The 265,565-nt window shown below is 44.0% G+C and overlaps 5 protein-coding genes and 1 long non-coding RNA gene across 9 annotated transcripts; 2 read left to right on the top strand and 4 right to left on the bottom strand.

The window, feature by feature from the left end:
• The first annotated feature begins 29,197 nt into the window (after positions 1 to 29,197).
• LOC139278438 (carboxypeptidase A1-like) lies at positions 29,198 to 75,466 on the top strand. 2 transcript variants are annotated; one of them, XM_070897204.1, is made up of 11 exons: positions 29,198 to 29,307; positions 50,500 to 50,581; positions 52,912 to 53,046; positions 53,185 to 53,283; positions 55,171 to 55,272; positions 58,109 to 58,210; positions 62,930 to 63,040; positions 66,328 to 66,418; positions 70,204 to 70,403; positions 72,444 to 72,528; positions 75,201 to 75,466. In XM_070897204.1, the coding sequence occupies exons 1-11, from the start codon at positions 29,288 to 29,290 to the stop codon at positions 75,386 to 75,388; spliced, it is 1,215 nt and encodes a 404-aa protein (XP_070753305.1). In that variant the 5' UTR covers positions 29,198 to 29,287; the 3' UTR covers positions 75,389 to 75,466. The 2 variants fall into 2 exon arrangements, with proteins under 2 accessions (XP_070753305.1, XP_070753306.1); XM_070897205.1 differs by lacking the exon at positions 29,198 to 29,307 and adding an exon at positions 45,454 to 45,518.
• LOC139278439 (uncharacterized) lies at positions 64,457 to 74,685 on the bottom strand. The gene is made up of 3 exons (XR_011596266.1): positions 74,609 to 74,685; positions 69,918 to 70,044; positions 64,457 to 64,531 (listed from the first exon to the last, which is right to left on the bottom strand). It is a non-coding gene; the product is annotated as an uncharacterized lncRNA (long non-coding RNA).
• An 8,199-nt stretch (positions 75,467 to 83,665) lies between the features above and the next one.
• Positions 83,666 to 119,979, bottom strand: cep41 (centrosomal protein 41). Of its 2 annotated transcripts, XM_070897197.1 has the most exons (11): positions 119,837 to 119,979; positions 111,493 to 111,556; positions 102,975 to 103,022; positions 99,924 to 99,985; positions 98,976 to 99,042; positions 98,529 to 98,688; positions 96,562 to 96,731; positions 93,264 to 93,331; positions 92,188 to 92,302; positions 87,995 to 88,210; positions 83,666 to 83,842 (listed from the first exon to the last, which is right to left on the bottom strand). In XM_070897197.1, the coding sequence occupies exons 1-11, from the start codon at positions 119,867 to 119,869 to the stop codon at positions 83,715 to 83,717; spliced, it is 1,131 nt and encodes a 376-aa protein (XP_070753298.1). In that variant the 5' UTR covers positions 119,870 to 119,979; the 3' UTR covers positions 83,666 to 83,714. The 2 variants fall into 2 exon arrangements, with proteins under 2 accessions (XP_070753298.1, XP_070753299.1); XM_070897198.1 differs by lacking the exons at positions 99,924 to 99,985; positions 102,975 to 103,022; positions 111,493 to 111,556; positions 119,837 to 119,979 and adding an exon at positions 99,289 to 99,411.
• Positions 119,980 to 120,033: 54 nt separating this feature from the next.
• mest (mesoderm specific transcript) lies at positions 120,034 to 152,075 on the top strand. Of its 2 annotated transcripts, none has more exons than XM_070897201.1 (12): positions 120,034 to 120,152; positions 123,883 to 124,037; positions 127,388 to 127,467; positions 128,007 to 128,084; positions 130,574 to 130,710; positions 131,404 to 131,462; positions 131,581 to 131,621; positions 134,702 to 134,772; positions 135,661 to 135,762; positions 140,688 to 140,764; positions 141,442 to 141,505; positions 148,355 to 152,075. In XM_070897201.1, the coding sequence occupies exons 2-12, from the start codon at positions 123,884 to 123,886 to the stop codon at positions 148,470 to 148,472; spliced, it is 981 nt and encodes a 326-aa protein (XP_070753302.1). In that variant the 5' UTR covers positions 120,034 to 120,152; position 123,883; the 3' UTR covers positions 148,473 to 152,075. The 2 variants fall into 2 exon arrangements, with proteins under 2 accessions (XP_070753302.1, XP_070753301.1); XM_070897200.1 differs by lacking the exon at positions 120,034 to 120,152 and adding an exon at positions 121,744 to 121,831.
• On the bottom strand, positions 152,021 to 201,769 carry copg2 (COPI coat complex subunit gamma 2). The gene is made up of 24 exons (XM_070897196.1): positions 201,639 to 201,769; positions 194,936 to 194,988; positions 189,900 to 189,980; positions 187,469 to 187,540; positions 185,404 to 185,483; positions 184,302 to 184,377; positions 182,924 to 183,016; positions 181,910 to 181,996; positions 180,298 to 180,455; positions 178,964 to 179,097; positions 177,877 to 177,944; positions 171,941 to 172,129; positions 170,419 to 170,514; positions 169,980 to 170,223; positions 169,103 to 169,178; positions 167,949 to 168,052; positions 166,626 to 166,751; positions 166,108 to 166,173; positions 165,031 to 165,170; positions 161,524 to 161,695; positions 160,720 to 160,817; positions 156,019 to 156,157; positions 154,787 to 154,885; positions 152,021 to 152,794 (listed from the first exon to the last, which is right to left on the bottom strand). The coding sequence occupies exons 1-24, from the start codon at positions 201,673 to 201,675 to the stop codon at positions 152,664 to 152,666; spliced, it is 2,619 nt and encodes an 872-aa protein (XP_070753297.1). The 5' UTR covers positions 201,676 to 201,769; the 3' UTR covers positions 152,021 to 152,663.
• A 37,562-nt stretch (positions 201,770 to 239,331) lies between these two features.
• On the bottom strand, positions 239,332 to 261,965 carry ucn3l (urocortin 3, like). Its single transcript, XM_070896581.1, has 2 exons — positions 261,937 to 261,965; positions 239,332 to 239,832 (listed from the first exon to the last, which is right to left on the bottom strand). Exon 2 carries the CDS (start codon positions 239,824 to 239,826, stop codon positions 239,380 to 239,382), a length of 447 nt encoding a protein of 148 aa, XP_070752682.1. The 5' UTR covers positions 239,827 to 239,832; positions 261,937 to 261,965; the 3' UTR covers positions 239,332 to 239,379.
• Positions 261,966 to 265,565: the final 3,600 nt, after the last annotated feature.

Below are 265,565 nucleotides of genomic sequence, written 5' to 3'. Positions count from 1 at the left end.
ATGGATTCATTGGTAAGGATAACGGCCTGCATGTCATCGTGAAGCAGGTGCATCCGAAACGGAGGACCCTCACGGTTGACAGTGTCAAAGGCCTTTGTAAGATCGAAAAAGGCCATGTATAAGGGCTGGCGCTGCTCCCTGCATTTTTCCTGCAACTGGCGCGCTGCAAAGATTATGTCTGTTGTGCCCCTTAGGGGACGAAATCCGCATTGTGATTCCGGGAGGAGCTCCTCGGCCACAGGCAGAAGACGACTGAGGAGAACTTGAGCGACAACTTTCCCAGTGGCTGAAAGCAGGGAGATTCCTCTGTAGTTGCCGCAGACGGACTTGTCCCCCTTTTTAAAAATGGTCACAATCGCTGCATCTCTTAGATCTCCCAGCATGCTCTCCTCCAGATGAGAGAGATGAGGTCATGTATCTGTGCCAGCAGCGCCTCTCCGCCATATTTTAACGCCTCAGCAGGGATTCCATCCGCACCCGTAGCCTTGTTATTCTTCAGCTGTTTTATGGCTTTGCCTACCTCGTGCAACGTTGGAGTTTCACTGAGTTGATGGCGGGTCGCATGCTGCGGAATGGAATCGAGAGCACTCGAGTCAAAGGCAGAGTCTCGATTGAGGAGATCTTCAAAGTGCTCCTTCCATCGGGCACTGACAGCCTCGGTGTCCTTGATGAGTGTTTCCCCGTTCTTGGCCAGGAGTGAGGTGGGGCCTTGGGAGTTTGGACCATAGGTGGCCTTGACTGCAGCGAAGAATCCTCGCATATCGTGGCTGTCGACCAGTTGTTGTATCTCCTGTGCTTTCTCCATCCACCACCTGTTCTTTAGGTCCTGTTTTTTTTTTGTTGGACCTGAGCCTTGAGCCGTCTGTAATGTCGTTTTGCAGCTCCCGAGTTGGGCTGTTGCTTGAGGTTCAGAAATGCTTTGCACTTGCGATCTTTTGGTTCTTCGATCTCATGATCATTTTCATCAAACTAGTCCTGATGTTTTCTGGTTGAGTGACTAAGTGTCTCTTCACAGGCACTGGTTATAGGGGCCTGGAGGGCAGACCAAGCGCTGTGGGGATTCAGCATCTCAGGATCATCAAGGCACGCCAGATTGGCTGTGAGGCACTGGCTGTATAGGGCTCTCTTAGCTGGGTCTCTCAGTGCCCTGGCATTAACTTTTTTGTGGAACTGCTTCTGCTGTCCTCTCTGCTTTGGGGCTATGTTATTGTTGATAATGGATCGGATTAGGCGGTGGTCCGTCCAGCAGTCGTCAGCTCCTGTCATGGCGTGGGTGGTGCGCACATCCTTGCGATCCCTGGCTCTGACGATGACATAGTCCAGCAGGTGCCAGTGTTTGGAGCGAGGGTGTTGCCACGATGCCTTGTATTTGTCCCTCTGGCGGAACAGGGTGTTGGTGATGAGGAGTTCATGGTCTAGACATTTTGTCAGGAGTAGGGTACCGCTGGATTTGGCTTTCCCTACCCCCTCTTGCCAATCACGCCTCCCCAGAGGGCTGTGTCTTTGCCAACCCTGGCATTAAAATCACCCAGGAGGATCAATTTGTCGCCCGTGGGGACACGGGACAAGGATGTCTCGAGGTTGGAATAAAATCCCTCTTTAACCTCATCCGTTGCATCAAGTGTTGGGGCGTAACACTGATGACTGTGGCACATTGGTTCCGAGATAGGGTGAGACGAAGAGTCATGAGCATTTGTTATCCCCACAGGGAGAGTCTTTGAGGCAGTCGACCAGCTCATTCTTGACGGCAAAGCCGACTCCATGAAGGCGGCGTTCTTCCTCTGGTTTCCCTTTCCAGAAGAAGGTGTAACCTCCACCATGTTCCTTCAACTGGCCTTCCCCTGTCCGCCGGGTCTCGCTTAGGGCGGTCATGTCAATGTCAAAACGTCTGAGTTCCCGGGCAACTATGGTGGTGCGGCGTTCTGGCCTGTTGCTATTGGAATTGTCCATAAGGGTCCTGACATTCCAGGTCCCGAACTTCATACTGACGAAGTGGAAGATGCCTGTGCGTGAGTTCTTTTAACGTGGGGTGGCCACTGCACACCGGCAACCACACGGGCTTAGCTGAGCACGGTCTTGGTCCAGTGGCAAGGGGGTCCGAGACACCTGGAGACCAGGCACAGCTCGATAAGCCTATTGCCTACGGCGAAGTGTTGGCCGCAAGCTTGGCGCCGGGTAGCGCCCTTGATGGTAGATGGCCCGAGGCTAGGTTGGGGGGCAGGCATTGGGAAGGTGACTTCCAGAGTTATTTTAAAAGTTAGAAGTTGATAAAGATTCCCAATTTATTTGAAGAGTTTCTAAAGGTTGTTAAAAAGTTTTTAAAAGTTCCTAAGAGTTGTTAAAAGTCTAAGAGGTAAATCAATAATAGATTATAAAAGTTTCCCGAATTGAAAAAGTTTCTAAAAGTTGTTAAAAGACAAAGATGTAGATTAATAATAGATATTTAAAAGTATTTTGATTGAGAGTCTTAAATGTAAGTTTTAAAAGTTTTCCCAAATTGTTTAGTAAGTTTAATAGTCGGTTAAAAGTTAAAAAATGAATTAAAAGTTGGTTGGGGGTATGAGACGACGCCACACTTTGGTCCCTTCAGCCGGTTCAGCACCAGCCCTGGAGTCCCTTCAGCCAGTTCCACGCCCTCAGGTTCCTTTGGCAGGTTGTCCCAGAGTCCCTTCGGCCGGTTAGATGTCCCCCGAATCCGGTGCAGAGTCCTTTTGGCCTGGGACAGAAGCGGCCGGTACGAGGTCCCTTCGGCCAGGGACACTGTTTTACCAGTGCTGAGTTCAAAGAATTCATGACCCGTAACGGGATCAAACATGTCACATCTGCCCCGTTTAGACCAGCGTCCAATGGTCAGGCAGAGAGAGCAGTGCAAACCATCAAGCAAGGCTTGAAGAGGGTAACTGAAGGCTCACTGCAAACTCGCCTATTCCGAGTCCTGCTTAGCTACGCAGGAGACCCCACTCACTCACTGGGATCCCACCTGCTGAACTGCTCATGAAAAGAGCACTGAAGACAAGGCTCTTGTTAGTTCTATATGATCTATATGAACAGGTAGAGAGCAAGCGGCTTCAACAAATTATGGACAAGGTCCCAAGTGGCTTCCCGGCACTGTCGTGGCCAAAGAGGGGAGCTGGGTGTTTCGGGTCAAACTTTCAAATGGACTCATTCACTGGAAACACTTGGACCAAATCAAACTCAGATGCACGGACTATCCTGAGCAACCCACCTTGGACCCTACTTTTTTTGATCCCACAACATACACACCAGTGGCAACCAGCATTACGGTTGACCACGAAGCAGAACCCATCATCCACAGCAGCCCAGCAGGACCCAACACGCCAGGCAGCCCAGCAAGGCCAGCAGCACAACAGCCCAGCGAGGGCTCAAATGATTCAACACCAGCTTTCACACCGAGACGATCAACCAGGGCAAGAAGAACCCCAGATCGACTCACATTATAAATAGTTACACTATTGACTTTGGGGGGTAGTGTTGTTATATATGTGAGCTTGTATTTACTCTGTATAGCCACCAGAGGGCTCATCCCCTGCAGTCCCAAGGGATCCCATAATCCCTTGGGAGCACAGGTATTTAAGGAAGCTTCACAGGTTGGAGAGGCACTCTGGAGACCTGCAATAAAAGACTAAGGTCACACTTTGAGCTCACAGTGTTCAGTCTGACTCTTTCTCCATACACAACAGTCGGGATGCTACAATTGATCTCGGGAGTCTGGGTTAAGGAGGGAGAAGTATTCAGCCAGGGTTCTCGTCTCTGATCGCCATCCAGTGACCTTTGCTTGCCTCTTTGACAGGTGAGGACTGGATTGGGCTCAGCTGTAAATTCCTCCCGCATTCAAAAAGCCTGCTGAAATAAAATAAGAAAGTCTTGTCTTTCACAAACTCAGGACGTCCCAAAGAGCTTTACTTTTTTTTTTGAAGTGTAGTGGCTATTGTAATGTAGGAAACATGGCAGCCAATTTGAGTACTGCAAGATCCCACACAGCCCTCGTAGATCTTGACTTTCGCAGACCACTGCAAACAGATAGGCAGAAGCTTGCCTACCATGACAAACTTTGCGCTGGACTTTCTTTTTCATCCTGCAGGCTGTACTTTTAACTTCAAACACTGACTTGCTTCACCACCTATAATGAGGGGGGATTGTCAAAACCTGGAGAGCTGCCTCAATGCTAGAGCATGCTGGGAGTGAAGCCTCAGGCCTTGGTAGGTTTGTTTACTGTTTGGAGTCTATTTCTTAACGACACTTCATAACACACACACCTTAAAACAGTGCGATTCAATAACGTAATGCAATGACGTGACCTAATTTAACCCCAGCGGCTGATTCAAAGTCAATGAGTGGAAAATCCTGTCCAGGCCTGTAAATTTCAGTGCCGCTATTGACCGCTATTGATGGGTGCCTAGCCCACCCATTACTCTGTACCACATTGATGGGTGTCCAGCCCATCCATTACTCCATTGGGATTGAACATTTCTTCAAAGTTTGCGGCACTTTGTCCAAAAACACTAAATTAAATTATGAAAAGTCCGAGAGAACCCTAAGGGCGTAACTAGCAATTTCCTCTTTTCTGGTCACCGAATGTTTTTTTCTCTTGGCTGCAGCCACTGCATTTCAACATGTGCGGTCAAAATTGAGAAAGAGGTTAAGGTTCCTGGAGTGAGACTGCAATTTTTGTAATATTACAAGGATAAAGGAAACCCAAGAGAAAACTATAGCAGCACAGAGGACTAACTAGAGAAAAAGTACCATTCATTTGATTTATCTTACAAGCCATTTGATCTCTCTCCACCCAATTTCTCCCTACTTTGCCTCCCTTTTCCCTAATGCACTGACGCTGTTTGGAGTAGGTGACCCTCTGATGCCTCACCCTTTCGTCACCCTTTGAGTCCTATTTTCTTCTGGGGTGGGTTCATCCACAGGAGTGGGTGAGGCAGGACCAGCCACCCTGACCCCTACCCGTTTTCCTGGGTTGGGCCCGATTCCTCGAGCAGGAACAGTGTCTAGACAGAGTCTACCAGAGCCAGCGAAGGGGAAGTTTAGAAGTCCCAGTGGGGCAGGAGAATGGCTTAAAGGGGAAAGGAGATATTTTGACTCTTTGGAGTGGATTTTCGGCTCATTTGCGCCTCGGTTAGTGCCCCAGCAAGGTGTTAAATGCTCTTTTTGGGCGTTATGCCGGGCGTCCAGGATTTATCGCCCGGCTGGAAGATTCGGCTATTGGTTTGCACCGGTGCAAAAACTTACCGTCCTGCCCTCCATTTTTAGCCTGATGATGACGTCAATCGTCGTGCAACGCTGCGCTAGTGCCCTGGATGGAACATTCGGCCTTAACACCTCATTTACCGCCCGCCCCAGGAAACACCTGAAAAAAAACAGACGGTCCCAGGGTGCGGCAGGCGGCATTGGCAGCATTTTAAAGGGAGGGATGAGCTTCCTACATCGCAGGTCATATTGAGTACAACGGTTGCGCATATAATGTACATAATGTTTGCAACTTGCAAACTTCACTTTTATCTGCCATTACCATGCCCTTACAAATTCAGTGAGAGAATTTAATGGGGGCATTACTAGTTCGCCAGCATATCATGCTCCATGCTATTGGTAAGCGGCGTCAGGATACAAGGGCTCTTGGCCATGTTGGCCCACGGATGATGAGAGGCCGAAGACGTCCGGGGAGAAGGCTTACCCCTCACAGGTTTACAGGCACCAACGCTCAGACCTCCAGTTCTCTGAGGAGCAGCGTGTGAGAAGGCTGCGCTTCCAAAAGGAAGTGTTGACAGAGATATATCATCTCCGACAGGCCGACCGATGCCTGGACCGCTCTGGAAGCAGCCTTCAATACTCCCCTCAACAGGTATCCAAACTCATTGTGGTGTATAGCTTGGCCATCATGAGGGGCCAGGCATTGCCAGTGGGGATTGCAGGCCCACTCAGGAGGAGGAGGTCGACGAACAGGAGCCTCCATTGGATAGCCACCCCATCCACGGGGAGGCAGCGTGGAGATGCTGCCGGACCAACACGCGCACGTCACCAGCTCATAATGGACCAGCTCCTAAATGGAGGAAACTGAGGGATGGAGCTAATACTGGACACGCTAAGTGCCCCCATAAAGGCACATCTCCGGTGAACGTTGGAATGATACACAAGGCACCAATGGCAAATGATGAGTCATAAATTTTCTGCAACAAAGTCACAAAAACACCCCCCACCAAAATAAAACCATACAATATACAATGTTATGTTGCAGGGCACTAAACAACAATGAAACTAACGCTGCAAATTTCAGCTCAGGCGCACAAAGTCCGTTGTGAATTGCCTGATTTAATGCCAACGCTCCTCCAACTTATATTTCCGCCGAAACTTGCAAACTATTTTCAGGCGCTATCTTTAACGCCCCGCCATGATTAACGCCTCAAAATCCAAAAAGCCCCAAACCCAGCCCAATTTTGAGCCACAGGCCCTCCTGATGGAGGCGGGAAGGAGCCGGAAAAGAGGGCGAGGTGCCCGGCATTGTCATTGGTGTGATGGTGCCACTTCTCCAGGATGTATTTATCCCCTCTGTCCCTATCCAAGGGCGTTCCCTGGGGTTCCAGCAGTACTTGGGATGGAAGCAGGGAAATCAACCAGTTTCTCTGTAATTCTTAGGTCATTTTTGGAGTCTCTTCACATTCTTGCTGCATTCACCTGGAAATACAGCTGAACTGAGTGAATTAAAAACAACGAGGGCTGTGGGCACCAAGAGCCAGCCATGTAGTGTAGGACCAGAGTCACATGTCGGCCAGACTGGGTAATAATCCGAGAACGTTCTTATAGCAACATTATCAATACATTGAACACTATATTTTGGACTTTCTCAAAGAACACATTTGAATGTGTTATCAAAAAGATTAATTGTGCTGGAAATATTTCAAAGGCATTTGATTATAAATTGACTCTAATTATTTTAACCCTACATTGGTATATTTAATATAGATTGTAATGTTAGAATAGTCCTTTCGTGGTTTTGTTTGACGATCTTTGGTTATCAGAGAGAATTTTCTTTGTCCAGAAGCAGTCATTAAACAATCATTAAGGGTTCACCAGGAATGTGAAATCGCTTTAGGGAAAGCAAACATGGCTCTTGGGAGATCAATAAAGTATAAATTAAGAAGACTTTAGTTAGTTTCGACACGGCTTTGGTTTGTCCACATTTGGTGTATTCTGTGGGATGAGCTGATTTAAGATATGACTAAGATTTTGTAGCTGGCTGTTCCATGGGCCACACATTCCCTTGTGCAGTGACATCAGCCCTTTAAGAGTTACAGGCTTGATGTGTATATGGGAATTTTTCATATAATTAACATATGGTACTGATAAATCTCTTACTAATTGTTCTTTATCTAAAACGTTCTACCTCAAATCGCGTTGAAGGTTGCTGCAGATGAAAGATAAAATATGTGCCAAACATATTAATAATTAATTCTAAGTCTGGCTCTAAAATAATACGTACATCTTTTTAAAAAAGGACTCCCTGGTGATTTGCACCTGTGGATTTCTCTGTGCGTCATTTAGGTTTGTAACAGCTCCGAGCTTAGCAAAGAATTGGCGTGGACATTCTCTTCAGCGCATCATGTTATTACAATCAATCAAAATTCCCAAGCTCACTTCCTAACCTCCACTTGGTTTAGGATGAGTTGCCAGCCCACCATGCCCATCCTGGGGGTCTCTCGGTTACATATAATGTACAGCACAGAAACTGGTCCATGGTCCATGCTCCGCACAAGCCTGCTTCCACCCTACTTCAGCTAACCCTATTAACTTATCCTTCTAGTCAGTTGTGTAATGACTATCCTTCACAACGGATAGGCAAACAGGGTCAAGTTAGCTCCAAGGTACCTGTTTGCTTCATGGGTTCTTTGTTTAATAATTCATAGCAACACATCGCTATTAAGAACTAGTTGGTTTATTAACAAATGCTTAACAATCACACTACACATTACCGGTTCATCCACCAGGCTCACAACTGCATACCTCATCATGGATGATCTAGACTCAACTGACTGGGGTTTTATTGCGTCTTGTGAACATCACGTGACTGGCTAAGTCACTCACAATGCAACAGCTCTACAAACCTGTGAGCATACTCGCAGGTGTATACCTGACAGTGACAACCTTGCTGATGAAGATTGCAACCAAATCTCCGTGGGAGACTCGATAACTTGATATCTGCGGCAAAAATCAGAAGTTTAAAAAAAAATGATTTACGATTTTGTTTACAAACGTCAAAGAGTTCCTCCATGGACTGAAAGATTCCAATCAACTTTCTTTCACCCCCTCAGTGGCCAGGCTCTTTGTAGCAATGTCTGTACTGAAGAGCAGATTGCTGTGGAAAAGCCTGGAGGATATGGAACATCTGCAGACTGACCAGTTGATTCATTTCAATAGTTTGAAGTTAGTTATTGAAGGCCGAGATAACATAATGGTTTGTAATTTATAGACCCCTGGTGGGAGATCCTTGATGCTCCTCAAAAAAGGGGGAGCTTGTTTGGGGCCTAATGGGATCCTTCTGTTGCTAAAAGTCCTTACATCATGTTGCCTGCTTCTTGTTCCAATCCCATTAGTAATCACTGGACACCAGGAATACGGAGAAATACAAAGAGAGAAAATTTAGCCCATGGAGCCCGTTGCTTCCGACAGACGGGTCACTGTATTGACCGGAGCCAATTTAAGGATTATCCTGAGGGAGGTGAGAAATTACAGGGAAACCTCCAAAAGGAATTAAATAGATAATCCAGAATATCCGTCTCGCAGAATAAGGGAATTGGATATCAACTTGAAAAGGAAAAATTTGCAGGGCTATTGGGAAAGAACGGGGAGGAGTGGGGCGAATTGGATCGCTCTTTCGAAGAGCCGGTACAAGCACGACGGGCCGAATGGCGTCCTTCCGTGCTGTAAGATTCTATGAATAATCTCTGTTCTTCAATTGTGATTCCACCGCAGGATTGCAACTATTGTATTTCATAGAATCTTTGACCATCCAGCTCCAGGTTTAACCTAAAGATCGTCAAGGCCGTTGCTAACCAGGTTCGGCCAGTATTTTTTTGACAGCGCTAAGCAGAATGAACAGCTTTCAATGGCAGTCTATTCCACATATCCACTACATGGAGAAAAAGCACATTAAACACTAGTTCCTTGAGGCTTTTGTTATGTCTTGGATAAAGAGTCAGACTAGTTGCTGCAAGCTCAAAGTAAGTGTGACCGTAGTCCTTTATTGCAGGTCTCAGAGTGCCTCTCTGGCCTGTGAGGCCTCGTTATATACAGGTGCTTCCAAGGGATTGTGGGATCCCTTGGGACTCCAGGGATAAGCCCTCTGGTGGTTAGACATGGTAATTACAGGTTTACATACATAGCAACACCCCCCCCCCCAAAGTCAATAGTGTAACTATTTACAATGTGAGTCGATCTGGGGCCTTCCTTTCCCTGGTTGATCGTCTCAGTGCAAATGCTGGTGTTGGTGAGTTATTTGTTGGCCTTCGCTGGGGTGCTGCGCAGCTGGCCTTGCTGGATTGCTGGGGGTGGTGAGCCTTGCTGGACTGCTGCGGCTGTGGGTTCTGCTTCGTGGTCAACCGCAGGGTCGGTTGCCACTTGTGTGTGTGTTGGAAGGTCGATAAAGGTAGAGTCGATTGTGGGCTGTTCTGGATAGTCGGTAAATCTGAGTTTGGTTTGGTCCAAGTGTTTTCTGCAGGTGAGTCCATTTGCGAGTTTGACCACAAACACCCTACTCCCCTCTTTGGCCAAAACAGTGCCAACAATCCACTTGGGACCTTGTCCATAGTTCAACACAAATACAGGATCATTTACTTCAATTTCACATGACACATTTGCACAATCATGATATGTATTCTGTTGAAGCCGCCTGCTCTCTACCTGTTCGTGTAGATCAGGATGGACTAACGAGAACCTTGTCTTAAGTGCCCTTTTCATGAGCAGTTCAGTGGGAGGGACCCCAGTGAGCGAGTGGGGTCTTATGTGGTAACTAAGCAGGATTCGGGATAAGCGAGTCTGCAGTGAGCCTTCAGTTACACTTTACAAGCTCTGCTTGATTGTTTGAACCGCTCGTTCTGCCTGACCATTGGACACTGGCTTAAATGGGGCAGATGTGACATGTTTGACCCCATTGCAGGTCATGAATTCCTTGAATTCGGCACTGGTAAAGCACAGCCCACTGTCACTTACAAGGACATCAGGCAGGCTATGCGTGGCAAACATGGCCCGTAGGCTTTCAATGGTGGCAGCGGACGCGCTTGCCGACATTATCACACATTTGAAACATTTGGAGTACGCATCTACAACCACTAAAAACATTTTTCCCAAGAATGGGTCTGCATAGTCGACATGAACCCCAGACCACGGTTTGGAGGGCCAAGACCATAAACTTATAAAGTGGCGCCTCCCTGGGTGCATTGCTTAACTGGGAACATGTATTACATTTGTGCACACAGGACTCTTAAGTTTGCATCGATACCGGGCCACTACTCGTGGGATCTGGCTATCGCTTTCATCATTACAATGCCTGGGTGGGTACTGTGGAGATCACTAATGAAAGTGTCCCTGCCCTTTTTTGGCACAACTACCCAATTGCCCCATAGGAGGCAGTCTGCCTGAAAAGACATTTCATCTTTGCGCCGCTGATACGACTTTATTTCTTCCTGCATCTCTAACGGGACACTAAACCAACTCCCATGGGGCACACAGTTTTTTACTAAGGACAGTAAGGGGTCCTGGCTCATCCAGGTTCCAATCTGTCGGGCTGTAACAGGTGATTGCTCACTCTCGAATGCTTCCATTATCATAACTAAATCTGCAGGCTGTGCCATCTCCATCCCGGTGGTGGGCAATGGCAGTCTACTGAGAGCTTTGGCACAGTTTTCTGTGCCTGGCCTGTGGTGATGGTGTAGTTGTATGCGGATAACATGAGCGCCCATCTTTGGATGCGAGCCGATGCATTCGTATTTATCCCCTTCTTTTCAGAAAAGAGGGATATAAGCGGCTTATGGTCAGTTTCCAATTCAAATTTGAGCCAGAAGAGATATTGATGCATTTTCTTTACCCTGTAAACACACGCTAACGCTTCTTTTTCAATCATGCTGTAGGCCCTCTCAGCCTTAGACAGAATCCTGGATGCATAAGCAACCAGTTGCAATTTCCCAGATTCATTAGCTTGTTGCAATACCCACCCTATACCGTATGTCGACGCATCACATGCTAGTACCAAACGTTTACATGGATCATACAACACAAGCAATTTGTTTGAACATAACAGCTTCCTAGCTTTCTCAAAGGCATTTTCTTGGCTTTTACCCCATACCCATTCATCTCCCTTATGCAGTAAGAGTGCAGGGGTTCTAACAGTGTGCTAAGACTTGGTAAGAAGTTACCAAAATAGTTCAGGAGTCCTAGAAACGACCGCAGCTCAGTCACGTTCTGTAGTCTCGGTGCGTTCTTGATTGCCTCAGTCTTCGAATCGGTGGGCCTGATGCCGTCCACCGCGATTCTTCTCCCCAGGAACTCCACTTCAGGCGCCAGGAAAATGCACTTCGAGTGTTTTAGCCTGAGCCCCACACGATCAAGCCGACTAAAAACCTCCACCAGGTTCTGCAGGTGCTCGACGGTGTCCCGACGTGTAACCAAAATGTCGTCCTGGAAGACCACGGTGCGCGGGGCTGACTTCAGCAAGCTTTCCATGTTCCTCTGGAATATCGCCACGGCCGATCGAATCCCAAACGGGCATCTGTTGTAAACGAAAAGACCTTTGTGCATGTTTATGCAGGTGAGGCCTTTCGAAGTTTCCTCTAGCTCATGCGTCATATAGGCCGAGGTCAAGTCCAGCTTCATGAATGTCTTTCCTCCTGCCAGCTTCGCAAATAGGTCATCTGTCTTTGGTAGTGGGTATTGATCCTGCAGCGAGAAATGATTGATAGTTACTTTGTAATCACCACAGATTCTGACGGTGCCGTCTCCCTTGAGGACTGGAACAATCGGACTGGCCCACTCATTGAATTCGATCGGCGAAGTGATGTCCTCTCGTTGCAGCCTGTCCAGCTCAATCTCCACCCTCTCCCTCATCATGTAAGGTACCGCTCTCGCCTTGTGACGGATGGGTCGTGCCCCCGGAATCAAATGGATCTGCACTTTTGCTCCTTGGAACTTCCCGATGCCTGGTTTGAACAGCGAGGGGAACTTGCTTAGGACCTGGGCACGTGAAGTGCTGTCGATGGATGAAAACGCTCGGACGTCGTCCCAGTTCCAGCATATCTTTCCCAGCCAGCTCCTGCCGAACAGCGTGGGGCCATCGCCCGGTACCACACAGAGTGGTAACTCGTGCACCGCTCCATCGTAGGAGACCTTTACGGTAGCACTGCCAATTACAGGAATCAATTCCTTTGTATATGTTCTGAGTTTGGTACAAACGGGAGTCAGGGCTGGTCTTGAAGCCTTGTTGCACCACAACTTATCGAAAGTCTTTTTACTCATTATGGACTGGCTTGTGCCCGTGTCCAGCACCATTTAATTCAACCTTCAGCTTTATCGGGGGACACTTTGTGGTAAATGTGTGCATCCCATATACCTCTGCCTCCTCAGTCTGAGACTGTGGTTCATCATGATCCACCGTGGATCTGTCCTCCTCTGCTACATGGTGATTTGCAGGATTAGTAGGGTTTGCAGCTCGCCTGCACACACGTTGGAGGTGTCCCATTGTTCCAAGCCCTTGCAAACATATCCTTTGAAGCGTCTTGAATGGAATCGATGATCACCCCCGCAGTGCCAACAAGGTGTTAATTGCCTTGTATTCACCACCCTTGATGGCAGACTCTGAATCATCTGCAGACGTGCAGCTACAGGTGTGTAAGTTCTGCTATGTACCTTCAATTCGAAAACAACGTTACTTTGTTCACAGTACTTGCAGCAGCACTAGTGTGCTGGAAATTTGTTTGGTATTGTCACTGGTGGAGATAAACGTCTGAGCTATCGCTATGGCTTTACTCAAGGTTGGGGTCTCTGCAGTCAAAAGTTTGCAAAGTATTACTTCATGGCCAATGCCAATACAAAGAAGTCCCTGAGCATGTGCTCCAAGTGTCCTTCAAATTCGTTATGTCCTGCAAGGCGCCTTAGCTCGGTGACGTAGCTCGCCACTTCCTGGCCTTCAGACCTCTTGTACGTGTAGAACCGATACCTCGTCATCAGAACGCTTTCCTTCAGGTTTAGATGCTCCCGGACCAATGTGCACAACTCATCGTATGACTTGTCTGTAGGTTTTGCTGGAGCGAGCAGGATTTTCATGAGGTCATACGTTGATGCCCCACAAACGGTGAGGAGGATCGCCCTTCGTTTTGCAGTGTTCGCTTTTCCTTCCAGCTCGTTGGCCACAAAGTATTGGTCAAGTCGCTCCACAAAGGTTTCTCAATCATCTCCCTCTGAAAATTTCTCCAGGATGCCCACAGTTCTCTGCATTGTTGTTCGTTATCTGTATCTCATCACCAGTTGTCATGTCTTGGATAAAGAGTCAGACTAGATGCTGCAAGCTCAAAGTAAGCTGTGACCATAGTCCTTTATTGCAGATCTCAGAGTGCCTCTCCAGCCTGTGAAGCCTCCTTATATACAGGTGCTCCCAAGGGATTATGGGATCCCTTGGGACTCCAGGGAATAAGCCCTCTGATGGTTAGACACGGTAATTACAGGTTTGCATATATAACAGCTTTGATCTTTGATCACAATTTATGTTAAATAAGAAAAGGAAATATTTTATATAACACCCATTATGTCTCTCAGAAATGTCTCAAAGCATTTTACATTCAATGAAGTGCATTGGAATGTAATGACTATTGTTCTGTGTGTAAATGCAGTCATCATTTTATGCACATAAAGATCCCACAAACAGCAAATGGGATGAATGAACTGTTGCTCTATTTTGATTTTTTAAAATTCATTCCAGGATATGGGCATCACTGGCAAGGCTGGCATTTATTGCCCATCTCTAATTGTCCTTGAGAAGGTCATGGTGAGCCGCCTTCTTGAACCGCTGCAGTCTGTGTGGTGAAGGTACACGAACTGTAGCATCCCAATAGTAGATAATCAAGGGGCTATAGGGAGGGAGGAACTTAATACAATCACTATCATTAAAGAAGTAGTACTCGGTAAAATAATGGGACGAAAGGCGGACAAGTCCCCTGGATCTGATAGCATACATCCTAGGGTCTTAAAAGAAGTGGCTGTAGAGATAGTGGATGTATTGGTTGTAATCTACTAAAATACTAAAATTCCCTGGAGTCTGGGGAGGTCCCAGCGGATTAGAAAACTGCAAAAGTAACGCTCCTATTTAAAAAGGAGGCAGACAAAAAGCAGGAAACTATAGACCAGTTAGCCTAACATCTGTCGTTGGCAAAATGCTGGAGTCCATTATTAAGGAAGCAATAGCAGGACATTTGGAAAAGCATAATTCAATCAAGCAGAGTCAGCATGGTTTTATGAACGGGAAATCATGTTTGACAAATTTCCTGGAGTTCTTTGAGGATGTAACGAGCAGGGTGGATAAGGGGGGACCAGTGGATGTGGTGTATTTGGATTTCCAGAAGGCATTTGATAAGGTGCCACATAAAATGTTACTGCACAAGATAAAAGCTCATGGGGTTGGGGGTAATATATTAGCATAGATAGAGGATTGGCTAACTAACAGAAAACAGAGAGTCGGGGTAAATGGGTCATTTTCCAGTTGGCAAACAGTAACTAGTGGGGTGCCGCATGGATCAGTGCTGAGGCCTTAACTATTTACAATCTATATTAATGACTTGGATGAAGGGACTGAGTGCAATGTAGCCAAGTTTGCTGATGATACAAAGATGGGTGGGAAAGCAAATTGTGAGAAGGACACAAAAAATCTGCAAAGAGATATAGACAGGTTAAGTGAGTGGGCAAAAATTTGTCAGATGGAGTATAATGTGGGAAAGTGTGAAGTTATCCACTTTGGCAGAAAACATAGAAAAGCAAGTTGTAATTTAAATGGAGAAAAATTGCAAAGTGCTGCAGTACAGAGGGACCTGGGGGTCCTTCTGCATGAAACACAAAAAGTTAGTATGCAGGTACAGCAAATAACCAGGAAGGCAAATGGAATGTTGGCCTTTATTGCAAGGGGGATAGAGCATAAAAGCAGAGAAGTCCTGCTACAACTGTACAGGGTATTGGTGAGGCCACATCTAGAGTACTGCGTACAGTTTTGGTCTCCGTATGTAAGGAAGGATATACTTGCATAGGAAACTGTTCAGAGAAGGTTCACTAGGTTGATTCCGGAGATGAGGGGGGTTGACTTATGAAGATCGGTTGATTAGGTTGGGCTTATACACATTGGAGTTCAGAAGAATGAGAGGTGATCTTATCGAAAATATATAAGATAATGAGGGGGCTCGACAAGGTGGATGCAGAGAGGATATTTCCACTCATAGGGGAAACTAAAACTCGGGGTCATAGTCTCAGAATAAGGGGCCGTCCATTTAAAACTAAGATGAGGAGCAATTTCTTCTCTCAGAGGGTTGTAAATCTGTGGAATTCTCTGCCCCAGAGAGCTGTGGCGGCTGGGTCATTGACTATATTTAAGGCGGAGATCGACAGATTTTTGAGCGATAAGGGAATAAAGGGTTATGGGGAGAGGGCAGGGAAGTGGAGCTGAGCCCAAGATCAGATCAGGCATGATCTTATTAAATGGTGGAGCAGGCTCAAGGGGCCAAATGACCTACTCCTGCTCCTATTTCTTATGTTCTTATGTACTCCCATGGTGCTGTTAGGAAGGGAATACCAGGATTTTGACCCAGCGACGATGAAGGAATGGCAATATACTTCCAGTGACTTGGAGGGGAACATGGAGGTGATGGTGTTCCCATGCACCTTATGCACTTGTCCTTCCAGGTGGTAGAGGTCGTGGGTTTGGGAGGTATTGCTGAAGAAGCCTTGATGAGTTGCTGCAGAGCATCTTGTAGATGGTACACACTGCAGCCACGGTACACCAGCGATGGATTGAGTGAATGTTTAAGGTTCTGGATGGGGTGCCAATCAAGCTTTGTACCTGATGGCCTTCATCCTCGGGTTTTGGAAGAAGTGGTTATAGAGATAGTGGATGCATTGGTTGTCATCTTCCAAAATTCAATGGATTCTAGAACAGTTCCCGCAGATTGGAAGGTAGCTAATGTAACCCCGCTATTTAAGGAAGGAGGGAGAGAGAAAATGGGGAACTACAGACCAGTTAGCCTGACATCAGTATTATTGACATGGTAACAGGGCACTTAGAAAATAATAATTGGGTTGGGCAGAGTCAATATGGATTTATGAAAGTGAAATCACGTTTGACAAATATGTGAGTTTTTTGAGGTTGTAACTAGCAGAATAGATAAGGGGGAACCAGTGGATGTGGTGTATTGGATTTTCAGAAGGCATTCGATAAGGTGCCACACAAGAAGTTATTAAACAAAATTAGGGCTCATGGGGTTTGGGATGATATACTGGCATGGATTAAGGATTGGTTAATGGACAGAAAACAGAGTAGGAATAAACAGGTCATTTTTGGGTTGGCAGGCTGTAACTAGTGGGGTGCCGCAAGGATTGGTGCTTGGGCCCCAGCTATTCATAATCTATATCAACGATTTGGATGAGGGGACCAAATGTAATACAGGTTGAGCGTCCAAAATCCAGAGTTCCGGAATCTGAAATGTTCCAGAATCCGGACCGATTGGTGGCAGGGTCGTCCGGAATCTGTAAAATGTTCCGGAATCCGGACCCGCCGATCCTGCCAACCTCGAGGTCCCACCGCTGCCCGACCTCGGGCCTCGCCTCACTGCCACTGCCCTTACCTCGAGGCCTCCTCTCCGGCCCGCCCGAACACCTCCTCAGCCATGGGCCCACTCGACCGGCTCTTCGGCGGCATGGCCCCGCCCGAACAACTCCTCGGCGGCGGGCCCCACCCGACCAGTTCCTTCACGGCGGCGGGACCCGCCCGAACACCTCATCGCCCGGCGAGCACCCGCTCCCCCTTTCTGACGTTCCGAAATCTGGAAATAACCGAAGCTGGGCTCGGGTGTTTCCGGATGCGAGACGTCAGAAAGACGTTCCAAACTCCGGCAAAACGCAAAATCCGGAACGGCCTCTGGATTTGAGACACTGCACCTGTATATCCAAGTTTGCTGATGATACAAAGCTAGCTGGGAATGTAAGCTGTGAGGAGGATGCAAAGAGACTTCAAAGGAATATAGTGAGTGGGCAAGAATGTGGCAAATGGAATATAATGTGGAGAAATGTGAAGTTATCCACTTTGGTAGGAAAAATGGAAAAGCAGAGTATTTTTTAAATGGTGAGAATTTGGGAAATGTTGGTGTTCAGAAAGACCTGGGAGTCCTTGTACATGAATCACTGAAAGTTAATAGGCAGGTACAGCAAGCAATTAAGAAAGCAAATGGTATGTTGGCCTTTATTACAAGAGGATTTGATTATAAGAGTAAAGACGTTTTACTGCAATTATATAGAGCCCTAGTGAGACCACACCTGGAGTATTGTGCACAGTTTTGGGGGCCAAAATTCGCTTGTGCAATAAAGCTGGCACACCTATGAGTTTTTATCTGCTTTTACCGCAGGGATCCATGATGCGGCCGTATGTTAGATTTTCAGGACTTTGACATTTTTTCAACGTCCCAATGGAAGTCGGTCATAGTGGGGGTAGGAGGTCGACAGGAAGGCAGGCTGAGGGGCTGAATTTGGGTCGGGGCCGATACTCCATCACTGTCGATCAGTGGTGGCGTGGTGGTGGCTTCACAGTGTGCATGTGTCACCACGCTCTCTCCCCTCCATTAAAGGGGAAAGAATCAGTCATTTTAAATCTTCGACCACTGGGCCACCAGGGGAGGGTTTCGGCCACCCAAGAGGGGGTGCCAGGCTGCCCATTGGCAGCCCGGCCGAACCCGTGGGCACTATCTTGCCGGCCGATCGGGAAGTCAGCCGTCAAAAATAAATACAATGCGGACGCGGCAGTGGGCCCTCCCCTTGAAAGGCCACCACGCTGCCTGGCCGCACTCACTCTGGATAAGGTGCACTGACAGAAAAAGCTGCCGGGGCCACTGCGCAGCGGGACTTCGATGTTTCGACCTGAATTTCGGTCGGTGCATTTTTCAGGTGAGGGAGGATGGTGAATCTTTGGAATTCTCGACCTGAGGGCTGTGGATGCTCGGTTTTTGAATATATTCAAGACAGAGATCGATAGATTTTTGGATATTAAGGTAATCAAGGGATATGGGGATAGTGCAGGAAAGTGGAGTTGAGGTAGAAGATCAGTCATGATCTCACTGAATGGCTCGAGGGGCCTAAGGCCTACTCCTGCTCCTAATTCTTATGTTTTTATCACACTCCTGACTTGTGCCTTGTAGATGTCGGAGTTCTGCGCATGCGCCACTTGGTGGCCTGAAATGGTTCCGGACGAGGAGTGGTTCTGGATAAGGGAGTTCTGGATAATGGAGGTTCAACCTGTAATTGCATATTGTTAACTGAAAACTAGAGCTCCCCCTGCTGAGAGTAAGCACTTTGCAGCAATTACACTCCAAGGTCTTCTCTTGTATTACTTTGTTATTCTTTGACAGAGTATTCTAGAGAATCTGGAAATAAAAGCGGTTAGATATTGCCACACCAATACGAGCATTTATTTGGACAGAACAGTTACAATAGTCTCGGTCCCTTTTATTATTGGCACTTAATAAACAATTAATAAAAACTGTGAGAGATGAATAAGGGTTATAGTGGAGAAGTAACAAACACAGTACTTTTAAAATACTCTTCATAGAAACCTCTTCTCAGCCAGGCCTCTGCCTATAGTCTATCTAACTAGAAGGGAGTGTTTGATGCACAGCCTTCCTGTCCTGATGCAGTTCCCATATAGTTACAACGCAGATTAGTATAAGTGTATAGATTTTGGGTCAGCCCTAGATATTCTCTTGGGTTCAGTGTCAAAGGCCACTCCCATAAACGGACCCCATGTCCCTTCTTATGTTCTTATGTTACGATCTGGAGTTTGTCGATACTGCCCAGTCATAAGATAATGTGACCTAGTGATGTAGCAATGAGATCTCCTTGTTATATAAATTGGGTGTCATATGTGCTTCTCCAAATTTCCGAAAGGTGGATTGATTAACACGGTAGTGAAATGCGCAAGATATGGATTGCTAGGAGGCTTTATTTTATCGTCAGCAAGTGAAAATACCGAGTAACCATTACAGCAAATCCCAACTTGCCTTTAACTTAATTTCACTCCCTACCGATCATTGTTGTAGGAGCACCATCACTACAAGGTCTGCAATGGTTCAAGGAGAAGACCTTGAAATTACTGTTTGCAACCTTAATGTACGCACACTTAGCAGGTGAAATGGTTTGCCACCTGTGTTAAAATAGGGCACATAGAACTAGTGTGTTGGTGAGGAGGAAGGTTTTTTATTTGTTGATTATAAATTCAGATATTTTTTCACCAGAAAGGGCCGTTCAAGCGGCAGGAGGTGACGGAGCAGTCAGTAAATGTGACGTGGTTTCGATTTATCGGTACAATGCCCTTGCACAAAAGTTCCATTCATGGTTGAGTTGGATTGGGACATGGCAATAAGTGCTCTTTCAGCGCAGTGCAGTTACAAAAAGAGTGTGCTGCTTTCTAGTGTCAGCGCTCAGGTTATTCGGACTAAAGCTCATTGTGCCACCTGAAGCCTTGCATTCGTCCTCACTCACCTTGTGTCTTCAATCATTTACGCATTTTCCCTACAGATCCAATTCGAGCATCTACCTTTCAATTCAATGCTTCTTGGTGTTAATTGGATAATCGCCAACCACTTGATTGTGGGTTCAAGTCCCACTCCAGTGCAGTGCTGAGGGAGCGCTGTACTGTCAGAGGTGTCATTTTTCGGATGAAGTGTTAAACCGAGGTCCCGTCTGCCTCTCAGATGGATGTAAAAGATCCCATGACCACGATTCAGAAAAAGAGCAGGGGAGTTATCCCCAGTGTCCTGGCCAATATTTAACCCTCAATCAACATCTCTAAAACAGATTATCTACTCATTATCACATTGCTGTTTGTGAGAGCTTGTTGTGCGTAAACTGACTGCCACGTTTCCTGCATTACAGCAATGATTACACTTCAAAAAGTACTTCACTGGTTGTAAAGTGCTTTGAGATGTCCTGAAGTCATGAAAGGAACTATATAAATGCAAGTCTTTCTTTCTTAAAGATACTCTCAGCTACCTCACTGCTTCCCAAAGTACTCCCTGGATTGCCTGATTTGGAATTAAACAACTTGATGTAGTAGCTGGGGCTAGATACAACAACAACGTTGCACTTATATAGCACCTTTAACATTGTAAAATGGCCCAAGGTACAGAATAGAATTCCCACTACACTATCCCACTTAGCAATCCTAGCAAATATAAGATGCGGGGTAGATAGAGAGGAAAAATCTCCTCTACTCTGGCCATTCCAAAATACATAGATAGTTCCCCTCGGCTAGGCCGGGAGTGCACTTTCTCCCTGTGCTGGGGTCGGACAATCAGATTCTCCCAACAGCAGTCCCTGGTTGGTCAAAAGAAAAGAATGGAGCACATGAGGGACCATCCTGATAATGGGTCTCACCTGGATCCCATTTTGCTCTTATTCTCATACCTGATAAATGCTGATGGAACCAATTAGAATACAATGAAACATTTCCTCAACCTGTTTATGCTTTTCACTGAATGCCTGAAGATTAGCTGGGTGGATGAGACACTGGTTCAGGTGGATGTTAAAGATCCCGTGACTTTATTTGAAGAAGAGCAGACAGTCCTCCTGGTGTCCTGGTCAACATTCCTCCCTCAAACTGGTCATTCGTCCAGGGAGAAAGAGCAGGGGAGCGGGACTAATTGGGACTAACTTTCAGAGAACCGGCACAGGCAAGATGGGCCAAATGGCCTCCTTCTGTGCAGTGTGATTCTATGATTCTAAGTCTAAGCTTTAGAGAGAAGGAGGTGGAAATACGGTCCGCCGCCGCCTCTCTTAGCGCCCCACAGGGACATTCAGTGCCGATATCGATGAAGGTGAAGTGGGCGTTTTGAGCTCTGCTATAATTAAAGGGTTAAGAATGAGTCTCGGGACTCAAATGAGCTAATAGGCTGTTGCAGTGGGCAGCTTTTTAGGTGGCTTAATGAGCTGTTGAGATGACGTTAGGAATAACCTGTTGACTTTGCAATGACCAACGGATGTAAGCTGTGTGACTTGGAGATTGAACCAAGAGGGCAGGAAAACAGAACAATGAGGCAGAAGTAAAATGTTAACAGGATACTGTTGTGTATCTGTAAAGCATGCACTCCTATGTTCTGCCACCAGGGAGCGCATCCCCTGAAGTCCCAAGGGACCCCAGCATCCCTTGGGAGCACTGTATATAAGCCGGCCCCTAAGACCTGTTCCTCACTCTGGCGTGTCTTAATAAAGACTGAGGTCACTGTTACTTTAACCTCCCTGTGTGTAGTCTCATCTGTGTTAGGAACACAATAACTGGCGATGAGTATACGAATCCAAAGCAAAGATGCAGCAAATTGTGGGCATCCTGGAGAAGTTCTCGGAGGGTGAGGACTGGGAAGCCTTTGTCGAACGGCTAGACTTGTACTTTGTAGCTAATGAGCTGGACGGAGAAGGAAGCGCTGCAAAAAGGAGAGTGGTCCTTCTCACGGGCTGCGGGGCATCGACCTACAACCTCATGAAGAATCTTCTGGCTCCGGTGAAACCCACAGATAAGTCGTATCAGGAGTTGTGTACGCTGCTTCGGGAGCATCTTAACCCGAGGGAGAGCGTGCTGATGGCGAGGTATCGGTTCTACACGTGCCAGCGATCTGAAGGTCAGGAAGTGGTGAGCTCCGTCGCCGAGCTAAGGCGACTTGCAGGACAATGTGAGTTTGATGGCTACCTGGAGCAGATGCTCAGAGACTTTTTTGTACTGGGCATTGGCCACGAGGCCATCCTACGAAAACTTTTGACTGTAGAGACACCGACCCTCAGTAACGCCATTGCGATAGCACAGGCGCTTATGTCCACCAGTGATAACACCAAACAAATCTCTCCGCACACAAGTGCGAGCAATGTTCATAAATTAACTGGAGCCGTGTTTGCGAGCAGAAATGTACAGGGCAGAAACCACGAGTCTGCAACTGCCAGCAGGCCTCAGGTGACCCAGATGACTCAGAGTCCGCAACAAAGGATGAATGCAAGGCAATTCACACCTTGTTGGCGTTGTGGAGGCTTCCATTCAGCCTATTCATGCCACTTCAAAGGGTATGTTTGCAAGAGCTGTGGAACAATGGTGCACCTCCAACGAGCTTGCAGACGAGCTGCAAGCTCTGCAAAACCTGCTAACCACCATGTGGCAGAATAAGATTGGTCCTTGGTGGATCAAAGCAATTTCGAGCCTCAGAGAGAGGAGGCAGATGCTGAAGTACATGGGGTGCACACATTTTCGACGAAATATCCACCTATAATGCTAAATGTAAAATTGAATGGCTTACCCGTAGCCATGGAACTGGACACTGGCACTAGCCAATCCATCATGAGTAAAAAGATGTTTGAGAGACTGTGGTGCAACAAGGCATTCAGACCATCCCTGAGCCCCATCCACACGAAACTGAGAACGTACACCAAAGAGCTCATCACTGTCCTGGGCAACGCTATGGTTCAGGTCACCTGCAAGGGCACGGTGCACGAACTGCCACTCTGGATTGTCCCGGGCGATGGCCCCACACTGCTTGGAAGGAGCTGGCTGGGCAAAATACGCTGGAACTGGGATGACATCTGAGCACTATCACATGTCGATGAGGCCTCATGTATCCAGGTTCTTAACAAATTTCCTTCCCTTTTTGAGCCAGGCATTGGAAACTTTTCCGGGGCGAAGGTGCGGATCCACTTGGTCCCAGAGGCACAACCCATTCATCACTAGGCACGAGCGGTACCTCACATGATGAGGAAGAGAGTGGAAATCAAGCTGGAGAGGCTGCAACGCAAGGGCATCATCTCCCCAGTGGAATTCAGCGAGTGGGCCAGCCCGATTGTTCCAGTACTCAAAAGTGATGGCACGGTCAGGATTTGCGGCGATTATAAAGTAACTATTAATCGTTTCTCGCTACAGGACCAATACCCACTACCTAAAGCAGACGACCTATTTGCGATGCTGGCAGGAGGCAAGACGTTCACCAAGCTCGACCTGACTTCAGCCTACATGACGCAGGAGCTGAAAGAGTCTTCGAAGGGCCTCACCTGCATCAACACGCACAAGGGACTGTTCATCTACAACAGATGCCCGTTTGGAATTCGGTCGGCTGCAGCGATCTTCCAGAGAAACTTAGAGAGCCTCCTCAAGTCGGTACCACGCACGGTGGTTTTTCATGACGACATATTGGTCACGTGTCGGGACACTGTCGAGCACCTACAAAACCTGGAGGAGGTCCTCCAGCGACTGGATCGTGTCGGGCTGCGGCTGAAGTGGTCGAAATGCACCTTCATGGCAACAGAAGTGGAGTTTTTGGGGAGAAAGATCGCGGCGGACGGCATTTGGCCCACAGACGCCAAGACAGAGGTTATCAGGAACGCATATAGGCCACAGAACGTCATGGAACTGCAGTCATTCCTGGGACTCCTCAACTATTTTGGTAACTTCCTACCGGGGTTAAGCACCCTCTTAGAGCCCCTACATGTGTTATTGCATAAAGATGAGAACTGGGTATGGGGGAAAAAAACAAGTAATTGCTTTTGAGAAAGCCAGAAACATTTTATGCTCCAACAAGCTGCTTGTATTGTATAACCCGTGTAAAAGACTTGTGCGAGCATGTGATGCATCGTCGTAGTGTATTACAACAAGCTAACGTTGCGGGGAAGTTGCAACCTGTCGCCTATGCCTCCAGGAGCTTGTCTAAGGCCAAGAGAGCCTACAACATGATTGCGAAAGAGACATTAGCGTATGTGTGCGTGGTAAAGTACCTGTTTGGCCTCAAATTTGAGCTGAAAACCGATCACAAGCCCCTCATATCCCTGTTCGCTGAAAACAAGGGGATAAATACTAATGCCTCAGCCCGCATACAAAGGTGGACACTCGCGCTATCAGCATATAACTATATCATCTGCCACAGGCCAGGCACCGAGAACTGTGCGGATGCTCTCAGTCGGCTACCATTGCCCACCACAGGGGTGGAAATGGCGCAGCCCGCAGACTTGTTGATGGTCATCGAAGCGTTTGAAAATGATACATTACCTGTCACGGCCCGCCAGATTAGGACTTGGACCAGCCAAGATCCTCTGCTGTCCCTAGTAAAAAACTGTGTACTGCATGGGAGCTGGACCAGCATCCCCGTTGAAATGCAAGAGCTAATCAAGCTGTTCCAGCGGCGAAAGGACGAGCTGTCCTTTCAGGCAGACTGCCTGTTGTGGGGTAACCGCGTAGTGCTACCCAAAAAGGGCAGGGAGACGTTCATCTCAGATCTCCACAGTACATACCCGAGTATAGTAATGATGAAAGCCAGATCCCACGTGTGGTGGCCCGGTATCGACTCTGACTTAGAGTCCTGTGTACGGCAATGCAGCGTATGTGCTCAGTTGAGCAACGCGCCCAGAGAGGCACCACTAAGTTTGTGGTCCTGGCCCTCCAGACCATGGTCAAGGATCCATGACGACTGCGGGCCCGTTTCTTGGTAAAATGTTCCTGGTGGTAGTGGATACTTTTTCAAAATGGATTGAATGTGAAATAATGTCGGGAAGCACCGCCATCACCACCATTGAAAGCCTGAGGGCCATGTTTGCCACCCACGGCCTGCCTGACATACTGGTCAGTGACAATGGGCCATGTTTCACCAGTGCCGAATTTAAAGAATTCATGACCCGCAATGGGATCAAACAAGTCACCTCGGCCCCGTTTAAACCAGCCTCCAATGGGCAGGCAGAGCGGGCAGTACAAACCATCAAACAGAGCCTTAAACGAGTCACAGAAGGCTCACTCCAAACCTGCCTGTCCCGAGTCCTGCTCAGCTACCGCACGAGACCCTACTCGCTCACAGGGGTGCCCCCGGCTGAGCTACTCATGAAAAGGACACTTAAAACCAGACTCTCGCTGGTTCACCCAACCTGCATGATCAGGTAGAGAGCAGGCGGCAGCAACAAAATGTAAACGATGGTCACGCCACTGTGTCTTGGGAAATTGATCTGAATGACCCTGTGTTAAACTATGGACATGGTCCCAAGTGGATTGCGGGCATGGTGATAGCTAAAGAAGGAAATAGGGTGTTTGTAGTCAAACTAGACAATGGAAAAATTTGCAGAAAGCACCTAGACCAAACGAGGCTGCAGTTCACAGACTGCCCTGAACAACCCACAGCAGACACCACATTTTTCGAGCCCACAACATGCATCCAAAGGATCAACGACACCACCCCGGACCAGGAAATCGAACCCATCACACCCAACAGCTCAGCAAGGCCAGGCTCACCCAGCAGCCCTGTAGGGACAACAATACGCCAGCCCAGCCAGGGCACAAGCAACATACCAGAACAGACATTTTTACCGAGGCGGTCCACCAAGGAAAGAAAGGCTCCCGACCGCCTCACCTTGAAAATAGTTTTCTCTTTGACTTTGTGGGGGAGTGATGTTGTGTATCTGTAAAGCATGCACTCCCATGTTCCGCCACCAGGGAGCGCATCCCCTGAAGTCCCAAGGGAAGCACTGCATATAAGCCGGCTCCTGAGGCTTGTTCCTCACTCTGGAGTGTCTTAATAAAGACTGAGGTCACTGTTACTTTAACCTCCCTGTGTGCAGTTTCATCTGTGTTAGGAACACAATAGATACCAGCTGGCCTGAGCAAGGGTCATAACAGCAACAACAGATTGTGGTCACATCAGTCATATACTTCTTCGGTAATTGAGGTGGTACCTTAATGTTATGCTAGCTTGGCATAAAACATAGGCGAGCGATTGGTTACTTCCCTTCTGCGTCACACAACCAGCCACTGTGCACGCGGGCTTTAGGCTAAACAAATTGTGCCAAGGGATCGTGCACGAGGCTGAACATTTATGATTCGGTGTGTAAAAGGTTGTTTGAAACTAGGTATCGTTGGACAGTGACCTGGCTTGACCCATAGCAGGTCACCTCCCCACCTGTGCGAATAAAGACTGCTTGACTCTTCGAACCCAGGCCTGGTGTTGAGTGTTTATTTCAAATACTCCACGACAGAGGGCGGAGTCCTACCACCTGGGAGAGGCGAGCCGGTGTGCAACGCCCCTGGTTGTGACACCGGCTCGATTTTTGGATCGTGCCTGACCCGTAGCACCCCGAAGAGCGCCCTGCTGGGAACGCCTGTGAAAACGGATGTCCCAAGCTGTAGCGGCCATTGTCAGGTAAGTAATGTCGACCTGAGGTAAGTGTGATTGTTTTTTTTAAATTTTATTTGGGCGATTTATGTTGTGGTGGTGTGAGCTATGTATTGGGAATATTTTTGGTGTTTTTTTCTGTTTCCCCTCTCCCCCAGGCTTCTGTCATGGTGCTCTGAGGCCGACTCTTTAGCTCGGGACTTTCCCTTGCTCAGCCGGCCCAGCGCCCTAAAAGAGCAATGCATCCCTTGGCGCCCCGCTCCAAACTCCGGGCCCAGCGGATGAATTTTGCGATGGCAGACGCAAACCATTTGCTGGCGCAAAGTTTACCGCTCCGCCCGGACACCACCCCGACTGAGACACGACCGAATTTCCAGCCCAAGGTCGTTAAAGCAGGATGTCATCAACGCAGATAAAATATTAAATGGCATAGACAAATTATTACTTCAAAGCTAGGCAAGAAATTAGAAGCAGGTGACCTAAATAGAAATGAATAAAAATGTAAATTTAAAATAGAGGGACAAGGAAGTCCAAAATGATACTATCTGTTTTTATGTTTTGCGCAAGTTTACCTTCGAAATCTATTATTGCTTTTTTAGTCATTCTTAAACAACAGCAAAGAATGACTAAAAAAGCAATAAATAAAGGAAAGATAGATTTCGAAGGTAAACTTGCGCAAAACATAAAAACAGATAGTAAAAGCTTTTACCGATATATAAAACGGAAGAGTGACTAAAGTAAATGTTGGTCCTTTAGAAGATGAGAAGGGGGATTTAATAATGGGAAATGTGGAAATGGCTGAGACCTTAAACAATTATTTGGCTTCGGTATACACAGTGGAAGACACAAACACCATGCCAAAAATTGCTGGTCACGGGAATGTGGGAAGGGAGGATCTTGAGATAATCACTATCACTAGGGGGGTAGTGCTGGACAGGCTAATGGGACTCAAGGTAGACAAGTCCCCTGGTCCTGATGAAATGCATCCCAGGGTATTAAAAGAGATGGCGGAAGTTATAGCAGATGCATTCGTTATAATCTACCAAAATTCTCTGGACTCTGGGGAGGTACCAGCAGATTGGAAAGCAGCTAATGTAACGCCTCTGTTTAAAAAAGGGGCAGACAAAAGGCAGGTAACTATAGGCCGGTTAGTTTAACATCTGTAGTGGGGAAAATGCTTGAAGCTATCATTAAGGAAGAAATAGCGGGACATCTAGATAGGAATAGTGCAATCAGGCAGACGCAGCATGGATTCATGAAGGGGAAATCATGTTTAACCGATTTACTAGAATTCTTTGAGGATATAACGAGCATGGTGGATAGAGGTGTACCGATGGATGTGGTGTATTTAGATTTCCAAAAGGCATTCGATAAGGTGCCACACAAAAGGTTACTGCAGAAGATAGAGGTACGTGGAGTCAGAGGAAATGTATTAGCATGGATAGAGAATTGGCTGGCGAACAGAAAGCAGAGAGTCGGGATAAATGGGTCCTTTTCGGGTTGGAAATCGGTGGTTAGTGGTATGCCACAGGGATCGGTGCTGGGATCACAACTGTTTACAATATACATAGATGACCTGGAAGAGGGGACAGAGTGTAGTGTAACAAAATTTGCAGATGACACGAAGATTAGTGGGAAAACGGGTTGTGTAGAGGACACAGAGAGGATGCAAAGAGATTTAGATAGGTTAACCAAATGGGCTAAGGTTTGGCAGATGGAATACAATGTCGGAAAGTGTGAGGTCATCCACCTTGGGAAAAAAAACAGTAAAAGGGAAGATTATTTGAATGGGGAGAAATTACAACATGCTGCGGTGCAGAGATCTGGGGGGTCCTTGTGCATGAATCCCAAAAAGTTAGTTTGCAGGTGCAGCAGGTAATCAGGAAGGCGAATGGAATGTTGCCCTTCATTGCGAGAGGGATGGAGTACAAAAGCAGGGAGGTCCTATTGCAACTGTATAGGGTATTGGTAAGGCCGCGTGTACTGCGTGCAGTTTTGGTCACCTTACTTAAGGAAGGATATACTGGCTTTGGAGGGGGTACAGAGACGATTCACTAGGCTGATTCCGGAGATGAGAGTGTTACCTTACGATGATAGATTGAGTAGACTGGGTCTTTACTCGTTGGAGTTCAGAAGGATGAGGGGTGATCTTATAGAAACATTTAAAATAATGAAAGGGATAGACAAGGTAGAGGCAGAGAGGTTGTTTCCACTGGTAGGGGAGACTAGAACTAGGGGGCACAGCCTCAAAATACGGGGGAGCCAATTTAAAACCGAGTTGAGAAGGAATTTCTTCTCCCAGAGGGTTGTGAATCTGTGGAATTCTCTGCCCAAGGAAGCAGTTGAGGCTAGCTCATTGAATGTGTTCAAGTCACAGATAGATAGATTTTTAACCAATAAGGGAATTAAGGGTTACGGGGAGAGGGCGGGTAAGTGGAGCTGAGTCCACGGCCAGATCAGCCATGATCTTATTGAATGGCAGAGCAGGCTCGAGGGGCTAGATGGCCTACTCCTGTTCCTAATTCTTATGTTCTTATGTTCTTATAAAGTTTGGGAAAACTTGTAAGAGTGGTAGAGCCAGGAACACTGAAGCTGTTCAGAATACATTTTGGATGCTGCAATGGGAGAGTTGGGTAGGAGGAGTTTGAGCTTCATTGAGTTTTCTTGTTTCTTTTGACTTGTTTGGTCTTCAGATGTAACCCCAGATTCCATCCAAAGCGCCATTGCTTAAATGTTAAAGGGACTTGTTCTGAAGAGGCGAGAGATCTGCGGCAATCCCGATCCATTCCGGCAGGAAGGCTGCCTCGTACTTAAACAGGTTTAGGAAAGGCGAGTTGGGCAAAGTGAAGTTTGCGAGGTAGATGGCCTCCCCGCCAGCAAGGTAGGCTGCCCAGAATCCAAAGGTGCCGACGGTTATTATGGTATGGTTGCAGTGAGCAAGAATGGCAAAGTCATTGTGTGGCTTAGATTCTTTGCCATCTCCTGCAAAGTAGACATCCCCTTTGGAGGCATCAATATTCTTCTGACACCAAGCTAGTCCATTGCTCGTTACTATGAAGACAACATCCTCGTATTTATTCCTGAAGTAGGACATGGCTTGTTCCAAGTAGTTTTTATCTGCAATGACACCCTTCCACACATTTCGCATAATATCCACGTAATCTCCTCTTCGAACGTGAACACCTATGTAAGTAACATTTTGACGTTGTTGTGTTATGTTTCTTAAATACAAGGTGACCTCCTTTGTGATGAACTCGTGAAAAGAGAATTCACGAAGGATTTCTTTCCGGATGTGATGATAGAACGTCCAAGAGCATGGATACCCTAAGAGTTTAACGTAGTCTCCTGGGATATTTTTATACTTTTCATCCATCCAGTCATCGAGCTGATAATTTTTCCAAGGTATCTTGACCTCAACCTCTTGATTAAGGGTGGGAAGAGTAAGCTTGAAGTTCTGAGACAGGTGATCAGCCATTTCTGGGAAAATGTAGGCTTGTTTCCTGTTTAATCTGGCCAAGGCAAATAATGTTGCATATTGTCCCATCTGATTGCCAAGCCTCCCAATTGGGGATATTGTCCACATGCCTTTGGAAGATCTGATGACTTTGAAAGACTCATGTTCTTCATCCCTGAGGCATTTTGAAACTTTAATGGTGGTCTCCATGATGGTCGTATTTGTGAGATGTTTGTAAGAATTCTTTCTGAATAATGTAAAATTATTATTTGCTCCATAATAAAGCATGGGAGCAAATATGTACATGGTGAGCAATGAGAGGGTTGAAAGGAGGATTAATATTAGAAAGCACAGCCACTTCCCACTGAATAGAACAGTGCAACAACTTGCTAAGTTGGCCATCTTCATAAACTTAATTTTCATTGATCTTCTGTTACGTCTTCAACTCAGATGAGACTTTCATCAAAGTCCTAAAAAGGTACAAGCAGAGAACTTATAAAATTCTAAGGTCAATTCTAAATCACAGTTACTGCCGAACAATCATGTCAAGCAGATGAGCTGTACATTTGCCAGTGCCATCTGCATGTTCAACACTTGGAGCCCTTATTTCCTACTCACAGTCTAAGAAAGGATTCCATTCAATTATTGAACTGGCCACAGCGCTGAACATCAGAATGGGATCACAGTGCAACTATAGAGTGGGTACAAAGTGTTTCACTTTTCATCAACACAGATTTACAAGGGGCGATCCGACGATTACAGCCCTGTTCACCCAATGGGTGTAAAACGGACAACTGGCCAGAACCCGTTCTGCTGGGCGGGTTAGGTTAAAATCGGGGCTCAGGTCTCCCACCGGAGAATGTCGTCCACTGTAAGCCCATATCGGTTAATGGTGGGAATGTCCCTGTAGGAGTAAGTCTCAATCTGCTTTCCACTAGAGCCAACTTGGGCCTTAGCTCTGAATTTAGGAACATAGGAATAGGAGTAGGCCATTCAGCCCCTCGAGTCTGTTCCGCCATTCAATGAGATCATGGCTGATCTGTATCTCAACGCCATCCACCTGCCTTGGCTCCATATCCCTTTATACCCTTGTCTAGGTAAAACCTAGCGATTCCAGATTAAAATGATCCATTGAGCTAGCTTATTGATGTGTGAGAGAGTTCCACACTTCTACCTCCCTTTGCGCGAATAAATGTTTCCTAACTTCTCTCCTGAATAGTCTGGATTTCATTTTAAGGTGACGTTCCCTTGTCCTAGACTCCCCCACCAGCAGAAAAAGTTTCTCTCTATCTACCCTATCAATTCCTTTCAAAACTGTAAAAACCTCGAACAAATCACCCCTTAACCTTCTATATTGCAGGGAACACAGCCTAGTTTATGTAATCTCTCCCCATAATCTAAGCCTTGGAGCCCTGGTAACATTCTGGTGAATCTGCACTGCACTCCTTCCAAGGCTAATACATCCTTTCTAAGGTGTGGTGCCCAGACTGTACACAGTACATCAGATGTGGTCTAACCAGGGCTTTGTATAGCTTTAGTAAAACTTCCTCCACTTTATACTCTAGCCCTCTGGTTATAAAGGCTAACATTCCATTACATAACATTTACATTACACAAGTTTAGCATCACTGCTTCACACCCATGCTAAGCTTCCTCGGGCCAATGATTCAATGGAAGGCACCTGATTCACTCCATGTATTACTGGGTTACAGAGGCCTGAGGCCTTCAATGTGTCACAGCAAGCAATTAGTAAGGCAAATGACATGTTGGCCTTTATTGCTAGGGGTGCGAGCACAAGAGTAAGGAAGTCTTATTACAATTGTACAGGGCTTTGATGAGACCACACCTGGAGTACTGTGCACAGTTTTGGGCTTCTTATCTGAGGGAGGATATATTTGCCTTGGAGGCAATGCAACAAAGGTTCACTGGATTGATTCCTGGGATGAGAGGGTTGTCCTATGAGGAGAGGTTGAATAGATTGGGCCTATAGTCTCTGGAGTTTAGAAGAATGAGAGGGGATCTCATTGAAATGTACAAGATTCTGAGGGGGATTGACAGAGTAAATGCTGACAGGTTATTTCTCCTGGCTGGAGTGTCTAGAACTAGGGGGCATAGTCTCAAAATAAGGTGTCAGCCATTTGAGATAGAGATGAGGAGGAACTTCTTCACTCAGAGGGTGGTGAATATTTGGAATTTTCTACCCCAAAGGGCTGTGGATGCTTTGAGTATATTCAAGGCTGCGATCGATAGATTTTTGGACTCTCGGGGAATCAAGGGATATGGGGATAGGGCGGGAAAGTGGAGTTGAGATCAAAGATCAGCCATGATCTTATTGAATGGTGGAGCAGGCTCGAAGGGCCATATGGCCTACTCCTGCTCCTAGTTCTCATGCTCAAAGTAGCTAATGGAACTTGTCAGCACATAGTGCCCTGGGAACATGTGCAAAAAAAAAAATCGCCTCAGGGTCATTAAGGGCCAACTTTCCTGGAAAGTGCAGCATTTGGGAAAAGCACTATAAGTAAACAGCGCCCGAGGTCAGAGATTAGCAGCCGTGACTTGCGGCTGTGGTTTGTTTAAATATTGTTATGTTGGCAGGCACTATGCACAGTGACAGATTGCACTGGAAATTGGGCTGTTGGTGCAGCTTAAAAGGGGATTCATCGAAATATTGTGCAGACCTTTACCATGTCAAACAAGAGGGTTGGTCACTTAAACGGGCCCTGCTTCGATGATCAGGTGATTCAGGAATTTCTGCAGGAAGCCGGGCTGAGGGGAGATGCCCTGTTTTCCATATTATACGAGGAAAATTCTCAAGGTCCTGACACGCAGAGCACAGCCATAAATGGCTGGGGGCGTCCCCTCCAGCAACACAGCCCGCAGGACATGGATACAGTGCAGGAAGGAACTTCATCACCTCACCAGGAGGGGGAAATGAGTGCGACACAATACACATTCTTTACATCGTGAATGTCAGGAAAGTGCACAAACTCCGACACACACACTTTCCAACAGTCATAAGAATATTAGGAACAGGGGGAGGCCATTCAGCTCCTCGCGCCTGCTCTGTCAATAAGTTAGATCATGGGAGAATCTGTACCTCAACCGCATTTACCCCCCATAGCTCCAAATCCCTCGACACCCTTACCCAACAAAATTCTATTGATAGTCTTGAAAGCTCCAATTGGCCCAGCATCCACAGCCTTTTAGTGGAGAAAATGACAGATTTCCAGTACGCTTTGTGTGATAAAAGTGATTCCTGATTTCCCTCTTAAATGGTCTAGCTCTAATTTTGACATAACGTCCCCTCGTTCTTGACTCCCCCATCTGAAGAAATAGTTTCTCTGTATAAGAACGTAAGAAATAGGAGCAGGAGTAGGCCGTTTGGCCCCTCGAGCCTGCTCTGCCATTCAATAAGATCATGGCTGATCTGATCTTAGCCTCAACTACACTTCCCTGCCCACTCCCCATAACCCTTGATTCGCTTATCGTTCAAAAATCTGTCTATCGCCACCTTCAATATATTCAATGACCCAGCCTCCACAGCTCTCTGGGGTAGAGAATTCCAAAGATACATGATCCTCTGAGAGAAGAAATTCCTCCTCATTTCCGTTTTAAATCAGCGACCCCTTATTCTGAAACTATGCTCCCTAGTTCTAGATTCCCCCACGAGGGAAAACATCCTCTCTGCATCTACCCTATCAAGCCCCCTCAGAATCTTATACGTTTCCATAAGATCACCTCTCATTCTTCTAAACTCCAATCAGTATAGGCCCAACCTGCTCAACCTTTCTTCATAAGACAACCCCTTCATCTCAGGAATCAACCTCGTGAACCTTCTCTGAACTGCCTCCAATGAAAGTATATCCCTCCTTAAATAAGGAGACCAAAACTGTACGCAGTACTCCAGGTGTGGTCTCACCAACGCCCTGTACAGTTGTAGCAGGACTTCCTTATTTTTAAACACCTTGCAATAAACCACCAACATTCCATTTGCCTTCGTAATTACTTGCTGTACCTACATGTTAACTTTTTGTATTTCATGTACAAGGACCCCCAGATGCCTCTGTACCGCAGCATTTTGTAATCTCTCTTCATTTAAATAATAATTAGCTTTTTTATTTTTCCTACCAAAGTGGATAACCTCACATTTTCCCACATTATACTCCATCTGCCAAATTTTTGCCCACTCACTTAGCCTGTCTATATCCCTTTGCAGATTCTTTGCGTCCTCTTCACAACTTGCTTTCCCACCTATCATAGAAACATAGAAACATCGAAAATAGGTGCAGGAGTAGGCCATTCGGCCCTTCGAGCCTGCACCACCATTCAATAAGATCATGGCTGATCATTCCTTCAGTACCCCTTTCCTACTTTCTCTCCATACCCCTTGATCCCTTTAGCCGTAAGGGCCATATCTAACTCCCTCTTGAATATATCCAATGAACTGGCATCAACAACTCTCTGCGGCAGGGAATTCCATAGGTTAACAACTCTCTGAGTGAAGAAGTTTCTCCTCATCTCAGTCCTAAACGGCCTGTCCCTTATCCTAAGACTGTGTCCCCTGATTCTGGACTTCCCCATCATCGGGAACATTCTTCCCGCATCTAGCCTGTCCAGTCCCATCAGAAATTTATATGTTTCTATGAGATCCCCTCTCATCCTTCTAAACTCCAGTGTATAAAGGCCCAGTTGATCCAGTCTCTCCTCATATGTCAGTCCAGCCATCCCTGGAATCAGTCCGGTGAACCTCCGCTGTACCCCCTCAATAGCAAGAACGTCCTTCCTCAGATTAGGAGACCAAAACTGAACACAATATTCCAGGTGGGGCCTCACCAAGGCCCTGTACAACTGCAGCAAGACTTCCCTGCTCCTATACTCAAATCCCCTTACCATTTGCCTTCTTCACCGCCTGCTGCACCTGCATGCCAACTTTCAATGATTGATGAACCATGACACCCAGGTCTCGCTGCACCTCCCCTTTTCCTAATCTGCCGCCATTCAGATAATATTCTGCCTTCGTGTTTTTGCCCCCAAAGTGGATAACCTCACATTTATCCACATTATACTGCATCTGCCATGTATTTGCCCACTCGCCTAACCTGTCCAAGTCATCCTGCAGCCTCTTAGTGTCTTCCTCACAGCTCACACCGCCACCTGTCCAAGTCATCTGCAAACTTGGAGACATTACACTCAATTCCATCATCTAAATCATTAATATATATTGTAAAGAGCTGGGGTCTCAGCACTGAGCTCTGCGGCACTCCACTAGTCACTGCCTGCCATTCTGAAAAGGACCCGTTAATCCTGATTCTCTGCTTCCTGTCTGCCAACCAGTTCTCTATCCACATCAGTACATTACCCCCAATACCATGTTCTTTGATTTTGCACACTAATCTCTTGTGTGGGACCTTGTCAAAAGCCTTTTGAAAGTCCAAATACACCACATCCACTGGTTCTCCCTTGTCCACTCTACTAGTTACATCCCCAAAAAATTCTAGAAGGTTTGTCAAGCATGATTTCCCTTTCATAAATCCATGCTGACTTGGCCCAATCCTATCACTGTTCTCCAAATGCGCTGCTATTTCATCCTTAATGATTGATTTCAACATTTTCCCCACCACTGATGTCAGACTAACCGGTCTATAATTACCCGTTTTCTCTCTCCCTCCTTTTTTAAAAAGTGGTGTTACATTAGCAACCCTCCCGTCCATAGGAACTGATTTAGAGTCGATAGATGTTGGAAAATTATCACCAATGTATCCACTATTTCTAGGGCCACTTTCTTAAGTACTCTGGGATGTAGACTATCAGGCCCTGGGGATTTATCGGCCTTCAATCCCGTCAATTTCCCTAACACAATTTCCCGCCAATAAGGATATCCTTCAGTTCCTCCTTCTCACTAGACCCTTGGTCCCCTAGTACATCCGGAAGGTTATTTGTGTCTATCTTTGTATCATCAGCAAATTTGGCTGCATTACACTCGGTCCCTTAATCTAAGTCATTAATATAGATTGTAATAGTTGAGGCCCCAGCACTGATCCCTGTGGCATCCCACTAATTACAGTTTGCCAACATGAAAATGACCCATTTACCCTGACTCACTGTTTTCTGTTAGTTAGCTAATCCTCTATCCATGCTAATATATTACCCCAACCCCGTGAGTTCTTATCTTGTGCAGTAACCTTTTATGTGGCACCTTATCGAATGCCTTCTGGAAATTCAAATACTTAACATCTACTGGTTCCCCATTATCCATCCTACTCGTTACATTCTCAAAGAACTCCAGCAAATTTGTCAAACATGATTTCCCTTTCATAAAACCATGCTGACTCTGCTTGACTGTATTATGATTTTCTAAACGTCCTGCTACTACTGCCTTAATAATGGACTCCAGCATTTTCCCAATGACAGATGTTAGGCTAACTGGTCTATAGTTTCCTGCTTTCTATCTCCATCCTTTTTTAAATAGAGGTGTTATATCTGCTGGCATCTCTCCAGAATTCAGGGAATTTTGGTAGATTACAACCAATGCATCCACTATCTCTGCAGCCACTTCTTTTAAGACCCTAGGATGCAGGCCATCAGGTCCAGGGGACTTGTACACCTTTAGTCCCATTAGTTTGCCTAGTACTTTTTCTCTAGTGATAGTGATTGTTTTAAGTTGTCCCCTCCCAATAGCCCCTTGATTATCAATTATTGGGATGCTTTTAATGTCTTCTACTGTGAAGAACAATACAAAATATTTGTTTAAAGTCTCTGCCATTTCCCTGTTTCCCATTATTAATTCCCCAGTCTCATCCTCTAAGGGACCAATGTTTACTTTAGCTACACTCTTTGTATATACCTGTAGAAGCTCTTATTGTCTGTTTTTATATGTCTTGCTAGTTTACTCTGATAAACTGTCTTCTCTCTCTTTATTATGTTTTTAGTCGTCCTTTGCTGGTTTCTAAACATTTCCCAATCCTCCACTTTCCACTATTCTTCACAACATTGTATTCCTTTGTTTTCATTTTGATACCATCCTTTACTTCCTTAGTTAGGCACGAATGGTTTATCCTTCTCTTGGAGTCTTTCTTTCTCACTGGAATACATCTTTGCTGAGAGTTATGAAAAGCTCCTTAAATGTCTCTATCTACCCTATCGAATCCCATTATCATTTTAAACACCTCGATCAGATCAGATCAATCTTCGAGACTCAAGGGAATACAAGCCAAGCTTCTACAACTTTTCCTCATAATTGAAATCTTTTAGCCGGTATCGTTCTGGTGAATCTGCATTGCTTCCCCTCCAAGGCTAATATATCCTTCCAGAGGTACGGGGCCTAGAATCATATAATGACCAAGGACAGGCTCTATGACCAGAGGGCATAAAGTGTTTCCCAATTGCTGGCTGTGATCAGCTACCTCAACACAGATCTGGGTCACAATCTATGTCCTTCCATGGCCATCAGTTCTCAGGATCACACGGGGCAGCTTCCTTTAGCTAAGGCGGAGCCCCTTTAAAACGACAATCTCCGAGTCTAACTCTTCATAACCTACCGGGTACATTTGCTTCAGACTTCTTCTTGCACACCAAAAAAAAAACCCAAAGAGGGACTAAGAAAGAAAATTAGAAAAGAGTTCTTACCTCAAAAAAACCCCAGTTGCTGTCTCCAGGAACACTGCGGCCCAGGTAGGTGTGAGCGGCAGAGCAGTGGGCTGAAGCATATCCTGTGCTCAGGAGAACTGTGAGAACACTGAACATAACTGCACTCTTACAATTCCTTGTTTATTTTCTTGAATATATTTGTTACTTGAGCAGTGGGGTGTAGTGACCGCAACAGTAGTTAATCGGAGTAAATGCAGTCATGTATTAATGATTTAGTCGAAGGGGACAGAATCATTGTGATCACCAAAATGAGGGATGTTGGGGGCGGAGAATGGAAAAATGGAACTGTTCACTTTTATTGCATGTGGGCTCTCAGTAGAGGTATAGAGTACAAAAGCGTGGAAAGTATGATGAACCTGTATAAACTGCTGGTTCGGCCTCAACTGGAGTATTGTGTCCAATTCTGGGCACCGCACTGTAGGAAGGGTGTGAAGGCCTTAGAGAAGGTACAGAAAAGATTTATGAGAATGAGTTATGTAGCTAGACTGGTGAAGCTGGGGTTGTTCTCCTTAGAGCAGAGAAGATTGAGAGGAGATTTGATAGATGTTATGTCTGTAATGTACCTATGAATGACTCCACGAGGCAATGTGTTGTACTCAAACTGTAGTGACCTTGGTCCTTTATTCGTAACTCCAGAGTGAGGCACAAGCATGGTGGGCAGCCTTTTATACTGAGGCCTGCACACCTATATAGCTGACCCTCAGCTCTCCCACCACAGTGCCCTCTGGTGGACAGCCTCTGCCACAGGGGCAGGAAACCCCGGTCTCCACCAGTTGCACCCTCTAGTGGTGCCAGCATAGTATATACACAGTGTAAACCTTATTGATAGTACATCAGGTAACAAGTCTCCATCTTATGCAACTATACAGTGACTACACAGAGAGTATATCTATAGTCAGCATATACAACAATGGAGGTGTTCAAAATCATGAGGGGTCTGGACAGAATAGATAAGAGAAAAACTGTTCCCATTTGCAGAAGGATCGAGAACGAGAAGACACAGATTTAAAGTGATTGGTAAAAGAACTGAAGGCTGTCGGCATTCTATGATTCTGTGAATTTCCTCATTACCTTCAGAACTTATGCTGCTGTTCCGTCGTTATCAAGGGGGGATAAAGACCGAGGGAACTTGCGCGTTAGCGCCGTTGCGTACATTTACACCACAGATTGTGCTGAACCTAAGTTTCCTTGATCTTTTCAAACAGTGAAAATCTTGACAGCTCGGAAAGCCATTCAGGCCTCATTTGCATTGCTGCACGGACGTTTCCTGGGTTTACGTAGACCTGCGCTCAGTGTAAACACCCTCACCATCTCCCTCAACAAAAGAGTCTAACAGCTCCACCTATTAATTCAGACAAGTGTACACGAGGAGTTTGTGTGTTGAAGAGAGCATCAGACTCGCTTACAGATCACAGGCTTCCAAGGATCTTTTTGTTAGGCCCTTCACATTTTTTAAAATCATGGACACCCTCATTTACTGCTTTCATCTCTTCCCAGAAAATGTTTTTTGGGATGCTCAACTTTCCCTACTATCAAACCCACAGACTGCTCCAGTGGATATAGTCCCGCTATCTCAAGGCTCTCCTCATAACTGCCTGCAATACTCTATTGTCTTTGCCCCCCATATCTCTGCAACTTCCTCCAGCTCTACAACCCTCCAAAATTTTTGCACTCCTCCACTTCTGGCTTCTTGCTCATCTCCGATTTTAATCGCTCCACTGTTGCCGGCCGTGCCTTCAGCTGCCTGGGCTCTAAGTTCTGGAATTCCCTCCCTAAGCCTCTCCACATCTTTACCTCTCTCCCATCCTTTTGAGCGATAAAGGGATAAAGGGTTATGGGGAGAGTCCAGGGAAGTGGAGCTGAGTCCATGATCAGATCAGCCATGACTTTATTAAATGGCGGTGCAGGCTCGAGGGGCCAGGTGGCCTACTCCTGCTCCTATTTCTTATGTTCTTTAAGACGCTCCTTAAAACCTACCTTTTTGATCAAGCTTTTGGTCATCTGTCCTGATATCTCTTTATGTGGCTAGGTGTCGAGTTTTGTTCGATAACGCTCTTGCAAAGCGTCTTGGGACATTTTACTCCGTTAAAGGTGCTATATAAATGCAAGTTGTTGTATGAATTTAGCATAACACCTTAGCTCTGCAACTCTATTTATAAAACCTAAAATGCTATTAGCCTTTTTAATCTCTACAATATTTGACATTGAAACTTTATGATCAGAGGAAACATTCATCCCACTAGAATAGACTGCATCTGAACCCAGCGCAGGCCAGTATCAAATCACTGCACCACCTCTAAAGGTGAAGCTTTAACTGTGATTGCCTATGAATAATCTGTTCAAGCCTGGATTGCCTTATTCGCGACCAACTTCTTGGTTAATTCGGGTCTCATTGCCCAGTGAGTGCAATGATCCCCTAACACTTGGTCAAATCTTCTTTAGGAATATAGGAATAGGAGGAGGCTATTCAGCCCCTCGCGCCTGTTTGTCTATTCAATTAGATTATGGCTGATCTGTATCTTAACATCCATCTGTCCGTCGTGGTTCCCTAAGCCTCAATATCCTTGCTTAAGAAAAATCAATCAATCTAAGTTTTGACATTTTCAATCGACCCCCAGCCTCAATGGCCTTTTGGAGGAAGAAAGTTTCAGATTTCCACTACCCTTTGTGTGAAGAGGTGCTTCCTGACATCACCCTTGAACGGCCTGGCTCTCATTTTAATATTATGTCGCTAATTCCTATTGGACTGTGTTTTATTAAGAACATAAGAACATAAGAATTAGGAACAGGAGTAGGCCATCTAGCCCCTCGAGCCTGTTCCGCCATTCAACAAGATCATGGCTGATCTGGCCGTGGACTCAGCTCCACTTACCCGCCCGCTCCCCATAACCCTTAATTCCCTTATTGGTTAAAAATCTATCTATCTGTGACTTGAATACATTCAATGAGCTAGCCTCAATTGCTTCCTTGGGCACAGAATTCCACAGATTCACAACCCTCTGGGAGAAGAAATTCCTTCTCAACTCGGTTTTAAATTGGCTCCCCCATATTTTGAGGCTGTGCCCCCTAGTTCTAGTCTCCCCGACCAGTGGAAACAACATCTCTGCCTCTATCTTGTCTATCCCTTTCATTATTTTAAATGTTTCTATAAGATCACCCCTCATCCTTCTGAACTCCAACGAGTAAAGACCCAGTCTACTCAATCGATCATCATAAGGTAACCCCCTCATCTCTGGAATCAGCCTAGTGAATCGTCTCTGTACCCCCTCCAAAGCTAGTATATCCTTCCTTAAGTAAGGTGACCAAAAGCTATCAAATAGGAGCGAATGCTTACTGTATATGAACTTGAATGGGTCTGAATACAATGGATTTCTTACCTTGGCAGTTCAGAAAAGGTTCACTAGGTTGGTGCCTGAGATGAAGGGGTTGTCTTTTGAAGAAAGGTGGAGCAGATGGGCCTATACTCATTGGAGTTTAGAAGAATGAGAGGTGATCTTACTGAAACATTTAAGATACTGAGGGGGCTCGACAAGGTAGATGCAGAGAGGAGGTTTCCCCTTGTGGGGTAATCTAGAACTGGGGGCATAGTTTCAGAATAAGGGGTCGCACATTTAAAACTGAGATGAGGAGGAATTTCTTCTCTCAGAGGGTCGTGAATCGTTGGAATTCTCCACTCCAGAGAGCTGTGGAGGCTGGGTCATTGAATATATTTAAGGCGGATATAGACAGATTTTTGAACTCATCATCATAGGCAGTCCCTCGAAATCGAGGAAGACTTGCTTCCACTCTTAAAGTGAGTTCTCAGGTGGTTGAACAGTCCAATACAGGAATTACAGTCTCTGTTACAGGTGGGGCAGACAGTCATTGGAGGAAAGGGTGGGTGAAAGTGGAGTTGAGGCCAAGATCAGATCAGCCATGATCTTATTGAATGGCGGAGCAGGCTCGAGGGGCCAAATGGCCTAGTTCTGCTCCTATTTCTTATGTTCTTATTACTCTGGCTCCTATGTCCAGTCCTATTTTTGGACTCACAAATGTAAGAGGTATTGTGGTGGGTGGAGGGAGGGCTCTTAACTCACCTCATTAATATAGTGATCACATTGCACTAAATGGAACATTATTCATTCCTTCTTTTCTCTGATTTCCGCTCTTGAACGGTTTATTCGGTGCTGCTTCAGAGGAGTCAGCAGTCTGCTGATACCTTGCCCAAGTGTCCGCTTTTAATGTGCGGGCCCAGACAGTGCATGCAGGCAGGCTATTTGATCATGAAGAACATGCCAGCCAAGTTCTCGTTCGACACACATGCACAAAAACTTTCCAGCAGGGAGTCGCTGGATATCAATCAGGATAATGGACCCTGGTTGATTTGATTTCCCCCATGCCCCCTGCCTCGAGGGGCTAGATGGCCTACTCCTGTTCCTAATTCTTATGTTCTCTCCAACTGCTGCCCCTTGCTAAAACCAATGCACGCCTCCCCCCCCAAAAAAAATCTGTGGATGCTGGGGGTCAATTGATATTCTCTGGATTGACATCTGTAGGTTTTTGTTAGGTAGGGAGCAACGGTGATTGAATGGAGTTGGGGTGCAGATCAGCCATGATCTCATTGAATGGCGCTGCAGGCTCACACACAAAGAAAGGGCACTGCCTGGCAAGGTATCAGAGAGCAGCCAGTGCCCGTGGAACTATACTAGGGCAAGGAGCAAATGGGAAGAAAATTGGAGAGGGAAAAAATACATTTGGAAAACCTCATTCCTTTCCAAATAGGTGACACAATGATGAGTCATCATTCCATCACTTCCCGTTGACATCTTCTTGATGAAGTTAGGTCTTGTGCTTTATCTTGCCTCCCCCATCGCTCACCCCACCAAAGAAAATTAGAGCAAGCTATTTGGTTTTAGTAGGTAACACTGCCATCTTTTATACAGTGTCCTGATGTGTACAATCTCCAGGAGGATGCATGGATCATGGTCAGGAATGGTAACACTGGTTATGTTCATAGCACTTGTACTGCTGACTTGGCTAACTAAGCACAGATGGGAGGGTTTGAACCTGGGCCTTGTCTGGTCCGTATGGCTGCTGGGATGTTGCGGTAGAAATTTGGCTCATGTGTCTGATTGAGTGACATTTCTTGGTACCTTGCAGAAAAATTGGAATGTCAGATTTAAAGACACACTGCTGTGTAATTGAAGAATGTAGAGTGTAAAAGAGACTTGTAAAAGAGACTTGTAGAAGGAAAGTCAGAGAGGCGCAATAAAAGATGATAGTGATGTATCTCACTACAAACTTACACAGAATATACAGCACAGAAACAGGCCATTCGATCCATCTAGTCTTTGCTGGGGTTTATACGCCATACGAGTCTCCTCCCATTCCGCCTGCTTCATCTCAGCCTTTCCCCATATCTTTCTATTCCCTTTTCTCCCATGTACTCATCTAGTTTCCTTTTGAAAGCATCTCAGCTATTTGCCTGTCCCACTTCCTGTGTTAGCAAGTTCAACATTCTAACCACTCTGAGTAAGGACATCTCTCCTTATTCCCCTATTGGATTGATTAGTAACTATCTTGTATTTATGGCCCCTAGTTTCGGATTCTCCCACAAGTGGAAACATTCTCTCCACATCTACCCTGTCCAACCCATTCATCATTTTAAAGACCTCTATCAGGTCTCCTCGAAGTCTTCTCTTTACTAAAGAAAAAAGCCCCAACCTGTTCAATCTTTCCCGATAACTGTAATCTCTCAGTTCTGGTACCCTCCTTGTAAATCTTTTTTTGCACTGTTTCCAGTGGTTCTATGTCCTTTTTATAGTATGGAGACCAGGGGGCCGAAATTGGGTAGCGCCACGTTTGGGGGCGCTAAATGTAAAAAGATTGACGATTTATCGCGCGGCGGGATGGCCTGCAAAATTGTGGGAAATTGGGCACTTTTCCCTCAGGCAGTATCGGAGGCGCTAATGCCCTCAGTGGGGCGCTGCAGAGGTGCAATTACCGGGGCTGTACCCAATTTCTCCTGACTTTCATTCACTCATAATGAGGTTGCTGTTCATTCTAGATCTGAAAGGGGATGTCATTTAAGACAGCAGCTGGTCAATCTCATCATTTGCTCATTTGACTGAGCTGCAAGGGAGGTCTGTGATAGCTGCTGCAAGGCATCCTGCGAGGAGCACTCGGTTCAGTGACCTGGCGTTGGTGGGGGCAGTCGAGGGAAGGAGGGAAGTACTGTTCCCTCCATCTGGGGGAAGGCCAACTCCACAGGTATTTCAGGCCATGTGGGCAGAGCTGGCTGCAGAGGTGTCGGGCAGCATGGTGGCGGATAGAACCCCCACACAGTGTCGCAAGAAATTCAACGACCTCACTCGGGTGGTCAAGGTGAGTACATGTTTGCACAACTCTTACATACCAACCTCTGAGCCTCTGTCTGTGCACACTCTGCAAACCAACACTTAACCCAGCAGGCAACCACCAAACATCTGTGCCTACTCACAGTCACAGCCTCATTTCAAGCCTTGCCTACATTCACAGCTATTTAACTATGGCAGGCATGTCTTCCACATACATAACTGAACTGTTACTCACACAGCTTCCTTTCATTTGCAGGCCAAGATGGCACACAACAGGATGGAGCAGCAACAGACTGGAGGGGGCGCGGGGGGGGGGGGGAGCTGAACTGCGCCAGGTTCTGATCTGGAGGAGCGAGAGCTGCGACTCATTGGCCCGGAAACGGTGGACCCCGTTGCCGCCAGTGACATCGAGCCCGCTGGGGGCACCAATGGTAACTCAAGCCCCTCTACCCATCCCACTTCTCCCTTGAACCAGAAGGCCTTATCACTTTCTTGCTCTATTCCTGCCCGCTGCACTCACCTCAACGCGACTCAGATAATGAGCCAGCAGCTGAGCAGCCTGTGCCTGAGCCCCTCCCCCAATACCCAGTGACGAGGGAGAAGACGAGGGGGAGGAGCAGGAGGAGCCAAGCACTGCGTCACTGCTTCTCTCACCTGCAGGCACCAGCTCAGATACAGGCACTACGCGGTCCTTCGAGGTTAGCTTCGGGCAGGGGTCTTCATTGGGTGATGCACCAGGGCCTAGGGGCTGCAGCAGGATCAAGGGCAAAGGGAAGCTCGGGAGCCATGTCCCCGGAGGGCGGGTTCACGCGCGAGTTCTGTTCCACAGGACTCAGATAAAGACCTCAACGTTAGGTGTTCACACAAAGGGTGATGGCCATGCACTCCCACATGATAGGTGCAATGGCAAGGGTGCCCGAGAGCCTGTTGCAAGCGGTAAGGAGCGTGGAGGAGTCCGCCTCCCGCGTTGTACACAGCTCTGCGCACATCATGGAGCCCATCATTGCCAATGTGCAGACGATGGTAGACTCTCAGAAAGAGTGAGAGAGATAAACTGGGATAGAGATGAGAGCAAGTGTGAGAGAGATAGAGACAGGATAGAGATTGAGAGAACTATCAGAAGACTGGCTTTGACTTGCACCTGGTTTGAAAGTAGCCCTGGCTGAGCGGGTGGCCTCAGGCACAGTCAGTCATGGGTGACCAGCGGGACTGGAGTGAAATGAAGAGAATTCACATCCTTAAAAAATATTAAATATAATGACATGACCTTGTAAAATTTCTGTGAATTCCAGGAACACGGGGATGGTGGGGAGCGAACACATGTGGGATAATGTCCTGTCTCATCAGGTGCTGTGACTTCACCAGCTCCCACAGGTGACTGGTAGAAAGTGGAGGTGTCGTTGGATTCAGCTCAATGTACTGTGGGAACGACACAGCAGGGAGACGAAACTTGCACAAGGAACAGAGTGCTTCATTTAATTTAGGCAATAATTAATAAATTCACTTGGATTAAGATTATAGCAGATAAGAAATCTTTTATAAGTGGGTCAGTAAAAGGCAGCCCTTTCAGTGCCCACTTTTCCTGTTGAAAATGAGGGCCTTGTTGGTATTGAGTGCCTTTCTCGTGGCTGTTTACAGCCAGGAGACATTCATTGGGTGAGTAAATGTACTTTCCCTTCTTGTGTGGAGGGTGAGAATCCAATCAAAGGGTGCAGTTATCCGCTTAAGTTGGCAGCAAGGAACCTGTCACATTGCTGGGCCATGTCGTACAATTGTGGGTGCACGCGTTGTGTTTTTACGTCCATTGAAACCAAGGGACCCGCGGTTTCCCAGTACCTTGGTTGGTGATATGTGAGGGCCCCCCCCCCCTGCCCCATATACCGCCAGCTTCACAGATTGGTTGACGTGCAAAAGTAGCTAATTTGCGGTCAGTTTTACACTGCAGTTTTCCAGAGAATTGGGTTCAGTGTAAAACAAGTTGCCGATTCACTACGAGCCCCTTCTGCGTTTGTGGTGTTGAGCAATTTCACCCTCCTCCATGACTTGCCCTGATTGCAGTGTGCAGCGATGTTTTTTAAATTCATTCACGGAATGTGGGCATCGTTGGCAAGGCCGGCATTTATTACTCATCCCTAATTGCCCTTGAGAAGCCATCTTATATAACTGAGTGGCTCGCTGGGCCATTTCAGAGGGCAGTTAAGAGTCAACCACATTGCTGTGGGTCTGGAGTCACATATCGGCCAGACCGGGTAAGGACGGCAGATTTCCTTCCCTAATGGACATTAGTGAACCAGATGGGTTTTTACGACAATCCGGTAGTTTCATGGGGCCCAAGTTTCGGGCCGCGCCTCGAACGGCGCAGCTCGGACCTGGATGCCTGTTTTTCGCGCGACAAAGTGCGCCTAAAAAAACTCACCTATTCTCCGGCTCCCTGCAGGTCCTCTGGAGCTGGGCGCGGTGCAGCATGAGCTGTCGGGGGCGGAGCCAGGTCCCTGCGCTGAAAACAGTGCCGGGACCTCTGCACATGTGCGCTACAGTGGGCGCGCATGTGCATTAGCTCCAGGCGCCCAAAACTGTGGGAGGAGCCCGAAGCACGCAGCCCCTAGCCCTGGCCGAATGGCCTCACTGGGGCTGCGTGGATAAGGCTCACCTCCCACGCCCAACTCCCTCCCGACCGGGCCCGACCCGACTTGACTCCCGCTCCCCCCCGCCAGCCCCCCCTGGACCGGACCCGACCCTCGCTCCCCCGGACCCGACCTCCTCCCCGCTGACCCGACCTCCGCTCTCCCCCACCCCCCAGCGACCCGACCTCCGCTCACCCCCCCGGCGACCCGACCTCCGCTCTCCCCCTCCCGACCTCCGCTCCCCCTCGCCTCGGCGACCCGACCTCCGCGACTCCCTCCCCCTCCCGACCTCCCGACCTCCGCGACTCACTCCCCCCCCCCCCCCCCCAACCTCCATGACCCCCCCCCCCCCCCCGGGACCCGACACCACCTACCTGTAAATCCAGCCCGAAGTCTTGGGCCCGACCCGTTCTCCCCCTCTCCTCTCCTCTCCTCTCCTCCCCTCCCTCCCTCTCTCCTTCCCCCCCTCCCCCTTCTTCACCCCCCCCTCTCCTCCTCCCCCTCTCTCCCCCACCCTCCCCTCGCTGTCAGAAACACAGACACAGACAGACAGAGAGATAGAGACACTGACAGAGACACACTGGGGGGGCCGTCCCAGCACGCTGTTGGAGGACTCCTGGTGCTGCAGTCGGTAAGTAGAAAATGTTTTATTTATTGATTTTTTAATTTTTAATTTTTTTTGGATTGATTTATTGGTTGATTTATTGATGTATTTATCATTTATTATTGATGATGGCTCTTTATTTGTATAACTGAAGTGTTTAATGTTTGTAAACTTCCCTTTAACCCCACCCCCCATTCCCTACGCCTGATTTTCTAAGTGTAGACAAGGTTTTTCTGAGCGTACAAAAATCTACACTTACTCCATTCTAAGTTAGTTTGGAGTATGTTTTCACTGCCTAAACTTTCAAAACAGGCGTAAGTGGCCGGACACGCCCCCTTTTGAAAAAAAAAATCTGTTCCAAACTGAAACTGTTCTAATTCACGAGAACTGTAGCAAACTAAATGCCGAGAATTGCAATTTCTAAGATACTCCATTCTAAACCAGTTGCTCCAAAAACACAGGAGCAACTCAGGCTGAAACTTGGCCCCATGGTCACCATTACTGACACTAGCTTTTTATTCCAGATTTATTTAATTAACAATTTAAATTCCCCAGCTGCCATGATGGGATTTGAACTCATGTTTCTGGTTCATTAATTGAGGCATCTGGCTTACTAGTCCAGTAACATTACCACTATGCTACCGCATGGGGCAATGTTTGGGGTGGAGAGTAGGATGCTGGGGGTGACCCTCCCACATCACTTAGCTTGAACCTACATTGGCCATAGCTCCAGTGCATTTTCAAAACCAGGGGCATGGGGTCACAGGGACTCTGGGCAAATTTACAAACTTATGAGTATTTTCTTTTGCATCGTTTTGGATAGTGGGTGATCCCGCTTGTACACTAGAAAAGTTAGCAGCTGGGGGTGGTGCTGTGTACATGTGTACCAGCGTGTGGAAGCAGGGCTCCCTCCTGACCCCGAGAGCTCGAGTTGGAGTCACCCTGTACCCTGTGGACTCAGACCGATGGCTACACTGTGAATGCAACTTGGAGCCTCATCAATGAGGGATTCTGAATTTTAATGGTCTGCCTTTGTAAAGGCATTTCAGTAACTCTCTCCAACCCTCATGTGATTTGATGCTATGACTCACATCAAAGTGGAATCGTGTTGCCAAGTGTTAAAGAGCCAAATGTAGCACAGCCATGTCAGGAGGAGAAGCAACCTACACCCAACCCGAGAGTGGCCAACCCTGCTTGAATATAATCCTGGCGCTTTCATCACATGATCACCTGCCTCCCACTGCTGCCATTGGTCACCCAACATGTTCATCCTTGCAACGCTCCGCCTTCCCACGGCCAATTGGATAGAGAATAGACTCTTTGTTACCCGATTGGATGATTCCTGACTGTTAGTCAAACAGCTTTTCCCCCCCCCCACCATGTCCAATATTTTGATAACTAGTAAACAAAAGGGGAGGCTAGACAAGCACGAGGGAGAAGAGAATAGAGGGTTAAGTGGATAGATTTAGATGAGGACAGACGGGAGGAGGCTCGAGTGGAGCATAAACACCGGCATGGACTAGTTGGGCCGAATGGCCTGTTTCTATGCCGTGTATCCTATCCTATGTAATCCTGTGTAAAAAGTGTTCAAATATTTTTAGTTTTAAAAATCACCATTTTTTTTAATGCCCCTATGATTTTTCTCCTGGGTTTGCTCAGAACAGTGTTCTGGAGGTTAGTCTTCAATTCCTGGAAACTCCAGGGCAATCCTGGAGGGTTCGCAACCTGACTCAAGCCCTGCTCTCCTCAGCTCCTAATATGAGCCTCCGGGATCTCCCTGCCCAGTGACCCCACTGATGGAAAGGGCGTGTGTGTTTGAGTGTGTGTGTGTGTTTGTGTGCGTGCAAGCATCTGCTGAACAAGCACCTGGACTAATAACAACAGAATAGAGAAAGTGAAGAGGAAGGTTGGAGGCTAAAGGACTGGCCAACATATGACCACATTTGCCTCATATCCCAGCTTGAGAGTAGCACCGATAGAATCCTGTAAGCTCGCTTCTCAATCACACTCACACAGCTTGGGAAGGCAGAGGGGCTGAACTGAAAACAAAAACAAGTTCAAACAAAAAAAGCAGGGTGAGCGGGGCTAAGCAGAGGGTGTGGTGCCTTCCTGCAGGGAGCGGCTGGGGGAATTATGTGCGAGAGCCACTTCTGATATCTAGTGCCCCCTGCTGGTTGATTGCAGGTCTGGGGCTGAGCATCCACCCACTCTGCAAATGGAGGAGCAAATCCGGGTGGATCTAAAGAGAGGGAATAACGTGCATGAAGAAAAAATTACATTAAAAGAAAGTTAAAAAAAATAAATTACTGGGTCTCAAAAACACTGCTTGCGTAGAATGCCATATTGACAACTGTGCTGCCTGACTCCCCAGGGATCCTTCTCACTGGCAATTCTCCTTGAAACAAATAGCCTGTTTAACTGACAATAATTCCCATTATTTACATCAAATACAAACTGTTTGGAAATTCTATTGCACATTTTCTTGAGTAAATGTAATTGAGTTTAATTCACAATGAATGGTTTCTGTTCCCTTCTGTGGCCCGTATCTGAGGTCTGTGCATTCTGAAAGTGTCAGCATGTGTGGACTGACAACACTATTCATTCAACTCTGGGACCTGGATTCAAATCCAATCCAGACAGACAAATCCAATCCACCTTTCTCTGCCACCTATAAAATAACCTAGATGAATTTTAATGGATGGAAAATTGCAGGCCGAGAGTGTACAATTTCCCAATACGCACTCCCAGTGTGAGACAGGCATAGGCACACTACCCCAACCCTAAATTTAAACATAACCCCAACACTAACCTTAGCCCTAACATTACCCCTAAATTGTCAGTCTCACTCAGAGACAATGAAGGTTGGCTGATGTGGGAATTGGGAAAATACCATGTCAGGTGACCTTCTGAGGTTAAGGTTAAGACACATTGGTGGTGCAAAGTGGCGGGAGCTTTACTCTACATCTAGCCCAGGCTTAACCCGACCCAGGAGTGTTTGGTGAAGAAGCTGGGTGCCAAGAGAGGGGAAAATTCCTCATCAACATCCCTTACTATAAAAATGTGAAACAAGAAGCAAGTACTTTGAAATGATGGCGGAGATTTTTCGACAGTCGAGTTTAAGTTTCTGGTTCTGAAACGAGAAGGGATTGTAACCAAGTCCTGGGAATAAGATGACCCGTTCAGTGTGCTGTGGGATACAGGACAAATGACATACAGCACAGACTGGCTCTCCTGGAGGGAGAACAGCCCATTTCATCGTGTAATGTTTCATACTCAGCCACCAGTAACACTTGAGAAAAGTTGTGAAGAGTTCCTCTCTCATGGGGTGAGCGGATATACCTCGTGTCCTGTGGCTTTTAACTATTGCGTGAAGGACTTCAGTTCCCTTTCTTCCATTTTCACCTCCCAGTGACCAGGTCCTTCGTATCACCGCCAGCAATGAGGAACAGCTCAACCTGGTGAGGTCTCTCCAGGAACAAGAGCATCTGAATGTAAGTTAATAAACATGAATATAAATAAATGGTTTTAATATCAATGAATGTAAATTTCTCTGTTTGTCCCCACTTCCTGCTCGATCACGGTCCACAGACTAACTTCTCTCCTACTCTTTTCAACCTTAGTGCTGGCTTATACTGTGGTCTCTGATGCTACACATAGGTTTCTGACTATATTAAAAATGCTTTACACGCCAGGCAATCTTTCATTACAATTAAATGCATACAAGTCATATGCTGAACAGAAATCGCAATCAACATTTCACAGTGAATCCCTGAAACATGTACACTCAGGGCACGAACATCGAGCTCACTCCTTCTACAGAACACGTAGCACACGCTCTACTGAAACATGCCTCATCTTCTCTCCTGCCTCTTTCAAACTCGGTGCTGTCCTGCACTATTTGAACCGGTTCTGTAATAAAAAGGAGAGGTTAAATTAACAGAGCTCTCCAAGTACCTAGTGTGGCATTGAGCCCCATCACTTGAGGAAGGTGGAACTCTGGAACTCCCTCCCCCCAAAAGCTGTTGAGGCGAGGGGTCAAATGGAAATTTCAAAACTGAGATAGATAGATTTTTGTTAGGCAAGGGAATTAAGGTTTACAGAACCAAGGCAGGTGGATGAAGTTAAGATACAGATCAGCCATGATTTAATTGAATGGCGGAACAGGCTCGAGGGGCTGAATTGCCTACTGTTGTTCCTAAGTAACTGTGACACTCACAAGCCCCACAGCACCCCACACCTGCTGGCCAAGCTTCATTAAATAAGCTAGTGTGTTTTTTAATACAATATTACATTTCAAACTTAGCTATGTAGAATCTAACAAAAATTATCAGCTCTTCACTGAGCATTGGGTGGTCAATAGCATTTTAAATAATTATGTCGTGGAAGTTGGAAGACTTCGGTGTGAGGTAACAATGATCTGATTACTTTAGCGTTCGTGTAGAGATCGCTTTACATTAAAGGCTGTCTGGTAACAAATTCACCCATCCCTTTCTGACCAATTTCAACCCCACTTAGCTGTTTCTCCCCATATCTCTCAACTTTTTTACATGGAATTTACAGCACAGAAACAGGCCATTTGGCATAATTGGTCTGTGCCAGTGTTTAAGCTCCACCGCAGTCTCCTCCCAACCCTCCTTTCTTCTAACCCTATCAGCTTTCTCTCTTTAGAAACACACTTGATTGTCTTTTTTCTTCACTTTTCCCTTTCATTTTTCCTCTTCTCCTCATTGTCCATCGAGTAGGTGGGCCCACTCACCCTCATTGGCGGGGCGGGGGAAAAGGAATGATGTTTGACTCGTTAAGGTCTGGAAAATCCCAGGAATGGTGGGGACTTGCTTCAACTGGAGAGGTGAAAGACCGATGGAACCCCTGCAGATTTTTGTGACCTTTCTGGGTCTGCAGCAAGTTACATAAAACTGACAAAAAAAATAGAACGTTATGGCACAGCGAGAGGCCATTCCACGCATCACGTCTACACCATCACTTCTCTCCATGTGTCACCTCATCTGATCTCACTCTCCTACTCGCTCCCTCATAGTCTTTAACATAGTTTTTTGTGATTATCTTAAATTTGTTCCCTTCTGTAATTGCCCCTCCAGCTGTTGGAAACAATCTATCACAATTTACCATATCATGATCCCTCATAATCTTGGAGACATCTCTCGGCTCACCCTGCAACCTTCTCAACTCCAATGAAAAAAGCTCTGATCTTTCAAGTCTCTCTTTATAACTTTAACCCTGGTAACATCCCAATGAATATACACAGTACCTTTTCTACTGCCTTTAATGCTCTTCCTATAAAGGGTTCCACAAACCTACACAATATTGAATGCAACCTAACCAAAGAAAGAACTTGCATTTCTATAGCGCCTTTCACAACCTCAGGGTACCCAAAAGCGCTTTACAGCCAATGAAGTACTTTTGAAATGTAGTCAGTGTGATAATGTATGAAATGCAGCAGGCAAGTTGCACACATCAAGCTCCCACAAACAGCACTGTAATAATGAGCAGATAATCTGGTTTAGTTATGTTGGTTGAGGGATAAATATTGGTCAGGGATCTTTTACGTCCATCTGATAGGGCAGACGCAGCCTCGGTTTAATGCCTCATCCGAAAGACGACACCTCCAACAGTGCAGCGCTCCCTCAATACTGCACTGAGCACGTCAGCCTGGATTGTTCAATGTCTTGTACAAGTTCAACATTACACCTTGCTTCTATATTCTCTGCTCCAGATACAAAACAAAATGCTTAATACGACCTTTTCTACTTTTGCCGCGAATCCATATCCTAACAGATAATTGTATATTTCTTATCATTAGGTTGATTTCTGGAAAGAGCCTGCCAGCCCCTTACTGCCCATTGACATCCAAGTCCCAAGAGAACATGCCCAATCAGTGAAAGCTTTCCTGGAGTTCAATGGCATTGATTACTCAATCGTGATTGAAGACCTACAGGTAGTTTCTTTCAGCGGATCCCGGTACTGTTCTGTACGTTATATTACATTGCCCCAAGTTGGCACTGGCTCTGGAGTCATCACCACTGCCAGTTAATAATAGCACCAAATTGCTAATGACTGGATGTTAACCTTTCAGGCACTGTTGGATGAAGAGCAGAAGGAAATGATGTTTTCTCAACATAAGGAACGCGGCACTGAGACATTCAATTATGCTGGTTACCACACGTTGGAGGAGGTAAAGTCAAGCAACGAATAAATATTCCAAAAGCAAAATATAACAGTCACAGGTAAAAATGGAAAACTTTGGCTTTAAGATAATGATTATTCTTAAAGAATAATATCTCACTCCTGGATAAAATACAAGAAAAAAGTTTGTAAGTGATAGGTGATCCTTCGCTTGCCCGGACATTCTCGATAGTACAACATTTCTTATCTCTCTTCGCTATTTATCAATACTCAGAAGGCTGAAGGGTGACCTAATAGAGGTCTTTAAAATTATGAAAGGTTTTGAGAGAGTGGATACAGAGAGTGTTTCCACTTGTGGGGAAAAGCAAAACTAGAGGCCATCAATATAAGACAGTCACCAAGAAATCCAATAGGGAATTCAGAAGAAACCTCTTTAGCCAAAGAGTGGCGAGAATGTGGAACTCGCTATCACAGGGAGTAGTTGAAGCAAATAGTATCGATACATTTAAGGGTCGGTTGGATAAGCATATGAGGGAGAAGGGAGTAGAGGGTTATGCTGAGAGAGTTAGATGAGGAAAGGCAGGAGGAGGCTCGAGTGGAGCATAAACGCTGGCATGGACTGGTTGGGCCGAATGGCCTGTTTCTTTGCTGTATATCCCATGTAATCCTATATAATCCTAGGACAATACTACTGATATTTCTTCCGTTGTTCCTCCTAAGCTCCAAGTACACCAGTGATGCTTCAGGTGTGCAGAGCCTTGGTCAAACTCCATCTGGAGTACCTCGTTGAGCACCATATCTCAGGAAGGATACATTGACCTTCGAGGGAGTACAGTGCAGATTCACCAGGACGACATTGAGGCTTATAGGGTTATATTATGAGGAGCGGTTGCATAAACTTGGCTTGTATTCTCTGGAGTACAGAAGACTGAGGGGTGGTCTGATCGAGGTATTTAAAATGTCAAAAGGATTTAATAGATTAGATACAGAGAAACTATTTCCTCTGGGGGGCTAGTCAAGAACAAAGGGGCCCAATCTTAAAATGAGAGCTCACTGAGGAAGGTAGAACTCTGGAACACTCACACCAAAAGGCTGTGGAGGCTGGGGGCCAATTGAAAATGTCAAAACTGAGATCGATACATTTTAGTTAGGCAAGGGTATCAAGGGTTGTGGAACCAAGGCAGGTGGGGGGGGGTGGGGGGGAGGTGCGCGGGGTTGAAGTTAAGATACAGGTCAACCATGACCTAATTGAATGGCGGAACATGCTCGAGGGGCTGAATGGCCTCCTCCTGTTCCTATGTTCCTAATACATCAGGTTTGAGCACTAACAGGAGGGGGAGAAATTGGTCTCCGGGAGTAGCACGAAAAAAGCTCGAAGAAATCATCAGCGTATTTTACACCCCCCCCCCCCAATTTTCTTTTCCACTGAAGTCAATTTCGCACTACTGGCGAAGATCAATTTCACCCCCTCCACTCCAAATCTCTACTGAGTTAGTCAGTGTCAGTCTTGGGTGAGCATAGGGATACTGGGCTTTGGTGCATTTATTGCTACATCATTTATCCCTAGAGCACATACTCATACCTTTTTAAGACTAGGTTTCAATGGATAGCACAGTGGCAAATCGTGCTGCATCTTCAGTGTGCTGGATGTGGGCGGATTGCAGGCTTACTCGGACAATCTTCCAAACACCAAGTTCCCAATTCATGAGGCAATGCGGCAATACATGGAGGGCAAGGAAAACCAAAAGGAAGAGCCATTTCCAGCTGGTCTTGTCCTTCCCAGTGGCTGGTTTCAGAGCTGCCCCGACACTATCCGGGAGCAAGCCTTCACCTGTCCTCTTCGCTGGGAAGATAAATACTCCAGGAAGACAACACAAGGCAATATCACTGTCTAAACACAAAGCAAACTGACTAACTTCCAGCGTTTCTTCCCCAGATCTACGCTTGGATGGATACGTTCGTAGCTTCAAACTCAGGTCTGGTCAGCAAGCTGCAGATTGGCACCACTTTCGAAAACCGCCCGATCAACGTCCTCAAGGTGGGTATAAACAGGGTCCACTGGGAGTTGACATATCTGTGCATCTTGTTAAATTTCAATCGTCCAACTCCCAAAGTGCCAAGGGACTGCTAAAGGGGCAGCATCATCTTACTAAATATAAATATGATTAGCTCTGGCATGAACTTGCTGCCATGATTAAAATAGAGGTTTGGCAGTGAAGTCCTCTGAGCAGCCTGATCCTGGTTCCACTGATGACTGAGGGGTAGAAATTGGACCTCGCTACGCCCGTTTTACAGGCGTAAAATGGATGTAACTGTGGCAATTTTGGGGGTCAACTCCATGTGCCCAATGTACACCTCAAAAATGTCCGACCCAATATTGGATTGGGCCATTTTTCAAGTGTCCCTGGCAACCTACGTTAGGCCCATTATAGATGTAAATGTGGAGCCTAGCGTCTGATTTAGGCTCCCTAACTGAAACTGGAGTGCGCTGAGTGGAGCAGGAGCTGGCACTGTTCTGCTCCGAATTCTGCCAGCAAAACATGTATTGACAAAGCATTTCAAACATTGTTCCAGTGGAGCCGGGATGAGCAACTCCACTGTACTCACGATTGCCAACCCCCTGCCCCCTCCACCCGCTGCCCCCCCTCCCCCCCACCTCCCCCACGCCCCCCTCCCCCCCTCCCCACCACCCTCCCCCAACCACCCTCCCCCCCACTCCCCCCTCCCCCCTACCCTCCCCCCCACACCCCTCCCCCCTCCCCCCAAACCCCCCACCCTCCCCCCTCCCCCCTACCCTCCCCCCCACACCCCACCACTCTCCCCCCCCACCTCCCTCCTCCCCACCCTCTTCCCCCCCCCCCCACCCTCTCCCCCCTCACCCCCCTCCCCCCCCCCCACGGGACTTACCTACGGGCTTCTGTCGGTGAGGCTGAGAAGTGCCGCGCCTCCACAGGCAAATCACCCAAATAATATTAATGAGGTCCTAGTCCTAATTTTGGGCCAGCCTTGGGCCTCCTGGTGCTCCATGTGTGGGGCCCATTTCATGCCCGAGAATAGACTGAAAGATATATCCGCCCCTGAAATTCCTATTAGCTCAGTACATGTGATAACGTTGGTGCTGAGCGAGGACATAATGCAGTTCATTTATATCTGGGATGTCAGTGATAGAAACCATTGGCATTTTCATCTTAAAGTGGAAAGGTATTAGAATTAGAACATACCCCTAAATGTTATAAACATAAGAACATAAGAAATAGGAACAGGTGTAGGCCATACGGCCCCTCGAGCCTGCTCCACCATTCAATAAGATCATGGCTGATCTGATCATGGACTCAGCTCCACTTCCCCGCCCACTACCCATAACCCCTTATCCCCTTATCTTTTAAGAAACTGTCTAGTTCTGTCTTAAATGTATTCAATGTCCCAGCTTCCACAGCTCTCTGAGGCAGCGAATTCCACAGATTTACAACCCTCTGAGAGAAGAAATTTCTCCTCACCTCTGTTTTAAATGGGCGGCCCCTTATTCTAAGATCATGCCCTCTAGTTCTAGTCTCTCTCATCAGTGGAAACATCCTCTCTGCATTCACCTTGTCAAGCCCCCTCATAATCTTATACGTTTCGATAAGATCACCTCTCATTCTTCTGAATTCCAATGAGTAGAGGCCCAACCTACTCAACCTTTCCTCATAAGTCAACCCCCTCATCCCTGGAATCAACCTAGTGAACCTTCACTGAACTGCCTCCAAAAGCAAGTATATCCTTTCGTAAATATGGAAACCAAAACTGCACGCAATATTCCAGGTGTGGTCTCACCAATACGTTACATAGCTGTAGTAAGACTTCCCTGCTTTTAGACTCCATCCCCTTTGCTATAAAGGCCAAGATACCATTGGCCTTCCTGATCACTTGCTGTACCTTCATACTATCCTTTTGTGTTTCATGCACAAGTACCCCCAGGTCCCGCTGTACTGCGGCACTTTGCAATCTTTCTCCATTTAAATAATAACTTACTCTTTGATTTTTTTCTGCCAAAGTGCATGACCTCACACTTTCCGACATTATATTCCATCTGCCAACTTTTTGCCCACTCACTTAGCCTGTCTATGTCCTTTTGCAGATTTTTTGTGTCCTCACACATTGCTTTTCCTCCCATCTTTGTATCATCAGCAAACTTGGCTACATTACACTCAGTAAAGGGAGATAGCTGCACAATTACTGTTGTAGGCTACCCGTTTTACTGCATTAAAAAAGGCTCAACCTTCATGAAAAACTCTCTCATTCCCGAGTATCCCTTATACTGTAGATAAACCATATGAACCAATTAATTAGATTCCAGACTGTAACCCACACTTGGACATCCATTATGTTTAATATATATATATATATATAAAACCATCTGAACACCCCGAATAGATTCAAGCCTGTGATTCACTTCCGTATACCTAAAATTGTATAAATCACACAATCCCCCTTCAGTTACATTCCAGCATAGAAATTATTCCGTTTATATATTCATAGAATCATACAGCACAGAAGGAGGCCATTCAGCCCATCGTGACTGTGCCGGTTCTTTGAAAGATCTACGTCATTAATCCTACGTTCCCACTCTTCCCCGATAGCCTTGCAAATTTTTCCAAAAATGTATCCAATTCCCATTTGAAAGTTATGATTGAATCTGCTTCCACCGTCCTTTCAGGCACTGCATTCCAGATCATAACAACTCTGTGTAAAAGAAAATCTTCTCTCAGACATGTTGTACTAATTCTGCATTCATGGTGCTGTATTAACATTTAGTAATGCTGGTTGTTTTACAATAATACACTTTACCCCTTAATCGACTGTTTGTGATAATTTCATCACCTCTCTTCCTACAGTTCAGCAGTGGTGGGATTAACCGCCCTGCCATCTGGATTAATTACGGTATCCATGCCCGCGAATGGATTAGTCCCGCTACTGCCCTCTGGTTTGCAAATAAGGTAAGGTTTAGACGAATGTGTTTGCAAGAATAATGGTCAGGGCTCAGTACTTACTAATCTAACAGATTTATCCGCTTTGTTCTTGCTTTCCTTCTGTTCAGAGTAAACACGTGATGATTGGGCCGAGTTGACTCTGCTCGAGAGCACATCTGGACAGTCAGAACCGGCCTGGGAGGGGCGGAGACAAAATAATATTACTAGACAAGTGGGATTCTGAGCTCACCTATAGTCCCTTCACTCATGTGACTGCAACAGTTCCCCACGAGCCCCGAGATGGGTGCACCGTGTATTTGAGTCTCACCATTGATAGGACAAACATCCTACCTCTAGTGCACGAGCATGAATTACCCCACCCCGTGCCCTGTTGGGAACTGCAGCACCTCCTGTCAGAACCGAGCCATACAGGCCAGGAGTCAGCACTCTCAAACTTCCTTTACTCCGCCCCAACAGCTAGAGTTGCCAACCCTCCAGGATTGCCCTGAAGGCTCCAGTAATTAAAGATTAATCTCCTGGACACTGCCGCGAGCAACCCAGGGGCATTAAAAATATGCTTTATCTAATTTTCTTTGAACACTTCTGTTTATGGAACGAAGGCTGTTTGACTGGGCGGGGCAATTAGAAGCAGGAGGTCATGCGATGAAACCTCCAGGAATGCGTCCAACCACAGTTGGCAACCCTCGCCACAACACACCCTTAGCCTAACTTCAGAAGAACAATCCCGACTGCACAACCGTGAACATTTCCACTGCACCATAGCTGTTCTGATTGAGATTGCAGTTTTGGGGGTAACGTTCCTGAGCTACAGAAGAAGGGGTATGGGGGCGGGTGGGAGGGGGCGAAGCAAATCAGCCATAGTTCCTGCTCCCGACTACTGGCCAGTGACAATCTGCTGAAAATGCCCGTGTGGATATCAGATGAGGACAGGATCAGGCTTGGGTGTGATGCCCTCACAGCTGAATAACCCACTGACAAATGAAGAATGGCCATTTGGGAAAGGTACAAGAATATTGCCTTCAGGAGGTGAGGATAGAAAATGAGGGATAAGAACATAAGAAATAGGAGCAGAAGTAGGCCGTTTTGCCCTTTGAGCCTGCTCCGCCATATAATAAGATAATGGCTGATCTGATCTTGGGCTCAGCTCCACTTCCCTGCCCGCTCCCCACAACCCTTCACTCCCCCCATCGTTCAAGAATCAGGCTATCTCCACCTTAAATATATTCAATGACCCAGCCTCCACAGCTCTCTGGGGCAGAGAATTCCATAGAAACATAGAAAATAGGTGCAGGAGTAGGCCATTCGGTCCTTTGAGTCTGCACCGCCATTCAGTAAGATCATGGCTGATCATTCCTTCAGTACCTCTTTCCTGCTTTCTCTCCAGATCCCTTGATCCCCTTAGCCATAAGGGCCATATCTAACTCCCTCTTGAATATATTCAATGAACTGGCCTCAACAACTCTCTGCAGCAGGGAATTCCACAGGTTAACAACTCTCTGAGTGAAGAAGTTTCTCCTCATCTCAGTCCTAAATGGCCTACCCCTTATCCTAAGACTATGTCCCCTGGTTCTGGACTTCCCCAACATCGGGAACATTCTTCCAGCATCTAACCTGTCCAGCCCCATCAGAATCTTATACATTCCTATGAGATCCCCTCTCACCCTTCTAAACGCCAGTGAATAATGGCCCAGTTGATCAAGTCTCTCCTCATATCAGTCCAGCCATCCCTGGAATCAGTCTGGTGAACTTTCGCTGCACTCTCTCAATTGCAAGAATGTCCTTCCTCAGATTAGGAGACCAAAACTGAACACAATATTCCAGGTGAAGCCTCACTAAGGCCCTGAACAACTGCAGTAAGGCCTCCCTGCTCCTATACTCAAATCCCCGAGCTATGAAGGCCAACATACCATTTGCCTTCTTTACCGCCTGTTGTACCTGCATGCCAACTTTCAATGACTGATGAACCATGACACCCAGGTCTCGTTGCACTTCCCCTTTTCCTAATCTGCCTCCATTCAGATAATATTCTGCCTTCGTGTTTTTGCCCCCAAAATGGATAACCTCACATTTATCCACATTATACTGCATCTGCCTTGCATTTGCCCATTCACCTAACCTGTCCAAGTCACCCTGCAGCCTCTTGGCATCCTCCTCACAGCTCACGCTGCCACCCAGTTTAGTGTCATCTGCAAACTTGGAGATATTACACTCAATTCCTTCATCTAAATCGTTAATGTATATTGTAAAGAGCTGGGGTCCCAGCGTTGAGCCCTGCGGCACTCCACTAGTCACTGCCTGCCCTTCTGAAAAGGACCCGTTTATCCAGATTCTCTGCTTCCTGTCTGCTAACCAGTTCTCTATCCACGTCAGTACATTACGACCAATACCACGTGCTTTGATTTTGCACACCAATATCTTATGCGGGACCTTGTCAAAAGCCTTTTGAAAGTCCAAATACACCACATCCACTGGTTCTCCCTTGTCCACTCTACTAGTTACATCCTCAAAAAATTCCAGATGATTTGTCAAGCATGATTTCCCTTTCATAAGTCCATGCTGACTTGGAGCGATCCTGTCACTGCTTTCCAAATGCGCTGCTCTTTCATCCTTAATGATTGATTCCAACATCTTCCCCACTACTGATGTCAGGCTAACCGGTCATAATTACCTGTTTTCTCTCTCCCTCCTTTTTTAAAAAGAGGTGTTACATTAGCTACCCTCCAGTCCATAGGAACTGATCCAGAGTCGATAGACTGTTGGAAAATGATCACCAATGCATCCACTATTTCTCGGGCCACTTCCTTAAGTACTCTGGGATGCAGACTATCAGGCCCCGGGGATGTATCGGTCTTCAAGACCATCAATTTCCCTAACACAATTTCCGCCTAATAAGGATATCCTTCAGTTCCTCCTTCTCACTAGACCCACTGTCCCCTAGTACATTCGGAAGGTTATTTGTGTCTTCCTTTGTGAAGACAGAACCAAAGAATTTGTTCAATTGGTCTACCATTTCTTTGTTCCCCATTATAAATTCACCTGAATCCGACTGCAAGGGACCTACATTTGTCTTTACTAATCTTTTTCTGTTCACATATTTATAGAAGCTTTTGCGGTCAGTTTTTATGTTCCCTACAAGCTTCCTCTCGTACTCTATTTTCCCCCTCTTAATTAAACCCTTAGTCCTCCTCAGTTGAATTCTAAATTTCTCCCAGTCCTCAGGTTTGTTGCTTTTTCTAGCCAAATTATATGCCTCTTCCTTGGTTTTAACACTATCCTTAATTTCCCTTGTTAGCCACGGTTGAGCCACCTTCCCCGTTTTATTTTTACTCCAGACAGGGATGTACAATTGCTGAAGTTCATCCATGTGATCTTTAAATGTTTGCCATTGCTTATCCACCGTCAACCCTTTAAGTATCCTTTGCCAGTCTATTCTGGCCAATTCACGCCTCATACCATCGAAGTTATCTTTCCTTAAGTTCAGAACCCTAGTTTCCGAATTAACTGTGTCACTCTCCATCTTAATAAAGAATTCTACCATATTATGGTCACTCTTCCCCAAGGGGCCTCGCACAACAAGATTGCTAATTAGTCCCTTCTCATTACACATCACCCAGTCTAGGATGGCCAGCTCTCTAGTTGGTTCCTCGACATATTGATCTAGAAAACCACCCGTAATACACTCCAGGAAATCCTCCTCCACCGCATTGCTACCAGTTTGGTTAGCCCAATCAATCTGTAGATTAAAGTCGCCCATGATAACTGCTGTACCTTTATTGCACACATCCCTTATTTCTTGTTTGATGCTGTCCCCAACCTCACTACTACTGTTTGGTGGTCTGTACACAACTCCCACTAGCGTTTTCTGCCCTTTGGTATTCCGCAGCTCCACCCATACCGATTCCACATCATCCAGGCTAATGTCCCTCCTTACTATTGCATTAATTTCCTCTTTAACCAGCAACGCCACCCCGCCTCCTTTTCCTCTCTGCCTATCCTTCCTAAATGTTGAATACCCCTGGATGTTGAGTTCCCAGCCTTGGTCACCCTGGAGCCATGTCTCCGTGTTGCCAATTACATCATATCCGTTAACTGCTATCTGCGCAGTTAATTCATCCACCTTATTCCGAATACTCCTCGCATTGAGGCACAGAGCCTTCAGGCTTGTCTTTTTAGCACACATAGATTCACAACCCTCCGAGAGAAGAAATTCCTCCTCATCTCAGTTCTAAATGGGCGACCCTTATTCTGAAACTATGCTCCCTAGTTCACGAGGGGAAACATCCTCTCTGCATCTATCCCGTCGAGCCCCCTCAGTATACCATATGTTTCAATAAGATCACCTCTCATTCTTCTGAACTCCAATGAGTATAGACCGAAGCTGCTCAACCTTTCTTCATAAGTCAACCCCCCCCATATCAGAAATCAACCTCGTGAACCTTCTCTGAACAGCCTCCAATGAAAATATATCGTTCCTTAAATATGGAGACCAAAACTGTACGCAGTACTCTAGGTGTGGCCTCACCAATACCCTGTACAGTTGTAGCAGGACTTCCCTGCTTTTATACTCTATCCCCCTCGCAATAAAGGCCATCATTCCATTTGCCTTCCTGATTATCTGCCACACCTGCATACTAACCCTCCCTAAGTTGAATCAGGAAGGAACAGTGGATATGGAAATGTCCGCAACACTCAATAATAGTCGATTCTTTTTGGTCTCTTACCCAGCTGGTCAGTGTATATGGCAGGGATGCCACTGTGACTTCACTCCTGAACACTATGGACCTCTACCTAGAGATTGTTACAAACCCTGATGGTTTCCATTTTACCCACACTAATGTAAGTACAACAAATACAAAAGCAAAGCGCTGCTTTTGAAATCTGAAATATAAACAGCAAATGCTGGAAGTATTCAGCAGGTCAGGCGGCATCTGTGCACATTTCAGGTCATCGATCTTTCATCAGCACAACGTTACCTTCTCAACAAAAAAAAAACTCTTGGGGTTGAAAGTCATGTTCTTTGATGGCAATGATGTCAGTGCTAGGTAGTGGAACACTTTTTCAACACTTTTCATCCTCTATCTCCCTGTCCGGCCACTGTCTCAGGCTGAACCACACAGTTTGCATTCTTGGTGTTCTGTTTGATCATAGCTGAGCTTCCGACCCTATATTCTCTCCATCACCATGACCACACCCACCTCCGCAACATCGTCTGTCTCTGCCCCTCCCTCAGTCACTAAAACCCTCATCCATGACTTTGGCACGTCTAGATCCGATTACTCCAATGCTCTCCCAGCCGGCCTGCCATTCTTGACCCTTCATAAGTTACCGCTCATCCAAAACTCTTGGATGCGTATGCTATCCCACACCAAGTCCTGCTCACCCACCTGTGCTCACTGACATTGGCTTCCAGTCCCTCAAAAACACAAGTTTAAAATTCTCATCCTCATGTTTAAATCCTTTCATGGCCTTGCCTCTCCCCATCTCTTCCAGCCCTATAGTCACCCCCTCCCACCCCTCAACCCCTCTGTCCCTCTGACTCTGGCCTTTTGTGCATCCCACCCATTCGCCCCACCATTGGCAACCGTGCCTTCAACCACCTGGCTCTCACCCTCTGGAATTCCATCCTTAACCCTGACCAACTCTCCACCTCCCTCTCCTTCTTTGAGACTCACGTCTTTGACCAAGTTTTGGTCAACCCCCTAATATCTCTTCCTTTGCTATGCCATCCATTTTTGTCTGATTAGACAACTGTCAATCACCTTGGGGCGATCTTCTACATTAAAAGGTGTTATATAAATGCAAGTTGTTGTTGTGTCAGCGCAAGGACTCCCTGGTCAGGTACAGCTGGGCCAACTTCAGAGAAAGGTTTCTTCTACTCTGCCCGAACAATGTGTCTTCACCCCAGTACAGAATGGTACCAGTGTGAGTGGTTTCACTTTCCACACCACTATTCCAGGTCTTCTTTGAGTGAGGTTGCTGGCTTGGTGCCATTTGAGCCAGATTAGGGTAGTTTTATGTTGAGGTACCCATCCTCATGAGGAACTGTACTGATGTTATACTAAACCCTTCTCGTGGAGGACCCTTACAGGTAGGCAGAACTTATTTCTTATGTTCTTGTAAGGTATTGGGTGGGTCGGCAACTTGTTTGCATCTTTCCACCGTCTCCTCTTTTGATCTAACTACCAGTCGCCAGTTGTGCGAGAAGAACGCTCCATCAGGTTTTTGTAGAGGTGCAGAGCTGCCTGGAGTCTCCCTGTATGTCCTCCACATGTGCCCACACCATAGAATGGGGAAAGTCACGTATGACTCACATCAATGTGTAGAGTCCTATGTCGGTATGCAAATAAAAATAAAAAGAACTGTTATAATGTAGGAAACATGGTAGCCAATTTGTGCACAGCAACTCCCACAAACAGCAACGCGATAATGACCAGATCATCTGTTTTAGTGATGTTGGTTGGTGATAAATATTGGCCTGAACACTGGGGAGAACTCCCCTGCTCTTCTTCAAAATAGTGCCATGTGATCTTTTACGTCCATCTGAAAGAGTAGACGGGGCCTCGGTTTAACGTCTCATCCAAAAGACAGCATCGCTGACAGAGCAGCACTCCCTCAGTACTGCATTGGTGTGTCAGCTGGTTAATGTTCAATTATAACGTACAACAAATAAGATCCTGAGTTACATTAGGAGAAGATGAATAAAAATCTCAAGAGGTTGCATTGTTGTGATATCATCATCATTATCATAGGCGGTCCCTCGAACGAGGATGACTTGCTTCCCCATGAGTTCACAGATGTTTCAAAGAGGGACCCGATGTTCCAGGCCCGAACTCCAGCTGAAGGGGTGGAAGATGCCTGTGCGTGGAATTTTTAACATGTGGTGACCGTTGCATATCAGCCACCACATGGGCTTGACAGAGCTCGGCCTTTATCCAGTGGCAAGGGTTGAACCAGGACGACTGGAGACCTGTCTGCTGCACGGACCTAGTGCGCACACATATTGCAGTGTGGGCTGGCCCGTGCTGCCCCTAGGCCCTCGGCTCTCCTGGGCCCCGTACCCTCATTCGCCGGACCTTCGCCCTCGATGTTCCAGGGCCTGGCGCTCCAGCTCTATTTCTAGCCCCGACCTGCGATGGTGTTCTCACAGATCGGAGCAGCCCACAATGTTGTGATATAAACTATTATTGATACATCATTTGAAACTCTATGTGCAACTCTAGTCACCTAATCATATAAAGGATGTTATTGCCCAGGGATGTGTTGAGTAGTCACAGAGGCAGGCAATGAAGATATAAATAGATAAAAGTTACAACAGGGATGATTCTGTCCACAAGAACTTTAATTATTTGGAAGGTTAAAAAAGATGGGCTTGTTTTTCTTGAAAGGGAGGAGAGTTTGAGATGACCTAAAGGACATTTTCAAGACTATGAGAAGAACTGACACAATTGATAGAAAATAGTAAACTGTTTACTCAGGCAATTTTCTGGTAATTATCTCATTGTTGTTTCTGGGAGCTTGCTGTGCATAGATTGGCTGCCACATTTCCTACATTACAACAGTGACTACACTTCAAAAAGTACTTCATTGACTGTAGAGCGCTTTGGGACATCTGGAAGTCGTGAAAAGCGCAGTATAAATGCAAATCTTTCTTTTTCTTTACCGGCAAAGGACTTATAGGGTTCAAAAAGCCAAGGAAACAGATTAAAAATGTGGAAGCTCAGAGTAAGAAGGGAAGCGAGGCAGAACTTTTTCAACCCAAAGGTAACAGAATTGTGAAATAAATTACCAGGCAAAACTACTGCAGCAAATGGTATAATTTTGCTGCTGTGAAGGTGAAGTACCGAAGCCCAGAGTGTGGGACACTAGCAAGGTTGAATGGAATAGAAGAAATGAATTAAATCAAGCAGCAGTGATTAGCCCATCTTGGCACTTAAAAGCTTGAAGATCAAGGCAGGCAGAAATGATTGAACGAGGCAAATAGTTTCTAAAGTTGTGTTTCTAGATAGTAAAGAGATTGACGGATATGTTGAGAAGGTGGGATTAATTTCTATGTCAGGGACAGGATTGAGGGACAAAGACATTTCCCTGTCTATAAAAATGATTGTGTTCCAATTTGTTTCCAGAACCGCATGTGGCGTAAGACCAGGTCGAAACATGCAGGCACGCAATGTACAGGAGTTGACCCCAACAGGAATTTTGATGCCAATTTTGGAGGTATGATTACACCGCATGCTCTGAGATAGAGTATGGACGATCAAACTACAAGTCCAGCTAAGCCCAAATATAAAGTAATTATGCTTCGCTGCATCCTTACTACTTTTGCAGGTGTTTAGTGTCTTTTAGTATTAGGGAGTAACTATTTGCACTGTATTTTCTGTGCATGCATCTGTCAAGCTCTGCCCCCCTGATGCCTCCCGCCCGAACTGGAAGTGTCGGACTGGAAGTGCGGCATTGACTGATTCATTCCAGGCGGCCGAGAGGGAGCAGCCGGCGGGGGGGCCGCGAGGGAGCAGCCGGCGGGGGCCCGAGAGAGCGTGGCCGGCAGAGAAGCGGCGTTGGACCGAGAGGGCCGGCGGGGGGCAGAGAGGGCCAACGGGCAGAGAAGCGGCGTTGGACCGAGAGGGCCGGCGGGGGGGCAGAGAGGGCCAACGGGCAGAGAAGCGGCAGGGGGCCGAGAGGGAGCAGGTGGCAGGGGGCGGAAGTGAGAGAGAGAGAGGCTGGAGGAGGGAGAGAGTTTGTGGGGGGAGAGAAACTGGGGTGGGAGAAAGAGAGAGACGGGGGATCAGAGGGGAGAGAGGGAACTCAGGGTAGACGAATCACGTTCTTACAACCCCTACAAGGGACATCGTTGAAGTGGATGAAAACCAGAAGTCACAACACTGTCACTATTCACTTCATACCCAATAAACCTGTTAACAATCCGCACACAATGCCCCATCTATGGTGGGGTGAGGGATACACCCACTTGCGCTGGTGCAAGGAAGACTTTGGCTGGGGGAGAGATGCACTTGCGCTAGGGTAAGGCACTTTAGCTGGCCCTTGGTGTCTTCTGGGAAGATCTATCCTCTGTGGCTTCTGGAAGTCAATGTGGATCGAGTTACAATTTGAAAAGTCAGTGAGACCTTGGGAAAGGCGGTTCCAGTTACACATTCCAGAGAAACTTCAGGGTTTGGCTTATCCTCCAAGGGGACCAATCATAGACAAAGGATGGACCAGGGCGGCTGTTTTCACAGTACAAATAAGCACGTCCATTACAGGTACAGAGATAGTTGGAATATTAACAGGGATACATAATAATGAGTAATGACCAGTCTGTTGCACCTCATTCTAAGTTAATTGATGCTGCACAGATCCAGCACCATGACTGTAAGCATCCGTGAAACCCCTTGGAGAAAGGGAGGTACATTCTCAAACAAAGATAATCTGAGCTATGGGTCTTGTTCTAAGCCACCCTCAGCAAGGTGATTTATAGGCTGAAATCATTATTTCCAGAATCTATTCAAGGGGTTTGAATGGTTTATATGTAAATTAATCAATACCTGGAAGTGAATTACATGCTGTAACCTAACCAAGGGCTTCAATAAAGAATATCTGGGATTTACAGACATGAAGATAATTGAGGAGTTTAGATGAACATAGGCTGCAGGAGGATATCAATCTACTGGTCAGATGGGCAGAGCAGTGGCAAATGGAATTTAATTCAGAGAAGTGTGAGGTGATGCACTTTGGGAGGGCTAATAAGGAAAGGGTATACACATTAAGCGGTAGACCACTTAATAGTGTAGAGGAACAAAGGGACCTTGGAGTGCTTGTCTACAGATCCTTGAAAGTAGCAGGCCAGGTGGATAAGGTGGTTAAGAAGGCATACGGAACGCTTGCCTTTATTGGACGAGAAATAGAATATAAGAGTAGGGAGGTTATGCTTAAATTGTATAATACTTTGGTTAGGCCACAGCTGGATTACTACGTGCAGTTCTAGTCGCCGTATTATAGGAAGGACGTGATTGCACTAGAGAGGGTGCAGAGGAGATTTACTAGGATGTTGCTTGGAATGGAGAATCTTAGTTATGAGGACAGATTGGATAGGCTGGGTTTGTTCTCAGTGGAGCAGAGGAGGTTGAAAGGAGACCTCATCGAAGTGTACAAAATATTGAGAGGCCTGGACATAGTGGATAGTAAGGGCCTATTTCCATTGGTGAAGGGGTCTATTACGAGGGGGCATAGTTTTAAGGTGGTTGGTGGAAGGTTTCGAGAGGATTTGAGGGTGGGGGAGGGCTTCTTTATGCATAGGATTGTGGGGATCTGGAACTCGCTGCCTGGAAGAGTGGTGGATGCAGAAACCCTCACCACTTTTAAGAGATGGTTGGATGAGCACTTAAATTGCAGTAATCTGCAGGGTTACGGACCTAGAGCTGGTAATTAAGATTTGACTGGATGACCTTTTGTTGGACAGCGCAGATATAATGGTAAGTACTACAGGGAATAGAATACGGCCAGGGTGATCTCCTGGACTAATTTCGATCACCTGGATGGGTCGGGAGGAATTTTCCCAGATTTTTTCTCCCTAAAGGGTTTTTATCTGGTTTTTGCCTCTCCAGGAGACCCCATGGCTCCGGTTGGAGTGGAGTGTAGAATGTTTCAGTATAAGGGGTTGTGTGAGGCAGACTGGTTGGGCTGGGTGCTCTTTGCCTTTCTGTCATTGTTCATAGGTTTATATGTAACCTTTAGGGCTGCTGACCAAGGGCCGTGCAGCTCTTTGTCGGCCGGCGCGGACACAATGGGCTGAAATGGCCTCCTTCTGGGCTGTAAATTTCTATGTTTCTATGAACTATGAGAATGTTTGAGAGCAAAGCCTTCTGATGGCTTATTATCAATACATGAACCCAAACCAACACTGAGCCGAGTTATAAAGCACCATTTGCAGAAGTCAGGCAACAGGTCACTACCCATCCTCATTTAAATGATCCAGGACAGTCTCTCACCCCAAAACCGGCGAGGGTGATGTCAGAGTTGGGAGCAAAAATTGTGCTGGAAGCAAGTGGACACCAAGGGAACGAACTCCTAGGTATAAAGTTAGCGCTGGGTAGGGACTTTGGCAGCTGATGCTGGGGCTGGGGAGGTCCAAGGACTGTGCCTCATGGCCCAAGAGGATTCCACAGAAAAGTAATTGAAAAAAAACTTAGCCAGTATCTACAGCCCTTTGAGGGAGAGAGTTCCAGATTTCCACTACCCTTTGTGTGAAAAAATGCTTCCTGATTTCACTCCTGAACAGTCTAGCTCTAATTTTAAGATTATGCCCTCTTGTTCTGGATTTCTCCACTAGAGGAAATAGTTTCAATCTCCCTTATCAAATCCCTTCATCATTTTAAAGATCTCGATTTACCCCTCAACTTTCTAAACTCAAAGGATGACATGCCAATATTATCCAATCTGTTCTCATAATTTAACTCTTTAAGCCCCAGTTCATTCTGGCGAATATGCGTTGCAGACCTTGCAAGACCAATTCTGAGTTTCGGCGCCCAAATCTGAACACAGTACTCCAAATGGAGGGTTTCCTGGATCTGAGTCCAGGTGTACTGGACGACCTGGGTGCAGGAAGTATCAAAAACTGGGCGGGTCAGAACAAACAGCCCTGTAAAGAAACCTGCGCATGTTTCCTCCATTGAAATGAATACATTGAAATTCAGATGGGTTCCTTTACAGGCATGCTTACCAGCTTCCTGATTTCCCAATATTCACTGCACCAGACAATCCAACTTGCCTGGCCACGCACTGAGGAAAGTCTCCCTTATCAAGTCTTCACGATTGGCCTTGGTCCTTTGCTTAAGTATTCCATTTTTCTTTAAAAAAAATGTTGGAATTGTTGAATGTGTATGACTAGAAGTGATAAGACCAATCTTCATTTTCCCACCACACAACATACACACACTCATTCCCTTTATATAAATGTGCATTAAGCAATCAGCTAGCAAATCATCATTATTTCTTTTCATTAACAGGACCTGGTGCCAGCGGCAATTCTTGTGCATCAACGTACTACGGACCTTACGTCAATTCTGAGAAAGAAGTCAAAGCCATTGTTGACTTTGTCAAAAACCATGGAAATTTCAAAGTCTTCATTGACGTTCACAGCTATTCCCAGCTCTTATTGTTTCCTTACGGTTACACCTCAACTAAGCCAAGAGACTATGAAGAGCTGGTAAGTCAGGGTTTGTTCTACAGCAGCCATACTTGTAACAGCGGTCAGGAGCCATTTGTAGCCCACTACCCATTTAGCTGGGTCCTCCATCAACATGCTACTCCATGTGTCTCTGGGCCTAGCAGTGGGATGTTGACATTGAGTCCCTTTCTCACTTTCCAGCAAAGGCAAAATGATAGACTTTAATTCTTTGTTTTGCTCAATTTCATTTATTTTGAATTCATATGGCAAGTGAAAGGGTCCAATTAAAGTAATTCACAGAGGTATTGATATTAAGGGAATCAAAGGATATGGGAACAGTGCAGGAAAGTGGAGTTGAGGTAGAAGATCAGCCATGATCTTATTGAATGGTGGAGAAGGCTCGAAGGGCCGAATGGCCGACTCCTGCTCCTAATTCTTATGTTCTTATGTTCATTTGGGCAAACACATGTTAATGTGTAATGTGTTAAAGGACAATAACATGAATTCAAAGTGGGGAGTTGATGTTTAACATACCTGATCAATTAATTCTGAACAAATTACTGATAGAGGAGAGGGACATGCAGTTAATAATTCTATATGTGGATATTCAAAAAGCTTTTGACAAAGTTCCACATTAGCAATTAATGGTGAAGGTACATAATTACAGATTAGGAAGTAAAATATAGTGCTGGATAGAAAATTGGCTTACACCTGCTGTTTCTTATGGTGATGCTTTGGATATGAATTATTGTTAGCAAATTTTCCAAGTTTGCAGGTGCTACCAAAATAAGGACAAATAATGGGAAGCAATACAATCAGATTTGAAAAATATTTAGGCCTTTTAAGACACGGGGTCAACAGGGTGGCAGATAAAGTTCAATGTGGGTAAGTGATAGAAAAGAAACAAAAGAAGGAACAATGTGTGCTGATAAGGAAAGAGTTCTAGGGGTTATAATGGTTAGATTTATAATTACAATGTTGTTAAAATAGTGATGAAAGGAAAGCTTCCAGTTAATTTTATGATGCCATTAATGCATAGCAACCAGAGAGATCTTTCCCTGATCACCTAACCACAGGAATTATATTATTGCCATTGAAAAGATACAGAGACAATAAACAAAAGTTTCAGGTATCATCGTTTAAGTTTTAGGAAAGGATGTCAGACTTTGGGTTTAGGGGAAAGGCTCTTTTCAAACGAAATTTCAAAATTATAACATTGAAGTTTTCGTCTATATAAGCTATGGTGAAGGCATCAAACACCAGGAGATGCAACTTAGAAGTTAGATGGAGCCTTGCTTACTCAAAAGGAGAATGGGATTAATGGACATGGTGAGAGGGTGGATATGTGGGATTGGTCTCTAAATAAGAATTTTGTTTGTTGGGCCTAACAACAGCAAATTGTATTTATATAGCGCCTTTAACGTAGTAAAATTTTACAAGGTGCTTCACAGGAGTGTTATAAGACAAAACAAATAGATTTGACAGCGAGTCACATAAGAAATTACAGCAGAAGAGGTAGATTTTAAGGAGCGTCTTAAAGGAGGAAAGAGGTGTGTAGGGACAGAGTTCCAGAGCTTAGGGCCCAAGCAACTGAAGGGTCGGCCACCAATGGTTGAGCAGTTATAATCAGGGATGCTCAAGAGGGCAGAATTTGAGGAGCACAGATATCTTGGGGGTGGGGGGGGGGAAGGGGGTTGTGAGGCTGAAGGAGATTACAGAGATAGGGAGGGGTAAGGTCAGGGAGGAATTTTTAAACAAGGGTGAGAATTTTGAAATCGAGGTGTTGCTTAACCGGCAGTCAATGTAGTTCACCGAGCACAGGGGTGATGGGTGAGTGGGACTTGGTGCGAGTTGGGACACGGGCTGCCGAGTTTTGGATAACCTCAAGTTTACGAAGGGTAGAATGTGAGAGGCCAGGGAATGCAGTTTGTGGTGGGGACCAAAGTCAATGGCTTCGGAGTCCCAAAATTTAATTGGAGAAAATTTCTGCTCATCCAGTACGGGCTTTGCCTGCTCTTAAAAATTGTGTTGTGTGTGTGTTTATCTAATTTAAATAACAAAAGGCCCCTTTTCCTTCAGTTGGCACTTAGCAAGAAATCCATCACTTCTTTGGCATCAATGTATGGAACCAAGTACAAATATGGACCCATCATCACCACGATCTGTAAGTATATACCTGCAGTGAGGAACAATGCAATCACGTTCAAATGAATTTTGAACCCATTATAAACCTTGCATTGGTTTCTGGTCCTGTATATTGCTATGTTCCTGTAGAGTTGGGATAAGTACCGGTGAAAAATTTGATAGATGTGTGTAAGAGATAGGATGGGATGATATTTCTTTGGCACTGGGATCAGCCAGATTGACCACAGTGGTCTTTTTGCTCCTGCATGTTACCCTGGAATAACTTAAAATAAAATAAAAATCCTCTAATGGTCCCAATTGTCTGCCCATACAGCCCAGTGGGGCAGCACTCCCTTTCTAAATAACATTAATGGGATACAGTATACGAGTAATTTGAGACATGACATGCGGTCAGTGTAGCATGTTTTGGAGGAACAGATGAATTTGGACCTATGGTTCCCAAAGTTCTCCACCACTGGAGTTTCCTTGCCTGGTTCTGCTGTAGACTAATTGATAGATTGCTTGCTGTGATTAGTCACTAACTCCATTATTGTTGTATCATGCAACAACAGGATGGTAAAATACAGACCTGGTCTTTTCTCATTTGGCAATTCCTGTGTTTCTAAAATAAAATCACTAGTTGGTCATGGAAGAGCATGAGCATTAATCTATTCATGTATTAATTCTGGTCGCCACACTTTAAAGGGACATCCTTGAATTGGAAAGGATGCAGGGAGGAGCATCAAGAATGAGGAAAGATTGGAGAAGGTTAAGCTCTACAGTCTGGAGATAAAGGGTGACCTCAAGGTTATATAAATGGCACAGATAAAATGAACTCAGAATATGCCTTCAGGATAAGTCAGGCCATCATTGGTGACAAAATATTGGTTACTCAAAGGATGATAAATGTTTAGAATGATCAACCAGGGAGGAGAGTGAAGTCAAAGATGGTAAGAGAACTGAAAATGCTTTGTCCCCCTCACTATAAGCAACGAGGCCCCACCAATGACACAGGGTCTCGCAAAGTCTACCCAAGCACCAAATGTCAATCTGGTCATAGCAGCAACAGGACCATGCTAATTGTTACATCTCAAATAAGGCACTGTAGACTTGAGTAGGTATAACAGTCTCTTTATTCTGACTCCAGAGTGCTGGCACAGCATGAAAGGCCTGCTTATATGCAGTGCTCCCAAGGGATGCTGGGATCCCTTGGGACTCCAACAGATGCACCCTCTGGTGGCGGTAGAATGCTGGTTACAAGGTGTTGCATACATAACACTAATGACCCTTCCGAATGCTCTTCCCATATTATTATCTACTCACTATCTATCAGTGCTCTGACATGCCGATTTGCATGTAAATGGCTCTATAGGAATACAAGTTATCCTTTCAGGGTCATGATGTGTGAGCTGACTTTTTTTCTTAAATAGTTATCTCAGGGATCCTATAACTTCCTATGGCTGTCCAGAGATTTAAGAGTCAATTTTTAATACATCTTTATTAAAATTTAAAAAAAGCAGTAAACCTGATCAGTGCTCCATCGCATCATTGCCCCCTTTTAAAGTTTATAAATGTGTTAGTGTCACACAATCCATTTTATCATTTTGCTTTTCATACTTAAAGAAATCCAATTCAACATTTAGCAATACACATTTTTATTGGTGATGGTATAAACTTTGTGATTCTCTTTAATTCAAGGTAGGTATACGTGTCATCTGAAACTTGAATTAAAGTCAGTCATCAAGTGATAGTTGTTTGTGTGGATTTTTTTTGAGGTCATCAAAATCCTCTATTTCTTTCCTCCTCATCACCTCATACAAGTCCTGCAGGATTATGGGCTTCCATAACCCAAAGGGTAGGTGGACAGCCTTCTCGCAGATAAGGTGGTCATTGAAATCGATTATTGTCAGGCTAAGTAAAGAGGCAATCGTCCTATCCACTGAATAATTGAAATGTTTTACAAATCCACCAAAGAAAGCATTGGAGGGGATTGGCAGTGATCCATCCTGCACAGGGCAAAAAAAACCTCCTGACTGCCCAGGTCTAAATGAGCTGTGTGCAGTTTCTGACACTAACGGATATTGGGCAGGTAGACAGAAACAGAGCATTAGTAAACTCACCACAGTCATCAATTTGCCTGGAAGAAGCGTCTTGATTCCCTTCATGATATTGAAAACGTCAGATAAGTCTCTTTACTGAAAAAAAAAGTCATTGGCTCATAATTAAAACTCCTGATCATAATCGTTCGTGTTGTTGACCTGGAGACCTTTTCTAGAGCAATAATATTCTCCTTACAATTAGACTAGACATTACTTCAGGGGGGGGGGGGGGGGAGGACTTGAGGGCAAGGCTTGCTCTCTCCTTTCCAAAGCCTTTTCTCCAATCAGACTGAGCCATCAGCCAGAGTCACCTGCATCCAGTGCTGTACTAAACGCACTTTTGAAAGGGAGTGTACAAGACCAGCCTGGGCCTCACACTCCCTCAGATTCCCTCCCACCCCCTTCTCTTTGAGGAAACACTGGGCCTGCACTTAGCACCTTTGCACCCTAAAATGCATGTGCAACTGGTAACCCAGCATCGAGTATTAAAGATACAAACCTATATCCCAGCACACAAAGGCATGGCACATCACAGTGTAAAGAATAAGCTGTGTTAGAACAGTAGACTATCATGCAATATTTGAATGTCTATATTTATTTGTTTCCCCCTTAGATCAAAGCAGCGGTTCATCCATTGACTGGGCTTATGACCAGGGCATCAAGTACGCTTTCTGCTTTGAACTGCGAGACACTGGTCGGTATGGCTTCATTCTACCAGCCAATCAGATTATCCCAACAGCCGAGGAAACCTATCTGGGTCTGATGGACATTTTTGACCATGCCAGACGACATCCCTATTAAAATAAGTTCAAAGCTTGTTGCAATTCCAAGAGCGTCACTCATCAGGACTGTGCAGCTTCTCTTGAATAAAAGGTTCAGAATGCAATTTGTTTTGTGTTTATACTCTTACTATGGCTATCACACTGTATACAATCATGGAATACATTGAGTGATACTTTATTCTGTACAATCAAGATCTCACTTCCAAGTCATTTTATTCCTTCAGACTAGATTGTCAGCCACGTGGATGTCTTGTGCATATTTCCTTCATACAATGAAGCCATACTTGGGGGATTAGGTGGTGCACTGGGTATTTTTGCTGCCTGTTGCCTCTGGGATCTTAGTTTGTATGTAGTGTAGACTTCCTGGGAGGGTTGGCCTCTCTCTGTTGGCATTAAGGGTATCATGTGAAATGGCTTTGCAGGGTCTCAATTCAACTCCTGGGGAGCATGGGTGTTCAGAACAACCCTCCCCCCCGCCCCCCCAATTTGGGGTTGGCAATCTCACACAGAAAATGGCTGATGTAGGAAATGGAAACATCACACCTCTTTGACTTCTTTGAGGAAGTGACACCCCAACTTGGACTGTGGTAAGCCTTACAATGTGTTGTACTTACCCTTGCAGAAGCCATTTGGCATAGTTCCACATGTAAGGCTATTCGTTTATCTCAAAGCTATAGCAATTCAGGGTAAATCTTGGGTATGAATAAGAAATTAGTTGAATGGCAGAAAACAAAAGGTAGTTGGAGCTGCACTGGAGTGTGTGTGTGTGTGTGTGTGTGTGTGGGGGGGGGGTGTAAGTGAGTGGTGTACCCTAGTCATTGATGTAGTAATACTGTTGTTTTTAATTTGCTTAAATAACTTGGCCTCAGAAACCTAAGATAAACTGTCAAATTTGCAGCTACTATACTGTGGAGGCAGGAAAGGCAGCTCAGAAATTATAGAATAGGCTGGACAAAATTGGTCTCGTTATTCTGGATGGATGATTAAGGTGGACTGAATGGCTTTCCTCCTGTGTTACAATCTTGTAAAAAAAAGAGTAGAGGGAGATTTAATTTGTGTTTATCTGCTATAACTCACAAATAACTGACGTTAACAGGGGATATTTGAAACATTGAAAAATTGGCTTAGTGGTAGCTTTCCCGTCTGAAGCAGAAGGCGCAAGATTCGAAACCCGCTCCAGGCAGACTTAGCAAGTGGAGACTGGAGCTTCATGTGGGTGGGGTGCTCCCCCTCCGTCCCACCCCCATAAAACAATGATCTAGACTTGAATATAGGGGGTATGATTAAGAAGTTTGCAAATGATACTAAAATCGGCTGCGTGGTTGATAATGAAGAAGAAAGTTGCGGACTGCAGGAAGATATCAATCAACTGGTCAGGTGGGCAGAACAGTGGCAAATGGAATTTAATCCAGAGAAGTGGGAGGTAATGCATTTGGGGAGGGCTAACAAGGAAAGGGAATGCCCATAAAACCCTCCTACTGTATAGGACTAACCACCCTATCAGTTGGTATAAAGATGGCTATGGCCATGATATAGCAGCAAATTCGTCAGACAGTCACTCAGCCTACAAATCAATCCATTCTTCCACAGTATTCGCGAAGTGAAGAATGTGAAGATATGAAAATAATAACCTTGAAAAATTCACCACAAGAAAAGCACACACACACACACACGGATTTGAATCCCCAAGGTCTCTGTGGCACTAAGCTGCATCGTGTCATCTGATCTTTCATAGAATCATATAAGTTTACAGCACGGAAGGAGGTCATTTTGGCTCATCGCATCCATGCCGGCCAACAAGAGGCTATCCAGCCTAATCCCACTTTCCAGCTCTAGGTCCGTAGCCCTGCAGGTTACGGCACTTCAGGTGCACATCCAATTACTTTTTAAATGTGATGAAGGTTTCTGCCTCCACTATCCTTTCCCCTCAAATCCCCTCTAAACCTTCTACCAATTACTTTAAATTTATGCCCCCTGGTTGTTGACCCCTCTGCTAAGGGAAATAGGCTCTTTCTATCCACTAGATCTAGGCCCCTCATAATTTTATACACCTCAATGAGGTCTCCCCTCAGCCTCCTCTGTTCCAATGAAAACAAATCCAGCCTATCTAATCTGTCCTCATAGCTTAGATTCTCCACTCCCAGCAACATCCTCGTAAATCTCCTCTGTACCCTCTCCAGTGCAGTCACGTCCTTCCTGTAATGCAGTGACCAGAACTGCACACAGTACTCCAGCTGTGGTCTAACCAGTGTTTTATACAGTTGAAGCATAACCACTCCCCTCCCCGCTCTTGTATTCTAGCCTCGGCTAATAAAGGCAAGCATTTCGTATGCCTTCTTAACCATCTTATCTACCTGGCCTGCTACTTTCAGGGATCTGTGGACATGCACTCCAAGGTCCCTTTGTTTCTCTACACTTCTCAGTATCCTACCATTTAATATGTATTCCCATTCCTTGTTAGCCCTCCCCAAATGCATTACCTCACACTTCTCTGGATTAAATTCCATTGGCCACTGTTCTGCCCACCTGACCAGTTGATTGATATCTTCCTGCAGTCCGCAACTTTCTTCTTCATTATCAACCACACAGCCGATTTTAATATCATTTGCAAACTTCTTAATCATACCCCCTATATTCAAGTCGAAATCATTGATGTATAGCACAAAAAGCAAGGGACCTAGTACTGAGCCCTGCTGAACTCCACTGGAAACATCCTTCCAGTTGCATAAACACTCATCAACCATTACTCTTTGCTTCCTGCCTCTGAGCCAATCTTGGATCCAACTTGCCACTTTGCCCTGGATCCCATGAGCTTTTACTTTTGTGACCAGTCTGCGTTTGATTTCTGCATGCTCTCGGCGACGAGACTCCAGGTGCTCAATGCCCTCCCAGATGCTTTTCCTCCACTTAGGGCGGTCTTGGGCCAGGGATTCCCAGGTGCCAGTGGGGATGTTGCACTTTATCAAGAAGGCTTTGAGGCCGTCCTTGAAAAGTTTCCTCTGCCCACCTGGGGCATGCTTGCCGTATAGGAGTTCCAAGTAGAGCACTTGCTTTGGGAGTCTCGTGTCGGGCATGCGGACGATGTGGCCGGCCCCACGGAGCTGGTTGAGTGTGGTCAGTGCTTCGATTCTGGGGATGTTTGCCTGAGCTAGAACACTGACGTTGGTGCATCTATCCTCCCACTGGATTTGCAGGATCTCGCGGAGACAGCGCTGATGGTAATTCTTCAGCGCTTTGAGGTGTCTACTGTATATGGTCCACGTTCTGAGCCATATAGGAGGGCGGGTATCACTACTGCTCTGTAGACCAGGCATAGCACCAGTTAAGATCACATACACGTGGCTTGCATTTCCTTACTGAGTCATTTGAGCAAAATCCCCTTGGCAGCTGCTGTATATCAGACCACCTGCTTCTTACAATTAAGGCAATACCTCTGAAATTTTGTTGTTTGGCTGTAACAGTCGGCTGTTACTTTTTTAAAATGAAGCACAATTGTTAATTGCCATGCACGTTTTTGTTTAAAATTTAAAACATATACATTTTATTTAAAAAATAGAAGATATACAGATTTTTTATTTTAAACCAAAAACCAACAGCACTTGACCAACTATGCCACAAGTCATAATTGCCTAGCTGGTGTTCACATAACATGCAAACCAACAGGAGCAAAATATGAAGGTGGCTATGTACTTCTGAGCCGCAGTTTTTAAATAGGAGTATGGCCACTATTTAACTATCTGGATTGTTCCAGGCTCTGAACTGAACTGTTGATTTTAGAGGGGTAAAACCCCTTAACAGATAACTCAAAGATCATTGACAAGCATGTCATTATATCCATTGGCAATCCTTCACTTTAAAAACGAATACTTCACATTACCATAAAGAAGTAATTGAAGGAAGTTGTAGAAAAAGAAACATACTTTCATTTGGAAAAAAAAATCAGGCTAGGAAGATTCCAAGGGCCCGAAATTCAGTACCGCTGGAAAGCTGGTGTTCCCCCCACCTTAGCACCAAAATTCTTTCGTGGCTGGGCCACCCCATATTCAGCTCCAAAACTGAACAAATGGGTTCCAGTGCTAATGAACTCTTCCAAAGTGGATTTTTCAGTGGTGTGGCTGTCTTAATTTGAGCATTATCACCACTGCTCCCTGGCCTTTTTAAAGGGCAGGGTTTGCAGCAAGGCGCTGAGGGGGGAAGGAATCTGGAAGGATGGTTGGTGTAAGAGGTGCAAGGAGAGCCACTGACATGGAGCTGGAGACACTGATGGACGGTGTGGAGGACAGAAGAATACTGTTTCTTGATTTGGGGAGACCTGGCAAACCGCCAGTACATAATGCATGGGAAGTGTCAGGCAGCTCCATGTATGTGAGGACACACCCTCCCAGGAGGGTGCTGGCCAATCTGCACCTGGTCCTTCCAGGGCGGCGATGGGTCGTCACCTCCTAACTCTGGGGATCCTCCTCCTCAGGTGGTACTGCTGGCTTGACCTCTAGCGGCTGTCCCCTCATGATGGCCAGGTTGTGCAGCATGCAGCAGACCGCGACGATGATGGAGATCCATTGAGAAGAGTACTGCAAGGTGCCACCAGTGGTGTAGGCACTGGAACTCCTACTTAAGGATGCCTATGCACTGCTCAATGATGCAGCTGGTGGCACAATGAGCGTCATTGTATGCATGCTCTGGTGCTGTCCTGGGATTCTGCAGTGGAGTGAGCAGCCAAGTGTACAGGGGATATCCCTTGTCCCCAAGCAGCCAATCACAATCCTGATTTGGGCCGCTGAATTTAGCCAGCACACTGGTCTGGCGCTTGGTGCTGCCTCCCTTGCCCATTGCCTGTCTGCACACTGCTGATGGCGATGCCTTCTCCTGTGTGCCACCCTGCTTCTGAACAGGTGTACCAGGTATCACCCTCCCAACACTCCTCCCATTCTCAGGGTGAATCCTGCCAAGCAAGTCTCTGCAGCCCACAGGACTCCACTTAAGAGTCAGACCTGAAAGTTGTACAAAAGTATGTGCAAACCTCGGAGCAGCACTCAGCAGATTGAATGGAGGCAAAACAATTAATAAAACTATTAAACGATAAATACAATGGATGCTGTTAATTTTAAATAAAAATACTAAAATTAATGAAACTATTTCCCTTCCAAAGGGCCCCGATCGCGGCAACACTCCAGCGGTGTCCCATTTGAGCACCGAATCGAATACCTCGCGGGGACATTGCTGGGAAAAGGCTTACCTTTTTGCAGCGGAAATCCCTATCCTTGCCGCTTTCTAGCGGCCCGCACGCTGCAGAGCTCTCCGCTGGAATGTCTCCTTTACAGCGGCTTCACTGCTCAATGCCCCCTCCTACCCCAAGCTGAATATGGCTCGGGGAGGGAAAGTCATCCGACTGCAGCAGCCGATCAATTTGTTTGGTCGACCGCCCAAACTCTGCAGTAGCTGTCCCTTCGGGGACGGTGAATTTCGGCCATCCAAGTGTGATGTCCGATCGGCGCTGAGTCAGCTAATCTCAGTTAGGGCGATGTGGCAAGGCCACTATTCCTGGGCTAGGGAAAGGAAAGATCTCCCATCTTGATCACAGTTGGAGAACTCCTGTTAGAAAAGTGCATATATATCATTAGCACTTTCGTTTGACTATGAGGGCTTTCAATACCCTAGTTCAAGATCTCAAGGATAACATGCTTTAGGAAACATGACCAAATACTTGTCAATTCTGTGGCTAAGTGATAATGCCATAGGGCTCCACATTCATTACAGAATAGCTTGTTTTGAAATTCTCTTCTCTGGTTTCAATACCACGATGCTGGTTTTACTAATCACCGAGTACTCACATCTTCAACTTTGTTTCCTGGCTATTCATCTTCCTTCGAGTGGTGCAGCTGGAAAGGATAACAATTGTGCAATTGTATTTAGGAGACAGAAAACAGTAATAGCACCTTCTAAAAGGATAGGCATAGCAATGAGTCACGTGTTGTAACTAAGGTTAGCAAATACTCCCTGCTGGAAAAATACTGACCGACTCATAACCCTATACCCAAGAGTAATGGGAGATTTCTGCAGTTGCTGTGTTCATCTGCTTGTCAACACATTCAGTCACAATCACTAAAATAATGGGTACATTGCTGAAAACAAGCATGTAGAGGAAAAACTGCCGCTTCAATTTCTACCAGCTTTCCAACCCTAAACTTGGGCACTTCTTGGAGAAAATGCAGACAACTTCAGCTTTGCGCATATATTCAAGTATAAACTTGTTTCTCGGGAGAAAGAGTGGCTGGGGTACCAGAATGAAACACAATGCTTTGAGTGTCTATGGATCAAATTGCCACATGCTTATGCTGTTCTGTAAAAAATGTCCTCCAAAATTGAGGTGCCACAAAAAAAACAGATTAACTGGTGTTGGTTGTGCCCCAAAATTAGATTTTTCCTTTTAAAGTGTGCAACCTATATGCGAATCAACAGGATATGTGGTAATCCATCATAGACTTAGCTCACATCATTCTCTCACGGAATCACAGACCCATCAAAATAACCTGTTAAGACCTGCATATTCAGTTATTTGCACATTTTGATAAGATAAGACTTTAATCAGTTCCAGAGAGGTGCGGCATAGAATAACATTTACCTAGGTCTCACAATTAAAGCAAAACTTTATCCAGAGGTACAGGCACAATACTTTGAAAAAATATTTTTTAAAGTTTGTGAAAAATGCATCCATTTGTGTATAATTAAAAAAAATTAAAACAGCAGAAAAGAGCCCCTGATGGGTACTGTTAGAATAATATAGTCCATTTCCTCTCTCTGATACATGTGAATAAGTTGCCAGGCTGAGAGGAATATATACAAGATACTCAGGTTAAAATCAGAATTGGGTCATAGGCAAGGTCACTGGCATTGGATTTTCACAAGAAACAGATGGAATTGTGGGATGGGAACCCCAAAGTGTTTCCAGAAATCGTAGAATCCCTTTTAATAACAGAATTTGACCATAAAGCACTGGCACTAGGTAAGCAGGAAGGAGAGCCTAATGGGTTGAAAACACGGTATAACCCTCAATAGATTAATTCTGTATCAGAATAGCTACAGTGATGTTGAAAGTATCAGAGGCAACAACTGAAAATAAATTTAACAAAAACCGCATTTGCAACAGGTACAAATACCTACAACACAATGGCAATAATGCATGGTTCAGTACTTGCAATGGTCTCATATCGACAGTGCTGAAGCCCATGACATGCACATTCATCACGTACTTACTGAGCCATCACTCAAGGCTGTACACATGCTCTCAGCTTTCGTGAGACCCAGTTCCAAACTGAATCAAGTTATAAATTATTAACCAAGATGCCTTTCATATTCCAAGTCATCCCAGGGCAGGACTTCAACAACCAATCATCATTATGTGCTAATGGAAGAATTCAGAGTTGAATTACCAAATTTGGCATAATGGGGAGGGTGGAGAGGTTAAAACAGCTTCAAGTGCACCAGGCTTATAAATACAATACTTTATTGTGCATTTTGAATTGTATTCTGGTATACGTTAGCATACTAGCAGATCTGTAATTCCTACTTCAGTAACATGATGTTGGAACAATAAGAACCTGTTCACTTGCTGTTTCATTCCTGCTGCATCATCAAATTAAGCTTCCTTTAGGACAGGTAATACAGTAGAAAGAGGAGTATTACAGCAATATAATTGGACTATTCTTTAACCATTTAGTGGTGGTAGTGGGGGAAGGAGGCAAGGAAAACAACTTGAAATCAATGATTTGGAGTAGCTCATGGATCTCTAACAATGCAGAGAATTGCAGATTATTTTTCTCCAATGCTGTCTTTTGGAGCCATAGAAAAAAGACAGCACTTTTAAGGTGAGGGAGTGCGTGTGTGTACTCGTGTGCAAAATGCATTGTTTCTGGCTTTCAAAACCTGTGCTGGAATCAAACAACATTGAGGATCTATTGTGTATTCAAGGCCTTGGTGTTTTGTAACACAGGCTTACTGTAATAAGTTTACATGGCGCTGAACAGTCTTCCCTTGTTCTTCGGTTTCAATCCTATTCCTCTGCTTCTGGATGGAGTTCAAAGCTATAAGTGAGATTAAAGTGGATATTTTAAAGCTTAAGTAGATATTGAGTGTCACTATGTTTTTTTTTCCACACAACTAGTGTTTGCTATTGTGTTCAACAGTATCTACTAACAGGCATTGCTTCAAGTTATTTTGTTTACTGAATGTCAGTGATACATGTTTTCCAGGGATCTTTAACACTAAAGCAGCGGATGATAAAAAAAACACAGAAAAAAACAATGGACACCAGATTTAATAAAGGTGTAGGAGTGATATTCTGCCTCTTATTTCCATGGTTTGCTTTGGATGCTGCCTGTCTGTGATCGGGCACTAATGGAGCCAGCTACAGAGGGAGCACAGCTGCTGGATGTCTTCAACTGTGTTCTTGATGATGAAAGACGATTGAGGTTGCCTAAAAGACATTAAATGAGCAAGAATTAGAACACGCCCGTTGCTAAGAAAATGGTCTGAAGTTAGACAAATCCTCGGAATGGACAGCATTTAACCAAATCCTAGTTTACTATAACAAGCATAGCCAAACAGTGCAGCAGCAATGGGAATGGATGTTAAAATAACTTGGGAGAATGACCATCAGATAAACGCTACACTGTAGAAAAAGTCGGAACAAATCTAAAGAGAAAGAATAGGGCTGAAATTACATTGTTTTAAAGACAGGAATTTCTTGAATTTAAAAACTGCAAACCGGAGAGCACATAGCAATAGGTAAGGCCAAATGCTGAGTCTGTCTTGTGTTCATACTGTTTTATAACTCTCTCTCAGACTGGAGCTTGAAGACAGTTTCTGAGAAAACCTGAGACAGACATACCAGCACCTGACAACTCACTGAAGGCTTAAAAAGGGATTTTACAAGTTCAGACCAAGCCAGACCAAATCCTAAATAGGGATCCAAGAAAAAAATCATTCTGTTGCCTAGCTTTTTTGTGGGGTCAGCTGTGGCTCAGTGGGCGCAGTTGTCCCTCTAAGTCAGGAGGTTGTGGGTTCAAGTCCCACTTCAGAGACTGGAGCACAAAATCTATGCTGCCATTCCAATGCAGTACTGAAGGATTGCTGCACTGTCAGAGGTGCTGGGGCTGAAATTCTCCTGTTGTGCGCCACCTGTTAGCGCCTCCCCGGGGGCGGGGGGGGAGGTTGCTAACTGGGCGTGAGAGTGTTTTTGCCCCAGGCCACCGCGCCTCAGACGATGACGTCATCACTGGAGGCATGTCGACCCCTTTTTGCCCTGCGGCAGAAATTGGTCAGCGCCCCGCGAGGCCGCTGCAGACGATGCCCATGCCAGCCTCACAGTTCACGAATTGGGCCGCACACACGTCGCGGAGCGAATGAGCAGGTGCACGGTGCCGCCATTTTTTTTCCAACTTTACCTTTCGGCCCGCTGCCCAGTGATGTCACAGGGTCTGGGCCGTGATCCTGCAGCCCGGCATTCCGTTTCGGTGCCAGACTGCGGCCATGGCACCCCTTAGCCCTGGTGGCCCAGTGGAGGCCATCAAAGTGCCATGCAGAGCTTGCAGCGCCCTCCTCTTTAACGTAAGGGGAGGTGTGTTGAAACACATCAGCGCTACGTAGCGAGGCCTCGTAGCACTCCGTGATATGCCCGGGTAGCGCCCCCGATTCCGTCTCAAAAGGAAGTGGAGTGCGCGACATTGCGTTCCACTTCCGGTGAGGGGCGGTAACCCGAATTTTACTTCCGGGGCGGGACTTCTGCGCCGGGCGCAGAATGTCCGGCCCCGGAGAGGTTACCGCTTCCAACCAGGGCGATAGGAAATTTTAGCCCCGCTGTCTTTAAGTTGAGATGTTAAACCAAGGCCCCATCTGTCCTCTCAGGTGAACGTAAAAGATGACACTATTTTGAAGGGCCCAGTGTCCTGGCCAATATTTATCCCTCAACCAACATCACTAAAACAGGTTATCTGGTTATAATCTTATTGCTGTTCGTGGGACCTTGTTGTGCGCAAATTGGCTAAAGGGATCAAGGGGTATGGAGAGAAAGCAGGAAAGGGGGACTGAGGTGAATGATCAACCATGATCTTATTGAATGGTGGTGCAGGCTCGAAGGGCCAAATGGCCTACTCCTGCACCTATTTTCTATGTTTCTACTACAACAGTGATTACAATTCTTAAAGTACTTAATTAGCTGTAAAACACTTTGGGATGTCCTGAGGTCATGAAAGGCGCTGTATAAATGCCAGTTATTTCTTTTGATGTTCAGATATAAAAAGGTATGACTTTACTCTATCAGAAAAAGGATTAGAGAAAGAACAGACTCCTCAAGAGAGTTAGATTAAACAGAAAGAGTGGGTTAGAGAGCAAGAAGAAAAGAAAAAGAGAACTTATCCAAGGGCAGTCATATAAAGGAAGATTAAATTGGAGACTTAGCGCTAAAAATAACATCAGCCCCGGTGATGCTTACCGTCTCCAACCGGGATATTCACTTTTAGTGCCCCAATGTTCCACACCCCTTTTAGGGCGCTAACCCTGATCCCTGAGGCGCTATCGCGGGAGCGCTGCTGAAGTTCTGGCGCTAGGAAACCAGCATCCTAGCGCCTAAAGGGGAGAGGTCAGCTGGATCACCCGAAAAGTTGAAGAAAAGCCAAGGCACTGACAGCACGGTGCTAGGCGGTAAGTGCTTGGCGGCCTGTTAGCGCCCCTCTCGGGCGTTAACGGGTGGTGCTAAGCAAATTAATTTCTTGCCCTTAGACGATAGCACTGTACAAATGTAAAGATGAGGCAGGGAATGGGCTAAGATCGACGCCAACTCCAGCCTGACTTGTTGAGTTCGTTGATCTCAGTTAGGACTGCAATAGGGGCACTACAAATGCTACTGGTGTCCCAGGGGTAGGAAAATTAAAAAAGAAAACTCAGGGTTCCTGTTCCTAATGGTTATCTGGTGATTCCTGCTGGAAGTACGTGTGTGTAGATGTTGTGCATTGGATGGTGTATGGAATAAGATGATTCCTGAATTTGAATGTATGGAAATTAATAATGGGGTGACAGGGATGAGGTTTAAGAGGTCTGCCTTGATGAGTTTTGAGGACTGCCACGTGGCTTCCAGTGGCTGACCAGGTTAGTTCAGGTATCATTGGGTGCCCCTTCGCCCTGGCTAGCTCAAATGACACACCCAAGACAGTTGGTCGCGGGCCCGCGGATTTATCAGTGGGAAAGCGGTCTTCCGCTTTACTGCTGTCACTCCGTCCGGCAAAGTCGCAACCACACAGGCTTAGTACTGCCCTCCGCAGCTCTGCAAGCCCTTTCACCTACTGTTCACCTGGAGGAGATCCGATGTTCCAACCCAAAGTTATTAATGGAACACCGTGTCGGCACACCCAGCTCGGCATTGGAGTCGCTGTTTCATCCTCTTCCCATGCTTGATCGGGGTCAGTGTAACCAAATAGCACGCAGAGGCGCCAGCGTACCCCAATGAGCCATTCCTGGAGGAAATTGGACTGTGCATATCAGAGCAAAACGTGCCAGACTGTGGCCATACAATTCGGGGAAAATGCACAATGGGAAATCATTAACCAAAGTAGTACCTGGCCCCCACCTGTAGGGGACAGCACTCATTTTCACTTCGGATTTGTTGGTCTCTGAACTATTTTTGACTTCTGGTTAACCATCTCCCCCCTTTTACTAATTTCTACAAGTCTTAGTTAATCATTTCCCTGCTTTTTGGTTACTATTTCCCATTTCGCACTTCTCTACAGGCATTTCTTCACTTTCAGTTAATGATTTCCCACTCATCTTTTCAGCTTCTGGTTTATCATTTCCTGCTTTTGGTTCACCATTTCCCCTGTTACCTCGGGTCTCTACATGTATTTTCTGACTTTTTTGGTTAATTATTTCCCACTTTTAACTCATTTTGTCAGAGATACCGCCACATCTTGACAGAATTGTTGGTCAGCACAGCAAAATGTTTTCATTAAGTAAAACAAAAGTAATAATAGATATACATGTTTCATTGTATAACTAATTTTTATACAGAAAACCTACTTGTGTTGAGTTACAGGGGGTCTGTGGAATTTTTATAACACGGAAGGGGGCCTCAGAAGCAAAGAGTTGAGAACCTCTGTGTTAGAGTATGATAATCCAGACTGTTAAAAGAATGGGTTTTAAAGGTTGAATGTACAAATGCCCTTTTTAGGGTGGGCAGTACAAGATCCTCTTTACTCGAGGTTGTGCTAGATATCCTACCTATCAGAGCTTCATATTTTCAAACAGCTATTTCACATAAGATTGGCTGGAATGGTCTTTTGGCCCATTTAATCTCACCCTTCACAGAAAGTAGTCCTATTACTGCTTTAACGTCCACCTGAATGGGACTTTGGTTTAACATCTCATACAAAGCACATGCACCTTCAATAAGGCAAGGCTGACTCCCTCACTATAGCACTGGTGTGTCAGCCTAGATTGTGTGCTCAAACACACAACCTTCTGACCCAGAAGGTACAGTGCTGCAGGTGGAGATGAGCTGAAACTTCCTTTAAGTAATCTTACAGTGGGCATTTGGATTTCCTTTTACCATTATACTCATTTTCTAGAGTTGCCTTACTGGGTGAGTTAGATGGTAGTAGAATCTCGTCCAGGCAGTGCCGGATCTTGTCCAAATCATCCTCAGTGAACCGGAGCTTATCCTCTGCAGAGTGTGGCAGTTCTTGAGGTGTTAACCGTCTCCGGCGAAATGTTGAGAGAACTGGAGGTTGGCACGACCGTGGAATTGAACCAGTGGTTACTCCTTCTGGGAACATCTGGGCAACTACTTTCAGTCCTAATAAGACATTATTATTATTATGGTTCAGGTTTACAGGAGCAGCATTATTCATAAACAGGATTTCAATTGGTGCCTTAACTGTTCACAAAATGAGAAAGCACACATTAAAGAAAATGAGTATTTTCTGTGATCCCTCTAACAATTTATAATTTTCTCTCTAATTTGTCTCCTCCTTTCCTAAAGTAAGTTACCCGGATTTTCTGCTCAATTTTGGGATGATAATCAGGCAGTCAGGAAGTCCTGCCCTGGGAGAACTCGGTCCACTTTGTGCCCTGACACAATTTCTGGTGGATGGGACCAGCAGCAGGGGAAACGCCCTTCTCAGGAAGCTGCTCCATTTAAAGATTAGCTTGGGCAAGTTGACCTGCATCAGCATTTACACTGTTCTGACAAGCAGGACATCAAATGTTAATCATGCCCGCATGACTAGGTGGCAGTGGAAGTCTCCCCCTAGTGCTTTTACTGAAAACAGCATTTAAAGAAAATATTCTTTCCCTCATTGGGCTGCGGTTGTCTCACGCATCTCAGTACACCTAGGTTCTAGTACCACCCAATTGCTCCCAGACCCCAGCTGCCCCCTCCCTCCCATCAAGTGCTTCTATACCCTCCACGCACCCCTCCCTCCCCCGCACGTGCAAACAACAAGGGCAAACAGCGACGGCGAGGCCCAACACTGCCTTCAGTGTGCCAGTGCAGCCTTCGGTCGCCTGAGGAAGAGAGTGTTTGAAGACCAGGACCTCTAACCGGCGCCAAGTTTATGGTCTTCAGGGCAGTAGTGATACCCACCCTCCTATATGGTTTAGAGATGTGGACGATGTACAGCCGACAACCCAAAACGCTGGAGAAGTACCACCAGCGCTGTCTCCGCAGGATCCTGCAAATCCATTGGCAGAATCGGTGCACCAACATCAGTGTTCTCGCTCAGGCCAACATTCCCAGCATCGAAGCATTGACCTCGCTCAATCAGCTCCGTTGGGCGGGCCACATCGTCCGCATGCCTGACACGAGACTCCCAAAGCAAGCATTCTACTCGGAGCTTCGACACGGCAAGCGAGCCCCAGGGGGACAGAGGAAACGCTTCAAAGCCTCCTTGAAAAAGTGCAACATCCCCACCAACACCTGGGAATCCCTGGCCCAAGACCGTCCAAAGTGGAGGAAGAGCATCCGGGAAGGCGCTGAGCACCTCGAGTCTCATCGCTGAGAGCAAGCTGAAGCCAAGTGTAGACAGCGGAAGGAGCATGTGGCATCCCCGGCACCCCACCCACCTGTTCCTTTAACCACCGTCTGTCCCACCTGCGACAGAGACTGTGGGTCCCGCATTGGATTCTTCAGTCACCTGAGAACTCATTTTTACTGTGGAAGCAAGTCATCCTCGACTCCGAGGGCCTGCCGAGGCTGAGCTTTAACAGAGAGTGTTATCAGGCTATTTGGAGGGGACTTCTGGGGGTGAGGATAGCCAAGCCCAATCCTGCCCTCATCCAGTGGCCACATACACTCCAACAGGTGTCAGTTGTTGGCAATTGGGATTGGGAATCTGCTCGACTTTTCTGTTACATATTAACGACCTGGACTTGGATATAAAGAGTATAATTTCAAAGTTTTCAGAGGATACGAATCTCGGAAATATAGTAAATAGTGAGGAGAATAGTAACAGACTTCAGGAGGACATAGACAGACTGGTGAAATGGGCAGGCACGTGATAGATGAAATTTAACGCAGAGAAGTGTGAAGTGATACATTTTGGTAAGAAGAATGAGGAGAGACAATATGAACTAAACAGTACAATTTTCAAGCGGGTGCAGGAACTGAGAGACCTGGCGGTATATGTACACAAATCTTTGAAGGTGGCAGGACAAGTTGAGAAGGCTGTTAACAAAGCATAGGAGATCCTTGGCTTTATTACTAGAGGTATAGAGTACTAAGCAAGGAAATGATGCTAAACCTTTATAAAACATTAGTTAAGCATCAGCTGGAATATTATGTTCAATTCTGGCTACCGCATTTTGGAAAGGATCTCAAAACCTTAGAGAGGGTGCAGAAGAAATCTATTAGAATGGTATCAGGAATGAAGAACTTCAGTTATGCGGAGAGAATGGAGAAGCTTCTTCGAACAAAGAAGGTTAAGAGGCGATTTGATAGAGGTGTTAAAAATCATGAATGGTTTCAATATAGTAAATAAAGAGAAACTGTTTCCAATGGCAGAAGGGTCGGTAATCAGAGGACACAGATTTAAGGTGTTTGGCAAAAGAACCAGAGGCAACATGGGGAAACTTTTTTTTTTTACTTAGCGAGTTGTTATGATCTGGAATACACTACCTGAAAGGATGGTGGAAGCAGATTCATTAGCAACATTCAAAAGAGAATTGGATAAATATTTGAAGGGATCGAAGTTAGAGGACCATGGGGAAAGACCAGGGGGTGGGATTCATTGGATAGTTCTACCAAAGAGGCATGATAGACTAAATGGCCTCCTTCTGTCCTGTATCATTCTATGATTCTTTTCCTAACCAGAGGTGTTGAAGCAAGTGTAGTGCCGATTGAGATCAGCTAACTCAGCATAGATTGAATCAAGCCCAATGTATTCCTGATCTGTCCTCATCATCATCATACGCAGTCCCTTGAAAGACTTGCTTCCACTCTAAAAAGTGAGTTCTCAGGTGACTGAACAGCCCAATATGGGAATTAGTCTCTGTCACAGGTTGAAGGAAAGGATGGATGGGGAGTCTGGTTTGCCGCACGCTCCTTCCGCTGTCTGTGCTTGCTTTCTGCATGCTCTCGGCGACAAGACTCGAGGTGTTCAGCACCCTCCCGGATGCTCTTCCTTCACTTAGGGTGGTTTTAGGCCCGGGATTCCCAGGTGCCGGTGGGGATGTTGGACCAGGACCTCAAATCTGGCACTGGGCTTATGGTCTACGGGGCAGTGGTGATACCCGCTCTCCTGATCTGTATGGCTCAGATCTCTAGTGTCAGTGAGAAGCTCAAAAATATGATTTCAAAACCCTTCAGGTTGATTTTAATCACACTAATGCTTTACCCTGGAGCATTCCTTTATATTAGCTCGATAAACAAACCAGCTGAAATGTAAAGGTTTGGTGCATGTACTTAAAATAGCAATTTCTAAAGACTACTTGCGGAATTTTCAAAGTGTCAGCCTCCAGAATGAGATCAAAGTCCACTATATAGTTAGAAATTTAACAAGATCTCTGAGCTTGGAACATGCTCCATTATAAGTTACACATAAAAAGGACAATTTAACACCCTCCGTTTAATTTGAAAGTATATAAATGTGAGATCATATACTGTAGTACAAAGCATTTTCCACTTACATCTTGAGTATGGAAATTCTCTCAATAAAGAGGAATCCAAAAAAGAGGAACCTGCACACCTGTGAGCTATGCCATTACTCCTGCAATGTGTGGAAAAGATTCCAGTTTCATTGCCTTGATGTTGAATGAGCTGTACCTGTGTCTTGATTAATAGTGTGTGGTTGACACAAGCTGAAACCCATCACCATGCTCCGAAATCTCCAAATCAAACTACTGAGAAATCCATAGATGTAGGTTTTGTTTATTCGATCCAGTAGAGAAACACTCCACTAAACCTAGAGAAGTTGGGGGCAGGCTGGCAAGAACCAAGGATGCTCAAGTGTTTGCACTGACATTGCTGGTGTTTAAGCAGCTAAAACCAAGTAGCTCAACAGCACTGACATGCTTACCCACTGCTTATGCAGCAGGGCCAACCAACATATTAGGGCACTGATTTATTGAATAAATTGGATTTGAGTGCGAATTAGAGATGGGCAAACTTAATGAAAATGTAATGTTGGCTCCTGTACAAGAAAAATAGATTTTACTTTGTCTTCCGTTTATCTGTTACTATCCCTCAAGTGTCGTCTTCTCCTTCAACCCTGTGTAGCTCACCTGTTCTAATGGATCAGCCAGGAGAAGAAAACAGTTCAAAAATCTAGCACTCACCTCCTGACAGCATGAAAAGATTCTCAAAGCCTCTCTCACACAGCGTTGTTGCAGCCTGACTAGCTATCCGTTCATCTTCATCGTAAAGTAAAATGATTTTCCCAGATGCATTTTTCTAAGTGCAGTTGTTAAGGCACCAAGTATCATCTTAAACTGGAAAACTGCAAGTTAACAACTGATTGGCTTAACCACCTTTTGCTGCAAAACAAACCAGGTGGGAGAAAGGGGGTGGGTAACAAAGGAGCAGCTCGTACACAAGGAATGTTCTCAATGCACCTTTTCACCCCAAAACTATATTTCAGAAATTGATGCATTTGATTCCTGTTACAATACCAGATAGTACACCGCCACATTCATCAAGACCAATTGGAATTATTAGTGTCACTACTGTCACTTGCATCCTGAAGATGTTCAGTTACACAAACACCCCAACACCAAGAATTCTCAGGGGTGTTTTAATGAGAGGGAAATACACGGGGACAATACAAAGTTGGTTTCCTCAATTATCACCTGATAGAGCATTATGGGATAAACAACATGCGAGGGAAATTGAAATCTCATTCAGTGGCCTTGGGAGTTGCTAACGTGCAAAAGTTCACATTAGTGTAGTCGATGGTCCTCTTCTGAAGTTGGGGTTAAAGTAAAGGGAGCCTTGCTCTGCATATAACATGTGCTATCTTGATCAAAGAGTGCTCAATCTTTAGCACTGACAACCCAAACCTTAATGATCACATAATTTTCCCTTAAAGTTTAAAATTACAAATACCTATACAAGCTGTCCTCATGCCAAACCATGAGCAGTTTTACGGTGTAGATTCTCGTTAAAAAGATGGGTTGAAACAGCACCAAAGTAATTACACCATAACCCCTATTACAAAAAAATAAAGGACATTCTCATCAAAATCAGCCTGGGCTGGATTTAAGACCAAGCCCTAAAGGCAAAAGAACAGTGATCAAACCTAAGCCACTAATCAGTGCCAGCCCCTCAAAAAAAAAGGTGAATAATAGGAAGGGAACCCAATTTCACAATCTGGACACCTTATTACACAGAACTGAAGACTTAAATTAAAGGATACATATTCCAGAACCTCCTTTGTATAAGGGTTCATAGTCCTAGACAGCATTGCTATAGGATAACTGTAAGCTGCAAGACAAAGGAAAACCATTTCACTCACTATGGGCTGAGCAGTTTTAAGTAATAGTGCATGTTTTATAGCAGGAAGCTAATCTACATAAATTAAGTTTTGTCTCTAATTTGCGTCCATTACATTTCAAAGTGTAATATACAGAAAGTTTATGCCACTCTATCCGCCACTTGGTCAATTGGCTCATATGTCATTCATACAAAAACAAATGACAACCAATCAATTAACAATGTTGATTAACCTCAGGGTGAACACCATCATGGAAGAGACACTAGTATTCAACATAAACTCAGGCTCAGCAAAGAACTGAAACTCAGTGATCCACAGAGCTTGAAAGAGAAAAACCTCTTCAGGTCAGCATCGCCTGCATTTCACACAATGGCCTTCCATCCAGAGTACATCACTGCCCTCCAGAATACGAGGGAAAATATCTATATTCGATCATTTAATTATGAAGTGCGATACCTATATGATAATATTTTTATAATGATCAATGAATACTAAATAACTGTTGCTATTTAATATCTTCCTATTTGTTGAATGTAAGGAATACACATGCTGGACACTAAGGGGATGAAATTGCCCCTTTTTATAGCCCTGCTAGCACCTCCAGGGCACGCTAATGGGACGCAATGAGGTTTTCGCCAGGGTAAGGAGAGTGATTGCGTCTCCTCGGAAATTGCCCTGGAGGTTTGGAGTGGGTGATGTGCCGGTAGCGTCACGCCCTGCGATTTGTGCCCCGGGCTGGCGAACGCCCGGCAATGACGTCATCACCATGCGTGCCAACCCCTTACCGCCTCCCACTAACTCATTTGCCCCTCACGGGGGGAAATTGCCCCACGGGCCACGAGGATGGCGCTGGCGGATACCTGCCGCTGAGGCACCCTTTAAAGGGGAGGCCTTTTGTGCCGCGGGCCAGCATGTTTTTTTGTTGGCCGACTCTTCTGTCGGCCCGATAACGGTGCCCCTCGTGATGACCGGGCCCGCTGTCATGCAGCCCGGCACTCCGTTATCGGTGCTGGGCTGCTGGCCCAGTCGATTGCCTCCCTAATGGCCCAGTGGTGGCCACCAAAGGGCCTGCAGATTGCACTGCGGGCCTCCCCTTTAAATGAATGGATGGGGTGTTGTAGCGCGTCAGCTGTGCTCCTGCCCCGGGAGCACCCCTCCAAGGACACGGAGCGCCGGAAACAATGCTCCGCTTCCTTGGAGGGGCGCAAGTGCCCAATTCCATGTCGGTGGTGGGATTTCTGGGACAGGCGATTAAAGTACTGGCTCAGAAGTTTACCGCTCCAATCGGGGCGCAGGGCAATTTCGGCCCCGAAAGATCTGCGATGCTATTGCAAGAGGTTTTGTAGGGGTTATGAATTTGCTCTCTGATGTAGAGCTTCACATGGTAGAAGCATATATTGAGAATTCAGGCACTAAAGCCAGTGCACCCCACAGGATATTTGTTTATTAGTCCTGTGGGGTGTACTGGCCTTCGCGCCCTAATTCCCGATGCATATTAATGCCGTACAAAGCTCTGTGCCAGGAGCACAGATTCATTAGGCATAATCTTAAATCCTAGGCTTTATTTCATACCACTCGGGGAAGAAGGGACAATATAAGAACATAAGAAATAGGAACAGGAGTAGGTCATATGGCTCCTCGATCCTATTCAATAAGATCATGTCTGATCTGATCATGGACTCAGCTCCACTTCCCCGCCCGCTCCCCATAACCCCTTATCGTTTAAGAAACTGTCTATTTCTGTCTTAAATTTATTCAATGTCCCAGCTTCCACAGCTCTCTAAGGCAGCGAATTCCACAGATTTACACCCTCTGAGAGAAGAAATTTCTCCTCATCTCGGTTTTAAATGGGCAGCCCCTTATTCTAAGATCATGCCCTCTAATCTAGTCTCTCCCATCAGTGGGAACATCCTCTCTGCATCCACCTTGTCAAGCCCCCTCATAATCTTATACGTTTCGATAAGATCACCTCACATTCTTCTGAATTCCAATGAGTAGACGCCCAACCTACTCAACCTTTCCTCATAAGTCAACCCCCTCATCTCCGGAATCAACCTAGTGAACCTTCTCTGAACTGCCTCCAAAGCAAGTATATCCTTTCATAAATATGGAAACCAAAGCTGCACGCAGCATTCCAGGTGTGGCCTCACCAATACCCTACATAGCTGTAGTAAGACTTCCCTGCTTTTATACTCCATCCCCTTTGCAATAAAGGCCAAGATACCATTGGCCTTCCTGATCACTTGCCGTACCTGCATACTATCCTTTTGTGTTTCATGCACAAGTACCCCCAGGTCCCGCTGTACTGCGGCACTTTGCAATCTTTCTCCATTTAAATAATAACTTGCTCTTTGATTTTTTTTCTGCCAAAGTGCATGACCTCACACTTTCCAACATTATTGCCCACTCACTTAGCCTGTCTATGTCCTTTTGCAGATTTTTTGTGTCCTCCTCACACATTGCTTTTCCTCCCATCTTTGTATGGTCAGCAAACTTGGCTATGTTACACTCAGTCCCTTCTTCCAAGTCGTTAATATAGATTGTAAATAGTTGGGGTCCCAGCACTGATTCCTGTGGCACCCCACTAGTTACTGGTTGCCAACCAGAGAATGAACCATTTATCCCGACTCTCTGTTCTCTGTTAGTTAGCCAATCCTCTATCCATGCTAATATATTACCCCCAACCCCGTAAACTTTTATCTTGTGCAGTAACCTTTTATGTGGCACCTTGTCAAATGCCTTCTGGAACACAATGCTCTTACCAAAAGTCTAATAAAGAGGAGAAAAAAAATTACAAGAATCAAATAAAGAAAGCAGCAAGTTATTTATTACATGGCAAAAAGTGTTAATAGTGTGGACAGTCATAAAGAGTACTCCATAAAGACATAGGAGTAGATTTTAATCTTCACTGCATGGACGGTAAAATGGCAGGGCAGAATGCCTGCCTATTATAGATCCTGCCTGATTTTTATTCCATTGAAATCATTGGAATGAAAAATCAGTTCGATTCTATAGTGGTTGGGCGACCCACTGAGCCAGATTATCACCCATACAGAGAAGACAAAAATTTACTCCATGCTGTCTACTTACCACAGGAGGCTGTATTGATTACATTGCTTTTGTGTATTAACTATAATAAATCTCAACAAATATGAATATTTAAACCATACCCCCCACAACCAACACTTATGACCATCATAATTACATCTTTATCCATTACCTCCAATAATGTGGCATTGATCATAGGCATCACGGTCTCGTACATCCAACAGCAAGTAAGGGCAGTCTGGATAGGGTCCATCTGGATTTTCAGGACATGGACAGCGCTCAGGGTGGAACAATTTCGGAGACTTCTTCTCTAGGTCTATTTCCCCAACACCACTTATAACACTACAGAGAATGATAAAAACAGCTGACAAATCACATACGGTCAGACTTTAATGCATTTATTAAATGCTACTCATCATAGGCGGTCCCTTGAAGCGAGGATGACTTGTTTCCACGCCAAAAAGGGATGAGTTCACAGGTGTTCCAATGAAGGACTTAATATTCCAGATTCCGAACTACATGTTAAAGGGTGGAAGATGCCTGTGCATGGATTTATTTAACGTGTGGTGGCCGTTGCACACCAGCCACCACACGGGCTTAAGAGAGCTAGGTCTTGATCCAGTGGCAAGGGTTATCCAAGACGACTGGAGACCAACTCTATTGTAAACGCTACTAGTTTAGCTATAAAAACAAAATTTTGAAAACATATATTAGTTACATGTTGGACAAAGAAACATGGGTGCTTGGAGATCCTACAAATGATCACATAATAAATCATTTGATAAGGGGGCTGCCCAGTGTGGAATTGAGCCAAAATGATCAGGAATGTCCCGTCTGATACCAGGTCTGTGCTGATTTCCACAGGAGCAAGGATAGGGGCAGTACAATTGGCATCAGTGGCCTTGAATTTGGGAAGGGAATTAAAAAAAAATCAGCCAGGGTTCACATTCCTGATCCCTATCCAGTGACTCCTGTTCAAATGTCTACATGTGTGCGTGTCAGATGAGGACATGGTCAAATGGAAGTATATAGCCGGTCCTTCATTGTCGCTGGGTCAAAATTCTGAAACTCCCTCCCTAAACAACACTATGGGAGTACCTTCACCACAAGGACTGCAGCGGTTCAAGGGCAATTAGGGATGGGCAATAAATGCTAGTCTTGCTAGTGACGCCCATAAAAAAGGTACTAATCAATCGTTGCCTAGGATCACAGATGAAGAGTGACCAGTTGAACGAGATAACTGAGAGTACCACTGCCCGTGGAACCTTGAAGAGTCAACACCTTTGGGAGGAGAAATGGGGAGGGGTTGGAAATTATGGACACAAAGTTCAGTCTTTATTTTCTGAAACTTAAAAAAAAATTCTGCTTTTTAAAATCTGCCCTTAAAGTTCCATTTTCACCTTGTTGAAAGCACTTTTTGCAAAGTATTATTTTGCAGTCCTCAAAAGCAGACTTCCAGTAGGAACGGGCTGTTTGCATGGAGTTGATCTGGACCTGGATTGGAACCAGTACTTAACTCAAATTAAGAAAAATAAAGTTGATCACATATAAAATGAGTGCGATCTTATGCCTGGATTTTCATGGCATTTGCAAACCATTACAGATCTCAAATCAGACCTCAGACCTACTGCTAACTATCTGCTGGAAACGCACATCATGTTAATCACATCTGAATGAAACATAGAAACATAGAAAATAGGTGCAGGAGAAGGCCATTCGGCCCTTCGAGCCTGCACCGCCATTCAATGAGTTCATGGCTGAACATTCAACTTCAGTACCCCATTCCTGCTTTCTCGCCATACCCCTTGATCCCCTAGTAGTAAGGACTACATCCAACTCCTTTTTGAATATATTTAGAATGGGAATCATAACTTAACATTTCAGGTGGGACTGCCCATAATGAAGTATCCTAGCTGAAATGTTAAGTACTCTTTTCCTTTCAGATTCCAATTGACCTGCTGTGCATATCCAGAATTTTACAGCTTTTAAAAAAAAATTGTAATCGCCCAGAGTTCATTCCTCAATATAAAAGTAAAACTAAAATCCTTATTTTATAAAATTCTTCCTCAATTTTCAGGCAGGTAGAACTAATACTTGGTGATCATTGTCATGATCTTTTTTCAGCACAGCAATCCTTACCTTTGGAGGGTGGAACGGGGTGAAAGTAGTTTTTCGCCTGTTTCGTTATTACTTATTAATTCTATCGGAGATTTCTGTGGCATTTCCACAGGACCTCGTTCGTCATTGGCCTTTATTGCGCACAGTTCGGACTCAGCTGCAGAAAGCACCGAATTCGAACCTAGGGAAATAAGGTGAAACTCAAACCCAAAAAGTCCATTCAGAGGGGATATTTAAATACAGATTTCTATACAGTAATTCAAAACTAGGAGTGAAAACTCTAGCTAGATTTTGTTAAAAAAATTGCACTATAAGAAAAATAAAGTTAACAGATGCAATATGTCGCCCATTATCATGCCTTTTTCTGGTTGTAAACAAAACAAAATCCTTTACTTTGAAATTGTCAGCGAGTTCTTCTAATTGTTGTAGTTCTACAGAATAGGTAACCTACTGATACTCTATACCAACCTTCCTCCCGTTGTAGTTCTTCAAACATCTCATCACTTTGTTCATTCACAGAAGCCACCTGTAGTGCCTAAGGATATCACAAAGTGTATCAAAATTAAAATACTGTATTAAATTTCCAGAAGGAATAAATATATTTTTTAATTCAATGTAATTCTTCCCACATTTTTATAACTGCAATTGGAGCAAAGGATGTACATTTTGCATACCCTCTCCCCTGCGCACTATACTACATGCATACTAGGGTGTAATCACAAGGCCACTGGATTCATTCAGAATTCAGATGATAACATAATCTGCAAAAGTGCAACTCAACTGGTTTTTGGCCATCCTCAGAACTCAAGATTACATTACAGCACGGGATCATTCCCAACAATGTAACGTTTATATTGGATTTGAGGGAAGTCTCGGTACTGAAGGAAAAATCTGAGGGACATCCATCCTTAAACTGCACCAGTCAGTTCAGAGCAGCACAGGCAGAAACCAAGAAAAATGAAGGAGCGAAAATGCCTTGAAAACAGAGTCTTGTCTAAAAGAAACAGAAGTAGGGGTTTAGTTAGTGTCACATTCATTTTGTGAACTCCATGTCACTCATCCCCAATAACTTTCAGACTGAAAGATTGACAGCAATAACACCAAATGTTAAATAAATTGCACGATAAGCAAAAAATAAAGTTAACAGGTGTAGTATGTCGCTCATTATCATGACCTTTTCTAGTATAAACAAAGCAAAGTGTCTTACAAGATCCTTTACCTTGCCACCAAGCTTACAGAGAAATTACTCTGTAGTTGCTTAAAAAGGGAAATCATATACAAATTATTATCTCAAACAATTACAATGAAGTGCATCTAGGTTGAAACTCAGAAATATTATGAGAATTTTTTATGACTCAATATTCCAATCATGGACTATATCCCATGGGGCAGCAAATCATAAATGAGAGCACTTACCAGCTGGGCAAATGTGGTAACTTTCAATCTTTTGAATAATTCATCTCTTTTATATCTATAATCTATTAAGAGGAAAAAAAGAAAATTGAATTATGATTGTTGAACTGAGAATTTAAAATTACATTACATTACAAAAATACACAAGAGGTTACATTTGCAAAATACATCTCTTTGCAACAAATGCAGCCTTTGGAGGGTACAGGATGGCCATCTACAATGCGCATGCCACATGATTACTTGTTGTAGCAAGGCATCAGAATGAAAATGTGTCAATTACTAAATACTCAACTGTGACAAAGCATGCTTTATCAATTACATTTTTAGTACAGTTAGATGATCTTGACTTTGGATCAATCAGCTGATGCTGAATTACCATTAAATATTGATGTGGATTTCTAACCCATCACTTTTGAGCTTCCGTCACCTTCGGGACCCATCCAATGCCCATAACCTCACTGACCCTGTTAACTCCTTTCAACGGGACACTACATTTACTGAAAAGTTCTTAACCTATTGAGTACTGAGCTTGGACAAATGTTCTCATTAATAGATACACACTGCACATGTAAAGAAAGGAATAACTCTGGGAACCATTTGAAAAAAATATTTTTGTACTCTTGCAACAATTGTGAGCATTGCAATGTGCAACATAATTTGAGGGGATGAATGATTATGTTCTGAAGAAATAGAGCAGTATTTAACAGGAGTTAGGCTCAACACCAGTTTGTTGGTTTTAGCTTTGTTTCAATAAATGGCTCGATTTTTATTGAATGTTCCTTGTGCTATCAGTCTTTTATTTACAGTGAAAGATCAAGCTATTTAAATAGTCATGCACTCAGAGAGAATCTTCCATCCAATTCTTACATAGCTTTACACAATATGAACTTTGCTTATACCTGTATTAGTATTTTGGGCTCGGTCAGTATTTGTCCCTGTCCAGGACAAGAGTAGTTTATATTTTTCAAAACCTGCTTCTTTCAATTGGTGATATTTGAAGTCAAAAAATTCTACAAATTTGAATTAAGTTTTCCCTCATTTATTTATTTTTTGACGATTTTAGGCTGCTTTACGTGACATCACCTCATGCGAGAGACCTGAAACCCCTTAATTTGTCCACACTGGTAAGTTAGTCTAAAACTGTTAAAAAGATAAAAGAAAATTTAAAACACTTCAAAAAGTTTTTTTTAAACCTCAAAATGGTATTGGGAAGTGGTCAATGGTGTATACAGTCTGTCACCTGTATGGCGGCTCTCATGAGAGCTGCAAGCTGTGCAAAATGCGTTCCTCGGCAGTTTAGTTAACATATAACATCAAGTCTCTGACACGCATTCATCTGCTCCCTTTCCTTTACTGATTCTAAGTTGATTTGAAGCTTTTCCCTTTTAGCGAGTGCTCATTTCCTGCATTCTAGTGGTCTTTCTTTGTGAATCCTTTGCACCTTCACTGTCACACTCCACTTTCACATTTCACTATACTATCACTCCTTTTAAATTAAGCATCATTGGGCACACAAACTGGTGACAAAAAATTAAAACAGCAAAGAGCTCACTTACCTTGATCTTGTTTACTACCATTTGGTGATCCCTCACGGCTGACGGCTGACATTATTTATGCACTTTTATTTTCAAGCCAACCTTATGTTCAAAATTAATTTTCTATCTTAACTGCTGATAAACACCAAACTTACTGGTGTTATTTACGATATCGGTTTTGAGTCTTCCTACAGCTCGCTGAAATTGTACTAATCCACTCAAAACTTTGTGCTTAGTTTACACATCTTTTTATGTGGAATGACTTTATCTTGTGCAACTAAAGGTCCATTTATTGAAATCTATTCATTAAACACTCTGATTACCTGGGACACAGTGAAGTTACTGTGCTGACCAATGCAATTAGCTGTACAAACAAAGGAGGCAGTGTCGCTTATCCATGAGAAAATCTGGCAACTTTTCAGTGCCAGTCTTCAATTCCTTTCACCAACTGGTAAGTACCTGTACAGGTTTACAACGCTTAATAAATTGCCTTTTGTAAAGCCACTGGCCACTCACGGAGCAGTTCACAGAAAAGTTATTTAAAACTCCTTCCTGGAAAACAAAATTTAAGAAAAAAAAAGGAAAACTATTCCTTTTGCTCAGATATTTGGTTGCCTTGGTAAATTCCTGACATTAAACCTACTCAGAAAGGAATGGTATTATTTCACTGTATCGTTCTTCTAGCTGAAGAGCTATACAAGAGGATTTTCAATTGCAAACTAGGTCAAGCAGCAGTAATAGGTACAATATACAGCCCTCCAGAGTCATGGAGGAAACAGGATTAGTCACACCAGGCATGCTCCTGTGGGTTTCCGAGCAGCCAGTTAAGGTGTGACACTAGCAGAGCCTGGACAGCAGCTCATCTGCCACACCATCCAGGATGAAAAATGGTGCTTGGAGGGCAGAAAATCTTTACTCCCCCCAGCCAATCTTTATTGCATTTTCATGCGCTTACAGTTACATCCATATTTTATGAAGCCACTGTACATTTTGACTACATGGTGAGGCAGGTACCTTAATTCATTAGCTTTCTTTGCACAGTTGTGCATATACTGGGAGCAATGAGAGTAAAAGAGTTGAAGTGATTCATTTAGTCTGGGTCTCTGCGGTGTAATTTGGTGGATGAGGTGGGGAGAAAGAGGTACAGAACAAAACAAGTGTGCCCCGCCGAGCAATGGCTCTGATGGTTTGTGTTTCTATTTTTAACGTAATCTACCGATTACAATCTATTGGGACATCTTGAGGACCTGATTAAACACAAGTTCATTCTTTACTGGCTTTTGTTGTGTTGCAGATGCTCAGTTGTCTCTCCTATGCTGTTCCATTCTTTCACACCACCAAAAATTATGTCAAACTTTACAATAATAAGCATCTCGTGTATAGCCAAGGGCCAGAGCAACAACTAATCAGGAGTGCCACATTTGTTCATTGCAAACATTTGTGTCACATAACATTTTAGACCTTTCACCATTTTCCATCTTAGCACAATTATTTCTGTGGGAGTAAAAGCATCACTTACTTCTTCTTAACTCTTCAATTTTTTCCATATACTTTGAAAGGCTGTGTCCTGCAAAAATGAAGTATTTAAATCATTAAAGTAAATCACACCAGTCAGATTGATTACACATTAGAGACAACCACATCAAAATGTCATTTAGAACTGAATAACAAGTCACAATGCTTGAGAATGCAACTTTAAAAGCAGAATAACTCTTTTAGGGAAAAGCAATTTTCTGTTGAGTTGGTTGGTAACAAAAGTAGCACAAGGAAAGACTTCACAGTGAGGCTATAAATTAAATCTCATCTATTTTGCAGCACTCAAGTGCTTGATAAAGAGTTAGCTGAAATTGTTTCATTATTTTTCAGGGAAAGTTTTTACTCCTGCTGCTGACCAATGACAATCCACTCCATGTTCTTGACAGGCAAAGGTGTTCAAAACAAATAGGGGGTGAAATTGGTATACGTTCGTAGCCCGAAACTGGCTCAGTGAATCTGCAGCCCATTTTACACCGCGCCCACTGAAGTCAACGGGGAAAAGAAATTGGGTGGGAAAATAAATTGGGTGCAAGAACATACGAAATAGGAGCAGGAGTAGGCCATATGGCCCCTTGAACCTCCTCCGCCATTCAATAAGATCATGGCTGATCTTAACATAGAATCATAGAAAGTTACAGCGCAGAAGGAGGCCATTTTGGCCCATCGTGTCCGCACCGGCCGACAAAGAGCCACACGGCCCTTGGTCAGCAGCCTTAAAGGTTACATATAAACCTATGAACAATGACGGAAAGGCAAAGAGCACCCAACCTAACCAATCCGCCTCATCACAACTGCGACACCCCTTATACTAAAACATTCTACACTTCACCCCAACCGGAGCCATGTGATCTCCTGGGAGAGGCAAAAACCAGATAAAAACCCAGGCCAATTTAGGGAGAAAAAATCTGGGAAAATTCCTCTCCGACCTATCCAGGCGATCAAAACTAGTCCAGATCACCCTGGCCGTATTCTATTCCCTGCAGTATTTACCATTATATCTGTTCCGTCCAACAAAAGGTCATCTCGTCTAATCCCAATTACCAGCTCTAGGTCCGTAACCCTACAGGTTACTGCACTTTAAATGCCCATCCAACCATCTCTTAAAAGTGGTGAGGGTTTCTGCATCCACCACTCTTCCAGGCAGCGAGTTCCAGATCCCCACAACCCTCTGCGTAAAGAAGCCCTCCCTCAAATCCCCTCTAAACCTTCCACCAACCACCTTAAAACTATGCCCCCTCGTAATAGACCCCTCCACCAATGGAAATAGGCCCTTACTATCCACTATGTCCAGGCCCCTCAATATTTTGTACACCTCAATGAGGTCTCCTCTCAACCTCCTCTGTTCCAATGAGAACAAACCCAGCCTATCCAATCTGTCCTCATAACTAAGATTCTCCATTCCAGGCAGCATCCTAGTAAATCTCCTCTGCACCCTCTCTAGTGCAATCACGTCATTCCTATAATACGGCGACCAGAACTGCACGCAATACTCCAGCTGTGGCTTAACCAAAGTATTATACAATTTAAGCATAACCTGCCTGCTCTTATATTCTATCCCTCGGCCAATAAAGGCAAACATTCCCTATGCCCTCTTAACCACCTTATCCACCTGGCCTGCTACTTTCAGGGATCTGTGGACAAGCACTCCAAGGTCCCTTTGTTCCTCTACACTATTAAGTGGCCTACCGCTTAATGTGTATACCCTTTCCTTATTAGCCCTCCCAAAGTGCATCACCTTACACTTCTCTGAATTAAATTCCATTTACCACTGCTCTGTCCACGTGGCCAGTAGATTGATATCCTCCTGCAGCCCATGACTTTCCTCTTCATTATTAACCACACAGCCAATTTTAATGTCATCTGCAAACTTCTTAATCATACTCCCTATATTCAAATCTAAATCGTTGACATATACCACAAAAAGCAAGGGTCCCAGTACTGAGCCCTGCAGAAGCCCACTGGAAACATCCTTCCAGTCACAAAAACATCCATCAATCATTACCCTTTGCTTTCTACCTCTAAGCCAATTTTGGATCCAACTTGACACTTTGCCCTGTATTCCATGGGCTTTAACCTACATGACCAATTTACCATGTGGGACCTTATAAAAAGCTTGCTAAAGTCCATATATACTACATCGTACGCACTACCCTCATTGACCCTCTTGGTTACCTCCTCAAAAAATTCAATCAGGTTAGTCAGACACGATCTTCCCTTAACATATCCGTGCTGACTGTCCCTAATTAATCCTTGCCTTTCCACATACAGATTTATCTCGTCTTTCAGGATTTTTTCCAATAATTTTCCTACCACTGAGGTTAGGCTGACAGGCCTGTAATTACTCAACCTATCCCTTTCTCCCTTCTTAAACAAGGGTACTACATTAGCAGTATAAAAGAGGCTGCCGATTCACTATGAGCCCATTTTGGGTCACTCACGTAAATCAATTTCCATGAGGGAGAAAGGAAGGACATCCAAAGCTAGAGCTCCCTGGATGACATTATATATATATATAATATATATATATGAGTAAAATGAGACAGAAAGAGGAGGCTTCTGTCAAATGTCATCATCACCATAGGCAGTCCTTCGAAATTGAGGAAAACTTGCTTCCACTCTAAAAATGAGTTCTCACGTGACTGTACAGACCAATACAGGAATTAGTCTCTGTCACAGGTGGGACAGACAGTTGTTGAAGGAAAGGGTGGGTGGGGAGTCTGGTTTGCCGCACGCTCCTTCCACTGTCTGCGTTTGGTTTCTACATGCTCTCGGCGACAAGACTCAAGGTGCTCAGCGCCCTCCCGGATGCTCTTCCTTCACTTAGGGCGGTCTTTGGCCAGGGATTCCCAGTGCCGGTGGGGATGTTACACTTTATCAAGGAAGCTTTGAGGGTGTCCTTGAAATTATTCCTCTGCCCACTTGGGGCTCACTTGCCATGCAGGAGTTCAGAGTCAAATTAAAGGTTCATAATACAAACTGAATATAAAAAGCTCAGAGAACTAAAAAAGGGAATACGACTGGCAAAGAGAGCATGAGAATAGATTAGCAGTTAACATAAAAGGGAATACAAACATCTTTTATAAACATATACAGTAAATAGTAAAAGGGTAATCAAAGGAAGGGAGCGCCGATTAGGGACCAAAAAGAAGACATACTTGTGGAGACAACGGGCTTGGCTGAGTTACTAAATGAGTACTTTGCATCTGTCTTCATCAGAGAAGAGGATGCCGCCAATTATGCTGTAAAGGAAGAGGTAGTTGCCATATCGGATAGGACAAAAAGTGAGAAAGAGTAGGAGGTAGAAATTCACCTCCGCCCGAAACAGGGTGCACCTTCTGTTTTTTGAAGTTTTTCTCCGCTGCATATTCGGCACTTGGAAGGTTGTTTTTGGGTCGGGGCGGATGTAGTTGCGGCTGAAGGGCGGAAGTGCCCTAGCAGTGAGTTGACCGCCCCGATCACTCAACACTCATCAGCGCCACGCTAATGATGTCAGTGCGACACAGGCGTGCCGCATCACGCTAACGTGTCACAACGTCTCTCCCTTTCAATTAAAGGGGAGAGCTGCTGCGAGCTCTACATATTTTTAAGTTAGGTCCACTGAGCCACCAGGGAGGGTTTTGGTCGGCCTGGCACCGAAGAGAGGGTGGCAGATTACCCGGCCAAACCTGGGAGCATAATTGTCAGGCCGACCTGGCAGTTAGCCGATAATAAAAAATAAAATGGCGTCGCCGGGAGCGCCACCTCCGCTTTAAGGATGGCCATGCCGCCGACCAACAAGCAGTGCACTGACCCAAGAAACTGTTGGGGGCACCGACCGGTGGCGGCGCTATTCCCGCAGGGCAACTGCTCAAAAGGGATATTTCCCACGGGTCAATTTCGGGAAGGGGTCGCCGCCAGTCAGTAAGGGGTTGGCGTGTGCACGCCAGGGTGAGAAACTGGGCGGAGCGATCCTCTACACCGCTCCGACTCTGATGAAGGGCAATTTACAAAATACCGGCCCCTCCGTGAAGAGTCTACAGCCGTTCCGCGTCGTCCCGTGGCCGCTGCTTATTGGGAAGGGCAATTTCAGCTCCTAGGTACTTAAATGATTGGCAGTCTTCAAAGTACCCGATCTGGATGGAATGTATTCTAGGTTTCCAAGAGAAGCAAGGGTGGAAATTGCGGAGGCTCTGGCCACAAACTTCCAATCCTCCAAAGATATGGGGGTGGAGCCAGAGGATTGCAGAATTGCAAATGTTACGCTATCTGTTTAAAAAAAAAGAGTAGGGATAACCCCGGCAACTAAAGGCCAGTCAGCCCAATGTCAGTGGTGAGGAAACTTTTAGACAATAATCCAGGACAAAATTAATTGCCATTTGGAAAAGTATGGGCTAATAAATGAAAGTCAGCACAAATTTGTTAAAGGCAAATCGTGTTTGACGAACTTGATTGACTTGTTTGATGACATAATGGAGAGAGTTGATGAGGGTAGTGTGGTTGAAGTTGTGTATATGGACTTTCAAAAGGTATTTGACAAAGTACAACATAATAGACTGGTTAACAAAGTTAAAGCCCATGGGATTAAAGAGACAGTGGCAGTGTGGATACAAAATTGGCTAAGGGACAGAAAACAGTGGTCAATGATCCTTCAAAATATAGTAAATAGTGAGAAGAATTATAACTGTCTTCAGGAAGACATAAACAGACTGTTGAAATGAGAGATGAAATTTAAAGCAGAGAAGTGTGAATGATACATTTCGGTAAGAAGAATGAGGAGAGACCTGCGGGTGTATGGACATAAATCTTTGAAGGTGGCAGGACCAGTTGAGAAGGCTGTTAAAAAAGCAAATGGGATCCTTGGCTTTATTAATAGAGGAATAGAGCACAAAAGCAAGGAAGTTATGCTAAACTTTAAAAAAAACCACTGGTTAGGCATCAGCTGGAGTATTGTGTTCAATTCTTGGCATCACACTTTAGGAAGGATCTCAAGGCCTTAGAGAGGGTGCAGAAGGGATTTACTAGAATGGTACCAGGAATGAGGGACATCGAGCGTGATCGGCTCATTCTGTGCTGTATAATTATACGGTAAATCATTCCAAATACTCACCATCCTTTGAATAAAAGAATGCTTGTTATGTAATAAATTTACTTACTTTCTTGTTCTACTGGCGTGACTGACCTTAAAGTAATCATCTGGGTCCCCTTATCTATATGTCATTTAATACTTTAATATACCTCTGTAAAGCTTGGCCCTCTCTATACTTCCCTCATACCTGATCACCTTACATCTGGGATCATTCTTGTTGCTTGCACCCTTTCCAAAGTCCTCAAACCACATTCTGTATTTTAATGTTGGATGCAAATTTAATGAGCTCATCATTGGTTTCTGAATCCAAGTTATTTATATTAACCCCTGTGGTACTTCATTCAACACCTCCCACCAGTCAGATGCTACACCTCTCAACTTCTCAAGTATTTTCTGTCCAATCCAACATTCTATCCTAGATTCCCACATAATTTAGTTTAATTTCTAGTCTCTCATATGAGACCTTGCCAAAGACCTTCTAAAATTAAAAAAAATCTATATTGTAGGAACTTCTACTATCAAAAGAGATTGAAGAGATTTGTTAAACAGGGCTTTCCTCTTCTAAATCCATGCTGGCCATTAGTTATTTCCCAACATTTTACATATGCTAAATATACCATTAAAGCTATATAATTTACACTTTATGCAAGAAATGAACAGAATGGTTACATTTCTAAGGATACACATTAGGGAAAAGAGGAACCATTAAAGGGGTCTCACTTAAAAGTGCTATTTATAGATGAGTTTCATTGAGCATTACCAAAATGGGAAAATGTTCCCAAATTGGCCACTCTGTCATCATCAATTGAAACTTCATTTATTCTGTTCAAACAAACAGGTGCTGTGTTAAGCCTGCCTGAACTCATTTCATATTGGATGCTTATAGCCAGCAGAGACTTTCATCTCTTCAATCAGCAAGAGTTCATTTAAAGAAAAATGAAATAAATTTGCACAGAAATATATGTTAATTTGCAACCATGTCAGTGCTTGTTGGAATTTAATAAGATATATTCCTGCTTAAGATGTAGTTTAGTGTAAAAATTGAACTACTTCACCAGTCTACTTTGTTAACTCAAGAGCACTTTACTTGAGCAGCAGTCAGGTGAATCATTTCACTTGGCATTTTGTTAAAAGCGTTTTATTCACTTTCAACCAATGGTCCCTCCCATTTTTCTTGGTGCACGGTCCCTTTAAATTTGCTGCGCGGCCGTGCATGTGCGGTATCTTTTCCAACCGCAACAGCTGGTGAGCAGCCTGCGCGGGACCTCATGATTGGTGCATGGTCGTGGACCTTAGGGGGAAACATTGCTTGTAACTGAGAATTTCATTCATAAAGGGCCAGAGAGATGAAATAACATAGGCAAACTGATGTTTAAACCCTCTAATACATCACATAGAGAAGAAAAGAGAAATAGTGTATTTCATGTCCCAAAGAGTTTCACAGCAATAAAATACATTTGAGGTGTAGTCCCTGTTCTAATATGGGCAAACCTGGCAGCCAATTTGCGCACAGCAAGCTTCCACGATAAGTGTTTAAGTACTGTATAAATATTGGTCAGGTCGCCATAAGACTTTCTCTACTCTTCTTCAAAACAGTGCCATGGGATCGTTTATGTCCACCTGAGCAGGCAGACGAGATCTCGGTTTAACATCTCACCCAAAAGACGGCACCTCTGAAAGTGCAACACTCCCTTAGTACTGCATTGCGGTCTCATCTTAGATTATGTTCTCAAACCTCTAGAGTGGGGCTTGACCCACAATCTTCTGCCTCAGAGGTGAGAGTGCTAGCATCGAGCCAAGGCTGGTAAGAATTTTGAGAATAATTGCATTTCTATTGTGAATTTGCTGTATTTATGCACCTTAGGGCAGTATTATCACACTTCCAGCTTGTTACATAGAAACAGGAGTAGGCCAATTGGCCCAAGCCTGATCCGAGTTTAGTTGGCAGCTTTCTTTTTCTAATTTTCTGCCATCATTCCGTATTCTTTAATACCTCTATTTTTCAAGTAAGTATCCATCTGGCATTTAAATACCTCAATTGATTCTGCATAAAAGACCTTCAGGGACAATGTGTTCCACATTCTTGCAATCCCTTGTGCGAAGAAATTTTTCCCTGCAATTACTTTTAATCAGGTTATGCCTTTTTGTTTCTGGATTCCCATACTACAGGGAAGCCTTGTTCCCTAACCATCCTGTCAATTCTCGTCAATATTTTAAACATTGAAATCTGATCATCCTTTAACATTTTCACCTTTAGGGAATACAAATCAAATTCACCGAGTTTATCATTAATAAATCTTTTCATCCCAATCATCCTGATAAACCATCACTGAACTGCCTCCAAGGCTAGTGCATCAATGCAAGGTAGAGTTGCCAAAACTGGACACAATAAGCTCTGATCAACAATCTGTACAATTGCAGCAGGACACTATTGCATTTATACTCGACGGGCAGAACTTTCAACTTCGTTGGAACGTAAAACGGGCAATATCAGATTGGCCGCCCATTATACACCTCGCTCCATTTTCCTTTCCATTGACGGCGGCCGAACAGACAGCACCTGTATCATGCCCCCGCCAATATTGAAAGTTCCAGCGTATAGCTCTTGTGATGAAACCCAAGGTGTAGTTTTAATCCCAACTACCTGATGGAAACCAGGGTGGCTAGGTCGCCTGCCCAAAGCCTGGGGGGGGGGGTTTGCGGGTCCTGACTTAAATATGCAGATTAGCGTCCAATGACAATCGAGCCCAGCCTGAGCGGGAAGCCACTGCGGATTTCATGCCTGGTCAGAAGAGAAGAGAAGGAAAGCTCTAAAATGTCAAGATTTTCACTTTTCTTTGTCTGGCCAGAAGGAGCAGGAGTGCGCCTCTGGGCGCCAGAAGGAAAGTTTAGGTCTCCCCTGCCCCAGACTCCATCCATAAAAGAAAACCTCTGTGAAAGTAGAGTAAATCAGCCCTCCACACTTTACCTTTATAGGGTATAAAAATGTTGTCAAGAGTGCAGTGGGTCTCCGAGGCTGCATGTCATGCATACACTACTTAATCTCACCAGTTTATAATGTCCTCTGAACTTCACATAACGGGCTTGTAGCATGTTCCTTTATTCCCTTTTGCTCTGTGCAGTGCAAGCATAGAAATTTCTGTACAAGAGGAGGCCATTTGGCCCATCGTGCCTCTGTCTGTGCTAGATCGTTACTGGAGCTGCTTATTCTAATCCCATTTCTCTGCTTTCTCCATGCCATTTAGTAGTTTTCTTGAAGGATTTCCCTAATTCCCTCTTAAATGCGGTGATTGACTCAGCTTCACTAGCTATTTCTCATAAAACATTCCACATCCTTATGAAGCTTTGTTTGGAGAACTTGTTTTTAATCTTCCCCTTCATGCTTCTACTACTAATCCTATGTTTATAAATCATTGTAATAATTCAGTCCATTTACCGGTATCAACCCGTGCTCGAACATACTGGTACTTCGGATTTGGTACGACTCTTTTCTTCAGAAACTATGGAGAGAAAAAAAAAATGACAAATATAACACAAGAACATAACATGAGAACATAACATAAGAATTTGGAGCAGGAGTACGTCATTAGGCTCCTCGAGCCTGCTCCATGATTAAATAAGATCATGGCTGATCTGATCTTGGGCTCAGCTTCACTTTCCTGCCCGCGCCCCATAACCCTTCACTCCTTTATCGATCAGAAATCTGTCTATCTCCACTTTAAATGTGTTCAATGACCCAGCCTCCACAGCTCTCTTGGGTGGAGAATTCCACAGATATATGACTCTTTGAGAGAAGAAATTCCTCCTCATCTCAGTTCTAAATGGGTGACCTCTTATTCTTAAACTATGCCTCCTAGTACTGGATTCCTCCTTGAGTGGAAACATCCCCTCTGCCTCCTCAGTATCTTATAAGTTTCAATAAGATCACCTCTCCAATGAGCATAGGCCCAACCTACTCATCTGTTCTTCATAAGTCAACCCCCTCATCTCCGGAATCAACCTAGTGAATCTTCTCTGAACTGCCTCCAATGCAAGTACATCCTCCCTTAAATAAGGAGACCAAACCTGTACACAGTACTCTAGGTGTGGCCTCACCAATACCCTGTACAGTTGCAGCAGGACTTCCCTGCTTTTATACTCCATCTCGCTTGTTCCATTTGCCTTCTTGATTACTTGCTGTGCCTGCATACTAACTTTTTGTGTTTCATGCACAAGGACCCTCAGGTTGCTCTGAACTGCAGCATTTTGTAGTTTCTCTCCATTAAAATAATAATTTTCTTTTTTCTTTTTCCTGCCAAAGTGGATAACCTCACACTTTCCCACATTATACTCCATCTGTTAACTGTTTGCCCATTCACTTAGCCTGTCTATATCCCTTTGCAGATTTTTTGTGTCCTCCTCACAACTTGCTTTCCCACCCATCTTTGCAAACTTGGCTAAATTACACTCAGTCCCTTCATCCAAGTCATTAATATAGATTGTAAATAGTTGAGACCCCAGCACTAATCCCTGTGGCACTCCACTAGTTACCGTTTGCCAACCGGAAAATTACCCATTTATCCCGACTCTCTGTTTTCTGTTAGTTAGCCAATCCTCTATCCACACTAATAAATTACTGCCAACCCCTTGAGCTCTTATCTTGTGCAGTAACCTTTTATGTGACACTTTATCGAATGCCTTCTGGAAATCCAAATACACCACATCCACTGGTTCCTCCTTATCCACCTTGCTCATTATATCTTCAAAGAACTCCAGCAAATTTGTCAAACATGATTTCCCTTTCATAAAACCATGCTGACTCTGCTTGACTGTATTATGCTTTTCCAAATGTCCTGCTACTGCTTCCTTAATAATAGATTCCAGCATTTTACCAACGACAGATGTTAGGGTAACTGGTCTATAGTTTCCTGCTTTCTGTCTGCCTCCTTTTTTAAATAGGGGCGTTACATTTGCGGTTTTCCAATCTGCTGAGACCTCTCCAGAATCCAGGGAATTTTGGTAGATTACAACCAATATATCCACTATATCTGTAACCACTTCTTTTAAGACCCTAGGATGCAAGCCATCAGGTCCAGAGGACTTCTCCACCTTTAGGCCCCAAGTTGCCACATGATTTGCGCCTGATTTTTAGGAGCAACTGGTGGAGAACGGACTATCTTAGAAATCGCAATTTTCCACATTTTTTTTTCTGCAGTTCTAGTCAGTTAGAACAGTTTCACTTTGGAACAGAATTTTTTCTTCAAAAGGGGGCGTGTCCGGCCACTGACGCCTGATTTCAAAGTTTCCACAGTGAAAACGTACTCCAAACTAACTTAGAATGGAGCAAGTGAAGATTTTTGTAGAACTGAAAAAACCTGTTCTACACATTAAAAAATCAGGCGCAGGTTACAAATTAGGCGTCCAGAACGAGATGGGGGGGGGGGAGGGGGGGAAAGGGAAGTCATTAAATTCTATAATAAATCCTTATTTATACTTATACAAATATTATACAAATAAATCCAACCTGAATAAACATTTATAAGCAAAGAAAAGATTAAATAAACCATCTTCCTACCTGTGTGAAAGTGCTTCAGCCAGGGAGAATTCTGCAGGAAGCCTCACAAGTTGAGGCAGCCGTTCCCGCGGGGGGAGGAGGAAGCCGTTCGTTCCCGACGGCAGGGGGGGAGGAGGAAGCTGTTCCCGACAGCGGGCGGGGGGGAAGGAGGGAGTGCGGGCCCGACCAACCGACCGACCGAATGCAGCGGTGGGGGGGAGGAAGCCGTTCCAGACGGCGGGCGGGGGAAGGAGACAGTGAGAAGGCTGCAGGAAGCCTCACAAGTTCAGCAGCCATTCCCGACGGCAGGGGGGGGGGGGGGGAGGCCGTCGGGAAACGGCTGCCTCAACTTTCTGAGGCTTCCTGCAGCCTTCTCACTGCTGCAAGAAGCCTCAGTGCTGATGTGCTGATGGCAATGTGCTTTTATTAAAAAATGTTCAAAAATTAAACAGCTACAAAGAACTACAAAAATGGCCGAGTGCCAATGTTTCCTTCACACTGCGCATGCGCGAACGCTCCAACGCGCACGCGCAGGGTTGCCGGCAGGAAAAAAACTAATTTAAATGGTACCTGCTCCCTCCCACTTACAAAATCGGCGCGAGTGATAGGCTCCGCCCCCTGGGCGCCGCGCCAAGCAGACATGGAGATGCAGGGCGCTCCAGAATTGCGCGTTTTTTTTCGGGCGCCGTTTTTAGCACGAAAAACGGGCGCCCAGCTCGGAGGGGCACCCGTTTTGTAGCGTGTGGAAACTTGGGGCCTATGTCTCATTATTTTACCGAGTACGTTTTCTTTAGTGATAGTGATTGTTTTAAGTTCCTCCCTCCCTATAGCTCCTGATTATCTATTATTGGGACGTTTTTAGTGTCTTCTACAGTGAAGACCGATACAAAATATTTGTTCAACGTCTCCGCCATTTCCCTGTTCCCCATTATTAATTCCCCTGTCTCATCCTCTAAAGGACCAATGTTTACTTTAGCTACTCTCTTTCTTTTTATATATCTGTAGAAGCTTTTACTATCTATTTTTATATTTCTTGCTAGTTTACTCTCATACTCTAGCTTCCCTCTCGTTATAATGTTTTTAATCATCCTTTGCTGATTTTTTAAAATTTCCTAATCCTCTGGCCTCCCATTAATCTTGGCAACTTTATATGACTTAAAAAAAAAAATTATACCATCCTTTACTTCTTTAGTTAACCACAGATGGTTCTCTCTTCTTTAAAAGTCTTTCTGTGGAGGTTCCAGCAGATTGGAAAACTGCAAATGTAACGCCCCTATTTAAAAAAGGAGGCAGACAAAAAGCAGGAAATTATAGACCAGTTAGCCTAACATCTGTCTACCTCAGAGAGCTGTGGAGGTTGAGTCATTGAATATATTTAAGGCGGAGATAGACAGATTTGTAAGCGATAAGGGAATAAAGGGTTAGGGGGAGCAAACAGGGAAGTGGAGCTGAGTCCATGATCAGATCAGCCATGATCTTATTGAATGGCGGAGCAGGCTCGAGAGGCCAAATGGCCTACACCTGCTCCTATTTTCTTATGTTCTTGTATTTATTTTAGGTCACTAACAACTGACCAGTATCCTGGGCAAAACGCAAAATCTGTGGTAATATCTTGACTACCTTGCACTTTCAGAATCTGTTTAGGAATAAAGCAGGCCTGAATCCCCATCTTTGTTTGGCAGATAAATCCCCTGGACCTGATCTAGAGTCTTAAGAGAAGTAGCGGCAGGGATTGTGGATGCATTGGTTGTAATTTACCAAAATTCCCTGAATTCTGGGGAGGTCGCAGCAGATTGGAAAACTGCAAATAGACCAGTTAGCCTAACATCTGTGGTTGGGAAGATGTTGGACTCCATTATTAAAGAAGCAGTAGCAGGACATTTGGAAAAGCAAAATTTGGTCAGGCAGAGTTTAGCATGGATTTATGAAGGGGAAGTCATGTTTGACAAATTTGCTAGAATTCTTTGAGAATGTAACGAACAGGGTGGATAAAGATAACCAGTGGATATAGTGTATTTGGACTTCCAGAAGGCATTTGACAAGGTGCCACATAAAAGGTTACTGCACAAGATAAAAGATCACAGGGTTGGGGGTAATATATTAGCCTGGATAGAAAACAGAGAGTAGGGATAAATGGTTCATTCTCAGGTTGGCAATCAGTAACAAGTGGGGTGCCGCAGGGATCAGTGCTGGGACCCCAACTATTTACAATCTATATGAACGACTTGGAGGAAGGGACTGAATGTAACATAGCCAAGTTTGCCGACGATACAAAGATGGGAGGAAAAGCAGTGTATGAGGAGGGCACACAAAATCTGCAAAAGGACATAGACAGGCTAAGTGAGTGGGAAAACATTTGGCAAGTGGAGTATAATGTCGCAAAGTGTGAGGTCATGCACTTTGGCAGAAAAAAATCAAAGAGCAAGTTATTATTTAAATGGAGAAAGATTGCAAAGTGCTGCAGTACAGCGGGACTTGGGGGTACTTGTGCATGAAACACAAAAGGTTAGTACGCAGATATAAGGGATGGTTTTCTAGACCAATATGTCGAGGAACCAACTAGAGAGCTGGCCATCCTAGACTGGGTGTTGTGTAATAAGAGAGGATTAATTAGCAATCTTGTTGTGCGAGGCCCCTTGGGGAAGAGAGACCATAATTCATTAAGATGGAGAATGACACAATTAATTCAGAGACTAGGATCCTGAACTTAAAGAAAGGTAACTTCGATGGTATAAGACGTGAATTGGCTAAGATAGACTGGCGAATGATACTTAAAGGGTTGACGGTGGATAGGCAATGGCAGACATTTAAAGCTCACATGGACGAACTTCAACAATTGTACATCCCTGTCTGGCATAAAAATAAAATGGGGAAGGTGGCACAACCGTGGTTAACAAGGGAAATTAGAGATAGTGTTAAATCCAAGGCATATAAATTGGCCAGAAAAAGCAGCAAAGCTGAGGACTGGGAGAACTTTAGAATTCAGCAGAGGAGGACAAAGGGTTTAATTAGGAGGGGGAAAATAGAGTGCGAGAGTAAGCTTGCAGGCAACATAAAAACTGACTGCAAAAGCTTCTATAGATATGTGGAGAGAAAAAGATTAGTGAAGACAAATGTAGGTCCCTTGCAGTCAGAATCAGGTGAATTTATAATGGGGAACAAAGAAATGGCAGATCAATTCGACAAATACTTTGGTTCTGTCTTCACTAAGGAAGACAAAAATAACCTTCCGGAAATACTAGGGGACCGAGGGTCTAACGAGAAGGAGGAACTGAAGGAAATCCTTATTAGTCAGGAAATTGTGTTAGGGAAATTGATGGGATTGAAGGCCGATAAATCCCCAGGGTCTGATAGTCTGCATCCCAGAGTACTTAAGGACGTGGCCCTAGAAATAGTGGATGCATTGGTGGTCATTTTCCAACATTCTATAGACTCTGGATCAATTCCTATAGATTGGAGGGTAGCTAATGTAACCCCACTTTTTAAAAAAGGAGGGAGAGAAAACAGGGAATTATAGACCGGTTAGCCTGACATTGGTAGTGGGGAAAATGTTGGAATCAAGTATTAAAGATGTAATAGCAGCACATTTGGAAAGCAGTGACAGGATCGGTCCAAGTCAGCATGGATTTATGAAAGGGAAATCATGCTTGACAAATCTTCTAGAATTTTTTGAGGATGTAACTGGTAGTGTGGACAAGGGAGAACCAGTGGATGTGGTGTATTTGGACTTTCAAAAGGCTTTTGACAAGGTCCCACACAAGGGATTGGTGTGTAAAATTAAAGCACATGGTATTGGGGGTATTGTACTGACGTGGATAGAGAACTGGTTGGCAGACAGGAAGCAAAGAGTAGGAATAAACGGGTCTTTTTCAGAGTGGCAGGCAGTGACTAGTGGGGTACGCAAGGTTCAGTGCTGGGACCACAGCTATTTACAATATACATTAATAATTTAGACGAAGGAATTGAATGTAATATCTCCAAGTTTGCAGATGACATTAAGCTGGGTGGCACTATGAGCAGTGAGGAGGATGCTAAGAGGCTGCAGGGTGACTTGGACAGATTAGGTGAGTGGGCAAATGCATGGCATATGCAATATAATGTAGATAAATGTGAGATTATCCACTTTGGTGGCAAAAACAGAAAGGCAGAATATTATCTGAATGGTGACAGATTAGGAAAAGGGGAGGTGCAATGAGACCTGGGTGTTATGGTACATCAGTCATTGAAAGTTGGCATGCAGGTACAGCAGGTGGTGAAGAAGGCAAATGGCATGTTGGCCTTCATAGCAAAAGGATTTGAGTATAGGAGCCGGGAGGTCTTACTGCAGTTGTACAGGGCCTTGGTGAGGCTACACCTTGAATATTGTGCACAGTTTTGGTCTCCTAATCTGAGAAAGGACATTCTTGCTATTGAGGGAGTGCAGCGAAGGTTCACCAGACTGATTCCCGGGATGGCAGGATTGACATATGAAAAAAGACTGGATTGACTAGGCTTATATTCACTGGAATTTAGAAGAATGATAGGGGATCTCATAGAAATATATAAAATTCTGACGGGATTGGACAGGTTAGATGCAGGAAGAATGTTCCCGATGTTGGGGAAGTCCAGAACCAGGGGTCACAGTCTAAGGATAAGGGGTAAGTCATTTAGGACCGAGATGAGGAAAAACTTCGTCAATCAAAGAATTGTGAACCTGTGAAATTCTCTACCACAGAAAGTTGTTGAGGCCAGTTCGTTAGATATATTCAAAAGGGTGTTAGATGTGGCCCTTAAGGCTAAAGGGATCAAGGGGTATGGAGAGAAAACAGGAATGGAGTACTGAAGTTGCATGATCAGCCATGATCATATTGAATGCTGGTGCAGGCTCAAAGGGCCGAATGGCCTACTCCTGCACCTATTTTCTATGTTTCTATGTACAGCAAGTGATCAGAAGGCCAATGGAATCTTGGCCTTTATTGCAAAGGGGATGGAGTATAAAAGCAGGGAAGTCTTTCTACAGTTATACAGGGTATTGGTGAGGCCACACCTGGAATACTGCGTGCAGTTTTGGTTTTCATATTTACGAAAGGATATACTTGCTTTGGAGGCATTTCAGAGACGGTCCACAAGGTTGATTCCAGAGATGAGGTGTTGACTTATGAGGAAAGGTTGAGTAGATTGGGCATCTACTCATTGGAATTCAGAAGAATGAGAGGTTGTCTTATCGAAACGTATAAGATTATGAGGGGACTTGACAAGGTGGATGCAGAGGATGTTTCCGCTGATAGGGGAGACTAGAACTAGAGGGCATAATCTTAGAATAAGGGGCCGCCCATTTAAAACTGAGATGAGGAGAAATTTCTTCTCTGAGTGTTGTAAATCTGTGGAAATCGCTGCCTCAGAGAGTCGTGGAAGCTGGGACATTGAATAAATTTAAGAGAAACAGACAGTTTCTTAAACGATAAGAGGATAAGGGGTTATGGGGAGCGGGCGGGGAAGTGGAGCTGAGTCCATGATCAGATCAGCCACGATCGTATTGAATGGCGGAGCAGGTTCGAGGGGCCGTATGGCCTTCTCCTGCTCCTATTTCTTATGTTCTTATTTTCTTCTCACTGGAATATATTTTTGTTGAGAGTTATGAAATATCGCCTTAAATGTCTGCCACTGATTATCAATCATCTTACACTTTAATCTATTTTCCCAGTCCACTTTAGCCAACTTTGCCTTTATGCTGTTGTAATCGCCTTTCTTTCAGGTCAGGACACTGGTTTGCGATCCAACTTTCTCACCCTCCAACTGAATTTGAAATTCAACCATATCTGTGGTCACTCCTGGATTTTGAGCTACATGCCCAGATATGAGAGGCTGGAGGGATGAGGTGGGGTTCTATGTTGAGAGGTGGGGATTAGGGATCTCGAGGGAGGAAAGGGGGGGCGGACGAGGACGGAGGGGGCGCGTGAAGGGGCGGGGCGGGGCGAGGACGGAGTAGGCGGGGCGATAGCGAGGGGGCGGGGCGATAACATGATTAAAAAGCGCACGCGCGGCAGCTCGCTGCCGGCAGGAGGGGGCTGTGATGTCCCCCACAGTCAAACAGCCGGCGGGCCCTCACTATCCAGCCTCACACGCCGCACCCCAGGGCGGGCCAGCCAGCAATGAAAGGCAGGAGCCCCGGTTGCAGCACCACCGCGAGTCCGGGGAAACCTCAGGCCATGCATCCGCCACATCATAACAGTAACACAGCCCCCTCCGCAAACACACTTGACTTTACCTCAGGATTCCCGATCGTACTCTTCACTGACATCTTTAAAATCCACCCTGCTCCCTCAATCAATCAATAAATTATAGAGCTGGCAGAGCCAGCAGGACAACAGATTTAACCGCCGCTGCCATTCAAACATCATCCCGATTGGTGCGTGTCTTTGAATCCAGCCAATGAGAGCGCGGCTTATTCCGGAGTGCGGCGGGCCGCCGTTGCCGGGAGGGGAGGCGAGCGGTCGGCGGCGGTTGCCGGGGCAACGCCCAGGACGCCGCTAGATACAGTGGTATCTCGCGCCGTTTGTACCGGGCCAGCACACTGGCACAAAGTACGTCTTCAGTAAAAGTTACTGTAAATAATGTAATTTATTTGAAAGTTCCCCCCCCCCCACCCTGCTTTACCATAAATTGTGAGGGGAGGAGGGGGGGAATTGGTGCATTGATATTTGTTTATTTTTTCATTTATAAACAAAGGAAGAACTTGCATTTATATAGCGCCTTTTACGTCCTCAGGACGTCTCAAAGCCAATGAAACTCTTTTGAGTTAACCTGCAAAAACATAAAACATTAAAACCATGCTACCCGACCTGGGTGACACAGCAGACATTTTCAAGGCCCCTTTTTTTTTTGGTTTTTGGTTTTTTTTTGAAAGCCAATGAAGTTTAAGATGCAGAACACAGATTTCAGATAATTAGCAAAAGAACCAGAGGCGAGAGGAGGAGAATTTTTTTTAGATGCAGCGAGTTGTTAGACTCATAGAAAATATGGACACAGAAGGAGGCCATTTGGCCTGTGTCCGTGTCGCTCCTAAAAGAGCTTCCCAGCCTAATCCCACCTTCCAGCACTAGGTCTGTAGTCCTGTAGATCCCGGCTCTTTAAGGATCTGGAATGCACTGCCTGAAAGGGTAGTGGAAGCAGATTCAATAGTAACTTTCAAAATGGAATTGGATAAATACTTGAAGGGGAAAATTTGCAATGTTATGTGGAAAGGGCAGGGGAATGCACCTAATTGGATCGCTCTTTCAAAGAGCCGGCACAGGCAAATTGGGCCGAATGGCCTCCTCTGTTGTATCATTCTATGATTTTATAGGACGTGCATAATCGGTTGTAACATTACTAGTTCTTGTCCAATTATTTCTCCCTATAGTTCGGTTTACCTGAACTTTTATCAACTGAAGCAACTTTTTCGGATCACTTTGAACATATAAAGCGAACAATTATGAAGCACCAGCAGCAGAAAAGTCTTTAATTGTCTCTTTTAAATATATTGCCTAATAACAAATAAGTGATTCCAATTTAGTCTTATTGACCATAGGATAATTCCAGTCAAGACGGCATTTAGAACTGCAACTACCCTTGCAAATACTGCCCTTTAAAAATGTTACATTACAAATATGCATTCTATTTAATTTTTAACACTTTTATACTTCATAATTGATTATTTATTCACCCTTTTAACATTAACAGTCTAATAGCTTTTGCATTCTCAATAGTCTAAACAGACCCAGCTTCCCCAAAGCATAGCCCCGATTTCTTTTCATTAAGTTTTATAAGTTTTCTCTGGTTTTCATGGTTTCCAGCATTTCAACAGTGACTGCACTTCAGGAGTACTTCATTGGCTGTAAAGCGCCTTGGGATGTCCTGAGGTCGTAAGGTGCTGTATAAATCCAAATCTTTCTTTTTTTTAAGTTTTTTATTAGTTGTGCCTCCTTTAAAAAAGGGGGATTTTTTTTTTTAGTTTTTGGTTTGGTGACACTGGGGCAACCCGGTGCCTTCTTATGGGTTACCTTAGAGAAGAGCCCCACACTGCTGAAAGGGGTTGGTCCATCAAGGTGACGGGGATCTGGCGCGGCAGCTAACCCTCCCGGGCAGCAGGGGGAGACCTGTGTGCACAGTGTGGGAAAGGGGAAGGCGGGGGGAGGTCAGCGGAGCCAATGATGTGACCCGGAAACAATCGTATCCGCAGGTGAGACGGGCAGACTGAGCATGAGAGCTCACCTGAGCGCAGGTAAGCGTCGTTTGGCGCCGACTCACCTGGCTGGCTGCTCAGGGGACTAAATATTACTACATTTTACCAGCTTCTTAAATAAAAATGATCTCAATTAGTTTTTTTGTCGTAAATATTAATATTTAAATCCATTCAGACTTGAAAATAAAATAAGTATTTTTAATTTGTATAAAAGTCTGTTAAAACTTATTTTAAAAGTTTTCCACAGTCACAACAGCATGTTGTCAGCCGTTTTTTTTAATGAAAAGAAAGTTATTACAGATTATGTTAAAATGTATTTGCGTTTTGTTAAACTATATTAAAGGCTGACACTAGATCTGTTTAGCAATCAACAACAACATCTTGTATTTATATAGCCCCTTTAACGTAGTGAAACGTCCCAAGGCACTTCACAGGAGTATTGTGATTTAGAAAATTGACACCGAGTCGCATAAGTATAAATTAGCGCAGGTGACAAAAAGCTTGATGAAAGAGGTATGTTTTAAGGAGCGTCTTGAAGGAGGAAAGAGAGGTAGCGAGGCGGAGAGATTTCGGCAAGGCGTGCCAGAGCTTGGGGCCTCGGCAATGGAAGGCACGGCCACCAATGGTTTAGCCATTACAATCAGGAATGCTCAAGAGGGCAGAATTAGAGGAGCGCAGACATCTCCCGGGGGGGGGTTGTGGGACTGGAGGAGATTACAGAGATAGGGAGGGGCGAGACCATGGAGGAGTTTGAAAATAAGGATGAGAATTTTGAAATCGAGGCGTTGCTTAACTGGGAGCCAGTGTAGGTCAGTGAGCACAGGGGTGATGGGTGAACGGGACTCGGTGCGATGTAGGACATGGGCAGCCGAGTTTTGGATCACCTCTAGTTTATATATCGAACATAATTTGTAATCAAGATGTTTTAGTTTTAAAAAAGTAATTGTGTTTGGAAATGTTGATCCAAATAATTTGTGTTTTATTCTTTTTCCACATTCCCTCCAGTCTAGGATTGACAACTCTGGTTGGACATATTCCTGGAGGTTTCATCACATGACCTGCCTTTATCTACGCCACCCACACCACCCCCCCCCCCATCTATAATATTTTTATTACTAATAAACAAAAATATTCAAAGAAAATGAACAAAAACACACACATTTTTAACCCCCTTGTAATATTTCTTATGGGTTGCTTGCAGCAGTCTCCAGGAGATTAATCTTTAATTCCTGTAGACTCCAGGGCAATCCTGGAGGGTTGGCAACCCGACTCTCGGCCTCTTGCTGGAGGTTTGTACAATGGTTTGCAGAAGTTCTCTGGTATGGCTCGGTGTCAAATTCTGTCACTCCCGTGATGTTTTACCATGTTAAAGGCGCTATATAAATGCAAGTTGAAGTTGTCTGATACTTTGCCCATCATGTACAAGCCTCCAGAAGCCATTCAAGCGGGGCTGTTACCTACAGCCCAATCGAAAACCAGATGTGGGCATTGCATTTTTTAAAACATACACTTTCATAGCAGGGGGGGTCACTGGATTATGAGCAGGAGCAGAAACCCTTGATGGTTTTCCTCTCTCTTTTTCTCCATCACCCTGTCCAGTGTAGGAACTCTTTGGCCAATTGTAGAGCTGCAAGTACCATGCTGATTGTCAGCAAACTCAGCACAGACCACGGATCAAACCTAGGAACTTGCATAAGCGGCCATTATCCATTTGTGAGGATGGATAGTGTCAGTGGTAAGCTGCTGCACTATGGGGAGCTTTTGAACTGAACCTGCTCTTTCCATTTTTGTATGAAAGGGAAGAGTCCCGATTTGGCTGGTGCTTTAACTTGGCTCCGTAGATGTTTTCCCCTTTGGATGGTGGTTTAAAGGTTAGCCATAACATTTGACTTAACTTTGGAAAACTATGTTTTCTTCTAGTGGGAGGAGGTTATAGAGCTTATGCAGATCGCAATATGTTTGCAGTATAATTTCGGTGTTTATTGGTGGTAACTATTTTTTCTCCCACCAGTATCTAATTTGCAAGGAAGATCCAGGATTGCATTTTGTTTGAAGAATCCTTACGTGGCTGTTTTTGTTCTCTTTTTAAGGATGAAAGAGTGGTGGATCCAGGTCGCATTTCTCGCTGCACCGCTCATTGCTGTCTACCTTCACATTCCTCCCCCCACTCTCTCACCCTCTCTGTATTCATGGAGAATGGCTGGAGCCACCTTTACCTTCAAAGATCACCGCATTTTTTACAGAGGTGAGAGTATTTGTATGGTATGACCATGATCTAATTAAATGGCGGAGCAGGCCCGAGGGGCTGAATGGCCTACTCCTGATCTTAATGTTCCTATGACGAGGCTTCAATGAATCTGTAATTGTGCTATTTATAAATGTTTATGCACATTGCTCCATGTATGTCACACATAGGACTATTTGCCTTGGTTTGGCTTGCAGTTCTAAAGACACTTTTTTAAAAAAAAAGCTTAGTTGAAAATAGTGCCCGTTTGTTCTCCAAGTTTACAATGCTGTCTGAGAATAGGCAGATTCTTTTGATCAGGAATTAGTTGAGGTAAAGCCTCTCTTTGAGGACAGTGTTTAAAATGAAAGGATTCAAGATGTGAGCAAGCCGTTAAAATTGTACTATAAGTTGTGCCCTTTTATCTTAAAAGGAATCATTGACCACGTGTAATAATTTGTCCCTATAATCATAGAATAGAATCATAGAATGGTTTAAGCAGAGGAGGCCATTTGGCCCATTGAGCCCGTGCTGGCTCTCTGCAAGAGCACTTCAGCTAGTCTCACTCTTCTCTTTCCCCGTAACCCTGCAATTCTTTTTCCTTCAGATACTTATCCACTTTCCTTTTGAAAGCCATGATTTAATCTGTCACCACCACCTTCTCAGGCCGTGCATTCCAGATCCTAACCACTCACTGCGTAAAAAAGTTTTTCCTCATGTCGCCTGTGGTTCTTCTGCCAATCACCTTAAATCTGTGTCCTCTGGTTCTCGGCCTTTCTGCCAACGATACTGTCCCAAGAAAATGTTTTTGAGAGCCAGAATTATTGTCACAGGGCAAAGCAACATTGTTTCTTATGATCAATTTCACTGAGCTCTGCAGCCAGTCCTAGCTTCAAGGGAGAGATATCCTTAAAGCTGGGGTGTGTCACCAGCTCGGCAGTTACTTTCTCATTCAGTCAGAAAACCTCTAGCAAAGCCCATAATGCATACCTTTGTATGGAGATCATCATCATCATCATCATCATAGGCAGTCCCTCGGAATCGAGGAAGACTTGCTTCCACTTCTGAAGTGAGTTCTTGGTGGCTGAACAGTCCAATATGAGAACCACAGTCTCTGTCACAGGTGGGGCAGATAGTCGTTGAGGGAAGGGGTGGATGGGACTGGTTTGCCGCACGTTCTTTCCGCTGCCTGCGCTTGATTTCTGCATGCTCTTGGCATTGAGACTCGAGGTGTTCCGCACCCTCCCGGATGCACTTCCTCCACTTAGGGCAATCTTGGGCCAGGGACTCCCAGGTGTCAGTGGGGATGTCGCACTTTATCAGGGAGGCTTTGAGGGTGTCCTTGTAACATTTCCGCTGCCCACCTTTGGCTCATTTGCCGTGAAGGAGCTCCGAGTAGAGCACTTGCTTTGGGAGTCTCGTGTCTGGCATGCGAACTATGTGGCCTGCCCAGCAGAGCTGATCGAGTGTGGTCAGTGCTTCAATGCTGGGGATGTTGGCCTGGACGAGGACGCTGATGTTGGTGCGCCTATCCTCCCAGGGGATTTGTAGGATCTTGCGGAGACATCGTTGGTGATATTTCTCCAGCAACTTTAGGTGTCTACTGTACATGGTCCATGTCTCTGAGCCATACAGGAGGGCAGGTATTACTACAGCCCTGTAGACCATGACCTTGGTGGCAGTTTTGAGGGCCTGGTCTTCAAACACTCCTTTCCTCAGGCGGCCGAAGGCTGCACCGGCGCACTGGAGGCGGTGTTGGATCTCGTCATCGATGCCTGCTCTTGTTGATAGGAGGCTCCCAAGATATGGAAAGTGGTCCACGGTGTCCAGGGCTGCGCTGTGGATCTTGGTGACTGGGGGGCAGTGCTGTGCGGCGAGGTCAGGCTGGTGGAGGACCTTTGTCTTACGGATGTTTAGCGTAAGGCCCATGCTTTCGTACGCCTCAGTAAATATATTGACTATGTCCTGGAGTTCAGCCTCTGTATGTGCGCAGGCATTAATGTTAGGTTATTTTGATCCAAAAACCTTGGACTAGAAATTTGGTTGGTTAGTGCCATCCGTTTGCGTCCCAGAGGGGCGCTAATGGATACCCGCTGGCCGAGCGCCATGCTGGCAGTGTCTACCGCGAACTTCAGTGACGGTTTAGCGGCGGCGCTGACAGTTTGCGCAGCACTCGCTAGCGGCCCCCACTCGGTGACATCACCGAGTGTGCAACGTCCCTGTAGAGCCGCGTTTGCAAAATTCAGTCTTTCGCCTCGCTTGGTGCTGAGACCTGCAGGGGAAAGCCCGGGGCGATGTCGTCTGAAGTGCAAGGTAAGTGCTAAAATGTCACTTTTTCAATTTTTATTTATTTGTTACACGAGTGGGAAATGTCGGTGAGGTTTATTGAATTTTTCAACGGGATTTCTTTTTTCATCTTTAGGTGTTAGGATGCAGGCATCCTAGCGCCAAAAGTTGAGTAGGCCTCCTGCTATCGCTGTGTTAAAGCCCGAGGGGGCATGTGGAACGCATCTCTTAGTGCTCCACTCTCCTTGGGGAGATACAACTGAATAGGTAGGTAGCGCCCCGGCAGCATCACCCCCTCAAAGCGGGCAATACCAAATTTCTAGCCCCTTGTTTTATTAGAGCCTAATGGTGGCTTGGTGCTGCTTTAAGAACTTGATCCAGAGCAGCATTTATCATCCATGCTGTGGGTGGAGGAAATGCATCCGGGAGGGCGCTGAGCACCTCGAGTCTTGTTGCCGAGAGCATGCAGAAATCAAGCGCAGGCTGCGGAAAGAGCGTGCAGCAAACCAGTCCCACCCACCCCTTCCCTCAACGACTATCTGTCCCACCTGTGACAGAGACTGTGGTTCTCGTATTGGACTGTACAGCCACCTAAGAACTCATGTTAAGAGTGGAAGCGAGTCTTCCTCGATTCTGAGGGACTGCCGATGATGATGATGATGATGATGATGATGTGGCTGTGTCCAAATGTGACTCTTGGGAAGAAAGCTGATCTCTGACAAACAAAAAAATAGTAACCATGCTTGCATTTATATAGCAACTTTAAGAACTTGATCCAGAGTTTACCTTAACTCAGAGAGTTGTTGACCCGTGGAATTCCCTGCCGCAGAGAGTTGTTGATGCCAGTTCATTGGATATATTCAAGAGGGAGTTAGATATGGCCCTTACGGTTAAGGGGATCAAGGGGTATGGAGAGAAAGCAGGAAAGGGGTACTGAAGGAGTGATCAGCCATGATCTTATTGAATGGCGGTGCAGGCTCGAATGGCCTACTCCTGCACCTATTTTCTATGTTTCTATGTTTAACCACTGGAACTGGTAGGTGGCCCCTTAAGCTGTCGTAATGCGATCTGCTTGTGAATTTCAGATTCCCTGGGTGCTGTTGGCAGTTCCGATATGATAATCCTTTTGCATGGCTTCCCAACATCGAGCTATGACTGGCACAAGGTAAGGGGCAGAGTAGAAGAATGCCAAGATTTAGTCAAATTTTGAAAGTTGTTTTTCCCCCATTTTTGATTTTAATGCGGGGCGGGGGACTGTGATTTTGAAGAGTGGGCACCTGCGTTGTGAATAAAGTATTGCACTGTCATAGAGATTAGAACTGGAATGAATGCAGTAGAAGTTTAAGGGAACTATTTCCTTCACCAAATCTCTCAAATCTGAGAACTTTGAACTTTGAACTTTGCTATTCCAGCCAGTACAATGGCAGCAGGGCCCTCATTGCTCATTACACATCTTCATTATGAAGGGATGAGATTGGCCAGAATTCTTAATCCTAATTGCTAGTGGAAAGCAATTTAACATAATATACCCTCAATCCTAGGGTGTTATTAAAAATCTATTTTTAAATTTAATTTTGAAATAAACTAGAGTGAGTAATCGAGCGAGTTTCCCTTTAACAACTGAAATTTGTTGCTAGACAACCGAAGCATTTTATAGAATGCCAGAGAGCACTAAAGCGGATTGTAACCTGCTTTTTGTTTTAGATCTGGGAAGGGTTGACGCTGAGGTTTAATCGAGTTATCGCACTAGATTTTCTTGGCTTTGGATTCAGCGATAAACCTGTGAGTATGTGGTCCCTGAGTCACAGAATGTAGCATAAGAACATCAGGAGTAGGCCATTCGGCCCCTCGAGCCTGCTCCGCCATTCAGTGGGATCATGGCTGATCTTCTACCTCAACTTCACTTTCCTACACTATCCCCATATCCCTTGATTCTCTTAATATTCAAACATTTATCCATATTCTAGCATCAAACGTTGGTCCCTTTGCTGAAGCTCTAACCCCTTGAGTACTAGATGGTATTCAAGGTCTGTAAAGGTGCTCAGTGGTTGTCAACTGTAGGGATTTTTATTTGCAATAAACTTGCAAGGGACAAGTTTCCGCTTGTTTCTACCAGTTACGTTATCTATCTAATCGTAGCCAGAAAATCTCCTGCAATGGCTTCTCTTCCCACTCCCGCATCATTACCTCTGGTGACCCCCAGGGATCTGTCCTTGGTCCCCTCCTATTGCTCATCTATATGCTGCCCTTTGGCGATATCATCCAAAAACACGGAGTCAGTTTCCACATGTATGCTGATGACATCCAGCTCTATCTCTCCACCATTTCTCTTGACCCCTGCTTGGTATCTAAATTGTCAGACTGCTTGTCCGACATCCAGTACTGGATGAGCAGAAATTTTCTCCAATTAAATATTGGGAAGACCGAAGCCATTATCTTTGGTCGCCGCCACAAACTGCGTTCCCTAACCACTGACTCCATCCCTCTCCCTAGCATCAATCTGAGGGTGAACAAGACTGTTCACAACCTAGGTGTCATAGTTGACCCTGAAATGAGTTTCCAACCACATATCCGCAGTATAACTAAAACCGTCTTTTTCCACCTCCGTAACATTGCCCGCCTCCGCCCCTGCCTCAGCTCTTCTGCCGAAACCCTCAGTCATGCCTTTGTTACCTCTACATTTGACTACTCCAACTCACTCCTGGCCAGCCTCCCACATTCCACACTACCTAAACTTGAGGTCATCCAAAACTCAGCAGCCCATGTACTAACCCGCACCAAGTCAAGATCACCCATCACCCCTCTGGTTTCTGACGTACATTGGCTCTCAGTTAAACAATGCCTCGATTTCAAAATTTTCATTCTTGTTTACAAATCACTCCATGGCCTTGCCCCTCCCTATCTCTGTAATCTTTTTCAGCCTCACAATCCCACAAGATATCTGCACACCTCAAATTCTGGTCTCTTGAACATTCCTCATTATAACTGCTCAACCATCGGTGGACGTGCCTTCAGCTGCTAGGGCCCCAAGCTCTGGAACTCCCTCCCTAAACCTCTCCACCTCTCTACTGCTCTTTCCTCCTTTAAGACATTCCTTAAAACTGACTTCTTTAAACAAGCTTTTGGTCATCTGCCTTAATTATTTATTTTGTGGCTTGGCGTCAAATTTATCTGTTTGTCTGTAACTCTGTTGTGAAGCGTTTTGAGACGTTTTATTACGTTAAAGGCGCTATATAAATAAAAGTTATTGTTACATCAGCGTAATCCGGGCAAAATCAGACGAATTAGCACAAAAGATTGAGGAATTTAACACCTAGGTGCGTTATGCCCCAAATCACTTGCGTTCCTGTTTTCTGTGATCTTTTACTCTGGTTCAGAATTAAATTCACCCTCATCGGGCCCTGTTTTTAAAGCTAGCCACATCCTCTGGTCGACATTGCGAGATTCTGCCGATTGCGCTGGTTTGGGAAGGCTCTTCAAATTATACTCATTTTCTTAGGCGCACAGGCACTAGTCGGCATGTTTTTAAAGATTTTTCATATAAAAAAATATTTAATTTACTAAGAAACTGACTAGTGTACAGAAATGAAAGTAGTAAATGGTTCAGTATAGTTATTTCACTCGATGCCCTTATTAAGAATGCTTATTTTTGGTGATAAATCCATTTTCAGCTGTATTAATAAAACTGCACCAGGTTACCACTCTTAAATACATCAAGGAATACTTTTTAATGGAAAGAATAAAAAATAAACAATTATGTTCTATTACGCTGCCCGATTGCGCTGGTTCATGGAGGATTTTACGTTGTGTTTATGCAAATTTATCATTCAACCAACATCATTAAACAGATGATCTGGTCATTATTTCATTGCTGTTTGTGGGAGCTTGCAGTGCACAAATTGGCTGCAGCGTTTCCTATATTACAACAGTGATTACACGTCAAAACGACTTCATTGACTGTGAAGCAGTTTGGGACATCCTGAGGTCGTTAAGGGCGCTATATAAATGCAAGTTTGTTTTTTGAGTGTCTTTGATTATACATCCCATTGCTATTTACTGGCACAGAATGGATGCCACGTTTGCCTATATAACAGTTATTTCACTTCAAAAAAGTAATTCATTGGGAGAGCCTCTTTAAAATGTCTGGACATTATAAGGTGCTTGTGTAATTGCAAGTATTATCATAAAGACGCATCTATTTTGGCAGTTTGTTGGGGGCGTTCAGTATTCGGAGGGTTAATTAACACCGCAATGCACTTGTTCTTGACTAGAGGCTGCACAGATACTCCATCTTTGAGCAGGCAGATATTGTCCAGGGGCTAATGGCGGAACTGGGCCTAACTCAGCAGAAAATCAACATCCTGGCCCATGATTACGGAGACACCGTCGCACTGGAGCTGCTGTACAGGTTGTCACTTTAAGATGGCGCAGCATTTGGGGGTGGGGAAGGTCGCTAACTGAGCAACAATGCCAAGTGCATTTTCATAAATTGCCGTTAATTGTATGTTGTTCACCTTTTGGTTTTTAAAAAAAACAATTGCATTTGCAGCGCTCCTGCTGAGGTTATGTTTCACTTGTGGCAGCAGCCCCCACTCTCCATGGAGTGTTTTATTGGGCATTCTCTGCAGGCGGGCTATTCATTTGTGGCGGGAACCACACTGAGCACAATCTCGGTCGATCTCAGCTGGTGTCCAGCGAGTCTTTTTGGATTGCGATCAGGAGTGCAGACCTTGGCTGATTTCTTCCTTTCCTCTTGGGGCAATGTTAAGGCATTGCAGCACTTACATTGCTGCCTTGGCTGGGATCACTCACTCAGCACGGATCATGTCTCAAACCTGAGCTCTGTATAGCACAGCATTAGCACCAGGCAAGGATTGAATGAGCCGCTGGGCGGAACACTGCACCAAACCAGACGGACAGAGCTTCACTGTTGCTGGGTGAGAATAACGGCGAAACCGGCTAGGTGATCCTGGTCTGCCAGAGCCCACCAGTCCTGGTCTGAGGTGTCATCTGTGGTAGAACCAATGTCTAACATGACTGCAATGTAATCCCACTATTGGAAGTTTCACAAATTATCAACATTCTTTCTCCTGTGTGTTAGGTCTGAACACAGTAAACCTGGACATCTGATGATTAATAGCCTGTGTTTGTCAAATGGAGGTATTCAGCTATTTGGTTATCTTGTTAAAGTGATTAACTCATTTATTTATATATCAAAAATAACACTCTCAATTCCTCTGGCTGACAGCATACCTCATATTCTTTGTAATCATTTCAGGAATTTTTCCAGAGACGAACCATCCAAGGTTTCTGCAGAAGGTCTGTATATTATCCATTAAAAAAATGGAATGAATTCATTGCATTAAAAGTGTTGGGGTCCATGAGGTGGAAAGTAAGGCCTCAATATGTCATAGATACACTTAAGAGGAAGCTAGATTTGTACGTGAGGGAGAAAGGAATAGAAAGATAAGTTGATAAGGTGAGATCAAGCTTGTGTGGAGCATGAACACCGGCGTAGATCCGTTAGGCCGAATGATGTAAGAAATAGGAGCAGGAGTAGGACATTTGGCCTCGCAAGCCTCCTCCACTATTCAATAAAATCATGGCTGATCTGATCTTGGCCTCAACTCCACTTCCCTGCTCGCTCCCCATAACCCTTGACTCCCTTACTGTTCAAAAATCTGTCTATTTACACCTTAAATATATACAATGACCCACCCTCCATTGCTCTCTGGGGTAGAGAATTCCAAAGATTCACGACCCTGTGAGAGAAGAAATTCCTCATCTCCATTTTAAATGGGTGACCCCTTATTCTGAAATTATGCCCCCTAGTTCTAGATTCCCCGAGGGGAAACATCCTCTCTGTATCTACTCTGTCAAGCCCCCTCAGAATCAGATATGTTTCAATAAGATCACTTCTTACTCTTCTAAATTCCAATGAGTATAGGCCCAACCTGCTCAAACCTTTCTTCATAAGACAACCGCTTCATGAATGGCTTGTTTCTGTGCTGTAAATTGAATGTAATGTGGTGATGCCTTTGAGGTCGAGGGGCCTTAAAGCACCAGCTTGCTGTCAGCAAGTGCTAAACACGGCAGGCAGTAAAACGACAGCGGAGAACAGACAAGGTTGCAGGATGAGAAAGTGGAGCCAACATTGAGATATTTGCCAATCGTGGCTGGTAGCTCCGGATGGGTGAAGGCGTGCTGCAGCAGGTACGTGTGCATCTTTCCTGTTTCTGGGCTGTGAAGCGGAGTATGTTGGGCTAGTGTTGTTCATTGTGGATCAAATCAAGAGTAGCTGATCTATAGCTTATGGGGAATAGTGCTTTAATCTAAATTTTTGTTGTGGTTCCATCTATGTTTTCAATTCAGGCTAGCAGAATTTAAGTGATGTGCTAAGATACAAGTCATTTTGGTTTTTTTTCTTCCAAATCTCTCCCCCAGAGTCGCCAACTCTTGCTGGGATACAGTTCCACGGGCATGAGAGCTGCCCAGTTCCTCACCCAATTGTCTATCCTTCATGTTAGTCCTGACAGTGGGTCTTGGCAGGCTATTTAACCATGTTTGATGGGGGGGGGTGGGGTCAGCATTACAGATGAACTCAAGCCTGATCCTGATCTTGTCCACATCAGTGGTTAGTGATCAGAAACCGGAGACTTGGTTCCTGTCACCAACAGGGGGATAGTTGTGGCATCTTGCAGCTGACAGCACCTGAGATCAGCTAAGTCAACACAGACTGTACCTGGAATCTTGTTGACAACACCAGAGATGAGCTAACTGGAGGATTGTACCTGGCACCTTGTTACTCGTGTGGCTTAATACCATAGAAGGGGGTTCGTTTCCTGATTCCATCATTGGAGGAATGCCATGTGACAACTTTGAATCCCCTGCTTTGTTTAAAGCGTCACTTCCATCTCCCACACTATGCTAACAGAACGAGCTCACTGCCCCTTTCGATTTTCTGACAGTGCCTCACATTTTAAAAAAATTTCAATGCAGTTTTTTTGAGTTTATTAGATGTTTATTGTCAAAAAAGTAAAATGCAAATATTGGTTCAAGACTTAAAGGCTTCCTCCTGGGTTGGCTTTCTCTGAAATGTTAAATCACTAGTATTACTATTGCATAAATTTTAATACCGTATTCTCATTTTATTCATCTGGGCTTATACTATCTTTAAGATATGATACACCCTTGTTGTCAGGAATGAGCAGTAAAAAGATTTACATTTATATAGCGCCTTTCATGACCACCAGAAATCCTAAAGCACTTTACAGCCAATGAAGTACTTTTGGAGTGCAGTCACTGTTGTAATGTAGGAAACGCAGCAGCCAATTTGCATACAGCAAGCTCCCACAAACACAATGTGATAATGACCAGTAATCTGTTTTAGTGATAAATATTGGCCAGGACACAGGGGCCCCTGCTCTTGGAAATAGTGCCATCGGATCTTTTATGTCAAACTGAGCCCCGTATGCTCTCTCAGGTGAACGTCTCAACCAATGGTCGTGCAGCACTCCCTCAGCACTGCACTGGAGTGTCAGTCTACTTTGTTGTGCTCAAGTCTCTGGAGTGGGACTTGAACTTGACTTGAAAGAGTTAACATAGACAGTAAAAATCCAATTCCTATTTCTCCAACAAACCAATTTATCACAAAGTATCACAAACTGTGTGTGTAACGTTGCTGCAGTACTTTTCTATTATAACTAGTTACTGTGCTCCGGCATTGCTCGCTGTCGGGTGATGGTTATAATTTTTGTACATATCATCATCATCATCATAGGCAGTCCCTTGGAATCGAGGAAGACTTGCTTCCACTCTAAAAGTGAGTTCTTAGGTGACTGAATAGTCCAAAACGAGAACCACAGTCCTTGTCACATGTGGGTCAGATAGTCGTTGAGGGAAAGGGTGGGTGGGACTGATTTGCCGCACGCTCTTTCTGCTGTCTGCGCTTGGTTTCTGCATGCTCTCGGCGATGAGACTCGAGGTGCTCAGCACCCTCCCGGATGCACTTCCTCCACTTAGGCCGCCCAGCGGAGCTCATCATATATGGGATGGTGACTGAGCTGGGACAGAAACTTCAGAAACCTAGTCCACAGAGCTACCTAGTGACCAGAGCCTGCAACTACATTGTTGTAACTGCTGACAGCAAAATTGAATGGGAAATATTGACAGCAATTTACAATGATAAATATTGAAACAAAAGTGTAACAACAGGAAGTGAGGTTTATGAACAAGAAGTGCACACACTGCACAGGATTTCGAATAGCTGTTTCTTCATAACATTCAGTGAATAACATGCACGCATACACAAAATATCTGTACCTGCCATTTTAAAATTAAGATATGAGCCATAAATTTCTACACTAAATTTATAATTCTTTCCTTTTCTTCCACAACAGCTACTCAAAGACAGCGGGTGGTTTTCACCAATCTTTACCAGACTTGTGAACTACTACTTCTTCTCAAAAGGGTGAGCTTTGTAGCTGTGTGCATCTGACGGACCTGGATTACAGCCAGCGGGGAACAGAAATAAACTAAACCTCTCTGAGCAAGAATTGGGCAGAATGCCTGTTCCATTCTCCCAACCCACACATGTTGTTTAAGTTTGCAAACAAAGCAATACTGATTTGAACCTTCTGAATTGCTTTACGTGTGAGAGCTAAAATTGCTGATTACGACACTTCCCACAAATATATGTGGGTGCGTTTTCTTCAGTTCACTAACCTTAGTGAAAAATGTTGCCGTGAATATAAACCAGGTTTCCCCGGTTTAAACCCGCTCTGACCTATTTTGTTAATACTAGTGAAATAAGGAAGATATACCTCATGCACATTGTCCACTCGGTTCAGTTGGACTCTCTTGTTGGATGGGTATGGCTTTAAGTCCCACACCAGGCTTTAAGCATGTAATCTAGGCTGACAGTCCAGTACTGAGGGAGTGCAATATTGCCAGAGGTCCTGTCCTTTGAATCATGTTAAATTAAGGCGAGGTCCACATCTAGTGTTACTGCACTATTCAATGAATAATCAAAGACCCTCCCACAGTACCACCAAGAAATAGATTAGCTGGCATTTAGTGCCCATCCCTATTGATAAAACAGAGTGGTTTGCTCGGCCACTTCAGAGGGCTGTTAAGAGTCAACCATGCTGGTATGATATTGGAGTTACCTATCGGCCAGACTGGGTAAAGACGGCAGGTTTTGTTCCCTAAAGGACATTAGTGAACCAGTTGGGTTTTTATGACAATCCAACAGCTTTCATGGTCATTTTTACTGGTCCCAGTTTTTATTTTCATCAAAAATGTAACTTTGGGCTGTGATGAAATCTCCTGAAGGGATATTTATTCTGGACTTTTCCAGGATCAGTGCAGTGTTTGGACCCCACACACAGCCCACGAACGCAGAGTATTGGGACATGTGGACTTCTCTCCGGTTCAGTGACGGGAACCTGGTGATGGACAGGTGAGTGAGGCACCCGGAGCCTTTCAACTTGCATGTTCTGTTTACAGCTCGCAGCGAGGCATCCGGCTGCAGCCTTCGGTTAGTGTTTAGCTGGAGACAACCCAGGTGTTGCTTTGTTGTAGCAGACTATTTACTGTTGCTCAGAAATTGGCACCTTTAGCGTCGCAGCACCCGGGCAGCTGATCGCACTACAGATGGTAAATATAAAGGTTCAATGGGATGTTGTTCAACGGCAAATTCGTTGTCATAGTTGTGGAGTGTAGGCTGCACCATAGAAACATAGAAATTTACAGCGCAGGAGGAGGCCATTTCGGCCCATCGTGTCCGCGCCGGCCGACAGAGCTGCACGGCCCTTGGTCAGCAGCCCTAAAGTTTACATATAAACCTATGAACAATGACAGAAAGGCAAAGAGCACACAGCCCAACCAGTTCGCTTCACACAACTGCGACACCCCTTATACTAAAGACATTCTACACTCCACCCCAACCGGAGCCATGTGATCTGGAAGAGGCAAAAAACAGATAAAAACCCAGGCCAATTTAGGGAGAAATAAAATCTGGGAAAATTCCACTCCAATCCATCCAGGTGATTGAAACTAGTCCAGGAAATCACCCTGGCCGTATTCTATTCCCTGCAGTACTTGCCATTATATCTGCGCCGTCCAACAAAAGGTCATCCAGTCTAATCCCAATTACCAGCTCTAGGTCTGTAACCCTGCAGGTTACTGCACTTTAAATGCCCATCCAACCATCTCTTAAAAGTGGTGAGGGTTTCTGCATCCACCACTCTTCCAGGCAGCGAGTTCCAGATCCCCACAACCATCTGCGTAAAGAAGCCCCCCTCAAATCCCCTCTAAACCTTCCACCAACCACCTTAAAACTATGCCCCCTTGTAATAGACCCCTCCACCAATGGAAATAGGCCCTTACTATCCACTGTCCAGGCCCCTGAATATTTTGTACAACTCGATGAGGTCTCCTCTCAACCTCCTCTGTTCCAGTGAGAACAAACCCAGCCTATCCAATCTGTCCTCATAACAAAAATTCTCCATTCCAGGCAGCATCCTAGTAAATCTCCTCTGCACCCTCTTTAGTGCAATCACGTCCTCCCTGTAATACGGCGACCAGAACTGCACGCAGTACTCCAGCTGTGGCCTAGCCAAAGTATTATACAATTTAAGCATAACGTCCCTGCTCTTATATTCTATGCCTCGGCCAATAAAGGCAAGCATTCCGTATGCCGCCTTAACCATTTTATCCACCTGGCTTGCTACTTTCAGGGATCTGTGAACAAGCACTCCAAGGTCCCTTTGTTCATCTACTGTTAAGTGACCTACCGCTTAATGTGTATACCCTTATTAGCCCTCCCAAAGTGCATCACTTACACTTCTCCGAATTAAATTTCATTTGCCACTGCTCTACCCACCTGATTGGTAGATTGATATTCTCCTGCAGCCCATGACTTTCCTCTTCATCAACACAGCCAATTTTAGTGTCATCTGCAAACCTCTTAATCATACTCCCTATATTCAAATCTAAATCGTTGATATATACCACAAAAAGCAAGGGACCCAGTACGCATATGATCCCTCTCTAACTTGGAGTTTCACACTTGTCTGTCTCTATCATCAATACTACTATTTCCTCACTCATTCTTACTAAGCTGCAAAAACACCATCTGATAGACTGCTTCTCCTCTCTCCATCTTGACTGTCCCCAAACATTTTCAACCTGTGCGGGGTCCCTGGACTGTGAGCCTTGGCTCTTCCCCCAGCATTCTCCATATGCTCAGAGATGAGATGAGTTAAATCGAGGAAGTAATGATTAAATGACATCGCGGTTACACTTTAAAGGCCTGAAGGTGGACAAAAATGGATGAATGACTTTGGGAGGTAAGGAGTGCCAGAGTTTCGAGGTTACGGGGGAGGAGTTAGAATGGGCAATAATGTGTTTCGTTTTTATTTCAACATGGAGATGAGAAGCAGTTTATCAGTTGGGGTTTTTGCACCTTAGTAAGAATGAGAGGGGAAAGCTCCAACGAGCGTCATCGATAGTAGTTTTGATAATAGAAAGAGACAAACGGGAGGCTTCGAGTGAGAGAGCGATCTGCAGGAGTCCGCGACAGGTATTGCAACCTGATCTCAAGATACAGGAACAAGATTTGTGTGCAGTATATTTTAACTCCCTCATTAGACATGTGCCTTTCATATGGATATTGTCTTTTCTAAATGCCTCACATTCTCCGTGCTTACATTTCTCGGCCTTCCTGCTCATTCGCAGAGAAAATATCGGCTGCTGCTACAACAAGGAAGGGAATCTTATAAATGTTCAGGAGAACAGAGGGTGGTCCAGTGGAAGTAACACAATCTCACTCAATTGAGCTGGATGCTTGATGGGTTTAAAGTATCAGAAAATGTCAGTAATTAAAGTCTTAGTGCAGTACGTCTCCTGATAATTGGCTGAATCAGAACTTTCAGTTCAGCAGGTTCTGTGCTCTACTAAACCTCTAACTAAATATGGAGAGTGGTGGTTTATACTCTACCAATTGGCCTTTATTTTACTGGCAATCTAAGTGTGTTGCTCCAATGTTTTTACACAGAGGTTTTCTTATCCCTTCCCACGCCCGAAGTGTCCTTTTTTTTTCCCCCCTTGCAGAATTGTGCTGGTGTGAATAAGAGTCCCAGTTACAGTGGGTAATGCTGTGTGGATTAATACCTCTAAAAACAGAAGGCTAAGTATCTGGTTAGGAACTGGATTGAGTTTTATTGGGTTAAGTACAGATAATCCAATGCTGTAGGCAAGCATGCTTTGTCTCTGAGCTGCTGGGACCTTGTAAATATGCCAAGGAAGACTTCCGGTCAAATCTGTACAGTATTGACTTAACTCTAAGTGAGGGAGAGAGATGCTGGTTATTGCAAAACCTTTCATCAGGGGAGGAGTTGGATTGGTAGAATCAATGGGCCCAAGTTTCCACATGATTCGCGCCTGATTTTTAGGAGCAACTGGTGGAGAACGGACTATTTTAGAAATCGCAATTCTCCACATTTTTTTTTCTGCAGTTCTAGTTAGGTAGAACAGTTCTAGTTTAGAACAGAATTTTTTCTTCAAAAGGGGGCGTGTCCGGCCACTGACGCCTGATTTGAAAGTTTCCACAGTGAAAATGTACTCCAAACTAAAGTAGAATGGCGCCAGTGAAGATTTTTGTAGAACTGAAAAAACCTGTTCTACACATTAAAAAATCAGGCGCAGGTTACAAATTAGGCGTCCAGAACGAGGTGGGGGGGGAGGGAAGTCATTAAATTCGCCAATAAATCCTTATTTATACTTCTACAAATATTATACAAATAAATCCAACCTGAATAAACATTTATAAGTCAAGAAAAGATCAAATAAACCATCTTCCTACCTGTGTGAAAGTGCTTCAGCCAGGGAGAATTCTGCAGCTATTCGTGCCGCTGAGCGGGAGAGGGAGGGAGAGAGAGAGGGGAGGGAGGGAGAGGGGGGGGGGGGGTCGTGGAACAGGAGCGGGGGGGGGAGCGGGTGTCGGGGCGGGGCGGAGCGGGTATCGGGTCGGGGGGGGAGCGGGCCTCGGGTCGGGGCGGGGGGGCGGGGGGGGAGCGGGTCTCGGGTGTCGGTGGAGGGGGGGGAGCGGGTGTCTGGTCGGGTCTGGTCGGCGGGGGGGGGGGGAGCGAGTGTCGGGTCTGGTCGCGGGGGGAGCAGGAGCTGGCCGTGGGAGGAGCCTCATTCACGCAGCCCCAGTGAGGCCATTGGGCCAGGGCTAGGGGCTGCGTGCTTCGGGCCCCTCCCACACAGTTCCGCGCCTGGAGCTACTGCACTTGCGTGCCGACTGTAGCGCGCATGTGCAGAGGTCCCGGCACTGTTTTCAGCGCAGGGACCTGGCTCCGCCCCCCCCACAGCTCGTGCCGAGTGCCACAGGACCTGTAAGTCGGTGGAGAATACCGAGGATTTTTTTAGGCGCCGTTTTAGGCGTGAAAAACGGGCGCCCAACTCGGAGGGGCGCCCGTTTTTTTTCTTGTGGAAACTTGGGCCCATTGATAGAGCAGATTATATGCTGCCTGTGGAAGTCTGGTCCGAGAGGCCTTTTTCTGTGCTTTAACATTTTTATAGTACAGTCTACTCTTAATTCAAATAATCTGATCATTCATATTTGATCACTAAGTTCCCACTTTGTATTATTTACATTGCTTAGTTCAAATTAATGCAAAATTCAATTTGTTTTTAAGCACAAGAAATGACCAGTAGACCGTAGATGTGATAGGCTCACTAAATATATCTGACTGAAGTCTTAGATTTCAGGGTGAATTGTCACCTTTTAAAAGGGAACTGGATTGATACCTGCTGAGAATGGTGATTGAGACCTCGAGATGTTAATGGGACTGTTTAATCTTTCCCCCCCCCTCAGGAAGGTAGGATAAGAGCGATGGTGTTTCTTAAAGTATGTGATAAATAAGTAGTTCAGGCAAGAATCTGATGGAATAATTATGGACTTTGGATGGAGCAGGCCTGATGGGCCAAATGGCCTTTTCTCACCCCAAACTTCCACACATAGTGGGGGCTGAGGAATAAAAATGGGGAAAATAAAGTATCCCCACTGCTACTGACTGTTAACATTGGGCACACCATCAAAGAATCCTCTGCACTACTGCATCCAATCCTGGAAAATGGAAACATGTCATTGAAGTGTGGATATTGCCAAAAAAATATTCTGTTTGGACAAGAGGGGAAAATAAATGACATCTTAGGTCAGTTACTTAATGCTGATTGTTCCTGATCAAGGTGGTGTGCACGTTCATGTTGTGCCTGTTTTAGACCGTCAGGTCATTTAATAAAAATATATTTCATTGTCACATTGCCCCAGCTCTTAAAACTGCCAGTATAACATTCTATAATTTAATTCTATTCCAGTATCCTGCAGTTCATCAATCAAAGATGGAAGTTCAGAGGTCGATGGGTGGGAGCCCTGAGTTCTACCTCTGTTCCATGTGAGTATGTTGAACAAAGTGTGCTTTTATATTAACAGAAAGCAAGAAACTATTCTAATACACACGAGAGTTGTTTACAAATAATCGTGTGCTATTGATCTGTAATACCATCTCTTCCTGTTAGCAGTATATGCCTTGTGTCATAAGATTATAAACTTGTGGAGTTAATGCATGATGTGGTGCTGAAGCACAGACCAGGGATATCCCAGGCTGTGCCGATTTAGCTAATCTCAGTTTCAGCAGTGGTAACGATACTATTGGCCTCAGCGCCCTGGGTTAAGGAGTGATGAGCAAGTCATCGAGTTCCTGCTCCAGACTGCTCTTCAGTGACCCCTGTTGGCTGGAGTTCTAGTTTCTGGGTGTTTAAAGACTGCCTCTTTGTGCAACTATGGAAATTGTTTATTGTGGATCAGAGCTCGGGCGTATTAATGCATATTGTTGAGTTACTTTTATTCCCAAAAAATTGCAGCAGTTTGTTGGCTTCAATTAATTGGAACTTAAGCCACACAAATGCTGGAGCCTTGCCTGCATATAACCAGAGGCTTCCACTCTTGTCCCAGTGTAATATGAACACACTGGCTACATGTAAAAACTGAGTGTTATTAATAAATACTGTTCGACACAACTGCAGTGACTGACTGAATGAAAATATGACTAACATCAGACTTTTGTTGCAGTGCATTTAATTTATGGACCACTGGATCCTGTGAACCCTGACCCTGAGTTTCTGAATCTTTATCAGTAAGTGGCGATGGTTTTATCTTCTATAACTGTTACTTAAATAATTGGAACACACAGGAATTGTCTTCACCATCTGGTTTAGGATCTTTGCTATGTATTGTGGATTTAGATCAGTTATGAAATTGGGCAGGCATATAGCAAATTAAATTTAACACTGATATGTAAACTGTTGCAGGAATGTTGAAGAAATGTGGAACATTTATATATAGTGTCAATGAGATTGGATCAACCCAGGGGACTTGGAAAAAGATCTGGGAGAACTCAATATTGGGGATATCATGGAAAGATGGGCCAAATGGTCTCCCATTTGTACTTAACTTTGTTAGTTATAGTAGACACGTTACTTTCAATGTCCAAACAAGCCTTTAGAGAACCTAATAGAATGCTAAGATATATAACCGGAAGAGTAGAATAATACGTTTATACAAGTTTCACTAAAGCTGTGTACTGGTCTGATCACACTTTGAATAGTGTTCATTTTTGGTTAGCATGTGACAAAAAATAAACTTGCATTATGTTGAGTGCAGAAAAGAGCAATGAACCTCATCTCGTGTATAAAGGAGATAAACTATGAGGAAAGACTTTACAGTATGGAAGAGGTGGCTAAGGAGGCTTCACTGAAGTAGATAAAACATTGTATAGATAAGGTGAAGTCTGATTATTACCTTAAAGAATAGCAAGAAATTAGGAGCCAAGGAAATAGAATCATAGGATGTTGGAAGCGCATTCTTTAAGAAATCTGTGCCAGTGTTTTTCTCCAAGTCGCCGGGTCAGATCCCGCTCTGCTGCTCCCTTCCCTACCTTATTTTTCAAGCAACATAGAAACATAGAAACATAGAAAATAGGTGCAGGAGCAGGCCATTCAGCCCTTCTAGCCTGCACCGCCATTCAATGAGTTCATGGCTGAACATGAAACTTCAGTACCCCCTTCCTGCTTTCTCGCCATAACCCTTGATCCCCCGAGTAGTAAGGACTTCATCTAACTCCCTTTTGAATATATTTAGTGAATTGGCCTCAACTACTTTCTGTGGTAGAGAATTCCACAGGTTCACCACTCTCTGGGTGAAGAAGTTTCTCCTCATCTCGGTCCTAAATGGCTTACCCCTTATCCTCAGACTGTGACCCCTGGTTCTGGACTTCCCCAACATTGGGAACATTCTTTCTGCATCTAACCTGTCTAAACCCGTCAGAATTTTAAACGTTTCTATGAGGTCCCCTCTCATTCTTCTGAACTCCAGTGAATACAAGCCCAGTTGATCCAATCTTTCTTGATAGGTCAGTCCCGCCATCCCGGGAATCAGTCTGGTGAACCTTCGCTGCACTCCCTCAATAGCAAGAATGTCCTTCCTCAAGTTAGGAGACCAAAACTGTACACAATACTCCAGGTGTGGCCTCACCAAGGCCCTGTACAACTGTAGCAACACCTCCCTGCCCCTGTATTCAAATCCCCTCGCTATGAAGGCCAACATGCCATTTGCTTTCTTAACCGCCTGTTGTACCTGCATGCTAACCTTCAATGACTGATGTACCATGACACCCAGGTCTCGTTGCACCTTCCCTTTTCCTAATCTGTCACCATTCAGATAATAGTCTGTCTCTCTGTTTTTACCACCAAAGTGGATAACCTCACATTTATCCACATTATACTTCATCTGCCATGCATTTGCCCACTCACCTAACCTATCCAAGTCACTCTGCAGCCTAATAGCATCCTCCTCGCAGCTCACACTGCCACCCAACTTAGTATCATCCGCAAATTTGGAGATACTGCATTTAATCCCCTCGTCTAAATCATTAATGTACAATGTAAACAGCTGGGGCCCCAGCACAGAACCTTGCGGCACTCCACTAGTCACTGCCTGCCATTCTGAAAAGTACCCGTTTACTCCTACTCTTTGCTTCCTGTCTGACAACCAGTTCTCAATCCACGTCAGCACACTACCCCCAATCCCATGTGCTTTAACTTTGCACATTAATCTCTTGTGTGGGACCTTGTCGAAAGCCTTCTGAAAGTCCAAATATACCACATCAACTGGTTCTCCTTTGTCCACTTTACTGGAAACATCCTCAAAAAATTCCAGAAGATTTGTCAAGCATGATTTCCCTTTCACAAATCCATGCTGACTTGGACCTATCATGTCACCATTTTCCAGATGCACTGCTATGACATCCTTAATAATTGATTCCATCATTTTACCCACTACTGAGGTCAGGCTGACCGGTCTATAATTCCCTGTTTTCTCTCTCCCTCCTTTTTTAAAAAGTGGGGTTACATTGGCTACCCTCCACTCCATAGGAACTGATCCAGAGTCAATGGAATGTTGGAAAATGACTGTCAATGCATCCGCTATTTCCAAGGCCCCCTCCTTAAGTACTCTAGGATGCAGTCCATCGGGCCCTGGGAATTTATCGGCCTTCAATCCCATCAATTTCCCCAACACAATTTCCCGACTAATAAAGATTTCCCTCAGTTCCCCCTCCTTACTAGACCCTCTGACCCCTTTTATATCCGGAAGGTTGTTTGTATCCTCCTTAGTGAATACCGAACCAAAGTACTTGTTCAATTGGTCTGCCATTTCTTTGTTCCCCGTTATGACTTCCCCTGATTCTGACTGCAGGGGACCTACGTTTGTCTTCACCAACCTTTTTCTCTTTACATACCTATAGAAACTTTTGCAATCCGCCTTAATGTTCCCTGCAAGCTTCTTCTCGTACTCCATTTTCCCTGCCCTAATCAAACCCTTTGTCCTCCTCTGCTGAGTTCTAAATTTCTCCCAGTCCCCAGGTTCGCTGCTATTTCTGGCCAATTTGTATGCCACTTCCTTGGCTTTAATACTATCCCTGATTTCCCTAGATAGCCACGGTTGAGCCACCTTCCCTTTTTTATTTTTACGCCAGACAGGAATGTACAATTGTTGTAATTCATCCATGCGGTCTCTAAATGTCTGCCATTGCCCATCCACAGTCAACCCCCGAAGTATCATTCGCCAATCTATCTTAGCCATTTCAAGCCTCATACCTTCAAAGTTACCCTTCTTTAAGTTCTGGACCATGGTCTCTGAAATTACTGTTTCATTCTCCATCCTAATGCAGAATTCCACCATATTATGGTCACTCTTCCCCAAGGGGCCTCGCACAATGAGATTGCTAATTAATCCTCTCTCATTACACAACACCCAGTCTAAGATGGCATCCCCCCTAGTTGGTTCCTCAACATATTGGTCTAGAAAACCATCCCTTATGCACTCCAGGAAATCCTCCTCCACCGTATTGCTTCCAGTTTGGCTAGCCCAATCTATGTGCATATTAAAGTCACCCATTATAACTGCTACACCTTTATTGCATGCACCCCTAATTTCCTGTTTGATGCCCTCCCCAACATCCCTATTACTGTTTGGAGGTCTGTACACAACTCCTACTAACGTTTTTTGCCCTTTGGTGTTCTGCAGCTCTACCCATATAGATTCCACATCATCCAAGCTACTGTCTTTCCTAACTATTGCATTAATCTCCTCTTTAACCAGCAATGCTACCCCACCTCCTTTTCCTTTTATTCTATCCTTCCTGAATGTTGAATACCCCTGAATGTTGAGTTCCCAGCCCTGATCATCCTGGAGCCAAGTCTCCGTAATCCCAATCACATCATATTTGTTAACATCTATTTGCACAATTAATTCATCCACCTTATTGCGGATACTCCTTGCATTAAGACACAAAGCCTTCAGGCTTGTTTTATTAACACCCTTTGTCCTTTTAGAATTTTGCTGTACAGTGGCCCTTTTTGTTCTTTGCCTTGGGTTTCTCTGCCCTCCACTTTTCCTCATCTACTTTCTGTCTTTTGCTTTTGTCTCCTTTTTGTTTCCCTCTGTCTCCCTGCATTGGTTCCCATCCCCCTGCCATATTAGTTTAAATCCTCCCCAACAGCACTAGCAAACACTCCCCCTAGGACATTGGTTCCGGTCCTGCCCAGGTGCAGACCGTCCGGTTTGTACTGGTCCCACCTCCCCCAGAACCGGTCCCAATGCCCCAGGAATTTGAATCCCTCCCTGCTGCACCACTGCTCAAGCCACGTATTCATCTGCGCTATCCTGCGATTCCTACTCTGACTATCACGTGGCACTGGTAGCAATCCCGAGATTACTACTTTTGAGGTCCTACTTTTTAATTTAGCTCCTAGCTCCTTAAATTCGTTTCGTAGGACCTCATCCCTTTTTTTACCTATGTCGTTGGTACCAATGTGCACCACGACAACTGGCTGTTCTCCCTCCCATTTCAGAATGTCCTGCACCCGCTCCGAGACATCCTTGACCCTTGCACCAGGGAGGCAACATACCATCCTGGAGTCTCGGTTGCGGCCGCAGAAACGCCTATCTATTCCCCTCACAATTGAATCCCCTATCACTATCGCTCTCCCACTCTTTTTCTTGCCCTCCTGTGCAGCAGAGCCAGCCACGGTGCCATGAACTTGGCTGCTGCTGCCCTCCCCTGATGAGTCATTATCCTCAACAGTACCCAAAGCGGTGTATCTGTTTTGCAGGGGGATGACCACAGGGGACCCCTGCACTACCTTCCTTGCACTACTCTTCCTGCTGGTCTTCCATTCCCTATCTGGCTGTGGACCCTTCACCTGCGGTAAGACCAACTCACTACACGTGATACTCACGTCATTCTCAGCATCGTGGATGCTCCAGAGTAAATCCACCCTCAGCTCCAATTCCGTAACGCGGACCGTCGGGAGCCGGAGGTGGACACACTTCCCGCACACGTAGTCGTCAGGGACACCGGAAGTGTCCCTGAGTTCCCACATGGTACAGGAGGAGCATAACACCCGACCGAGCTCTCCTGCCATGTCTTAACCCTTAGATACACTTAAACTGGTAATAACAATGTTAAAAGTTACTGACTAATATAAGAAGAAAAAGAAAAACTACTCACCAATCACCAGCCAATCACTTACCCCCTAGGCTGTGACGTCACCTTTGTATCTTTGCCTTCTCCCTGTAGCTGCACCGGTACGCCTCTCGCCGACCCCGGACTCGCGCTGCTCCGAGCTCCCGCCTCCTCGACCTGCTCGACTCCCACTGGCCTTTATAGGCCTCTCGCCGACCCCGGACTCGCGCTGCTCCGAGCTCCCGCCTCCTCGACTGACTGCTCGAACTGCTCGACTCCCACTGGCCTTTATAGGCCTCTCGCCGACCCCGGACTCGCGCTGCTCCGAGCTCCCGCCTCCTCGACTGACAACTATCTAATTCCCTTTTTAAAAGTAGCTGTGAAAATGTTGGGAGAGCTCATAAATGGAATTTAGTGAAAAGAAAATTTAGAATGGATACCAGGTTTTAAAAAAAAAAACTATTTTTAAAAACTCAATGTTTTGAATGGTCTACCAAGAAAATAACTTGGGTGGAGGGCTGTGTGATGAGAGGTTAATTTCCAATAGATAACGTTGACATTTGGTTTCATTTGAATGTGGTGCCAGTTGCTCCCAGGTCCTGAATTGGGTGATGGTCAAAGGCAGTGAGTTAAAGCACCTTTTCTAGTCATCCGTTTGAGACTTGAATGAAGCAGAAACCAAATTAATTACATTGACGCCTGCAGTTTTGTTCTTTATTGCAATAAGAATGTTTTTTTCCCACTCGGTGTATAACTTCTTTCCATTCCCCTCTTCTCACCATTGTAAATGTTATAGTTTAAATATCTATGTAAGAGGACCAAGCCAGTGGAATGTCCTACTCTCCGTGTACTGAGCTGGTGGAGTTATTCAATGGTATCGGCTCAGTGGTGGCATTCTCGCCTGAGTCAGAAGGTTGTAGGTTTAAGTTCAAGTTCAACTCCATAAACTTGAGCACATCATCTAGGTTATCACTTCAGTGCTGTGCTGAGGGAGTGCTACAGTGTCATTGTACGGGACGATAAACCGAGACTCTGTCTGCTGTCTCGGGTGGACATAAAAGATCCTATGCCTCTATTTCGAACAGGAGCAGGGGAGTTCTCAGTGTTCATTTATCCCTGAACTGACATCACTAAAGCAGATAAACTGGTCGATAACTCATAGCTGCCAGTGGAACCTTGCTGCTGCTATTCCCTACATTACAGTATTTAATTGGCTATAAAGCACTTTGGGATATCATGAAAGCCGCTATATAAATTCAAGTTCTTTCTTTGTTTGCCAGGTACCTTGGATTCAGAATCAAGGGCCAGGAATGGATTAATTGAGGATTGTTGATTAAGTCTGTCACTGATGCCAATTAAGGTTGTGCACAGGCAGTAACCCGACTTGAAATGTTGCGTTCCTGTGACAGCACAGTCCCTAATACGTTGTGTTTCTCAACATTAAGCATGTTGCATTGAAAGTACTTCCTCTGAGATTATCGTCCTCCTTTAAGGAGTATGGAGCACTTATCGATTTTTCACTTACCCGGTGAGGCAGGCCGTGAGGGGCTCTCGCTTCTGGTCGAAAGCGCCCGGGCGGCGGGGAGCGGGCAGGTAAGTGGAGCTGATTCCACGGCCAGATCAGCCATGATCTTGCTGAATGGCGGAGCAGGCTCGAGGGGCTAGATGGCCTACTCCTGTTCCTAACTCTTATGTTTTTATGTCCCCTCACATGGTGAAAGCCTCAGCTGAGACTTGTGAGCAAGACCAATCTGCTGGTTTGGTTCAAGAAGTCTACTGAAAATGATATGGTTATAGACATTTTAAAACAACAAACCTCAGTTACTATGTTAATATTACATTCTGCTTGGCAAAAGGTACAAGGTTATTTTACAGTTGTTGGTTGAAAGAGCAAATGGGGATTCTGTTGGGTAGGTCGAAGTAGAAAAACTCCACTCTAGATGATTGTTTTCTTTTCAGGAAGTTGGTACCGAAGTCAACAGTGTCAGTTCTTGATGACCACATCAGTCATTACCCTCAGCTTGAGGACCCTTTGGGCTTTGAACAAGCCTACACTAACTTCATCAACTCCTTCTGAACTGTGTTACAGCACTGGACCTTGACCACTCTGGACCAGTAAACGTTCATCAGCTACTTCTGCATTATGGTAATTGTAGTATCAAATGATATAGGCCAAAAGGGGAAAAAAAACTCGTGCTGGAAATCTAAAATAAAATCCAGAAACCTTGGAAATACACAGCAGATGAATCACAATGCTTTAGGTGGCACCGTCAAGAGTTCAAGGATCACAACATCCAAGGTGTTAACCTTTCTCTTTCAGATGTTGGTCGATCTGCTGTGCATTTTCTGTTTTGACGTTTAGTGTTTCCGTTGTGATGTTTAGTGTTTCCGTTTAGTGTTTCTGTTGTACGTGTGTGACTGTTTCACTGCCTTATTGCGAGATAATTCAGTGTGGGGATTACTGCGACAACATCCATCAGTTGTGCACATCTGACCAATTGTAAATAGTTCCCTTTACAAATAATTCATGGGGAAAACCTTGTCAGGACTGGGAAATAATACTTCCAATGTCAGGATTATTATATATTTTTGTTAGCTGTATGTTTGGGGGAGGCACACAATAAAACCCCATACATTTAGTGACTCAGTCAGTTTTTTTTTTAAAGTTAACTACCTCTCAGCAATCTTCTGCATTCTGTAATAAAATGAGGGGTGACCCAATAGGTCTTTTAAAATAAAGAAAGTTTAGACAGAGAGAAGATGTTTCCATTTGTGGGGGGGATCCAAAACTATAAGATGATCACTTAATAAATCCAATAAGGAATTCAGGAGAAACCTCTTTACCTAGAGAGTGGTTGAGGCAAATAGCATAGATGCCTTTAAGGGGAAGCTAGGCAAGTACATGAAAAAGAAAGGAATAGAAGGATGTGCAGATTGGGTTGGATGAAGGAGGGTGGGAAGAGACATGTGGAGCATAAACATCGCAAAGACCCGTTGGGCCAAATAGCCTGTTTCTGTGCTGTTAAATCTATGTAATGTCACTTTGATATTTTGAACAAGTAATATTGTCCTTTGTGCAATACTAAACTATACCAATGTTTAGCACAATCAGGCTGGTCACCAAGTAACACCTACACCTGCAGGCCTGGTGAGGTCAAATTTGATGAAATAGTGCTGCTTTGTGGAACAATAATGCAGACTACGAATTTGGGTGTAGAGGTCAGTGCAGTCATTCATTTCACGCACTTTTGTTGCATGAAGCTGTGTGCCAGGAGAACTAATTTATAATCTTCCCTCAAGTTTCACACATTTTCCAGTATGTTACAATTTATTCTTTTAGTTCATGGTTGCCCAATTTGATCGGTGAGTCATTGAATCTTGTATTCTAGATGGGGCTAAAAGGTTTAAATTCTGGGGGCTGGTTGTAGAGACTTGGCTTGCATTTCTTTTGAATAGAAGATTAAAGGGTGATCTAATTGAGGTGTTTAAGATGATTAAGAGTTGATAGTTTCTATCTACCCTATTTCCTCTGGCGAACAAGGACATAACCTTAAAATTAGAGCTAGGCAGTTCATGGGTGATGTCAGGAAGCACTTCTTCACACAGACGTAGTGGAAATCTCACCCCCAAAAAGCTGTTGAGGCCCAGTCAATTGAAAATTTAAGAACAGATAGGTAACAGTTGGGTAAGGGTTACAGAACCAAGGTGTGTAAATGGAGTTAAACAAATCATGATCTAATTGAACAGGCTCCTGTTCCTATATGTAATCCACCATAATTTAGACTCCTGCTTGTTCAGCAGTAAAATCTGATTTGAATTAACACTTTGCTGGGCAGAGAAAATAACAGTTTGTGCAATCTTGTTACTGAGTTACAAATATCTACAGCAGTCCTGGGTCCATGTACAAAAAAAATAAATCCTATTCACTAATTGTAAGTAAGGCCAAACTCTTACTTGTACATTATAGTTTGTACACATTGGCTTAATGCTTATTGCCTTCATAATTGCAAATCAAGTAACAATAATTGGGATAAGAGATTGTGGGCTAGAAATTGACCAGCCTTACACCAGTTTTTTCGCGATATTTTGCCTTTTTTGACAGTAAAAAGTACTCGCCTAAATTGGACAAAATTGCATGCCGGCAGTTTTGAAATACTGCTGAAAAGCGGACCACCGTCGTGCAACATCAAAAAAATGCGACCGCTTAAAATTGGCCGTAGTTAGGGAGAAAAAAAACACCCGAGAAAACCCTGCGTTGCAGCCCCAGAAACAGCAGAAGTATGAAGACCTGCAAAAAAAAAAAAAAATTTATTTTTTATTTTTTTAAATTCTTTTCCAGCGATTCGCTAGATAAGTGTCTTGTGAATGTTGTGGATTTTTGCAATTTTGTGTGTGTTTTCCCTCCTCCCAAGGCCTGTCTTTTTAACAGTAATCGGTCTCGGGCTAAAGTTGGCGATGACCGCAGTTTCCACCACGAATCCTTGAGCAATGCCGATTTTTACCGTCTGGCGCATTTTGTTGCCAATTTTATCCCTTTTTAAAAAAAATAGCGGTATTTTTTGCGAAAAATGCCGGAAAAAATTCGCCATCACCAAAAGACCAATTTCTAGCCCTGTGAATTCTCAAAATGCAGAGCTGGTTAGTCAGCTTGTGAACTAGAAAGGTAGGTTTATGTTTCAGCATGATAAAATAAAATGTTACCCTATCTCTCAAATGTCAACCAAGCTGCTTGAGTGTCCAATTCAAACTGATCAGATTTGAGATAGTTGCACATTTAGAAAATATGCTGTAGGATGAATCAGCAACAGTTAATGGCACCAGCTCTTATTAGATGCAAGAGTCTCTTAAATGATTGCTGCAGAAATATTTTGAGTGACAGTACCATTTCACTGAGACCTGCTGCATATGGTTAGCTAAACCTGTAGAATCTCTAATACCAAAGTCCAAGACTTGCAATGCTGCTCCCATATCTGGTACATACTTAGTATGTCACATTCTTCAAAAAAGCTCATCTAATGAATGTAATCTCTCTTCTCTTTAGCCTTTAAGTTCTTATCAAATCACCAGGGTAATTGAGCCTCTAGCTCAAAATATACCATCTACACAATCTTCCCTACTAATATTGACAGTCTCTTACTCAAATTCTATACCTCCCTCAACTCCCTCTTAAGAAATTATAACATAAGCTTTCTGTCACCTAAACTAAATTACCTCTTCTCTACCATTTTCAGCCTTTGGTGGTGTGTTCTGCACCATGGATCTTGAGGTTAAAGGAGGGGAAATAAAGTATCCATTTGATCAGAAAATTCTGGTATGCAAAGATCTATTAAGTCTTGCTAATTTGTATAAGAATTAGAACAATTCAGTTCCCATTGTGCAGTTCTGCTCATTACTAGTTGAACAGGATGCTGTACAGCAGCAGCACTTCACTTTCCATTCTGTTAAAGGGATGTTGTGTAGATGGTTATTGAACATTGCAAAAACCAAAGATGATGTGTTTCTTGTGCTACCAGGATGGAGCTCCATTGTAAGAATATTCAAGACGAACAAGAGTTTCCAACCAGTATTTAATCTAAACCATAATTAAATTGGTTTTGCAGAAATTTTGTACACTTCATGCAAATGCAAAGATCATAGTTCATCTTTATTTTATGTAAATAAAGGTAGTTTCACAAAAAAAGCGTGTTTTTTTTAAAATTACATGGACAGTTTTTAATCTTGTGTTTCATGGCTTAACACGACAAAGTGTAAACATTTGTTAGTCTCACAAAATGAAGGAATGTTTAGCCATTAATCTGAGCATCAACTTTCAATGAACCGGCATCACACTGGTGGTAATCCAGACAATGTACATTTCATGTTACTCGCATCTCACCCCTTATTGCAACAAGTAAAAATATGCAATTAATGGAACCGATGACTTGGAAAAGAAAGGTCAACATTGTTAATGTACAGTTCAGGGAAAACACCTTCAAAAATTGAAAGGGCCCCAAAAAAAGTCTTCAGAGCTGGTTCAGCTATTTAAGTATTGTTCTGCTACCAGGGGCATTGTCAGCACGACAGCCCTCGATTGTTGCTGTGAAGCGCAATCTCGCCATTCTCTCTTGTACAATGGCATACAGAAAGAGGAATCCTAAAGTTGGATACCAGTTTAACATTTTACAAATAAATGGGGGGGGTCTTAAATTTCTTACCTAAATTGGTCCCTATTAGAGTCAGGTAATTTAAAATGTATGTAACCTCTTGATAGAGGGAAACCGAAGTGAGTTTAACCAACGGAAACCAGGATGACATCCACGGCCATCTCTGCCTCACTTCGAACAGTCACCTGCATTGTCACTCCGTCTGCCATAGCTAGTCTGGCACGTACAAGGACGTCATAACCGCCTCTGAAGACACCTGCAATAAGATAGACACAAAGATGGTTTTAAAAAAAAAATAAACATGTGGAAACCTATCAAATGAGAGAATGCAAAGGTAAAGTGATCAAGACCTGCTAAAGTCTGTGAGTGACCTATTGCAGCATCAGTAAAGAGAGAAAGTAGAACAAAATAACACTCCAAAAAATGAGAAAGATCTGGCTGCATTCTGGGAATAAGATGCACAGAAAACACCAATGCTGCAAACAGAAAAATCAATCCCTTCCCACACCTGTGAAAGACTCAGTTCCCTGCTTCAACTGACTATTTTATGCATAATTAGCCTGCAAATAAGCACAGACATCAATGAGGTAGGCCAGACAGAGCCCTCCTCCTGCAGATGCTAGGGGCCATGCCATTTTAAGTACCAGCTGATCTATATTTCCATTTCCCATTGCAGGATCATTATAATTGCAGGTTAAATAAGCGGCAATCGACTAAGGTAGACAACATTTCTGTGGCTTCCTTTGGGGGATACATGAACAAAAAGCAGGAAGAAGTTGCAAATTCATTTTTCACAAATTCTATGGAGCAATGGGATCTCCTTCATCGGCCATGATGGAAGGGCCTCAGCCTCCATGGATAATCAACAGTTCTCAAATCTTGGGGTGTATAGCACAACAAAAATCAATGCGTGGGAACAAGGATAGATTCAACACAAATAAATGGAATCTTTCCTAAGCTTCAAGGTTGATTGCGTCAAAGAGGTGGAGATTGGTGTTAAATTATGTGATAAAATGATGTCTCACTAACAATCACCAAGGTAGATAATTGGAATGTGGATAATGGATGTTCCATGGTTTTAGGAAAATAGCTCTTTGCCATGTGCAGTCTGTGACTCATGAAATAAATGCAGCTTTAGCAATGTATCCAATCATTAGAATACCATTGTGAACTTGCAAATTGAGAAACCTTGGACAGCACACCACCAAGCTGGGAAGAGTGAGGCAGAAGATGAGATAAATCTAGTAGTAGTTAGGGGACGTCGAGCTTGAGTTTTTCAATTATTGTAGGAGAAAGGAAAGATTGAGAGGGACAAGAAATCCTAGTTTGTGTTTTAAATTTTAGTTGTTCCACTTCCTGCCTCACCCCATTCGCTAGTAAAACCCTCATCCATTCGATTATTCCAATACTCTCCTGTCAGGCTACCATCCTCCACATGCATAACCTGCACCTCATCTAAAATTCAGCTGCTGGTATCCTGTCCCGTACTAAGTCCCATCACCCCTGTTCTTGCTGACTTAACTTGGCTTCTGGTCCAACGCCTTAAATTTAAAATTCTCTATTTTTATTTAAACCCTTTCATGCCCTCACCCCATCCTATCTCCAAGTTCCTCCAGCACGACAAACCTCCGAGAACTCCGCATTCCTCCAACTCCGGCCTCTCCTTTCACCCCACACTGGACGCTATATCTTCAGCTGTCTAGGTCCCAAGCTTTGCAATTTCCTCCTCAAATCTCTCCACCTCCCTCTCTTCCTTTAAGGACCTCCTTAAAACTCATAGCTTGAGAGAAGCTTTTAGTTAACTCTCCTAATATTTTCTTTGGATCGGTATCCATTTTTGACTGATTACGCCTTTGTGAGGTGCCTTGGGATGATTTCTATGTTACAGGCACTATATGAATGCAAAATATTGTTTAAATGTGGTTACTCAGCTAAAAATAGAAAGACAGTTTGCAGGTGGAATGCAGTTTTATTCTGGCTACCATCATCATAGGCAGTCCCTCGGAATCGAGGAAGACTTGCTTCCACTCTAAAAATGAGTTCTTAGGTAACTGAACAGTTCAATACGAGAACCACAGTCCCTGTCGCAAGTGGGACAGACAGTCGTTGAAGGAAAGGCTACATTGCCAAGGACACTAACAAAATGCAAGTCAACACATTGTTTCATAACACAGGCTCTCAGACTATCTGTTTACAACAGCAGTTACTGTGCAACAATGGCTCACCTACAGGTATTGAAGGAACTTACCTGCCAGGTAGAGCGTGTGGGCGTTTTTATTCTCCGGTACCTTGTCCGATCTCTCGCATGGCTGCATGCCAAGGAAACTAACTATATTATTCACAGCCTCTGCAGCAAAAGGAAATAAGTGGATACGTAGTTACTTCGCAAATATTCCAAACTGAGGCACTGGGAAATAAATCAACCCAACAGCTATAGGAATGGCTCCCCACTCATTAGATGAGGCGTTAAACTGGGACTTGTTGGACTAAATGTTAAACTGAGGCCCGTCTTCCCTCTCAGGTGGACATGACATTTCAAAAGTACTTAAATCGCATTTTTTTTCCCCTTTCTATCCTTAAATGTTAAAACGACTGGGTGCCATTTGAACTTTATCAGTGTTGTGCTAGGATTTAAAAAGTTATACAAGGTAGATTTAAATTTACACTTTTACACATGAACGGAACACACTAATGCCACTTCCTTGTGACTATTCAGGTAATGAGTTGGCCCTTCTTCCTTTGGGGAAGAATTTCCATGGGATGCTCCCAAACTCCTGCTGTAACTTTGGTGGAAGATTGACATTTCTCCAGGATGCTGCTGATCTCCCGCTAAACTCCCGTGGAAATTCCTGGCGTCTGTTGTATTGCATTTTGACCAACACCAGGATTATTCATGTACTATGATTGCTTAATCACAACACCCATTTTAACTGTTTCTCTCACAGGATTCCATGTACAACAGTAAGTTCCTATTTTCACCTGACCACTGAAGATGCTGTGCTAGAAATGGACCATATTAAGCCAACTGATCGGACATTCCATGGATATTTTTGGAGGGTAGTGGGCCAGATTTCCCTGGGTTGCAATGTTTTGTTTCCTGGGTGCAGGGTTTTTGTCTGTGGCGTGCATATGTTTTGTTTCCCAATCAGCAATGTTAATGGCAGCAGTCAATATCTAAAAACATCTAAATTTAGTAATGTGAAATTTTATTCAATCCATTCATCAACTCTTGGAATCAAAGCCACAATGAATCATTTCAACTTGTGTCCAACTACTCAGCTAAACCAGAAGCCTATCCAATTCTCAAATATTTTAACAATTAGACCAAAAACAGGATATTTAATTGCAGCACAGATGTAGAGTTAAGTTCATCACCATTAGATGTAATGATAGACGCTGCTCTCTCCCCCAACCTGGCTGGCTCTGTGGTTTAAGGCATTACCCATGTGGAAAGGGTCAACTTCCAATGCACACACTTACCATCCAACGTCTTCACAGAAGAGAGCGCAAATGTTTCCTCTTTCTGAAACTCATCTCCTACTTCATCCCAAGCAGCCGTGAAGTTAGGCTTCAGAACCTTCTGTATATGATCAGAAACAGTCACCTCCAGGTCTTCTAACTGTAGGACAGAGAAGGAAATGGAATAAGTTGGTCTCGTACTAGTCTACAGCAGCTTTTCTGGCTGCTAAACGGATCTCAATTATAGCTTTTATTTTGAATTCACTAGGACTATTAAACCCATGATTCACTTCACAACTCAGTGCGTAACAACTTGCTTTTATATAACATCTCAACTGGTCCCAATGCACATCATGGGGGTGGGGGGGGTGGCAGTGAAGCAATTGGTATGAGCTGGGTTAGAGGAAGAAAAGTTAGGACACAGATGTGGTAAAGTCTGGAGTTCTGACTGAGTGCAGTTGGGGAGACCTGTGAGAAAGACATTGGAGTAGATGAGTCTGGAAAGGATGAAGTGAATGAGGGTTTCAATTGTAAAGGTGAGGTAGGGATAGAGGCGACTGATGTTACAGGCATAGATTCAGAGTAGTTTTAATGAATTAAGTGTGGGATTTGTAGCTGAACTCAGATTTTAGTGAAACAGGATACTGAAGTTAGGTTCGGCTTGAGCAAGCAGATGGGAAGAGGGATGGATTGTGGTCTAAGGTGCGGAGTGTATCAGGTGAGAACCAAACAAGATGGCTTTGGTCTTGCCAATGTTGAGCTGGATAAAGTTCTGGCTCATCCACAATTTAATGTCAAAAAACAAAGCAACAGTTGTGGATAGTGGCACACAGGTAGAGCTAGGTGTAATCAGTATACAAACATAAAAGCTGACATCATTCTTCAATTAAAATTGTCGAACGGTACCACGTAGATTATGGAAAAGGGAGCAAAGGACGGAACCGTGGGCATGCTGGAGGTTAAACCATTATAGGAGGTGTTGGGGACTGGCTATGTTGGGACAGACAGCCATGAAACTATGAGAGAGGATGGTGTTACAGAGGAGAGGTGGTGGAGGATGGAATAGATGACCACACGTTGGAGGTTGTGAAGAGGATATAGAGGGATAACTTGCAGCAGCATCTATTATGTAGGATACTGTTACTGATTTTAACCAGAGCGATCTCAGTGGCTTGGGTGGAGTGGAAAGCGGATTTGAAGGAGTCAAGGGGATAAGGGAATGGAGTTCCTACAATGTGTACAGGACTCCTTTCTAACCCAATATGTAAAACCCACAACAAGTGAGGATTCACTATTGGATCTAGTAATGGGGAATGAATCAGAGCAGATAAAAGTAAAAGTAGGAGACCATCTAGGCAATAGTGACCATAATATAATAGGCTTTAAGATGATTACTGAGAAGGACATAAGTATGACGAAAACCAGGTTAATAGATTGGAGAAAAGCTGATTTTGAGGGACTGAGAATAGAACTTGGGAAAATAAAATGGGCAACAATATTGGCAAAGAACAATGTAGAATAGCAATGGGAAACATTTAAAACTGTTCAACAGTGTGCAGGAGAAATACATTCCGCTAAAAGGAAAGAACAAACTAAACACTAATGAGACTCCATGGATGAATAAAACAATTGAGGGCAAGGAAAGAGGCATACATATCTAAGTACCTAGATAGCAGGGGAGTGCATGCTAAGAGAGAAGAGATTAGGAGAGAAGTCAAAAAACAATTAGGAAGGCAAAAGGGAACTATGAAACTAAATTATCAAGGAACATAAAACAAAATAGTAAAATATTTTACAGGTACATCAATAAAAAAAGAAAGGCTGGAATGGGAATAGGGCCATTAAGGGATAGACACGATAATATCACAGGTAACGATAGAGAGATGGCAGAAATATTAAATAATTTTTTTTTCAGTATTTACGAGGAAGATAGACATGAGGTATATACTTTTAAAATAAAGAGGGGAGATATATTAAATAAACTAATCAAACTCAAAAAGGATAAAACCCCTGGTCCGGATGGATTGCATCCACACATTTAAAAAGAATCTAGGAAAGAGATAGAGGCAATACTACACATATTTAATAATTCATTAGGAAAAAGGTGTAGTGCCAGAGGACTGGCGGATAGCTAACATAATATCTATTTTTAAGAAGGGGGATAGAACATGTCCAGGGAATTATAGACCAGTCAGCTTAACATCGGTGGGAGGAAAAATAACGGAATCCCTACTAAGGGAGAAAATAGAAGAACATCTAGAAACCAATAGTCAGCATGGATTTCAAAAGGGAAAGTCTTGTTTGACCAACCTCATTGAATTTTTTGAAGAGGGAAGAGAGAGAGTAGACAATGGTAATGCAGTAGATGTAATTTATCTAGATTTTTTTAATAAAAAGGCCTTCGATAAGGTACCCCATAATAGACTGATGAACAAGGTCAGAGAATGCTAGCTGCTTCAAGACAGAAAGCAGAGAGATGGGGTAAAAATTCACAGTGGCAGAAGGTAGGCAGTGGTGGTCCACAAGGATTAGTGCTGGGACCACTGTTGTTCACAATTTATATTCACGATTTAGACCTTGAAATCAAAAACACAATTTCTAAATTTGCAGATGACATCAAATCGAGTGGGGAAAGATGGTCAATACTGAGGAGGACTACAATAAATTATAGGAATACATTAATAAACTTGCAGAATGGGCAAATAATTGGCAAATTAAGTTCAACACAGATAAATGTGAGCTATTTTATTATGGTAGGAAGAATAGGGAGGTCACTTATTACTTGGAGGGTGCAAGTCTAGGTGGAGTAGAGGAACAAAGGGATCGTGGAGTACAAATACACAAATCCCTAAAAGAGGTCTTTTAAATTATGAAAGGTTATAATAGAGTGGATACAGAGAGAATATTTCCACTTGTGGGGAAGAGCATAACTAGAGACCATCAATATAAGATAGTCACAAAGAAATCCAGTAGGGAATTCAAAAGAAACTTCTTTACCCAAAGAGTGGTGAGAATGTGGAACTCACTACCACAGGGAGTGGTTGAAGCGAATAGTATAGATGCATTTAAGGGGAGGCTAGACAAGCATGTGAGGGAGAAGGGAATAGAGGGTTATGCTGATAGATTTAGATGAGGAAAGACGGGAAGAGGCTCGAGTGGAGCATAAACGCCGGCACGGACTGGTTGGGCCAAATGGCCTTTTTCTGTGCCGTATATTCTGTGTAATCCTAACAGGGAATCTTGAGACAAGCCGGCACCATCTTGGTGGCGATGGCACATTCAAGAATCTTCAATTGGAAGGGATGGTTAGAGATGGAGTGACAGTTGGTAAGAATAAAAGGGGTTGAAAGTGAGCTTTTTAAAAAAAGGGGAATAATGACAGCAGCTTTGAAAGGTGGAGGGGGGGTTGGGGAGTGGAGAAAATAGTGCACATGAAAGAATATTTGTTAATGAAAGTAAGCATTCTGCTAAAGAGAGGTAATCGAGTATGTTCTTGTGGGCTGCCATAAAGCTGGATTTGGTTGAAATTAAAACCTTAACCTTTTAACACCACAGCCCTTAATTTTTCACGGGTGAAATCACGAGGATTGTGGTGCAGGGAGCACTCCTGCTACTCCTGGCTCCACAGAAATGCTTTCAAATGAATATTGGTTGGTGGCAGCTGCTGAAGAACTCTGAGCGCAAGCTCACCACCTCCTCTGCTCATCGGAAACCAATTTCCCAGAGGGGTGCTTGCACCCCCAGATATAGCTCTCCCTCCACTCTTGAGAAGCCCAACATTTAGGACATACTTCTTTTCACCGCTCTGCCAAATGTACTGAAGTCTACTCCCTTTTAATTCAATAGTCTGATAAATCAATAATTTTAGTATTAAATTCGCCTTTGCCTATGTTTTTACATTGTTAATTCAAATTATTAGGCAATTTTTTTTTTAACCTCAAAAATGATTTCAAATCATATACTGTACTTTAAATTCCTCTGCATTGAATTAAATTTTCTTTTCATAGGAGCAGAGAGGTCTTACTGCAGTTGTACAGGACCTTGGTGAGGCCACACCTGGAGTATTGTGTACAGTTTTGGTCTCCTAATCTGAGGAAGGACATTCTTGCTATTGAGGGAGTGCAGCGAAGGCTCACCAGACTGATTCCCGGGATGGCAGGACTGACATATGAAGAAAGACTGGATCGACTTGGCTTATATTCACTGGAATTTAGAAGAATGAGAGGGGATCTCATAGAAACATATCAAATTCTGACGAGATTGGACAGGTTAGATGCAGGAAGAATGTTCCTGATGTTGGGGAAGTGCAGAACCAGGGGTCACCGTCTAAGGATAAGGGTTAAGCCATTTAGGACCGAGATGAGGAGAAACTTCGTCAATCAGAGAATTGTGAACCTGTGGAATTCTCTACCACAGAAAGTTGTTGAGGCCAGTTCATTAGATATATTCAAAAGGGAGTTAGATGTGGCCCTTACAGCTGAAGGGATCAAAGGGTATGGAGAGAAAGCAGGAATGGGGTACTGAAGTTGCATGATCAGCCGAATGGCCTACTCCTGCACCTATTTTCTATGTTTCAAATACCCAATTTGCCATGTCCTTCTGTAATTGCCTCCATTCTTCCTCATAGTTTGCCATGCTCCCGAATGGAGATTATATTTGTGTTAAAAAGAAATCCCTTCCAGTCCTAAAACACATCACTAAGCCTGAACCATAGCTACTTACCACGTACTCATCATCATAGCCCTCAGCTTCTGGCAGTCCAGTGTTGGGATCACAGTCTTTCACTACAAATTTCATTGTACAACTAAACGTGCAGGAAACTAAAGAATAACCACAAACAAACAAGACTTCAGAAGAGAAGAGACTGTTGCAGATTAATTAGCACAAATGCCTAACTGGGTTAGCGTTTGAATCCAACTGAGATTGGAGAGATGAAAGTGTCCTCTCTATGCTAGCTGTTGAGACTTCTAAGGAAAAACAATTTGAGGCAGCTTTAACTCAATTAGTAGCGATTGAGCGAGTGCACAGCATAAAACCGCCAGTGATCTGGCACTAATTGACAATCTCATTAAGCAGCCACAAAAACGACTGCCATGCCAGTGAGGTGTAGAATTAAAGTGCAATTCCAGCAAACTGTAGAGGGAGCCTAACCTTTGCCTTTATCCATATCCTGCATTAGTAAGCCTGTGAGTACTTAATGCTGAACGAGTGCCGAAAGTGAGTATTCTCAGCAAAGAAATCGCTTTACTTTTATGAGCAAAAGCATTCTTTTTTTCTTCGCCCCACTCGCCACAAAACCACCCAGCTATGCAAGATTTCTGACGAAGGGTCATCGACCTGAAACGCGAACTCTGTTTCTCTCTCCAAAGCTGCTGCCTGACCCGCTGAGATTTCCAGCACTTTCTGTTTTTATTTCAGATACCAGCATCCGCAGTATTTTGCTTTTGTATGCAAGATTTATCTTCATTTGTCCAACCCCAGATCTATAGTTTTCTTGATACCATATTTTTCACAGGCAGTATTTACCTGCTGTGGGATCGTCCTTGGGCAGCATCACCAGTGTGTAACAGGAGCCGGGCTGGTTAAAGTGAAGGGCTGGTGCTGCCACGCAACAAACCTCATCATACGCGTCCGAAGGCTCCACCTGTACGGTGACCTTCTCCAGTAACTGGTCATTCAGGGTGTTGGTGCAGTCAAACTGAATGAAAGCAATGTGGGACATAGAAAGAGTCAAGACAACCAATCAACAGGCCTCGATGGTTAATACACATTAAATAAAAAGCACCACATCCAAACTGCAATCAGTAGATCTGAGCAACAGGAAGCCCTAGGGCTCAAATCAACAAGTTAGGACACACTTTGTTTAGTGTAGGTACTAAACAACCAGGTTATCCTTAAAGGGGAAGGAAAGTTGGGCAGAGCAGTGGCAAATGGAATTTAATTCAGAGAAGTGTGAGGTGATGCACTTTAGGAGGGCTAATAAAGAAAGGGTATAAACATTAAGCGGTAGGCCACTTAATAGTGTAGATGAACAAAGGGACCTTGGAGTGCTTGTCCACAGATCCCTGAAAGTAGCAAGCCAGGTGGATAAGGTGGCTAAAAAGGCACACGGAATGCTTGCCTCTGTTGGCCGAGGCATAGAATATAGAGCTGGGAGGTTATGCTTAAATTGTACAATACTTTGGTTAGGCCACAGCTGGAGTACTGCGTGCAGTTCTGGTCGCTGTATTATAGGAAGGACATAATTGCACTAGAGGGTGCAGAGGAGATTTACTAGGATGCTGCCTGGAATGGAGAATCTTAGTTATGAGGACAGATTGGATAGGCTGGGTTTGTTCTCAGTGGAACAGATGAGTTTGAGAGGAAACCTCATTGAGGTGTACAAAATATTGAGGGGCCTGGACATAGTGGATAGTAAGGGCCTATTTCCATTGGTGAAGGGGTCTATTATGAGGGGGCATAGTTTTAAGGTGGTTGGTGGAAGGTGGAAGGTATAGAGGGGATTTGAGGGGGGGCTTTTTTATGCAGAGGGTTGTGGGGATCTGGAACTCGCTGCCTGGAAGAGTGGTGGATGCAGAAACCCTCACCATTTTTAAGAGATGGTTGGATGGGCATTTAAAGTGCAGTAACCTGCAGGGTTATGGACCTAGAGCTGGTAATTGGGATTAGACTGGATGACCTTTTGTTGGACGGCGCAAATACTTGGTAAATACTGCAGGGAATAGAATACGGCCAGGGTGATCTCCTGGACTAGTTTTGATCGCCTGGATGGGTTGGAGATGAATTTTCCCAGATTTTTCTCCCTAAATTGGCCTGGGTTTTTATCTGGTTTTTGCCTCTCCCAGGAGATCACATGGCTCCGGTTGGGGTGGAGTGTAGAAAGTTTCAGTATAAGGGGTGTCGCAGTTGTGTGAGGTGGACTGGCTGGGCTGGGTGCTCTTTGCCTTTCTGTCATTGTTCATAGGTTTATATGTAACCTTTAGGGCTACTGACCAAGGGCCGTGCGGTTCTTTGTCGGCCGACATGAACATGATGGGCCGAAATGACTGCCTTCTGCGCTGTAAATTTCTATGTTTCTATGAAAGCTTAAGAAGAATATTTTCTGCTCAATGTACATCCACCTGTGTTTGAAAAATGTTACAGAAATAAAAACCTTAACAACAAGCCATTACATTAATGGCCTCAGAGATTTCCATTTTAGGCTCCAACTGGACCCTCTCTTGGCTTCCGGTTGAGTTTGGCAACCTCCATGTGGGGAAACACAAACATGAGCCAGTGCACTAACACTCCATATCAACAGTGGCAATGTACTTTCTCATTTTTACAACACCTCCTTGCATTTATATAGTGCCTTTACTGTAAAATAAATTGCCCAGGTACTTCAAATAATACACTAATGCTTTTAATACAGTTTCATTGGATACAATATCACAAGTGGCAAATCTGATTTTCAGGAATAGCATTTTTATAATGGCCTGGCCCCGAAGTAAGTTTCGCACAAAGATCCATGATCTGTGTCGAGAAGTTTGGGTTTTCCGACACGTAATCCAAATCAAAGTAGTAGGACTGGAAATCATATTAGCTTCAGATTCAGAAGAAATATAAATATATTTTTTAATGGGAATCCCATATTGTGAGCTGCTGTGATGTCATAAGCTGTCTAAACAGCCAATCAAAACGCAGTATGTTCACAGTCAGCAAACCAGGAAGTGGGTAAGCTCTTAAAATTCTAACTTTTAAAAAATGTTAGAAAGGGAAAAACAAAGATTGGGGGTTTCATATAGGGAAAAGGAAAACCTGAAATAAAGATGAATGAACTTTAAATTTCTTTAAAAGTTTTATTTTTATTAAAATGGATAAATTTGACACTGCATAAATTTAGAATTAATTTTTCAAGGTTATAACCTTTGTTTAGCAGTCAACACACTGTTAAAACACCAGTTACACCTAATCCAAAAGGGTCTAACTGTTAATGGGGTATTGTTACAGCGCAATTACTGCAGAAGAACTAAGGTTTTTGTCAGTTTCTATGATTTGAGATATTTCACTGATTGCCAGCTCTGTGTGGGGAGGGGGTGGGGTGGGACAGCACAGCACAGCCTGTGGAGGAGCAGTGAAGAACAGACCGCAACTTCGGGATTTCTGCATTAGGCTGCTAAATCCTGAAGTTGCGGTCAGTTTCAAAGGCGAAATGATGGTGAGCACTGCCAGTTCGCCGTCATAAGAACATAATAGCAGGAGTAGGCCACCTGGCCCCTTGAGCCTGCTCCACCATTTAATAAGATCATGGGCTCAGCTCTACTTCCCTGCCTGCTCCCCATAACCCTTCATTCCCTTATCGCTCAAAAATCTGTCTATCTCCGCCTTAAATATATTCAATGACCCAGTCTCCACAGCTTTCTGGGGCAGAGAATTCCATAGATTTACAACCCTGAGAGAAGAAATTCCTCCTCATCTCAGTCTTAAATGGGCGGTCCCTTATTCTGAGACTATGTCTCCTCATTTTAGTTTCCCCTATGAATGGAAATATCCTCTCTGCATCCACCTTGTCGAGCCCCCTCATTATTGATAAGATCACCTCTCATTCTTCTGAACCCCAATGAGTATAGGCCCAACCTACTCAACCTACCTTCATGGGTCAACCCCCTCATCTCCAGAATCAACCTAGTGAACCTTCTCTGAACAACCTCCAATGCAAGTATATCCTTCCTTAAATATGGAGACCAAAACTCTATGTGGCCTCACCAATACCTTGTACAGTTGTAGCAGGACTTCTCTGCTTTTATACTCTACCCCCCTTGCAATAAAGGCCAACATTCCATTTGCCTTCCTGATTACTTGCTGTACCTGCAGGCCTGCAAATACCAGACCTTTTATTTTTTGCACACAGAAAAAGCATCCTGGTGCTACAGACTTCCAAACATGCAATACTTAACCTTATACATCAATCTTATACACTATTATTCCATATTTACTGTCATAAATTGTAAAGTTTGTGGTTTATTTTCAATATAGAGTTCAAAAGCTAATTACCTGAAACACCATATGTTTTTTGAATGTGTGCTTGATGCAACGAACCACGTATTCGGTCTCTGCTTCTGTGAGCTGTACAGGTGGCGAGGACTTGAAGAGTGGGCCGAGGTGCTTAAATTCTGGAATAGCTGCTAATTGTTCTGTGTATGAATATTTGTAATAGAAAAGAAACAAAAGTACTGAAAAAATACACTCAGTATATTCCAGCCCCACACTGCATGATATCTATCACCAATAACATGGTATTACAATTACAAGTATTTACAGCACAGAAACAGGCCATTCGGCCCCACAGGTCCTTGCTCCTCAGGAGCCTTCTCCCATCCCTCTTCATCTAACCCTATCAACATGTCCTTCTAGTCCTTTCTCCCTCATATGCTTATCTAGCTTCCCCTAAAAAGCATCTGTGCAATTTGCCTCAACTAATCCCTGTGGTAGTGAGTTCCACATTCTAACCATTCTCTGGGTAAAAATGTTTCCCCTGAATTCCCAATTGGATTTATTAGTGACTATCTTATATTTACGGCCCCTAGTTCTGGTCTTGCCCGCAAGTGGAAACATCTTTACATCTACCCTATCAAACTCTTTCATAGTCTTGAAGACGTCTATCAGGTTACCCCTCAGTCTTGACTTTTCTAGAGAAAAGAGCCCCAGCCTGTTCAATCTTTCCTGGTGTCACTCCAGTAAATCTTTTTTGCATCTTCCCTAGTGTCTCTATATCCTTTTTATAATTATGAAGACCAGAACTGTTCACAGTACTCAAAGTGCAGTCTAACCAGATACATTATAGCCAGGTCCCATCTTACCCAACAGTTTAATTTCATTTAAATCACTCCTACTTTCCACAGTCCCTTTCTCAACTTCAATGGAAGGGATTCTAGCAAATAAAAAACCTTAAGACGGAAAAGAGGCAGAATGGGGATTCATGACAACAGATCCCACATCACTGCTATGGTGGGAAAGTATTAACCAGAAGGTTAACACCTTAACAATGGGCGGAGTCTAAATATGTGAAAAAAAAGAATGGAATAAAGCTATAGAAGTTCTTGTAGTCAAAGATGAAACTTTTTTTTTTACCTTGGAATATGTCTTGGCGCAATGGTGCAATCTTCTCTGGCTGTTTACTAGTAACAGGTGTAATTTCTGCAGGAATAACACAGGCAAAGACAGCTTTATTCTATTTTGCATCGCAGAAGCAATCCAAGAATGCAGAAGTGCATCACAACTAATATCAGGCCCACCCCATTATCTCACAACAATGCTGCTCATTTTATCTCACAACCATGGTGCCCATTTTTTATTATACAAATGAGTCTAAAACAGACACATTGTGTAATAAGTCAATCAAATGTAAAATAATCGCTTAAAATTACGTTCCGAGTAGACGTTCCAAAACAGCCTGGCACCAGTGCTGACAATAACCACTTGTTAGGATGAAATGAGCACCTAGGCCGTGACACATTTGAATCTTCCAGCTGAATGACTTGAGGGGTGGAAGAGAGAATCGGATAGAGATGATTCGTGATTTGTCAGTTAGTAAAATTTACACTATTACCACATTACAGTTATCAGCTCTGCTTTGCTCAGCATCGTACCAGTTTTCTGCTCAGCATTAGCTGCAGTGGCCAGGGGCACAGACTTCATGTCGAACGGTTTATCCGAAGGTTCCAGGGTATACTGATGTAAAGCTCGTTCCAATCCTGGAATGGATACCGATAAACCTGCAAAAGAAAGCAAAAATGTAATCACTCCTCTTTAGTATTTAATTGTTAATGTGCCGAATATATTTAAAATTATACCCTGAAATGCCTCTTAGTAATTTTAGTTCAGAAACATAATAAATATTTGGGATAGCACTGCAGAATCTCTCAGTAAAACTGCCAAATCTTTCAACAGTCCCCCAACAGAAAAAGAAAATGTATATATAGTTTTTCTCCCTTGGGTAGTAAAGATCTAGAGCTAGACTTTCCACTTGAGATCGCTGGGCTGGCGCCCATTTATCACCAAAATAGCCAGGCTATCGCCCATTTTACCTGAAAAGTGGAAAGTTGGGCCGGGACATCGCCCAAAGATCGGCGGCCCAACTTTCGTCACACAAGTGTAATCTTCAGGTGAAACAGTGTTAGATAGCTGGGGATAATTGGACCAAAATATGTAGTAGGGTCGCCAACTCTGGTTGGAAGTATTCCTGGAGGTTTCATCACATGGCCTCCTTCCCCCTCTGCCTCAGACTCCCGCCATTGGCCGCCTGATACGTCCATTCTCGTGACGTTCCAGCTTCTCATACCAATTGGAAAATGAACAGGCTCTTTGTTACCTGATTGGTAGCCAAGAGTTATCCAATCAAACAAACTTTTTTTCCCCCCCCATCACTAATATTTTTATAGCTAATCAACAAAAGTGCTTAAAGAAAATGAAAAAAAAAGATAATTTTCTTTTGACGTTCCTGATTTTTCTCCTGGGTTCCTCGCTGCAGTGCCCTGGAGATTTGTTTAATGTTTAATTCTCCAGGACAATCCTGGAGAGTTGCCAACCTTAGCATGCAAATATAATTCAGTCACTATTTTAGTCCTATATTCTGTCCTTATTTTATTTTCATTATAAATTCCTATATTTATAAACAGAAACTACCTATGTAAACTTGTCACAATAATTACACCCTCCTACTAGTGGCAGTTCTGGAGTCCCAAAAGTCCCTCTCAGCAAGGGGTGGGGGGGCAGAGAGAAAGGGGGCTATGGGTGCACTCTGAACATCTATTTCCGTGGTGGGCCTAAAATTACGTTTATCATCCACTGCAGCACTTCAGTCAATGGTCAAAAGTTAGCTAATGTCAAAGGGAGAGAGAAAATGGTCCATCACACCCCTCAAATATCCAGTTAAGGCAGCATACATACTTTCAGAAAAGTGCCTCACTCACCATTAAAAATATAGCTCGCGTTGAGAACTTTCTGCCGTTGCTGTAACACATTCACGTAGAAAGTTGCACGATCACGGACTTCATCGTCGCAGTCCATCATACACCTGAGAGATGGAAGAGTTCAGATTCACATTACACTTTTGCCAGTCAATGGCCCAAAAAGAGGGGACATTTAACAAGCAGCTCATGTTCACGGAGCGTGACCGGGCTGGATCCAAACCAAAGTCCTGGAAGTGAATGGACAGAGTGCCAAGCAGCTACACCCCACCCAGTCTCATTTGTGAAAATACTTTACAACATGCAACTGGAAAATAACACAGTAAAAAAAATTGTGGCAGATCTAAATCTGCCAATCATTTGGACTAACCATAACATGCAATACTGTTTAAAACTCCGTAACTTTAAAACTTCTCAATAGTAGGAATGTGCAGTTAACAGCCTACAACCTGCTCTCTCTCCTTTCCTTAAAAAATACATGCGTGGAATTACTCAGAATATAGTCATTTCTAACATCTGGAAAAGTAAATTCCGATTCCCTACCCTTCCCAAAGAAATGGGGATTTCAGTGGACACTTACTTTAATAATTTTTTTTTTACAATTACCCATTAATTTTCTCGGGTCTCCCTGACCCAAACAACTGCCGCTGCCCGAGGAAATTAGACGGCGATGCTGGAGCAAATCTTTCCCCTGATTCTCCACAATGGGTAGGCTTCTTAGCACAAGAATGGGAAAAGACCATCTGGGTCACTGAAGTCCATCTCTCTAGTACCCTAGCTGTCGCATTTTTGCATCTGCGCCCTGCTTGGTATATCAAGAATCCAAGAGTGGTAAAGAGGAAACAAATTAAATAAAACCTTCACTCTATGTCATTAATCATCGGTCCTCCACGAGCAAGAAAAATCATTTTTGGTTGTTAACAAACCTTTGCAAGTTCCAAAGGACATTACGAACTCAAAAGGATTAATTTGCGCCGTTTCATTTCAGTGATGTGTGCCAGTGGCAAAACACTTGCTATGGGTGTACATGAGCAAACTCTGAGCATCACGACACTCTAGGGCTTTAAATGTCAAATTCAGCTCTTTCTAAACTCGGCTAAACAGCTGTTCTTTTAAACAAGGGAAAGCCAACAACAGGTGGACGATGTGATTCTCACCTCTGTAAAAGAACCAAAACACTTGGAAGCAGGTCCTCATTCTGGGCTCCAAACTTAGCTAATGCACTAACTGCAGCTGTAGGCAGAAAATGCAATAGCAAACTGGTAAAAAGATCACATACAACAAGAAACAATAAAACACTACAAGCCACATTTAAATATACCACGGATGATTTGATATGGTTTTTGTAAAGTCTAAGTTGCATCATGATCACATCCTCTAAATACTGAGGTGTGATTTAAATGGCAGATATTATCGCAGCTGTGTGCTGCTGTAAATTCAAGCCCTTTAGTTTCTCCCAAGAACCCCTTGGAATTAACATTTGCCAATTTGTTGGGAGCGTAGTTTTTCCTCCTCCTAACACATGTTCCCTTACCAGCAGTTCAGCAAGGAAACCTGCACACGGGATTGTATTCAGGATTCATAGTGAAGCTTCTTGCATTGGAAGGCTTTGCTTGGAATTGATCACCAGCTTCAGAAATCTGAATAAGTTGAGCAGCATTTATGATATGTATAGTTGCACAGTTAGTGCAGGAAGTGCGGCTCGAAGAATAGAAAGAAAACAGGACTACTCATCCTCTCCATTCTTAGGTTTTTTTTTAATTCTGCACTTGATCTTCTTGAGCAAGGGATGGACAGATGAGTATGCCCTCTAATTCCCATCTTTTGGGTAGCACAGTTAAATTTGAAAACTCATATAACATGGGAATTATAGTGGAGAGAAAATGACAAGAAACCAAAATATGGTCTGCTTATCATAAAAAACACAGGAGAAAGGAAAAGTAATGCAGGATTCCCATCTCTGGCTGTGCAAACTCAAACAGCAAAAAACTGAACAGGCGTGTAAAATATTACTTTGTACTAAATCTCACGTACCAGCTCTCACTGCCTCGTTCTCCAACACCACTCTGTTGAATATAAACCGAATGTACTTGGAAGGAACTGGGGTCTTGGGTGCTTCCCGGCCCAGCAGGTGGAGTATACGAGTGGCCAGAACAGTGTGCTCACAGTCTTCGATAAACTCACACAAATGGGCCAGGCCAGTTTCTTTACTCTCAGGATTCTCCTCGATGATATTAATTATGCAATCGACAATGGCACGTTTGTACTCAAATCCACCCTAGGCAGACAAATGTACAATCAAATGGGCAAAACTTTTTTTTCATATAACGAAGCACACAGAAAAAAGTCTGCATACTTAACAGTGCATTTCATCTTTTAGCAGAGTACAATTAAATTTTCCAACTTAATTACAGGGCAGATATTTGTGTAGCCCCAAATTGTGCATGAGTACAATGCCAGGATTAAAGCTCACCTCATCCCTCAGCATGTTGGAGAGGAAGTTCATCATAACGCTGTGCTTGCGAGGATATTTGTGGCAAAGTGCACTGATTGCCTCCACCACAACCACCTAAACAGCAATTGCATAATTACAACAGTCATCAATGCTCTGTCAGATATCCTACTTACAGAACCATTTCTCTATTCATTACCCTGACATTTATCTAGTCTTCTTGTAATTGACTTGACAAACTTAACAACAAATACAAATCAAGATGTGGGTCATAGCTCTGGCACAAGGATACTTTTCTTTCTTAGTCTGGTGCTGGACAGAAACAATCTTAAAACATTTAGATTTCAAAATATGGCTGTCAAAAAGGAAATACAGGTTGCTGCTGCAGAGTCACAGGAACTACAGGTAACTGCTGCAGTCACAGGAACTACAGGTAACTGCTGCAGAGTCACAGGAACTACAGGTAACTGCTGCAGAGTCACAGGAACTACAGGTAACTGCTGCAGAGTCACAGGAACGACAGGTAACTGCTGCAGTATCACAGGAACGACAGGTAACTGCTGCGGTGTCACAGGAACGACAGGTAACTGCTGCAGAGTCACAGGAACTACAGGTAACTGCTGCAGAGTCACAGGAACTACAGGTAACTGCTGCAGAGTCACAGGAACTACAGGTAACTGCTGCGGTGTCACAGGAACGACAGGTAACTGCTGCAGAGTCACAGGAACTACAGGTAACTGCTGCAGAGTCACAGGAACTACAGGTAACTGCTGCAGTGTCACAGGAACGACAGGTAACTGCTGCAGTGTCACAGGAACGACAGGTAACTGCTGCAGTGTCACAGGAACGACAGGTAACTGCTGCAGTATCACAGGAACGACAGGTAACTGCTGCAGTGTCACAGGAACGACAGGTAACTGCTGCAGTGTCACAGGAACGACAGGTAACTGCTGCAGTGTCACAGGAACGACAGGTAACTGCTGCAGTGTCACAGGAACGACAGGTAACTGCTGCAGTGTCACAGGAACGACAGGTAACTGCTGCAGTGTCACAGGAACGACAGGTAACTGCTGCAGTGTCACAGGAACGACAGGTAACTGCTGCAGTGTCACAGGAACGACAGGTAATTGCTGCAGTGTCACAGGAACTGTAAGTATGCTGCTGCAGTGCTATATCTGTCCCTGAACCGATGCTGTGGGATACTAGCATATCAACTTGTTCATCTGTACTTGGTTGCTCCATTTTACTGGAGTTGTTAACCTGGTTAAACAAACAGGTTAGCACTTCAGGCCAAAGTAACAGAGGGAGGAACTTTAGACAAACATGGTAAGTATTTGTACGCCAGTATGCCACAGTGTACTTTCAAGGTGAAAGATTTTCTCCTAAAATTTTAATTGGAAAATGTAATATTCTTTAAAATGAAAACTGATGAGTTTTTGGGAAATTTAAAAAGCTAATAAAATCGGAGAGAAGGAGCCCTGTTCATTATTCTGTGTCCGTTCTCTGGTCCCGCTTCTGAATAGGATTTTCCTGAGGGTTTCACCTTAAATTCGTCGGATATTTCAGACACGAAGGTTGAAATCTGCTTCATGAGCCGATCCACGCTACTCTCGCTGCCAGTTTTCAGCAGCGTAGTGATGGCTAGTGTGGCGATGCTGCGGTTTGAGTCTGTGATCAGGTTCTCTAGGTCCAGGTTACAGGCAGTCACAGCAGACGGGTGCTTCATCGCAACCTTCCAGGAAACAAAAACAAAGATCCCAGGGCTTAACATAGAAACGTAGAAAATAGGTACAGGAGTAGGCCATTCGGCCCTTCGAGCCTGCACTGCCATTCAATAAAATCATGGCTGATCACTCCCTCAGTACCCCTTTCCTGCTTTCTCTCCGTATCCTTTGATCCCCTTAGCCGTAAGGGCCATATCTAACTCCCTCTTGAATATACCCAATGAACTGACATCAACAACTCTCTGCGGCAGGGAATTCCACAGGTTAACAACTCTCTGAGTGAAGAAGTTTCTCCTCATCTTGAACCGATTCCGTCACTGCTTTCCAAATGTGCTGCTATTTCATCCTTAATGATTGATTCCAACATTTTCCCCACTACTGATGTCAGGCTAACCAGTCTAGAATTACCCGTTTTCTCTCTCCCTCCTTTTTTAAAAAGTGGCGTTACATTAGCTACCCTCCAGTCCATGGGAACTGATCCAGAGTCGATAGACTGTTGGAAAATGATCATCAATGCATCCACTATTTCTAGGGCCACTTCCTTAAGTACTCTGGGATGCACATTATCAGGCCCCGGGGATTTATTGGCCTTCAGTCCCATCAATTTCCCTAACACAATTTCCCGCCTTGTCACTAGACCCAATGTCCCCTAGTACATTCGGAAGGTTATTTGTGTCTTCCCTCGTGAAGACCGAAGTATTTGTTCAATTGGTCTGCCTTTTCTTTGTTCCCCATTATAAATTCACCTGAATCTGACTGCAAGGGACCTACGTTTGTCTTCACTAATCTTTTTCTCTTCACATATTTATAGAAGCTTTTGCAGTCAATTTTTATGTTCCCTGCAAGCTTCCTCTCGTACTCTATTTTCCCCCTCTTAATTAAACACTTCGTCCTCCTCTGTTGAATTCTAAATTTCTCCCAGTCCTCAGGTTTGTTGCTTTTTCTAGCCAATTTATATGCCTCTTCCTTGGTTTAACACTATCCTTAATTTCCCTTGTTAGCCACAGTTGAGCCACCTTCCCCATTTTATTTTTACACCAGACAGGGATGTACAATTGCTGAAGTTCATCCATGTGATCTTTAAATGTTTGCCATTGCTTATCCACCGTCAACCCTTTAAGTATCCTTTGCCAGTCTATTCTGGCCAATTCACGCCTCATACCGTCGAAGTTACCTTTCCTTAAGTTCAGGACCCTAGTTTCCGAATTAACTGTGTCACTCTCCATCTTAATAAAGAATTCTACCATATTATGGTCACTCTTCCCCAAGGGGCCTCGCACAACAAGATTGCTAATTAGTCCCTTCTCATTACACATCACCCAGTCTAGGATGGCCAGCTCTCCAGTTGGTTCCTCGACATATTGGTCGAGAAAACCACCCCTAATACACTCCAGGAAATCCTCCTCTACCGTATTGCTACCAGTTTGGTTAGCCCAATCAATCTGTAGATTAAAGTCGCCCATGATAACTGCTGTACCTTTATTGCACACATCCCTTATTTCTTGTTTGATGCTGTCCCCAACCTCACTACTACTGTTTGGTGGTCTGTACACAACTCCCACTAGTGTTTTCTGCCCTTTGGTATTCCGCAGCTCCACCCATACCGATTCCACATCATAAGAACATAAGAATTAGGAACAGGAGTAGGCCATCTAGCCCCTCGAGCCTGCTCCGCCATTCAAAAAGATCATGGCTGATCTGGCCGTGTACTCAGCTCCACTTACCCGCCCGCTCCCCGTAACCCTTAATTCCCTTATTGGTTAAAAATCTATCTATCTGTGATTTGAATACATTCAATGAGCTAGCCTCAACTGCTTCCTTGGGCAGAGAATTCCACAGATTCACAACCCTCTGGGAGAAGAAATTCCTTCTCAACTCGGTTTTAAATTGGCTCCCCCGTATTTTGAGGCTGTGCCCCCTAGTTCTAGTCTGCCTGACCAGTGGAAACAACCTCTCTGCCTCTATCTTGTCTATCCCTTTCATTATTTTAAATGTTTCTATAAGATCAGACCTCATCCTTCTGAACTCCAACGAGAAAAGACTCAGTCTACTCAATCTATCATCATAAGGTAACCCCCTCATCTCCGGAATCAGCCTAGTGAATCGTCTCTGTACCCCCTCCAAGGCTAGTATATCCTTCCTTAAGTAAGGTGACCAAAACTGCACGCAGTACTCCAGGTGCGGCCTCACCAATACCCTATACAGTTGCAGCAGGACCTCCCTGATTTTGTACTCCATCCCTCTCACAATGAAGGCCAAAATTCCATTCGCCTTCCTGATTACCTGCTGCACCTGCAAACTAACTTTTTGGGATTCATGCACAAGGACCCCCAGGTCCCTCTGCACCACAGCATGTTGTAATTTCTCCCCATTCAAATAATATTCCCTTTTACTGTTTTTTTCCCCAAGGTGGATGACCTCACATTTTCCGACATTGTATTCCATCTAGCAAACCTTAGCCCATTCGCTTAACCTATCTAAATCTCTTTGCAGCCTCTCTGTGTCCTCTACACAACCCGCTTTCCCACTAATCTTTGTGTCATCTGCAAATTTTGTTACACTACACTCTGTCCTCTCTTCCAGGTCATCTATGTATATTGTAAACAGTTATGGTCCCAGCACCGATCCCTGTGGCACACCACTAACCACCGATTTCCAAACCGAAAAGGACCCATTTATCCCGACTCTCTGCTTTCTGTTCGCCAGCCAATTCTCGATCCATGCTAATACATTTCCTCTGACTCTGCGTACCTTTATCTTCTGCAGTAACCTTTTGTGTGGCACCTTATCGAATGCCTTTTGGAAATCTAAATACACCACATCCATCGGTACACCTCTATCCACCATGCTCGTTATATCCTCAAAGAATTCCAGTAAATTAGTTAAACATGATTTCCCCTTCATGAATCCATGTTGCGTCTGCTTGATTGCACTATTCTATCTAGATGTCCCACTATTTCTTCCTTAATGATAGCTTCAAGCATTTTCCCCACTACAGATGTTAAACTAACCGGCCTATAGTTACCTGCCTTTTGTCTGCCCCCTTTTTTTTTTTAAAACAGAGGTGTTACATTACATGCTTTCCAATCCGCTGGTACCTCCCCAGAGTCCAGAGAATTTTGGTAGATTAGAACAAATGCATCTGCTATAACTTCCGCCATCTCTTTTAATACCCTGGGATGCATTTCATCAGGACCAGGGGACTTTTCTACCTTGAGTCCCATTAGCCTGTCCAGCACCACCTCCCTAGTGATAGTGATTGTCTCAAGATCCATTCCCGTGACCAGCAATTTTTGGCATGGTTTTTGTGTCTTCCATTGTGAAGACCGAAGCAAAATAATTGTTTAAGGTCTCAGCCATTTCCACATTTCCCATTATTAAATCCCCCTTCTCATCTTCTAAGGGACTAACATTTACTTTAGTCACTCTCTTCCGTTTTATATATCGGTAAAAGCTTTTACTATCTGTTTTTATGTTTTGTGCAAGTTTACTTTCGTAATCTATCTTTCCTTTCTTTATTGCTTTCTTAGTCATTCTTTGCTGTCGTTTAAAATTTTCCCAATCTTCTAGTTTCCCACTAACCTTGGCCACCTTATACGCATCATCCAGGCTAATGTCCCTCCTTACTATTGCATTAATTTCCTCTTCAACCAGCAACGCCACCTCACCTCCTATTCCTCTCGGTCTATCCTTTCTAAATGTTGAATACCCCTGGATGTTGAGTTCTCAGCCTTGGTCACCCAGGAGCCATGTCTCCGTGATGCCAATTACATCATATCCGTTAACTGCTGTCTGCGCAGTTAATTCGTCCACCTTACTCCGAATACTCCTCACATTGAGGCATAGAGCCTTCAGGCTTGTCTTTTTAACACACTTTGCCCCTTTAGAATTTTGCTGTAATGTGAGTCTTTTTGTTTTTTGCCTTGGGTTCTCTGCCCTCCACTTTTACTATTCTCCTTTCTATCTTTTGCCTCTGTCTCCCTTTTATTTCCCTCTGTCTCCCTGCATAGGTTCCCATCCCCCTGCCATGTTAGTTTAACTTCTCCCCAACAGCACTAGCAAACGCTCCCCCTAGGACATTGGTTCCGGTCCTGCCCAGGTGCAGACCGTCCGGTTTGTACTGGTCCCACCTCCTCCAGAACCGGTTCCAATGTCCCATGAATTTGAATCCCTCCCTTTTGCACCACTCCTCAAGCCACGTATTCATCTGAGCTATCCTGCGATTCCTACTCTGACTAGCATGTGGCACTGGTAGCAATCCTGAGGTTACTACTTTTGAGGTCCTACTTTTTAAATTTAGCTCCTAGCTCCCTAAATTTGTCTTGTAGGACCTCATCCTGTTTTTTACCTATATCGTTGGTACCTATATGCACCACGACAACTGGCTGTTCACCTCCTTTAAGAAATGGTTTCTAAGCATTCCTGACATTTCGATAAAGAAGCTCGGGGACATTTTCTAAAAACAAATATATTTCTTGAAACAAGAATCTATTTGACTAAAATTGCAATATAGCCATGTGCGATTTTCAAGCCAAACTCTTTCTCCTTTGCTCCCATGCCATGGCTGCCTGGCCTTTTTCCAATTCTGCTCTGCAATGGACCACTGGTAGGTATGCAAGTCTTAGGATGATTATCCCTCCTTCCCTACAGGGACGCTCCTAGCTTCAATGTGTTGCTCCAAGGCTCAGATCAGGAACTTAATGCACTGAAGATTATGTTTCTTGCCACTGTTTCACTTAATCCATTTCTTGGCTATTCAATTCCACTCAACCCAGTATTTCACAAGAGTAACTAGGGGGCTCTATGAGGTCAAGGTGGCTTCAAGGTGACTTCAACATTTGGCGATGGAAGTTCGGAACCAACTCAACCACCTGTGACATCTTCAGTAATTCAACAACTAGCCAGATGGATCTACAGCATTCCAGGGTATTGTGGATATCTGACCAGCCAGTCTAGCTCACTCATGAAACCTCGAGTGGTATACCTGTCACAGGAGGCTGAAATGCTTTCCAGATGGCTCCAAACAACCCTGCAGGCCTATGCCATAATGGGTAACATGGTCCTAACTGTTCGATCACTCCTACTCGATTGATAAGCTGCCCAGCTGTAGCTGATTAAACTATAGCAATACAGGGGCCAAGTTTCGGCCTGAGTTGCTCCTGTTTTTTTGAAGCAACTGGTTTCGAATGGAGTATCTTAGAAATTGCAATTCTCGGCATTTAGTTTGCTCCAGTTCTAGTCGGTTAGAACAGTTTCAGTTTGGAACAGATATTTTTACGCCCGTTTTGAAAGTTTAGGCAGTGAAAACATACTCCAAACTAACTTAGAATGGAGTAAGTGTAGATTTTTGTACGCTCAGAAAAACCTTGTCTACACTTAGAAAATCAGGCGTAGGTTACAAATCAGGCATAGGGAATGGGGGGGGGGGGTTAAAGGGAAGTTTACAAACATTAAACACTTCAGTTTTACAAATAAAGAGCCATCATCAATAATAAATGATAAATACATCAATAAATCAACCAATAAAATCAATAAATCAATCAGTGGCTTGATTTTGAGACTCAAATTGTCGGGTTTTCTGGGCATGTCAGATAACAGACAAGTCAAAAAAGAAATGATTAAATATTATAATCTAAAAATGACACTTGTACCAAAAAGGCCAAGCACTTTATACAAAGATTACTTCAGCAATCAAATGCATTTTAAAAATTCACAATCATTATCTATATTTTGGAAAAAAAAAGTGTAAACTTACTTTGTTGAGGGTTCTTACAGCAGCAAATCTCAGGGCTGGTTTGGAAGAACTACAGAAAAGTTGGAGCACTGTTTAAATTAAAATTAAAAAGTTAACTTAACTTTACAAAATAGTAAGAATTAATAAGGCAAAATTCAGATACCAACACAGATCAATTTAACACTAAGCAAGCATTCAAGAAAATGATATTTGGGCTAACAATCCTGCCCCTTCTAAAGGATGATGTACTGCTGTAGACTGTTGTAATAATGATTTACTCTCTCAAAGCAGGCAATTAATTACAGGAAAAAATTCCAAAACCAGAAAACTCTGAAATTCCCCCAACTCCAAATGTAATTGAGCAAACATGCTGCATCATTAGTCTAATGTTACTCAATCTTGACCCACTGTGTTCTACAGGCGACATTCCAACATCACAAGACTGAGTCCAGGCAGCTCCGAAGCTTTTATCCCTGATGTTATCCTCACCTCTACTGAAGGCTGGAGTACAGTTGTGAGTGCCAACAGCCCTCCAGAACCTCACCCATTCTTCATGTGAACTTCAACAGTGAATATTAGCACACTATTCAATCATAGAGGGACATCAAACCTAATCTAGATCCAGTTCTCACTCTAAGCTTGTAGTTTTGCACAGGGATCAAAAATAAAAGTATGGCCAATTCCTTGCTTTATCATAAAGGCCCTGAAGTCACTGCTATAAGGGTATACATTCCAGCAGTGATGAGTGGATAATGTTCAGCCAATGTTCCCGCTGATTTTTTTCCTCTCCTTAGTCCAAGGACATGAAAACTAATTATAGATCCCCCACTGCTGCCTGTCAACGTCAGTTAACCTGTCATTGACTAGGGGTTGAAATAGGATCTCCCTGGCCTGTATGTCTGAAGACCACACAATGCATTTACACAATGAACCCATCAAGGGAACCACAAACATGTCTCTCATAGATATTTAGAATTTTTGAGAAGTAGTAGTAATGAATCACACATTATCCTGCTATGTTGTGTTGTACCTGTATTATAAAACTCTTGCATCAAATACTGGAAGTTAACCCATAACTGCCTGCGCTACCAGTTTAAAAAGTACGTACCTGAGACAGCCGGTGCCAATTCCCTAGCAGTGCAGTTAGGTAGATGGACGATTGCTGATGCCGCTTCATAGACAACCATTTCATGTTTGTTGCGTAAGCAGCCTTCGATGAAATCAAACAAGGGGCTGTCCTGCCTGTTATGTCATAAGATTCCAGGGTTAGTACCAACAAATTCAGGGAAATATGGATCACTGGAAATGACTGAAGTGTTGTAATCTAACAGAGGGGAGTCAGATAACTTCAACCAACAAGGGCAAGAATCCAGCGATGAGGTTATTACCTTGTAATCATTCTCAGTTTATATGTATGGTGGTTTGTGCACAGAGCTTTATTCAGATTTAATTTGGTGGTGAGTGTCACAACAAGCATTATTAACCAATAAAGCATGGCCGAATGTATCTGTTGTTATTGTGACAATATTTTGCAGGTTTATTAAGTAAACAGGTTACACTGGGACATCTTACAAGATGTTGGCACAGTAGCACACTCACAGATTCCAAATCCCAAACTTCTCAACACTATTAAGGGTAATTTTCTGACTTTGCACTTCCTGTGAGGAGCCTCGTCCACTGGGAGCACATATCCGGAATCCAGAGGCAAACATATCATAGGTTCCGATCATTATAGTTGGATAATCATGCGCAGCATATGCCTAAATTTCCAATAAGCACGACTGGTGGGAAAGGCTCCCCATCTCCTTCAATTTCTCATGAGATCACCACTAAAAGATCATTTCTACTGACGCAATAGGAGACTGTTTACAGGTTTCTAATCTCAACCCTGCCATCAGGGGAAAAAAGGAGCCAGGCTGAGACCAACCCCTTCCTGGAATGGAGTGGAATTTAAAAATGATGTGGAGAAGAGGCCACTCTTTCTCCTTATGCAACAGCTTCTAGCCAGTCACTGAGCAGCACTGAAGGGCAGAGGGAAGGGAGAAAATAAACAAAAGCAATGTTTTCTATTAGAATCATTCAAAGTCAAAGAATAAAATGGCTGAAATGTTTGCCTGCAGTAATTTTAGTGAGAAAGTAGGCGCACGTATAAAGTGCTGGAACTTCAAACTCACTTCATAATCATGTGTACTATTTCACTAAAATTAGGGATGGCAAGAATTTTGTTCCCCAAATCTCTATACCCTTAGTTATACAGGACAACAGCACTACAATCTGCTTGGATGCTTAGATTTAAATAGTCAGACCCAAATCTGACCATCTAACTTAGTATTTTAGATATGTAACAATTCATGAGATTCTCGCTCCAAAATGGTCAATTTAACTTGTTACACAACATGGAGATGTGAAGTGGAGAGGAATACAGAAAAGGGAGTAACTTACCCGCCCTCTGTCTCCTCTAGGAGTTTACTGGCAATGCGGATCAGCATGCAATAGGCAAATGGGGATTTCAGACCACACTTTGTGAATTTATTTACCATCTTCGTAACAGCTAAGCGGTCAGTCTTCCGGATGTGATACAGGAGGCCTAAAGCGTGGTACTATAACAGAACATGGCAGCAAGGATGACAAGAAAACATTAGCGAGCAAAGCATTGATAATGAAAACATTAACACCCTCAGCAAATCAGCACTAATATTCTCCCCCAATTTCTCCCTGCTTCCTTAGAAAGCCCCGATTTCTTGCTGGAGTACAGTTTTGTAGGCTTTAAAAGCCTATAAGTTGTAGGAGCAAGGGAAGACTGAGTAGGGAAGGACTTTCATGGTTTGTGTTCCTGCAACAGAATGAACTAGAGTATGAATCAGTGCAATTAACCTTAATTTTAAGATGGGGAGGTTTGTAAAACAGCATATCTGGAGTACAGGAGAAATAAGGTAAATTCAGAATAGCAAAGGCCAGAATACTATCAATAAAAGAGCCATGAATATTTAATGGCGGCCAGGTCTATTGTTCACTCTACTGAAGGGTTTCTATCGAATAGTAACTTAGTCCTAAATATTACATGGCGAGGTATCTATATCTTTTATCATCTATCAGCATTACCTTGTTATACTTTTAACAATTGCTAGCTACAAGCAGTATTTTGTTTCAAGTAACCCGAAATTGACACCATTATATTCCACTTCAGTGACACGATGAATGGCGATTGCAGGCTGTGTACAGCAGTCCCTATTCATGTTGTTTAAGACTCAAGATAATGTAACAATTCAGTAGAATCACACTTTGTATTCCTCTGGAGTGAGGCTTGAACCCACAAGTCTGAGCACATACTTCAGTTCTGAGGGAGTGCTGCAAGTTGGAGGTGTCCTCTTTTGGAGATGTTAAATCAAGGTCCCATTTGTCTGTTCAGATGAATGTCAAAGATCTCATGAAACTATTTGAAGAGCAGGGAGTGCTTCCAGTGTCCTAGCCAACATTCTTGCCTCAGCCAACTTGACCAAAACCAGATTAACTGGCTATTCATTTCATTTACTGATTGTGGGCCTTCGCTGTCAGTAAACTGATGGTTGCGTTTGCTTACAACAGTGACTGCACTGCAAAAGTTATGCATCAATTTGAAACACTTTGGGATGCCTTAATAAGGGGCTACACAACTTCGCATGAACTTTCCTCTCCTGTTCTTCCTAAACCAAGAAATGGAGATGAGGAAGCTCATTCATCCAGAAACACCCAGTTCCCTTACAATTACATCCAACCCTCTGGTTAAATATGATGTCCTGCTGCTCTTCTTCCTCCCTGCAGCCTCACTTGACTTGAATTCAATTCAAGACCAAGTTCATGTTTTCCAATTGTAACTCATTCTTCCCCAGGACCTCAAAATTGTGAACATTGTACCTCCCTCAGCCTTCCTTCCTTCCTACAAACTACAGGTATTTAAAACCCAAACACTTGACCACTCATACAAGTGTCTCATTTAAAGAAAAATAGCTTGTTCTGATTTTGAATTCATTCCATGTTGCTAAACTGTGAAAGTTTTTCATTTTAAGCAGCTTACCTGCACCATGATGTTGTCACTGGAGGCAGCTTCCTGAGCCTCATTTACCCAGCGTTTCACTACATCGTAGCTCGTAGATACAAGATGCTGAAGAATTTTTAAAAACATGCATAAGAAACAAATAAATGGCCAGGCAGCCAAAGAATAATTTTCAATACGATGTTCTGTCTCTCTCTAATAAGAACATTTTCTTTAGTAAACAGTAAACAGAATTTTAGTAGAGATGAAGTGACAGATTAGGAACACTGGAAATAAGAATGGAAAACTATGAGCATTAATCGCTGCATCACCAAAGTGGATAACTTCACATTTCTCCAAATTATATTCCATTTGCCATGTTCTTGCCCACTCACTTAGCCTGTCTATATCCCCTTGAAGTCTATTTGCATCCTCCTCACAACTTACATTCCCACCTAGCTTTGTATCAGCAGCAAACTTGGATACATTACATTTGGTCCCCTCATCCAAATCTAAAATTACATAAGTCAAGCTGATCTCCTGTGGTATTGTTCATGGGACATCTAGGATCTGAAGCATGGTTGTGATGTTTAGCTAATAGGGCTGGTTTTAACCTGATAAATTTCCTTAGGGCCATCACTGGGGTATTCTTTATTGAGAAGTGGCCTAAATAGGCACACGGCCAATTTGATGCTAATTGCTGGGTGGAGTTTCTGAAAATTAACACTTGCTTGTAAATCCTTGGTTTCTGCCCTGAGGAGAGCCCAGATTATCAAAATACAAGAAATGTTTTCTTTAAAATGATATGAACTAATTATGTAGGTTAAAGCATAACATGTTTGCTTAGCCTTTCTTTAAACCAAGTCTTTTTTGGGAAAAAGGCAAGTTTGAAATGCACCAGGTAATGAAATAACAGTATTACATCGAACGGTTTTGTTTTCAGATAATGCATTTAATACTGAATTTTATATATATATATATGTATGTATCTCATAAATGATCAAAAGTTCTGATTTTCTTTAAAAGGAATGAAGTGATTATTTCAGGCACCCTTACCAGAGAGGAGACCAAGGCAGAGCTGGATACACTGGCCACTTTATCCACAATAGCCTGCTTCATATACCGTTCAATCCCCTGCAGCATTGTCATCTACCAATGAAATGACAATAAGACAGTTCACTTTAAAAACATGTAGTCTACTTTTTCTACCATTCCCCGTGCTACAGGAGCCATCCAAGCTGCATCAAACATTTGTAAACGGTAAAATGAAGTGTGCTGCAGGATCATGAGTTTGACTCAGTTGGTAGTATTCTTGCCTCTGAGTCAGAAGACTGCAGACTGCAGACTTGAGCTTGATTCAACACATAGCAGGGAAGGAACCTGGGTCCTTTTTTAAAATCTGCATGGCTATCTTTACCCGCTGGGGGAAATTAATTTAAAATACAAAACTCTTTTACAGTCATACAAAAAAACAAAAAGACCAGCTGGTCCATCAAGCCTATGCCACTAAAACAAGGTGCAACCTACATGCATAATCAGCAGCCACCCTCCAGCAACAATAACTTGCATTTACATAGCACCTTTAACATAGTAAAATGTCCCAAGGCGCTTCACAGGAGGTATTAGCAAACAAAATTTGGCACCAAGCCACATAAGGAGATATTAGGGCAGATGGCCAAAAGCTTGGTCAAAGAGGCAGGTTTTAAGGAGCGTCTTAAAGGCGAGAGAGGCGGAGAGGTTTCGGGAGGGAATTGCAGAGCTGAGGGCCTCGGCAGCTGAAAGCACAGCCGCCAATGGCGGAGCAACTAAAATCAGGGATGCGCAAAAGGCCAGAATTGGTGGAGCGCAGAGATCTCGGAGGGTTGTAGGAAGTTAGAGAGATAGGGAGGGGCGAGGCCATGGAGAGATTTGAAAAGAAGGATGAGAATTTTAAAATTGAGGCTCCAGCCAGTCAATCTCTTATGAGGCAACCCACCACCCTCCTCCAAAAAAATCATAAGCCTATTTATGAAAATAAACTCTGGGAAATTTCTTTCTGACCCCCAAAGACAATCAAGAAAACAACAGGGCACTGCAGCAACTGATATCACTCGTCTCAATTAACCTACCTACCATCAATAACTTGAGATATCTTCCACCTTAAGGCACTCATTTAGCTCCTTTTTGAACTAGATTCAAGTTTGGAGTTGGCAACGTTGCTTTAATTCCAATCGCACACCACATTGTAACACCTCTCGGATCATTTATTTTGATATGATCAGAAGCAGATAAATTAAGTTTTGAATCTCCTGTTCTGAGTCACTTCCGCAGCCCTGGCTTCAAGTTTTCTGCCTAAGTAAATTTCTCAAATTTACAAGAACGAACTCGAGCTGGCTTCATTATATTCCTCTGCAGCAGTTAGATAATCTGTTCTTTTTCCAGAGTGCATACTTACATCTGTAATGCGGCAGAGTGCCCTTACAGCCGGACCTCTGTACACATCATCCTTCCCGGTCATGTCTTTGGTCAAACTGGAACACATTAGCAAACCAGAAAACAACATTCATTAAATGGAGAATCTTCTTTAAAGACATCTGGTTGGTGGGCAAACATATTTGTTAAATTGTATGAGGGGCTAATATAGTGTCTCAATATTTCTTGGTTTTCGAACACTGTGGACTTAGCTTTGGGAAAGCACTGCAGTACGCTGAACTGTAACCTGCTTTTGTCAATCCTAAATCATGACAATCTTTACCCCAAGACTGCACGGACCGTACTAGCAATCCCATGCTAATTTTAGAAATGTTCTAAACTACAAGTTGAGGGACTTTATATAATACAGACAATCTCTTCATTATTCCCACCACCCAATCAAATTATATACCACAGTATTTTACAATTTTACAAGGAAATACAAAGAGGAAAAGGAGGAAAATAAGGCAATAATTGAAATATATATATGCACAAATAAAAGTGATAATACCAATTACCCAATAGCCACCCGAGTTCTTATTGCTGAAGATAAAATTGACACTTCTCCAAAGGCATCAAAAAGGGAGCCAGACCCTGAACATCATCATCCCAAAAGAAAGGGTAACGGTACAGTTCCTCAGAAGCTGTAACACATATTCCCAATGGGCAACCAGTACGCCTTTTAAAACCACTGGCCTTGGGTGTAAAACAATTGCTTGCAATTTCTTAGCCAGGAGAATCCAGACTAATCTTGCTTAGTTGAGACATTACTCTTGGGCCTTGGCCACCTTCCCAAACAGAGGAATCTAAACTACTCACATTGGCTCCAGCACCCGTTTCCACACAGCTGGAATATATGCAAGTGCTGCAGAAGATGATTAACCAGCCCATCGCAAAATGCACTACGATCTCCACAGCAAGTCCCAAGATGCAATGCAGATGAAGTAAACCAACATTGCTCTTTTAATATTTGTCCAAAATATATACATTCATATCTTCTGGACTTTTCCTATATTAAATAAAACATTTAAATCATGGCCGATGAAATGTAATTACCAAAGCTAATTGTACTTTTGCACTCTTACCTGCTTGTGACTATTATTACATCTTCTGAAATGTTAGCCATCTCTTTAATTGTCAAGTAACACATTCTTCTAAGAGTTTGCTGTAAATGGATAAAGCATTTTTTTTTTAAATAAAGTGTACAGTCTCAGAAAATAATGAACAACCTCAAATAAACTGAAATTGTAACAGTCAAAGAGGAAAGATACTATTTCCTGGAACATTAGATAAGTTATTGAAGAACACCTAAGCATATTAGCGAGCATAAAGACTTTTCAAAAAAACAATAATTAAGAACATAAGATATAGGAGCAGGAGTAGGCCATATGGCCCCTCTACCCTGCTCCGCCATTCAATAAGATCATGGTTGAATTCTACATCTCCACTTTCCCACCCTAGCCCCATTTCCCTCGATTCCCTTAGTGACCAAAGCTCTATCAATCTTAGTCTTGAATATACTCATCGACTGAGCATCCACAGACCTCTGGGTCTGAGTGAATTCTGAGTGAAGAAATTGCTGCTTATCTCAGTCCTAAATGGCCAACCTCCTATCCTGAGACTATGACCTAGTTATAGACTCTCCAGCATCTATCTACCCTGTCAAACCATCTAAGAATTTTATACGTTTCAATGAAATCACAGGAATCAATCTAGTTAACCTTTGTAGCACATCTAAAGGCAAATTCATCCTTCCTTAAGTAAAGAGACCAAAACTGTACACGGTACTCCAGGTGTGGTCTTACCAAAGCCCTATATAATTGCAGCAAGACGTCCTTAATCTTATACTCCAACCCCTTTGCAATAACGGCTAACATACCATTTGCCTTCCTAATAGCTTGCTGTATCCGCATGTTAACTTTCTGTTATATGAATACAAGAACACCCAAATCCCTCTGAATACCAACAATAACTAGTCTCTCACCTTTTTTTTTTTTAAAAAGTCTGCTTTTCCATTCTTCCTACCAAAGTGCATAATTTCACACTTCCCCACATTATACTCCATCTGCCACCTGCTTGCCCAATCACTTAACTGGTCTATATTCCTTTGCAGCCTCTTTACATCCTCCTCACAGCTTACTTTCCCACCTAGTACCCTCATTGAAGCTATTAATATATATTGTAAATAGCTGAGACCCAAGCACTATTTCTTGCGGCACTCCACTAGTTACACCCTGCCACCCTGAAAATGACCCGTTTATTCCTACTCTGTTTTCTGTCCGTTAACCAATCCCCAATCCATGCTTATATATTATCCCCAATCCCATGAGCTTTAGACAAGTGGTATAGTGCAATCGGGGATAACTCAAGGAGAAAATAAATAAAAACCTAAATTTAACTTAGTAAAATTTGTTATACATTTAGAATTGATTTGAAAGCAATATCCATCTAGTCTAATTACTATTCTCTTTAAAGCAAAATCTGGGAAGCTGCAGTGCAAACCAAGAACATTTATGGCATGCTGTCACCTACCCAAAATACACTATAATTATAATACGGGAAGTGGAAGGAACTGCCGAGGTGCAATGTCATAAGCTGCATTTCTCCAAAACACAGCAACAAATGGTTCAAAATTGTTTAGTAGAGAAACAGAATCCAGAAGTAAATTATTTAAATATACAAGTGGAAAGAGGGCTGTGCTTTTTTTTTTATAAAACAAAATTAGTTGATCTTCCTTGATGATGTCCTCAGACCAACATTTTAAGAATTATAAATCATAAATTACTTTTAGACAATGCAACCCAAAAAATTGTAAAAACTTTCTTCACAGTCCTATTCAACAACAAATTGTATTTATATAGCGCCTTTAACGTAGTAAAAAGTCCCGGGCCGTTTCACAGGAGAGAAAAAATTTGACATCGATCCACACAAGGAGACATTGAGGCAGATGACCAAAAGCTTGGTCAAAGAGGTATGTTTTAAGGAGCGTCTTAAAGGAGGAAAGAGAGGCAGAGAGGCGGAGAGGCGGAGAGGCGGAGAGGTTTAGGGAGGAAGTTCCAGAGCTTAGGAGCAAGGTAACAGAAGGCACGGTCACCAATGGTTGAGCGATAAGAATCAGGAATCAGATGCTCAACAAGATACTGTACTTACATCATTGCACTGAAACAGCTTAGTCATTGCAAAGAAGGCTTCAGTGGCTTCTGTTGTTCCAAAATGTTCTCCCTTAAAGAGTAGAGAAAAATAAAAGTAAGTAGAGAGTTCTACCAGCTAACTCATAGGAATCTAAAACAGTTGTGCTGACAAATGAACCATCAGCTGGGCCTTTTGAAAATTGCAGCTGCATTTTCATTGAGCAAATCATAACATGCCCCCCCCACTGTTCTGTTCTCTAACTCGCTCTTCATCGCCTTTTACCACAGTGTCCTGGCCACTATTTATCCCTTAACATCATGAACAGATTGTGTGGTCATTATCTCTTTGCTGTTTGTGGGACCTTGCTGTGCAAAGATTGGCTGCCCTGTTTCCCTGCATTTACAAGACCGACTACACTTCAAAAGTACTTAATTGACTGTAAAGTGCTTTGGGATGACCTGAGGTCATGTGCCTGTGTGTATGTTATTTATCTTTTTTTTGTGCCTTGTTAGCGACTACCAACTGTGAACGCTGGGGTTGAAAATTTACAAAATCAGGGACCCTGCCCACTGTGTAAACTGGGAGAATGGGGAAAAATGAACAGGTCTGAACTAGGAAGAGGGATTAATAAACAGAACAGCAATCAGAGTTAGCAAGAGTACCACTATATACCCAGAACATCCTCAATTTCTCTGCCACCATCTCCCTCAATTTTAAAGTAGCACTAGCCAATAGTAAATCTAATGCCCTATTTTATGAATCCCAGGCTCTTTGCAACTGCAGTCTGTTAGTATGTATGAAGTTTTCATTAAGAGATAGGACAGCAACTTGCCAGCCCCAATTTACAATTGAAAAATTTGATAATATTTGCCCAATTTACAACTTGACAAGAAAGGGTATCTCCAAGATTTATTTTGTGCTCCATATCATCAAGGTAACTGGATTCCAAATGCCAGACCCGTGCCGAAAAGAAGAAAAGTGAAGAGAAAAAAAAAAGACGCTCACTGGAGAAATTTACAAATCCCAGTAAACTGTAAATCAGCTTTCTTGATGAGACCCTGGTAGATCCATGCCAATGATAGGAATTATTCTGGTGAGTTTGCCCTCAGAAGTCTTGATTGTATCAAAGTTTTACACCAATATGGATGTGATGCAGAAGAACTTGGGCGTTGCAGTTCAACAATCCAGTCATGCCTTTCTGCACAAAGTCCAACTCAAATATTAAGTTGGCCAGGCATACCCGTTTCATTGCAGGTGAATGCACTGTTTGAGAGAGGACACCAATTTTCTGGAAGTAAGATCAAAATTTTGGTTAGCACTGGGTCAAATTGATTTTTTTTTGTATTGGGTAGGAGAAAGTTGGAATGAATTGGATTTACTTGTTCCAAGTTTATTCGTGCAAATGTGTATTTGATTAAAATAAAACAATTCCAGGGCAGCTGACTCCAAAATGATCAAAACGCAGTAGGCGGGGGGAGGGGGGGGAACAAGATATATAATTTTACATTGGACAAATTCAAATCTTCCATGTGGAGTGAACCTTTAGCCCACTAATGATCTATGGTATGAAATTTAATAAGTAATGGCCTATTATCAAAATATAATTGCCAATCAATAATATACAAAGAGGGAGAGATGTTCAAGCTGTTTGTAAATCATCCTACTGTCCCAACACTAAACACTAAATAAAGCTACCCATCAATAAGAAACCACTGCATCTTTTAAGGGAAAATTAGATAAATATTTGAAGCAGAAGATGATGCAGGCCTACGGAAAAAGGCAGGGCAGTGGGATAAAGTTTGGATTGCTGTAGTAAAGAGCCAGGACAAACACAATAGGCCAATTGATCTCCTTTGGTGCTGTGAACTTTTATGGTTCCATGTTGCAATAGTTGTTTCTCAATGTTTAATAGGGCTATATTATTTTGTGAAACTTGTCATAAGATAAAGAAAGGGAAATGCTCATCAATCTCCCCTGTTGAAGAGTGGGAAAGAGCGGAGTTTAGAAATCATTTAAATGATGTAGAAAATCATGCACAAATACAAATAACACTAAAATCAGTTATTGTTCAAATGCTTTTCTTCAAACTCCTAAAGACACATTCAGAAACTTGTAAAAAAAAACAATAATACATCCAATGCTTTTGCAATGCTGCCTTTGTGAGGTTGATAGAAAACCCATAACCAGAGATATATTAAACATAGGATATTTTATCATTTGTGCACATGAAATAGCTAGTAGCAATTGAAATATTATGGTATCAGAGAGCATTATATTAAGTGGTAATCTTTCACTAAACATCAACACAAGAGGTACAAGGGGACATAAAAATGTCTACTGCTGCTATTATAAACTTTTTTGAGGGAATATTTTATTGAAGTTATAAATCAATTTGAGTGCATGAAGAGCTCAGATTAGATGATGAATTTCAGAATATGGTGCTTCTTACCTGGTTGAGCAGGTACAGGATCTTTGTAAGGATATGTAAGCATCTTCTGGGATTTAGCGGTGTTTCATTGAATAAACGTGCCTGTTAACAATAAAAAGGTCTGTTAACACTACATAGCAATCTTGTACTAAAATGATTCCAATTGGTGATGGACTGTGGTGAGTTTTATGTAGTGGTCTCACACCCACTAGGATCTAGGCGAGACATTCCAAACTCTTGAAGTAGCACTTTGAGAATTGGCACAGAGTTGCAACTTCCCGTCAAACTGTGCTGGATTAAAATTCAGAAGAGAAGAGATAGTGTATTAACCCATTAAATCATACAGACATGTAGTACAATCATTAACTATGTATTGATAATGATTCAAATACTTAAAACATTGAAGAACTGTTCAAAATAGAAATCAAAAACATAGTGCAACCTGCATGAATTTTGAGTTAACAGAACATGTGTTTAATTAACTCTTATTCTGCAAAGAACTAAAGTATTCTGGAAATATGTTACTTCATACATCCAGTTGTTTAAATCTAATTTTCATGAAACCTTCGGAACCAAAACCAAATAGCAGCAAAGCCATTAAAGAACACTTTTCAACAGCTCTCTATGCGTCATGTGAACTTTGAAAGCACCAATCACATTTCAATAATCCATTTTTTTTTAAATGATCTAAAGTCAGAAACAGTGAGCCTGAAAATACACCATGACATCCAGTACAAGTACTTAAAGTTTTTGTCTGAAATAAAACATTTAAAACAAATGGGTTGACAGTAAAATAGCAGACAAATTTCAATTGAGCACATTAGGTATTCCTACACTACCTTCCCATGGTGAAATTTCGGGGTCAGTTTCATTATTTTCTAATTGAATCTGAGATTCACCAGATTTTTCCTTCTCACGCTGGGGGTAAAGCTTCTCATGCATACTTTATGATCTGCTCACCATGAGGCTGAAACGTTAACGTTACATAGGTAAATGTGATTGCATCAAATTCCTCTGTTCACCATTTTAAAGTAATTAATCCATTTAAAATAAGTCAGTTAAAATTGATAGAGGAATTTCATGCAAATGAGTTAACTAGTTACAGATATTGCACAGTGGAACTTTAACCCCCTACAAACTGTAGATTCAAAATATATTTAGCCAGATATTATCAAAGTCCTCTGTCATCAGAACAGTTATACTATTTTATTTGAAAAAGTTTAAAATGACTATTTTCACAAACCAAATCAGAACCATAGTACAAAAGCAAAAAACTGCGGAACCTGGAACCTGAAATAAAAACAGAAAATGCTGGAAATCTCAGTGGGTCAGACAGCATCTGTGGAGAAAAAAAAAGAGTTAACGTTTCAGGTCGCTGACCCTTCGTCAGAACTGGTGAATGTTTGCAAATAACAGATTCTTAAGGAGCACTGAAAGGGGGAGGGGAAGGAAGAACAAAAGGGAAGGTCTGTGATAGGATGGAAGACAGGAGAGATTAGAGACACAAAAGGGTTGATGGGAAGAATTGAAATGGTAATGGCAGAAGTTAGAAAAAGGTTAGTCTAGATAGGGTGTGAATGGCGGAATAATGACCAGCTGCCATTGGAGGGAAAAAACATAGGATCGGGTGGGGGGGGGGAGGGAGCCATGAAGGGCAGAGGTTATCTGAAATTGTTGAACTCAATGTTGAGTCCAGAAGGCTGTAAAGTGCCTAAACAAAAGATGAGGTGCTGTTCCTCGAGTTTGCGCTGAGCTTCATTGGAACAGTACAGGAGGCCGAGGGCAGAGATGTTGGAGTGGGAGTGGAGCGGAGAATTAAAGTGGCAGGCGATCGGAAGCTCAGGGTCACGCTAACCCCCTGTTTTTCTCTCCACAGATGCTGTCTGACTTGCTGAGATTTCCAGCATTTTCTGTTTCAAATCAGAACCATGTTGCTCTTGTAATATTAAAATTTACTAATGAGAGCAGACAAAGTATAAGAACATAAGAAATAGGAGCAAGAGTAGGCCAGCTGGCCCCTCGAGCCTGCTCCACCATTTAATAAGATCATGGCTGATCTGATCATGGACTCAGCCCCACTTCCCTGCCTGCTCCCCATAACCCTTTATTATAAGTATGTTGATTACCTTTGGGATATCAAGAAGAAATACTGCACAACCTTCTCCTGGAACTTTAATAAATAGGGTAGATTGTACATGATTTGTGGGAGGCGATGGTCCGATGTCATTTTGTCACTTCAAGCTTTCTTACAATGGCTATTGGTTTAAGTATATGCAGATATACCTTGTGGGACAGATAGTCGGAGCCGCAGGGACCATGGAAATGTTTTGCCAAGAATGACAACTAGGCAGGGTATATGACGAGATAGATGTGGAGGTTTGCTCGATATGTCCATGGATGGCTGCTGAATTTGCCAATAATAATGGTCACGGCACTTCAAAAGTAATTAATTGTGTGAAGCACTTTGACACATTTGGACAATGTAAATAATGCACTTTATGAATGCAAGTAGTTTTTTTTTCTAACTTATGAACCATTCATATTACACATTAATTCAGTTCTAAAACAAACTAAAAATAGTTTCCAATGCTAGCTAAATGCACCTTTTCTTAAATTAACAGCTGTATCTAAACAACGACTTTGCTTATTAGAGCCTTGAGCAATCACATGAAAAAGCCGTCTACTATTTGCCTTTCAGTCTATTAGCTTTACATAAATGAGAAATACTTCTGAAAATAGAAGCTTAGAAATTTATACACAGGTGGAGGCCATTCAGTCTGTGCCACATTGGAGCGATCTACTATCCCTTTTTCCTGTTCTTTACTTGAAACCGTTAATATTTGCAGTCAAATGTTCAATGTTAATTCCTCTTAAACATCACAGTTGACTCAAGTTCAATACCCACTTGTCACAATGCATCCCAGTCTAATAATAGTTTGCATATCATTTCTTCTTAGCTCACCCTTTATCTTTCTAGTACTAATCTTAAGTTTATGTTACTTTTTGCAGACCAGTAAAAGTAATTGTACAATTACCCCTTCAAACCCTTCCAAAACTTTGAATGTTTCTATTAGCTCTCCTCTTATCCTTCCCTGCTACAATGAACAGTTCTAGTTTATCCAATTCTCACTTTGTAACTGTATCCTCTCATCGCTGGTAACTCCCAGAGAACATTCACTGCCTCTTTACCATGCATCTATTATTTCCATATTCCCAAAACTGCAGTGTGTTCTAAATGTAGCTCAGCCAATATCTTGTAGTTTCATCATGACCTTGGTTTTGCCTTCAATGTGCCCATTTATAAAATCCATAAATAAGTTTGCCTTTTTATGGTTACTGCAATTCTATTTTTGAAGGCTTTCAAGATGATGAGAGGTTTTGATAAGAGTGCATAGAGAAAAATGATTCCCTCTGGCAAGTGGGTCAGTAACTAGAGGTCATAGATTCAAAATCATTGGCAAAAGACCTAGAGGAGAGATGAGGAGAAATGTTTTCACTGGAGAGTTGTCAGGGTCTGGAACTCTTGGGGGCACACCACTAGCTACATCTTGCTAATCCAAGAAATAGTTATTTACTCCTGCTCCCTGCTTTGTATCCCTCAGCCATCCCTCTAACCATGTTGCCACTTTACCTGTAATACCTAAAGAGGTGGTGGAAGCTGATTCCATAAATAATGTTAAAAAGGGAGTTGGACAGGTACTTGAGGATGATGAATTTACAGGATTATGGACAAAAAGTGGGGGATAAACATAAAAAATAGGAGCAGGAGGCGGCCATACGGCCCCTCGAGCCTGCTCCGCCATTTAAGACAATCATGGCTCATCTGATCATGGACTCAGCTCCGCTTCCCCGCCCACTTCCCATAATCCCTTATCCCCTTTATCGTTCAAGAAACTGTATATTTCTGTCTTAAATTTATTCAATGTCCCAGCTTCCACAGCTCTCTGAGGCAGCAAATTCCACAGATCCACAACTCTCAGAGAAAATTTCTCCTCCTCTCAGAATAAGAGGCTGCCCATTTAAAACTAAGATTATGCCCTCTAGTTCTAGTCTCCCTCATCAGTGGAAACATCCTCTCTGCAACCACCTTGTCAAGCCTTTTCATAATTTTATACGTTTCGATAAGATCATCTCTCATTCTTCTGAATTCCAATGAGTAGAGGCCCAACCTACTCAACCTTTTCTCATAAGTCAACCCCCTCATCTTTGGAATCAACCTTGTGAACCTTCTCTGAACTGCCTCCAAAGCAAGTATATCCTTTCGTAAATATGGAAACCAAAACTGCACGCAGTATTCCAGGTGTGACCTCACCAATACCCTGTACAACTGTAGCAAGACTTCCCTGCTTTTATACTCCATCCCCTTTGCAATAAAGGCCAAGATTCCATTGGCCTTCCTGATCACTTGCTGTACCTGCATACTAACCTTTTGTTGTGGTGTGGGACTAAGTACAACTGCTCTTTCAAAGAGCTAGCACAGATAGGATGGGCTAAATGATCTTCTTCTGTGCTGTTTCTATGATTCTGTATCTGGTGCTCCTGTTTCTCCACTCCATTGTGATTTTTACCATTGAAGGTATATTTTCATTCCATTTATTTTCCTCACATGTACTAAACATTTATCCTCATTGAACTGCATTTTGCAATTCCTGTCCATGCCTTCCTGAAGGCTCAGATTTTTCAGGGTTTTTTTGCTCCCAATTTGATAGTCATGAAATATTGATATTCTTCACCCTATCACCTTATTTATATCCTTTACGTATATGGAGAACAATAGCCGGCTCAACACAGAGCTTGGGGGCACACCACTAGCTACATCTTGCCAAGAAATAGTCATTTACTCCTACTCTCTGCTTTGTACTCTCTAACCATATTGCATTATGTAATATAATGCATCTTCTCAAATTTCTCTGTGTCACCTTATAAATATATGCAGGGAGAGGTGCACTTTTTTTTGGCTGTGGTTTTTAATGAAGTCATGAACAGGCCCATAATGTTTACAACCACATGAATCTGTTTTGAGAATTAAATAAACAAAGCTGTTTTTGAAGACTTGCCTCTTGTAGAACTGCACTCTTCTCCAGTTGCTGGTAAGGATTGGATCCACTTCCTAAAAGGAATACAAGGAATGAGGATGAATATGATGCACAGACAATAATTTGTGATTAGTAAGGCAAAACAAATAATGGACCACATTAGAAGGTCAAAGCTCAGATTTTTAGGACCTGAATGAAAAAACAATACCAAACAGATATTTTCAGGAGCTAACAAAACATTTTAGTAGCTATGGCCAACAATTATGATTAAGTTCAGTTGAAAATAATTATTGTTGGATAAGTCCAAAGCTTTGAAGTCATCAAAACAGTTTGCTGGTTGATCACATACTGACCTTTTGCTGAGAACTCTGAAAGTACCATTTTGCAAAAAATTACCAATCAACAAAACAACTGAGACATCAAAAAACCTCACAAAATTCACCTCAAAGAGACAAGCTGACAAATTAATTCAACAAAGTAGCAAATTCAAGGACTGTAGTAGTTGAAAGCCTTATTTTAGCACTTCCAAATCTCTTGCTTGGTCGACAAGGTAAAGGCATCGTCTGGTGTACTACAAAACCAGACTATCCCCCCACCCAAAGAAGTCGCAGATTCAATCCCAATCTGTGTCGTTAACTGATCTCAGCCAGATTAGCCATTTAGGCATAACTTGGAGGGGAAAATCAAGCAAGATTTCCATTTTTGATTGCGGTCTGATGTGGTCTAAATACGGGCATGGTGAAGAACAGAATCAGGCTTGGCTTTTAATGTCCTCCACAGTTAAATCACCAGCCAACACTTACTCTTTATTCTTCATAGAAATACAGACAACGTGGAAACAGGCCATTTGGCCCAACCAGTTTGTGCCGGCATTTATTCTTCACACGAGCAAATAGTCCTAATCACACTTACCCACAAGCAAACAATTACGTTTAGAGAACAGAGGTTTGTGGTGCTGACTGTCCAGGATCACACAACTGCTTCATTCTAAGTGGCAAAGAATTCTACTGGATTGTTACTGATCTATCGGCAGGTTAACTGAGGACATCCACGTGGCCACCTCCGATCCGGAGGAAGTCGGTGTCCCTTCCTGATTGCAATTGCAAACTTCAGTGCTTAATTTTTGGGAGCTTTGTCTATGAGACAGGCGACGTGACCAAAGAGTGTCCGGTGGTGATGAGTAACAATGACTTCAGTGCTCTCAAATATGATTCTCGTTACACCTTGTTGCAGACATAAGCCATACCATCTAATTCTCAGCAATCCCCTCTGATAGATAAAAATCCCAATGAAAGTACTGATCTATCAGACCTGCGCCCTTCTGATACTTTTGTAGAGATCCGAAAACAATACTTACCCTGTTCCTGTATCACTTCACCAACCACTAAACCTGGAAGTAAATTACACATACTCACAACTCTAAGTGTAAGGAGGTTTCTCCTGCACCTCTGTTCTAAGTTTGTTACGTAAACCTAGCCACTTGATGCGACACCAGAGGGCTGATGGTACCCGTGGACGTACAGCTTAGCAAAGAGAGCGAGAAAGAGAGTTTTGTTTGAGGGTAGGGGTGGAGGTGCTGCAAACCTTTTGAAATAGTTACCTACAATTTGTACATTTTAGTAGTGTATTACTATTCCTCTGCAGCCAACCCATCCTCAGAAACATAGAAAATAGGTGCAGGAGTAGGCCATTCGGCCCTTCGAACCTGCACCACCATTCAATAAGATCATGGCTGATCATTCCCTCAGTACCCCTTTTCCTGCTTTCTCTCCATACTCCTTGATCCCCTTAGCCGTAAGAGGCATATCTAACTCCCTCTTGAATACATCCAATGAACTGATATCAACAACTCTCTGCGGCAGGGAATTCCACAGGTTAACAATTCTGAGTGAATAAGTTTCTCCACATCTCAGTCCTAAATGGATTACCCCTTATCCTTAGACTGTGTTCTGGACTTCCCTAACATCGGGAACATTCTACCCGCATCTAACCTGTCCCGTCCCGTCAGAATCTTATATGTTTCAATGAGATCCCCTCTCATCCTTCTAAATTCCAATGTATAAAGGCCCAGTTGATCCAGTCTCTCCTCATATGTCAGTCCTGAACCTTCGCTGCACTCCCTCAATAGCAAGAACATCCTTCCTCAGATTAGGAGACCAAAACTGAACACAATATTCCAGGTGAGGTCTCACCAAGGCCCTGTACAACTGCAGTAAGACCTCCCTGCTCCTATACTCAAATCCCCTAGCTATAAAGGCCAACATACCATTTGCCTTCTTCACCGCCTGCTGTACCTGTATGCCAACTTTCAATGACTGACGAACCATGACACCCAGGTCTCGTTGCACCTCCCCTTTTCCTAATCTGCCGCCATTCAAATAATATTCTGTCTTCGTGTTTTTGCCCCCAAAGTGGATAACCTCACATTTATCCACATTATACTGCATCTGCCATGCATTTGCCCACTCACCTAACCTGTCCAAGTCACCCTGCAGCCTCCTAGCGTCCCCCTCACAGCTCACACCGCCACCCAGTTTAGTGTCATCTGCAAACTTGGAGATATTACACTCAATTCCTTCATTCAAATCATTGATGTATATTGTAAAGAGCTGGGATCCCAGCACTGAGCCCTGCGACACTCCACTAGTCACTGCCTGCCATTCTCAAAAGGACACGTTTATCCAGATTCTCTGCTTCCTGTCTGCCAACCAGTTCTCTATCCACGTCAGTATATTGCCCCCAATACCACATGCTTTGATTTTGCACACCAATCTCTTGTGCGGGACCTTGTCAAACGCCTTTTAAAAGTCCAAATACACCACATCCACTGGTTCTCCCTTGTCCACTCTACTAGTTACATCCTCAAAAAATTCCAGAAGATTTGTTAAGCATGATTTCCCCTTCATAAATCCATGCTGACTTGGACCGATCCTGTCACTGCTTTCCAAATGCTCTGCTATTTCAGCCTTAATAATTGATTCCAACATTTTCCCCACTACTGATATCAGGCTAACCTGTCTATAATTACCTGCTTTCTCTCTCCCTCCCTTTTTAAAAAGTGGTGTTACATTAGCTACCCTCCAGTTCATAGGAACTGATCCAGAGTCGATAGACTGTTGGAAAATGATCACCAACGCATCCGCTATTTCTCGGGCCACTTCCTTAAGTACTCTGGGATGCAGACTATCAGGTCCGGGGGATTTATCGGCCTTCAATCCCATCAATTTCCCGCCTAATAAGGATATTCTTCAGTTCCTCCTTCTCACTAGACCCTCGCCTCCTAGTACTTCTGGAAGGTTATTTGTGTTTTCCTTCGTGAAGACAGAACCAAAGTATTTGTTCAATTGGTCTGCCATTTCTTTGTTCCCCATTATAAATTCACCTGAATCCGACTGCAAGGGACCTACGTTTGGCTTCACTAATCTTTCTCTCTTCACATATCGAAAGAAGCTTTTGCAGTCAGTTTTTATGTTCCCGGCAAGCTGCTTCTCATACTCTATTTTCCCCCTCTTAATTAAACCCTTTGTCCTCCTCTGCTGAATTCTAAATTTCTCCCAGTCCTCAGGTTTGTTGCTTTTTCTGGCCAATTTATATGCCTCTTCCTTGGATTTAACAATATCCTTAATTTCCCTTGTTAGCCACGGTTGAGCCATTTTAATTTTACTCCAGACAGGGATGTACAATTGCTGAAGTTCATCCATGTGACCTTTAAATGTTTGTCATTGCCTATCCACCGTCAACCCTTTAAGTATCATTCGCCAGTCTATTCTAGCCAATTCACGCCTCAAACCATCGAAGTTACCTTTCCTTAAGTTCAGGACCCTAGTTTCTGAATTAACTGTTTCACTCTCCATCTTAATAAAGAATTCTACCATGTTATGGTCACTCTTCCCCAAGGGGCCTCGCACAACAAGATTGCTAATTAGTCCCTTCTCATTACACATCACCCAGTCTAGGATGGCCAGCTCCCTAGTTGGTTCCTCGACATATTGGTCTAGAAAACAATCCCTAATACACTCCAGGAAATCCTCTTCCACCGTATTGCTACCAGTTTGGTTAGCCCAATCAATATGTAGATTAAAGTCACCCATGATAACTGCTGTTCCTTTATTGCATGCATCTCTAATTTCTTGTTTGATGCTGTCCCCAACCTTACCACTACTGTTTGGTGGTCTGTACACAACTCCCACTAGCGGTTTCTGCCCCTTGGTATTCCGTAGGTCCACCCATACCGATTCCACATCATCCAGGCTAATGTCCTTTCTTACTATTGCATTAATTTCCTCTTTAACCAGCAATGTCATCCCACTTCCTTTTCCTTTCTGTCTATCCTTCCTAAATGTTGAATACCCCTGGATGTTGAGTTCCCAGCCTTGGTCACCCTGGAGCCATGTCTCCGTGATGCCAATTACATCATACCCGTTAACTGCTATCTGCTCAGTTAATTCGTCCACCTTATTCCGAATATTCCTCGCATTGAGGCACAGAGCCTTCAAGGCTTGTCTTTCTAACACACTTTGCCCCTTTAGAATTGTGCTGTAATGTGGCCCTTTTTGCCTTAGGTTTCTCTGCCCTCCACTCTTTCTTTTCTTCTTTCTATGTTTTGCTTCTACCCCCATTCTACTTCCCTCTGTCTCCCTGCATAGGTTCCCAACCCCCTGCCATATTAGTTTAACTCCTTCCCAACAGCACTAGCAAACACTCCCCCTCGGACAGTGGTTCCGGTCCTGCCCAGGTGCAGACCGTCCAGTTTGTACTGGTCCCACCTCCCCCAGAACCTTAGTTGTCCTGAGAAGCTGGTGGTGGACATTCCCCTTGAACCACTGCAGTCGTTGTGCTGATTTAGTTCTCACAATGATGTTAGATAGTGAATTCCATGATATTGACCTATCAGTGAAAGAATAGTAATATATGCCCATGTCATGACAGTGCATTACTTGGAGTGGAACGCAGAGATGATGGTATACCCATAATCTTGCTGCTCGTCCTTCATGGTGGTAGAGGACATGGGCTGAGAAGCACAGCTGGCAAGAAAAAAAGGCTTGGAGACTTCCAACTGCATAAAAGGATACAGCAGACCACTGGTAAGCTCCTCATTGATTTTCCAGCCAAACAACATCACCAATAGCAACTTGCATTTATATAGCACCTTTAACGTAGTAAAAATGTCCCAAGGCGCTCCACAGGAGTATTATCAGACAATATTTGACACCAAACTACTTAACGAAATATTAGGACAGGTGATCAAAAGTTTGGTCAAAGAGGTTTAAAAGAGAGGTAGAGATGTGGCGAGGTTCAGGGAGGAAATTCCAAAGTTTATGGCCTAGACTGCTGAAGGCACTGCCGCCAATGGTGGAGCAATTAAAATCGTGTAAGTGCATGAGGCTAGAATTGGAGAAATGTAGAGATCACAGCGGGGCGGGGAGGAGGCTACAGAAGTAGGGAGGGTCAAGGCCAGGGAGGGATTAAAAAACAAGGATGAGATTTTTAAAATTGAGGCGTTGCTCAACCGCGAGCCAAAGTAGGTCAGCGACACAGAGCTGATGGGTGAACAAGGCTTGGTGCGAGTTAGGATATGAAAAGCAGCAGAGTTTTAGATGAGTTCAAGTTTATGGAACGTGGAAGGTGTGAGGTCAGCCAGGAGCATTGGAATAGTCGAGTCTGGACGTAACAAAGGCATGGATGAGGGTTTCAACAGCAGATGAGCTGAGGCAGGGGTGGAGACAGGCGATATTACAGAGGTGGAAGTAGGAGGTGATGGAGGGAATATGGTGCCAGCTCACCTCAGGGTAAAATAGTACACTGAGGTTGTGAATTGTCTAGTTCAACCTCAGACAGTGGCCAGTGAGAGGGATGGAGTCGGTGGCAAAGGAAAAGGGTTTGTGGCGGGACCAAAGACATGGCTTTGGTCTTCCCATATTTAATTGGAGGAAGTTTCTGCTCATCCAAGACTGGATGTTGGACGAGCTGCGTGACAAATGAGAGAGAGTGGAATGGTCATGAGAAGCGGGGGTGAGGCGATGCCGGGTGTCATCAGCGTACATGTGGAATCTGATGTGTTTTTGGATGATGTTGCTGAGGGACAGCACGGAAATGAGAAATGGGGGGAGGCGGGCAGGATGCAAGGATAGATCTTTTGGAGACTCCAGAGGTAATGGTGTGGGAGCGGGAGTCAGGACCATCCTAGAGTATTGGTTTGTTGGGTTATCCGCTGGTTAGAATCCCAGTCCCCAGCGACCGATCTACCTTGCCAAGTTCCATTCATGAACCAGTACCCAGCCAGCTCAAAAACAAGGTCAGAGTCTGTGTACCACAGGGTTCTCAGTCAGTTCCATTTCATCCATCACATGGATGAGCCATTGGCCCCAGCTACCACCCTCTCCCCACAGATGACTGAAAAGCTTGCTGTACATTATACACACACAGTTCCGTGTTATAATAGAGACATCCTGCACGATGTTTAAGGTTCAGGGCTAGTGTTTACATGCTAAGCATTATTCTCACAGGCCTCTGCATAGTAAGCCACGGGTAAATGTTTTAACTGTTCCCACAGCGGCCCGGGACTCAATCCTCTCCCCGTCCCCTGAGCGGGGCCGGGCAGCCTCACTCGGACCGGGCGGCGCTGCCCCGGAGAGGGCCAGGCCTCCTCCGCTCTCAATCTTTCCGCTGAGTGATTTGACTCAAAGACCGCCGACAATTCGATGTGAAAAGCGCTGCCACTGACCCGACTCCTCGTCCTTTTTGTCGAATTTCTTAATCATGTTCACAGCCTGGAAGTTCACTGAACGCAGCAAATCCAAGGCCTGTCACCAGGGAGACGGCCGCTAACCACACACCCTCACACTGATTGACAGGGGCAGGCCACACCCCAATGCTGACTGGCCTATCACAAATAGCGCTCGCAGCCCCGCCCCTCTCAGTGACTGACAGCTCCATCCCGGAAAACATGCGGCTGCTGTTACTGACCTGACCTCTTTTCATAGAGTTATAGAATGATACAGCACGGAAGGAGACCATTCTGTCCATTGTGTCTGTACGGGCTCTTTGAAAGAGCTATTTAATTAGTCCCATCCCCATTGCTCTTACCCCATAGCCCTGCAAATTTTCCCTTCCAGTATTTATCCAATTCACTTTTGAAAGTTATTATTGAATCTGCTTTCCACCATCCTTTCAGGCAGTGCATTCCATATTACAACAACTCGTTGCATTTAAAAAAAAATGTTTCTCATCTTACCTCTGGTTCTTTTGATAATTAACTTAACTTTGTGTCATCTGGTTACCAACTCTTCTGCCACTGGGCGTCATCAGACAACATTTGAAATTGAACCACCTAAAGAAATATGTTTGGTCAAAGAGGTTTTAGAGATAGAGAGAGGGAGAGAGGCAGCCAAGTTTAGGGAGAGAATTCCAGAGCTAATGGCCTGGACACAGCCAGCTGAAGGGATACGGTCAGCAGAGGTTTGGATGAGCTTAAGTTTATGGAGGGTGGAAGACAGGAGGCTGACCAGGAGTGCTTTGGAATAGTTAAGTTGAGAGGTAACAAAGGCATGGATGAGGGTTTCAGCAGCAGATGGGCGGAGGCAGGGATGGAGTCGGGCGATGTTATGTAAGTGGTGCCCAGAATTTAACACAATACTCCAGCTGGGGCCTAACCAGTGATTTATAAATCACTTCTTAGCTTTTATACTGTATGCCTGTTTATAAAGCCAAGGATACCATCGGATTTTAAACAGTCTTCTCAACTTGTCCTTATGACCTTCAAAGATTTGTGCCCGATACCTGCAGGTTATCGCACCCTCTTTAAAATTGTACCATTTCATTTATATTGCCTCTCCTCATTCTTCCTACCAAAATGCATCACTTCATATTTTTCTTTCTTTTAGCCAGTCTCTTACAAGAAGGCACTGGGGGAGATTTTCCCTGGATACTTTAAACGCTAAAGAGCCTCCGAGGTGGTGAAGGGAGGAGGAGGGTCTTAAGCAGACGCGCCGGTTTAGCCTGCATTTAGCGCAAGACTCCATCTTGGTAAAGGAGTTGAAGCTTGCACGAGGTACGGCCGCCCGCAGGATCGTTAAGCAGCTGATTGCCCCTTAAATTGCCTGCTGGCGCTCATTAACGAGACGGCACAGCATTTTTTTTGATGTATAGCGCGTGACCTAACGTCCTCTCCGAACAATGACCTGCTGAGGAAACTAGCCATTGCTGAGGATTTCGGCTGCTTCCCTTCGATATCTCAGTTGGTAGAGCGGAGGACTGTAGTGGAATACTCAGCAAAGTTCATCCTTAGGTCGTTGGTTCAATTCTGGCTCGAAGAAGCTAGTGTTCTTATTTCAGTTCTGTGCGGAGGGGTTTCCTGTACAGGCTGCTCTTACACATTCTCAACCTTGCCATCCTCGTCTGCCGTCCGGACACGCCATGGCGTACTATCTTGCCGTCCGGAGGAGGCGAGGGTCCCCGATGGAGTGCACTCTACGCGGGAGTCCTCCCACTATTTATCGGGGACTTGGCCTGGAGGGTGGTGCACGGAGCAGTCCTGTGCAACAAATTTTTAAGCCGGTTCACGGGCTCCCAGGCCGCCTGCAATATCTGCGGTCTGGAAGAGTCCGTGTTCCATGTTTTTATGGAGTGTGTGAGGTTGCAGCCCCTGTTTCATTATTTAAAGGGGCTGCTCCTCAATTTCTGGCTGCACTTCAGTCCCACACTCCTGATCTTTGGGCACCCTGTGCGGAGGGGAGCGGTTAGGTCCGAGGGCCTCCTCGTAGGACTGCTCCTGGGCACGGCCAAGGGTGCCATCAGCCGGTCCAGGCAGCGGGCGGTCGAGGGGGTCGTTCAGCCTGACTGCCTGCCTCTCTTCCGCGCATACATCCGGGCCAGGGTGTCTTTGGAGATGGAGCATGCAGTGTCCACCGGTACGCTCGCGGCCTTCCGCGAGAGGTGGGCGCCGGAGGGACTGGAGTGCATCATCACCCCGGCAACCAAATTTTAATTTGATTTTATGTTTTAAAGTTTTTAATTTGTTTTAATTGCCGGGTTTTAGTGTCCCCCTCCTCTTTTATAGGGGGCACTTGTAAATTATATGATTTTAATGCCCCCCAAAAAAACACCAAAAAAAACTACAAAAATACAAAAAAAACAAAAAAGGGCATTGGAAAATGTTTGGAGTGGCCCCCCAGATTGGGGGCTACTTGATTTAAATGTTTATTTTGTCTCCTCTAAAAGAGTTGTGGAGCTGTTGTTTGAGTGTCCCCCAGATCGGGGGGCACTTGATCTAATGTTTATTTTGTTCCCCCGAAAAGAGTTGCTGAGGATTTCGAGCACTACTTAAAGGTCTATCACCTTTTACTGTAATAAAAACAGAAAATGCTGGAAATCTCAGCAGGTCAGGCAGCATCTGTGGAGAGAAACAGAGGTAATATTTCAGGTCTGTGAGCCTTCACAGACCTTCAGATTACAGCATCCAAAGTATTTTGCTTTTGTTTCATCTTTTACTGTGCACTTACTGCCGGAGGTTTGAAGAGGACTTTTGAAACACATCAGGAGACTTTCTGGTAAACTTTGTCACAACTTCACCAACACTCAAGCAAAATTTATTCTGGAAATTTTCTGAGGACGTCACCTAAAATGAGTGAGTGCTGTGCTACTCTACCTTATTGGGCACCTTATAGGAATCACCAGGAGAAAGGGAGCACTTGGTCATGGTCATCTTGCTAGGGGTCCCCCTTGGTCTACAGGAAGAATGGGAGAAGGACATGAGGCCAGGCAGAGCAGCAGCAGCTGCTGCAGGAGAGAGAGCCAGGAGGGCGAGGTGGACTCCTTCCCCCCACTGCAGATACAAGACATCCCTCCTCCTCTAAACCTCCTCCACCAGGACCTCCAGTGCCGCGTCCAAGAACCTGTGCGCTCTCTTACTCGGTTTTGATGGGCTGAATGACTTTTCCTTGTCCTTGACTGTGTTCTTAATAACTTGCATTTATATAGCACCTATCATTATCGCAGGACATCCCAAAGTGCTTTACAGCCATTGAACTACTTTTTGAGGTGTAATCACTGAGCAAGCTACTATTGAAAAATCCAACAACTTTTAAAAGTTTGAACCTGTGCAGAGGCAGGAAGGTATTGCACTCCTTCAAATGCTCAGTTCTAGTTTAAATATGAAATGCTTTCTGGGGTCAAACCTTTTGCTTCATTATTAATTTGCATTGTTTTACACTGGAACCCATAATAGGGACCTAATTTTGGATCTTAAAAAAAGGATTTCCATTAGTTTGGGCTCCACAAGACCCAAGCGCCATTTTTGTTGTGATTACATCATATGGGACTAATACAGTAACATTTTCCAATGTGAATGACACCATCTTGCGCTGACGAAAGGTCATCGACCTGAAACGTTAACTCTGTTTCTCTCTCCACAGATGCTGTCTGACCGGCTGAGTATTTCCAGCATTTTCTGTTTTTATTTCAGATTTCTAGCATCCGCAGTATTTTGCTTTTGACACCATCTTGTATTGTATTTAGAAACACTGTGGGAAAAATCATCTCCATCAACTCTCTACCCGCGATGGTGTCCCAGACACAGAAGATAAATGTTTTGTAACATATGCCAAAACATTAAAGAACGTACTAGACACAGGCTCAAATTTAACCATATTCCAATTATTTTAAATTAAATTAGTATCAGACGGCCTCCATCAAAGGAAAAAGTCACAGGAATAAGAAATTGAAACACATTATTTTTTTTGCATTTTTATAATAAACTGTAAATAAATATTTCTCATTAATTAAATCTACCATTATCATCACTATTTATAAATATTTCCAGGCTCATCCAATAATTAGTTGAGCCATATAAACCAGGTAGGTCCTAGGGTTGTAGCTGAGTAGCTCATCTTAGGTAGGGTAGCAGTGAATGTGCTTCCGTTGACTCCAGCACTCTGGGTTAGGCAAAGGAAAGTTAACCAGGCTTCCTGCTCTTAACCACGTCAGTGACATCCACTGGAAGTGCCAGTGTGGTCATGAAATGAACAGAGGATTGGGTTGAGCTGTGATGCTCCTCCCCATGATCAATAAGCCTGCCGACACACCTACTTTTAATGCTCACATGTATAGAATATGCATTTGTATGAGGTACCTAAGGGTGTCTGGTACCATAGAACTTTACCATGTCAAGGAATCAATGCCTGTTCGATAAGTGAGGAAAAAATGGCAGGGCAAGGTCAGAACAATTGTACAAAATGATGAAATAAAATTAACCGTTAAAAGTTGTTATGTATGCAATAAAGGTTCCAACTGAGTACTGTTTAACTAAGCAAGGTACAACCTTGCTGCTGCTTTATTTAGGCCCAAAGTGCCCGACTCACAAAATGGCTGGCCTTTTATACCAGAGCAGCACAATGTGCGTGCTGCTCAGTGGCCTCCAACAATGACACCATCTGGTGGCTACAAACAGCATGTACGTACGTGACAATACCCTCCTCTGAGATCTTATCAGAGTCTTTCACAGGTTGAGACGGTCCGGTGCTTTACGCTCCCGGGTTGACCGTCTCAGTTCAATTCCGGCCTTGGGTGAATGTGCGGAGTCTGTTGTGGCTGGTGGCTGGATGGCTGACTTGTTGGGGGTGGCCATGGCCATGTCAGGAATTGCAATTCCATTTTTATTGAACAAGTCCGTGATGGAAATTCCGGGTTCACTGATGACCCTTGAGTCCACTGAAGGCTGCTGGCAGGTTGGTTGGTCGCCGACGGTTTCTTCGTCTGACTGCTCTGGCTCGTCTGTGCACCTCAGCTTTGTCTGATCCATGTGTTTCCTGCAAGTTTGCCCATTCTTGAGCTTAATAACAAATACTCTGTTGCCCTCCTTGGCCATGACCGTACCAGCGATCTATTTGGGACCCTGACCATAATTCAACACATATACAGGATCATTAACAGAAATCTCGCGTGACACAGTTGTGGGATCGTGGTACCTTTGTTGACTCTGTCTTCTGTATTCAACATGATTAATTAAATCCGGGTGTACAAGAGATAACTTGGTCTTAAGACCTCTTTTCATCATGAGTTCAGCAGGCGAGACCCCTGTGAGTGTGTGGGGTCTTGTCCTGTAACTCAGCAGTATGCAAGAGTTACTCTCCTCATGCTTTGCTTGATTATTTGTACTGCACATTCTGCTTGCCCATTGGACGCAGGCTTGAACAGTACTGACCTTACATGTTTTATGCCGTTAAGTTTTACAAATTCCTGAAACTCCTGACTGGTGAAGCATGACCCATTGTCGCTCACCACTATGTCAGGCATACCATATGTCGTGAACATGACATTGAGATTCTCTATGGTTGCCGTGGACGTACTGGATGATATGATTATGCATTCTATCCACTTAGAATAAGCATCCACCACCACTAAAAACATCTTGCCCAGAAAGGGACCTGCAAAATCTACATGGATCCTGGACCAAGGTTTGGATGACCATGACCATAGACTCAGCGGCGATTCCGCTGGTGCTTTGCTGAGCTGCATGCAGGTGTTGTACTAATGCACGCATGCTTCCAGCTCAGAATCAATTCCTGGCCACCATACGTGGGACCTGGTGATGGCCTTCATCATCACTATACCAGGATGTGTGCTGTGAAACTCACACACAAACTTCTCTCTCCCTTTCTTAGGCATTGCAACTCGATTGCCCCACAATATGTAATCTGCTTGAATAGACAGTTCGTCTTGCGACGAATGTACAGTTTGGCCTCCTCGCACATTTGCTTAGGTATGGCCGACCAATCCCCTTTGAGGATACAACCCTTTACCACTGATAATATCGGGTCCTAGCTGGTCCAGGTTTTAACTTGTTGAGCCGTGACAGGGGGACCTTCACTCTCAAAAGCATCCATGATTAACATTAAATCTGCCGGTTGTGGCGTTTCCACCTCCGGTGTGGGCAACGGCAACCGGCTCAAAGCAATGGCACAATTCTCTGTGCCAGGTCTGTGGCGAATGACATAATCATAGGCAGATAATGTCAGCGTCCACCTTTGGATGTGGAATAAAGTGTTGGTATTGATATCTTTGCTCTCGGAAAACAACGAAAAGAACAGCTTGTGATCAGTCTCTAATTCAGACCTCAGACCGAACAGGTATTGATGCATCTTTTTAACACTGTACACACACGCTAAAGCTTCTTTTTCTACCAGACTGTAGGCTCTTTCTGCTTTAGACAAACTTTTGGATGCAAACGCGACCGGTTGAAGTTTCCCTGACTCATTTGCTTGTTGTAACACGCAACAAATTCCATATGACGATGCGTCACAGGCTAAATCTAAACGTTTACATGGGTCATAATGTACCAGCAGCTTGTTCAAGCAAAGCAGATTGGTGGCTTTCTCGAAAGCTCTGTCTTGCAATGCGCCCCACACCCAGTTGTTGCCTTTTCTCAATAGCATGTGCAGTGGTTCAAGTAAGGTGCTCAATTTAGGTAGGAAGTTACCAAAGTAGTTGAGTAGACCCAGGAACGAACACAGCTCCGTCACGTTCTGTGGCTTGGGTGCATTCTTGATGGCCTTGGTTTTCACATCAGTACGTCTGATGCCACCAGCAGCGATTTTCCTCCCGAGGAATTCGACCTCCGGTGCCATGAAGACGCATTTCGGGCGTTTAAGTCTGTGTCCCACTCTGTCCAAATGCAGTAGAACCTCTTCCAGGTTATTCAGATGTTCCTTGGAGTCACGACTGGTGATCAGGATGTCATCTTGGAACATGATGGTTCTGGGAACGGACTTCAGTAGACTTTCCATATTCCTCTGGAATATTGCTGCAGCCGAGTGAATTCCAAACGGGCACCTGTGATAAATAAACAGTTCTTTGTGTGGGTTAATGCACGTAAGTCTCTTCGAAGTCTCGACCAACTCCTGCGTCATATAGGCCGACGTCAAGTCCAGTTTTATGAACGACTTCCCTCCGGCTAGCGTCGCAAACAAGTCATCAGCCTTCGGTAACAGATACTGATCTTGTTTCGAAACTCTGTTGATCGTAGCATTGTAGTCTCCACAGATTCTGACTGTGCCATCACTTTTCAGCACAGGAACAATGGGGCTGGCCCATTCATTAAATTCGACCGGTGATATGATCCCTTCACGCTGGAGTCTATCCAGTTCAATTTTGACCTTCTCCCTCATCATATATGGCACTGCCCAAGCTTTATGATGGACAGGTCTTGCATCTGAGTCCACGTGGATCTGCACCTTGGCTCCCGTGAAGTTGCCGATACCCGGTTCGAACAGCGAGGGGAACTTGCTCAATACTTGGGCACATGTATCTTCCTCCGACGACAACGCCTTTATGTCGTTCCAGTCGCATCTGATTTTCTGTAACCAGCTCCTGCTGAGCAGCGTTGGGCCATTGCCTGGAACAATCCACAGCGGTAACTCGTGAACCGCACCGTTATACGACACATTAATTTGTGCACTGCCAATCACCTTTATAAGTTCTTTGGTGTACGTGCGCAGCTTGGCGTTAACAGGGCTCAGCCTGGGCCTCACAGTCTTAGTATCCCACAGTTTATTAAATGCCCTCTCGTTCATGATCGGTTGACTCGCCCCGTGTCCAGTTCCATCAATACCGGTATCCCGTTATAATGGGTGACTTTAATATGCACATAGATTGGGCTAACCAAACTGGAAGTAATACAGTGGAGGAGAATTTCCTGGAGTGCATAAGGGATGGTTTTCTAGACCAATATGTCGAGGAACCAACTAGGGGGGAGGCCATCTTAGACTGGGTGTTGTGTAATGAGAGATGATTAATTAGCAATCTCGTTGTGCGAGGCCCCTTGGGGAAGAGTGACCATAATATGATAGAATTCTGCAATAGGATGGAGAATGAAACAGTAAATTCAGAGACACTGGTCCAGAACTTAAAGAAGGGTAACTTTGAAGGTATGAGGCGTGAATTGGCTAGGATAGATTAGCGAATGATACTTAAGGGGTTGACTGTGGATGGGCAGTGGCAAACATTTAGAGACCGCATGGATGAACTACAACAATTGTACATTCCTGTCTGGCGTAAAAATAAAAAAGGGAAGGTGGCTCAACCGTGGCTATCAAGGGAAATCAGGGATAGTATTAAAGCCAAGGAAGTGGCATACAAATTGGCCAGAAATAGCAGCGAACCCGGGGACTGGGAGAAATTTAGAACTCAGCAGAGGAGGACAAAGGGTTTGATTAGGGCAGGGAAAATGGAGTACGAGAAGAAGCTTGCAGGGAACATTAAGACGGATTGCAAAAGTTTCTATAGATATGTAAAGAGAAAAAGGTTAGTAAGGACAAACGTAGGTCCCCTGCAGTCAGAATCAGGGGAAGTCATAACGGGGAACAAAGAAATGGCAGACCAATTGAACAAGTACTTTGGTTCGGTATTCACTGAGGAGGACACAAACAACCTTCCGGATATAAAAGGGGTCAGAGGGTCTAGTAAGGAGGAGGAACTGAGGGAAATCCTTATTAGTCGGGAAATTGTGTTGGGGAAATTGATGGGATTGAAGGCCGATAAATCCCCAGGGCCTGATGGACTGCATCCCAGAGTACTTAAGGAGGTGGCCTTGGAAATAGCGGATGCATTGACAGTCATTTTCCAACATTCCATTGACTCTGGATCAGTTCCTATCGAGTGGAGGGTAGCCAATGTAACCCCACTTTTTAAAAAAGGAGGGAGAGAGAAAACAGGGAATTATAGACCGGTCAGCCTGACCTCAGTAGTGGGTAAAATGATGGAATCAATTATTAAGGATGTCATAGCAGCGCATTTGGAAAGATGTGACATGATAGGTCCAAGTCAGCATGGATTTGTGAAAGGGAAATCATGCTTGACAAATCTTCTGGAATTTTTTGAGGATGTTTCCAGTAGAGTGGACAAGGGAGAACCAGTTGATGTGGTATATTTGGACTTTCAGAAGGCTTTCGACAAGGTCCCACACAAGAGATTAATGTGCAAAGTTAAAGCACATGAGATTGGGGGTAGTGTGCTGACATGGATTGACAACTGGTTGTCAGACAGGAAGCAAAGAGTAGGAGTAAATGGGTACTTTTCATAATGGCAGGCAGTGACTAGTGGGGTACCGCAAGGTTCTGTGCTGGGGCCCCAGCTGTTTACACTGTACATTAATGATTTAGACGAGGGAATTAAATGTAGTATCTCCAAATTTGCGGATGACACTAAGTTGGGTGGCAGTGTGAGCTGCGAGGAGGATGCTATGAGGCTGCAGAGTGACTTGGATAGGTTAGGTGAGTGGGCAAATGCATGGCAGATGAAGTATAATGTGGATAAATGTGAGGTTATCCACTTTGGTGGTAAAAACAGAGACAGACTATTATCTGAATGGTGACAGATTAGGAAAGGGGGAGGTGCAACGAGACCTGGGTGTCATGGTACATCAGTCATTGAAGGTTGGCATGCAGGTACAACAGGCGGTTAAGAAAGCAAATGGCATGTTGGCCTTCATAGCGAGGGGATTTGAGTACAGGGGCAGGGAGGTGTTGCTACAGTTATACAGGGCCTTGGTGAGGCCACACCTGGAGTATTGTGTACAGTTTTGGTCTCCTAACTTGAGGAAGGACATTCTTGCTATTGAGGGAGTGCAGCGAAGGTTCACCAGACTGATTCCCGGGATGGCGGGACTGACCTATCAAGAAAGACTGGATCAACTGGGCTTGTATTCACTGGAATTCAGAAGAATGAGAGGGGACCTCATAGAAACGTTTAAAATTCTGATGGGTTCAGACAGGTTAGATGCAGGAAGAATGTTCCCAATGTTGGGGAAGTCCAGAACCCGGGGTCACAGTCGAAGGATAAGGGGTATTTATTTATGTATTTATTACAGTCATGTATAGCATGTTAGGATACAGTTATATATAATAATGTAAGATACATGACATCACCCTCCCCCAAGGTCTTACTGTCTTTATAGGTTCAGTCTCTCAGGTGGTCTACACTCTCGCGTGGAGTGTCTGAGTTGCGGTTCAGTTGTTTGCCTTGGTGTCTGTTTTTCTTTGGGTGTGATTGCTGGTATCTCGCCTGGGCTGTCTGTTTCGATTGGTGTGATTGTTGTTGACTCGCCTGGGCTGTCTGTTGGGATTGCCATTTCCGCAGGTTGTTCCCTCTGTCTGTCCACCAAGTGTGGTGCGAGTTCCACATTGTAGTCTGCCTCTGGTTCCGCAGTGTTGTTGGTAAATCTGCTTTTGACTTGGTCTACATGCCTCCGGCAGGTTTTGCCATTGTCCATTTGTACTACCAGTAGCCTGTTTTCTTCCTTGCCCGAGACTGTCCCTGCAAGCCATTTGGGACCCCTGCCATAGTTTAGTACAAACACTTTGTCCCCTATCTCATTCCATCTCCCCCTCGAATTTCTGTTATGGTACTCAGTCAGCTTACGGCGCTTTGCCTCAACGATTTTGTGCATGTCTGGGAAGATTAATGAGGGCCTTGTTTTTAAAGTCCTTTTCATCAACAGTTGCACGGGGGGGATCCCAGTCAGTGAGTGTGGACGAGATCTGTATGCCAGCAGCAGTCGCGACAGGTGACCCTGCAGCGTGGGACCTTGGATTTTAAGCATGCCTTGTTTAATGATTTGCACTGCTCTCTCCGCCTGGCCGTTGGAGGCCGGCTTGAATGGTGCCGTCTTGACGTGATTTATGCCGTGGTCAATTATAAAGTCTTGGAATTCTGCGCTGGTGAAGCATGGTCCATTGTCACTGACCAATATGTCAGGGATTCCATGCGTTGCAAACATGGTTGCGAGGCTCTCCACAGTGGTGGAGGTTGTGCTCGAGTTTAAAATGGTGCATTCGATCCACTTTGAAAATGCATCTACAACTACGAGGAACATTTTGCCCATGAATGGGCCCGCATAGTCTACGTGCACCCGCGACCACGGTTTGGTAGGCCAGGACCAGGGGCTCAGTGGGGCCTCCCTGGGGGCATTGCTGAGTTGGGCACAAATGGTGCACCTTCGGACGCAGAGCTCCAAGTCCGCGTCAATACCAGGCCACCAGACGTGGGATCTGGCTATGGCCTTCATGAGAACGATCCCCGGGTGCTCGCGGTGGAGCTCCTGGACAAATGCCTCTCTGCCTCGCAGAGGCATGACTACTCGGCTGCCCCACATCAGGCAGTCTGCTTGTAGTGATAGCTCATGCATGCGCCTATGAAAGGGTTTTAATTCCTTGGGGCAGGCATCGCGAGCCTCTGCCCAGTCACCGGTTAGGACACATCTTTTTACTAAGGATAACGTGGGGTCGCTGGCCGTCCAGGCTCTGATTTGGAGAGCTGTCTTGGGCGAACCTGTGGACTCAAAGGCATTGATTGCCATGACTATCTCACAGTCCTGTTCGTCAGACCCTTCCGTGGTCGCCAGGGGTAGCCTGCTGAGCGCGTCGGCACAGTTGTCTGTGCCTGGTCTGTGCCTTATTGTGTAGTCGTAGGACGTCAGCATGAGTGCCCACCGTTGAATTCGCGCTGAGGCGTTGCCGTTTATTGCCTTGCTCTCGGATAGGAGGGACGTGAGGGGCTTGTGGTCGGTTTCTAACGCGAACTTGGCCCCGAAAAGGTATTGGTGCATCTTTTTGACACCGTACACGCACGCGAGCGCCTCCTTCTCCACCATTCCGTACCCACGCTCCGCCCGCGAAAGTGACCTGGAGGCATAAGCTATGGGTTGTAATTTGCCCGCACTATTGACATGTTGCAAAACGCACCTGACCCCATATGCTGACGCATCGCATGTGAGAACTAACTTTTTACCTGGATCAAAGAAAGTCAAAACACTGTTGGAACACAGAAGGTTGCGTGCCTTATTGAAGGCGCGTTCCTGGGCGTCCCCCCAAAACCAACCGCACCCCTTCCTGAGTAGCACGCGGAGAGGCTCCAGCAGCATGCTTAAGTTCTGCATAAAGTTCCAAAGTAATTGAGTAGCCCTAGAAAGGCGCGCAGTACTGAGACATTCCAGGGCCTGGGTGCCAGGCGAATTGCTTGTGATTTGGACTCTGGTGCGAGAAACAGGCACTTGGATTTCTTGACTCGTAGGCCTACCCGATCCATCCGCTTTAGTACTTCCTCCAAATTACGGAGATGGGAGTCGGTGACCCTGCCCGTAATAAGTATGTCGCCTTGAAATACCACCGTCCCCGGGATGGACTTGAGCAGACTCTCCATGTTGCGCTGGAATATGGCAGCTGCCGACCTGATGCCGAATGGGCATCGATTGTACATGAAAAGGCCTCGACATGTATTGATGGTGGTGAGTAGCTTGGATTCCTCGGTCAATTCTTGCGTCATATACGCAGATGTGAGGTCTAATTTTGAGAAAAGTTTACCTCCAGCCAATGTGGCAAATAAGTCCTCCGCTCTGGGCAGCGGGTACTGGTCCTGTAGGGAGACTCTGTTTATGGTAGATTTGTAGTCCCCACAGATTCATACAGATCCATCAGGCTTCATGACTGGGATGATGGGACTTGCCCAGTCGCTAAATTCCACAGGTGATATAATGCCTTCCCGCAGAAGCCTGTCTAGTTCGTGTTCAATCTCTTCCCTCATCACATAGGGTACAGCTCTGGCCTTGTGATGGACCGGTCTAGCATCCTGTATGATGTAGATTTTGACTTTGGCCCCTTTGAAAGTGTCCACACCTGGCTGAAAGAGATGTTCAAATCGTTTTATAACTGTTGAGCAGGAGGTCCGTTCCTCTAATGACATGGCATGGACATCATCCCATTTCCAGTTTAGTTTTGCCAGCCAGCTTTTCCCCAGCAGTGCTGGGCGGTCTCCGGGGACAATCCACAGGGGAAGTCGGTTCATTGTCCCTTTGTGTGTGACAGAGAGCATGTCGCTGCCGAGGACTGGTATGATTTCTTTGGTATAGGTCCTTAGTGTGGTGTTGACCCTTGTGAGTTTTGGTCTGTCTCTTTTATGCGGCCACAGTTGTTTAAATTGTTGAGCGCCCATTAGAGATTGACTCACTCCCGTATCCAGCTCCATGTTGACAGATATCCCGTTGAGTAGGACCCTCATCATTATAGGAGGCATCCTGTTGCAGGAGCAGCGGCCATTGATCGTGTTGACCCGCTGTACATCGGTGTCCCGGGTACTATCCCCATCTTCTGGTCCGCTTTCCGACCCATCCGATTCGTATACCAGCTGAGCTGCCGTTTCTTTGCACATGCGGGCCAAATGCCCTGTATATTCACAATTTCTGCAAACAGCCTGCTGAAATCGACATCCCCTTGACGAGTGCCCACCCCCACACCTCCAGCACAGACCTGTTCCATTGTTCAAAGTGTTCCCAAAGAATGAGCTGCGTCTGGCTGATCTCTCTTGAGCTTCTCTCAGTTTGTAGTTGATTGCTCGCATTGTGGGTTGATGAGGTGTGAACGGCCGTTCCTATGGCCCTTGATGGCTTCTGCCTGCTGTCGAGAGCCTGTTCTCCCGGTTTTGTCTGTTTGTGGGGTTAGCAGCTTGTCTAATGCTGTCAACTCCTTGTTCCATTATTTCGTTAGTTGTCGTACCTGCATTGTAAATCAACCTCGTTTCTTCTTCCCCTACCAAGAATGTCTATGCAACCAGTGCTGCTGCCTCTGTCAGGTTCTTGGTCTCTATGAGCTTTCGGAATATGCCTGTATGGCCTATTCCTTCAATGAAAAAGTCTCTCAGCATTTCTCTCTTCAGTTCATCGGAGAACTCACATGATCTAGACAACCTCCGAAGTTCCGCCACGAAGTAGGGTATGCCCTGGCCCACACAGCGTCTGTAGTTGTAGAACCTGTGTCTGGCCATGTGTAGACTTCTCGCTGGCTTCTTACCAGTGTGCTCAATTCACCAAACGACTTGCTTGCTGGTTTCTCGGGTGCCAACAGATCCTTCATTAAAGCGTATGTTTTCGAGCCACAGCTGGTCAAGAGATGGGCTCTTCTCTTGTCTGCCTTATCGTCGCCTAACCAGTCTTTGGTTACAAAGCTTTGCTGGAGCCTTTCTATAAAGTCCTCCCAATTGTCTCCCGCATTGTACTTTTCATCTGACCCGTTGTTCGCCATTCTGTGGATTCTGTAATCCCGTAACCCGTCGCCACTGTAAAGTCCTGTCCCCTCAGTACAGATTCACACGAGGCATGTAGTGAAGTCAAGGTCACTCTGGACCTGCACCTTTATTTCACAGCTCTGGAATGCTGCACTTGCCTGAGACCTGTCCTTATATACCTGTCTCTTGCAAGTGCACCCCTGGTGGTAAGGTATGCTGGTGGTTACAGGTCATATCTTATTACAGTCATGTATAGCATGTTAGGATACAGTTATATATAATAATGTAAGCTACATGACAGATACCAACAACAAAGAAGTCCCGCAGCATGTCTGCCAACACCGTCCCGAACTTGCACGGTCCCGCTCGACGTTTCAGGTCAACAACGAATTCCACCGTGCTCTGGCCCTCCGCGATCGAACGTGTGTATAAAACCTGTATGTCGAGATGATTATGCCATTGTCTGGCTTGAGGTGCTCCCGTACCAATGTACACAACTCCTCGTACTTTTTCTCTGTTGGATCTCTAAGCATGAGTAGATCTTTGAACCGCACACAGTGAGGAACACGGCCCGGCGCTGATCTGCATCGTCGACCCCCTTCATTTTGTTGGCCACGAAGTACTGGTTCAAATGGCTCACAAAGTCTGCCCAATCTTCTCCCTCCACGAATCGCTCTAAAAATCCAATCATGCTCATTTTATAAACAAAGATTCTTTTATTCTCGTCGCCAAATGTTATGTATGCAAGAAAGGTTCAAACTGAGTACTGTTTAACTAAGCAAGATACAACCTTGCTTCTGCTTTATTTAGGCCCAAAGTGCCTGACTCTCAAAATGGCTGGCCTTTTATACCAGAGCAGCACCATGTGCGTGCTGCTCAGTGGCCTCCAACAATGACACCATCTGGTGGCTACAAACAGCATGTACGTACGTGACACAAGTGTTTGGAGAAGATACGTCAGTGGAAGAATCTTCCAGAGACTCGGTCTTTGAGTCAAGTGGTATATGGTGATTTGAGTAATACTTGATGCTGCCCCAACAATCCTACCATGCTGGTCTTCAGACATACATGTTCAGTCTAGTCTAGAAATAGAGTTACTGGAACATTTCAGGCTGTGTTTTCTGTGTCTTTGAAGTGACACTTGTACAAGGTACAGGCACTTGTACTATTTTCTCCACCAATTGTTGTAATATTGTTAATAGTTGTCTTTTATGGCCAGTAGAAGAAAGTGCTATTGAAATTCCTGAGGGTGTGTGTGTCTGTGTTTGTAGAGGCTGGAAATCGGCACGGTCCCGGCCTGAAGACCATCAGCAGGCCGGGGCCATTGGAGGGAGCAGCGTGCAGCAGCATACCACTGCAGGGAGCAGTGCGTGCTGCTGCAGGAGGGCGATGGCTGCGAAGCCAGGTTGTAGATTGTAGTACGGCCAGGCACAGCAGGAGGGGCGAAGGAGCGGCAAGCGTTTGTAGATGGAAGTGACCGGGGCCCAGGAGAGGCCATCACACGTTTAAAAAAAATCCACGCACCGGCATCTTCCACCCTTTACGATGTAGCTTGTGATCTGGAATATCAGGTCCTTCATTGAAACACCTGTGAACTCATCCTTTTTTGGCGTGGAACCAAGTCATCCTTGCTTCGAGAGACTGCATATGATGATGATGATGATGATGATGATGATGAGAGGCATGTGCTTCAGCCCAGTCATACACTCATATAGCTGAGCACCTTGTGTCCCCAAAGTTGAAGTGAAATGAGCTGTTAGTAATTTTTAACCTTTTAAAATCAGTTTTTAACCAATTCACTAAACCCCACCCTCCAAAATATTTGTTGGTGGAAATCATGGATTTTTTTTCGGGATGATAAATTTATTAAAACTAAATTCCACCCAAATTTGTGAAAAATAGGAACAGGAGTAGGCTATTCAGCCATTTCCCATTCGAGCTATTTCCCATTATTTATTTTTAATCAAAGTTCTAGTCCAGTGTTGCATGTGCATTGCATCTGCAATGACAGAATGACAGGGCCCAAGTTGTTGCGCTCCTCTAATTCTGCCCTCCTGAACATCCCTCTTTATACTCGCTCAACAATTGGTGGCCGTGCCTTCTGTTGCCTGGGTCTCCAACAGCAGCACCCTCAGGTGTACAGGTAAGGTGTGCACAGTGTAAGGTACATTCAGTGTTACAGACATCATATAACAATACAAGCATGCATACATAACATCCAGTACCTCATCAGAGTTGGCTACTGTCCTCGTCTGTTGTTCACCCACAATTCCAGGAGGAGATTGCTGGATAGCAATTAGGAGTAGGAATTCGGTCTGATATTCCCTTTGCAACCCAGTAATGATGTGGCACTTCCCACCTTCCCAGCCGAGCACAGCTAACAGCACAGACTGGGGATCGAAGTTGGAACTTCCTGTTCTTTATGGCTTAGCTATTCAGTGGAATAACTTGTTGAGACATTGGTGGAGGCCTGTACTGCAAACCTGGTTCTTCCTTGAGGGTCATTGGAATAGAATAGCCAATATTACACTAATGACAAATGGGAACGAATGACGGAACAGGAGGAGATTTATAGCATGCTGCAATACATCCTCATACATTACATCAATCAGAGCTCCATAATGTCAAAAGCAAAATACTGCGGATGCTGGAATCTGAAATAAAAACAGAAAATGCTGGAAATCCCAGTGGGTCAGGCAGCATCTGTGGAGAGAAAAACAGAGTTAACGTTTCAGGTCGATGACCCTTGGGCAGAATGTCACTCCTCTATAATGTCACTGTTTATTGTGCTGTACTACTTCAGCTGAATATGTGCAACAAAGCTACTTGGGATAGCTTAATGAGACTTTACATCTCCTTTACATAGGGGACCTAGGGGAAAGAAGACTTCTCTGAGCGCACTCCTCCAATTCTGGCCTCTTGCGCGTACCCGATTTTAATCGCTACACCGCTAGCAGCTGTGCCTTTAGCTGACAAGGCCCTAAGCTCTGGAATTCTCTCCCTAAGGGCTGGATTTTGTGGGGGAGAGGAGGGAGGGGCGGCAGCGAGCCCGACCGGTGGTGGGTCAGGTGAGAAAGTGCTTTTTACCACCAGCGGGTCGGGACCCCGCTGTGAACCTGCCGCCACGCGCCTTTACCAAATGTCGGGTCCGACAGTGCTGAGCTGACCCGACACGCAGCGACGGGAGAGGCAATTAAAATCTTTAGCGGCTTGTTTACAGCCACTTAACAATGGTTTTGTTCCTAACTTTTTGACTTTGACAGGTCACCCACCGGTTTCCCGCTGTGTCTAGACCTCGTCAATGAAGCTGAGATGGGAGGTCCGTTGCCATTGAATCAGCTGATGAGTTGATAGCTTTAAATGTCAAAGCTCCCAACTGATTGAGAAATGTTCCCTTAACCACTAGCTTCTCTAAACTGCATTTCCATTACAGATTCAGAATGCTACAAGTCTTTACACAAATCTCCATCCAGTCTGACCTCATTATCTCTCCCACCATTGACCGATCACTTCTGTCATCTCTATTTCACCTGCCATCGTCCATCAGCATCAGTGCACTTTATACTCTCTCACCTTGGTCCTCAGAATCCCACCATGATCATCCCCAACACCAGCATCACCAGGCACACCAGCAGCACCAACAACCTTCTCCGCAATCAACTGATGCTGCACAGGACACAGGGCATCAGCACCCGAGCACATAGCTGCCTGGGAAACCATGGCCAGATTTACTTCAGTTGACACTGTGCACCCTGGCTGCCACCTGATGCGCCAGGTTGGCACCACCCCGCATCAATATCATGAAGCATCCCTACAATGCTCAAGCCATTCTTTTCACACTCATCGTCATGTCTCACCATTCACTGCAACTCACTAAGCCACTTCCAAAGGTGCACACAAATCTGTCCAAGAATGCAAAATGTTGAAAATAAAGGTTTCAATGTTTGACACTGTTAAGTCTTTAATACTCTTATGAATGACTCCACGAGGTCTAGTATTGTACTTGAGCTGTTGTGACCTTAGTCCCATTTATTGTAACTCCAGAGTGAGGCACAAGCATGGTGGGCAGCCTTTTATACTGCGCCCTGCACACCTATGCGGGTGACCCTCAGGTCTCCCACCGCAGTGCCCTCTGGTGGCACACCTTATGTGACTATACAGTTAGTATACATGGTCTACATACATTAACAGAAACTTTAAATGAACATTGCATAAAACACCCAAGTCCTACCCTTGTGTGTTGTTAGTTGGTATGATTGGACTAGGATGAGGGTGAGTGTGAGGGGTGACTAGGGGAATGTGATAATATAGATAGAGAGGGATGGGTGGAGATGCAAGATAAGTTGGTGCGAGAAAGGCTGTGCAGGAGTAGGGTCGGGAAGGCAGAGTGATGGGGATGTGATGAGAGGCACAGCAGGATGAGGGTGAGTGTGGCTTTGTATTATCATTTCGTGATCTACTGAGATCATTGAAAGGTTTGCCCCAGTGCACCCAGGTCCACCTGACCACATCCCTGCTTGTGCCCTACTGTGCAATGTGCAACCAGGCTGTGTTGACCCCCTAGGGAGGTCTCTTCTGCCCATCAAAAGGGAAGAGGACCTTCCTGTGTGCTGTGACTCCCTCCATAAGCATATGGAGGGAATCATAGGAGAGCCTCGGTGCAGCCCTGCACCTCTGTGCAGCGCGTGTCAGTGTTTGCAGCACCTCAATGCTATAGAACACTGACAGCACAACTGTCAAAAGAAAGTTGTACATGGTCCCTTTACGGAAACTGGCTGATGATGTGCCATCAAATGATGTCACCAGTCCCGCTTCCTCTAATTGGCCAAGAATCATGCTGAAAAGGCTTACCATGCCCCACCAGGGGAAATTCATTTCAGAGGCCAGGATGGATTCGGGTGCGTGGTTTGGAACCTACCACCGACGCCGCCTGCACTGGACCCACTGAGGTTTGTAAAATCCAGCCCGAAACTTCCCCGCCTCTCTATCTCTACATCCTCCTTCAAGACCCTCCTTAAAAACTACCTCTTTGACTAAGCTTGTGGTCACCTGCCCTAGTGTCTTCTTATGTGGTTTGGTGTCAAATTCCGTTCGATAATGCTCCTGTGAAGCACCTTGGGATGTTTTACTACATTATAGGTGTTATATAAATGCAAGTTGTTGTTGGGGGAAAACTGGTCTGTTTATCGGTGTTGCCCATTATTCATTGGTGGATGACAGTGCTCCTCATTACTGAGTATGTCTAGTTCTGCATAGCAGCCATAAAATCCAGCTGATGTTAAGGAGTAGAATGCTTACATGAACAAAAGCTTTATGTGGATGTGGAAATTGGACCTCGAAGCAAGAAGACTGAAAGTGCTTGCGTTCTGTTGAAAATCTCGTCTTTCGGATCAGACATTAAACTCGTCTCAGGTGGACGTAAAAGATCCCATGGCACTATTTTGAAGAAGAGCAGAGGGGTTATCCCCGGTGTCCTGGCAATATTTATCCCTCAATAAACATCAGTAAAACAGATTATCTGGTCATTATCACATTGCTGTTTGTGGGAACTTGCTGTGCACAAATTGGTTGCTGCATTTCCTACCTTACAACAGTGACTACATTGCAATAGTCCGTCATTGGCTGTAAAGTGCTTTGGGATGTCATGAGGTCATGAAAGGCTCAATATAAATGCTTTGAAAATGAGTTGGATGAGAAGAGTGACAAATGAAAGGGTTCTTGAACTAGCACTAGAAAAGAGAGCACTAATGGAGCTGATGATGAGAGAGATGATATACTGTAGGGAAATGATTTGGGAGTCACAAGGAAAGTTGTTTGAGTTATGACCATCTGAGCAAATTCATGATAGAAAGATCGAGGGGCAGGTAAAATAGAAGAGGTCTAGATGAGATGGAATAGTCAGGTGTAACATCAAAGCTGGCACAATCCACTTATACACAGAAGCTTATACAGAAAGTATCATGTCCAATGGTTGTCAGCCTCCTCAGCAAAGAAGGCACATTGAAACGGAGAGTGCAATGGCTAGCTCTGAGTTTAATGGGATTAAGTCAATTCAAGCAAAACCTAATTTTGTATTCTTATTGAGGCATTTACTCCTGGTGGTATAAGAGTGCATGCATGCTATATGTCTGACGTGACATGCTGCTGTATGGTTAATGTAAGCTATATTCTTTCTCCTGCGTTATTTCTTAGTGATGTTGCAATAACAGTCCATGATACAGTTTGCAGCTGAGCGCAAGCAGTGCTTTGACCCCGACGCAAGCAAAAAATAGTGAATGTATGTAATTATCATTGTACAAATGAGGAGCATTATCATCTCCACAAGCCTCAGTACCACTGTATGGCCTCCTAGCCTACGATCTCCACAGTGACCTCCCGATATCAGGTAGGAGGTTTCATTTATTGCATGCTGGCACAGCAGTACCCATTGGTGGCCACCTTTTCATGTCAAGAAAAGAACAGTATGCATTGTTTGAAATGTAGTTTCAAAGAAAGAAACAAAGACTGCACAATAGAGTTTATCACCGGTGACCTGGCCAATATTAATCGCTTAATCAACATCACGAAAGCAGATTATCTGGGAGCTTGCTGAGTGTAAATTGGCTGCCGTGTTTCCCACATTACAACAGTGACTGCACTTCAAAAGTACTTCATTAGCTGTAAAGCGCTTTGGGAAGTCCGATGGTTGTGAAAGATAAAACCAAGTTTTTCTTTCTTTTTCTTTCTTTATATACAGTACTCGGCCCAATAGAATAGAATATTAGATAGCAGGCTGGCTGAAGTTGGCAAAGCATGGTGAGCACCTACATTTATCAGTTCCATCTGTACATAAGGATAGTTGGTGAACCATCATTTTTAGCTGTTATTAAGCATGTTTACCTTGTTGTAGCCTGTTGTAACATTGTAAATAATGTCCTTATTATTGTTGTTTTGTAGTCTACTTCCAGCAGGTTACTGGATAAATTCGAGCTTACAGTATTATAAGAACATAAGAAATAGGAACAGGAGTAGGCCAGTTGATCTCTCGAGCCTGCTCCGCCATTCAATAAGATCATGGCTGATCTGATCATGGACTCAGCTCCACTTCCCCGCCCGCTCCCCATAACCCTTTATTCCCTTATCACTTAAAAATCTGTCTATCTCTGCCTTAAATATATTCAATGACCCAGCTTCCACAGCTCTCTGGGGTAGAGAATTTCACAGATTTACAACCCGCTGAGAGAAGAAATTCCTCCTCATCTCAGTTTTAAATGGGCGGTCCCTTATTCTGAGACTATGCCCCCTAGTTTTAGTTTCCCCGATGAGTGGAAATATCCTCTCTGCATCCAATTTGCCGAGCCCCCTCATTATCTTACATATTACGATAAGATCACCTCTCATTCTTCTGAACTCCAATGAATATAGGACCAACCTACTTAACCTATCTTCATAAGTCAACTCCCTCATCTCCGGAATCAACCTAGTGAACCTTCTCTGAACAGCAGCCAATGCAAGTATATCCTTCCTTAAATACGGAGACCAAAACTGTACGCAGTACTCTTGTTGTGGCCTCACCAATGCCCTGTACAGTTGTAGCAGGACTTCTCTGCTTTTATACTCTATCCCCCTTGCAATAAAGGCCAACATTCCATTTGCCTTCCTGATTACTTGCTGTACCTGCATACTAGCTTTTTGTGTTTCATGCACAAGTACCCCCAGGTCCCTCTGTACTGCAGTACTTTGCAATTTTTCTCCATTTAAATTATAATTTGCTTTTCCATTTTTTCTGCCAAAGTGGATAACCTCACATTTTCCCATGTTATACTCCATCTGCCAAATTTTTTCCCACTCACTTAGCCTGTCTATATCCCTTTGCAGATTTTTTGTGTCCTCCTCACAATTTGCTTTCCCACCCATCTTTGTATCATCAGCAAACTTGGCTACATTACACTCAGTCCCTTCATCCAAGTCATTAATATAGATTGTAAATAGTTGAAGCCCCATCACCGATCCTTGCGGCACCCCACTGGTTACTGCTTGCCAACCGGAAAATGACCCATTTATCCCAACTCTCTGATTTCTGTTGGTTAACCAACCCTCTATCCATGCTAATATCTTGCCCCAACCCTGTGAACTTTTATCTTGTGCAGTAACCTTTTATGTGGCACCTTATCGAATGCCTTCTGGAAATCCAAATACACCACATCCACTGGTTCCCCCTTATCCACTCTGCTCGTTACATCCTCAAAGAACTCCAGCAAATTTGTCAAACATGATTTCCCATTCATAAAACCATGTTGACTTTGCTTTATTGAATTATGCTTTTCCAAATGTCTGCTACTGCTTCCTTAATAATGAATTCCAGCATTTTCCCAACAACAGATGTTAGGCTAACTGGTCTATAGTTTCCAGCTCTCTGTCTGCCTCCTTTTTTAAATTAGGGAGTTACATTTTCATTTTTCCAATTCACCCTTTATACTTTACAGTGTGTTTGGCAGTTGAAGATAGTGGCTATTCCAATTCCTGTTAAGAAATTCTCTTCAATCTGAAGAAGTTAAAGGAATGTCCTTTTTTAATGGAACTAAATCTTGACAGCATGGACTATCAAAGAATCCGCTTGAATCAGAGGCAGAGAATCTGATCAGCATCAGCAGTGATTGAACAGTACACAAGAGGGCAGCAGAGGGTGAAGTAGCTAGCATTTAGATACACAGATCAAGCAGAATTTAAACCAATCATCATCATCATCATAGGCAGTCCTTCAGAATCGAGGAAGACTTGCTTCCACTCCTGAAGTGAGTTCTTTGGTGGCTGAACAGTTCAATACGAGAGCCACAGACTCTGTCACAGGTGGGACAGATAGTCGTTGAGGGAAGAGGTGGGTGGAACTGGTTTGCCGCACGCTCTTACATAGAAACATAGAAAATAGGTGCAAGAGTAGGCCATTCGGCCCTTCGACCCTGCACCACCATTCAATAAGATCATGGCTGATCATTCCCTCCGTACCCCTTTCCTGCTTTCGCTCCATACCCCTTGATCCCTTTAGCCGTAAGGGCCATATCTAACTCCCTCTTGAATATATCCAATGAACTGGCATCAACAACTCTCTGCTGTAGGGAATTCCACAGGTTAACAACTCTCTGAGTGAAGAAGTTTCTCCTCATCTCAGTCCTAAATTGCCTACCCCTTATCCTAAGACTGTGTCCCCTGGTTCTGGACTTCCCCATCATCGGGAACATTCTTCCCGCATCTAACCTGTTCAGTCCCATTGGAGTCTTATGTTTCTATGAGATCCCCTCTCATCCTTCTAAACTCCAGTGTATAAAGGCCCAGTTGATCCTGTCTCTCCTCATATGTCAGTCCCGCCATCCCAGGAATCAGTCTGGTGAACCTTCGCTGCATTCCCTCAATAGCAAGAACGTCCTTCCTCAGATTAGGAGACCAAAACTGAACACGATATTCCAGGTGAGGCCTCACCAAGGCCCTGTACAACTGCAGTAAGACCTCCCTGCTCCTATACTCAAATATCCTAGCTATGAAGGCCAACATACCATTTGCCTTCTTCACCGCCTGCTGTACCTGCATGCCCACTTTCAATGACTGATGAACCATGACGCCCAGGTCTCATTGCACCTCCCCTTTTCCTAATCTGCCGCCATTCAGATAATATTCTGCCTTCGTGTTTTTGCCTCCAACGTGGATAACCTCACATTTATCCACATTATACTGCATCTGCCATGCATTTGCCCACTCACCTAACCTGTCCAAGTCACCCTGCAGCCTTTTAGCATCACAGCTCACACCGCCACTCAGTTTAGTGTCATTTGCAAACTTGGAGATATTACATTCAATTCCTTCATCTAAATCATTAATATATATTGTAAAGAGCTGGGGTCCCAGCACTGAGCCCTGCGGCATCCCACTAGTTACTACCTGCCATTCTGAAAAGGACCCGTTTATCCCGACTCTCTGCTTCCTGTCTGCCAACCAGTTCTCTATCCATGTCAGTTACATTACCCCCAATACCATGTGCTTTGATTTTGCACACCAATCTCTTGTGTGGGACCTTGTCAAAAGCCTTTTAAAAGTCCAAATACACATTTGTCCAAAAAAAACACATCCCCTGGTTCTCCCTTGTCCATCTACTAATTACATCCTCAAAAAATTCCAGAATATTTGTCAAAGCATGATTTCCCTTTCATAAATCCATGCTGACTTGGACCGATCCTGTCACTGCTTTCCAAATGCGCTGCTGTTTCATCTTTAATAATTGATTCCAACAGTTTCCCCACTACTGATGTCAGGCTAACTGGTCTATAATTACCCGTTTTCTCTCTCACTCCTTTTTTAAACAGTGGTGTTACATTAGCTACCCTCCAGTCCGTGGGAACTGATCCAGAGTCACTAAAGTCTTTCTGCTGCTTGTGCTTGATTTCTGAACGCTCGCGGCATAAGACTCGAGATGCTCAGCGCCCTCTCGGATGCACTTCCTCCACTTAGGGCGGTCTTGGGCCAGCGACTCCCAGGTGTCAGTGGGGATGTCGCACTTTATCAGGGAGGCTTTGAGGGTGTCCTTGTAACGTTTCTGCTGCCCACCTTTGGCTCATTTGCCGTGAAGGAGCTCCGAGTAGAACACTTGCTTTGGGAGCCTTGTGTCTGGCATGTGAACTATGTGGATTGCCCAGCGGAGCTGATCGAGCATGATTAGTGCTTCAATGGTGGGGTTGTTAGCCTGGATGAGGATGCTGATGTTGGTGCGTATGTCCTCCCTGGGAATTTGTAGGATCTTGGGGAGGCATCATTGGTGATATTTCTCCAGCAATTTGAGGTGTCTGCTGTACATGGTCCATGTCTCTGAGCCATACAGGAGGACAGGTATTACTACAGCCTTGTAGACCATGAGCTTGGTGGCAGTTTTGAGGGCCTGGTCTTCAAACACTTCTTTCCTCAGGCGGCCGAATGCTGCACTGGAGGCGGTGTTGGATCTCGCCTCGTCCTCCTCTTGTTGATAGGAAGCTCCCGAGATATGGGAAGTGGTCCACGGTGTCAAGGGATCTTGATGACTGGAGGACAGTGCTGTGTGGTAAGGACAGGCTGGTAGAGGACCTTTGTCTTACGGATGTTTAACGTAAGGCCCATGCTTTCGTACGCCTCAGTAAATACGTCGACTATGTCTTGGAGTTCAGCCTCTGTATGTGTGCAATAATGTACTGTTCACTAATTTCATCCTCTTCACTGGAGTTTGCTAAATGGGAATTGAAGTATTGTTAAGGATTCATTTAAAGCTTCAAGATTTTGTTTACCTATATTGGACATGACTGTTAATGTAGGGGAGCATGAATTGTTCAGGTGACATTATCTACAATGAGCTGCTGCTGAATAGCTTTGGCTGCAGACAACTACGTGGAGCTGGAACCTTAACGCCCACTTAACGCCCATTTTATCGCTGAAATGACGTATAAAGCCCAGATATTGCCCATTTATCCACAAAATGGAAACTGATGAGCATTTCTCGGAAACTTATTGTCGAGTGTTACTTTCCCCGTGTGCTTAACGCCGGGAAAAAATAATACCGCCTGCTCACTTTTTTGGGGTGGAATCTTCAGAATGGGCGAAATCAACGGCCATAATATCATCCAGCATTAATTTCCGCACTGATTTAACGCCGAGATTCAATAATACCGCCTGCCCACTTTTTTTTATCATAAAGAGCATATTTACCGAAACTAGCGGCCATGAGATCGCCCAGCGTCACTTTCACCACCTCGCACACATCGCCCACAATATTGCTCGCCTAAAAAAACGCCCAGTAAAAGTAGAACTAGCCGGAACTAATCACAGTGTTATGGACGCCATGTTCTACATCACATGTCGCATCCTTTAAAAGGCTGCTGTGCTTCAACCTCGGGGGAGTTTGGATGTACTCTGGAGGTCGTTGGAGTTGAGGTGAACATCTCTACAAACATCTTGAACGTACTGTAACCGATTGGAATTGAATAGGTGTCTTCGTCGGGACATTCATTGTTTGTGACCAATCGGTGGAAAACAGAGAGCTACTGCAATGGGGCATGTCCTTTCTCACCCTCTGTTGGTGACCAATTACATGCAGCAGACTCAAGATCGCCGAAGGTACGATCCACAGCATTATGTGCCCAATGTAAGACATGCCAGACAGATGAGGAGGACCAGACGTTACACCCCCTGCAAGTACAGTGAGAAGCAGTCTTACCTCGACTTGCCCGACACCACCTGCCTTCGGAGACTGCGCTTTCACAAAGTGGTTATCACTGAGATATGTCAGCTGATAAGGGGAGATCTGCAGCCTGCCAGCACCATCAGTACTGCACTGTCCGTCGAGGTCAAAGTCACCGTGGCACTGTCGTTCTATGCCCCGGGTTCTTTTCAGGCTGCAGCTGGCGACATTTGCGGACTTTCTCAGCATGCCACACATTGCTGCATTAGACAGGTCACTAAAGCCCTGTACACATGCAGGAGGGACTTGATCAGCTTCCCTATGACCAGGGAGGCACAGAGTGAGAGGGTTCTAGGATTCTCCAGAATTGCAAACTTCCCAAGGTGCAGAGAGCAATAGACTGTACGCACATCATGATGCAGGCACCTTTTCAGGATGCTGAGATTTTCAGGAACCGCAAGGGATTCCACTCCCTGAATGACCAACTGGTTGTCGACCGCCAGCAAATTATACTGGCAGTGAATGCTCAATTTCCAGGCAGCATCCATGATGCTCACATCCTGTGTGAGAGCACTGAATCTGACTTGTTTAACAGTGAACCACAAGGTCAATGCTGGATGCTTGGTGGCAAAGGATATGGCCTTGCCATGTGGCTGATGACCCCCCTGCATGACACCCACACTGAAGCCGAGAGGTGATCCAACGAGAGCCACAGAGCAACTCTCAATATTGTGGCGAAAACCATTGGAGCACTGAAGCAGCGCTTTGGATGCCTGGACTACTCAGAAGGCGAGCTCCAATACCACTCTGAGCAGGTAGTGGTGGTGTGCTCCATGCTGCACAACTTGGCTATCAGGAGGGGACAAGACTTGCCTGATGAGTCTCACAGTCCACCTCACCAGAGAGAGGAAGAGGAGGACGAGGAGGCGGACGCTGACATCAGCCCACACAATCAGGCTGACACTGAAGCCATGCCGCGCCCCCCTGTAGACCGCATGAAAGGGCCCATGGTGGCATGATAAATGCAAGAGCTTTACATCAGGAGCTCATCAATGATCGCTTTGCCTGAAAGAACATTGGTGGTATTTACAAGGCTGACACACTGCTGGGTGTGCAGGTTATACATCAATAGTGGGCATCACCTTGGTGACAGTCAAATTTTAAGTTGATTGAAGTTAAGTGTCATTATACCCTTTGATGTTAAGGAATCACCAGCATGTAATGGTGCAGTTATCTGAGCCAATACACAACAAGGTTTTGTTAAATAAAAAACATTTAAACCAAACATTTGTTGGACAAACACTTGGTGCCAACTATGTTTTTGGTGCTTACTAGGCTGGTGAATCTCCCTCATGCCTCCCACAACAGCCAAACAAGCACACACCACAGCCACACCGCCTTCAATCCCTCTCAGCTCCCTCTCTTCTGCATATGTCATGATGACCCTTGACCTCCTGAATCGCGGGAATCGAGCTTTGCCAGGCCGTTGCTAAGGACAGCGACACTTTATGGCAGAAGGTCAAAAAAATTTAACGTTACCGTCCATTTCATATCGCTTGTGGTAACGCCCATTTTCAAAAATGGAGACTAGTGCTTTGAGAATGGGCGAAAAGCCGGCGATCTGAAAACCCTTTTTTACCGCCCACTCTGGAACTAACGCCCATTTTTGGGTGATAAGCACAAAAGTGGAAAATCTAGCCTATAGAATTTACTGCACAGAAGCAGGCCATTCAGCCCAACTGGTCTATGCTCCATGGTGTTTATGTGTCCTGGCCAATATTTATCCCTCAATCATAACAAAAAAACAGATTATCTGATCATTATCACATTGCTATTTGTGGGAGCTTGTTTGTGTGCAAAATTGGCTGCCGCGTTTCCTACATTACAACAGTGACTACACTTCAAAAGTACTTCATTGGCTGCAAAGCACTTTGAGAAGTCTGGTGGTCGTGAAAGATGCTATATAAATGCAAGTCTTTCTTTCTTTCCACAAACCTCCATCCATCCTACTTCATCGAATTCTATTTACATAACCTTCTTTTTCTTTCTCCCTCATGTACTTACCTAGCTTCCCCAGCTTATTTATTGCACGTTGAATAAATAGTCTTGTCAATCTATTTGGAATCACATTTGTTTAGTCTGAAAAATAGAAGTTTAAAGCAGAGATGTAAGATTTTTGGCCCCATTCACTGGCTCTCCCCATAGTCCTGTATCAAACCTTGCTTCAAATCTGTATCCAATTAAAACAAAAACAAAGTCAACCGCTCCTTGGTGCAAAGCATTTGATACTTTTAACAACTCTACGTCATGTTTCTAAGATTCTTATTACATGGTAGTTCCAACTGCAACACAGTCTCAAATTATCATCTTATTACAAATGTTTTTTTCATTCATATGTATACAAGAAATAACATGCATTTATATAGTGCTTTTGACAAACTCAAAGTGTTTTACTGCTAATGAATTACTTTTGAAGTGTAGTCACTGTTGTAATGTACGAAATGCGGCAGCTAATTTGTGCACAGCAAAATCCTATAAACAACAATGTGATAATAACCAGATAATCTGTTTTTAGTGATGTTGGTTGAGGGATAAATATTGTCCAGGTTACCGAGGAGAACTCCCCTTCTCTTCTTCGAAATGGAATTTTTTACATTCACCTGAGAGTGCAGATGGGGCCTCGGTTTAACATTTCATCTGAAAGACAGCACCTCCGACAATGCAGCACTCCCTCAGTACGGCACAAAAGTATCAGCCTAGATTATGTACACCTTAATAGGAATTGACTACCTTCACTTTCTGTGGCTACATGTTACTGTTAGCTTTATCCAGCCTTTCTTCCTGTGTAAGTGTCCCTGTGAGCTCATATTTATTCTCTGATCCCCTTGTGGCCTATCACATCAAGTTTAATAAGAACATAAGAATTAGGAACAGGAGTAGGCCATCTAGCCCCTCGAGCCTGCTCTGCCATTCAATAAGATCATGGCTGATCTGGCCGTGGACTCAGCTCCACTTACCCGCCCTCTCCCCGTAATCCTTAATTCCCCTATTGGTTAAAAATCTATCTATCTGTGACTTGAATACATTCAATGAGCTAGCCTCAACTGCTTCCTTGGCAGAGAATTCCACAGATTCACAACCCTCTGGGAGAAGAAATTCCTTCTTAACTCGGTTTTAAATTGGCTCCCCCTTATTTTGAGGCTGTGCCCCCTAGTTCTAGTCTCCCCGACCAGTGGAAACAACCTCTCTGCCTCTATCTTGTCTATCCCTTTCATGATTTTAAATGTTTCTATAAGATCACCCCTCATCCTTCTGAACTCCAACGAGTAAAGACCCAGTCTACTCAATCTATCATCATAAGGTAACCCCCTCATCTCCGGAATCAGCCGAGTGAATCGTCTCTGTACCCCCTCCAAAGCCAGTATATCTTTCCTTAAGTAAGGTGACCAAAACTGCACGCAGTACTCCAGGTGCGGCCTTACCAATACCCTATACAGTTGCACCAGGACCTCCCTGCTTTTGTACTCCATCCCTCTCGCAATGAAGGGCAACTTTCCATTTGCCTTCTTGATTACCTGCTGCACCTGCAAACTAACTTTTTGGTTCATGCACAAGGACCCCCAGGTCCCTCTGCACCTCAGCATGTTGTAATTTTTCCCCATTCAAATAATATTCCCTTTTACTGTTTTTTTTCCCAAGGTGGATGACCTCATACTTTCCGACATTGTATTCCATCTGCCAAACCTTAGCCCATTCGCTTAACCTATCCAAATCTCCTTGCAGCCTCTCTGTGTCCTCTACACAACCCGCTTTCCCACTAATCTTAGTGTCATCTGCAAATGTTCTTCAATGACTGTCTCAGTGGAGGTGATAGTCAATGGGTATCTGCCCCTCTTGCGTAGATAAAATGATGCCAGGACCCTGAAAATTGTGTGGCAGTCTTGCCTGCCTGTTCCGCACCGCAAGTGCACCTGACGCCATATTAGGTCAGGCCTCCTCTTAGATGCCCTATATAGTACGTGGAAATAAGGGCTGCATGCTTGTTTAAGAACCCAAATGCTGTTTTCAACAACTCTAGTGTTCTATTTGTTAGTTCTACAATACACCCATAAATCATGGGTAGGAACAGTCAGGAAGTTACTCTTTCCAGCGTTATTTAAAAGAATCATCAGCTATTCTCAGGTAAATCACTGGTTTGTTCATTTTGGTTGCTAGTATGCTGCTTTAGCTTTTTTGGCTGTTGGAGCTGACATTAACATTTCCTAAAAGTTATCTGGCTGAGTCTACACTTTAATATTGACTAGGGGTTTCAGGCAAACTCCAGGTTGGCATTATGGGTTTGGTGACTGGGATACTGTGACTGGGATGCCATTGCAGCTGGAAGAGGAAGAGAAGCAGCAGGCAAGAGTCCAGAGACCTGCAGCTGCAGAGAGAAGAAGCAGAAAAAGTGAAACTGGCGGGTCAGGAACTTCATACCTACACTTCGGTTAGGAGCGGCATGTAACCAGGCTTCACTTTACCAGGGAAGCTGTCATGGGGCCATGCCATCTGTTGCAGCACCAATTGCGGCCTAGCACGAGGTCAAGCTCATCCTTGCCTTGGATAGGTCTGCAGGTGTCTTGCAGTACAGCCCCCGGAAAGGCACCAAAATCGGCATCATCTGCTGCATGCTTCACATCTTTGCCACGCATAAGGGGCCAACCTATTGAGCACCAGCGGAAGAGGAGCACTTTGGCTAACTACTTCTTACAGTTCCTTTCAACATCAGTCTCAGTCCTTCTACCAATCTTAGGATAGCATTCAACGCAAAGACCAGCATGGGTCTTTCAATCAGGTCACCTTGATAGCACACCAAGAATTCTGTAACGGACTGTAATTAACGCATCCACAAACTAATGATCACCCTGGTACAAGTCCCTAATGCCTGATTTTAGTACTCTCCTACCTATTCTGATGCTCTTATATGCTACTATCCAATGGCTTCAGCACGGAAAATGTAACATACCTGAGCCTCCGATAAGGGCACTTGAGATGTCTGGGGTTGGCGACTTCAAGGAGCTCAGGCCTGGCTGCAGACTCTTGTATGGGACAGGCTGGCTTAGCTGACTCTGGTATCAGGATGAGCATCGATTGAGGGGTTGGAGGGGAGGAGTTGTGCTGTTATCCTGAGAGAGGGCAGCATGTGCCTTTTCCATGGTGCCACTGCCACATGGGTGAGGCTGCGTCTCAGCAGTCGCGTGGATCTGTGGGAGAGCAAACTTTACAAGGGCTGTGACAGCACTGAAGCTCTATCTGTGCTTTCATGTAAACCATTGATCCCTATGGCAATGGTTGAGTCAAATCTGATCTTCCAGAAAAGCTGTGAGAGTGGTCACCACTGGCTCTGATACTTAGGGCCCCACTGCAGCGCTCATAGAGCTGAACATATGCTCCATGATTGATTACACTAGTTTGATGCCATGCGTTCGACCCCACAGCAGTTGGAAGTGGATTCCTACACACTGTCCCACATGGAAGCTCCTTGGCAGGCCTTCTAATGTAACAAACAATTGCTGGTGCACACCAAACAGTCTTCTTTTAGGACAGCTCGGATGTGAACTCGCCCTCCGGAGAAATATCTCTTTTGCCATTCTTTCCCCTTCTCCTTACTCCTGCTCACCTGTGCATAGTGAATCACCTAATGCAGACTTCTGAAAATCACTGCCTAAAGTATGCAGAATGCTGAATTATGAGCTGGCATTTGAAAAGATCAGAGTGAATGACGGTGATTTTGCATATTGTCCTAGGTCTTGCAAAGGACCTGGAAAGATGGGAGATAACACTTAGCAGCAATGGTAAGCTGCAGCTGATGGTTGACACTCTATGGGTCACCAGGTTGTCATACAGCATGTGCTCAGAGTTCAGTCTCAAAGGAAAAGAAGGATGTTTATTCTGGCCTCGCCATTTGCCACACTTTGAGTTCTCCCTCTGTTCATAACATCAATTGCCGCCTTCTCCATTGATGCAAGCTCCTGGATAGGTGATGGCCCTCCTCTGGATCTGGAGAGCTCCCTCTTGTTGTGTATCAACTTTTTCTGCAAGAGTAGGAGTGTGTTAGTGTGTGGCCTATTGAAGGGATGTGAAGATATCTATGGCAGTTTAGCAAAATTTTCAAGGTGAGCGAATGCAGAAGCGGGTGTGGGGAAGAAGGTCCAGTAATAGTGAGGGTATTAGAAGGTGCAGAGTGTGCTTGTGGAAGCAGAAGGAGGTATATTGATGTTTGTTGCTGTGATTGGAGGATAGAGATGGAGAGTGAGGTGGCAAGGCTTGCTAGTGCTGGAGCTACAGTAGAGTGGTCCAAGGCTGTGCACATTGTAAGAAAGCTGTGAATGGGCATCCTACCTTAGCAGCTCTGGTCAGGTCAATTAATTACTTCCCACATTGCTGCCCGGTCCGTGGTGTTGGATTCCAGGTATTCTTCTGCTCTACTATCTCTGCCCATTGTTGCTCGGCTATCTGTTGGGACATTCTGTGCCTGTCTGTAGGGAACAACCTCCTTCCTCTTGTTCACCTGCTCCATCAAAACCTTCACGGTACTGACCAAGAAACACAGGCATTTTCCTTGCAGCAGCAACTCTGACATTCTCCTTTAACTAAAGGCACTTTCCCTTTAAGAGGTGCAGGCTGCCTTTAAACCACAGAGCCCTACCATATTGCCTGTCCCTTCAATGGACGAGCTCTCAATTACAAGAGCAAGTAGCACTGATAGCTCAACCTCATAATGGAAATAAGGCATACACCTCAAAATGGTGCATGTCTTACATCAGCTGGTTCAGGCGGGTGTATTGGATGCCTGGTCCACATAGCGCCCAAAACTTGAAAATTATTGCTGTGGTTTGCTAGATATACAGTTCCCTTTTCATACTGTGTCTACTGTGCAGTTCCAAGAAGGTATGGTTCAAATCAGTAACTTTCCATAAATAAATGAGAACTCAAATGTCCCCTATTCTGTGGTGCATCTCATCAGATCCATGGTGTCACTTTATTTTCACCCAATTTGTAGGTATTGATTACATTTTTTACAATGTATCCGAGAAAGTGTGGCACTTCCATTGTATTAAACAGTTTTGTGATATCTGATGAAGGTACTTGTTTCCAAATGGGGCAATTTGGAAACCAAAACTAGTTTTTAGTCAAGATATAATTTGTATGCACATTATCAGATATGGCATAGTTTGGAGAATACATATTTGGCTTTTCCCTTTGTATTAGGGAGAATATTTGACAATGAATTATGTTTAGATATGAATACAAAATCCCACATATTGTCTGGAATTTTATTGCATTCTAAGGAATAACAATGCATCCCACTGTGTAAAAAAATATTGAAATTAGACCATTTTTGTCTGCAACATAGTTATTGCTATGCCTAATTCCAAATTTATTTGACTTTAAATTTACAATTGCTTTTTTGCTATAACATCTAGAAAGAAAGCTGGAAATGTCAAAGCAAATCGCTTTATAGTACTGCAAGGAAACAGCTGATCAACATTTTACATATACGAATTCTGTTAGGTACATACAATAAACTCGCTAATTTACAGCTTAGAACAGATTAAGTTTCAGTAGTCACAGATCTCACTTTAACAATTTAGGAAGTAGAAATGTAAAGTCTAGATTCAGCAGGTACACATTTCTCTTAATCTTTTCCCCTTCACCTTTAAACATGTGAAATAATACTTAAAAAGCAACAGCAGCAGCATGCAATGTACTAGAATCCATTAACAAATGTTCTGCCCAGAGATCTGCTCAAAGAAGAAATAAACTACCTCACCACTGACATTAAGTTCCAGGTGTTTTCACTCCTAGAGAAGGTCATTGTGATTTATCACTCTCACAGTGCTCATCAAACACCATCAATTCATTTTCATGGATGAGATCTGAATACATTTTTCAGGCAATTTTAGGCTTTGAAGGTTGAGACTCATGACCATTACAAATTGGATTGAGACTGCCCAAATTCTTTACATCTAAGGGAAGACTCTTTTTGTTCCATTTGTTTTGGGTGGATTTGACCTCAGGTGTCTGCAGTGAAAAGATATCTGAACCTCTTTAAACTCTCACTTTAGTCTATGATCCTTAACCATGTACAACTTAATGGGTATTATGTGTGCAGCAAGTTTGCTGTGGGTATGGTGGGCAGCATTAGGGAGGACATGGGATGCTCTGCTGCTTCAAACCGCATCCCCCCCCCCCCCCACAATAGGTGGAAAGTTATACTAAATATATATGAAACACTAGTTCAGCCCCAGCTGGAGTATTGTGTTTAATTCTGGGCACCACTTTAGGAAGGATGTGAAAGCTTTGGAGAGGGCACAGAAGTGATTTACTAGAATAGTTCCAGGGATGAGGGATTACAGTTACATGGATAGACTAGAGAAACTGAGGTTGTTCTCCTTGGAGCAGAGAAGGTTAAGAAGAGATTTGATAGAGGTGTTTTAAATCATGAAGGGTTTAGAGAGAGTAAATAAAAAGAAACTGTTTCCAATGGTTGAAGGGTCAATAACGAGAGGGCACAGATATAATGTGATTGGCAAAAGAATGAGAGGTGACATGAGGAAAAGCTTTTTTACACAATAAGTGGTTAGGATTTGGAATGCATTGCCTGATAGGGTGGTGGAGACAGATTCAATAGTAACCTTCAAAAGGGAATTGGATAAATATTTGAAGGAGAAAATGTTGCAGGGATATGGGGAAAGAGCAGGGGAGTGGGACTAACTGAATTGCTCTTCGAAAGAGCCGCTAGACTCGATTTCCTAAGGGTCAGGAAACCCGACAGTTAAATGGAGGTGGGAGCTGCTGGCTCCAGAAGGGATAGTACTCCTTGTAGGCCAGGAGTAGCAGGAGTGCGCCCCCCCTCCCAAGGAAGCCTTCGGCCTCCCTTCTGCCTATCGTGGACCGTCTCTTCACCCCCTGCCACAATCGGCGATCTCCCACCAACAAGCCTCGATCTGTGGACTGCCCCGCGATCTGACCCTCCCAAACTCCGATCTGCAGCCTGTCATGCAATCCAACCTCCCACCCCAATCTGCAGCCTGCCATGCAATCCAATCCCCCACCCCCAATCTGCAGCCTGCCATGCAATCCAATCTCACCCCAATCTGCAGCCTGCCATGCAATCCAATCTCTCACCCCAATCTGCAGCCTGCCTCGTGATTCGACGACCCCCCTCCCCAAATCTGTAGCCTGTCCCACAATCCAATCCCCCGCATCGATCTGCCGCCTGCTCCGCGATCACGATTGCTGGGCACCGTCCCCAAGGATACCTAGCTGCTGGTTTTCCCACCTGGTGGCCGGCCATATTGACAGGAAATGGAAAAAAATATCTAATGAGGTCCTGCTGTTAAATTCGGCAGGACCTCCTCGTCCCCAGCTTTGCCGGGTTTCCCCCGCACCATAAATATCAGGGCCATTGAATTCAAATCTAAGAACTGATTAAACTCATATGGGCAAATTGACATAGGCACTGAGGCAAACTGAAGCTGAAAATGACGGCCACTTAATTTGCATTTGTCTTATACATAGAAATGTAATCAAATGGTTGGACAATGCAGTGGTTAGTTGCAAGCAAATGCCTTAGATTCTCCATGTGATGAGCTCCCCACCTTGGCTGTGCCATTAGTGAAGGTGCAGAATGGAGACTGGCCACTTTGCACAGGAGGAAGAGAAAACGAAATAGAATTTACCTTTCCTGGTTTTATCCACTTTGCAGAAATTGGTGAAGTACTACTGGCAGAGGCCTTGCAGTAGTTGGCTGAATGGCCTGTTAGCTAGTATATGGAGCATGCCATAGGAAGATCAGGAGGGATGGGGTCGAGAAGGGAAAGAAGCTGAAAAATATACTTGGTAATGTTATACTATTATCCGCCCTTAATGGCAGTAGAAACATAGGGATGGAGCATAGTGATGCTGGCAGCATCTGAGCTGTCGGTCAAACAAGCAAATTTTTGCCTACCAAGGGAGGGATTGCGCATAGGCTTTGCCACTGATAAATGCTGAAAGGTACCCTTTTGCTGCCATAGAAATGCTGGATCCAGGGTTAACAGGCATGCCTTGTGTCCAGTATTACAAAGGTGCAAATTGAAGGAAATATGACAGTGGATGTATTTCTCTAATTTGCGTTTTCTTATATTATGCATGCGTATATATGGGCAGATGTCCTGCACGCTTCTGGACCCAGGCAGCAGGAAATGAAGCAAGTTAATATAAAATAGGTGCAATGTTCCGTCCCTCCCTGCTGCAGGTTCACCAAAACAATTGGCCCAGAAGGGAATAGGAAATCCCAGTATGCCATAGAAGACCTTACTTTCATTCAACCTTCCCTTCGGCAGAACTGCCCATAGTTTGCATTACTTTTCTTCTGGTTACCTACCACAATGCATAAGGTTAGAAAATCTAATGGAAAATACATGTGGTAAGTGTAGCATGCTTGGGAGGAAAATGGTGACGTTGGACCTATGGATCCCAAAGATCTCCACCACTGGGGGTTTCCTCATGTCATTATGGGGTTTGTTGTAGACTAATTGATAGATTGATTAGTCAAAAACGTAATTATCGTTGTATCATGTGACTAGCAGGATGGTAGAAATCAAACTAGGTGGATCTTAATCTTTTTCTGTCTAGCAATTCTTATATTCCTACAAGATTGCATTTAAAAAAAACCCAGGACTAATAGAAATCTGAATGAACAGAAAATATGCAGAAGTAGTCTTCCTGTTACCAGTTCTGCAAGTGAGCTCATTGCATGTCGCAAAGTTGCTAAGCCATTCACTGGATGTGACAGTCTAGAATTTTATGGTTTTGGCATTCTCTAACTCGTCACTGCACAATGAACGTGTTTTCAGCTATACAATCATTTAAGAAATAATAAAATAAGACTTGCTGCTTCTATAAGATTAAACTGCTCTTCTGGAATGCTCCTGATTTCATGACCTACCTCCCACAATAAAACTTTATCAAAGGGTTAGTTTCATAGTAAAAGTGTATGTCCTTTAACAAGTACTTGCTAGGTCCAAATATTATCAATATCCCTGTACTCAACAAACCCTTTAATTTCCCATTTTCTGTTGTTTTACTGAATGAACCCAACATTTCATGTCACCCGTCAAATGATTTTTTTTTTAGTGCTAACAGATTTTAGCTATAAGCATGCAGCTGCAGTTTCATGCTGAAATGGAATTATCTTAAAACTTAAATAATTACAAATCTACTTTCTTCGACCAATTTGTGCCATCAGGCGTGCATTTGCTGCCGCCTTTGCCCTCATGCTTTTAGCTTTTGCAATGTTTAAAAGAATATTGAGAATGTTCGTGGGCACATCTAGGGACAGGGTGAATTTGGTTCGACGATTGCTCCTTGCAGTATTCTGGTACATTTTCCTTTTTAATTGTGTTCGGGTGAGATATTTATATCGAGCAAACGGCAATGTCCTTTTCTCTTTTTCTTCAGCAAACGAAGATCTGTCAGTTGGTAGGTAGATAAAGCCTCTGTCCTTGAGTGGGGAGTTTTCTGGAGGTTCATCCTTCATTGCTTCAGAAAGCAACTCGTTGTTGCAAGAATAGCTTTTGTTTATTTTGTACAATCTGGAGCCAAAGCCGGTTCTTGCAGTGCAACATACAGTTAACAGCAGCACAAGTTTGGTGATAGACATCATTTTATCCTGTTTCAAAAACACAAAGCAAGTAATTCAGATCAGTAGCAACTTCGGAACAACAGCTATTTTTCTAATGGTTAAGTAAAAAGGTATGAAATATTATTTAAATATATAGACTGATGGGAATGCTGATTAAACTTTGAAAACAATTTATCAGCAACTTTGGGAACATCCACTTACATGGGACTGTGGATAGGTTGCAGAACATTTACCATTTGATTTTGGTATGTATGTCCAACTTGAAAAACTTACTGTTAACTTCAAAAACAAAAATATATGTTTCACCATCAGAAGGCCTTTAAAGTTAAAGTGCTAAATAGAGAATCATGGGAGGGATCACACAGTAGTAATCTAATCGGGAATGGAGTATTAAAGTGCCATCAAGTCTAGAAAAAAAGACTGAGTGCCTTACTTGAGCAAATATATCAAGGCCATATATTCACAGAGAGGATGCAGAGAGATCCTATAATAACTTTTAAAAGGAAATATTGAAAAAGAAAACATTGAAAGGATATGGGGAAAGAGCAGGGGAATGGGACTAAGGGGGTAAATGGCCTCCTTTCTTCTACGCTGTGGAATTCTATGATAATATTAATACATTTGACTAGTTAAAAATGACAGAGAAACACAACAGTTACTGAAAGTGCTAGTTATATAAGACTTAACACTATTTTTTAACATATATATTTTAACGCTCAGTATCAACACTTTGAACAAGAATTAGAAGCAAAAATTAAAATTCTATATCTTTCATTGCATATTCAGCTAAACACTTAGCCACACCCCTGTTCATAATTCATCTGCTTATTAAAAAGATAGTGTAAAAATTGAAATAAACTGAATAACTGGCAAAGATACAAAAGTTCAATTCTGAAATATATAATTGTTTGAATTGTTTAATAAATGATTAGATGCAGAATTAAAGAAATATAAATGGACAGAAAATATAGGAGATAAGAAAAATACAGATGACTACATTAAGAATATTTTCCCACAAAGCCACAGATGTAGTAAAGCAGTTAATGCTGTATGATTTGATAGTTTTAAAAAAGAGCAGGGTGACTGTTAGGAGATATAACATTAAGTGTAGACCGTGATAATGAAATGTGTAAAATTTGATGATTCTTCAGCTGTCAGGACTATGGGGATGCAATGAAGGCAAAGTGTCAACCATGCATGTTGTAGGTGTAAGGCGCTTTTGGTTCGTGCAGCAGAGCTGGTCTCCAGTCGTCTTGGTTAATCCTTGCCGCTGGACCAAAGCCTAGCTCTGTTGCAATGGCCACCAGACATTAAAAAAACCCACGCACAGGCATTTTCCATCCTTCAAGATGTAGTTCGGGACCTGGAATATCATTGAAACACCTGTGAACTCATCCTTTTTCGGCGTGAAAGCAAGTCATCCTCGTTTCAAGAGACCACCTATGATGATGAGGTGTAAGGTTAGAAAGGTACTTTGGGAGAGGCAGTTAAACAGGATGTGCAAATTCCATGATAAAGTGGATTATGCATGGTCTGTGCTTGGTGCATTGAATGCTTTTTCCTCACGCTTATTTATATTTTTAAAGAAAGACTTTTGGATTTCCCATGGCGTTGCTCATGCCAAGCCATATGATACACTTTTAAAAAAAATAACAGGAGCATTATCCCATGTAATGCACAATGTATAATTCTGCTGTTAAGGTGTCTCTATGTATAACTGATGTCTCTCTTTAAGAGTTACAATGTCTGATTGCTGTATTGATACACCCAGAGTTCAATTAGATGCTAACAGCTCTTAGGCAGATCCTGGCGTGAATTAGAGGGTAGTCTCCAATGCTATGGAAGATTATTTGAAACCAACAAGAAATTGCTGTTTTCTATCTCTTTTTTCATAGATTTTCTTTAAGTGTGGCACAGAAATTTGCATGTGACAACATGTTATACCTTTAGTGTGAGTGAAGCATCTGAAAACATATATACATGTATCTATATAATTAAAAAAAATCTTCTGTCCATGCACACTTCATTTTAACTTTCCATTATAAATTCCTATTTCCACTGCCTCTTAACACTTGTTACACTGGAGATGCTGTGGTGCCACAAACATCAGGAAGGTGTAATTTCAGCGTGACAAATGTGCATAAATAGTTTCCATTATAAACATGAACATAGTAATTTATAATGGAAATATAAATACAAGGACAGAATATATAACTTTGTGGACTGAATTATGTCTGCAGACCCTGGTTCAATTATTCCTCTGCCCTCTAGTAACCTTTCTTCACCTCAAGACTTCACTTGGTCTGGACTTCCCTTGTGTAATGTCCCAGAAGGTCCATTAGTATGTATAAAGACCCTGAATTTCCTAATGTAATTTCTTAGGGAATCCAGTGAAACACCTGAAGAAACTGTGTAAATGGTAAACATGACTGAAATGCTGTGCCTATATATCTATAAAGAAGTGCATCTCCTGTGATATATATAAATTTTTTTATTTATTCATGGGATATGGCTGGCATTTATTGCCCATCCCTAATTGCCCTTGAGGAGGTGGAAATAAGCCACCTTCTTTAACCACTGCAGTCCTTGTGGTGAAGGTATTCCCACAGTGCTGATTTTATTGTAGCAGCTTGATACAACTGAATGGCTTGCTAGGTCATTTCAGAGGGCAGTTAAGAGTCAAGTCTGGAATCACATATAGGCCAGACCAGGTAAGGATGGCAGATTTCCTTCCCTAAAGGGCATCAGTGAACCAGTTGGGTTTTTCCTGACAATCCTGTAGTTTCATAGTTACCATTACTGATACTAGCTTTTTAATTTCAATTTTATATTCAATTAACTGAATTTAAACTTCCCAGATGCCGTAGTGGGATTTGAACTCACATCTCTGGATTACTAGTCCAGTAACATAACCACTACGCTACCATTCCCAATATGGTAAGTCAGATGATATGTTATATTATAATGATAGGAATATTATACCATATAATATATTATTCTGATAAGATGGAGCTCCGTTTAAGTGGTATGTGCCCTTAAACCCACAAAGTCTAATTTCTGTAAATCTTGAAGTATAGAAGATGTTGACTATTGTCTGTGAAGGAAGTTTCAGTTTGGTAGGTGCTTGTGAATTCCCAGCAGCCAATTAGAGATGAATTGCTCTTTGTAAGAAAAGTTTGGTGATTGGTAGGTGTTTCAAATTTCCAGCTCCAGGTCAGAAGAAACCATTTCTCTTTTAATATTTTTGACACTTTGAAGTGTGCACTTGATAGTGTGACCTCTGAAGTATGGCAGATGCGCACTAGATGCAAGACTTTTAGTGGATCTTCTGTGGTATTGCTTACACTGAGTCATAAGATATGCTGTTTCATGTTATAGATTGTAATATTTATTATCAGACCATTAATTTATGGTGATTATATTAAAAATACAATTTCATTTATTTAAATATTATGACATTGTAAGTAGCATTTTCAGGTTCAAATGATGTGATCATAACCATATTTCCATAGAAATCACATAAATCTATGACCTTGATTATTGTGTTTGCATTCAGTTTTATATCTTTTTTTTAAAAAACAGTGTAGAAGACAATGAAGAGTCCAAAGTTGTAGGTAGGTAGCTGGTGTGTCACATGACTAAGAAGACCAAAGAGTTTCTTAATGTTGAAAGGGTGATTGAGGGATCTGCGACCAATAGAAGGCGATGGTGAAGTATGAGTGGAGCAGAGGGGTGTTGGGATCTGAGAGCATTGGGGTGGGGTGCACTTTAGCTATTATTTCAGACTAGTACCCAATTGAAAACACTCATGTAAATGTCAATATTAGAAACATTGAATAAACATAATTTCATTTTTTAATATAAACATATTGTATAAAAACTTCAGTATTAAGAAAAAATATTTGATAAACTCCCATAATTATGCTGAGGGGAAAAATAGAAAGTCTGGGTCAGGTCTCAATACAATTAATACTAAATACATAACCGTGATCCTTTGATATATAATGTGCTAACATAAATTCATTCTTGTCATTTGACCTACATGGTTAAAGCCACCACACCTTAAAAAAAATCCAAGCGCAGGCATCTTCCACCCTTCACGATGTAGTTCGGGATCTGGAATATTAGGTCCTTCATTGAAACACCTGTGAACTCATCCCTTTTTGGCGTGGAAGCAAGTCATCCTTGCTTCGAGGGCCTATGATTTACCTGATGCAAAGCTTTTATAGGAAATGACGGTGTGCATGGAATTCATCAGGTGTTGAAATATTTAGCAGGATTTTATAACCTGATAATCTTGGGTCATACCTTGCTGACTGACAAAAATATGAAGCCTGGAGTCCTGTGCCTTTTTAAATGTATTTTCTTCGGAATTAACTGGAGGGTGGCCATTAGCATATAAAAAATGCTCATCTGGTTTATCATGAGCAATCATTCTATTTTCCCCCACTGTGTAATGAGATTCCCTAATCAATAAGCCTTTCTATATTGACAGTTTTCAAAAAATTCCAGCCAGCAGTAGCAGCTTGCCCCTGACCTCATCATGAGATATCAAACAGCTGCCAACAATCCCCTCCAGGCAGATAATAATTGTCATCAGGTCAGCATGTTTCTCCAACTCTGTCAGTTCATGCAGACTGTGTACAGAGGAGCTCTGGCCTTTGGTGCATCCTGTGCATGTTGCTGCTGAAAGGTCATGATGTCTGATATCTAATGTTGCAAGATACCATGCTCACTGCAGTGCTAAATTTTAGTGTTATTAAAGCTATCAAGTTTCTGCTCCTTGTAATGGTCAAACTCCATCATAGATTCAAACAATCTAATTAGACCGGTGGATATCTTCAACGGCTTCAGTTTAAATTAAAATGCAAATTTAACTATCCCGGGCTTTTGTGGAGTACTGGGTTAGTACTTCTGTGACTTGCTTTAATTCAGCCCAATCTAATGGAATGAAAGTTTCCATACTGTAATGGATGTGAAAGGAGGTTTCAGCAGTGTCAACACAGTTCTTAATAGGTACAAGCACATTGCATAAAAGGGCCACTTATGCCCATTTTCCACTAAGGATTGGCAATATAGTTAAGTAACTCCCACTGGCAGCACCTATTGTTGGGTCTGTCATTTTAGATCTGGCTATGGAAACTCTTTTTGGAGTTCACCTGCAAAACATAAAACATTAAACGGTGCCACCCGACCTGGGTGACACTCCAGACATTTACAAGGCCCTTTTTTTCCCCCCCTTTTTTGTTTTTTTTTTGTGTTTTTTCTTTTTTTTTTGTTTTTTTTTGGGCACTAAAATCACAATTTTTCCCCAGTGCCCCCTATAAAAGGGAAGGGGACACTAAAAGCACCGGCAATTAAAACAAATTAACTTTAAAACGTAAAATCAAATTAAAATTCAAAAATCAGGGGAGATCGCGAACGCACTCCCCCACTACCACAAATTCTGCAGTCGAGGATCACGCATTTTCATTTGGGAACATCGCAGGCAATGGCACACGCGGAAATGCAATATGACCTGGGAACACCACCTTCGTGATCATGGTTAATCTTCTCAGCCCACCTGAACATAACGTTAATGTGTTTTCCCTATTGCAAATCAATCAGGAAAGGTCTTGGGTAAATTGGCAAAGTCAAGTTCACAATTTTACTGCCTGTGCAGTTTTCCTGTTGTCGAATCTGTGTGCCGTATAAAAGAGGCAGATTTAGTTGCAAAAGAAACAACGCTTATTGTCCTCTGGCTATATACGGTTAAAGGTCACCTGGGGTCCCACATTATGCAATTATCCCTTTTGTTCTGAGTGCATATATAAGAACATAAGAAATAGGAACAGGAGTAGGCCATATGGCCCTTCGAGCCTGCTCCGCCATTCAATAAGATCATGGCTGATCTGATCATGGACTTAGCGCCACTTCCCCGCCCGCTCCCCATAACTCCTTATCCCCTTATTGTTTAAGAAATGTCTTACATTTATTCAATATCCCAGCTTCCACAGCTCTCTGAGGCAGCGAATTCCACAGATTTACAACCTTCTGAGAGAAGAAATTTCTCCTAATTTCTGTTTTAAATGGACGGCCCCTTATTCTAAGATCATGCTCTCTAGTTCTAGTCTCCCCCATCAGTGGAAACATCCTCTCTGCATCCACCTTGTCAAGCCCCCTCATAATCTTATACGTTTCGATAAGATCACCTCCCATTCTTCTGAATTCCAATGAGCAGAGGCCCAACCTACTCAACCTTTCCTCATAAGTCAACCCCTCATCTCCGGAATCAACCTAGTGAACCTTCTCTGAATTGCCTCCAAAGCAAGTATATCCTTTCGTAAATATGGAAACCAAAACTGCACGCAGTATTCCAGGTGTGGCCTCACCAATATCCTGAATAGCTGTAGCAAGACTTCCCTGCTTTTATACTCCATCCCCTTTGCAATAAAGGCCAAGATACCATTGGTCTTTCTGATCACTCTCTGTACCTGCATACTATCCTTTTGTGTTTCATGCACAAGTACCCCCAGGTCCTGCTTTACTGCAGCACTTTGCAATCTTTCTCCATTTAAATAATAACTTGCTCTTTGATTTTTTTCTGCCAAAGTGCATGACCTCACACTTTCCAACATTATACTTCATCTGCCAAACTTTTGCCCACTCATTTGGGTATTGGTTGAGGAAAAGATCAGATTCTACTACAGGTATAATGCATCCATGACAGAATAACCTGGTAATAATCGCTGCTTGGATTATACATGAAGAACAAAGTATTGGATGGCTACTAGTGCCAGTGAAAGCATCCCACAACACGAGTGACTGCCCTCAGGAGAAAAAGGGGAAATATATGGAAAAAAGAACATGAAACAAGAAATGGCCTTTTGACTCAATATGCCCATTCATTTCATTGACCATGTACAATTCTTGAGAAGCTAGTGGTAGGCCTCCTTCTTGTACTGCTGCAGTCCATATGGTTAAGGTGCTTCCACAATGCGGTCATGAACTCTATTCAACCCATTTCACATCTTGAAGATTCCACATAGTTTTTGCCTGCTCCACACCATCCACAAGGCAAATCAAGCTATATTACAAACTGTTTATACATCCTAGACTGGATGTTGCCCTTTGTATGACATTTCACTGGTTGCAGTAACTCAGGTGCTATCATGTTACATACAACATTTGGCCATCTCTATATTTATCCTTATTTTAATATATGCACCTATGAGGATGCTCACAGGTTTGTAGAGCTGTTGCATTGAGAGTGGCTTAGCAAGTCACGTGATGTTCACAAGACTCAATAAAACCCCTGTCAGTTGGGTCGAGGTCATCCACAATAAGGCATACAGTTGTGAGTCTAGTGGATGAACTAGTAATGTGTAGTGTGCTTGTTCAGCCTCTGCTAATAAACCAACTAGTTCTAAAGAATTCATAGCAACACATTGTTATTAAGCAAAGAACTCATGAAGCAAATACTTATTATTTTTAATCTTTCCTTAACCAGATATTCATCCATCTTATCTGAACTTTTTTTTAAAAACAGGATATGGTATTGTGATCAGCTGTGGTCACTGTAGCTGTGAGAAGCTATACAAGTAGTGGAGTGAATTCAAAGAGCAACATGGTTCTGCAGATAGTAGAGACATGGGCTTGCTACAGGAGCACGAAAGATTTGTAAAATGCATGTACTCAAAAAGGAGATGAATAACATTCTGAGCGAGATGGGCTAAATGGCGTTTTGTCACTCTTGCATTCTTATGTTTTAAACATAGTTAAGAGTACAATGAGGCTAAAAAAAACTGCCATTAATTTTTGTGATAAAAGATCTTTATCAAGGTTATTTAGAAGCATAATGCAATGGTATAAATTGTACCAAAACACGTAGTAAAGAAAGCACTTTGTTACATTGCTTATGCATGAATTATCAAAAAGGTACAATTCTTTTCTCACCTTAAAAAAAATTCTATGAAGGTGATCCATCTTTAAGAATATCTTGAAAACAAAAACCATTGACCTTTTCTAGGAGACTTCTGCTCAATATCTTTTACACTTAGCAAAAAGCAACACTGAGCACTGATTCTTCTCACACTTCTGAAGTTTTGACTAATTTTGTCCTGTTGTTTTCAAATGCCTTGTTGACAGACTGGAGGATGTATCAATGATTCTTTTTATCTGGCCACTGGGAAGTCCAAACACTGCTGGAATGACTAATTTTCAAATTTTCCCTCGCTCCTTATGGGGATGAGTTTTGCCTTTACTTGCCACTTCCCAAAAGGAGCCATGGTTAATATTGCGAACTATGTGGGGAATTTTGGCCACAGACCTGATTTTTTTCCACTTCAGAAGACCATGATGCTAACCAGCAGTTGACTATTGCTATCTCAAGAAACACCTCACACTACTTAGGCTTGTCAATAGTATCTTCGGATCCATTTTCTGTCATTTTTGTTCTCTCTAGTGCTAACAAAACCCTCAGCTACCTCTCCAATTATAATAGATGCATTAGCATTTTCTAAAAAGATCAATACACTAGCTCCTGTTGATGATTTTTGAAACATATGCAGACTCAGCAACCATTACATCAGCCACTTCAATATTCCTACACAATGTGTTGTTATCTGAAAATATGTTAAGGAAAAAAGACCTCTTTCTAAAATCTCCTTACTTGATGACGTACCAGATGATGCTAACCCAGATGTCAGAAAGTAATGTTAATTTACCTATTTAAACTTATTCATACTCGCAGATCGTCTGCAGTATTGCTCACATGAATTCTCTCTCTCTGTCATCTGAGGAGCTGCTTGATGATTTTAGAACCCCTCTCTGCAGTGTTTCTCAACCTTTGAGGGCAAACCTAGGATCTAGGAGAACTAGGCAAGGTCGAGAATCACGGCATAAAGGGGTTCTGAAAGCATCGGGCAGTTCCCCAGATCACTGGAAGAGTGTCCCTGAGTTGGGGAGTATTGGGAGTGGTCCCAGGACCTGGGGGGGGGGGGGGGCGGGGTCTTGAGGTTAGTGAACACAGAGGTGGGATCCCAGGTGCTGGAAGCTGCAACTGTATTGCAAGTCCTGGTGGGGGGATGCACTAAGAAAACTTCAGAGGTTGGTCTCGCAGTATTGAGGGAAGGGGGCAGGGTTTGGCACCCTGGAGGTAGAAGGGACCCAATATAATGGGGCTGCGCTTTAGGACATGCAGAGTTTTGGAAAGATGCTATGTAAATGCAAGTTTTTTCTTTCTTGACCCCATTTAGACCATCAGGTTCCTTACCCATCTGTCTGAGGCCCCTTTCTGGTCAGCAGGCACCCCACCATTGCTTTCTCATTGCCAGCCAGGTCTTGCCTTAAAGCACTTGGTGCAGTATTAGTGTGTTTGACAACTTATACAGCCTACAAATGTTGATAACCAAACAAAATTACCTCCTAAGATGCTCAACAAAATGTTATTGTGTAGGCAGTTTCCAAACTTTACCTTTAAGCAGAAAATGGTTTGTTGTCTTTTTCAGAAGAAGATGTTTTTAAATGTCAACAAAAGAAATTATAGGTGCTGTTAATTACAACTAACTATATGGAAGGTAAAAATCGAGCAATTCATAACAGAAAATGATCAGTTATTAATACTTTAAATATGAAACTTGCCTCAAATAAATGAAAATTTAATTTCCAGTTTGTCTTGAATTCTTTTGGAAAATTCAATGAATCTCAAATCTTCACAATGAGGGGAAACTGTTATGAACGCATGTCTATAATGTTATGATGTAATGTTATATGTACTGTAACACTGAATGTACTTTCACCCTGTACACACCTTACCTCTACACCAGAGGGTGCTGCTGCTGGAGACCTAAGGGTCACCTGCACACTGCAGGTAACCTAGTATGAAAGGGAGCTCATCTCTTAATGTCATCACTCTCGGAGCTGCAATAAAGGACTACAGTCTTCACAGTTTGAGTACTATACCCCTGCCTCGTGGAGCCATTAACAAGGTGCCTACATATACAATAGAAACAGCCTTCTAATTCAAATCAGAGAAACCTACTGATCCACAATGGAAAATTCTGAAAACTGCATGGCCTAAATTTTCCTTCTGAAAACCACCTGATTTCAGGATGTACAGAGGCGGTATGTAAGGACACGGTCTTCTGCCTAAACACCACCCCAAAAAGTGCAAATCAGAATTTTTGTTTGTTCCATCGGACAGAGCCTGCAGCTGGCTGCCTTGAGCCTCGCCACCTGTAAATGTCAATGGGTAGGTATGGCCTTGTTCTCCTAGATATTTTATTTTGTTACCGGCCCATTCCCACTCAAAGAAAACATTGGAGGCTGAAATTCAGATCCCCAATAAGGTCCGTTTGCAGAGGCCATGTGGCCGCCGATTTCTGGTTGAATAGCTGCCTCAAGCTAAATTCAGCACGGGGGTGTTTCTGGCAGTCCCCACTTCTGCCCCGCCGCTACCAACCGGCCGTGCGTGCGTCATCAGTACGCGACTGCCGGGACCTCCCAGCTCCCGTGAAATTTAGCGAGCAAAATCTTATTGCTACCGAGCGGTATCTGACAGCTTTTTCTGTTGATGCACATTGGCTGCGCGGCGGCCATTAAAGTCGAGGGCCCAATGCCGTGGCCGCCATTTTATTTTTTTTGCTGGCTGACTTCCATGTCGGCCGGACTATTGCGCCCCCGGGTTCAGCCGGGCCGCAAACAGGCAGCCGAAGCCCTCCCTGGTGGTCCAGTGTGTGATTGTGACTGATGGCCGATTCTCTCCCCTTTAACGGAGGCGAGATACGTGGTAATGCAGATGCGCAATGACATCACCACCGCTTCGATGCTGAGTGACAGCGGCGGAGAATCCATCCCGCCTCCACTTCTGTCCCTCACCAGCACTTACTGCCGCACTTCTGCCCCCTTTATGACTGACTTCCTAGCCGATTGGAAAAAAAAGGACAAAGAGCTGAATTTCGCGAAAGAGGGGACCTCTTCCAAGACTTTGGTAAAAAAAACTTTAAAAAAGGTAGGTGTGCCAGCTTTCAGGCAGGGCTGAATTTCGGTCCCCAGCACTATAAAGGTGGTGGCCTTAAGAGCGGTACAGTAGTCGATTTTATTTTAGGCATTAAAGTTGCTTGCAAGATTCTAGTGAGTAATTAAACATTTATCAATTTTTTGGAAAGTTATGCATTTCCTTCTAGGAATTCCCCTGTTCCTCGGTTTTGAGGGACAAGGACATGGAAGTCAGCAGTGTCTGATATCAGAACAATTCCATCCGTAGATAGCCATGCCAGAGGATCTACAGCCCAAGGAATACTTGGATTTTTCAACTGGGCAGTGGCTAGTAACATGACTGCGGATGATGAGAAGGAAGAATTTGAAGGCCATCCATCCCCAGAGCATGAAGATGTTACCAAGGAGGTAACATAGGGCAATCTGGTACTAGCAGTGAGACATACACAGGACAATCTGTTGCCAGCAGGGAGACATCAACTGTTTCTAGCAAACATGATGCTGTAGATCTCTATGAACCCTTCTTCCGTTGATGACTCTTTGCAATTGGCCACTAACCATCATTCAAACTGGCATTTAATTTTAGATTGGGAAAGGACCATTCCAATTTTTAGCATAGAGTGAGAGAATTGGAAGCTTCCACAAAAAAACTGCACAAGCATACCAAATGCAAATAATTTGCAGATTTACATTAAGTCCTATGTCTATTTTTACTTAGAATTACATAGATTTCCTCTCACCATATCTACTCCTTGTGCCTATAACTCTTCTTACACACAAAACTAGCCTCTTCCTCTTACATGGTGCACCCCGAGTGTTGTGGGGTGGCTGGTTGGGATATTTCTAATGGAGCCTTTGAGGACCAAGGCGACACTCATTTCAGTAATGCTGATGGCCTTGAAGAACCCGCTTCTGGTTGCATCTCTCTTGCACTTGCAATAGTTGTTGGGTCCAGACCTGAAGATCCCTTGTGTTGACATTAGAAGGGAACTAGAAGCATGTACATCACCGACACTATTATGAGAAACGGAGACGTCTGTTACCACTCTTTGCAGCCCACTGGTGCAAGGCATGGGCTCAGTGGTTCTAATGGTCAGCATGAGTATGGATGAAATAGTCCAAATTAATCCTGGAATTCCTGTGAAATGGCTGTTAAGGCACCTAATGAAGCAGTCAACAGCTGCGATTTGGAAACCACTACTGTACTTATAAACTCCTCCTTGTTGTTGCAGATATCTCCATGGTGTTCTGCACTGCCTAAGATACCTCCGGAATAGTGTTGGAGAGGCAGGTGAAGGACTTCTCTAACTTATCCACCATCATTTTTCTCTTAAAAATCAAGCCTTTGAGATCAAGGTCCCTACGCTCGTCAAACGAGGGCAGCTGTCTGTCCACCCTCCAGCATGGCATTGCTGCTTCCTTCTCTTTCCCGCCCAGCTTCTCCTGATCACTTGTGCAAAGTGCTTCACCCAGTGATACTCCTTCTGACTCATTAAATTATATCTTTCAGAATGGGTGAGGCCGAGGATGAGTGGTTGAACTGAATGTACCAGGCTGCTCGAGACCCGTCATCTTCAGGCTGAGCATCATCTATGAAGGTAAGAAAGGGAATACACTTAGGAGGATGGATTCCCATATGTAACTTTGGATTAGCAACAGATTAATGATAGGAGCCCTTACAGTTTAGGTGAACATCTGGCGACTGTACACAATCCTATCCATTACTAACATGTTCCTGGCAGCTCTCCTCCAATCGCTCACCACCTCCCTGGTACTTCTACTGAGAGCTGAAGAACTTATCTTTGAGTGCACTAGATGGTATAGTGGTAGACACTCCCAACATGATCCTTCTTTGTTGCTGATTGTGGGCAACCTTTTCCTTTCCAAGGAAATGTAGAGCTAGAAAGATTGATGCATTTAATGTTACTCAGGAGTCTGCAGCCACTGCATGGTTAGAATGCTTTTAGGTGCAAGCATGAAGCTATCTCTTCTATTTTAGTCTATCACCACCATCCTTGGTCTCAGGCATTAAACTGAGACATAAGCGAATGGTGTGTAAATTGTGAAGTTCTTTGTGAATGAGACGTTACATCCATTTCTTTGTTTACACTGTGAGGGCATGATAGGAATGTATGCAAGTCATGCTTCTAGCATTCTTTCAAGATGTGCATAGGTACTTGTGATTTCACTTACCTTGTCTAACCTCGAAAGGTTATTAACCCATATCCAACATAGTGCTGCCTTTCATGGGGTGGCTTGAGGTGGTAGCTGCTGCCTGAACCACTTCCTTCCATACTGCCTCCACCACCCTCTTCTGTGGCTTCTCTTGGGTTCCGAAGATCTAGTCTCTTCTTGCCCTTATTTCCCAACAGAACCTCCATGGAAGCATCTGAAAATCGAGAGGTTTTGACTACAGCAGACGCCCTTAATGATGCTCCTCTTTCTGCCATTTCAGATGTCTTTTGGTTCTCTGTATTTTCCTCAGTAACAAATACTTCTGGCTTTAAGCAGCTGCAGCAAAACTCCCTCCCTCTTAACGTCAGTAAACTTATCGTAAGTGCAAATCCCGCTGATAACCTCTCTGGAGATCAAATGAGCCCCCTCCAGAAAAAGGCTGTCGGTTTCTGTTGAGGTTAGGTGGAGATTTTCCGGGCACATGGAACAGACAGGTGCTTGAGATGTGCCTATAGTGATGCTGGCAACTATCTGCCTTTTTCAAATTAAGTGCCCTCCTGCTGACCCCACAAAGGGAGGGCACTGGCATAACAGCTGGGATCGTGTCCCAAGGAATGACTGCCTGCCTCTCTTCTGTGGTTACATCCGAGCCAGGGTGTTCCTGGAGATGTTCACTGGTACGCTCACAGCCTTCTGTGAGAGGTGGGCGCCAGAGGGACTGGAGTGCATCATCATCCCTGGCAACCAAAATTTAATTTGAATCACATCAAATGTTTAATTTGTTTAAGTTTGTTGGTTTTAGTGCCCCCCCCCCCCCCCCTTTTAGCCAGGGGACACTTGTATAATTTGTGTTTTGGTGCCCTCAGGAAAAAAAAACAGGGGGCACCTGAAAAGGTTTTGGAATGTGACCCCCCCCTTTAATCAGGGGGCACTTGATTGTTTTCTACAAAATAGTTGTAATTCCCTTAAACCTAATTAGCAAATAGTCGAGTTTCCGAGAGGGGAGCGACCAGAGCAGAAAATCGCCGGAAAAGGAGAGCAAATTGAAAGCTGTGATAATGTCCAGATCAGTGAGTATAATAAATCCCAAATATCACTTCCAATGTAATTATGTAGTACACAAACAGAAAGCTACAATCTCTTAGAAATATATTGTGTTACTTTTTCTCAATCACATTTTTCACATCTATCACATATGCCCAGTGTGGTAGTTTGCCATACAGACGTGGAGGATCCCAGGTTCTGTGCTGAGCTAGCTGATCTCAGCCAAGTGCAACTGTTGATATCAAGATCTCAAAACTAGGGAGAGCCAAAATCAAACAGGTTTATTGTTCCTGATTGCTATCCATTGATTGCTGCTGTAAGTGCATGTGTGTGGATGTTAGATTGGGCTTGGCTGTTATGCCTACCATGAGTGAAAAGCATACGCAGTCTCCAGGTTTACACTTGAAACATGGACACTTAGGTAAGGTACAGGAATGCATCCATAAAATTAAACCCAAGAATAAATCAGTGCCTGGAGGAGAAGGGAATCAAACTGGAAGGAGATGGAGGGGGGTGCGGGGGGAGGGGAAGAATAATACACTTGGGCTTGGGCTTTATTCTCGAAGTTTATTTCATTTGCACTCATTAGTGTGTTGTCAGTTTATCTTATTTTTCTTCACAAAAACTCAAATCTGGCGTCCTGGACAACATTCCTCCATCAATCAACAACAGCAAATTAAAATTAATTGGTCAGCCATCTAATTGCGAAATTTTGCCGTGCACAAAATGGCTGCTGCATTTGCCTATATAATATTCCGTGCACTTCAAAGTAGTTGATTATATGTGAAATGTTTTGTGATATTTATGACCGATGCAATGAAGCATTGTATAAATGCAAGTCTATTTTTACTTTCTTTTTCCAAATTACATGAACCCTATGCGGATATGTGGGCGTTAATGCTTGTAGCTTATTTAAAGAATTTTGTAGAGACATGCAAGGGTATCAAAAGTTAATAAAGATAACAGATGTCAGTTAAGTGGAAAATTATTGATTTAAAAATTGTAAAGTGAAAAAGAAACTATATGATAATTACAAATAAAAATGGAATATTGAAACAAATAGAATTTAGCTACTTTATAGTTGCTCCAAGTGAAGCTTTATAATAAATATAAAGCAGTTAATAAGTATTTTGTTATGGGGTTGCCTCAAAATTTCTCATTCCTATCTCAAATATCTAGATTTTCATTTGAGCTCAAAAGCCCATAGAAAGTCTGTGGGCAAGTTTAAGTGCAATGAACGGTAGCGCCATTCATTCACCTCTGACTGCAATATCCAGGCCATTAAAAGTCTTATTTTGTGCACACGCCTGCCAAATTTTCCCATTATAAATTCTTCTGCCACACTGAGAATGGAAACAGACTATGTAAAATTGCCATGCTGTAATATCCCCTCCCCCACTGAAGGCACTGCAGCACCATCATTGACAGAACGATGTAATCACAGCACGTTTACATTTACACAGACAGTTTCCATTATAAATGTGGGCACAGGAATTTATAATGAATTATGTAAGAATAGGGACAGAATGTATGTGACTTTATAAAGGTTATGTGTGTGTGTGCCACTGGTCCAATTATCCTCAGCCTCTAACATTGCTTCACCTGAAGGCTACGCTTGCCCGTGTAATCCCATGGGCAATGGTCTAGTGTATTTACATTACAAATAATGGCACAGAATCTGCTGAAAAAATAACAGTGTGTGAACGACATGGCCATTATTAATGGGTCTTACACTAAACATCCGTAAAACAAAGGTGCTCTATCAACCTGTCCCCGCCACACAGCACTGCCCTCGCCCCCCGCCCCACCCCCGATTATCAAAATCCATGATGAGGCCTTGGACAACGTGGACCATTTTCCATACCTCGGGAGCCTACTGTCAACAAGGGCAGACATCGATGACAGGGTCCAACACTGCCTTCAATGTGCCAGCGCAGCCGTTGGTCGCCAAAGGAATAGAGTGTTTGAAGACCAGTACCTTAAAACTGGCACAAAGCTCATGGTCTACAGAGCAGTGGTGATACCTGCCCTCAAATATGCTCCTGAGACATGGACTATATACAGCAGGCACATCAAAGCACTGGAGAAGTACCATCAACGCTGCCTCAGGAAGATCCTGCAAATCCATTGGCAGGATAGGCGCACCAACGTCAGTGTTCTCGCGCAGGCCAACATCCTTAGCATCGAAGCATTGACAACGCTCGATCAGCTCCGATGGATGGGCCGTATGCCCGATGCAAGACTCCCAAAGCAAGCACTCTACTCAGAGCTCCGACAGGGAAAACGACCCCAGGTGGGCAGAGGAAATGCTTCAAGGACACCCTCAAGGCCTCCTTGAAGAAATTCAACATCCCTACCGACACCTGGGAATTACTGGCGCAAGATCGCTCAAAATGGAAGAGAATATCCGTGAGGGTGTCAAACATTTCAAGTTTCTTCACCGGGAGCAAGAAGAGACCAAGCGCATATGGCGGAAGGAGCGCATGACAACCCAAGCACTTCAAAAAACTGGCACTTCAATCAACGTACTTTCAACCACCGTTTGTCCAACCTGCGACAGAGACTGTAGCACCCGCATTAGACTTAACAGTCATCTGAGAACTTATTTTTAATGTGGAAGCAAGTCATCCTCGACTCTGAGGGACTGCCTATGATGATGATATTAATGTGTAAATCGACCAGCAATTTGTGGCGAGGAAGAGAAATCCTGTGAATTGCGAATTGCCACTGATTGCTGCCAGATTAATGCCAATAGCTTTGCGTAAATAGCATCCCGCCCTTCACCTCTCCATGCTTTTCATGAACATGAGAACATAAGAATTAGGAACAAGAGTAGGCCATCTAGCCCCTCGAGCCTGCTCCGCCATTCAACAAGATCATGGCTGATCTGGCCGTGGACTCAGCTCCACTTACCCGCCCGCTCCCCATAACCCTTAATTCCCTTATTGGTTAAAAATCTATCTATCTGTGATTTGAATACATTCAATGGGCCCAGGTTTCCACACGCGCCTAGAACGGCGCAGTCCCGACCTGGACGCCCGTTTTTCGCGCCACAAAGTGCGCCTAAAAAAATCCTCGGTATTCTCCACCTACCTGCAGGTCCTCTGGCCCTCGGCGCAGCCAGCACGAGCTGTGGGGGGCGGAGCCAGGTCCCTGCGCTGAAAACAGTGCCGGGACCTCTGCACATGCGCGCTACAGTGGGCACGCAAGTGCAGTTGCTCCAGGCGCCGAACTGTGTGGGAGGGGCCCGAAGCACGCAGCCCCTAGCCCTGGCTGAATGGCCTCACTGGGGCTGCGTGAATAAGGCTCCTCCCACGGCCAGCTCCTGCTCCCCCCCCACCGACCAGACCCGACACTCGCTCCCCGCCCCCCCCCCTGCCTCCGGACCAGACCAGACCCGACACCCGCTCCCCCCACCCCCCGCCTCCGGACCAGACCCGACACCCGCGCCCCCGCCCCCCCCCCCCCGACTTACCCGACCCGACCCGCGCTCCTGTTCCCGCTCCCCGCCTCGACGCGACCCGAACCGCGCTCCTGTTCCCGCTCCCCCGACTGGACCCGACCCGCGCTCCTGTTCCCGCTCCCCGCCTCGACCCGACCCGCGCTCCTGTTCCCGCTCCCCCGACTGGACCCAACCTGACCCGCGCTCCTGCCCCCCGACCCGACCCCCCCCCCCCCCCACCACTGGACCCGACCCGACTCCCGCTCCCGGACTGGATCCGACCTGACTCCCTCCCCCCCTCCCCTCCCCTCTCCCTCTCTCTCTCCCCCCTCTCCCTCTCTCTCTCTCTCCCCCTTTCTCTCCCTCTCTCTCTCTCTCTCCCCCCCACCCCCCCCCCCCCCCCGACCCGACCCGACCCGAACCGAACCGACCCAACCCAACGCCACCTACCTGTAAATCTGGTGCTGGGGATGGGCCCTGCCCGAAGTCTCGGGCCGGCCCGTTCAGCCTTTGGTCCCGAAAGGCCTGCCTGAAGCACTTTCACACAGGTAGGAAGATGGTTTATTTAATCTTTTCTTTGCTTATAAATGTTTATTCAGGTTGGATTTATTTGTATAATATTTGTATAAGTATAAATAAGGATTTATTATAGAATTTAATGACTTCCCTTCCCCCCCCCCACCTCATTCTGGACGCCTAATTTGTAACCTGCGCCTGATTTTTTAATGTGTAGAACAAGTTTTTTCAGTTCTACAAAAATCTTCACTTGCTCCATTCTACTTTAGTTTGGAGTACGTTTTCACTGTGGAAACTTTCAAATCAGGCGTCAGTGGTCGGACACGCCCCCTTTTGAAAAAAAAATTCTGTTCCAAAGTAGAACTGTTCTACCTGACTAGAACTGCAGAAAAAAAATGTGGAGAATCGCGATTTCTAAGATAGTCCGTTCTCCACCAGTTGCTCCTAAAAATCAGGCGCAAATCATGTGGAAACTTGGGCCCAATGAGCTAGCCTCAACTGCTTCCTTGGGCAGAGAATTCCACAGATTCACAACCCTCTGGGAGAAGAAATTCCTTCTCAACTCGGTTTTAAATTGGCTCCCCCGTATTTTGAGGCTGTGCCCCCTAGTTCTAGTCTCCCCAGCCAGTGGAAACAACCTCTCTGCCTCTATCTTGTCTATCCCTTTCATTATTTTAAATATTTCTATAAGATCACCCCTCATCCTTCTGAACTCCAACGAGTAAAGACCCAGTCTACTCAATCTATCATCATAAGGTAACCCCCTCATCTCTGGAATCAGCCTCGTGAATCGTCTCTGCACCCCCTCCAAAGCTAGTATATCCTTCCTTAAGTAAGGTGACCAAAACTGCACGCAGTACTCCAGGTGCGGCCTCACCAATACCCTGTACAGTTGCAGCAGGACCTCCCTGCTTTTGTACTCCATCCCTCTCGCAATGAAGGGCAACATTCCATTCGCCTTCCTGATTACCTGCTGCACCTGCAAACTAACTTTTTGGGAAAGAGTTTCATGAAGAGTTTCATGCACAAGGACCCCCAGGTCCCTCTGCACTGCAGCATATTGTAATTTCTCCCCATTCAAATAATATTCCCTTTTACTGTTTTTTTTCCCCCAAGGTGGATAACCTCACATTTTCCGGCATTGTATTCCATCTGCCAAACCTTAGCCCATTCGCTTAATCTATTTAAATCTCTTTGCAGCCTCTCTGTGTCCTCTACGCAACCCGCTTTCCCACTAACCTTTGTGTCATCTGCAAATTTTGTTACACTACACTCTGTCCCCTCTTCCAGGTCATCTATGTATATTGTAAACAGTTGTGGTCCCAGCACCGATCCCTGTGGCACACCACTAACCACCGATTTCCAACCCGAAAAGGACCCATTTATCCCGAATCTCTGCTTTCTGTTCACCAGCCAATTCCCTATCCATGCTAATACATTTCCTCTGACTCCGCGTACCTTTATCTTCTGCAGTAACCTTTTGTGTGGCACCTTATCGAATGCCTTTTGGAAATCTAAATACACCACATCCATCGGTACACCTCTATCCACCATGCTCGTTATATCCTCAAAGAATTCCAGTAAATTAGTTAAACATGATTGCCCCTTCATGAATCCATGTTGCGTCTGCTTGATTGCACTATTCCTATCGAGATGTCCCGCTATTTCTTCCTTAATGATAGCTTCAAGCATTTTCCCCACTACAAATAAAAACCTGAATCCAAACGGCCATCGCGGGATTTGAACTCGGGTTCTCTGGATTATTGATGCGAGCCTCTGGATTACTAGTTCAGTGACATTACCACTATACCATTGTAACCCTTGAGTTTTTTTTTGCTACATTTGACATTAATTGACCATTAAACTCGCCACAGAAAGTTAAGTCTAGTAATTAATAGCGCAAGCAACCTTTTAATTGTTAATGACTGGCCAATCAACCTCACTGGCCCAGAAAATAAACAATTTAAAGTGTGGAGTTTCATTCCTTCAGGTAGTGAATTGTTGTTGGACAAAAAATTTCGAATTTTAATTTTTTTCCCCTTACCTTCTGTCTCTTTTTCTCTCTCTCTTTTAATCCAATCTTTCTTTCCCCTCCTTTATTTCTCTTTCTGTACCTGATTTGATATTGAATTCACCCTCCTTGTCTGTCATTCCTCTGTTTCTTTCTCAATCCTTAAATCTCATTGGCTGAGGAGATACATTGTTGGTCCTGTTATTCACCAAGGTCCCAGGGGCCATGTTGCACTTGTGCCATTGTCAGCTCGCACTTCCAGAAACATCCAGGGCAAAAAATGTTGAGCTTAAGGGTGCAGAAACAAGTTTCCTAACAGGGCATGCCATTTAAATGTCCCACTCCAACATATTCTGCTCCCTTGTGTCTCAGCACAGTTCCAGTCATCTATGTATATGTGTGGAATTGCAAGTTGTTTAATTTCATTTGTGCGTTGTTCTGTTGACTGCAGATGGCACATATTAATCTGGTGCAAGATAACTTTCATCCTTATCAAATACATATCCGCCGTTGTTTATCAAAAATTACAGCTTTTACCTAATTGTATTATAAGTCTGAACTACTTTGAAAAAAAGCTACGATTTTTCCTTTTTGATGCTTAAATCAATTTTATACATGATAGCTGTGGCTCAGTGGGTCGCATTCCTGCCTCGGAGTCAGAAGGTTGTGGGTTCAAGTCCTACTCCAGGGACTTGAGCACAAACAAATCTAGGCTGACACTCCAGTGCAGTGCTGAAGGAGCACTGTACTGTCGGAGGTGCCGTCTTTCGAATGAGACGTTAAACTGAGACATCTGTTCTCTCAAGTGGACGTAAACAATCCTATTTCGAAGAAGAGCAGCAGAGTTATCCCAGTGTCCTGGCCAATATATATCCCTCAATCAACATAACAAAAAAACAGATTTTCTGGTCATTATCACATTGCTGACTTTGGGAGCTTGCTTGTATGCAAATTGACTGCCGCATTTCCCACATTACAAAAGTGACTACACTCCAAGTACTTTATTGGCTGTAAAGTACTTTGAGACGTCCAGTGGTCGTGTAAGGTGCTATATAAATCCAAGTCTTCCTTTCTTTCTTACTAAGAGTGAATAACAATTTTTGCTTAGTGTAAAGTTATGGTGGCAACTGAGGGCATATATTTGGATCAAACATATTTTACTTAGCAACTGAAGATTCGGTCTTTCTATCCAAACACAAACTTGAATGTAGCGCTCCATAATTATGCAGTTACAATTGTCAAATATCTCTGTAGCCAGAGCTCTTTTAATAAAAAAACAAATTAAGAGATTATTTTGTCACAAGAAAAAAGAGGTGAAATGACTGCTCGCATTTTAAAACAATTTCGATGCTTTAGTATTAGATATTGCTCTATAACAACGTGCATTTCATAGCATTCTATGTCAAAAATATTGAAAGAAATTATTCAACATCAAACTGAAAAGCAGGTGAACAAGCTGGAAAAAGCATGCAGATAGAGCAACTAGAATTTAAATTAAAGGACATATCTGGTGGCAATTGTGTTGTCAATAACGGTTTCTAACTCTAAATCCTAACCACTAAACCCTAACCACAAACCCCAATCCCGAGCTCCAGTATCAATAATCACTTGTCAATAGTCACTCTTAAATTAAAGGTTGGAATGCATATAACAGGGATTTTACAAGTCAGTGCAAGTCCCCCATTGTCTCAGCGATGGCATAACAAAAAATATTTAGTACAAATAGGAATTTAGACATGTTATAAGTAGAATTTTAATTATATTTTATAAAGGAAAGTTAATCCCAGGGGTTTGTTAAGGGGGCATTTTAAGACAATTCTGTTAATGTTAGCTTAACTGGATGAAGAAACCAGCAATAACACACATGGTTAAAGTAACTCATCATCATAAAGTAAAAATAAGAAACGAATAGTTACCATTTGTCAAACTTTTACGAGTAGCCAGAAAAGCTCCATCCCCAACCTACCTGTACCTGAAACCCAACAGTTTGAGAGTTGAGTTGAATCTGATCCAGTCCAATCCAATCGCAGCCACGACTTTTTAAGAAATGATTGTTTTTGGCCCGTTTTACATTGAATGACTGGAGGCGTGCCACGGTGGAGGAGGGACAGTGTGCAAGCGTGGAAGGGGAGGAAGCCGCTCGGTTTGGTATTTGGAGAGAGGAGAAACGGTTGGTCACGTGATTCCACTGGTCGCGCGCCGCCAGCGTGACCGTTACAACCGTTGGAACCGTTTTTTTTTAAAAAAAGAGGCAGAGATCGATAACCGACGGGCGGGGTCGCTCGAGGTCACTGAAAGTGGCGCGGATGGAGACGCTGGAAGCACCGGGAGATTTTGGTTGGGGAAAGCAGCCCAAGAACGGGCAATATCAATTAACACACACTAAAATTGAAAAGTCCGAGAACACTGGAAGAAATTGGGGAGGGGGGCGGGATTAGGAAAAGAGCAGAGAATAAGGGAACAAAATAAGAAAATTCACTCAAGGGAATGGGAAAATAATCCAGAGAATCGTTTAAGGAAATAGGAAAATTTAAACAGGGATTGGAGAAAATTATCCCCATTGCTTCAGGGAAGGGAAAGTTGAACAATGCGGAATCATTCCAGAGAGCGGGAAGAGGTGGCAATAATCCCGATAATCGCTTCAGAGAACGGGGAAATTGAGGAATTGAGAAAATTAAACCGAGTCTCTTCAGGGAATGGGGAAATTTGCTCCGAGCGTCATCTCAGGTTAGTGGGAAACAGCAGGGACTGGAGATTATCGGGTGCCTTCAGGAAATTAGGGGAAAGTTGAGCAATTGAAGAAGGAAGAGAATAAAGCCTGGCAAAGGAGACCCAAATGCAGCTAACAAGCTCGGTGAACGAAGGGAATAAACAGGAACCAGAAAATATGATGTGCAATCGGTACACAGACTGGAAGCCCGGAGAAGCTGAAGAAACAGTGCCATTAAGAATCTTACTTGTTGGGATTTGGAATTTGGGGAAATAAATGTTCAGACGGTGAATTTGGAGGAGTGACTGGATAATGTACAATCTCCAGAAGTCGTGTTTTGAAAACAAAAAGCTGCGAGGAATATTGGCAATTTTGAAGAGTTGGGAGCCGCCGAGGACTGAGGGAATTCGGAGGAGTTGAGGGACACAAAAAAATTGGTAATTCCAGAGATTGGGCAGAGTTGGGACACCAGCGCTGCGAAGTGACCTTTGGGGGTCGTTCCACTCCAGAGATTTGAAAGAGCGGAGAAAAAGGAGCCATTTCTGCAGATAGGGCTCGGGAAGAATCTCACTCAACACCTGGGAATCGGGAGGATGTGGGGCAGGATATTCGTGAGAATTAGTCCAGGCAGCGTGGAGGGAAGGAAGTGGGAAAGGGCTTCGAGAGCCCAAGGTAAGCAGTGTGGAAGGAGGTGAGGGGGGAAGCCCATCGGTTCGCAGGAGATCAAGTCATGAGGGTGTAGAAGCATACGAAGCGGATCTCGAGGTAAACCTCGCTTCATCCCCGCCGCCTCGGCTCTGGTACGGGTTAATCTTGGGGTTTAGGGGAAGAGGGGTTGGGGAAGATCCATTCGGTCCCAAACTAAATGGGACCCGGCCATAATCCAAATGGCGTGGAGGAGGGGAACCCCACACGCCTTGTATTCTAACACATTAAAATGATAGTAAGATTATGACAGGTTCTCTCAATAATTAACTTTTTAAAAGTTTAATCCTGCAGTATTTGGAATTTATTCATTTCGAAAATGTGAGTTTTTTGCCGCAGCACTTTCCAATTGCAATGCGGTGCAATTTTTGAAAAACTAAATCAGGGAAGTCTGATTTTAAATCTAAGAAGTACATTTTCAGTTATGCAATACAGCGCGCATAAATATGTACTTACCGATTGATGCAACCAAGTGAAAATCTCGAAGATAGAGTTCAGTTGTCAAACTTCAGTCAATTCTCATTAATTATAAACTGGAATCAACAAGTTACTCCGTTCGCTTGATTTACCTCTCAATTCCTTTCCTACTTTCCCACCCCCAACTTTTTTTCAGTACAGTGATCCCCCCCCCCTCCCTGAAAACAGTCTTGTCTACCTCTTAAATCAAACTCTAAGATCACGGGGTTGGATTCGTAACATTTACGTCGATGCTTCGTTTAAAAGATGATTTCATTAAAAGAGCGCAAGCAACCAGCGCCACTGAATGACGGATTCATTCTAGCATATCTGACACTCCTCGTATCCTCAGATCCATACATGAAATCCTCCCACCTCTGAACATATTCTTGCTCACTGGCAAAGCGTGAACTGTTATATTGTATTTCCATTGTTCAGCTATTTACAGTACTTTTTCTCATTCATTCCCTTTTGCATTAGTCACTTTCTCTAACTATTCTAAGCATTATTATACATAATAACGTTAAAATAAGCATTTCAATTTTTGCATAACTCCAATGCTGCTGGGTTTATTAGTTCTAAATTGATTGTTCTTGCTTTAACACTACACATATAAACTGTACATATGTAACTAGCATATTCACTCAAGTTAGGACCATTTGTGCAGCCAATTTAATTATGACCCCAAATTCCTTCCTTTATATCCTTGATTCATTAATTCATTCTTGTTTAGTCATTGTCTTTGCATTATTTAAACATTTCTAATCTATTATTTTCTTTAATCATTTTGAGTCATTTTACATCCACAAATGGGACTATAAAAGGAAGAACAAAATAAAGTAGGGTGGCGGGAAGAGAAGTTTCCTAAAAGAGTATAATGACTTAAAAATGCTCTATAGCAAGTCCCTTAAGCCAACAGTCGTAAAATATCAAACTGCAGTTTTCCAATTTGTCTTATTTACAAATGATTACAATGAACATTCTAACATTTTCTGCTGGAAATGGGGACCTTGAGCTGATTAAATTGTTCAGCTTTGCTTCTTGCCTTATTCACCTCTCAGTCACTGAACAGTAAGGAATGTTCTTGTGTAATTTTACAATGTTTCATGAGAGTTCTTTGAGAGTAGTCTCGAGGTTCTCTAAAACACTGACAATTAGCTGATTTACAGTAGAGTTAACAGACTAAATTATGCAACAGCAGAAGATGCCCTCAATACATCAACATTTAAAAAAATTAATTGGTAGTTTTTTTATAGAAGTATTTACTCTCTTCAAGTTCAAAGCTAAAATATTTGAAATAATCCTTTTCCGCAACAACCTGTGTTAAAATCAAGGAATTGGTTTGAGCAACTGAGATGTCTACAAGTTGCTGAGCAACACAACGCATAGCCCACGATACTGAGTTTGATTGCTCCTGTTTATTTTGATTTAGGTGGCAGATTTTAAATTTGGTTAGGACAGACACCTCCCCTGCTCTTCAAATTTTATAGCCACCTGAATAATGGCCTCAGTTTAACCTCTCATCTGAACAACAGCACCTCAGGTAACTTATCACTCCCTCACTAGTATACAAAAGCGTCAGTCTAGATTTTGTGCTTTAGTACCTGGAGGAAACTCTTTTGCGCAACGAGTGATAGGGTGGTGGATACAGATTCAACAGTAGGTTTCAAAAGGAATTAGATAAACACTCGAAGGAGAAAAAATTGCAGAGATATGAGGAAAGA

This window comes from Pristiophorus japonicus, chromosome 13, assembly GCF_044704955.1.
Source record: "Pristiophorus japonicus isolate sPriJap1 chromosome 13, sPriJap1.hap1, whole genome shotgun sequence".
NCBI classification, from domain to species: domain Eukaryota; kingdom Metazoa; phylum Chordata; class Chondrichthyes; family Pristiophoridae; genus Pristiophorus; species Pristiophorus japonicus.
This window is presented reverse-complemented; position numbering and strand designations above follow the sequence as displayed.

Bases quoted from the DNA above. Each gene is read 5' to 3' on its own strand.
- mest (XM_070897201.1), top strand. From the start codon at position 123,884: ATGAAAGAGTGGTGGATCCAGGTCGCATTTCTCGCTGCACCGCTCATT. The intron at 128,085-130,573 runs GTGAGTATGTGG...GTTCTTGACTAG, and splicing joins TTGGATTCAGCGATAAACCT to AGGCTGCACAGATACTCCAT. The intron at 134,773-135,660 runs GTGAGCTTTGTA...GGACTTTTCCAG, and splicing joins TACTACTTCTTCTCAAAAGG to GATCAGTGCAGTGTTTGGAC.
- cep41 (XM_070897197.1), bottom strand. From the start codon at position 119,869: ATGTCAGTGAAGAGTACGATCGGGAATCCTGAG. The intron at 103,023-111,492 runs GTAAATGGACTG...TCATTTTTGCAG, and splicing joins TCGAGCACGGGTTGATACCG to GACACAGCCTTTCAAAGTAT. The intron at 99,043-99,923 runs GTAAGTGCTCTC...TGATATCCTTAG, and splicing joins TTACCACATTTGCCCAGCTG to GCACTACAGGTGGCTTCTGT.
- copg2 (XM_070897196.1), bottom strand. From the start codon at position 201,675: ATGATTAAGAAATTCGACAAAAAGGACGAGGAGTCGG. The intron at 179,098-180,297 runs GTAAGTTACTCC...ATGACATAACAG, and splicing joins CTAGAGGAGACAGAGGGCGG to GCAGGACAGCCCCTTGTTTG. The intron at 168,053-169,102 runs GTGAGAATCACA...TCCATCTCTCAG, and splicing joins GTTTTGGTTCTTTTACAGAG to GTGTATGATGGACTGCGACG.
- ucn3l (XM_070896581.1), bottom strand. From the start codon at position 239,826: ATGATGTCTATCACCAAACTTGTGCTGCTGTTAACTGTATGTTGCACT.
- LOC139278438 (XM_070897205.1), top strand. From the start codon at position 45,454: ATGAGGGCCTTGTTGGTATTGAGTGCCTTTCTCGTGGCTGTTTACAGC. The intron at 55,273-58,108 runs GTGGGTATAAAC...CTCTTCCTACAG, and splicing joins GCCCGATCAACGTCCTCAAG to TTCAGCAGTGGTGGGATTAA. The intron at 66,419-70,203 runs GTATGATTACAC...TTTCATTAACAG, and splicing joins TTTTGATGCCAATTTTGGAG to GACCTGGTGCCAGCGGCAAT.